Raw genomic sequence first — 249,577 nt, forward strand, 5'->3', positions numbered from 1 at the left:
GTTTATGTTCAGGTAAAAAAAAAAAAGTAGGAATTAAAACCAAGGGAATATGGAGGGGACAGGACACACCAGCTGAGCTGTTTGCTTCCTGCAAAGGGAAGACATCTGCAACACTCAGGGGGAAGAAGATCAAAGGGAGGAGAAGTGAGTGCCAAAATAACACTCAGCAGGGGGTGATGGAGAGGATGTGCTGAAACAGAAGGAAGTGGGGATGAAGAGGACCAGCAACATGCTGGCTCCCAGCGGGACCCAGAGGGCTGGATCAGACAGAATGGGCTGATTTGGCTGACCAGGTTTTCCCATTCCTATCACGTCTCCAGCGCCAGGGGGCTGCAATGCACCAGGCACAGAGGGCTACACACCACTTCAGTCCCACACAAGCTGGTGAAGGATGTGGAAGATGCCTGTAGCATTGTGTTCATGTTGTGTACAGTTGTGTGTGTGATGGTGACCGTGTTTGCTGTGTGACTTAGGGCTAATTCAGGCAGGGCTTAGGGTACAGTAGGCCAGAAAGTGACCCAACGCTTCTGAGAGCCATGCACCCTTCATTAAAGGACAATGCAGAGAACCAGCTGCTTGGAAACCTCTCTTTCACCCCCACCCCCAGGCTGCATACACTGACCAGACTGAAGAGATACGTGCAGCCAAAGAACTTTGGGTCTGATAAAAGGTCGGCCTCTGAAGCCAGGGAGACGGACCTACGGGAGTTCCAGGAAGCAGCCTGAACCGCGGTCCCCAGAAGGTGGGGTGGCTGGATAAGCTAGACCAACCTAAGCATTAGGTGAGGCAGAAGTGCAGACCCTGGGTTCAGTTACAAACCCTTTGCTCCTGGTAAGCCGTGACCCTTCTGTCGGGATCAAACACCACTTTGGAAAGGCTGTTCTATGGCACTGGACAAGCACATGGGTCACCGCTCCCAAAGGGGAGACAAGCAGGGCATGATCCCCCCACCAGGCCTGCTGAGGAGTCCCAGTTCGTACACAGGGCTCTGCACTGTGAGTATCACCAGGACAGGGGAAGGCAATCATACCTGGGCGGGGGAGGGGGTGTTGCACTCCAAGCATAAGTAGGGGCAAAGGTGCAGCCAGCCTTGAACCATGACAAAACCCACCAAAGATGGGGCACAAGTGGTGCCCAGGCCTCGGGCCCTCCACGCGGGACCAGCCAGCAGGCCTGCCAGACTCTCTGACATTTGGGCCTTGGCTGACGCCACAGAACACCTCCATTTGAGAGCCTAGAGGGAACATGACTCTGGTTGAAGGGAGCCTGAAACATGACTGAAATACTCAGCTACCCACTCAGTAAGGCCAAGGATTAACCAGGAAAGGGCTGCAGCCACTTTTACTTGGGCAGTCTGGCACCATGTGCTCTTGGACCACTTTGCATAACAGTAATTTGAGTAGTTTTGTCATACAATCTTCCATCATAATTAGCCACCCTCAAAATACCCTCCAACTGCTGAGGTGCTAAACCCAGCAAGGGCCTCACCATGCATCCCTAAATTGGGGCCCAGATTCCAGCTTTAATGGCTTAGACTGTTCACTTGTAACTGGAGAGGAGCCAGGAGCTGCTGCACCAGGTTCTCTCTCACTGGGGTGTGCTCCAGGGAAGGGATTCATTATCTTTGTTTCCAAACAGCAGGTGCTGTCAGCCCCCTGCCTTCCTCTTCTGTGGGAGCTGGCTGGGGTTTCCCCATCATCAGGGCTGCAGAAACTGCAAGAGGGTTCTCAGAGAGCATCTGGGGGCTCCTACACTTGGGTCTGCAAGCCCAGTAAGTGTGAGCTGCACGCTCTGGGGCTGACTGATTCTCTCTAAGCAGGGCCGGCTCTAGGATTTTTGACGCCCCAAGCAAAAAACTTTTTGGCTGTCCCCGCTTTTTTTTCATGCCCCCTACCCTGGGCGCCACCCTAACTCCGCCCTTCCCAACCCCTTCCCCGCCTCCTCCCCCGGGCATGCCAATTTCCCCCCCCATTGCTTCCTGCGGCTCCCCCCGCAAGCCCCCACCCTAGCTCACCTCCACTCCGCCTGCTCCCCTGAACACGCCGCCGCTCCGCTTCTCCCCCTCCCTCTCAGGTGAGGGAGAGGCAACGTGTTCAGGGGAGCAGGCGGAGCAGAGGTGAGCGAGGGTGGGGGGGAGTGCAGGAAGTAACAGGGGAGAGGAACTGCTCCCGGCCCCAGCTGACCTCCGCTCCACCACCGCCGCCTCTCCCGAGCACGCTGCCACTCGGCTTCTCCTCCCTCCCTCCCAGGCTTGCCACGCCAAACAGCTGTTTTGCACACAGCAAGCCTGGAAGGGAGGGGGGAGAAGTGGAGTGGCGGCGGCGCGCTCAGGAGCGCAGGCGGAGGCGAGCTGGGGAGGCGGGGGCACATTTCTAGGGGGCATGGCCGGCGCCGGAATGCCGCCCTAGAAACGTGCCACCCCAAGCAGCTGCTTGTTTTGCTGGTGCCTAGAGCCGGCCCTGACTCTAAGGTCAGGTTGCAATTATGGCTGATTGAACTCTCTGATCACCATGTAGGGCTCATTTGGCTACACACTTCAGGCAACAGAGCACAGCTGTGGCACACCAGCCTATAAGAAACAAATGACAAATGTATGGAGAGAGGAGAAGGAGCATTTTACTGCTGCATGGTTCAGGGAAAGTCTTGAAACTCTCAGCCAACAGCATAAAAGGAGCTCACATTTCTAGAACACTTAAACTGGACATTACACCAATTCCCTTCCTTCCCTTCAGCTCTGCTGAATGTCTGTCTGCACTGGTTTCACCTTTGACAGCGCAACTCAGTTTCTATAGAAAACAGCTTGTGCACAAGCAATTGGGCCCCTTGGTTCAATCCTCTGTGCAGCACAGAGTCTGCAGCAGGCTGGATATTTAAACATAGAGATCAGGACTCCGCTCAGGGACCCCTATTCAAAGATGCCGCAGCCCAAATCCTGCATTTGGGCATGACATTATTCAACCCCTCCCCCCTACAAAATTGGAGACCCAGCTGTAGAGTCATCTTTGAAGCATATCCCTGTGCCTGTATCAATTATGATAGGCTAGAAACCTTGAACATATGACTCCAACTGCGTGGGCTGCGACCGTGTTGTAACCAGTCTGTGCTCTGCGTATATCTACACAGAAATATGTTGGCCAGCAGCCAAACTGCACATATAGCGTCGGGTGGAGTGGGAGCTGTTTGGCTACAGAAAGACTTTACAGCCTCTCTTAGCATATGCCTACCCAGCACTGCATTCCCAGGGTTAGTGGGACTCCAGTCAGCTGACCTGTATCAGGGAACCCTGGGCTTGAGCGTCTACACTGCATTTTAACCCTAAGTTAAGGATTTTCTGACCTGTGCTCAAACCTAAGTCTCTGGTGTCCACACTGCAGAGCACAGACTTGAATCAAAGTATCACCACGCCAAAGTGCCTAGCACCGCCCTGCGACACTCCAGCTCTATGCATATTTTGCACTGTTGGAAAACTCTACTGCCCACCTTGTTTCCTACCTGTGATGGTGCTATTGGTGGGATTCAGGTGCCCATAAGGAGCACACGAGTACAAATGGAATAATTAGCTTTCTTGGAGGCTGAGGTGTGAGAAGGCTTCATACCAAACTACCAGCTAACCTGAGAACTGGGCTCTCCACCTCCAGGCTGAGTCACTCTGGCAGGAATATGCCCACGTGTCCCTGTTCTGAGGATAATTAGGACACCAGGGCCATCAAACTACTCAAATGAAACTTGGCAATTTGTAACATGGGATGTTCAGGGAAGGGGTGGGCTGGCTAGTTTATTTTTGGCTGTTTTGAAGTTTGACACAAAATGCAGGTTTCAGTGAGGGGCATCCTTAGGGCTTGGGGTGCAGTGTGCTCCAGCACTCCCCAGGAATCCCTTATCCCTGCCCCAGCTGCACCCAGGGAAGCTGCAGGGAGTCTTTGGGGCTGGCTCCCACTTGCTCCCCTGAGAGTGCACAGCAGCCCCATGTGGGGAGAGGCAGGGAAGAGCAGAGCAGAACCAAGGGGCTACCCTGCAGGGAGGAGGAGTGGCCAGGATGTTGAAGGTCATCCTTCCTCCAGCTGTACTGAGCCAGGAGCTCTGCTGCTTCCACTCCCTGCAGGGCAGCTGCTGGGTCTGCTCTCCACCTCCACCCCCCCACCCCCACCCTGGGCTGTGTGTTCAGGGGCACCTGGGCTGTGCACACTGTCAGGGTGGTGAGTGGGAGCCAACCCCAAATCTTCCCTGCACTGAGGAGGAGCTGAAGCTGCCACTGCAGAAGGCTGCAGGGAAGTTTTTGGGGCTGGCTCCTACTTGCTGCCCTGACAGTGCACGCAGCCTGGGAACCCCTGAACTCACAGCCCCAGCAAGGGCAGGGGTGGGGAGGAGCAGAGACTAGGAGCAAGGGCCAGAGAGCAGAGCAGGGACCAAGTGGCTGTTCTGCAGGAAGGGGAGTGGTAGAGCTCCTGGATCAGCATGGCTGGGGGAGGGATGTCCCCCCACTTCCCGCCTGTCAGCCTTGCTCCCGGCTCTGGGCAGCAGTGAGGAGGAGCCGAAGCTGGGATGATTTAGTTGGGGATTGGTCCTGCTTTGAGCAGGGGGTTGGACTAGATGACCTCCTGAGGTCCCTTCCAACCCTAATCTTCTATGATTCTATGAAGCAGAAACTGCTGCCACGGCAAGAGGAGCAGGAACAGGGAGCCCGCTCGGCCAGGCAGTAATGGTGCTTCCAGATGCTGCACTGGCTGCCTGCGGTGCTGCTCCTCTGCCACCAGGAACTCTGGGATACATCTGGAGGACTTCTGTGTCCCAAGTCAAACTGGAGCCATGTGCACACAGGAAAGCAATAGAGCTCAGACCTTAGGTCCCAGCTTCACATGGGCTCGGAGTCTCCAGCCCTGCAGGGTCCTGGGACCCTGGGTCTGAGCCACAGATTAGCACAATTGGTGTGTGGACACAAGGGGGGTTAGGCTTGAGCCTGCCTTGCACAGTTGTGGAGACATACCCCTAGGCAGCATTAGAAGTAAAGCTTTTATCTGTGTCAGTGTCTAGAGGCAAAGTGCTCACCCACTGAAGCCTGTACATTAGCATGAATAGTCCTGCATTTCCCATGCACAAGGAGTGTCAATGAGGCCTATTACCATTTGCTGTTTATAAGAATGGCCATACTGGGTCAGACCAAAGGTCCATCTATCCCAGTATCCTGTCTTCCCACAGTGGCCAATGCCAGGTGCCCCAGAGGAAATGAACAGAACAGGTATCATCAAGTGATCCATTCCCTGTCGCTCATTCCTAGCTTCTGGCAAACGGAGGCTAGGGACACCACCCCTGCCCATCCTGGCTAATAGCCACTGGTGGACCTGTCCTCCATGGACTTATCTCGTTCTTTTTTGAAAGAAAACATTGAAGAAAGTTCATACGGTGCTGGCACCAGAGGAGCTTGGAACATGAGGCCTGTGGGATCGTGGTGCCTCTGTGGTCTCTCACCAGTGCTTGATGGAAATATCAGCTCATTTCTAGTGGTGCCAAATTCATCTAATCTAATACACAAACTGCCTGTTCCCCCCAGGAGAGAGACAGGACCCAGCCATTTCCAGTCTGTGGGGGTGAGCAGAAGAGCTCAAACTCCCTCCAGGCAGAGGAGTGTGGGCAGCAGCCATCTGCTATGCTGGCTGAGAACAGGGATTCCACAAGCTCTAATATTTTGGCCCCTCATACGGAGAGGGATTAAACAAAAAGCCCACCTCAAACCCCATCTCCTCCCTGCAGAGTGAAAAAGAAATAATGGAACTAACAATGTTACGAACCAGCCCTCTGCGTGGGTGCTGAATCCTTTTGTCTGTTTGTCTCAAACTGAAAGCTCTCTGGAGCATAGACTACTGTGTGTTTGTAGAATGCTGAGCACAGTGCTATTGTCAATACCAAACTGGACAGCCTTAGACTTGGAGGATCTAGGATTGAGCAGAGACACGTGTCACGGAGTGTGGGGGAGTCCAGGCCCTGCACCCCTCTTCCTGGGATTCACTGAGACTCTCAGCCAGCCAGTAAAACAGAAGGTTTATTGGACAACAGGAACACAGTCCAAAACAGAGCTTGTGGGTACAAGCAGGACCCCTCAGTCAAGTCCTTCTGGGGGAGCAGGGAGCTTAGACCCCAGCCCTGGGGTTCCCTGTGTTCCTCCACCCAGCCCCAAACTGAAACTAAAACTCCCCCAGCAGGTTCCCTTCTGCAGCCTGTCTTCACATTCCTGGGCAGAGGTGTTACCTCCCCCTCCCCCTCCCCCTCCTGGCTCAGGTGACAGGCTCTCAGGTCTCCTAGCCCCAGGGCACACTCCCCCCTCCCTGCTGCGTCACATCCTCACAACACGTGAAACTGGAGCATAAAGGGCAAAGATAACTTGCAAAATCACTTGTTGAAAACAGTTCCTTGCTACAGAGCCCTTGAGAACCAAGCAAGCAGCATTCAGAATGTTCCGGCTCCAGGAATTCACCGTGACACAGACTTTAGGGCCAAGCTTTTCAAACTCCTGGAATTAGACACTGAACTGAAGGTGTCAAACAACCAGCGCTGCTCCACCCTGCCTGGTGCTGTCATACAACCTTGGGAGCATGTGCAAATTCTGCACAGTCTGAACATTCATGCTTATGAAGAAAATCTTCCTGTGATGACACACTAGGACTGATGGAGTAGGTCTGCCTGAATCTGCAGAAAGCCTGAAACAATGGCTCAGATGGTGACTTCTCTGCTCCCCCCCCCCCCATTTAGAGTCATAGATTTAAGGTCGGAAGGGACCATTATGATCGTCTAGTCTGACCTCTTGCACAACTCAGGCCACAGACTCTCATCAACCCACTCCTGTAATAAACCCCTAACCTATGTCTGAGCTATTGAAGTCCTCAAATCTTGGTTTAAAGACATCAAGGTGCAGAGAATCCTCCAGCAAGTGACCCATGCCCCACGCTTCAGAGGAAGGCAAAAACCCCCCAGGGCCTCTGCCAATCTGCCCTGGAAGAAAATTCCTTCCCGACCCCAAATATGGTGGATCAGCTAAACCCTGAGCATGTGGGCAAGACTCACCAGCCAGACACCCAGGACAAAATTCTCTGTAGTAACTCAGATCCCACTCCATCTAACATCCCATCACAGGCCATTGGGCATATTTACCGCTAATAGTCAAAGACCAATTAATTGCCAAAATTAGGCTATCCCATACCATCCCCTCCATAAATTTATCAAGCTTAGTCTTGAAGCCAGATATGTCTTTTGCTCCCACTGCTCCCCTTGGAAGGCTGTTCCAGAACTTCACTCCTTTAATGGTTAGAAACCTTCATCTAATTTCAAGTCTAAACTTCCGGATGGCCAGTTTATATCCATTTGTTCTTGTGTCCACACTGATACTGAGCTTAAATAATTCCTGTCCCTCCCTAGTATTTAACCCTCTGATATATTTATAGAGAGCAATCATATCTCCCCTCAGCCTTCTTTTGGTTAGGCTAAACAAGCCAAGCTCTTTGAGTCTCCTTTCATAAGACAGGTTTTCCATTCCTCGGATCATCCTAGTAGCCCTTCTCTGTACCTGTTCCAGTTTGAATTCCTCCTTCTTAAACATGGGAGACCAGAACTGCACACAATATTCCAGATGAGGTCTCACCAGGGCTTTGTATAACAGTACTAACACCTCCTTATCTCTACTGGAAATACCTCACCTGATGCATCCCAAGACTGCATTAGCTTTTTTCATGGCTATATCACATTGGCGGCTCATAGTCATCCTGTGATCAACCAATGCTCTGAGGTCCTTCTCCTCCTCTGTTACTTCCAACTGATGAATCCCCAGTTTATAACAAAAATTCTTGTTATTAATCCCTAAATGCATGACCTTGCACTTTTCACTATTAAATTTCATCCTATTACTCCAGTTTACAAGGTCATCCAGATCTTCCTGTTTGATGTCCCGGTCCTTCTCTGTTTTGGCAATACCTCCCAGCTTTGTGTCATCCACAGACTTTATTAGCACACTCCCACTTTTTGTGCCAATGTCAGTAATAAAAAGATTAAATAAGATTGGTCCCAAAACTGATCCCTGAGGAACTCTACTAGTAACCTCCCTCCAGCCTGACAGTTCACCTTTCAGTATGACCCGTTGTAGTCTCTCCTTTAACCAGTTCCTTATCCATCTTTCAATTTTCATATTGATCCCCATCTTTTCCAATTTAAATAATAATTCCCTATGTGGAACCGTATCAAATGCCTTACTGAAATCGAGGTAAATTAGATCCACTGTGTTTCCTTTGTCTAAAAAATCTGTTACCTTCTCAAAGGAATCGGGTTGGTTTGGCATGATCTACCTTTTGTAAAACCATGCTGTATTTTGTTCCAATTACCATTGACCTCAATGTCCTTAACTACTTTCTCCTTCAAAATTTTTTCCAAGACCTTGCATACTACAGATGTCAAACTAACAGGCCTGTAGTTACCCAGATCACTTTCCCCCCCACACTTCTTAAAAATAGGAACTATGTTAGCAATTCTCCAGTCATACAGTACAACCCCTGAGTTTACAGATTCATTAAAAATTCTTGCTAATGGGCTTGCAATTTCATGTGCCAATTCCTTTAATATTCTTGGATGAAGATTATCTGGGCCCCCCAATTTAGTCCCATTAAGGTGTTTGAGTTTGGCTTCTACCTCAGATGTGGTAATATCTACCTCCATAGCCTCATTCCCATTTGTCATCCTGCCATTATCTCTAAACTCCTCATTAGCCTCCTTAAAGACTGAGGCAAAGTATTTGTTTAGATATTGGGCCATGCCTAGATTATCCTTAATCTCCACTCCATCCTCAGTGTTTAGCAGTCCCACTTCTTCTTTCTTTGTTTTCTTCTTATTTATATGGCTATAGAACCTTTTACTATTGGTTTTAATTCCCTTTGCAAGGTCCAACTCTACATGGCTTTTGGCCTTTCTTACTTTATCCCTACATGTTCTGACCTCAATAAGGTAGCTTTCCTTGCTGATCCCTCCCATTTTCAACTCCCTGTAGGCTCTCTCCTTTTTCTTATTCACCTCTCTGAGATGCTTGTTCATCCAGCTTGGTCTACAACTCCTGCCTATGAATTTTTTCCCCTTTCTTGGGATGCAGGCTTCTGATAGTTTCTGCAACTTTGACTTGAAGTAATTCCAGGCCTCCTCCACCTTTAGATCCACAAGTTCTTCAGTCCAATCCACTTCCCTAACTAATTTCCTTAATTTTTTAAAGTCAGCCCTTTTGAAATCAAAAACCCTAGTCACAGATCTATTTTTGTTTATCCTTCCATTTAGTTTGAACTGAATTAGCTCATGATTGCTCGAAACAAAGTTGTCCCCTACAACCATTTCTTCTATGAGGTCCTCACTACTGACCAAAACCAAATCTAAAATGGCATCCCCTCAAGTCGGTTCAGCAACTACTCGGTGAAGGAATTTGGATGTTAACTGCAGCACATTTTAGCAGAGGGAACGGGGTGGACTGGAGCCTACAGGGGCAGAAATTGGGAGCTGCTGCAGGGAAGGAAATGAAGAGGAGACAGAGAAAGGATGATAGGGAAGGAAGAAAAAGCCCTGGATTCCCACTAAGCTATGTTAAATTAAGGACACACTCCCCTTGATCTTGTGCAAATTCCCATCACCACCTGTGGGAGTTCTGCTGTGAAATGTCACCTTAAATTTATACTCAGACCCACAGACCATCAAAACAAATGGAATTTGTCCCTCTGCTCAGAATGAGGTTGACACTCTGTGACAACTACGACAATGTCCCACAATACCTGTGGGAGACCTTACTCTGTATTAAGTTTGCGTATCATTGTGAACCATGGCAAGTGTTATTAACTTCAGTGGACTGTACTGAACAGTGGGCCAGATAAGAAAGGACTTTTAGGAGTCAGGTGGTTTGCCTGGGGAATCTCTAGGGTGAGATGAATGCAAATGCCCATGTCCCTGCTTACGCAAGGAGGAGAGGACCACTGTCTAGTTACCTGTTCCAGGAATCTGAAAATCAAAGGCCCAAGCCGTATAACGGAAAGACTAACCCATTCATGGGTATCCTAGTTCTGAGCGAAGGCTGTTCGGAATTTGAACCACAGAAAAACCCCTTGTTGGAATTTGAAGGACTGACTCCCACCAGAGCCCTTGCTGGAGTTGCGGTGACCTCTGGTGAGCTTATTAGCACATATATACATTCTTCTGTTGTTTTAGAGTGTTTTGTCTGTAATGCTTTCACCTTCAGAATAAATGTACTTGCCTAGAAAAAGCTGTGTGCATGGGCGGCATGTGAACTGCCCATTGGGAGAGGCTAGCCACTGGCCCCTACCCTTCTGTTTGGGCCCCGCCACTCCCCTACCAGAGCGCAGAGGCCCCCCACTGTGGTGGCTGGCCCCCCAGAGCCCTCAGTCCCAAGGGGGTGGCACAGCCCCAGGCTGCAGGCTGGCACATGCACCGGCCCCAGCTACCCAAGTCCTGACTGCAGGCTGGCCCGCTCCAGCATAAGAGCGGGAACTGGAAGCAGGTAGAAGGGACCCTGGAGGTGGAGCATGGGCAGGGCCACACCGGGTTGTTTGGGGAGGCTCAGACTCCTCTGGCCTGTGATATCTGCTGCCCACGGCTGTGTGGTAATTTATACTTGTGGGCAATTATGCTGTTCATAGCCTCTGGAAAGAAAGCAAAGGGCAGTTGCTGGCCTGTTCAGGCAGTCTGGCTTACTGGGAATTCAATATAGGTAGGGAACTGTGCTGCCTGGAAAAACCCTAGTGAGAAGGGAGAGACACATGAAGGCTGAGGAGCTCAGTGCCCAGAATGCATGCTCTTTCTTGGTGGAGCACAGAGTGGGAACACAGGTGCAGTTGCCCTGAACTGTGACACATCCCTCCTATAAACATGCCCATCTTGGGGAGTTCCAGGTGTGAAGTTCTGTATCTTGGGGGAACACCCTACAACCCCATGTTCATCCTTATGAGTGTGTAGTATCCAATGCAAAGTTTGTCACGTCAGGTGTCTTCGGAAGGCTCATGATGCACCGAGCATTGTTGTTATAGTAATGTTATGTTATAGGTTGTAATTTCATGTATATAGTTATGAGGTTAAAAATGTGTCCTGACAACTTAAAAGAAGCCCAGGCAAAAACTTCCCAAGAGCAGAGGGGCAGTTCACGCCTCATCAGGGCATGTATGGGACAAACCCAGCCCAGCCTCACAGGAACAAAGGACACTGGCCTAGGCAGCAAGAAAGCATCTGTTGGACTCTCAAGTGAGTCACCCCCCTTCCTTTGCTCAGTTTGGGACTACAATGAGGTAATGCTCACATGACCCTGAAGGTGGGGGGGGCAAAGCCAAGAGGGAAGAAAGAACATGATAAAAGGGAGAGGCTTTGCCATGCTCTTCCTCTCTCTTCCACCTACAGATACAGACACCACACCAAGCAACTGAAGCACTGATCAAAAGGGAGAGCCTGGCTGAAGGGCAACCAGCCAGCCTCTGCTGGGAAGCATCTAAGTTTGTAAGGGCACTGAAAGTGTTAAGATCACCTTAGAATGCATTTTGCCTTTATTTCATTTGACCAAATCTGACTTCTTGTGCTTTGACTTATAATCACTTAAAATTTATCTTTGTAGTTATTACATTTGTTTGTTTATTCTACTTGAAGCTGTGTGTTTGCTTTGAAGTGTGTCAGAGATTCCCCTGGGAATAACAAGCCTGGCACATATCAATTTCTTTGTTAAATTGACAAACTCATATAAGCTTGCAGCGTTCAGCGGGCATAACTGGACACTGCAAGATGGAGATTCCTAGGGGTGTGTCAGGGACCGGAGATATTGGATAATGTCATTCGGTTGCACAATCCAAGCAGCTTTCATGCCAGAGGTTGTGCGTGAACAGCCCAGGAGTGGGGGTTCTCACAGCAGAGCAAGTTAAGGCTGGCTCTCAGAGTCAAGGATTGGAGTGATTTAGCAGATCACCGGTCCAGATAACACCAGGGGAACATCATAGTGTGCAGGGTGTATATGTGGCTTGTTACTCCAAGTGGAGTTCACATGTTAAGCACGCATATTTGCAATTTTAAGTGAGTCTTAAGCACAGTGGCTAAGAACAGTCAGGAGGAGGTCAGTTATTTTCTGTTTGCTTATTTTGGGAAAGGGAAGTAAGAACAGGAAAGGAGGAAAATGAGTGAAAGCAGTGAAGCAATTGCAAAGTTGGAGCTTTTTAGGCTGCAGGTTGCAGAAAAGGAGAGGGAGCACCAGAGATTATTGCAATGGAAAGAACTGGAGACAAAAGAAAAAGAGAGAGAAGAGAAAGAGAGAGAGAGAATACACCAGCTGGACCTGCTAGAGAAGCAGAACCAGAGGCCCCTGACCTCAACGACTCCCATCACTCCAAAAATCCACAAATGGGAACATTTATGTCCTGCATACAGTGAGCATGACAATATTGCTGAATATCTGACTACCTTTGAAAGACTGTGTGTAATACATGAAATCCCTGATAAGAGAGTTCCTACCCTGATTGCAAAATTAACTGGTAAAGTTTCAAATGTATTCAATGGAATGCCTATTGAAGATTCTTTAGACTATTGTAAATTTAAAGATACTGTTTTGCAAAGTTACCCCTGAAACATATAGAGTTAAATTGAGGAATCTTAAGAGGGATATTGGTATGAGTAATGGGGAATATGTAAACAAAATGAAAGATTTGTTGGGAAAATGGGTGAGGGGTAAAGAGGTGGCGAGTTTTAAGGGACTGCCTGATCTTGTTGCTCAAGAGCATTTCCTAGGCATATGTAAGGCTGAAGTGAAGCAGTGTCTATGGGACAAAGATGTAAAGACTGTGGATGAGATGGCTTTTTTAGCTGATGCCTTTGATTTAGTTGGGGATTGGTCCTGCTTTGAGCAGGGGGTTGGACTAGATGACCTCCTGAGGTCCCTTCCAACCCTGATATTCTATGATTCTATGCTCAGACTAAGGTGTCTATTGAGGGCAGGCCACAGAAAGAGGGGTTTAAAACTGGTGGGAAGGGAGGATCCCATTTTGCCCCTGGGAAGACAGAAGGGGACTGGGAGCCTAAACGTTCTCTTACCCAAAAACATTCCTCTACTGGTGACTCCTATCCCAAATCTCCTGTAAAAGCAGAAGAGCCCAAAAGGTGCTATCAGTGTAATTCCACTGATCACCTGAGGAATAAATGCCCTGTGCTAGGAGGAAGCAGGCAACCAATAGCTCATGTTAGTTCTGCTGTCCTCAACACAGAACCCCAGCCCCCCCAAGCAATTGAAACCTATCGTACTGGTTTTGTGACATTAGCCTCTGCAGAACCCAGATATGGAGCAAGTTAAGACTGTCCAAATTAATGGAGTACTTGGGGCAGAGGGATACAGGGGCCCAGATATCTTTGGTTAAGCAGAGTGTGGTCCCAAAGGCCAGTATGCTACCTGGCCAAATGGCAGAGATTGTGTGGGTGGGAAAAAGTAGATTCCTCATACTACTAGCTAAAATCCATGTGGTTTGGGAAGGTTTGGAAAGTGTTTGGACTGTGGGGGTAATGGAACACCTCCTAGTCGACCTGCTCCTTGGTAATGATTTTTTCCATGTAGCTCAGGTTAAAGTATTTGCCTGCAGCAGGAGGGAGTTTTATGCTGGGACCCTCGAGGGAAAAGGTAAGGTCTCAGGAACTGCTGAGAGAATGCGAGAGAGTCTCCTTGATTCTTCTGCAGCAGAGGGAAGCCACATGTTTCCAGGTGGGAAGGTGGTTGAGACCAACTCCTGCACTGCATCTGGAGGCAACACCACATCTGGAAGGGATGGGGGTGTAATGCCTGCCAGGGAGAGAACTGTCCAGGTTGTTAGCTGCCAGCAGGTCACAGCTGAACCAGAGACAAACCTGTCTCTACGGAGCATAGATAAATGTGTCTCAGAGGAGAGCCCAGAAAAGGGGAAGGGGATCTCAAAAAACACTGAGGTGGGTGAGGATTCCTGTGATTCCATAACCCAGGGAAGCACTGTGCTTCCAAGTATGGGAGGGGCTGAAACTAGCTCCTTTCCAGCAGAAGGCATCATGCCCTCAGGTGCAGCAGCAGGAGAGGTGTTGTCAGTGATTAAGCTGTTAGCTGGCAGAGTTTTGCAGATGAAGAAGAGATAGAACCATTTCTAGGGAGCACAAAGAAATGTGTCTTAGGAGGGGGCCCAGAGGAGGAAACTGGAGAAGGAATGTCTCCCCACTACTGTAGTCGCTTGGGGCAGGATGCCCAGGACACTAGGAGGATGGCTGGGTCAGCATCTGTGCACCCAGGCACTCAGCCTGTGACCCAACGTTTGAGAAGGAACTGTGTAACTGACCTCCTGGAGGGGAGCAGTCACACAGCTGACTTCTCAGGGACAGAGAAAGGGGTGGCAGAGTACACCAATCCAGGTCCCAATTTTTCAGGACGCTATTTCTGATAAGTTTTTGGAAAGTAACTGTGTCTCTTTAAATCAAGATGCAGCTCCAAGGCCTGTGATAACAGAGGAGTTGGGACCAGGAAATTGCCAGGTGGTAGTTTGCCAGAGTACAAATGACCCAACTGACAGAGAAGGGGGTGTTTTCCCCCAGGCTGGTGATACCCAGAGCAGTTACGGGAAGCTGCTGGGAAAAGATGCATCTGATCAAAGGGTAAACACACCTAGCCCACAGAGCACAGATCATAGTCCTCTAGGAAAAGGGGGCAGGGAAGGACTCCGTGCTTGGGTTGGGAGGGGGGAATGGGACACAGGATAACCCCAAAAAGGGAGCTGGATTTTCTGTATATATACAGTCCTGGGGTTGGGAGATCACTCCCAAAAGGGCCAGGCAATGTGCAGGCTCCTCCTGGACCCTTATCTTGCCAAACCCTGAGATACCAAAATTCCAGAAACAGGATTAAGAGCCCACACAGAGGGGAACACTGGAGGGAAAGAAAAGCCAGTGACTGATTACATGGGAGAGACTCAAAGGACATCATGGGTAATGAACAAACTAACCTCAGACTACACTACCTGAACAGAGGGCGTGGTACCATAAAGATACTTGTAAACACCCATCTGTGATAAAAAATTGGTATTAATGTTAAGTTTGGGGATAAGAATTTTGTTACTGATGTTAAACCTTATGGTAACACTAGTTCTCAGTTTATTCCTGTAAACAGATTTAAAGATGATCACAGCAGAGAAACCATAACAAACCTGGTTTGCTGTGTGTGAATGGGGAAACTGAGGCATACCGCTGCATGGCCTTAATGGCTGGATGCCAAGAGAACTATAACACAAACTGCCTTCAAGATAGTCAGTGACTAACCCTCTTGCAGTAAACTAAGGGGGGAGGCATGATGTTCTGTATCTCGGGGAAACACCCTAAACCCCCATATTCATCCTTATGATTGTGTAGTATCCAATGCAAGTTTGTCATGTCGGGTGTCTTTGCAAGGCTCATGATGCACCGAGCATTGTTGTTATAGTAATGTTATAGGTTTTAATTTCATGTGTCTAGTTATGAGGCTGAAAATGTGTCCTGATGACTTAAAAGAAGCCCAGGCAAAAACTTTCCAAGAGCAGAGGGGCAGTTCACACCTCATCAGGGCATGTATGGGACAAACCCAGCCCAGCCTCACAGGAACAAAGGACACTGGCCTAGGCAGCAAGAAAGCATCTGTTGGACTCTCGAGTGAGTCACCCCCCTTCCTGTGCTTAGTTCGGGACTACAATAAGGTAATGCTCACATGACCCTGAAGGTGGGGGCGGGGGGCGCAAAGCCAAGAGGGAAGAAGGAACATGATAAAAGGGAGAGGCTTTGCCATGCTCTTCCTCTCTCTTCCACTTCCATCTACAGACATCACACCAAGCGACTTTGAAGCACTGATCAAAGGGGAGAGCCTGGCTGAAGGGCAACCAGCCAGCCTCTGCTGGGAAGTATCTAAGTTTGTAAGGGCACTGAAAGTGTTAAGATCACCTTAGAACGTGTTTTGCCTTTATTTCATTTGACCAAATCTGACTTCTTGTGCTTTGACTTATAATCACTTAAAATTTATCTTTGTAGTTAATACATTTGTTTGTTTATTTTACTTGAAGCAGTGTGTTTGCTTTGAAGCGTGTCAGAGATTCCCCTGGGAATAACAAGCCTGGCACATATCAATTTCTTTGTTAAATTAACGAACTCATATAAGCTTGCAGCATTCAGCGGGCATAACTGGACACTGCAAGACGGAGGTTTCTAGGGTTGTGTCTGGGACCCGAGATATTAGCTAGTGTCATTCGGTTGCACAATCCAAGCAGCTTACATGCTGGAGGTTGTGTGTGAACAGCCCAGGAGTGGCGGTTCTCACAGCAGAGCAGGGTAAGGCTGGCTCCCAGAGTCAAGGATTGGAGTGACTTAGCAGATCACTGGTCCAGATAACACCAGGGGAATGTCACACCAGGATCTGTGCACAAAAGTGTGAGGAGACAGCCTTCATTGCCACCCTGTCCCATACACATGACTAGGCACAATCCTGGAAATAGGAAAGCTACTTGAACAAAAATAGGAAAGCCACATAAACAATCCCTCACCAAGGCCATAGAATATTGCTCATCCCTGCATGAGCCCCAACACACAGGGGAATTGGAAAGCATTTGTACCTCCTCAATGGCGATATGGAAACAGCTATATGTCCTTGCAAAACTTCAGGTAGCTTTGAAAAAAAAACAAAGATGCATGCAGCTCAGCTCAAGTCCTTCTGGAATAGATGCTTGAAGCCAGCTCCCTGGCACGCGCGGAACACAACTTTTGCCTCCAGTCTTCACCCCTGCTTTGGGTTATCATTGAGAAACCTCAGCTCTTTCATCACCACTTTCCTTGACCTGAGGGGTCCATATATTCTGTTCCTGGGGAATATGTGTCCATGACAATTTTGGTAATTTATGTTTTTCTTTAAGGAGTGGAATTTCTAATATTAATAGCATTTTGATACTGCAAGGAAAGGATAATTTGTTCAATATCTTCATTAATGATCTGGAGGATAGCGTGGACTACACCCTCAGCAAGTTTGCAGATGACACTAAACTGGGAGGTGTGGTAGATACGCTGGAGGGTAGGGCTAGGATACAGAGGGATCTAGACAAATTAGAGGATTGGGCCAAAAGAAATCTGATGAGGTTCAACAAGGACAAGTGCAGAGTCCTGCACTGAGAATGGAAGAATCCCATGCACCGCTACAGACTAGGGACTGAGCGGCTTGGCAGCAGTTCTGCAGAAAAGGACCTAAGGGTTACAGCGGATGAGAAGCTGGATGAGAGTCAACAGTGTGCCCTTGTTGCCAAGAAGGCTAACAGCATTTTGGGCAGTATAAGTAGGGGCATTGCCAGCAGATCGAGGGACTTCATCATTCCCCTCTATTCGGCACTGGTGAGGCCTTATCTGGAGTACTGTGTCCAGTTTTGTGCCCCACACTACAAGGATGTGGAAAAAGTGGAAAGAGTCCAGTGGAGGGCAACAAAAATGATTAGGGGGCTGGAGCACATGATTTATGAGGAGAGGCTGAGGGAACTGGGATTATTTAGTCTGCGGAAGAGAAGAGTGAGGGGGTATTTGATAGCTGCTTTCAACTACCTTAAAGGGGATTCCAAAGAGGATGGAGCTAGACTGTTCTCAGTGGTACCAGATGACAGAATGAGGAGTAATGGTCTCAAGTTGCAGTGGGGGAGGTTTAGGTTGGATATTAGGAAAACCTTTTTCACTAGAAGGGTGGTGAAGCACTGGAATGGGTTACCTAGGGAGGTGGTGGAATCTCCTTCCTTAGAGGTTTTCAAGGTCAGGCTTGACAAACCCCTGGTTGGGATGATTTAGTTGGGGATTGGTCCTGCTTTGAGCAGGGGGCTGGACTAGATGACCTCCTGAGGTCCCTTCCAACCCTGAGATTCTATGATTCCTGGACACCCCACGCCTTGCTAGAGGGGTTCAGATGATAGGGATAGCCAGTCTCGAAGGCACCAAAAATTCTGTGCTCCGGCTCCTCAGCCCTAAAATAGAACATTGAGGACACCCAACTTTTCAGCGTGGCCTGCATTAGAGGGGTTCATGATTCACAGGAAGGGGTTCAGTCCACTCCTAGGGGAACATCCCATTAGACTGAGCTGGTTTTCAAGAGCCAGAGGTCTGTACTTCAGGTATGTCCTATATCCAAATCTACACTGCAGACAGAGAAGGCACAGAAGAGAGGACAAGTCACAAGATGCAAAAAAAAGTCAAGATCACAAGCATCTTTTTGTACTCAAAATAACTTTTATTTTTTCCATTTTTCGTACAAATAAAGAAGCCCTCATGTGCGGAGAGATCATGGAGCTGCTAGACCAGCATCCACTCACAGATTCAAAACCAAGGAAGACAACTCTCATGATTCCAGTGGAGAATAAAAGCTCTTGGGCAAGTCTCCACTGGTCTGGCCCTGGGGGTTTGTTGAGCCCTTCCCTATTTGCCTATCATCTCTCTGGGTTCAATCATTAGCATTGTATCCAACTGCCAGGCATTTGCCCATGGAAAGGCAACATGGCCCCTCCTGGTGTCATTTTGCAATGCCCATGCTACCTTGGAGCCTGCTGCACCCAACATCTCTGACCATACCAGCTGCAGCAGGTAATACACAGCCCCACAACCATTATTAGCTCTAAGATGAACTCCAGGCCCAGGACAATTGATGGAGTAAAATGCTCACTGTTTTCTGCCACTACCGTGAAGCTGCTGCTCCTCTCCCTCTGTCAGGCTTATGGACGTGGTGGCTGGCAGAGGTAGAGCCGTCAGTCGATGGGGTCGGTCCTTGTCTCCAGCAAACTCTTGGGGAGGTGTGAGGTTAATTTACCTTCATCACTGTCTCCAGGGTGGGGATAAATCCCACTGTCTCTGGTGACAGCTAGATTGCTTCAGTCCCACATTTCCTCCTCTCAACCCAGGAACTCCAGAAGCTCCTCTCTCCTCCAGTGAATTTTCAATCACTTCTTTTCTCTCTTACAAGACTGAATTTCCAGAACATAAGGAGGCAGCTGCCTCCTCCCAAGGTCCTGCTCCATGGTACAAGCACCTCACTAACTCAAATTTCCAGCTTCTCTCCAAAGTGCTCACACATCACATACCTGTGGGGACCAGGCAGGAGCCCTAGCATGTGAGACTAGAATAAAATGAGAGAATCAACCGGGAGCATGACAGAGGTGGGTATTAGAGAGCATCCTCTAACAGAGCTCAGGCGTACTGCACACTGTCACAAGTGAGAGCTGCTGAGTCATGTGACAGCAATGGGAGTGGGTGTATCTGGGGATCAGGGTTCCTCACAAACTGACTGGGTATGGGGAGGAGAGAGCTGTCCTGAAAATGTCCCTCTACCTCTGCTCCAATCACATTCAATGCAGCTGGAAAGGGCTGTGGAGGACAGCCCACGATACCCTTGGCCATTGCATCACTGACAAAGGGCCCAGCAGTGTAATGCTGTTAATAAAAGGAAGTGGGAGGCTGAAAATCCTGCATAGTTCAAATTTTTTATTAACATTTCAAACCAAAATAATCAGCTATGATCACAAGTCCCAGGAAATACCTCAACACTATGAAAATGGAATGTTGTTGTTATCAAACATAACCAAAGTAGATTTAAAAATAAAAGTTGCGAAGACTCCAGTGTGACACCTTTGGTTTGGGGAGGAGGTTGCAGAGCAACACAGCCCCATACTGCTGCTTGGAGTGCCACAGGTAACTCCACAGAAGAGCCTCCACTCCTCTCTTGCAGCAGTCTTCAATTCCTGCTCCTCCAACCTGCACAAAACTTCAGGGGAATACTGGATACCAGAATGAGCTAAAATCAGAGCCTGTTTGGGCTGGTTCTCCTTGTTAACGCCCCTTCTGCTTTCTCTCCCCAGAGCTAAAGGCCCCAACCTGTTTCCTTCCCTGAATGCTGCAGACTCAACTACCTTTCAGGCCCCCTGCTGCTACTTCTCTTCCCCAGCACAGCCGAGAGGCTCCAGGCCCAGCACCCTTCCTTTGTGAAAGAGGAAGGCGAAGAGTGCCACAGGCAGAGCATGAATGGGGCAGAGGTCCTATAAGCTGAGGACAGTAGATGCCTGTAATTCACTATCTTTCAAATGCAGAAATGGGAGCCTATCGCTGTGACCCCAGCTTGTGAAGAGCAATCCCTAGGAAGAGAACCTCCTGCAAGGACTTGGGCTGGCTGTGCCTGCAGCTGGGAGGGGCACTCTGCTCTCAGGGTCAGACACAACAGGCAGGGTAGTTACACAGCAAAGAGTGCACAGGGCTTGGGGCACTAATGTTGGACAGGTGCATGCAAAGCCCACCTGCCCACCCAGTCCATGTGTGCAGAGAGCTCACAGGTGCAATAGCTGCAGAGGTGTGCGCCTGGCCCAGTCTGCACTGGACCTTTACAGATCACTCCGACCACATCACAGATGTGACTCCTTAAATATATTAAATTACAAGAATAGCAGCACTTCAGTACACAGGGGCCCGAAGCTGGGCCGAGCCATGGGCATTCCCAGCTATTGCGCCCACTGACAACATCGTGAGGCATGGGACAGGATTGCTCCCCGCACCCCCTGCCTTGGGATGTCAGGCACATCTCTGCCCTTCACAATCCCACCACCACCGGGCCAGGTTGGAGCAGGAGTACTGTGAGCTGCCAGAACCATAGGTGCTTAACTACACAGTATCACACATCATCTCACACCAGGTAGAAGGGGAGACACTAAAGCCAGTGTTTTCACTCCCCGAATTTCATGCCCATAACAGACAGGCTCAGCCAGTGCATGAGTGAAGCAGCTCTCTGCCCATGGGGATGGGACCCAGAGGCAGTGCAGCAAGTAGGCAGCCCAATCCCCCGGGGAGGACAGAGAGGGACAGTGCTGTGCTGCAGGCGGGCAGGCAATTCCTCCATCCTATAGCGGACAATGAAGGGCATACAGTGCAGGGAGGCAATTCCACAAACATGCAAATGTTTCTGATATTTTTATCTTACATTCAAATTTCCTTTTAAAACAAAATCTGATACAAAAATAGATACATTTGCAAAGTGATTTCTTAGCCAAAGGGAGGCTCCACCCGTCTGTTGCCATGGCAAGGAGGGAGGGGAGTTCCTCTGCATGGCACAACACAACAGCTGAAGCAAGCAGCCTCGAGGAAGTTGGGGCCCTTGCTGCAGCAACACGAGGGATTTGCCACAAAAGATTGGAAAATCGTGTACAATGGAGAGAGTCCTGTGCAGATAGACGTGCAGCCTGGATTCATTCTGAGCAGATGCTGCCGGCGGGCTGCTGTGAATGCTTTCACTCAGGCATGTGACACTGGGTGGGAGGATGTCTCAACCTCAGGTCACTTAGTGATACACAACAATACACTTAACCTTTATTCCTAGGCTCCAAAGCATGCAGAGGCAGCTACTACACCAGAAGCAGCTTCTTGGCCCCAAGCAAACACTCACCTCTTCCTGTTGGGTTATCACTGCTGTGACATAATTTCCACAGTGGCAGGAAGGGCTCTCCTAAGGAAATGCTAGCAATAAATAGAGCAAGCACAGGGAAGGCATGTGAAGAGCAGGAAAACAGCAGGTCCTGAGGAAGGCAAGGGCATAGCTTCCCACCTCAGGTGTCTAGAGAGCCCCTTTCTCTCCTAACACACAGTAGAGTCAGGGCGCAGGATAAGGTGCTCGGTCCAAGAATACAGCACAGCAGTTGGAGAAGTAGAAGTCCAGCTAAATTTACCTATTAGGTTTCCTCCCACATACATGTGATAAGGGAGTGGGCTGGGAACCTTGAGACCCGCTGGAGGAAAGTCACCCGTGGAACTGGTGCCTTGGCTGTCCTGGCCCAGCAGCGTCCCCCAAAGTAACAAACTAAAGGAGTCTGGGTTAAGGCAGCTTGTAATGTTCCTGCTTTGGCAACACCCAATGCAGGGATATGTTTGGGTGGGGCTGTGGCCTCTAACCTCTCCATCAATGCCCTTTTTTCCCAGTACACTCTACCATCCCCTGCAGGGAAGGGATAGCTTGACCCAGTGTCTCTCACCTTGCTCCGAGCATGGCTTACATTCAGGTAAAGCTTTTTGCTTTGTAATTTGAGAGGCAGAAAGATTGAAGCCTGGAGACAAGATATGGAACAATAACCATAAGGCTAAAGCTGGCACAAGCAGCCCTAAGAGCAAGAAGGAAATCAGACTGCCCCTCAGATCCATGCAAAAAAGATTGCAAAGTGACCCAGTGTATTTTGCTTCCTCTGTAAAACTCTTTCAGTCCTGCAGGCTTCAGCCCTAGTCTGGGGCCCAGGCCTAGCTTGAACGGCTGATCATCTCCATGCTATCATCATGGGCCCCTCCATCCATTGATGCTTCGCTGCTCTTTAATGCCTTGCTTGGTACTGCACTCAACGCATCGTCTTTCATCAGCTCCGAGGCTAGCAGTGAGGTGACAGCACAGCCGGCTTTTCTCTTTGCTGCAAGAGAAGAGACTGTGAGAAGTAGCCCAGAGAAACCCTTATGCAAGCTCACTCTGGCACAGCTCACAACCCTCCAGTGCTGGCTGCTCAGGGAGAACAGGCTCGGAGGCATGGTGGGTGATGCACTGACAACCCCCAAAAATGCTTGTTTAATGCTCCTGAAGCATTCAGTGTTCCTAAGGCATCAGGGGACCCTTCCCAAAGGGCTACGGTCCACACAGCATCCAGAGCTTGAAGGCTGTGAACACCAAGAAGTGAAGGGAACTGATTAAGAGGTGGGAATGGGGAAGTGCAATATGGGATACCCAGGAGTACAGGGATGGAATTAAGCAAAGGAAAATCTAAGCTAAATCTCAGAGAACACTTCCTGACAGTGACATCTATGAAGCTGTGGAACAGGCTCCCACAGGAAAGTGGGAGCCCCATCACTTGGGACATTTATAAATAGACTGCAGAATATCCTGTAGAACATGGTGTAGAAAACCATGCTACAGGCCGAGATATCATGGTTATAGGCCCTTTAGAAATTAATAGAATACTTCTACACTGGCTTGGCAAAGTAGAGGAGAGTAGATGTCACAGATGGGAAAGACATGCTGAGTCCACAAAATCAGCTTAGCACAGTATAGGTCATTGGGCTGCTTAGTGTACGAGCTAGACCATTCAGTGCACATGTTCTTGGACTTCTCTGCTTCTGCGGTGGTAGCCCAATAAAGCCAGTTCCCAGTTTCTGTCCCAGAAGGCTAAGCTGTGGGAAGGGGCATCTACCCTCTGTTAAAAATCACAGGTTAAGAACTTCAGAGAGTTGAAGGTCCTCTCTACACATTAGCATGGAAACTTCTGAGAACAGAACTAAAGTACAGGAATATGATCATCACAGAACAGGCAGCTCCCCATCCCTTGGGGTTGGGAAGAGAACCTAAGGGCTTCCTATGGGGGCACTGTGCTCCCAGCAGAGAAGGGAGGCAGGCAAGGCACAAGGCTGAATGGAGAAGGCTGTCCCCACTAGACTTTGCACCCCTCAAAATAACTCCATGGCCTTTTATGCCCCATGGACATAGCAGCCAATAGTGCCTTGCAGCTGCAGATGAGCTGTGGTGTCCAGTAGCACAACACCCAGACAGCTCTTATACTTTAAGATGTTTCTTTACAGCTTAAGGCCTGAGCTCAGTCAGAACATGATGCTCCAGATTTCATTAGGATCACGCTTGAGGCTCAGCCAAACAAACAGCTCTGAATTAGGACAGCAACTATGCCCCGCTGGGGGCTCCAGCACAATGAATGGCTGAGGCTGGGGCACAGTACTAACGCAGGGAGGACAATGCACCAACACCACTGATATGCAAGTTCAGACAGCTCCATACGCTGAATATCCACACAAAGACCGTCTCTCACACTCACTCATTAGAACAGGAGCACACAGGAGAACTCACGCAATCAGACACCCTCATGCACTACATGCTGTTGCACGCAGTCAGACAGACACTCAGACAAATGCACACACAAATTCATCTTATGGCCCACATTCAGGCACTTTCTCAGGCCTCACTGTCCAGGAGGAAATCTGTTGGGAGGAGAATGCAGAAGGTGATGCACACAGAAATACAGAGCAGCAGCTGAGATGCTGCCTTGAGACACTGCAGTCAGAGTTAACTCTTTACAAGACAGAAAAAATAAAGCCATTTCTAATGTGAAGCTTCCCATGCAGCCTCTAGAACAGGGGTGGGCAAAATTTTTGGCCCGAGGGCCACATCTGGATGGGGAAATTGTATGCAGGACCATGAATGTAGGGCTGGGGCAGGGGGTTGGGGTGTGGGAGGGAGTGCGGGGTGTGGGCTCAGGGCAGGGAGTTGGGGTGCAGGAGGGGTGCGTGGTGCGGCAGGGGGCTCAGGACAGGGGGCTTGGGTGCAGGAGGGGGTGCGGAGTGTGGCTCAGGGCAGGGGGTTGGGGTGCAGGAGGGATTTGGGGTGCAGGCTCCGGCCTGGTGCCACTTACCTCGAGCAGCTCTGGGGTGGCAGTGGTGTGCAGCGGGGCTAATGCAGGCTCCTGCCTGCCCTGGTCCCATGCTGCTCCTGGAAATGGCCAACATGTCCGGCAGTGGCTCCTGGGGGTGGAGTGGGGCGCGGCAGGCGGCTCTGCCACACGCCGCCGTCGTCTGTGGGTACCACCCCCGAAGCTCCCATTGGCCGTGGTTCCCTGTCCCCGGCCAATGGGAGCTGCGGGGGGCGGTGCCTGCAGGCGAGGGCAGCGCACAGAGCCCTCTGCCGCCCCCTCCCCGAGGGGCCACAGGGATGTGGTGCTGCCCGCTTCCAGGAGTGGCGCAGGCCAGGGCAGGCAGGGAGCTTGCCTTAGCTCCACTGCACCACTGGGCTGGCAATCCCGTGGGCTGGATTGAAAACTCTGATGGGCTGGATCTGGCCCACAGGCCGTAGTTTGCCCTCCCGTGCTCTAGAAATTGGGCTTCAAACACCAAGAACAAATACGCAACAGTATGCAAAGGAGACATGCAACCAGCAAGCACAATATGTAACTATAATTCCCAAGTGGAGGCTCCCCGCATGTGGCTTAATCCTTTTTTAGGGCCTCCTATAGGACCCTGCTAAATACCTATCCTCAATACAACACCCACTCAAGGCTTTTCCCTGTGACAGCCACACCAGGCCCCTGCTTGCACCTTGGTTACAGATCCTTCTCCTCTGCAGCCCCTGGGCTTCCCCTGATACTGCTTCCCTGGAACGCTCCTGGCCCTAGGTGTTTATCCCTGTCCCAGGACCCCACTTCCCTGCCTGCACCCACCCCCTCTCTGTTGGAGATTTCACCTGCCCAAGCCCACACCCTGCAGCCATAAACTACCAAGCCTTTGCCTACACCCCAATCCTAATCACTAAACCGTGTCACAAACCTCCACTCTGCTTCCGGTACCACCTCTTTGAGTTTTTCTCCTGTATGCTCCCTGCACCACCTCCTCCATCCTTATCCCTACTGTAGCCCTCCAAGCCTATGCCTGTATTCCATTCCTAAGGCTTATTTCCATCACATCTCTCCCCACCCAAGTCCACATTCCCATCAGTTTCCCATCAGCTGCCTCTACCAGAACCACCCCCAACCTGTCTCTTGCCTCAACTCAGATCAAATGGAAGGCACAGACCCCCATTCCCTGCCTAAATCCTTTTGCTCAATGGCTTATCCTTGCTACAGACTTCCCAGGTTTCTTCCTGCATTCCCTTCCTAAGGGCACATTTATACTACAGCCTGAGCCCTGGTCTACACGAGGAGTTTACATCTGCATAGCTACATCTCTCAGGGGTGTCAAAAATCCACACATCTGTTAGACGCTGCTATACCAACCTAACACCCGGTGTAGACAGCACTAGGTCAACAGAAGAATTCTTCCATCAACCTAGGTACCACCTCTCAGGGAGGCAGATTACTTACACCGATGAGAGAATCCCTCCTGGTGTGCTGCTAAGTGTAGATAAGCCCTGAACTACCTGCACCTATGGTCATGGGCTTATCTCCATCAGTCCCTTAGTCCACTGCCTGCATCACCATCTTACAGGCCCAACCCCATCACAATCTGCACACCCAATCCGCTGTCTACACCCAAATTTACAGGAATATACAGGCAAAGCTCCCTAGTCCACTACCCAAACTTCTTGAGAAGCAATGATTATGGCTGTGCTTGGAGAGCTCCTGTGGGGGGTGGAGAAGAGAAGGAGGAGGAAAATGAGAATAACTGAAGCAGTAAAAGGGTAGACAGAGGTGTCAGCTGCCTGCACTCTCGTATGATGGATCACTGCAGTACTAGAGTCAGGAACACTGGACATGCTGGCAGGAAAGGAGAAGAACGAGGAGAGAGACAGCAAGAAAAAAAGCCTGCTGTGGCCAAATCCGGAGAGCAAGGTGACCTGGCAAGCCCAGCTCTGTGAGCCAGCCCCAGGTCCAAAAAAGGCAACCAGGCTGGGCCATGCTTCACATAGGAAAGTAAAAGGAAGAACCAGTGCGAGATTCAAACACTTCCCTAGTTACCATTAAAAAAGGCCCATTTCAATTCACTACTGGGATACTGCAGGACCCGCAGCCTCAGGCTGCATGCGTGTCTCAGTCTCCTCTTCTAACCCTCCCTGCCTGCCGCACATGAAGGGTTACACACACACAACGAGAGTTGGGGAGGGGAGAACAACATGCCCATGTGTTACCCGCTCAGGTGTATCCTCCTCCACCTCACAGAGTGACAGAAGAGAGTCTGGCAAGAGGAAATAAGAGAGGCACCAGTCAGATCCCACTAAGAACACTCCTTCAGCCCCAAGCCAGAGAACAGACAGCAACTGGGGGCCTCCCCACCACTACCAGGAGCTCCTCTCTGAACGAGGCTTTGTACCTCCAACCATTCCAGATGGCCTACGTTGTGTATGGCCAGTTCACACCTTGGAGCAAGAGAGAGAGAGAGAGAGAGGTTCTGCTGGGATGCCAGACACAGGCCTGCTGATGGGGACAGCCATGACACAGAACCCCAAAATACTCATCGGAGTCTCCTGGCCAGGTGGGAGCCCTCCAGCCACTGGTTTCTCACAGCTAACACAATGGCAGAGTCAATCTTTGTTTCAAACCTATGAACATCTCCCTTCTCTCCCCTCCTTCCTGGGTCTGCAGCCCAAACACTAGAAAGACTCTTCCAGAAAACGAGGCAAGAAAGCTGAAGCCTGCATCTAGTACACCCACTGCGACCACCAGTAGGTGAGCCCCCTGCCCATCACACATACTCTTCCCCCCAAAGGAGACCTTGACAGGTTACCCCTCTCTCATGCTCCCTCCTATCCCTTAAGCAGGTTCTCTCTATCATGCAAACCCACTCCCTTCCTCTCATACAGACCTATCCCCATCCTCCTCCTGGCAGGTGTTCTCTCTCTCACACGCAGACCCATCCTCACATTCAGCAGGTTCTCGTTCACACACACACACACACACACACACACACACGGTTCTCTCTCCCCCCTCTCAAGTTTCTCAAGAACTCCAGGGACCCGCCTGACCTACACTCTGGATTTTAGCAGTAATTCTCATCAGTCCTGCCACCCGTATAGCTATGGTGCCGATGGCTGTGCTTGGAGCTCCAGTGTAGGCAATATTCCAGGAGCTTCCAGTGTTTTCCCTAGTGTCAGTTAACTCTGCTTTGGGCTGCAAAGGCTTGCAGCATGGCTACAGGGTCAGCCCAACAGAGCAGACCCTGACCGTTGATGAGAAGCTCTTTGGGTTTCTCCCACAGTTGTACCATAAGTCTCCAGCAGCTCTGCAAAGGATCAGTAAAGCATTCAGGGCCACTTGGCTATTAGTGTCTCCAACCAGAGAAATTAGATTCTTGCCATGGATTAAGATGCAACCCCCAGAAACAAAATGTGTTGTGGAATGGAGTGAGGGATGGCAGAGGAAGGACTCATTGCCCATCACTAGTAGGTTCCCACCTTTATCAAGGATGATGATCAAGGAGGGCCATCTTTCTCTCTGCCACAAGCGGGACAGTATAGACACTGGCTAACAAGGAGACAGGGGGCCACTTCTCCGCCCCACATGCGGAGGCCTTGTCTTGCCTGAGGAAGGGAAAGCCAAGCCCCCAACCCAGGCCAGCAAAGGTACACCACTGCCCCCTTGTGTTGGGACACGGCCTTGGACATGTGGGCCAGACAGCAAGCCTCACTGGTGGAAGCAGGATTCCTGACTGATTTCTTTATTCTCTTAATTCTATCCCAAGCAGCAGATGGCCTGAGCAACATCATGCGTACAGAAAAGGAGACCAGTTGAGTCACTCAAGTCACAATCCAACCCTGAATCAATGAGTTAAAACCATGACTACAGGACAATTGCACAGTCTCACTGCAGGAGGACACTGGGCTATTATGTGCACACATCCTGCCAACTACAGTGGCCTGCACTCCTTTCTTAACAAAGTAGTTGGAAAAAAATCCCCCTTGCTGACCCTCGCCCTCCCCACAATGAGCCCTTTAAGCTACTAAGCAGAGTCCCCAGAGGCCTGTCGGCTTTTCCATTCCTTTACATTCTAGCAAGGAGCTGCTAACGCCTCTGAATAGAGACAGCTGCCTCCAAGGGAAGAGAGTCAAAGATCAGAGCTGACAAGATTTACACACAGTTCCTCTGCTCTTCAGCTGCTGCAAAGAGCTAGGGTGAGGAGCGATATGGGGCCAGGAAATGCCCTAACAGCTCACATAGTGGTGTGTGGGGGGGGAGCACATGTCCCAGTGAGAATGCACTGGTAGTGCTGGTGGAATACACTAAGTTAGGGTAGGAGATTTATGGGAACATATGGAAATGCAGCACCTGGAGAGTTATAAATATGCCCCTGGAAATGAAGACCAGTAAGTTCCCCCACAGATACAAGCTACTAATGAGACTGGCAGAGATGCAAATTGGCAAATGAGGTTCCAGCCCTGAGTACCTCTGCATACTACAGCATCATACAGGAAACACCCTGATAAAGAGAGCAGAAGAGGGATCCAGCCACAAGCCAAAGGAATACCCAGGGCAACATGCAGTCTCTAAGCAGCTAAAACTGAGCAATACTTCTCATAGCCAAGCCTACATTGCCCATTCCAGATGGCTTACCCCACACTGCTCCCTGGAACACCACTCTCTCCTGGGTACCTCCTGAGCTCCTTACTGCAAGGTTGAAAAACAATCAAAGGAGTTGGATGACAGCACTTACAATGGGCCTACGTTCCCCTGATGCAGCTGCAACATCGTCTCTGCAGAGCCCCAGCCTATCCACTAAAGCTGACCCAGGTCTGCTCCTTTTATTCCTCAGTCTTACTTGGAAATGTGAGGCCAGCTGCATCACTACATTCTGTCTAAGCCCCAAACTCTTCTATGGCATAAGGCGCAATACCTAACATCCCACAGACATGGAGTAATATTCCCTTCCTGTTCTTACAGGTACTGAAGGGGAAATGCTCCTCCTCCTCAAAAAGAATCCAAAGCCTGCTGTACAGGAAGCAGCTGATGCTCCATAGAAAGCTGACTGCCAGATGGCAATTCCCTGCCTGAATCCAGTGAGCATGCTCAGAAAGACCAAAGTGTGTGGTGTGTGCAGGCACACTGCATCATAGAATGGAACATGGGAAGGTGAGAGTGGGCACTTCTGCATTGTGGGACACTATTCCCATTCGCCCTGTCACGAACCCATGCCCATGGTTAAGGATACAATCTGGTCACCGAGGGTACGGATTCCAGGACTTTAACAGATCTCCGTGACTTCTTCAGCTTCAGTCCCAGGCGGCAGGGCTCCCACTGTCAGCCCCACTGTGACCATAGCCTGATTTTGTATATTTTCCCCATGATTGTTCCATGAATTTTTACTTAATTTTTCCACGACAAAATTGTATCCGTGCCCATAGTCATCCCCTCAGTTTCTTCAGCAGCCACAGCCTTCTCTGCTTTCCTCACTTACCCATGATCACCGAGGACTCCCTTATCACATCTGAACTCTTTTCTCCATTGCCTTGTCCTTCAGAAAGTTACCACAAAGCCCCTTAAATTGATATCTATAACCCTCTCCTGTCCCCTCTGATATTAAGACAGCTGGCTCCATGGGAACTTGCTCTCTCTTCTGCACCTGGAGCGCCCCCAGGTAAAAAGATAAACTGCAGACTCTGAAATTCACAAGTCCCACATATATGCCCTTTCTACCCAGCTCAAGAGCTGGAAATCTCAACATATACTTCTCATTTGCCCTCAGCATGGCAGACTAATTTCTCTTCCTCCCTTATTTTCAAAGCTGCTGGAGGTCTGCCAGCTCTCCAATATCTTTAACCGTTTTCTCCACTCACCTGCCCCTTCTTTACCTTCCCATTTTTCAGGGGTGGAAATGGCTTCTTCCTTTCTATCCCCTCCCCTCTTCCTCATACCAGAACCTTAGGGGTTGATCATTCCTCCCTCCTGAGATTAATTCACAGTTATACATGTGTCTCCGGTTCCCTCCAGTCATAATTCTGCTCCTACCTAAGAAACCTCTATCTGTGGAGGTAGCTCCACCTCTGCCTCCAGACTCTCCTCTATGGCAGTGGTTTTCAAAATGTTTTTTCTGGAGACCCAGCTGAAGAATATTATTGATGCCCACGACCCAACAGAGGTGGGTATGAGGGGTTTGGGAGGGGCTCAGGGCTGGGGCAGAGGGTTGGGGTGTGGAGGTGAGGGCTGCAGGGTGGGGCCGGGAATGAGGGGTTCAGGGTATGGGAGGGGGCTCTGGGCTGGGGCAGGGAGTTGGGGTGCGGAAGGGCATCAGGGCTCCGGGGTGGGGCCGGGGATGAAGGGTTTGGGGTGCAGGAGGGGGGCTCAGGGCTGAGGCAGCGGATTGGGGCACAGGCTTTACCTTCGGCAGCTCCCTGTCAGTGGCACAGCAGTGGTGTTAAGGCAGGCTTCCTGCCTGTCCTAGCACCGTGCTGCGCCCCGGAAGTGGCCAGCAGCAGGTCCGGCTCCTAGGTGAAGGCACACAAGCTCTTGCCTACAGTCACCGTCCCCCCGCAAGCTCCTAGCAAATGGGAGTGTGTAGCCAGTGCTTGGGGCAGGGGCAGTGCGTGGAGCCCCGTGGCCCCCCACTTAGGAGCTGGACCTGCTGCTGGTCGCTTCCGGGGTGCAGAACGGTGTCAGAACAGGTAGGGACTAGCCTGCCTTAGCCAGGCAGCATTGCCAGTTGTAGTATTTTTAACGGCCTGGTCGGCAGTGCTGACAGGCGCCACCGCGACCCAGTGCCTTACATTCCGCGACCCAGTACTGGGTCGCGACCCCCAGTTTTAAAAGCACTGCTCTATGGCATCTCACAGGGTTAAATTCTTGGCCTTCTGCTTTTATCACTAATGAGAAACCTTCACTATCATTTCAGGCTGACGGAACTGAGTTGTAAGTTTCTCTCAACACTTCTAGTGCACCCTCCTTACTGTACAGCTGCTTGTCTGACCCAGTGAAGTTGTGGCTTCATCTCAGCTTCCTTTCCCTTATGTCCACTCAGAAGTGACTCTGCTGGACAATGGAGTTTTCTCAAACCCAACAGCATCTCCTCTCTTCCCAGTCAACTCAGAGGTCCATTCTCAGTAACTATGGTGTCATTCTTGACTCAGCTTTCCTTCTCCTCCCACACCTATCTGCCACCATCTTCACAACAATGACCCTGTGCACTTGTCCTTGCTCCCACTTCATCCAGTTCTTCAGGTTCTCTGCTTGGATAACTGTAGCTAGCTCTCTTCTTTACAGCTTTTACAGATCCTATGTGCCCAGACTCCAGAACACCCAGAACACACTGCTCCTGGCATACTCTCACACAAAGCAGTTCAGCTACAATTCTCAAACAATTCTCTTGCAACCCAGTTGTTTCTGAATCTGCTTCAGATTGCCTCCATTTTTTAAAACTGCCCAAGACAACCTCATTGTCTCAGTCTCTCCTCCTGCTTCTAGCATTAGATTCCTCTTCTCCACCCTCTGGCCACTCTTGGTTCTCTGCAGTGGCTGCCATCTGGATTCATTCTCCTTGTACCTCGCCACTTCATCAACTCTCCAGATCGTCTCAAATCTCCACCTGCGAGCATGCCTACAATCCTGTCCTGTCTCGTCTCTACTAGCCATTTTCATTTAACAGTGCAGTTGCGCTTCACCACTTCTGCAAGAAAGTAGAGCCACCACTGTGCAGTCAGGAGAAGTCCCACAGCTTAACCCATGCCATTCTGGTGAAGTGCTGCAAAAAGTATTTGGGGAACCAAAGACAGAATGAAAGACACTGTGTACAAACAACATTTGTTATCGATTATTCAGAAAAACAGTTTAGAAGAAGCTGAAAAGGCTTAGGCATGCACAGGAATAGCATCTACGGTGACACTAGTTAGCAGTGCTGAGAAATTTTTGGCTTCAGGGTATTAGCTGATCATTAGCTGGGGTCAGGAAGGAACAACATTGCACAATGACGTGCCTTATGGGAGTTTTTACACTTGCCTCTGGCCACTGTTGAAGGCAGGATACTTAGCCACAAGGATTGTTTGTCATACAGAACAGACCAATTCCCATCACTCTCTGCACCAGGGAACTGTCTCAGGCAATGCTTACCCTGGCGAGGTCCTCTCTTCCTCCGGAACGCTGCTCCTGACTGCAGGGCCTCCATCAGGCTGTCCATCACCCCTGTCTCATCACCCTCTGCAAGGAAAACAGTAAGTCAAATGGGGACATGTAGTGTGCTCGATTCAGTTCTGCCACCTCCAGTCCTCCCTCACCATGTGTTGGATCATATTAAAGAAGTTCTGTATTAAAATCACAAATGAGTTTGATTCCCCATAGTTTAAATTCCAGGGTATTACTAATTAAGAGGTCTCTTGGTTTTTGGTACTGTTTCTCTCCCTCTATGTGTGAAACTCGCAAGCTGCTAATTGTGTTAGTACATTCTAAGGCAGAGTCTGTTCTCAAAGCAATTCTTTGTAACAACAACTACTCACACAGAGAGAGACTCAAAGCAATACTCTGTAACAACAGAAACAGCACCCAGAGACTCCCTGCCCTTTTGTTGTATTCATCTCGCTTTGTTAACAATTGTGATTAAAATAGAGATAGAGGATGTATGTGGATGGATGCTTGGTGTGGATAATAACTGAATGATCAGGGAGGTGCCAGCCTAAGAATCCAGTGTCCATCGACTGAAGAAGGCGTCAAGTGGAAATAACCAGAGGACCCCTGGAGGGCAGACTGGAATCCACCCAACAGCCTCAAGAATGGGAGAACCAAAGAACAAGATAACATGTGGCAGCACGGAGCCGTCAGGAATGTGCCATCTGCTGATTGATTCAGCAACAGCATGATGAAGCAATTCCCACAGACTGGCATAGGAAGAAATTCCTATAAAAATGGACTCTAGACAGTGAGAACTTTGGGGTCTGATTCTGCAGACCAACTTCCAGGAGCATCAAATGAGCATCTGACAAGGTCCTGCTCCCTCCTCATGTCCAGGCCACCTGGCCAGTGGCTTGGCATGAGCAACTCTGAGGCTGGTAACTATGATGATAACCTTGCAGAACCTGTGTGTGTGTGTGTGTGTATGAATGAATGTGTGAATAAATATGAAATCGAATGGAATGTTATAGCTATAACTAATGGCTTACTATGACTCTTTCTGTATTCACAATAAATGTGGCATTTTGCCTTTTCCCCTTTAATAAGATCCTGCTGGTTTTTATTTTATTGGTATAACACATGTGCTCCTGATCACAGGGAACGACACACATGTGGGAACAGTGCGGGTGTGGGGACAACAATCTCTCCCTTTCCCCACCCCTGCCAGGAGAGCAAACAAAGAACTTCTCATACCTTTCCCCGCCCCCCTACAGGTGTGGGGAGCAGTGAAAGAACCATTCCTTCTCTGGGGGGAGAGGGGGAGGAGAAAATAACTGATTCTTCCCCTCCCTCCACATGCACAGGGGAGAGGAAGCTGGAAGAACACCCCTGCGCCTCAATACACACAGAGGAGGAAGAGTACCACACCCCAGCACAGACAATGAAGGTGCCGGCCTCTCTGGAATTCTGCACAGAAGCTGTGGAGATTGATTAGGGCACAGAACTGAATGGGAATACACTCCTCCCCGCACAGAGAAGCTGACTGACAAAGGTGCAGGGGAACAGCTTGCAGGGAAAGCCTCTGAAGCCACAGTCAGCAGCAAAATAACCCAGCAGCTGGGGCCTTTGAGAGAATGGAAAACTTCAGAGAACGTGCCAGAAAGGCTGTCAAAGAATCAGCTCCCCCTCCTCCCCTGTCTCAGGCATTCTCCTTGTGCCTGCCTGGCTCTCTTGTTTTCTGGTCCTCTCTTTTCAGAGTCTCCGATTATTAGTGCCATCCACGCCCCTCTAAACCCCTTCTCACTCTCTGTACAGTGCTCTGACCCCTCACGAGATTAACCTGGCCTCAGCTGCTCTCAATCCCTAGCAACAAGCGTGTCACTGTGTTCACAGAGCATGTTCCAGCAGAGCCATATGTGGCACCTGTGTAACAGAGGCCAGGCAGCACCATTGCCCCCTCCTGCCCAACAGGTAGCCCTGGCCCAGGATCCAAACAGAAGACGAGCAGCTCAGTCTTCCCTTCTCCAGCTGAGCACAAAGCTCCTGCAAAGGACCCTATTCCAACTGGAGGAAGCCCTGGGAGAGCCCCACATTCTGCTCCCATGAAGAAGCGGTGTTCAGAAAGTGCAGAAAACAGTCCCAGGACTACTAGGCAGAGTGCAGACACACCCCTAATCTCCTCCACTGAGATTACACTCCACGGGCAGTGTAGCAGTAGCTGTAGTTTTTAAAGGGTTCTAGAAATGGAGTCCTGCGTGAAGTCAAATGCTCCTCCCTGAATCAGCTGGCTGTTCCCCATGCACCCAGCAACTGGGGATTTAGCTGGCACCAGTATTCCCTTTCACTCCAGGACTGAGACCCTGTAGGTATGCATTTAAGAAGGAAAGCCCAGCAGATGCCCTCACATTCCCTGCCTCACAACTATGTATAACAAGAGGGGAAAGTGAGCTTGGGAAAGTCCCTTGCATTCTCCCTCTGCCCTCTCTTGCAGTCAGTGTGGCACTGAAGGAGTTAACCATGAATGCATGAGCACTCTGAAAATCTGTTTCCATGACAACAGCTCTGGATGAAACCTAAATCTATAAAATCACATTGGAACATCTGTCAGTGCTTCTGTGTGCTCCAGACATACTGCCCACAGCACCACCTGCTGGTAGAAACAACCCACTGTGCCTGACCTACATTCTGAACACCAAAGTAGTTGGTAACAGTACGTTTCCAGAAAAACGGCCAACTCCAAACTAAGCTGCAAATGAAAGGAGAGGCACTGCTATACTGGGGTGCGACCCCTGGGGCTTGTGTGGCTACCAGACCTCTAACACTAGTGTGAGGTGTCCAAGCAGCAGGAGGGTTGGGAGCATAGTGATACAAGAACACTCAGCACTAGTCACTGGGGCTGTCACTAGCATGAGCATGGCACTTATCACTGTGACTCAGCCCCAGGGATGGCTGAGGCTCTTTCTCAACGGATCACTTCATTAGGGCTAGCTGCTGAGCACACTGCTCTCACACAAGAAGCCATCCCCTGACATGAATCTTGCTAAATTTTGCTGCCTTGAACAGCATTTTCTGAGGAGGAGATAGTGATGGCAGTAGGAAGTCATTGCCAATTGCATCTGGATTCTTCTGGTTTCCCAGTTCCTTATCAGCCTGCCTCTAGGCTTAGGTATCACACAGAGACTTCATTGCTTTCAATGCCCACATGAAGGGGAGACTGCATGGCAGTCCAGTAAGTACGCTGACTACACCCAGCACTACTATTCGCTGAGCCTAGATGAGCTGAGATAGGGTCCTGGATAAGAGCTGCCTGGTTTAAGTTCATCCCAGACTACACAACAAGAAAACTGGAAGGTAGGGAAAGCATCCTGAGGAACTGACTGTCCCTCCTCTAGCTCAGTGTTTCACAGTCCTCCTTTCATTGCTGCTCCTAGGCTTCCAGTTGTCCATGGAAACCTAAGTGCCCTTTACCATATTCAGCTGGCCCACAAATTGCACCCTTTCCTCACTGATACAGCCCTGCCACATCCAGGCTTTTGTTACCTCCAGGATGGACGCGTGTAACAGGTGGAAGCTTCAGCTGGCATAAAACAGTGCTCTCTGGCCCCAGGGCCAATTCTGTGGGGTGGGCTGCAGGGTACTCTTAGCAATGGGCCAATGGCTTTGGAATTTGCTCCCTCTTAAAAGCTAACACCAACCAGGGTTTAGTAGACATGGGAATTCTATACAACTCATTTGTTTAAGTTGACATCCTCTGATCCAGAAGCTGGGAACGGATCTATTCCTGCAGAGGGTGAAGGCAGTAGTGAGATGTGCAATATACAATTAAATATGTGTCAGGAGGCCAGAGTACTGGAAAAGGCACAGCACTATCAGTTGAGGGGAGGTGGAAAGAATTCCTGGGATAGGCATTGTACTAACTGGTGAGGAGGGGTTTACAGAGATGCACACAGACAGCACTAACAATTTGGGTGTGGGGGGGGTGGGGGAGAAGCTCCTGGGACATACACAGCACTAACTGTCTGGGGACCCCAGACCCCTCAGGGGGTGCACTAATCACTGGGGCCCTCTGTGCCTTGAGATGATGGCAAATGCCACAGATGTTTATGGAATCTTTTACAGCAAAATATTGACAGCATAACCTTCTATTAACATGCTCCTCTCCTCCAGAAATCAGAGGCTCTTGTGTTATGACTATAGCCCTTCTTGTGAGTTTTGCTGAGCCACTTGGACCTTGAGAGAAAGAGCTGCACAGGGATCTCTCCCATCCAGTCACCAGGAGGGAAGAAAGCAGCAATTTGAGCCCTCAAAAATGTCTTATTCACTTCCCACCACCTCCTCCACTGCTGGGGGTGAAGGGGAAGAAGGGGTGGGGTGACACCAGCAGCAGCCCTAGAAACCTTTGGCAACTACAAGAGCCAGGGGAATCCAAAGGGGACATGATTGAAGACAGATGTGAAAGGAACATGCTCTTGTTGAGCAGGGATTGCTTAGTACAGGCCTCTGGCCAGGCCTCCCCCTTCTGCAAACTGAAACGTGCCAGGGGAGGAGATGGAACTCATTAACTCGTACATTTGCTTATTTTAACAATTTTCTCCTCCTGCAGCTCTCAGATGAGATCAAACTTTATACTAGAGTTCAAGCATTCAGCTGCTGCAATGCTACATTCCTGGGCTTCCCCTGGGACAGTGCACAGACAGCGGCGCAACTCCAGAGCAAAGGCATCAGACAAGAGCTAAGGGACTAACCAACAGGAACACTCCATAAACCTAGAGGGAAACACTGGCACACAGCTTCTCTGGGGAGCCCAGGGGACTTCATGAGAAAACAGCCAGGAAAGAAACCTAGCAGCAACCCAGAAAAACAAAGAGCAGCCTGCTGCCCATCACTGTCCTGCCTTGAATGCAGGGGCTCAAACATCCCAGCTTCTTTGGAGGGTGAGAGGGAGAGAAAGGAGGAGGAGAGAGCATGACAGTGTTACAGATGAAACAGTTGGCAAAAAGTAAACAAAAGACTGAGCTGGGAAGATGCTGAGGTGGGGTGGGGATCCCTCTCTGATGAGAGCTGCGGCACAATTAACCCTAGAAGACACTGAACATGCGCTTAGAGGGCTGGAAAATTTGTCTGGGGAAAGCCACCCTCAGATCTCATGGTCCACGAATTCATGTCTTCAGTAGAGCAGCAGTGAGAGTTCACAGTGATCATAAGCTCTGCGACAGGACTTGTTTGCTTGAAGAGCCCAAGAAACTGGGGCTGGGAAGGAATGCAAGTGAGCCTGTGGGGCATTTTACTGCACGCAAATTCCCACAGGCAGAAGGAGAGGATAAGTTTCAGGAAATCATGTGAGAGGCAGGAAATCAATGGAAAAGAGCAGTAACTGAGTCCATATGCTGTAACAAAGGAATGTGTCTAGTAGAATAGAGCAGACTATGCCTGTTAATGAGGAAGCCCCTGCTGTGGGACAGCTCCTAGAGAGGGCAGTTATTTGTTGGGCTAGAGCACTTAACAGAAAACCTGCATGAGCCTCTTGGTTCACAGACTGGCCACCCTGGTATGGAGTAAAGGTTTGTAGATGGGGTGACAAATGGGTTAAGAATGAGAAGGTCACTGTAAACAGCATATGGCCACTGCATAGAGTGTCACTCAACTGCATCTCAGGGGCTGGTCTTTCCAGGGCTGTGTATGGCCTAGCAACATATGCCAACAACCCTGTAATTAGACATCTCATTAATATCCTCATGTAAGAGATCATCTAGCAGAGGGTCAAGGAGATAGCTGGTGAAATACCTACTGTATTACACAGTGGGATAAGAAACTGGATGAAGCACCAATGAAACGGACTTGAGGATTCAATTTTAGCATATTAATACAAAGGTGGGGACTTTTTTCACCGGTAACAAGGGCAGCTGACAGGTTCGGGTGCAGCAGATGGCTATGGTTCTGGGACAGCAGATCCGGACAGAGAGGTAACTGCAGCGGGCTGGCCACCAAAAGACTCAGCAGTATGCTGAACCAGTGTTGGTGAGGCCTCACTGAGGCAATGAGAATGACCCACACTCTGTCTTGTTTCACCTTTAGAAGGACTCTGTGGATAAGCGGTACAGGTGGAAAGGTGGACATTAACACTCCCGACCATGGGATCCCGACCATGGGATCAGGAGGGTATCTGACAGGGAACCCTCGTCCCCGCTGTATAGGGAGCAGAACACTTGGCACTCCCTGTTCTGCCTGGATGCAAACAGGTCCAACTGGGGAGTCCCCGACCGTCGGAAGATCAGGTCAATCACCTCTGGATGGAAGGACCACTTGTGGCGAGAGAAGAAGGTCCTGCTAAGGCGATCTGCCAGGACATTCCTGGTTCCAGGTAAGTGAGCGGCCACCACCAGGTGAATGGCATTCTGCACACAAAGTTCTCTGAGGCTGAGTGCCTCTTGACACAGGACCAAGGACCTGGCGCCACCCTGCCTGTTGATGTAATACATCGCGGCTGTATTGCCCATGAGGACCTGCACCACCTTGCCTGTCAGGTGGGCCAAAAAACCTGGCAGGTCAGGCGCACCGCCTTGAGCTCCCTGATGTTGATATGAAGAGCTAAGTCGTGCTGCATCCAGCGACCTTGGGTGCAGAGCTCACCCAGGTAGGCTCCCCAACCCAGATCTGACAGCTCTGAGACATGGGTGAGAGACGGTGACAGGGGCACAAAGGAAACTCCCTACAGCACTGCCTTGGGATGTAGCCACCAGTTCAAGGACAAGAGGATGCGGTCCGGCACTGTGACCACTCAGTCTAGGGGGTGCCTGCTGGGAACGTAGACCGTTGTCAGTCACGTTTGCAGGGGTCACAGATGAAGCCGGGCGCGCTTGACCACATACATGCATGCTGTCATGTGGCCCATCAGCCGCAGGCAAGCGTGGGCCGTGGTGATCGGATGTCTCCTCACGTGGGCAATGAGATCCACATTGGCCTGGAAGCACGCTTCCAGAAGGAAGGTACTGGCTCGCGTGGAATCGAGAACCGCTCCGATAAACTCTATGCACTGGACTGGCCTCAACATGCACTTTTCCGTGTTTATTAACAGGCTCAGATCATTGCAGGTGGAGTGTACCAGATCAAGGCTTCTTCACACCTGTCCCGGAGACCTGCCCTTGATGAGCCAGTGTTGGCGAGGCCTCACTGGTGCAATGAGAATGACCCACGCTCTGTCTTGCTTCACCTTTGGCAGGACTCTGTGGATAAGCGGTACAGGTGGAAAGGTGTACATTAACACTCCCGACCATGGGATCAGGAAGGTGTCTGACAGGGAACCCTCATCCCCGCTGTATAGGGAGCAGAACACGTGGCACTTCCTCTTCTGCCTGGACACAAACAGGTCCAACTGGGGGTCTGGGAAGATCTGGACCCCCTGATGTTTGAGACAAGCCGCTACTGGCCATGCATTTTGTGAACACCCTGGGGGCTAAGGACAGGCCAAAGGATAGCGCCGTGAACTGAAAGTGGTGCCCCACCACTATAAAATACAGGAACCATCTGTGTCCTGGGAATATGGAGACATGGATGTAAGCATCCTTTAAGTCAAGAGCGGCGCACCAGTCCCCCGATTCAGGGAGGGGATAATGGAGGCCAGAGAGACCATGCGGGACTTCAACTTCTTGAGAGACTTGTTGAGGCCACGTGGGTCCATGATGGGTCTGAGGCCCCCTTGGCCTTGGGGATTAGGAAGTAACGGGAGTAGAATCTTCTTCCTTTCATGTCCTGAGAAACCACCTCCACAGCCCCCAACTGCAGGAGCTTTTCAACCTCCTGAACCAGGAGTTGCTCATGAAAGGGGTCCCTGAAGAGGGATGGGGAAGCAGGGGGATGGGAAGCAGGGGTATCCACAAACTGCAGGGTGTAGTCCCGAGCTACTATGTCCAGGACCCAGCGGTCCGAGGTAATCTGCAATCAGGCCGAGTGGTAGGGAGAAAGGTGACTGAGGAAAGAACGGGCAAGATCCAGCCGGCTGACTGGGGCGTCGCTCTCGAGTGCGCCCTCAAAATGATCGCTTTTGGCCCCCCAGGTGCTTAGCGGGTCCAGGTTGGGCCGGCGATAGAGAGGAGGAAGGACCACGGCGGCTAAACCCAGTGTCCCTTCTCCTTGTAAATCCCTGCTGAGCTTGCCAAGGCCTCAGTGGTGGCAGAGACCAGAATGGCTTTCTGGCCAACTGCGGGGTGTGCATGCTCAACGAGCGAAGGGTAGCCTTAGTGTCCTTCAACCTGTGAAGCCTGGCGTCCGTTTGATCGGAGAAGAACCCAACTCCGTTAAAGGGGAGGTCCTAAATCGAGGCCTGCATCTCCTGGGAGAGGTCCACCATATGGAGCCAGGAGCTGCGTCGCACAACCACCGCCGATGCGACCACCATTGCTGCTGAGTCCGCCGCGTCCCATGCCATTTGCAGGGAGCATCTGGCTGCTGTAGTCCCTCCTCCACCAGGGTATCGTCGCCCGGAATTGTAGGCTAGCAGTTGAATAAATTTTTCTGCCAAATAAATCAAGTTTTTTGGCTTCTTTATTCTTGGGAGTAGAGGCGGTGGGGACCTGCTTGTCCTTTTCATTGGCCGCAAACACAACCAGCGAGTCCAGGAGTGGGTGAGTATAAAGGTACTCAAAATCCTTTGCTGGCACAAAAGATTTTTTCTTGGCCTATTTTGAGGTGGGTGGGATGGGGTCTGCCACAATGATCCGGCAAGGACTCCATCGTATAAGGCCAAGGTGACTGGGGCCGGCATGGAGGCCGAGAGGACATTGAACAGGGTGTCCTCCTGCTCAGTCATCTCCTGCACTTCCAGCCCCAAGTTCTCAGCCACCCGCCTGAGAAGACCTTGGTGCTCTTTAAAGTCATCCGGGGGGCTGGCCCTGGAAGGTTCCGCGACTGCCTCGTCCAGGGAAGAGAGGCAGCCCTGGCCACCGGTGGTGTTGCTGGGGGCTTGGCCGCTGCTGGAGAGGGAGGTTTGGGGGTGGGCACTGAGTCCTCCACCCCAACCTCAGAGAGCTTCTGGTACCGGGCCTGGTGCCGTCGATCTCTGCTCTGACATGGCCACTGATGCGTGCTGAGAAGGGGGCATTGTCATCACCAGAACGCCCCATGCTCCCCAATATGGCCACTGTGGTGCCGGGGATGGCAGGGCAGTTTCTGGTGTCCAATCCCGTTGCAAAGACTGTGGTGATGGACTGAACTGGACCTCCGTGCCAGGGGAACCACTCTCTGGCGACCAGGGAGGAGCTGTCAACGCCTGGGTTTGCTTGCTAGTCATGGCTACCGGTGAGCGCTGACCAGGCAGAAGCAACCGATAGCTATACTGGGGGGAGCAGTCCTGGAGCTGGGGAGATCACCATCGGGGAGAACCGCGTTGCGGAGACCGGTAACACAAGTGGGAGCAGTCCCACGGCACTGGTGACTGGGACTGACATATAGACGCGGATCAGTGATAGGGCGAACGATGTCGGTCATAACATGGGGAACATCAACCCTGTACTGGGGAATAACGTCCGGAGGAGGGTTTGGGTGACCGACGGCGTGGTTGCAACCTGCCACGGGATTGCTTATCTGGTGATCTGCAGTGCTCCCCCGCCCCCGGAGGGGTCTTAACAGCTGGCTTGCTCTCTCGGGGAGCCTTAATCTGGACCTGCGACACTGGAGACATCACAGGAGCAGGTGGAGACCTGTGCTCTCTCTGCTCCTGGGTCTGGGATGACAACAGTGCAGGTAGGGTGGTGGGTCCCATACCACTCACCAGAGTCCGTGATGGACCTTTCATAGGACTAAGAGCCCCAGCCACGGAGGCATGCTCACACTGCTCTGGAGAAGGCTGGCAGATAGGCCCAGTGCCTCTACTGGATGACCCTTGGGCCTTCTTGCTCGGTGTTGGTGAGCGCTTCTTCGCCTTCTTCTTCGGCACCGGCGACAGTGAACGGTGCTGAGAGGACCCGGGTGCCGGCGGCGCACTGTGCAGAGAGGCCGAAGTACTCGGTATGGCCTGCACACAGGGCTTGAAAGCCGGACGGAGAGTGGACTCCGTCAGGAGGGCTCTGAGGTGAATGTCCCTCTCCTTCTGGGTGTGAGACGGAAAGTTCTTACCGATTCAGCAACACTCCTTTATGTGATTCTCCCAAGCATCTAAGACAGCTGTTGTGGGGGTCACTCACAGGCACAGGCCTACCACAGACCAAACAGGATTTAAACCCTGGAAGTCCCAGCTGGGACCCTAGCTAACTATGCTACTTAACTACTTAACACTAACTACAATTAAACAAAGGCCCTAAGTCCAATGGAAAAACACCGCTAGCTCTTGATAAGCTAGAGAGAGGTGCTCCGACTGACCACCATGGGCGGTAAGAAGGAACTGAGAGGGCGTAGGCCGGCAGTGCCTAATATACCGTGGCATGGGCGCAGCACACTAGAGGGCGCTACAGTTGGCCCTACGGGTACTGCTAAGGCAAAAATCTCCAACAGCCGCACATGTGGGCATGAGCACACCTAGAATGGAATGGACATAAGCAAGCACTCGAAGAAATTAAATGACACTCCCAGGAAGTGGCTCTCAAAGCTGTGGCCCACAGAGCCCTTCCTGCTGCTTTGCAGCTCGAAGCAGGGGTGGCACAATGGCCTTGGAAGTTATTGCTGTTTTACAAAGTGATCAGCAGAATCATTCCACGTGCCGTTCTGCGTCCAGTCTGGGGTACTTTATTAAATGGGCATGTAACAGTTCTGAAGAAGGCCCAGCAAATAGCTACCAATAGATCAGCGGTCTGGAGGTCCACAGCTAGGAGGACAGGCTGGGGATCTTAGTTTTCAATTTAGAGAATAGGTGTCTAGGGGAAGGGGGAGAATCTTACTGCTGCTGTGTGAAGTACAGTGGACGCCAATCTGGAAATGAAGGGGAGGAGATGAGAGAGAGCAGAGCTCTTCTTCCTTTATCTACCAGCTGTCCCAAGAGACTGAGGGGAGAGAAGCACAAGATAGGAATACAGGAATTCCCTCCCCTTTTGTTCAGTGCCTCTCCCTGTGCCACGTAATTTGCCACATTTTACATAGGTGGTAAGCTCCTCAGCTCACTCTTTTTGGTCTGTGAAGAACTCTGCAATGCTATAGGGATGTATAAATCAGAATAAACCCAAACCAAAGTCTAATGCTCTGTGCTGCTGCTGGAAGCCAAGGCGTTCACACAGAAACATTCACTATGCTTAGTCAGAGGACCTCTCCATGTGCTGAGCTGTCTCCATCACTGAGACCCCAACCAGGAGCCCAAAGCCATTTCCCTTTTCTCTTGCACCTTACAACCCACAATATAGCTACAGCTTCACATTCAGACCAGAACCTCTACTGCCCCTCACTTATCACCATACTGACTCTAGTACCTGCATTCATGTCTATCAGCTGCTCTCTCTTCTGCTGCTTCTCCAGTCTTTCCTTCTCAGCTTTCTCCTTGGCCAGTTTTGCTCGGCGCATCTTCTCCTCTGTCTCACGCCGCTTCTGATTCTCCTTGGCAGATTGCTGCAAATGAGAAAAACAGCTATTTGGGCGACTGATGATGCAAAGGTCTAAGAGGGGGGGTAACCGTACAGACAGAGTTGCTTTCCCAGTAGGAAAGGATGAGAAAAGATCACACCAGGGCTGGGTGCACAGGATGGAATGGTCTGAGCTAAGTGGTAGGATGAGGAATGGGTCCCTTGGCTCACCAGAAACATGTTCCTGAAGTTGTGCAGATCCATGAAGAACTCCTCAATGGATATTTTCTTGGGATCAAACAGGAAGTACTGGCCCATCTCCTTAAAAAGGTTCTCCATATTTGAGTGCATCATTCGCAGCTTTTCATACTGCTCCTGAGCATCCTTCACAAAGATGTGAAATCTGAGAGTCAAGGATTAAAATCGGCTGCTCTGTGGAAACACAGGGGTGAGGGATAGTGTGTGCATGCACCAGAATTATCTGGTTAACCAATTGGCTCTTCTCTAGCTTGCAAGATTCCTCTGACAGCATAGAGAGCTTCCTCTCCAACTGCAGTGATCCCCAGCATACTCAACTGGGTGCACCCCAGTATTCTCTGCTCAAGAGGTCAAGGGTTCAGTGTCTTATGTTGAAGGGGTAGGTGTGAATATGCATGGCATGCACTGGACTTCCCACAGCACACCCCTGCCAGGGATTCCCTTACAAAGGGAGACCTTACAGTGCACCAGTGCTGCTCCTTCTGTATGGCCCCTATTCCCTGTGACGTTCCCCTCTGGTGTTATCTGGACCGGTGATCTGCTAGGTCACTCCAATCCCTGACTCTGGGAGCCAGGCTTACCCTGCTCTGATGTGAGAACCCTCACTCCTGAGCTGTTCACACACAGCCTCTCGCATGTAAGATGCTCCTTCAATTCTGCAACCGAATGACACTAGCCAATATCTCCGGTCCCAGACACAACCCTAGGAACCTCTGTCTTGCAACGTCCAGTTATGCCCACTGGACGCTGCAAGCTTATATGAGTTCGTCAATTTAACAAAGAAATTGATATGCACCAGGCTTGTTATCCCAAGGGGAGATTCTGACACGCTTCAAACTAAACGCACTGCTTCAGGTAGAATAAACAAACAGATTTATTAACTATGAAAGATAGATTTTAAGTGATTATAAGTCAAAGCATAACAAGCCAGATTTAGTCAAATGAAACAAAAGCAAAATGCATTCTAAGCTGATCTTAACACTTTTAATGCCCTTACAAACGTAGATGCTTCTCTGGCTGACTGGTTGCCCTTCAGCCAGGCTCTCCCCTTTGATCAGCGCTTCAGTCGCTTGGTGTGGTGTCTGAGGAAGAGCATGGCACGCTGCAAACGTCTCTCCCTTTTACCATGTTCTTTCTTCCCTCTTGGCTTTGCCCTCGCCCCCCTTCAGAGTCAGGTAAGCATTACTTCATTGCAGTCCCAAACTGACGAAAGGAAGGGGGGTGACTCACTCAAGAGTCCAACAGATCCTTTTGTTGCTGCCTAGGCCAGTGTCCTTTGTTCCTGTTTGCCCCATACATGTCCTGATAATGTGCAAACTGCCTCTCTGCTCTTGGAGAGTTTTTGCCTGGGCTTGCTTTAAGCCATGAGGATATATTTTCAGCCTCATAACTATATACATGAAATTATAACCTATAACATCACTATAACAACAATGCTCAGTGCAATATGAGCCTTCCGAAGACACCCGACATGACAAACTTTCCACTGAATATCACAAAATCATTTTACAAGGATCAACATGGGGGTGCTGGGTGTTCCCCCGAGGTACAGAGTGTCACACCACCACAGTACAGTGGGAGTCAACATACCTGCATCCCAAATCCATGCAACTCACCAGAATCCCCTCAGCCAGAGCAGACTACCTGTCAGCCTGACCATCACCCTGCAATGTGCCTGCATCTGAGTGCTTTTGTCCCCAAAACACATGCAAATACAGCATATCTACATCCCAGTTTTGTCCCCCGACAGTAGCATGGGAATACTCTCACTCATGGTAGATGCCAAGTACCAACTCTCATCTCACAGAACACGGGAATTGCCTGTGGTAGCAACTCCCCAAGACAATGTAGCATACCAAATATTGCCCTCAGTAGAGGTACACCCTGCGTTCCAGCCGTCACCATATGGTGCACAGAGAATCCTGCGGTCTGTGGCACATAGCTGCAGACCAACTTCCAGTAAACTCGCAAAGTACCAAGCATTTTTGGCACCCAGATGAGTAACAGACACACGAGCCCACAAGGCACTGGGGATCCCCTTGCACACAGCATCCAAGCACCTGGAAGTAAGTGGAGATTCCCCTGCTGATGGCATAGCGCATCTGAACAATGAACCAGGGATCCCTTCAGTCATGCATGAACATGCCTTTCCCCAACACCATGTCAGAGATGTCTTCTTCCACAGGACATACCCATGTGCTAGCTCCCCACAACCTTGCAGTGCACTGGAGATCTCTTCTGCCCTAGCATGTGCCCATGTACAGGCCCCTCTTTCTTAGGGGTAAAGGATATGGTCATTTTTTCCACAAATTTGTCCTTCTCATCTGTGGCAGTGGGGAATTTCTCAACATCATGCTGCAGATCTGAAATCTGTTTCTTCATCTGATCCAAATTCTTCTGTAAATTCTCAGCAGAGACTGAAAGAGACAGACAAAGATGGAGTATGGTATTCCCAACATACACATCAAAATCAAGGCCTTGTCCACAATGGGATTTTAAACACAACTGTAACTGCACCCATGCAGAGAAAAGGCACTGTTTATAGAACCCTGCAAATCTGCGGATACCTGCTTTATATCCATGGATATCCACATCCATGGGGCCATGTTTGTGGATCAGATGTGGATACAAATTTTGTATCAGGGCTCTAACCATTTACACTGGTGTAGCTTAACCCAGTTCAATGCAAGGCTAGTTCCACCAGTACAATGGCGTTGTGCCAGTGCAGACAAGACCAAAGCTCCCTGGGGTCCTTGGCAGCAGTTCATACCATAGACAGGGCCCTATATACTCATGGATGGTATCAGCTCAGGTGGAGGGCAAAGCGGACTTGTTTTCTACACCCAGCAGACGGACGATGTCTCTAGCATTCCACTCATTCCTCTTCCCCTTTCCAAATGGGCACAAGCAAGGGATGATGGGCCAGATTCCTGGCCCCACTATGCTGCCTTTGTGCCATTCTTGTAAGGGGCCATACACAGGCTGCCTGTGACTTCCCCCAGCCTAGAGGTTCTACACCATCTTCCTTTGCAACCCCCAGCCTAGGAGATCCTCTATGGTTCAGTGATTTCTGGCTGCCACAACAGTTTCTTTGGGTCACAGATCGCTTGGTGCCACTTGTAGCAGCCCTCAGGCTAAACGAGGATTGGTGATCTACAAAGATAGCGTAAAACCACCATTGCCCCCTTCAGCACGAAGCACAGTGCACTTGAGAAACAGGATGTTTGTTTATATTAGAATTTCTATTGTGTGTGTTGTCAGAAGAGAGCTTGAGGGCTAAAAAGGAATATGTGATCAGTACTAATGGAAGAGAAACATGAGGCTGGTTAGTGAATGCAGAATTGAAAGGGGGGCCAGGACCCCAGGCACTCTGCTGACAGCTTCCATTCCTGCTCTCTGAAGGAAGGATACATCTGCAGTCTGCATCCTGCTGCTCTCCTCTTTCCTTCCTCCTTGGACACTGACTCAACACAGCCAGCCTTCCACACAGGACAAACAATAGATATAACAAATGGAAGGACGGACACCTGGGAGTACAGGGAACGTCCCTCACAACCCTACATAGCACAGCGCAGCCCTACTACTAAGTCCAGAGAGGCCTTCCTTTTACCATACTCACAAAACCACATACCACTGGGAACTAGCTTCAACAGCAACCTTTTGGCCTAACGTCCATTTACATAGAAACAAAAATTGACTTTGTTATGCATGCTCAAGATCCACTCTCCCATTCCTACCCATACACAGAGACAAACCTCCACTCTCCCAAAAAAATATCAACACCCCACATGTAACCCTGCACCACCTTTCACCTATTCTGACAGCACCTTCTGTAACACTCTCCACCCACACTACAATAACAAATACCTCGACTGGCTTTCTCCACGTGGATGAGCTCATCAGGGAACTTCATTACGTCAGGGTACTGCTGCTCACACAGCTCAGTCAGGAAGTGCAGCAATGTTAACTTCTGATCAGTGGATTTTGTGTCTCGGAGCTGGTAATGAGAAAACTGGCTGTGAGAATGGGACAGCACACAGATTACTCGAAACTAGCCAAGAGTGGTTTGCTGCCCCAAGCACAGATGCCTGAAGGTTTCCCTGTGTGAAAAACACAGAGGAAGCAATTCCCTGACCTGCCCATGGAAAAAATACTCACCTTGCAGAGGAAGCTAATGTTGAAGCCAAAGGCACCAGCATTCCTAGAGCCTGCATTCATGAAGTTGCCCACCAGTAGGATTATCTCCAGCAGGCTGGAAAAGCTCTTACTTTTGCGTACTTCCTCACAGGCTGCTGTTACTGAGACAATCTCAGGCTTGATATTCTCCACCTGCTCATTAAATTGCAGCTTGAAGAGGATGGCATTGAGGCGGGGCCGCAGGCAGGAAACCGAGCTAATCTGAGAAGGGAAGGGGACAGGAACAGTGTCACACACAGGGGGAACGGAAAACAAGATGCTCTGAGAAGGGAAGGGGACAGGAAAGGAAGCCTACTTACCAGTGACGGTAGCTCTTTGCAGATCCACTCTCTAGGAGTTGTGTGCTATACCTTGCGAGTCCCAGAATCATTTAAGAGCAACTAACCATAGGAGATACACACACTGACACTCAGTCAAACATAAGGTACATTAGATTTTTTTAATTGAGGCTGTAATGCCCACATGCCTAACCATACTCAGTTCCACTCCATGTATGCAAAATCTAATTCTAGACCACAAAGATGAGGGGAAAATGGGCAAGGAAGCATAGCTCTGCAGAGTAAATACACATGGAGAACTTCAATTACTGGTAGGTAAACTGCCCTTCCCTTGCATACAATTGTCATTGCAGATTCCCACTCTAAGGCCACAATTCCAGAAAGCATGAAAATAGGCTCTGAAGTCCTGTTGGCTTCAAGCACATGAAGGCTGTACTTTAGTGCTTTCCTGAATAGGGATGCTTTCCCAAATCAGAGTCTAACATCTGATTTGGGATGTAATAGCAATGAACCTGCGGCAGGGTTACTCAGAAGCATATATTTAAACAGAGATAGAAGCGCTGGCCTCCCAAGGTGAACATCAAATCCAGATCCAATCTCAAGAGACTACACCCGAACGTAGCCATGACACAGGATCTTCATGGTAGTCCTAGTCTCAAAGAAGCAGGCCATTGAAGTAGCCATAGCTCCTTGACACTTGAACCCCCATCTAAAATAACATAACTGAATGTACACTGTTACTGATTGAAGATTGCTTGTTGCTTGGTCTTCTTCCTTTCTTATGACAACCAGGCAATTTATTAAACTGTTTAGTTCTAGCTCAATAGTAGTTTCATGGCCAGCTTGTGGGCTTGGAAAGAAGTTCAGAAAGGAAATGGCCTGGGATGAAACTTACATTATCTTGGTCAGGAATTGACTCAAGCAGATCATCCATGAGTCTAGGGAGGGTCAAGTTCAAATCCCAAACACTAGGTGATTTACAGATTGGTGGGTATACAGGCAAAAGACCCTTTGGAAATAGTTTCACCAAAGGATGAGCAATGACAATTACCATCCATGTGGAACAACTCATTCTAGGAACTAAATGTACCTTAACTATAGAAAAAGATAACCCAGATTTCATCAAGAACAATAAATGCTCCAAAATGACAAGAACAGGCCATACCTGAGATGCCACATCCTTACTATAAGAACACACAGAAATGCTTCTATTTCAATAAATGACTCAAAGCGTCTAAGATTGTCTAAGGTTCCAACATCCGTGCCACTAGGTGAAGCAACTGGCTCAGAATTTCCTTCTGGAAACTCTGGTTAAGAGCACAGGTAGTTCTTTCATAAGCACAAGAATGCCCAGATACCACAGCTAATGGGCCCCAACCAAGATTATTAGGATTCTGTAATTCAGTTCTTGTCTTGCTTTCTACAATAGAAAACGGGGGTGGGGAAGGACTAGAACCACGTGTCTAAGAAATTAGATATCCTACCCCTTGGGTTTGGCTGTGGTCCAGTCAGTGAACTAGACTGGAAGGAAGGAAATAAATTATTATTGGTCTGGACTTTCCATTGGCATTTCATGACCAGGTTTCACCCTGGGAATAAGATGTGGCTGAAGAAACTGGCTGATGCTGGTAACTGGTAGACACTGTGATGATCCCCTGAGTCTACTTACTGAACTACTGGAATGAAGGTAGTGCCAAGACTGAACACTAGACTGCAGTTGCTGATGCTGGCGGGATATTGAAGAGTGGGACCTTCACAGGCAGCACAGTGGGACCAGATGCTGCAAGGAAAACCCCTAAATTCCAAGACAACAATAATTATTCTACTGTCATGAAATATCCATATCCTTTGTTCTCATCCTCCCAGCCCCCACAAAAACCACCCAGCTATGACTAAATTGAAAATTCTTACTGATGTAAAATGTAATGACTATTTTCCAGGATGAGTTTTGTTACTGTTCTCTGGGCACCCTGACTCTACTCTTTGGGCGTTGGCTCCTGTGATGCTGGCCAAGGCAACCCAGCTCAGAACCTCCTCTTCTCCCTATGTGCCAGGAAAGGGAAGGTTTTGGTAGCTGGCTTCAGCAGCTTTTCTCCCCAGCTTCTCAGGTCTCAGCTGCTGCACTGTTCTCCAGCCTACAATTGTGTCTCCTCCACTCCCTGGACCCTTGTTTCTTGCTTTCCTACCTGCTGCTGGTTGGCTCCATGAAGGAGCATGTACTGTGATCCAATTAACTTCCCTTTGTGGGGAAAGCTGCAGAGCAAGAGGAAGCTGCAGGCTGGTCCAAACAGGGCAGGGTGGCAGACGGAAAACAAAATGTCAGGTGTAATAGATGAGAGACCTGGAAAGTGTAAGTGTTCAGTGACTATACTGAAACATGCCAGACAGGCTTGGACTTTTGCAACATTAAGTGTTAAGTGGGTTTCCTGGGGAATCCCTGAGGGTGCTTAAAGCAAATTCAACAATAGTGCTTATACAAAAACCCAGGCTTTTGAAGCTTTGTCCTTAGGAGAGCACATTGACTGGAGATACAGGAGATCAGAGATCAAAGGCCCAAATGTTAGAAAGAAACAGCTGGACTGTCCCAAACTTGTTCTAGCTCTTGATCTGAAGCCTGACATGAACTTGCAACCAGGAGAGCTAACCCTTTTTACTAAAAAGAAAAGGAGTACTTGTGGCACCTTAGAGACTAACCAATTTATTTGAGCATAAGCTTTCGTGAGCTACAGCTCACTTCATCGGATGCATACTGTGAAAAATACAAAAGATGTTTTTATACACACAGACCATGAAAAAATGGGTGTTTATCACTACAAAAGGTTTTCTCTCCCCCCACCCCAGTCTCCTGCTGGTAATAGCTTATCTAAAGTGATCACTCTCCTTACAATGTGCATGATAATCAAGGTGGGCCATTTCCAGCACAAATCCAGGGTTTAACAAGAACGTCTGAGGAACAAGGGGGGGAGGGAGGGAAGAGGAATAAACAAGGGGAAATAGGTTACTTTTTATAATGAATCAACCATTCCCAGTCTTTATTCAAGCCTAAGTTAATTGTATCCAATTTGCAAATTAATTCCAATTCAGCAGTCTCTCGTTGGAGTCTGTTTTCCAAGTTTTTTTGTTGAAGGATAGTCACTTTGAGATCAGAAATCGAGTGACCAGAGATTTTGAAGTGTTCTCCGACTGGTTTGTGACTGTTATAATTCTTGACATCTGATTTGTGTCCATTTATTCTTTTACGTAGAGACTGTCCACTTTGACAAATGTACATGGCAGAGGGGCATTGCTGGCACATGATGGCATATATCACATTAGTAGATGTGCAGGTGAACAAGCCTCTGATAGTGTGGCTGATGTTATCAGGCCCTGTGATGGTGTCCCCTGTATAGATATGTGGGCACAGTTGGCAACGGGCTTTGTTGCAAGGATAGGTTCCTGGGTTAGTGGTTCTGTTGTGTGATATGTGGTTGCTGGGAGTATTCGCTTCAGGTTGGGGGGCTGTCTGTAGGCAAGGACTGGCCTGTCTCCCAAGATTTGTGAGAGTGTTGGGTCGTCCTTCAGGATAGGTTGTAGATCCTTGATAATGCGTTGGAGGGGTTTTAGTTGGGGGCTGAAGGTGACAGCTAGTGGCGTTCTGTTATTTTCTTTGTTAGGCCTGTCCTGTAGTAGGTGAATTCTGGGTGACTTTCCACAGTATGCATTCGATGAAGTGAGCTGTAGCTCACTTATTTATGCTCAAATAAATTGGTTAGTCTCTAAGGTGCCACAAGTACTCCTTTTCTTTTTGCGAATACAGACTAACACGGCTGTTACTCTGGAACCCTTTTTACTGTTTTTTATGTTCTCTGTAATGCTAGGATTTGCCCGATGGGACAGTGCCCTAAGAATAAATGTATTTTGTTTTGTGAAGGCTGGCTTGTAACTGGAATTTAAAAAAAAACAACAACACACAGATAACACTAACCATAGTTGAAGTGAGAAGCTGGGGAAAGGGAAATTATCACCAGAAAAACACTGCTGAGTAGCAGCATCATGAAGTGATCCCACTTGGAGTGCCCTCTTCGACAAGCCATGCCACACCAGGTACAGCTGCCTAAGTTTCCCCTTCACTGCTTCTGAGTACAAACAACCCTTGCAAGGTTAATTTATTACAAAAGAAAGGCCACTGCACATAAACCATAATGCAAGCTCCACAGCCATAGTTCAGATAGTACATCAAGTAGAGCCCAGCATCTCTCTCTATACTGAGGCTCTCCAGTGCAGCTCCAGCATCTCTCACCTTGCGGGGGGAGGGATAGCTCAGTGGTTTGAGCATTGGCCTGCTAAACCCAGGATTGTGAATTCAATCCTTGAGAAGGCCATTTAGGGATCTGGGGCAAAAACTGGGGATTGGTCCTGCTTTGAGATGACCTCCTGAGGTCCCTTCCAACCCTGATATTCTATGATTCCTTGTCCCTAGCTTTCTGGCCCTCTGGCTTCAGCTAGCCAGCACACAGCCTCCAGCCCCCTTTCTGACTAGTTCTCCCTCCTCCTCCAGTCTCCTCACTCACAGATAGCTCTCATTTTCCCTTTTCTTAGTTCTCTCAAGCAGCTCTGAGTCTCCCTCCTACCTCCAGGTCCCAGGTGCCCTCGTTTAAGCCTAACTGGGAAGCAGCTGACGATTCCCAGGTGCTCTGACCCTACTCCCTCTTGAAGGCCAGTGACACAGAAACTATCATCTGTAACCCACTGTGAGGGCAGAGAGGCGTCTGAGGATCAATGTGTGCAACCCTCCAAAGCTGTTTCAGGACTCACAAGATAAAATGCACAACTCCCAGACAGCGGACATGCCAAGGCAATGCCACGAACACACTAAGTGGGAGGTAGGGGGGGGATCAGATCTGGGAAGGGAAGGGGACAACAGCATCACACACACTGCAGGCCTGGTGGGGAGACTCCACATGCTGTGCACATGAGCAGCTGCACAATGGTATCCTATCAAACCTGTCTCTGACTCCAAGGGCAGGGCACTCACCACAACACCAAACTGCTCAGACTCAGCCAGTTCATTGTACTCGTCTCTCAGCTCTGACAGCATTTTCAGCTGTTCTGGCTCTGGCATCTGCTTAATCAGGTTCTGAGGGAGAAACACGTGAGTCAGTGAAGCACAATCATATGAATCAGGCCCCCTGGCAAGAGCAAGAGAAGGTGGGTGACTCCTACATGATGTGGAATGAAGGCAGCTCTGGAAGCCATGGACCCTCCTACTCAAGAAAGGAGGCAATGCTCTTAGGAAAGATTGATATCCCATCAGCTCATTTCTCCAAACAGACCTCAGTCCAGCAAATACAAGGGAGTCTCCACTGCAGGGAAAGATATTTGCCTCCCTGATCCTCACTCACCTGCACCATGGACTCAGTCAGCACAACCTCATTCACCTCCAGGATTACATTCTTGATCTCCTCGTAAGGCATACGGAAGGACCCCAGGAAAATCGCTGCCAGGGTAACAAAAAGAAGCACAAATAAATCTGTGGGGACAGTGTTCAGCCAAGAAATACATAGAGACAAAGTCACTTTATGCCTCAGTCGGCTCTCTCTATTGAGCCCCATCAGGAAGCTTACGCACATCCCTGGACTCACGGGCAATTCCCTAATTCCAACATACTCACAGAGATTCTGTGCACTCTTTGAATCCAACACTTTCAGCTCTTTGACCTTTTTCTTTTGTGTACTCTTCTCCTGTCCGCCTTCCTGGTCTTGCTTTGCTGCGTGCACAGGAAATTAAGGTCAGTAGAGACAAAAGGAGCTTTCACCCACATCTTGGAAGCACAGTGCTTCTCCACACACCTGCCAAATAAAGCTGCCTGCTGCTCAGAGCTCCATCCAGTCCATGTTCCACAAACCACTACACAGGCCACAGACATTGAGACTGTTCTCAATGGTAGCAGATGACAGAATGAGGAGTAATGGTCTCAAGTTGCAATGGGGGAGGTTTAGATTGGATATTAGGAAAAACTTTTTCACTAAGAGGGTGGTGAAACACTGGAATGCGTTACCTAGGGAGGTGGTAGAATCTCCTTCCTTAGAGGTTTTTAAGGTCAGGCTTGACAAAGCCCTGGCTGGGATGATTTAACTGGGAATTGGTCCTGCTTCGAGCAGGGGGTTGGACTAGATGACCTTCTGGGGTCCCTTCCAACCCTGATATTCTATGATTCTATGATTTACAGAGGAGAGGGAGAGAGCAGGGCAGCTACTCTCACTAGCCTTACCTTCCTGCTCAGGGACAGAGAAGCAGCCTTGACTCTCCCAGACAGAAGAGAAATATCCTAGCAATAGGACATTTGCTGCAATATGTACTGGGCAAGCAGACAGACCTCAGAGATGGGTGAAAAAGCCCATATTGACAGGGCCCTAACAAATTCACGGTCCATTTTGGTCAATTTCATGGTCATAGGATTTTAAAAAATTGTAAATTTCATGATTTCAGCTATTTAAATCTGAAATTTCATGGTGTTGTAATTGTAGGGGACTTGACCCAAAAAGGAGTTGGGGGGTGGGGGGGTATTGCAAAGTTATCGTGTGTGGGGAGGGTTGCGGTACTGCTACCCTTACTTCTGCACTGCTGCTGGTGGCCATAGGTGCTGACTTTTGGTTTTGCCAGTGGGTGCCCTCCCGAGGCCCCACCCCCGCTCCACCCCCTCCCAAGGCCCCACTCCCGCTCCGTCCTTTCCCCAGTCTGCCCACCGCTCGCTCCTCTCCGCCCCCTCCTCCGAGCACCTCTGACAGTTTTGGAAGGAGGCTATTCACATTAGAGAAGAAAGGTGGATGAGGTAATATCTTTTATTGGACCAGCTTCTGTTGGTGAGAGAGAGAAGCTTTTGAGCTTTCACAGAACTCTTCTTCAGGAAGAAGAACTCTGTGAAAGCTCCAAAGCTTCTCTCTCTCTCACCAACAAAAGTTGCTCCAATAAAAGATATTACCTCATCCACCTTGTCTCTCTCATTTCCTGGGAACAACAGGGCTACAACAACACAGCATATAAAAATGCAGGATTCACATGAACAGCACAGAGTGACCATCACACCAGGGCACTATTTTCAGGATTCATCTTAGCATAATGTCATCATTACACCAAGAAAGTAGCACTACCAGCACAATGAAATAAATATAGCCATGTGTGCATGCCAAAAATTCACTGTACAAGCACACTCGGATCCACACAGCAGGATAGTAGTGTCAGTTTAGCTCTCAGTTTAGTGGGGCTACACACAGGGACTGAGTCCCAGGGTTCAGCTAAATACAAGGGCACCTGCAAACAGCTGTACTAACAGCAGGATCTACACTGGCCCAATAGGAGGAGTTGCACGTCAGGGCACTAATTCCCAATCCCAGTGCAAGGCAATATGGGATCCCGGCACTGGTCTTTAGTACCAGAATTTGTACTCCCAGGAGAGTGGGATGGAATTATAGAAGTTCCAGGGGGAAAAGCCCTCTGTGATCATCCTGGTTCAGTCCATCTCCCTGCCAATGCAGGGCTGATCCTTACTGCATGTTTTGTCCAGTCTCCTTTTAAAAGTCCCAAACCTTGGGGTTTCTAGTTGTGACACTATATACCAGGGGTTCTCAAACTGGGTGTCGGGACTCCTCAGGGGGTCACGAGGTTATTACATGGGGGGTCGCAAGCTGTCAACGTCCACCCCAAACCCCGCTTTGCCTCCAGCATTTATAATGGTGTTAAATACATAAAAAGTGTTTTTAATTTAAAGGGGGGGCGTCCGCACTCAAGAGGCTTGCTACATGAAAGGGGTCATGTAAAAATGTTTGAGAGCCACTGCTCTGTCCCTTGGGGTAGTGGCGTACTGTGCTCTGTAAGCCCCATATTTATCATTTGTATATATTCTTTATATTTCATATAAAGCATGCCATGTAAGGTATCATGGGAAAGATTATGATTTGCTGAAACCCACTGTTCTGTCGAAATATGTACATCATTAAAGTGTATGAAATTATGAGATTGTGCTGTATGGTATTAATGAAATATGCTGCAAATTTGGGAGTAGCCCAGAAGGCAACTCCCCAGAAACAACAAGGCACTTGACCAAATGACTGGGTGGATGTTACACAACCATCACCAGTCATTGTGCAGCACGTGAATGACAATTAGCAATTCAATGACCATCACCAGAGAATTACTCAACCCTGGGATTCAGCAATGTCCCCCCTCCCCCCAACATGACTTGTGTTTGCCAGAGCACATGGACTAAACAGGAGATAGTTCCAGCCCAGGTTGTACCCCAAGGGTCACACACTAGCCCTTCCCTTGGGAGAAAGAAAAGGAAGACTTGTGGCACACCCCAAGGCAGAGATTGCACTGCTAGGAAGGTTTCCCCTGATAGCTTGGAGTTTCTCTCTCCCCCACCCCATCCCTTCCCCACTGCCTCTTCCCTTCCACCCCCCCACTCCCATAAGAGGCAGTCACCAAGATGCCAGAAAGGGGGACCAAGCACACTGAGTAGACATGGCCACTGTCCCCGAGAGGCAGGCGTCTCTGACTGGGCAGGGAGGGCAAGCAGGGGGGCACCGCACGCTACAGCAGCCCAGGAGACGCCCCCCCCATGCCCGTCCCGGTCCAGCTGCCTGGTGGGGGCTGGTACTCTCAGTCTCTCTGTGCTGCGGGGGTCCAGGGGATGTTTTTGGAGACACCTCTGACTGAGCCCCCTGCCAGAGGCAGAGAGCTGGGCAGCAGCCGGTGCCCCCCCATGCAAACGGCCACCCGCCAGCAGCCATGTGCCGGCTCTCAGCACAGCCACCTGGGAAGGGGTTTCAGTCCCCCCCCAGCCACCCTCACCCCAAGACCCCCTTTGAAATACACTTATCAGCTGCTGCCACTGCCTTTAGTTGGCTGAGAGGTTGAAGCGAGGCTGGGAGCTGCTCAGCTGCAGAGCCACAGAAAGCAGCCTGCTGCCCACGAGAAGCAAGTAGGAGGAGGAGGCGGGGCGGTGGGGTCACTCAGCCCCTGCCCCAGGAGCAGAATCCATGTCATGGATTGCCTGGTGGCCAAAAAACAGCTAAACAGCCCTGCTGGGGAGAGCTGTTTTGGCTACACTGATCAGTGAAGCAGCTCAGAGCCGGAAACAGCTGATTGGTGGTGGCTCCCAGCTCTGCAAAAAACTGCTGATTGCCTGCCCCCGCCCCCGACAGCCACGCTGAACAGCTGATGGGGCCCACAGGCCTCATAAACAGTTGACTGGTGCCGGTGGGTGCTGAGCACCCACTAATTTTCCCCCGTGGGTGCTCCAGCCCCAGAGCATCCACGGAGTTGGCGCCTATGCTGGTGGCAGCACTGCCTTCAGAGGTGGGCAGCTGGAGAGTGGCGGCTGCTGCCCGGGAGCCCAGCTCTGAAGGCAGCACAGCAGCAGTGCAGAAATAAGGATGGCATGATGTGGTACTGTCTCCCTTACTTCTGCGCTGCTGCCTGCAGAGCTGGGGCCTCAGTCAGCAGCCGCCACTCTCCGGCTGCCCAGCTCTGAAGGCAGCAGTGCAGAAGTAAGGGTGGCAATACTGTGACCCCTCCTAAAATAATCCTGCGACCCCCCTGCAACTCCCTTTTGGGTCAGGACCCCCAATTTGTGAAACGCTGGTCTCCCCAGTGAAATCTGTATAGTATAGGGTAAAAGCACGCAAAAGACCAAATTTCACAATCTGTGATGTGTTTTTCACGTCTGTGAATTTGGTAGGGCCCTACATATTGAATCTTCCCCTGGTGCATTGCCAAAATGTCTCACACCTTGACAGAGGCTCTTTTCTTATCTTTGACAGGCATTGTGTCACAGGCTCTTTTCTTTCTGGGTTGGGGGATCTTCCAGTCATCACTCCAGGAATTTGCATTTTAGGGGTCTAAAAACACCCTAAAAGAGCCTGGCCCTGGCCCCAGGATCCCATCCCCCTCTGCCATCCTCACCTTCTCAGATATGCAGTAGCTTCCCCAAGAAGAGAGAAGACTGAGATGGCATGCTGCCCAGACACCTAAAAGCTCACTCCTTCATTGGCTGCATGTGACATCATGGGTTGAAATAATCCCATATTGGAAAGACTGCACCCCCCATTGATCCCATGATCTCCCAAGGGATGGGAGCAGAGGATATACTAATTCCAGAAGACTAGCAGCAATGGAGGCAAGCTGATGGAACGAAGAAAAGGGTTATTAACGCCCTCAAACTGCAGCATGGCTATGAAGTCCTCTTGAGTATATTCACAGATTCCAAAGCCAGAAGGGACCATCATGATCATCTAGTCTGACCTCCAGTATAAAACAGACCAGAGAGCTGCCCAAAAATAATTCCTAGAGTGGAACTTTGAGAAAAACATCCAATCTTGATTTAAAAATGGTTAGTGATGGAGAATCCACTACACCCTTCGGTAAATTGTTAGGTTTCAGAGTAGAGAGCCGTGTTAGTCTGTATTCGCAAAAAGAAAAGGAGTACTTGTGGCACCTTAGAGACTAACAAATTTATTTGCGCATAAGCTTTTGCGAGCTACAGCTCACTTCATCGGATGCATTGTTAGTTACTCTCACAGTCAAAGACTTAACGCCTTATTTCCAGGCTGAATTTGTCTAGTTTCTATTTACACCCACTGGATTATGTTATCCTTTCTCTGCTAGACTGAAGTGCCCATTATTAAATATTTGTTCCCCACGCAGATACTTCTAGACTAATCAAGTCATCCCTTAACATTTTCTTTGTTAAGCTAAATAGATTGAGCTCTTTGAATCTATCACTACAAGGCAGGTTTTCTAATCCTTTAACCATTCTTGTGGCTCTTTAAACCTTTTCCAATGTATCAAAATCCTTCTTGTATTGGGAGCACTAAAACTAGATACAGTATTTCAGCAGCAGTTGCAGTGCTAAATATAGAGGTAAAATAACTTTTCTATTCCCATTCAAGATTCCAATTTATGCATACCAGGATCACATTAGCTCTTTTGGCCACAGTGTCTAGGGGGAGCATGTGTTCAGTTGATTATCCACCCCCACCCCCACCAAATGTTTTCAGAGTCACTGCTTCCCAGGATACAGCCCCCTGTCCTGTAAGTATGGACAACATGTTTTGTTCCTAAATGTATACATTTAGCCATATTAAAATGCATATTGTTTGCTTGTGTCCAGTTCACTAAGCGATCCAGATCACTCAGTATCAGTGAACTGTCCTCTTCATTATTTACCACGCCTCCCATTTTTGTGTCAACTGCAAACTTCATCAGTTATGATTTTACGTTAAATAAACTGATAAAAATGTTAAATAGTGTCAGGCTGACAGGCTTTTAATTACTTAGGTCATCCCACCTACCCTTTTAAAAACTGGCACATTAGCTTTCTTTTGCTATTCTAGAACTTCCCCAGCGCTCCAAGACTTATTGAAAATCAACATTAATAGTTCAACCATCTCATCAGCCAGCTCTTTTACAACACTTGGATGGAAATCATGTGGACCTGCTGATTTTAAAAAATCTGACTTTAAAAGCTTCTGTTTAACATCCCCAGGAGAGTCTAGTGGAATAGAAAGTGTGTTTTCACCATATGATGAGACTATATAATCTGTCTTCCCCCCCAATTACAGAACAGAAATATTTATTGAAAACTTCTGCTTTTTCTGCATTACTATTGATAATTCTACCATTTCCATCTAATAATGGACCTATACCACTGTTAGGATTCTTTTTGTTCCTGATATATTTGAAAAACTCCTTATTGTCCTTAATTCTGCTGGCCATAGATTGCTCCTTGTGACCCTCTGCTTCCCTTATTAATTTTCTACAAATTATTAACTTCTGATTTATATTCAATACTATCAACTTCCCCTTTCTTTCATTTGTTTTTTATTTATATATTAAAAAGAATATATAAATAGCTGCCTTCACTTCCCCTTTGAACCAGGTCATTTATTTAACCAACACAGCCTTCTTCCTCAATTATGGCTTTTGGGGTGGCTAGTGCGGTGTTCTTACATGATTCCTAATTATCATTCACATTTTTCTGATTAAATTCTTCCTCCCAGCTGGTTTGGCTCATAGGTGACTACAAAGGGCAGAACCAACCCCTCCACCTACTGAGGAGTGCATGAGACAGTATTAAGCTGCAACATTGATCTAAATAACAGATAGATTTCCCGAAAATATATTTGGCAGAAGGAACATTAACTGCCAATCACATTCTCTCAGGACTGCCCCCACTAGCCCCAATGCCCTGCTCTTCTTTCACATTGAGACTATACTGCCCATAGTAACATGGAAGGGAAGAGCCGCATATCTCTCTCCTCAGAAGCTAACCCATGATGGTGCTTCCCCTTGGATTCCCTCCCCCTGTCATGTGCTCATATCCTAGGCTAAAAGCAGACAGAGCAGCTACTGAAAACACAGTCACTGACCTAATTTTCTGTGTGCACACACAAATGAAGGACACTGCAACTCAGAGAAGCTTAAAGGAAAAGCAGCTGCTATAACAATTCCCAGAGATCAGAGAGGCTCTTAGGATGAAGGAAGCGCTCATACTATGCTCCTGGGGAGCTCTCTCATGAAGGATTTGGGGTGTGGGCAAAGATAACATGATTAAAGAAAGGGGAAAAACACAAAATCTATTAAACTGTGCAATCATGTCCCTAGGAAAGGGACAGAAGTCCCATTGCTTGGGACTTTAGGATTAAACTGTACAAAATACCCTGGAGAATAAACTGAGTCTTGGAATTGAGGAAGCAGACAGGAGAGGTGGAAGAGACCTATTAGGTCATTTCTGACTTACCATTCAACAGCACAGTTCCACAAGGAGGCACAAGTGTGGACTAAAAGTGGGGCTGAGCAGCCTAGACAGACAGATAGATGTGGAGAGTGGGGAACAGTGCTTAGGCCCTCAGACACTACAGCAACGGATGCTGTATAGACAGAGGATCATCAAGCCACTTTCTTGAACATGGCCCGTACAGGAAGCACATGAATCCATTTCTTACCAAATAGCTAAACCTACTATACAAAAATAGCCTGTGTGGCTGAGGACATAGCGACCTCCCTAGAGCCAAACCCATCTGAATCCCTGAGCAAAACCACTGGGGAGATAGAGTAGCTACACTAAACTTCTCTGCCCTTCACACCTTCCACACGAGTCATTGTGGTTCTCCAATGGGCTATGGCAAGTGAGGTAAAAAGGCAGATGACTGGAGCACCTATGGTACAAACCTAGATCAGCTACAACCAATTAATAACCTCAAGGCCACATACAGACACACACAGCACTTAAGCAACCTCTCTCTCTCTCTCTCTCACACACACACACACAGTCACATTAACCCAATCACAACCAGCAGAATTGTTCCACATGGGAAGTGGTTAATTGGTCCACAATGCCCGCATACACAGATCAAAGCCTGACAATCACTAAGAGCTTCCCTCCAACTGCATAGATAAAAATCACTCAAATCAGAGAGAGAAAAAGAGAGAGACAAAAAGACAAGGGAAACCTTCTCTGAACCTGGAATGCTCCCACCTCACCTGCCCTGATCGAGTTCAAACCCATCACCCAATCAGAAGCCCTGGAAACTCTGACCCCCATCCTCTTCATGACTGACATAGGCTAGTGATGGTTATCAGTGATAAATCAGAAAGAATATCAATGCCCCCTTCAAAGGTGGGTAGGCTTCACCCACTCCTCTTAGAAGATGACCTAGCCAGAGATCAATGCTTTCATCACCTGCAGTTGGGACTAGTGTAACTCACTAGGCTAAGGTGCAACTGCTACAAAGAGGCTGAAGCAACATACCTCATTAGTAACAAAAGTGTATGCAAAATATCATGAATCTCATGGGTCACCATTAACTCCACAGCAGAATTCAAAGTTCTGGTCCCCTAATGTACAAGGCAGCTGCCAGATGAGGACTTGGCTACCTCAAAGACTGTCTCATCTTTACAATCCCCAAAACAACTAAATTTCATAGGAACAATGTAGCTCGAGACACCCAGGTCTTGGGAACAGGACCCCCCGCTGTAGGACTACTTGCCTGAAAAAAACTCAAAACAAACAGACCGACCCCAAGGGTGACTGTGCTCAGACATAAATAAAGTCTCCCCTACGAACCAACACTCAAAATAATTCCTCCAGGTACAGCATCACACTTCAGGCCAAAACACTTTTTGAGGCTCCTAGGCAGAGCTCAGCAATCATGCAGAGAGGGGCTATACAGAAAACTAAGGCCTGGGCTGCACTGGGAGGGGCGAGGGGGGGTTCGAACTAACATACGCTATTCGCGTAGCTGAAGTCGAAGTATCTTAGTTCAAGTTACCTGGCCGTCCTCACGGCAGCGAGTCAACTGCGGTGGCGCCCCTGTCGACTCCGCTTACTCCTCCTGCCAAGGTGGAGTACAGGCGTCGATTTGGGGATCGATTTACTGCGTCTAGACGAGACGCAATAAATCGATCCCCGATAGATCAATCACTACTTGCTGAGCCACCGGGTAGTGAAGACGTACCCTAAGACAAATGGAGCACATCCCCTTTCCCGGAGACACCTTTTCCCCTGGGTCCTACAGGGACAGAATACAGTCCCCTCCTCAAACACCTCTTCCCCCTGCATTCCTGGGTCCCATAGGGACAGAACACCGCCCCCTCCCCAGAGAGACACCTCTTCCCCACATGCCTGGATCCCACATGGACAGAACACAGCCCCCTCCCCAGATCTCTCTCTTTGCCAGATTAGGACAGAACACATTGCTCTGCTATGAGCCACAGACCCCAGAAGCCCCCACTTCTCTCTGGCATTCGGGTACAGAATTCAGCTGTTGACTTCACTACAAGCACAAGGCTGCTAGCATTACACACAGCACACAACTCCCCTGTGCTGCCCCCTCCCCCTGACTTGTACAGGATCTTGGGGAGAAGGGCTGGGGGGGCAGATATCAGAGAGGAACTCCTGCAGCAGAGCAGGCAGAATAAAGCTACCCAAAGCTTGGTGCGCCACCTGGTGTCTGCTCCTGGGCTGAGCAAGCCCTGCCTCCTCAATCCCACAGTACAGCACTTGGGACACCAAGAGGGAGGAGCAGGACACCTGAGATATACACCACAAATTATAAAGAAAGCTATATCAACAAGAAATCATTGGTCACATACACTGTTACTTCTGCATGGGCTCCCACTCTAGCTGGGGGACACAACCCCCACCCCCACGCCCGGAGCACCTGGTACAATAATCCAGCTCTTTCCCCCTCCACACACACACAGAAAAGGCAATAAAACCTTGCACTCCAAAGCAGCTGAAACAGGTCAACTCTGCTCCCCAGGCAAAGCTGGGATAACACAGCAGCTGGAGGGGTAAGGCTTACCCAGACTGTGACTGCTTTGTACTCTGCACCACTTGTGGGGGGATAACCCCCAATCCCAGTCTCACAGAGAGGAATTCCTCTCCCCTCCAAAGGTGGGAAGACAGCCCCATATTGCAGATGTGTAAACTCCTTCCCCTGGCACAGCTGTGGCATCCCCCTCCAGTAGCTGTACTGAGTAGGGTGCAGGAGAGGGCAATCTCTGGCTGTCGGGGGAGTCTAGGGGATGGGTAATTCAGGCTGTTAACTCCCCAGACTCTAGGTAGCAGGGGGGTTTTCCACTCTGAGCTCTCTTCACATACAGCTCCCACTTTCCTGTCTTCCTCAGCACAGGCAGGGAGGAGCCTCTTGCTCTGGTCCCCACGCTATGCAAGTGAAGCCTTTCTGACTTTGCTTGCAGTCAACTTAGTGTGACTGTTAGGAATGCTGCACAGTGACTGCTCCAGCAGCAGCTTTGCCTCAGTTAGACTCCTCCCTTGCTCAGTCTTTTTATTTTCTGCGTCATAAAGACAAAATGGAGACGACGGGGAAGGAAAACACCCTGCCTAAAATGGCTGAATGCAGCAGGGAAAGCAAGCAAGCTGCATGACAGTGCAAGAGCACCCTCTGCTGCTGGAAAAGAGGAAATGAAGGAACTGCTTGGCCAGCCTGCCAGCTCTGAAACAATGGGCTCACTTCCCCAGGAAATCCTTTCTGGAGATGCTTCCTGCCTGCACTCTGCAGAAAGGAGACTGGGGAGAGCAAGCTCTGATAATCCCTGGGACAGAGCCCTCGGAAACTAGCCAGATGCTGCAATTATACACACAGGCTGTGCCTAGGAAAAGTTACAACATAGCCTGGCCTACCCTGAATCACTGAACCTGATCAACATAGCCCTAAGATTGGGAGGAACAAGGGCATCACACACCCATGTTACACAAACTCAGCTACTCCAGGCCTCTATGCCCAAGATACAGCATGCCCTCGACACAGAGCGTGATGACTACTAGACTCATGGTACAAGGCCATTACATTAACCTCAAACTCCCTCCTCCCTTTGAGAGCCTCTTAAAGATCACAAAGACTAATCCATGGCAGTCACCCCAACATAACAGAGAGAAGGGAAGAGAAGCTGTTTTAGAAAGGAAAAATATCAGAGGTAAGAAAAGCAGATTCTAAACAATAAGTACACATCTATTTAAAATGCAGATACAGCCACGCTGCACACACCACTAATCTCAGTAACTGCATCACCTCACTAGCACCACCCTCATCTTACCTTTGCTCTGTGGCCTCCCACACTACACCTTTTGACCTCACTCACTGTATCATGTCTAAAATAGAAATAAGATCCTCAGGCCAATGAGTGTGTTCCATTTGTTCTGTAAAGGTCCCAGAACTTTCAGGTACTGCACAAATCGTAGCCATCCTTCACCTGAGTGCACCACCATAACTCCAGAGGTTCCACTTGCAAGGAGTGCCACACTTCCATAGAAAGCACAAACTCAGAGTATCAGCACACAAATATTGTACCCTAACGTGAGAGAGGACCACACAGGTTATTTACAGTGTTGAGCCCAGGAAGTGAACTCTGCACCCTGGAAACACACTGTATAGATCATTTCTTGATAGTAGCCTCTTTCCAATATACAGACCAGCTCAAATGAAGCCAGATCTCTGCAGTCATGCCCGCATACCCACCCAACTGCACACACAAAATATATGGGCAGGCGGGGGGAGGGAGGGCGGTACTCGATTCTACAGCCATTCAACTGACTGCACCAGTTGCAGGAATCATAGCAATATATTAGACATACAAAGAGAATCCAAGGATTAGTGATTCTATGCCTGAAGTAGCAGGGGTGCTGGAGGTCAGAACTGAAGTACATGGGCAGATCTGGGCAGAGGGGACAGAACAGGAACAGTCAAGGATGTTGTAAATTAGGTGCTTTTACAGAATTACTGCATGGAATAGTGAGGGATGCAACAAAGCAGAATATTGGAGTTTCTGATTATATCAGCAATATAGGACTGTGTCTGAATGACTAAACATCTTAGGGACTTGTAACTACTGGCCCAGCATATTCCCAGCACACCCTAGGTGACTCAACAAGGGAGTGCTGGGAAAGTGTAAGTAAGAGATTTGGGTGGGTCCAGAGAGTGCTGCAGGGCAGGAGTGAGGCACACTGGCAGAGCCATGTGGGGAGCCCAGGACTGAACAGCTGAGTGTAGTACAAAGCAAGAGGGAGGTGCACTGAGAGTGCTGTGTGGGCATGGAAGACTGGAATATAGAGGGGGGGTGCAGGGAGGGTGTCAGAACAAGAATGAGGTACATTGGCAGAGCTGTGGAGATCTTTAGGACTGATACAGCCAGAGAGCTGCAGGGCAGTAGTGAAGTGCAACAGCAAAAGTATCTCAGACTCGGGGTCAAGGACAGGGTGTGCATAGTGCCTTCCTGTACCCACTGTGCCTCTAGACAACTCTGTTTCAGTCACTAGCACAAAACCTACCAATTTCTCCACTCAAACTGCATAACAAGAAAGTGTCAAAAAGCCTGGAGGAGCAAAAGCTGCCTGTGTGAGTGCAAGTGATGTCCCCCCCTCACCAAGCCAGCCCCGCAGCAGATTGAAAAACTTCCCTGATTGTCATCTCAGATCACACACAGAAAAGGAAGGAGACAAATCTCCTGTGTCAGGCTCAGAAGACAGACAAAGGGCCTCTAAAACGTGAACCAGGCTGCTCCTTCCCCATCCTGGCCAGGGGCTTTAGCATAAAAGAGAGGACCAGACGGGGAAGGTGAGAGGCCTGCCAACACCGCAAAGCCTTTGTCTGCATAAATCCTGCCTTTCCTCTCTTTGTCTCTGAGAAGGAGGCCAGCTGAAGGGGAGAAGAAGGGGGGTGTGGGTGAAGAAGGGGGCTGCACCATTGCCTGGGTTACACATTATCAGGTGACTTCCTCCTCCAATCCAATTCCTCTGACATCATTGCTAGTAACCAGAGCCAAAGTGGCTCAACTGCGCACATCTGGTGGCTGCGAGGAGCAATGCAGGAGCTCTCAGGAAAGCATTAAAACTAAGGGAAACACATTTTCCAAAGAAAATAACATGGATTTCCCAAGCTAATGGGTCCTAGGAGGTGCCCCCAAAAGGCACAGGGCTAAGGAATCTCAGGGCAGAGTAAATTCCAGCAAGAAGTTCACTCAGGGTTCCTCTGAAGCCCCAAACTAAATGTTCTCAGTACAAATCTTACAAACAATGGCCCTGATACCACAACACTGATGCCAATACTGGGCTCATCATTCTGGGTCATAGGTACCAAATTCCTATAGGCTGTCATGTATCTGCAGATGGTATTTGAATAATGCAGGGAGCTTTGCTCATTGCAGTAGGGGACTATTATTGGTGGTGTGAATGGGACCTATGGATGACACTAAGGATGAATAGGGAGGAGTGCCCATTGACCTGGATATGTTTACTATCCCTGGTGCCCACAAATCTAGAGTGTGTGCTGGTGAGAGCTGCTGCTATTACCAGCTTCTGTAGAGAAGGGAAAGAGGCTGATGCTTCAGTATTTTTTGGGAACCAGGTGGACCTGAGTCATGGACCTATCCCAGTCCCAGCTTCCCTCCTCTATTCTGTGCTCTGTACCCAAGAAGGCCTACCTCCACATGTAGCAAAATATTAGCATAAGGAGTATTGCCGCAACTGGGTTCTGTGTCTGGATTTGTGGCTACGTGAGATGACACAGTGTATTATAAGGAGCGCTCCATGCTGTGCTGACTCTGGGTGCCATGCCTAGATTCGGTGTGAGTGCTATGTTTTAACAGCACTACAAGGGACTGGGTGCTATCCAGACATGAACATATTACACAATGGCAATGTCAGGGGCATGTAGATAGCATTGTAACTGGGCATGAGATGCAAGTGCTATGTGTTAGAGTTCTGTGTGACAAGGGTGGCACTATGGGAAGAGATAGCCTCTGAGCTACCTTCTCTCTCATCTATGGTATACCTGGCCAGGGGACTGAGAGGGGTACCATAGGAAGCACTGCCTGCTGGACCCTAAAGGTGCTAGTACTGGTGCTGAATCACTGGATTGTGCGCTTTAATGTGGACTCTCCTACGTCCCCAGCAACAGCAGACTGTAGAGTGTAGGGCTTGAAAAACAGACAGGGAATGTTTCCCTGGAACACTGTCCTAAGCCATCAATTCTGCAGAAATTAAGCCGTCATTTTAAAAACAGTTCCTAGCACCTGTGGTTTAAAAGAAAGCCTTCCAAGTAGGAGAGCCTGTGCTGGGCTGTCTCCCTGTCAAAACACACCTGTAATTCTCTGCTGGCGGTAACAATCGTGAGGTCATATTGTACATAGGGCTCAGGCGTTTTTACCACAGTATTGCTTAACCCCACTCAAAACAGGACTAGACATCATGATGGTAAAAACACCCGAGACCACCTGCACTACTCATGCTGTTGCCCTCGCCATCAGAGAATGATGAATCAGTTTTTCCAGCATATGATCCCCGTCTTTGCAGACTGACATCTCTGCAAGCAAGCACCAAAGTGAAACTGACAAAATTCTGCCCATTTTACTGCTGCTACTCAGAATCCCCTGTACAGCAGTGAAAGTGACAAGAAATCATATTTGTATCACCATGTAGGTGCTTGGGGAAGCCATAGGCAACAAAGGCAGGAACTAGAGAACTCTCTAAAAAATAACAGCCAGAAGGGTGGTTGAGTATTGGACCATGTAACTAACAGTTGTGAAGTTCTGGGGTGCGTTTCAGTTTGATCAGACACCTTCCATGCAGAAGCAGATATAAAAGGCAGTTCCCATCCTAGTAAGGATACAAACATTCATCTCTGCACAGCAGAGATAGGCTTCTCACTGAGTTATTCTCTGAACCTCAGTGGAGGTCTCTGCCCAAATTATTGTATCAGTCTCCGGTTAGTTAGCGGGTGTCTAGGACAAGTTCAGTTGCTGGCAGGGACTTCTATCCACTGGGTTCACTGGGCCAGTACTATCTTCTAACATTTTCTGAGCCAGAGTTGCCCAAATGAAAAGACTTGTGAGCAGGAGGGACTGGAACTAATGCCACCTATGCACTGTGTATCTGAGGATGGCACTGTTCCGGCATGTGGGAGCATGTGCTGCGCTCTAGGTTTAACATGTTCACGATCCCTGTACCCAGAGGACCAAGAGCGACCAGCTGAATAGTAAAAGCAGTGCTGCCATCTGGATCCAGACATTGGGCAAAATTTTCAGAAGCAGCTAAGTGACTTAGAAGCCTAAAATCCATTTTCAAAAGTGACTTAGGTACCACTGAGTTTCAGTGAGACCTTGGCTCCTTTGGATATTTTCCCTTCTCTGTCGCAAAGTTACATCTGCCTGGGAATGGCAGTGTAAGGCTATGCATGGCAGATATTATCTTAGCCCAGCAGGGCAGCATAAGGATGTTGGTGTGATTAGTACGATCTGGGTCAATGTGCTTAGGACCACAGCATCCAGCTTGTGCTAGGTTAGCAGTGTCCCTGTGGCAGGTATTATCTGGGAGTGTAACCAAGCAGGGGGGTGTAACTTATGCCCATGTGATTGAAGCTCCCAAGTGTCAGTAGAGGATGTAGTGAGGTGTGAGGATCACTGCCCACTAGACAGGTATGATTTGGGGTATAAAGCAGTGCTGCCCATGCTGCCAGAGCTATGAGTCCATGTAGCCCAGGAGGGCACAGAAAGGGTGTGCAGGGAACATCCATTGCGTGGTTGGCACAACGTGGGTGGCAGTAGCTGCTAGCTGAGGGACAGTAACTGCTGTGCCTATGTTGAGACTCACACAAAGATACTGTGATGGCGTAAGGATTCAGTTAACAGTGTTTCTAAAGGCTGCCCTGGCAGGCTGAGTGAGTGCATCAGTGCTGCCACCTCATCGTTTCATCTTCCTCCCTCTCCCCAGGATTCCGTTGTGGGGAGCATAGACAGGAGTTCAAAACCTGGGGAAAATTAGCTCACTTCTCTGAATTGCAAGAAGAAAAGGAGTACTTGTGGCACCTTAGAGCCTAACCAATTTATCTGAGCATAAGCTTTCGTGAGCTACAGCTCACTTCATCAGTATGCATCCGATGAAGTGAGCTGTAGCTCACGAAAGCTTATGCTCAAATAAATTGGTTAGTCTCTAAGGTGCCACAAGTACTCCTTTTCTTTTTGCGAATACAGACTAACACCGCTGTTACTCTGAAACTTCTCTGAATTGTTGCATCAACCTCAGTCTCCAACAGTGAAACAAAGGGTCAGGCAAAAAAACAAACGGATCCATGTGCCACCTGGTGTTCAAAGGGAGAACTACACTTTGCTCCTGAAAAGTTCTAAAGAGATTGTAAGATTCAAAAAGCCTCACTCAACTAAGTTTCAGAGTAGCAGCCGTGTTAGTCTGTATTCGCAAAAAGAAGAGGAGGACTTGTGGCACCTTAGAGACTAACAAATTTATTTGAGCATAACCTTTCGTAAGCTACAGCTCACTTCATTGGATGCTGACATGACCTACAGTCAGTAATGAGCTGCCAAAAACTTAACAACCGGTTCCCTATAAAAAGCTCTGATTTAAGGGATGTGCCCCAGTATGTATTTTTTGTACCAACAGGGTTACCATACATCCGTATTTTCCTGGGAGGAATTTTTAAATGTTAAAAATTCCTCCTGGACGGCGATTTAAGAACCAAAAGCCTGACCTGTCCGGGAAAGTACGGATGTATGTTAACCCTGCCTAAAGTTCTTTTTTAAAAAGATGGGCCTGAACTAGAAATGAGCTCCGTTTCATATGTGTGGGTCCCCGCCACTCCCTGGGGGTGTGCTAGGGTGACCAGATGTCCCGATTTTGGGGTCTTTTTCTTATATAGGCTCCTATTACCCCCCACCCCGTGTCCTGATTTTTCACACTTGCTGTCTGGTCACCCTAGGGTGTGCACATGTGTGGGTCCCAGCTGCTCCATGCCCCCCTCATTGAAGCAGGTGTGCAGGGTTACTGCCCTGGGAACTGCAGGGCACCAATGGACATGGGGCCAGCTGCAGACAGAGGCGTGGGGCAGGGCTAGCTGGAAGCAGGGGGTGCGGGGCTGGCTGCAGGCAGGGCAGGGGGTGCGGAGCTGGCTGGATGCAGGAGGGTGCGGGGTTGGCTGGAGGCAAGGGGGTGTGGGGCTGGCTGGAGACAGGGCAGGAGCTGACTGGAGGTAGGGGCTGGATGCAGGCAGAGCAGGGGGGTGCAGGGCTGGCTGGAGACAGGGGCTGGCTGCGGACAGGGCAGGGGGTGCGGCAGGGGCTGGTGCAGGCAGGGCAGGGGGTGCAGGGGTGGCTGGAGACGGGAGCTGGCTACGGGCAGGGCAGGGGGTGCGGCGGGGCTGGCTGCGGGCAGGGCAGGGGGTGCGGGGGCGGCTGGAGACAGGGGCTGGCTGCGGGCAGGGCAGGGGGTGCGGCAGGGGCTGGCTGCGGGCAGGGGTGGCTGGAGGCAGGGGCTGGCTGCGGGCAGGGGGTGCAGGGGTGGCTGGAGACGGTGGCTGGTGCGGGCAGGTGGCTGGTACTCACGGAGAGAGCAGTAGGACGCAGCCCAGGCCCAGCAGAGCAGCCGGGGACCCACCAGGCAGCAGCGGGAGCCCCAGGGCCAGGGGAGCAGCAGCAGCAACAGGGCTTGTGCCCAGGGCCAGGCGGCAGCCCACATGGCTCCCGCAGCGCAGCACCCCCGGCTGCCGGAGGAGGAATTACATCACTTCCCAGCCGGAGCCCATCAAAGCCTCAGCGCCCCCTGCAGGGAAGCGGGTTAACAACCTGTTCTAAAACTGCTTCAAAATTTAACAACCGGTTCGCATGAACTGGCTCCAGCTCACCACTGCCTACAGTACAAGAAAGCAATTCTAGGGGCTGCTTTAAGTACAGCAGCCTGGCATTGCTACTCTACAGCCCAGAATAGCCAGAGTGAAAACTGCTCTGGCCACTGCCCCTCCTGCCCTTAATCTGTCCCAGAATGCCTACATGCCAGGGGATGTACTGCCTGCACTGGCCTCTCACTGCTTCAGTGTGGGGAAATTTCCATTCTGCTTTGCTTTACAGCTCCTTTATACTGCCAGGCCATAGCAAGGGACAGAATCTGTCCCATAGATTTGTCTACAAATATCTGAAAGATGCAAGCTAAAAAGAAGGAGAGGAACTGATTGTGGTGGGTCATAGGGGTGTAAACTAGGAGTAACAGCAGACAACAGGAAAGCAAACACAGGCTGAATAATAGAACCTTTTCAAAGTGGGGAGAACTGTTAAGCAGCAGAACTCTCATCCCAATGGAAAAATGGCAGGCCCTGGCAAAAGAACTGTAAGGAATGATCCTGTGCTGGCCACTGAGGAGAGAGGCAGGTGAGATTACACCCAGTGGGTTTGTTAACTGTTACTTGGTTCATACACTCAGCACAGGAATGGAGGAGGCAAAAATGGCTTTAAGACACCTTTTCACTCTCCATATTCTCAGCCCTGCCCAGTACTCGAAGTAAAAGAGAATGCAGTAACAGTCTGGCTATGCTGCACATCTGTCCCTTGGCCTGCCTTCAACACACTCCCTATACCAGGGGCTACGATGCAGGGCACACAAAGTAAATATACCACAGGAGTCAATTCTACGCCTGTATTCTGCAAGAGCAATGTAAAGGAGCTGGGTACAATGGAGAATCTCAGAGATCTCCCCTCTACCTGAATTCTGCAAGTAAAGAGACGGCACCAGCATAGCTGACTGAGGAGTTGTACATGGGCTAGTGATTAAAATACAAGCTCAGTCTTTCCTACCTCTGTCAGTGTATTGCAAGCTACGCTCCCCACTCCTCATGCCAATGGCAAGGGAAGCGTGGGGTCTCCTTAGATGCAGCTTAAATGAGTTCACTCTGCATAACCTGGTTAGAGAGCTACTAAAGGCCCAGGAACATCAGAAGGGTGTTAACTCTGAAGAGGGAGGGGAACTGCTTCGGATGATATGCAGAACGTGGGGGGGGGGGGGGGGGGGCTAACCCAGCAAGGGAGGAGGGATTATTTAGGGTGACATACAGGGTGTAACTAGCAGAGATGGGATGAAATTAAGGCTGGCCATCAGCCAGCCACTCCTGCAACGGTCTGCGAAACCATCTCCAAAGGAAAGGCTGGAGGCCTTGTCCCTTGACACTTTCAGCATAGATCAAAGAAAGCCCCAGAAAATGTGCTGTAGCAACCACTCATAGAATATCAGGGTTGGAAGGGACCTCAGGAGGTCATCTAGTCCAACCCCCTGCTCAAAGCAGGACCAAGCCCCAGTTTTTGCCCCAGATCCCTAAATGGCCCCCTCAAGGATTGCACTCACAACCCTGGGTTTAGCAGGCCAATGCTCAAACCACTGAGCTATCCGTCCCTGCCCCGCCCCCGTTCCTGCATTAGTGCCCATGAGACTGAGTAGGTGACCTAATGGGGCCTGTCCAGCTCTGTCACCCTTCAGAGAACATCATTTTGCTGAGCATTTACCAAATTAAGCAACTCATCTGGACAGTTTGCATCAGGAACAGCTAAAACCAAATCAAAGCTGTACAGGGCCGCTTTAGTGTTCCCTGATTAACAGTCACCATTTCTGAGGCATGATATGCTCTGGGCGCCATCTGCTGGTTGAAATGAGGAAGGTGAGGAGAGCTGAAATAGGTTCCACTAGCCATGCTGGGAATGAATTGTTAGCACTGGTTCCAGGCTCAATTTCTCTGCATGTGAGTGTGCATTCTGGGCAAGGAGAAGGGGTGTCACTTTCCTCTGAAACATTAGGTATCAGCCACTCCCAAAAGCAAAACCCTAGATTAGATGGATAGCTGGTCTGAGACATACAACTATGTGCTATAGGTCTCTCTCCCACGCCCTGATCAGGGCCCCAATAATAAGAGTGCATTGAAGTCATATCAGTATGGAATTAATAGAATCATAGAATATCAAGGCTGGAAGGGACCTAGTCCAACCCCCTGCTCAAAGCAGGGCCAATCTCCAATTAAATCATCCCAGCCAGGGCTTTGGCAAGCCTGACCTTAAAAATCTCTAAGGAAGGAGATTCCACCACCTCCCTAGGTAACGCATTCCAGTGCTTCACCACCCTCCTAGTGAAAAAGTTTTTCCTAAAATCCAACCTAAACCTCCCCCACTGCAACTTGAGACCACTGCTCCTTGTTCTGTCATCTGCCACCACTTAGAACAGTCTAGATCCATCCTCTTTGGAACCCTCTTTCAGGTAGTTGAAAGCAGCTATCAAATCCCCCCTCATTCTTCTCTTCTGCAGACTAAACAATCCCAGTTCCCTCAGCCTCTTCTCATAAATCATGTGCTCCAGCCCCTTAATCATTTTTGTTGCCCTCTGTCACACTCTTTCCAATTTTTCCACATCCTTCTTGTAGTGTGAGGCCCAAAACTGGACACAGTACTCCAGATGAGGCCTCATCAATGCTCAATAGAGGGGAATGATCACGTTCCTCAATCTGCAGGCAATGCTCCTACTTATACCGCCCAAAATGCTGTTAGTCTTCTTGGCAACAAGGGCACACTGTTGACTCATATCCAGCTTCTCATTCACTGTAACCCCTAGGTTCTTTTCTGCAGAACTGCTGCCTAGCCACTTGGTCCCTAGACTGTAGCAGGGCATGGGATTCTTCCGTCCTAAGTGCAGGACTCTGCACTTGCCCTTGTTGAACCTCATCAGATTTCTTTTGGCCCAATCCTCTAATTTGTCTAGGGCCCTCTGTATCCTATCCCTACCCTCCAGCTTATCTACCACTCCTCCCAGTTTAGTATCTTCTGCAAACTTGCTGAGGGTGCAATCCACGCCATCCTCCAGATCATTTATGAAGATATTGAACAAAACCGGCCCCAGGACCGACCCCTGGGGCACTCCACTTGACACCGGCTGCCAACTAGACATGGAGCCATTTATCACTACCCGTTGAGCCCGACAATCTAGCCAGCTTTCTACCCACCTTATAGTGCATTCATCTAGCCCATACTTCATTAACTTGCTGGCAAGAATACTGTGGGAGACCGTATCAAAAGCTTTGCTAAAGTCAAGGAATAACACGTCCACTGCTTTCCCCTCATCCACAGAGCCAGTTATCTCGTCATAGAAGGCAATTAGGTTAGTCAGGCATGACTTGCCCTTGGTGAATCCATGCTGACTGTTCCTGATCACTTTGCTCTCCTCTAAGTGCTTCAAAATTGATTCCTTGAGGACCTGCTCCATGATTTTTCCAGGAACTGAGATGAGGCTGAGTGGCCTGTAGTTCCCCAGATCCTCCTCCTTCCCTTTTTCAAAAGATAGGCACTACATTAGCCTTTTTCCAGTTTCCCCTCCACCTCTACTTCCATTAATGTCCCTTTCTGATTCCCTTCGTTCTCAGCTGCTCCCTCTTATTGAACCTGCCCCACTTCCTGCCTCTCCTTGTCACATTTACCTTATTCAGCACCCCCTGAATCCTGGCTCCCTTTATGTAACTCGTGGGGATAGATGGACACCTGGTTCCAGGTCACAATAGAGGTGAGAAGGCCCCATCCCCTCAATTGAAGATAGGGTGGGGGGCCCTGGCAGGAAAATCCCCATTACTCACAGCAGTAACTGGGGGTGTACTATGTTCACAATGCTGGGGCTGAGTGAAGACATGCCCCGGAGTAGGTCAAGAGAGAGTGACCTGGGTGAGAAGGACTATCCCAGAGTGACTGATGGGAGAGGAGGAAGGAAGGAAGAACTTCCTGGTTAATTATCTAGGAACTGTACGAAGGGCCCTGGCGTGCCTCAGGTGTGGAGAATAGGAACCGACATCCAGGCCTGGCACAGCTCCAAGGGCAGGGGACACCAGTCCAGCTTCATTAACTTTCTGTGTTACCTTCAGCCCAGAATCGTTCACTTGTGCTCCAGTGAGGCTCACAAACCAAAGAAAAGTGCATGCCCTGAAGCTAACTGTAAACTCAATTAATTAAAGCTGCACTGGGAGTCAGCAGAGATTATAACAGGCATAGACAGCAATGGGAGCAAGTGATAGCTGCCTGGCTCTCTGCACTCAGCCTGCAGGGGCCAAGCATTTCAAAGAGATCTCTGTGCTGCACAGGGAATTAACCCCACATGCATCACAACCTAGGGGGCTCAGAGCCACCCAACACATGCTGAACATGGCTGGCTAGAGCCAGAGAGTAAGCTTTCTGACAGAGGATACAACAAGGGATCAGCAGAGGAGAGGTTAAAAAGCACACAAACTATTTTCCTCAAAACATGCACATAACCTGTCCCAGGGTGAGAAGATTACAGATCCCCAGTCCCAGCAAATTTCCCTAGTGTGTACCAGCATACTGCAAGAACAGCTGAACATTAAAGGGAACTGGTCTGGACTCCAAGCAAATCCAGCCAGTTTGCAGATCAAATGGCAACAACTACTGAAATGCAGAGACAGATTTCAGCTCACAGGCCCAGCAGCCAAGTCCTCTTAACAAACATCACAAATCAAGAAAAAACTCTTAATCCCAGCAGGAGGACAGGTTGCTCTGGGAAGTCTGATAAGCTCCCTCACACAAGCTAATGGGAACACTTGAGTTTTGCTCACACAGGCACACCTGAAAGACAGTCAGCGAACTCAGCTTCAGCAAAGGGAAAGGTGATGGGGATGCTGAAAAGTCCAAACAGTTACAGGATAAAATTAAACATCCCTCAAAACAATAAGATTCTGCTCTGGAATTTCAAATCTGCTTCTATTTTCACTGATGGACTTGGTGCAAAGTTTCAACTGTAGCTACCAGTAAATGTCACTTGTTCTGCTTAAGCGTTCATTCTTGGAAGATCTATTCCTCCATGAAGCCTTCTCTGACAGCATTCAACTGGCATTTACCTACTCAGAGAGAAATTAATCTGAATCCCACTGCTGAAGTGCCAGCCCACATCTAGAGTCTGATTCTTGAATTCTCAGTATCCACCTGTTATTATCCAGGTCAGCACGCTGGTCTGCTGCTGAACTGTCCTGCTGAGAATTTATTCTTAATCCCTTGCCTCCCAACTTCTGCAATGTTCCCTGGACAGCTTTTCATAGGAGTTAGAGATGGAAAAGGCCTACGAGATACCCATGCAAGTGCCATGCAGCAGATAGTCTGATAAAGGATAGAGCAGTGTGTGAAGTGTTTGGGAGTTTATACAAAGAGCTGCCATTGAAAGTTAAGAAAAATTTTAAGAAAAATAAAACAACCACTTCCCTGAAAAGTAAAGCCCATCGAGCATGCACACACACCCTGGCTAAGCAAGAACCTCAATATTACATGTCACAGCAACAGAAGTCGACAGGCTGTCCATGATTGCACTCTGCTTCACCACTCTTTATCAGGTTGCCTTATAAAGGGCAGCATTTCACCTGATGCAATGCTATCCTCGATTAAACAAACACATGCATATGGCGCATCGCCTTCTGCAGATCCTGTCTGACCTTGTTCTCTTGAGATTCATTTGAAGACCGGGTTTAATCTTTCTCTGTCTTGTGATTAAGTATTTTGCAGTGCGAATTTCAGTGAGACATTACAATCTTACCCATTTTAATGGATACAGCATGAGAAGCTAGCTGCCACAAAGCCAGCAATCTGATCACAAAACCCCATTTTTAAGACAGGAGTGCCACCTAGTGGATACAACGACTGGCAGGGAAATTTTAGTTCACAATGGGAAAACTGAATGGAGATAAGAGGCAATTTGCTGCTACCTACAAAGGTCCCAGCCACAGACTGTGACATCTTTACCTCAGGGGAACACTGTGCACCCCCATGTTCATCCTTATAATATGATTGTGTGGTATCCAATGCAAAGTTTTTCATGTTAGGCATCTTCGGAAGGCTCATGATGCACTGAGCATTGTTCTTATAATAATGTTATAGGTTGTAATTTCATGTATATAGTTATGAGGCTGAAAATGGCTTAAAACAAGCCCAGGCAAAACTCTCCAGGAGCAGTGGGGCAGTTCACACCCCATCAGAGCATGTATGGGACAAACCCAGCCCAGCCTCGCAGGAACAAAGGACACTGGCCTAGGCAGCAACAAAGGATCCTTGGACTCCTGAGTGAGTCACCCCTCTTTCCTGGGTCAGTTTGGGACTATGATGAGGTAAGGCTCACCTGACTCTGAAGGGGGGGGGGAGGGCAAAGCCAAGAGGGAAGAAAGAATATGATAAAAGGGAGAGACGTTTGCCATGCTCGCGCTCTCTCCCTCTCTCTCTCTTCCACCTACATCTACAGACACCACACCAAGTGACTGCACACTGATCAAAAGGGACAGCCTGGCTGAAGGGCAATCAGCCAGCATGTGTTGAGAAGCATGTAAGTTTGTACGGGCACTGAAAGTGTTAAGATCAGCTTAGAATGTGTTTTGCTTTTATTTCATTTGACCAAATCTGACTTCTTGTGCTTTGACTTATAATCACTTAAAATCTATCTTTTGTAGTTAATAACTTTGTTTGTTTATTCTACCTGAAGCAATGCGTTTGGTTTGAAGCGTGTCAGAGACTCCCCTTGGGATAACAAGTCTGGTACATATCAATTTCTTTGTTAAATTGACGAAGTCATATAAGCTGCAAAATGGAGGTTCCTAGGGTTGTGTCCGGGACCAGAGATATTGACTAGTGTTATTCGGTTGCGCAATCCAAGCAGGGGCTGGCCAAAAGTGCTCACTCACATAGCTGGGAGCAGCTTACATGCTAGAGGCTGTGCGTGAACAGCCCGGGAGTGGGGGTTCTCACAGCAGAGCAGGGTAAGGCTGGCTCCCAGAGTCGAGGACTGGAGTGACCTAGAAGATCACCAGTCCAGATAACACCAAGGGAACATCACACAGACAAAGACCCTATTTCTCCACCAATGATTTTTTAATGTAGTTCAATTAATAATGATGGCAGCTCAGATCTGTCAAACCCATCAGCCATCTCTTACCTACATACGGGCAGGGCTATGCCACCCTTACCTACATCTCCTTCTACAATGGCAGGGCATTTTCTCCTACCCCTTCTGTCATCATTCCCTCCCTCGCAGCAGGGTAGTCTCCTAGAGTTTTGCTTAGTAACAAGGAATCTCATGGAATCCTCCCAGGATGGAAAACCTGCATCTCACTGCATGGAACAGGTGTCACCATACAGAAGAGTGGTCTGCTCCACCCTAGGAGGATCTCCCCAGATAGGGCTTCCTAGGTTTTGGAAAAGCTTTCTCTGCAGAGGCAATCTGTCTCACCATCATATCTGCTGTTCCGTGAACAGTGAGACTGAAGGAGAAAAAGCATTAGCGTACAAGCTTATGGGTGTTAGTGGGGACAGTAGTGTGAAGTAATGATCTCAGGGAGATGTTGCTCTAGCCTGGAGCACTTACTGATCAGTCACTAAGCCTCCTATCAACATTTCACTCTGCTCCATGCCCAGGATCTTCCAAACAGGACAGTGAGTCTCCTTATCAGCTCTGTGCAGTCTGATACCCTTTGAGGATAGGCATTCCCTCACCGAGGCAATTGCATCTAGGTTAGGAGCCAGTTCTCAGGAGATAACTGTGCACTGAGGGCCCAAAGAGCAGGACTCTGACAAATGAACAAGCCTCCAAGAGTCTAAAGTGTCATGCACTACAGGACTGGGGAATGGCAGCTGCAGTGTGAGAAACACAACCCTGTCCCTATGCAACAGCAACACACTGGTGAACCTGACACATCAACAGAGCAATAAGTTGCCACAGGGCAAGGGGACGCTACTACTAAATCCCAGTCACTAGTGGGAAGCCTTGATGAATTACGAAGCTATCTTGTGACAGATATCTGAGCTATCATTTATACTTGCACTCGTAGCTTGTCCGGCCAATAAATTCCACAAGCTCCAATCACTCCAATCACTTTTTTGTTTATAGTGCACACTGTGGAGTGCACAGTATAGGAGGCTCAGCACCACACAAGCCCTTGCCTCATTCATTAGCGACCTAGTATGGTGTACAGTTCATCATGCACTACTATATAGAACTTCGCAGGAACTTTTGCTTCATTCATGCTACTTCTAAACAACTGACTTTCATGATCTCCGTTTGACATGCACATAAAAGGAAAAAATAGTGTAAGATGTTATATATGGTCTGGTTGACAGAAGCACCTGTGCTGTTCTCAAATACAATATACAAAGGGCCAGCAGAGATAGCATGCGTGACTCTGGCATTGGCATTTCCTTACACCTGAACGCTTAATAGGGCAACTCGAACATTTTCTCCAGGTAGCTTCTGTGGATTTTCTTTGGCAGCTGAAGAAATGCCTAACCCTGTACAGAACAAGGTCCTTACCCTGAGGAGCTGCCAGTCTTGTAGTTTGGCATCTTCATTTTACAGTTCATTTTTAGCAGAAGGACTTGTTTCTAGAAACAGTTCTGGGGTGGAGGCAATTTTATGCAACACTCCTTCCAGTGGGAGAAGGAGTTCCTGGGCTAAGAGAACAGTAGATAACAGGTTACAAAGCTCTTTCCCTTTTAGCCAGTCTAGACTGACTAGAAAATAAGTTTTTTCTATTTTTTAGTTGAAGTTTTCCTAGACTATTTGGACCTATCCCCACATCATCTCCCCCATGGGACCCAGAGGTTCTTCTGGCAACAGCTATGGTTCAGCACCCACTTTCTGTTAGAAAAACTATATCAGGTACATTGAATAGCTTGTACTTTCAGCCTTACAGAAAAGTGGGATTTGGAGTAAAAAGAGAACCAGAGTACTACTAAAACATCCCTTTTGCGTTGGGGCCCTCTGCCCCCACACATACAGAAATTGGTTAGTGGGGGTCTGGGCTGAGAGACAAACCCCCCGTCTCAACAAGCTCTGATTAATATGGGGAGCAGGGATGGGGGGAGTGTAGGGGGACCATGTCTTTCTCCCTCCCAGGCTGGGTAGTGGGTGAGAGGAACATGGGGTGCTAAATACTCTCCCCTGCACACACAGCCCTTGGTGAGAGGGAAGTTCAGCAATGACTTAGGGGTTTATCTCTGGTTTTGGTCAAGCTTAGCAGTCTCCCTTTCAGTGCAGTAACACTGATAATGAGCACAGATGACAAGGAAAATTAGTAAATCTCAATACTCTAAGCATGGTCTAACTTTTTTTCTGGTTGAAGTGTTCCCAGTGAGAGCACTGGGTTGAGGTGGCTTTTGGGGAGCTCTAAAGAGCTGCAGCTCCTCAGAGGGTAATTAGGGCAGAAGAGGAAGAAAGGCTGGGAGTTCTCCTTCCCCTGTGACCTTTGCAGCAGCATGAACCTGTCTGAATCAGAGCTGAGTCTGGTGATGGAATAATGAAGCTCCCAGCAGTAAATGTCTGTTCAGAGACAAGCATTTGACCCTCTTGAAGAAGAGGAAAAGGGTAGAAAAACTAGGAAGACCAAGGCCATAACTGTCTGGCTCGAAGACAGACAAAGCAGCAGGCAATACACAGACCGCACAAGAGCAGGGCAAGCACAAAGATTCAGGTAGATTTTTATTATCTGAGGTAACACAATGTAGTGCTGCTCAGACAAGCAAGTGTAATAGTGTGTGTGCTGTCTAGCGTGGGGGCAGGAGTTGTGTTTGACAGGCAATGAAGCAAATAATGGAAGCTGAGGAAACCCTGGTGATCCGAAAAACTTCCCCACACACAGAAACACAGTCATCCACAGCACTGACAATGTCTGTGCATATTCAAGCTGTGCAAAACAAGCATGCTGCTCCTAGTTCCCACGGAGCTCTGCAGCAGCTGTTCACAGCCAGTTGCTCCAGCCCTGCAGAGCCAACAGGATCCACCACAGGGCCCACAGAATACCAACCCCCTCCCAGTCAATACCTTCAGGGCCCATCTAGACACAAAATTTGGGAGAGCAGAGCAAGGGTTCACTGACTGCTTCAGAGACAGAAGTGCTTGAATGAAGGGCAGACAGATACAGAGCATGTCTTCTCAAGCCCCCATCCTCACGGCATGGAGATGGCCCTGGAAATGGAATCCAGACCACATGTCTCCAGTGTTTGGGGTCTGTTAAACAGTTGGAAATAAACTCCTTTAACTCAAGTCTCACTCCTCCTGGCAGACGAACCCACATCTGCAGGGTGACACCCACAAATTTTCCCTCTAAAACACTTGTCACCCACATGTGGGAAATGACCAAGGCATGCATGATAGCCTCCCAACCCAAGACGGCAAAGGAAGAGCAGGGAGGAGAAATCATGGTGAGGAGACAGGCAGAAAAGCCACATGAGAAAGAAAGAGGAAGAGAGCATTGGAGAGAGACATTTACAAAGGATGAAGTACTGGAAAAGCAGGAATGAAGGAAAGGGACACTGATGAAGCCAGTGAAGGCCAGTAGAGTGGAAGGGATGGGCTCACAGGGGCTGCCTCAATCAAATCTTTCTTTACTTATGATTGCATGCTGGTTTCACTGTTTAAAAAAATGACCTGAAACTGCCCTGGCTATGGATAGAGAAGGGGCATTCTTCAAGCCTCTCTAGACCAGTTTTGTTTTCCTTTAAAAGAACCAGTAGGGTTATTATTGAATCCTCATGCCAGAGCTACAATTGGAGCAGTACAGGGTCATTCACACTCAGCCTGAAGAGGATCACAAAGGGTCCCCTCAAAACTACACTTAAACAGAAGTGGTTTGCTCATAGGTGTCTGACCCCACTTGACACCTGCGCTAATGGGTGAGCTAATTCACCCCCCACATACGTGCACACACAGAGATTAAAGGCCTTCCTCTGCTGGGCTGGTGGCCATGGTATGTCAGATCAGACAAGGTAAACAATGCGATCCAAACAGAAGGACAAGGGCTCTCCCTTTCCTTTCCTCCCCCCCCCCGCCAAGAAGAGCTGAGCTGCATGGCAGGTACTGAAGCGTGAGCCACAGCTCTTGCGTTCAGCAACAGCAAGCACCAGCACTCCCCAAACACATTAATTTTTCGGCAGGTTTTCACAAAGGTGGATTGTGCTTACATGTGTTTGCAATTACCAGCTTTGGTGATGGGGCTGGCAGGGCTTTTACCACAGCGGTGTGACCAATGAGATGGGAGCGACCTGAAATATTAATGCTCAGGGATTGAGTTTGTCTCACTTTGGGAAAGTGGCATCAGCATCCCATCCACAACCCCTACTTTACCTTGAGGAGGGGAGAGTACACAGCACCCTACAATCCAAAGGGCCTTCCCTCTCCGCTTCCCCGGTATTTCATTGCTCAGACAGAGAGCAAAAGGGACTAATTAGAACACAAAACATCCCAGGAAAATTTGAATCCAAAGTTGAAGAGATTTGTGAGCAGCATGGTTCAGGATGCACAGGCAGCAGCTGCCTCCAAAGGGTTTTATTAAGAAACTGTGTCTCTTCACGTTTTGAACTGCTGCCCATAGTTGTAGTATATAGAAGAGATGAGCAACAGCAAAGTCTCTAGTGGACTTCTTGGAGTCTCTGGCTTCTCTCACCTTTCAGGTAAAAGGAAAGACTCTGCTTAGGGTAGGTATTTTTTCTATTTAAGGGTGGAGATTGCATGGTTGATATTGCAAGTGTCACTGTTACGGTGAAAAAAAAAACAGTTCAGTTTCTGCATTTAACAACACCCCAAATAGCTTCTGTTTACAGGGGCTTAGAGCTATGAATGCTGTGCCACACTGGAAGCAGATTCCATGGTACCAGGTTCCTGTATGGCGCAGACCATTGTTGGTAATGGACTTCAGGAACAGCTCCAGAGTGGTAGTGAAACCTGCACAGCACATAGACCCTGATCTGTAGGAGAACAGACATTCAGAAGGCTGTATTCTGTAGTTACCTGCAGTAAAGAGAGCTCTCCTACAACTACTCACATGGAAGTATGCCCAGGACTGAGAAGCACAATCCTAATGTAAGCTCCTGAACACCACTCAGCTTCAGTAATTTCACCCCAGCCAGCATACATTAACCTCCTCCTGTCAGAACCTCTCACTGAATTTTGTATCCGTTTTATTTGCAAAGAAAAAACCCATTCTCTTTTTTGGGAGAGGGGCAAAGGAGTACCCTGGGATCAGCGTTAATAGTCCTGCCAAGGCATCTAGCAAGTGCTTCCTGTTTGCATATCGCCTATGTTCACATGCTGTTGCAACAATAACTGTTAGGACGGAGCACAGCTACAAACCCTCTACTCAAAACAGAGGCAAATTCCCTGTAATAGATGGGAATTGGAGCTCCGGGAAGAGGGAGGGCAAGGAAACATCACTTGACACTCAGACAGGAGCTGTCTCCCACACACATCGGCTTCCTGGCTCTACACCACCTCTTCTATCACACTGTGCAGCTCCAAGGAATTCTGACGTCCCAACACAAAATTATGAGAGCCCAAAGGGAAGAGTGAGGCTGACCCCAGGACACTGCTGCCCTCAGCATTCCATTTGTGTTTCAGTCCATTCTGGAGTCAGCTGAGAAAGCAACTGATTTATCATGAGCAACCTCATAGTTCAAGCTTGTGAAATTTTCACAGGCTGGGAGTCTCTGAGGAGAAGAACCTGCCTTGGTACAGACAGAGGAGAGTGCTTTGCCTTCCATTTGCTTTTAGCTCCATAAATATTAAACAGTTATCAGAAAGATATTCTGCATTGAGCACTCAGTGAGATGGGGAAGAGAGCTTCAGCATCTACCTGTGAGAGCAGGAGAAAGGAAAGGAGAGATGCCAGCCACTGGGATGAGTGGACAGCCAGTTAATGCACACTAAACACTGTACAAACCTCTCTGCAAACTTTCTGAGGGGGAGCCCCTTCCATTCACCCTATTCTGCGTGCACCATATTTCAATTAGTATGGGCTGCCAACCAGAGTGGGGAAGTTGCAAAAATGAAGCATGGGATTAGAAAAGTTGATAGAAGGTCCACTGGGGCCCAGAGCCCAAGCTCTGATAAGGTAGCCTATGCATGTTCAGCACACTGTCACCTCTCTGATTAACAGTGACAGGCACACCAGGAATGGATGGCAAGTGTCAGTGGGTACAAGCATGCTAGTTGGCCAGCTCAGCCATCACTCTTCCTGCCAAACCACTCACTTCCCTGAGAGAGATATTAAAAACAAGACCCCCAGTATTTAAATAATTGAACTGTCATCAGCTGTCTGACTGACTAATTGAAATACAAATCAGGGAAAGCCGGAGTCACTGAAGCATGGAAAGAAGAGAGAAAAGGGGAAAGAGGAAAGGAAAAGCCATTCTGCTGACATCTCATTCCAAGACTCATTTCACATACAGAGGAGAAATTCTTCTTTACCCTCTGGGTAAAAATGATTAAACTTTGAAAGAAAAGTGTGGCAGCTGAAAGGAAGAGCAGAGTTAAATATTTCACAGGCAAGTGCGGTGGCGGGGCGAGATGGCCAAGTGCAGTTTGTACCTTTCAGAGGGCAGGGCACAGCCTACTGCCAAACCCATTAAACAGAACTAAGTGCAGCTGTGTAGTTTTAATTGAAAGCCAGTTAAAAATTAAAGAGTGCCCTGCTCATATTAAAGTGGAGTCTACTTGTGGAGTAGTGTGTGAGGTGCCTCTTCGGGGAGCTTTAATGTCTAATGGAGATGTTGCAGCCTTCACAGCATTCATTCAGCACAGTTAGAAAAGTGGGGAGTAGTAACTCTTTCAAGCATAGTTTACTCAAGCTACCCACCTCAGCCATTTAGTTTCCACTCCCCAGAGGACAAATCCCCAACTTCGCAAGTAGGAACTGGGAGATGCAGAGTACTGGCTGTCACTCAGAGTGAGCATTTCTACAAGACAGCAGAAGTCCTTCAGACAGGGACACTAGACCACCAAACCCCTTTTCATCACTACAGTCCCCTGCTAAGTAACCCAATGTTTCAGCTTGAACCATCTTCAGACAGTGCCCACCCTAGTGAGAAAGGCAGCTACCCTTCCCCAGTCACTACCCTGGGGCCTCATTCAGGCTTTCCATCAGCACTGTACAACCTGCCTTTTACTGTTACCACTGCACAATACAGCACCAGCTGTGCTAACACTGCCCAGATTCAACAGTTGATCACCCTTCACTCTTCCCGAAATCACAGATACCTGGGGTTGGCCTGATTCTAGCTGTTCAGCATGAAGAGCATACTGAGGCTCTCATGGGCACCATCCACTGGTACTTAAAAACAGCACTTTAAGCCTCTGATTTACAGTGGATCCCTTGTGCAGAGAGTCACCAAATTTGCCCAAACATGGGAAAACTTAACAGAAGCTAGAGAGCTGCACTGAATTGTCACTATAAAGCTTACTGTACATGGCCTCATCTTTCATAGAGAAGGAGAGTCAGGCACCAATGGCCACACCCCTGAATCAAGAGAGTACGGTGGAATTGTGATCTGAGCAGACTGGCTCTGTATGGTGGCAGCAGCTGGGTACAGCAAAGAGCTCCACGGGCTGCACTTGAGCCCTGCACTTGGGTTTCCCTGCATGCTGGACCATCTGATTGCATAGCAGAGCCTAGGTTATGACCTCAGCACAGGTATTTGCTTGTCAAGACTGGCCTACGCACTGCTTTTGAGGCAGTGGGCTCCCAACCTTCCCTAAACTAGCAGTCAGACTCTGACTTAAAAGACTAGAGATACAATTGTTTCCTGACATGACAAGCCCTGAATGCTAGAAACAGAGGAACTGAGAAGTCTCATTACAACAACTACTTAAGGAGGGGAGGGAGTGTCCCTGCTGATTTCAGATCATTTCTAAAAGAGCTCTGAGGCCACTGGTGAAAGAGGGTCAGACCCTTTCAACAGAAGAGTCTAGGAGTCCTTCCTAAAAGGCATGGGGGTTTCTGTACAAGAGAGCGGCTCAGTCAGGGAAAGGGTGCTTAGGAGATAGAACAGGAAGGAGTGATTGCCACTGCGAGTACAGAATCTGCGAGCCTGCCACCTAAATGCCTGCAGTTACCAGACAAAACCCATGTGAAAATGAGGCTGGAACCCACAGGGGTGGCAGTGAGAGTTTGGGACAATGGGCTAATAGAGATCCACAAGCACAACTGGGGAAGATTCATACAACAACCAAACCCTCCTCCCTCTGCCCAGAATGCACTCCGTGGTAATCATAACGATGAGAGAGCAGCCTGTCGGCCAGCACAAGGCTAACACTAATCCATTCAACTGCAGAGAAAGCATAAAGAGCCAGTATCACCCAGGGCAACGCAAGGCTTTGAGAGACAATCATCTGGGGGAGAGAGAAGATCAAGGAAAGCATGACACAACACCGATGGACTCCAGCAGTCCACTGCCACCCTCCCCCACCAAGTGTTGCTGTTCCTTCCTCTGACAGAAACAATATGCAATCCTGGGAGGATTATCTACCCTTTTCCTAGGTGGGACAGAATCCTGGCCATGTGGCATTAGAAGAGCATCAATGACAGGAAAGAGTGGCCCTTTCTCTACCCTATCAACTGGTGAGGGTACCTCTTAGGGAAGGGAGGGGAGCTCCCTCATCGCCTCCTTCAAGGCAGTTACTCCAAACCTGTGCAAGGTTTTCACCCATTTGGGACCATGACTGCCCAGATGCTTTCGCAAGAGTAGCTGTCAAAGTTGTGCTCAGCTCAGGCAGCTGCTTAGGGGGGAACGAAGGGAGAACATCTGAGAGTGGCATGCCAGCAGTAGGCAGCATCCTGAGTCTGGCCAGGTCTCCTGTGAGCAGCCAACGAGGTTGGATAGAGTCTCATTGCAGCACTGCGGGAACTTTTCTGTTATGCAAATGTGTGAGTCACTTCCTGAAAGCTGCCAGAGGCGCCTAGCAGCCTGTCAAGCTTCTTATTGAAACAAATTAAAAGTGCAGCCTGGCATCATCAGATCAGCTAAAGAGGAAAAATTATACTGTCTATAAATATGCTAATTCTGCTGGGGAAGGGGAGAGGGACAGAGGGTTTTAAGCTGTGCTTATTAGCTTCACTCATCAAGGGTCGAGATGAACATCTAAATAAAACAAAAAAGCAGAGAGGAGATGAGGCAGCCAATTTATCAGCCAAGCTGCAATCTCAATCGGCAACATGACAAACCCTTCCACACACTGCACCCCATCCAGGCAGGGACCCTGCACTACAGACAAAGGTAGGTGAAAAGCTTCATCCCACACTTCAGAAGGGGATCTGGCACCTCAACTACAGACAAGAAGCCCAAAGAGGAGGAGGAGGAAGAGCAAAATTTCACCCTTACAAACAAGGAACCCATGTCACTGGTAAGGGTGGGGGTGTGGGTGGGTGTGGCTTCACCCCTCAATACAGAGAAGGTGTTGCATGGAAGGGAGAGCAAAGGCCCAGAACAAACAAGGAGACTAAGTTCAGGGTAAAGCTTCAGAGAGGACACAGTTGGAAAACACCTGGAGTTAAGTGAGTGCTGCATCAGTTAGACAAGGAACTCATGGTGGGGGAACCCTGTAACTACATAAAACAGTAGCATCACTGTTGTACTAGACAGAAAATGGGGGTGGGGGCAAAATTTATGCATCCTGTTCTCAACTCCTTTAAAAGGATGAGAGCAGAGGGAAAGGGAGCCTGGGGCTCATGGAGGACCCCGACACATACTTGGGGGGAGAGTATGAGAATTTCAGCTGTATTCAATAAGTAAATCAAACGCTCAGGAACCATCACTAATACTATTGCAGTAAGAGGGGAAAGGCCTGCTAGTGGGAGGAAACCACTTCCAGCATCCTCTTTTTGAGGTTCCCTCCTCCAGGCTAGTCACCCCATCCTAAGGATCCTTTTCATTGAGCAGTAATCACTTCCTCCCCTCAGCAAAATTGCTTTTCAGATGGTAAAGTCTCCCCAAAGCAGTCTCAGACAGGTTGATGCTACTCACCCTTGGAGGCTGCAGGTAACGGCCCGATGAATCCACAGAACAGGAAGCAGGGCGGGGAGAGGAGAGGGGAAAAGAGAGTTAGACCAAGTGGACAATACCACATACTAGAATGGACTTCTCCTACCTCACATGTTCCCATTCCAGCACAGTACTCAGATGCCAAAGAAAAGGATCACAAAATCACCATGAAAAGACTGGCCTATGAAAGCATTCAAATGTCAACTGAGAAGTCCTCCTTGCCTAACTTCCCTCCCACTACACGGCAGATGGCCTCTTGGCAGCTAGCTCCAGTGTACTCCTTCTGAAGGCAGTTCAGTGTTCCCCTTATGCATTCCCAGATCCCTCTCACTCTTCAGTGCTGATTGAAGAAGCTGGAGTGACACCGCGCTCAGCACTTACACTTAGTCTGGGCAGAGAAGGTGAGTGTTAGCTTGGCAAAGAGCTCATCATTCTCAAATCGATCTTCTTTCACCTTGGTCCAGAAACAGTCCTGGGAGAGCTCCTCAGCCACAATCTGTAGGGGAGGCAAAGCATGATGCACAGTCAAAATTTGTGTGTACACATACACAGCTTACAGGAGATCTCATCCCACCTCTCTGTTTGTTCCTTTAACATCTTTCAGTTGGTCCAGATCCTCCCCTCTTACTCTTTGCAGGTGACCCACAGACCTCTGTCCTTGGCTCCCTCCTCTTCTCCCTTTACACATTCTCTCAGGGTGATCTCTCTGCTCAGTTTCAACTACCATCTTGGAACAAATGACTCACAAATCAACTTGTCCACCCTACCTGCTTCCCTACATCCAGCCCCTTAACTCAGTCTGTGTCCATCTCTCCCCGGATGTCTTACCATCAAACTTAAATGAAACATGGCTAAATATGAACCCCTCAGTTTTCCTCCAAAACCCTCACTAGGCTTTCTAGTCTTACTGTTGACAGTACAGTCATCCTGTTACTGAGGCCCATATTCTGCAGGTCATCTTTGACAGCTCCCCTGCCTTAACTCACACACCCAGGTTGTGTCCAGATCTTGCCAGGTCTTTCTCCATAACCCTCATAACCTTTCCTTTCTAGCCACACAGCTAAAATGCTCATCCTGGTCACCACCATCTTCTGCCCTGGCGATTGCAATCTCCTTCTCTCCGGTCCCTCTGAAACCCACATTTCACCTCTCCAGCCCACACCAAATGTAGCTGCTGAGATCATCTTCCTTGCCAGTCATTCTTCCCATGTCTCTCCCCTACACATACTGAATCCTTCTACTAGCCCTCTCTTTTCCACCAAACAAAATTCAGTCTTCTTAATCTCACCCTCAAAGACCTCCCCGTCCCTCTTGCTGGAGGGCTCTTTTCTCTTTATTACACTGCTTCCCACAACAATGCCAGCCTTGTGACCCCTTTTACAACAGCACCACCTTCCATGTCACTCTTCTCCTGAACTGACCCCTCAGAGCCGCTACATTCTCATTCAAATCACTTCTCAAGAGCTACTTCTACCATGTCCTCTCTACAAGAAGTTAAATAACTAACATTACACTGAGAGGCCTGTGGGGATAGTTTAAAGCACATATTTGGACTGTATGTTTTATCCCTCTCCACCACTCATCTTAAGCTGCTTGACTTCTTATATTGTAAGCTCTTAAGGTCAGATACTGTGTCCTTATGGAAGTGAGACAGCATCTGAAACTGTAAGGGCACTATCAAAATACAAGCAGTTGATACAATTACTACTACGCCACCATCATCACTGGAAAACCTGTTTCTACTAGTAATTCTGCCTGTTTTATCAGCACCAGCACATTAGGCCGTAAAGCTGAAAAAAGACAACCCCAGCAACACTTCCGCATTGTGGACGAGGAGCAAACAGGTTCAACATTTTTTACTGTTTTACCTACACACAGCTCTGCTAATGCTCCACCAATCCTGGCCTGTAGCACACCAGGATATCCCAGACCTTGGATTGCACACAGCTCTGCCAATTCACCTATATCCTGATCTGCAGCAGACTTGTTTCTACTCCAGTCCTGGATCCTCATACTGCTTTGCCAATTCCAATTTTGGGCCTCTCCTGAGCAGATAAGGCCAATTGGGCTCAACTGCACATCAATTTTGTGATACATACACATGACCACTGAAACCACCAAACTTGGCTACAGTTCTGGCTGAAAAGGATTTGAATGCAGATCCTCCAAAGTGGAAGGCTAGTATATTAACCCACTGAGCTATTACATGCAACGTCTCTGTGCTAATAAACGAAATAAGCATGCAGCAGGAAAGAGGAGGCCAGCCTCCTTGCTATGCCCACAGGCTCTCTGGTGCCAGCTTGACCGGGCTGTGCACACTTGCTGCCTGCTTGTGGTAGACGTCTGCAGGGCAACAATTCTGCTCACATACACATTCACTGTCTTTGTCCCGGTTAAAAAAAATAAAAACTCCAAACACCTAGGAGAAAAAAATTAATTTAAAATGACAAAGCAGCCTAGTGCTTTCTAGAGCAGGGTAATTATCTATTGCTTGCATATTTTAGAAAGGTTGTGATTATTAAATTGGTTGTTACTATGGTGCTGCCTTCAAAACACTTCCTCCAAGGCAGAGGGCAGAAAACATTCAATAAATAATACAAGTGAAATTAAATGAAATTAAACACCACAGAGTCCATTATTCAGCAGCTGCAGGCTAAAGAGGAAACAGAGTGTTCCTTGGCATCACAACTCCTGTGATGACACTGTTACGTTGCAGGGGAGGCCTGACCCACAAAGACACTCTTGCCCTCCATTAGCCACCAGGCACCACTGTTCCTCAGGTGGTTTCCTCTCCCCTCCCCACATGCACCACAGAGGACCCCTGATAAAGTCACACATTTCTAAAGGATGGAGAGAATATGGAGTGGGCAACAGCACCTGACATAGGAAGGCGCTGGAAGACAGTTAGCAGGTCTTACCTTAGACCAGTTAGGTCTCCGCAGCTGCACTTCTGGCTTATACGGTTTCTTTGGAGCCAATCCAAAGGGGAGAGCTGGAGCTGCAGGGGCTCCCCAGCCCCCAAACCCAGGGGGCGGAGGAGGAGGGGCACCCATTCCTGGAGGAGGGGGCGGGATCCCAGCCGCCCCAGGGAGCGGCGGCGGAGGGGGCAGGATCCCAGCCGCCCCAGGGAGCGGCGGCGGAGGGGGCGGGATCCCAGCCGCCCCAGGGAGCGGCGGCGGAGGGGGCGGGATCCCAGCCGCCCCAGGGAGCGGGATCGCAGCCGCCCCAGGGAGCGGCGGAGGGGGCGGGATCGCAGCCGCCCCAGGGAGCGGCGGAGGGGGCGGGATCGCAGCCGCCCCAGGGGGCGGGATCGCAGCCGGCGGAGGGGGCGGGATCGCAGCCGCCCCAGGGAGCGGCGGAGGGGGCGGGATCGCAGCCGCCCCAGGGAGCGGCGGAGGGGGCGGGATCGCAGCCGCCCCAGGGAGCGGGATCACAGCCGCCCCAGGGAGCGGCGGAGGGGGCGGGATCGTAGCCGCCCCAGGGGGCGGGATCGCAGCCGCCCCAGGGGGCGGTGGAGGGGACGAGGCAGATGCAGCTTTAGAAGAGATAGCAGCCATTTCCCTCTTAGTATCTTCAAGCTCCTTCAACAACTTAGTGATCTAAAGAAAGAAGAGCAAAACAAGCAAAATTAGCATCACATCTTATTAGCTTAACTGGGGCCACAGCACCCTTCTCTTTAAGCACTGCAGTGAGCTGTTTTATAGTAAAATAAAACAACTTTATTAACAATAGGACATAGGTTAAGAGATGCTAAGTAAAAGGAATAAAGTTAGAAAGGGTTAATCATAGAATCATAGAATATCAGGGTTGGAAGGGACCTCAGGAGGTCATCTAGTCCAATCTCCTGCTCAAAGCAGGACCAAACCCCAACTAAATCATCCCAACCAGGGCTTTGTCAAGCCTGACCTTAAAAACCTCTAAGGAAGGAGATTCCACCACCTCCCTAGGTAACACATTCCAGTGCTTCACCACCCTCCTCATGAAAAAGTTTTTCCTAATATCCAACCTAAACCTCCCCCACTGCAACTTGAGACCATTACTCCTTGTTCTGTCATCTGCTACCACTGCAAACAGTCCAGATTCATCCTCTTTGGAACCCCCTTTCAGATAGTTGAAAGCAGCTTCAAATCCCCCCTCATGCTTCTCTTCTGCGGACTAAACAATCCCAGTGCCCTCAGCGTCTCCTCATAAGTCATGTGTTCCAGTCCCCTAATTATTTTTGTTGCCCTCCGCTGGACGCTTTCCAGTTTTTCTACACCCTTCTTGTAGTGTGGGGCCCAAAACTGGACACAGTACTCCAGATGAGGCCTCACCAATGTCGAATAGAGGGGAACAATCACGTCCCTCGATCTGCTGGCAATGCCCCTACTTATACAGCCCAAAATGCCATTAGACTTCTTGGCATCAAGGGCAGAGAATGCAACCATGGAGGTCCTGGACTTTAATCTCTTACTTAGCAGCCTAAATTGGGTCACCAGGACCTCTCTCCTACTTTTCCCTATGTCACTGTCACCTGACCACCAGCTCCTCCCCAGCACTGGTATATAAACTGTCTAGATGTCTCAAGAAATCCACAACCTTCGCACCAGGCAGGCAATTGACCATGTGGTTCTCCCAGTCATTACAAACCCAACTATTTATATTTGTAATGAACGAATCACCCATTGCTATGAGCTGTCTCTTCCTAATAGTTGGGGTTTCCTCTCCCAGAGGGGTATCCTCAATGCAAGAGGCTACCACATCATCATCTGAAAGGAGGGTCCCAACTATGGGATTGTTTCCCTCCGCTCCAGTTTGCTGTTCTCCTTCCCCAAGACTTTCATCATCCTCAACAGCGCAGAGGTTGTCAGACTGGGGGTGCAACCACTCTGCTGTGTCCTGGAAAGTCTCATCTGCGTACACCTCTGTCTCCCTTAGCTCCTCCAGTTCACACACTCTGGTCTCAAGAGCTGGTACTTGGTCTCTGAGGACCATGGGCTGCTTGCATCAAGTGCACACATATGCCACCTGCCCAGAAGGCAGGTAATCATACATCCTGCATTCGGTGCAATAGACTGGATAGCCCCACCCTGCTGCTAAACTTCTGCCTGCATTATTTTTACTCTTGCCGCTTTTTTTTTTTTTTTTTTTTTTTTTAAAAGGAGTGGAATTTTCTGTAATATTTTAGGAAGACTATATGTGCCTCACTTTCCCTCTGTACTTTGTATTGCTATGCTGTGGGGCAAAAGGGTTAATTAAGTCTGCTCTTGGAGCAGTGCAGGACACATGAGGTGTGTATGCCACCTAGCTGTCTGGGTGGAATGAATGGGTCATTAAAGAACTAGTTAACACCAAACCAAATCAGAGAGACAATGGAAGAATGGAAGTGCCAAATCTGAACACTTAACAGATACAAGCTTTGTCAGGAGGGGAATATGAACACAGTGTGGCTCTGCCTGAACAAAGGACTGAGAGCTGACAGGAAGGGGAGAAGAGTCGGCTTTTTGGAGCAGCTCAACTGCTCTCACCTGGGATGGACAGAAAGAAAGAGATTGACTGGAATGGAGTCCATAGCAGCTTGGCTAGCTGATTGCTCTGGCTTGGCCAGATGGACTACGTCTTAACATTTATTTCTCTATGCTAACCTAAGAACTTCCAGTGCTGTGTCCCAGTTGACTAATAAAACCTACTCTGTTTTGAAAAGGCTGCCAAGTGTCCCTGCAAATACTTGCTGAGGTGAATTGGTCCCTGAAAAGTGTACAAGTCTCTGACTATGAGACTCTCTCAACTGGACTCGCTGAGCAGAGCTCACTATGTAAAGCAGGAATGCTAGAGCCCAGAGGTTGAATCTTGGGGATGTTAAGGCCATGTGGCTTACTCTGAAGGAAGAGTGAAACCCCTTGGGGGTATGCTACACAGAAGAGGTTTGTCCTAGGGACTGTTCAAAAGCTGGGAAGAAGCTCACATCCTGTGGATCCATGACAATTCCCCACTTTCCCGCCCCGCACATGCCAGCCTGAATATTTCCTCTGCCCAGCTGAAAGACAGAAATCTCCAGAGTGCTGCAGGCTGTTTAGCGAGATGGCAATGCTCTCCAAGGTACTGTAGTCCATACCCCCAGTCCAAATCCCAGCTTGACCATTACCTGATTGTTCTTCTTGGAGACTTCGCTTTCCAGACTCTGCTTCTCTAGGGTAATTTGTTGTTTCTCCTTGTCCAGGAACTGCTTCTCTGCATCTAAATCCAGGAGTTTCTGTTCAAAGTCACTTTCCATCTTCTTCATTTCAACCTGAAGCTCATGCCGTGCAGTCAGTTCTGAGTCCAGCTGAGGGACAACGTGCATTATGCGTTAGGAGATGATGTGCATAAGATAATTACTTCCCCTTGCTTTCCCTTCAGTCTTCTCAAAGTCCAGAACCACCCCCAACACACAGACATTCCTCACATTACAAGAGGATAGGATTTATTCTATTGCGCAATCCAAAAGGCCAAGGAGAACAGGGAAGAAGTCACAGGCCCTGGGACAGAGTCTCCAAGTGAAGGAGTCCATATTTACACTGAAATGCACACAAATAAACTCTTCACATAGAGAAATGCATTACAAATTCTTGGCACTGTCTGAAGGCAGCTGTTTTCATGGCCGTGACAAGAGGTGAACCTTTTAATTACATCCAGTCACAGCTTCAGTTGACAGTCATCTGCAGGTCCTGATTGAGAGTGAGAAGTGTGTGGGGGCACATACCCAGCAGCACAGCCCTGAACACTATCTCCCCTCAATGTGAAAACTACATCCTTTTTTAAAATTAAAAAGTAAACATGTGGCTCTTCCCCAGAGATAAAGGTCAAATGCAGAGCTGAGTGGCTATTAACCACAGTTCTGCTGCATGAACTAATGGAAGGCACTATCTGATGGCACCTGCAGCCCAGTCTCTAATCACAGTGCTCAGAGGCCTATACCACACACCATTCACCTCCCATCCCCAGCCAAACACCTTTTTCTCCAGCTCCACTGCTTTGGCCTCACTTTTCTCCACCTTCGTTTGATCAATCAAGTTATCTAAAAAAGGGAAAAAGGGAAAACAAAATTAGGCACACAATAGTGTCCAAAATTATTCCTTCTCCCCTTCCCCCACAGGCACATAACCCTTACATGCCCCTGCTAGAGACAGTCCTCCGACCCCCAATACCACTTTCCCCAGTGCAATACTTAGTCCTGGATGGAGCTTACCACTCACACCCTTGCAACAAGATCTGTACAGTACCCTCTGCTGAAAACAGACCTTTCTTTTTACTCAGTCAGGCACATAAAACAAAAACCAGTTATTTACCTGTCCTGTAACCATTGTTCTTCAAGATGTGGGTGCAGACATGTATTCCACTCAAGTGTGTGTGCACCCAAATAGTTTTCTTTAACAGTACCTATCAGGGTGGCACTTGCATCCTCTGGCCCTCGGAGCCCCTCCCATGGCTATTTAAAGGTGGTCCCACCATGACCTCCCTCAGTTCCTTTGCACCCAGACTCTCAGATGGAGAGACTGACACAGAAGGGTCGGAGGGTGGGAATACACGTCTGTACCGATACCTCAAACAACAGTTACAGTACAGGCAGTAACTATTTTTTCCCCCTCTTCGAGTGGTTGCAGACATGTATTCCACTCAGGTGATTCTTAAGCAGTAAACAATGGAGATGGGGCTCAGTGTCCACTTAAAAAACAACTGCAGAACAGCCCTTCCAAAGTCTAAGTCAATCTAGACCAGGTTTCTCAAACTCACGGCACACGAACCTCCCCAATGTGGCCCGTGGGGCTCCAGCAGTTTCGGGGCTGGATGAAGCCCTAAGCTTCTAAGAGGATGAAGAATCTCCCTGAACCTTAGAGTGACTACAGTCAGTTTTATGAGACTTCTCTCTTGGGAGAGGAGAGGAAGAACAACAGTCTGTTCTTCTCCTTGGAGAAAAGTCAAAGCCTCATGGTGGCACCGAAGGCCTCTGAGGGGCCAGACGATCAGATCCTCCCAGGCACAACAAGAACTGAGTATTGGAATCACTACTGAGGATAGCTATCCCACATGAGGGACAGTATTTGAAACCTGGTGAAGGCATTGCACCAGGCAACAACAAACTATTAAAATACTCAATTAACTAATCTAACACTAAGGTCGTACTACTCCTCAGAGTTTCTCTTGGCTTTTCTGTATATAGTTAGTACTGCTAACTATAAACTAACTACTGTGACAAAGTTCCTCCTCTGCCTTGGTGGGTCCTGCGCTTATTGGCGGATTTGCTCACCTCAGAGGTTCAAGGCAGCCCTCAGTTTGGCCACTTTCGTGGCTCAAATCTACCGTTCTCTCAGTTAGCCTCATCACTGGCCAGCATGGGGAAAAGGAAGAACAACAATCCCCGCAGTCTCTGCTGATCCACCTAGTGGATCGGGAAATAGGCCAGAGACCTTCCCCTCTGGTGGAACACACAGTCTAGGTCAATTCCTCTGGTATCAAGTAGGGAGTTGGGGGGATGGAGGGATGGGGGGGAACCTGGGCCCACCTCTACTCCGGGTTCCAGCCCAGGGCCCTGTGGATTACAGCTATCTACAGTGGCTCCTGTAACAGCTGTGTGACAGCTACAACTGCCTGGGCTACTTCCCCATGGCCTCCTCCCAACACCTTCTTTATTCTCACCACAGGACCTTCCTCCTGATGTCTGATAACGCTTGTACTTCTCCGTCTTCCAGTAGTACGCCTTCTCACTCTCAGCTTCTTGCGCCTCTTGCTCTCAGCTCCTCGAACGCACACCACAAACTGAAGTGAGCTCCTTTTTAAACCCAGCTGCCCTGATTAGCCTGCCTGTCTTAACTGATTCTAGCGCTTCTTGATTGGCTGCAGGTGTTCTAGTCAGCCTGTCTGCCTTAATTGTTTCCAGAAAGTTCCTGATTGTTCTGGAACCTTCCCTGTTACCTTATCCAGGGAAAAGGGACCTACTTAACCTGGGGCTAATATATCTGCCTTCTCACTGAAACCCACTACCTGGATGAGTAGGTGAAGTCCATCAAAGAACTGGGTGAGCATATGACCAACCTGCGCAAGATGGGAGCACCCAAATATGGGATGGCAGAGTATCTCTTTTACAAGCACACCCTGGGGGACAGTGACAGTGAGAACTAAAGCCTCAGCATAGGCCACCCATGCGTTTCAGTAGGTCTCCTAGCTTGCTGCCCAACAGTACATGCATCTACTGTTGGATAATGTCATTCTGTACCAAAAAATCACACCTTTGTTTTTTTGTGTTTGTAACACCTTACATCCATTTAAAGTGACTTGTTTCAAAAAAAAAAAAAAAAAAAAAAAAAAAATCACTCTCCTGTAGCCATCTGGCCTGACCCTGTCACACTACATACATACAAAAAAAACAGACAGAAACTCTGAATAGTAGTACCACCACCTTAGTGTCAGATTAGTTTAGTTGGGTATTTTAATAGTTTGTTGTTGCCTGGTGCAATGTATTCACCAGGTTTCAAACACTGTCCTTCGTGTGGCAAAAGAGTGAGGTAAATACCACCCAGAATACTCCAATTCAAGCCGTGGGCAGTGAGAAAGAACTGAGTGGGGTCAGGGCAGCACCATAGTTAAATATCCATAAGAGGGTCTATGGGGGCCAGATGATGCGAGCGCCACCCTGATGTGAACTGCTAAGCAATGTTATCTTGCTTTGATGCACTGGGCACCCACTCCTGAGTGGAATACATGTCTGCAACCACTCAAAGGACAGTTTTTTCTGGAAGTTCTCCTTCCTCACAGAAAGCATAATGTACCCCTTACAGTCTTCCCTCACGGAGTGACACAACAAGTGACAGCACTATGGACTCACTACTAGTTTCCAGGAGACATACCATTGGCTCTACTTCCACTTACAATGCCCTCTGCTGGCCACAGCATGAAGTGCTCATGGTGGCCTAAGGGGAAAGCTGTAAGTGATCTGTCTTCTAATCTAGTCTGATGGAAAGGTACCCAGCCGAGCACAGTACAGGGCAGGAGGTGTGTGGTGAAAGGCAAGCCCCAAATGAAGATGTATGGAATGGCCCACATCCAGACTCCCAGTGCAGAAAGCAACAGAAAAGTCACCTCAGAAAAAGGGCTCCAGCTGAGCGTATTAGTTGTGATTGCAGAGCCCATTCTCAAGGAGGAAGAACCAGAGAAACAAACAGAGAGGCAGGAAGGTTGACTTTGGTCAACCGCTCAAAGTGCAGTTGAGGGACTAAATAATGGGGCTGTTCTGGAACCACATCAGACTGTGTTCGTTTTGATTGTGATATGAACAGCTTCAGGACTTACCTATTAGCCCCTCAATGTCAATGTTGAGGCGCTTGCATTTGAAGTCTGGATCAGCACCATTCTTATGCAGAACTATCTGGGAAATGCATTCATCAATTAGCTTATAGTACTGAGCCCTATGGAAAGAGAAGAAAAGGAAACAGTGTTAACATGGCTCTATAAAGTCATACACCTGAAAACCATGGGTACCACGCACTCAGGGGCCCCACAGAGAAGTTTACAAAGGCTCTGCAACAAATGTAATGTCTGAAGATCAAAACTTGGTCTCTTCAGCAAGTTAGGTCTCCAGGTAAAACATCTTGGTATGCCACGTGGCCTCTGTTACAAGCTGCTGCCAAAGAAGAATCAAGAGCTACATACCCACCACACCATCACATTATATACCAAGAACATTGTGGGCTATGCTCCAAACTGTCCATTTCTTTACTCCTGTCTGCCTTGTCATTCTCACAAACCTTGGCAATTAGCCTCTTCATCACTCCATAGAAACTCTATGAACTAGTCTCATGTCCTTCTACTCTCTACCCTCCATTATGAGCCTATCTTCTTCGATCAGAGCTCCATCCTTCTTGTGGCAAGCTACCACCACCCGCTGGCAGCAGACTACTTTAATTCCAAACCAACAGGAGCTGTTCCCCAACAGTGAGTTTGGGAAACAATTTCTAGACAGATTATTAATGTATACAATGCTGGTTAGTGAGACAATTAGTTTGGTTGTTTCGATTTGCTCCTAACAAACTTCCTTCCAACCTAAACTTTTTTTTTTTTTTTAATTGTGTATCTATAATGAATTACCTTCAAGTTAGGCGTGATAGCCGCATTACTATCACATCACATTCAGAAAGGGGATCCCATGTCTCTTTACTTGCAACACACTACATAGATATCCCAAAACATAGGCACACTCAAGGCTAAAAATAATGAATGAAAACAGATTATTTAAGGAGGTGGACTCCACAGTTCTGTTGGCTGGGAAGGTGGAGTCATTTATTGGAAAATAAGAATATCTACAGCTAGAGAAGTTTACTCAATATCAAATCCTTCAGTATAAATACACATAGCAAAGGCTATGTCGTAGAGCAGTGGTTTTCAAACTTTTTTTTCTGGAGACCCAGTTGAAGAAAAGTGTTGATGCCTGTGACCCAACGGAGCTGGGGATGAGGAGTTTGGGGTGTGGAAGGGGCTCAAAGCTAGGGTAGAGGGTTGGGGTGTGGGGATGAGGGTTGCGGGTTTGGGGGGGCTCAGAGCTGGGGCAGAGGTGTGGGAGGCGGTCCGGGTTCTGGGCTGGGGGTGCAGGTGGGGCCAGGGATGAGGGGTTTGGGGTGCAAGAGGGGGCTCTGGGTTGGGGGGGCTCAGGGCTGGAGCAGGGGATTGAGGCGTGGGGTTGGGGCACAGGCTTACCTCGGGCGGCTCCCGATCAGCAGTGCAGCGGGGGTGCTAAGGCAGGCTTCCTGCCTGTCCTGGCACCTCGGACTGCACTGCGCCCCGGAAATGGCCAGCAGCAGGTCTGGCTCCTAGGTGGAGGTGTGCAAGCAGCTCCGCGCGGTTCTCGCCTGCAGGCTCCCCCCCAGCTCCCACTGGCGAGTGCAGAGCTGGTGCTTGGGGTGGGGGCAGCACGCGGAGCCCCATGGCCCCCCCGCCTAGGAGCCGGACCTGCTGCTGGTCACTTTCAGGGCGCAGCGCAGTGTCAGAACAGATAGGAATTAGCCTGCCTTAGCCGGGCAGCATGGCCAACAGGACTTTTAATGGCTCCTGACCAGAGCTGCTGTGACCCAGTACCTGGATTGCGACCCACAGTTTGAAAACCCCAGTGGTAGAGGATATACACAGATACAGCGCAACACTGCTGGGGCCTCATTTAAATGTATTTGGTGGTATTATACCAGAACAGAAGTCTTCTGGCAAGGGATTTTCTAACAGATACCAAAAGCCATAGAACACAGTCAACTTGTCTGTCACCCTCCAGTCATTTTCTCCTAACAACAAATCAGAACCTCCGGACAGGTTAATTTAGAGGATGCTTGCGTCTTTATGGCATAATCTTTTCATTCCCACCTCTAAGTACCAGACTGAATACAACCTAGAGCATTTTCGAAACAGCAAAAAAAAAAAAAAGAAAAAAAAAAGAAATCAAGCTGTTCTTGAAGCTGCATTAGCTGGTATCAAATTGTCACAGGGCACAAGGTTAGCTCTAAGGGTTAAAGTTGCTGCTTATTAATTTCATCAGGTGACCTCTGGTTTTTGCATTGTGGGAAAGGGTACATAACACTTCTCCACTCACTTTTTCTATACCATTCATGATTTTTTTCTATCATATCCCTCCTTAATCATCTCTATTCTAAGATGAACAGCTCTAATCTTTTTAGTCTTTCTCCATATGGACGATGTTCCATACCCTTGATCATCCCTGTTGCCCTCCTCCGAACCTTTTCCAGTTCCACTATATCCTTTTTTTGAAATGGAGTGACCAGAACTAGACACAGCACTCAAGGTGTGGGTATACCGTGAATTTATATAGTGGCATTATCATATTTTCTGTCTTATTTGCTATTCCATTCCTAACAGTCCCTAACATTGTTAGCCTTTTTGAATGCTGCTGTGCATTGAGCTGAAGTTTTCAGAAACTATCCATGATGATTCCAAGATTTTTCTTGAGTGGCAACAGCTAATTTAGAAAAAATTAGGAGTCCTTGTGGCACCTTAGAGACTAACAAATTTATTTGGGCATAAGCTTTCGTGGGTTAGAACCCACTTCATCAGATGCATGGAGTGAAAATACAGGAGCAGGTATAAATACATGAAAGGATGGGGATTGCTTTACCAAGTGTGAGGTCAGTCTAACAAGATAAATCAATTAATAACAGGATACCAATTCAGCAGGATAGCAAGGGAGGAGTTTTTTCTGCTGAATTGGTATCCTGTTGTTAATTGATTTATCTCATTAGACTGACCTCACACTTGGTAAAGCAACCCCCATGCTTTCATGTATTTATACCTGCTCCTGTATTTTCACTCCATGCATCTGATGAAGTGGGTTCTAACCCGGGAAAGCTTATGCCCAAATAAATGTGTTAGTCTCTAAGGTGCCACAACGACTCTTCGTTATGTTTGCTGATACAGACTAACACGGCTACCACTCTGAAAGCTAATTTAGAACCCATTGTTATATATGTGTAGCTGGGATTATTTTTTTCCAATAAAGTGCCTGTTTCTCCCACACACTGCCAGCATCTCTTCCAGCAGGCCCAGCACAAAGCTCCCCTCCTTACCTGGCTTCATAATCATTGCGGATCAGCAGAAGGTGCTGCAGGATAGAGAGGAAGAATGGCTCTGCTTTGGAATCCTTTACTGTGTTGAGGAGAATCTGGAAGACTTCACTGAAATCAGTGAAGAAAGGGTTAAGGAAACAGAAGGGTCTCTGGGGAGACATCCAGGTGCTCTACTTACTCTTTCGCTCTGTAGAGGAAGGCATTAGCCGTTCAAAGTACTATCCTCAAAACTTTATCAATGCATATTCCTCTCATACAGAAAGGGGAAGAGGACACACTGCAGGAGACTAGCCGAAAATGGGACTCTAATTCCTTCTCCCTGAGCCTTTCTAAAGCCCAACCAGTATTTGCTAGGTGACATTCTCGTCCCTGATTGGAGTGGTGGTAGAAAAAGGGAAGCTGTTGGTAGCTCATTCATTCCACGATCACAAGACGGCAAATGTCTAGTTTCTCTGTACCCCTCCCTTATGCACCCCCAAACAGTATCCCCAGTCTCCACTTTGGGGATGAGGGCAAAGTCACATGTCCCCCCCCCTCCAAGTAACACCTTTCCCATTATGCAATGACCCTTTGGCTCCTTCTGCTTCAAGAGTCCCTTTTTCTCCCTCAGATCGGCCAACCTAACTTCCCTGGAAACTAAACAAATCTAAGTTTTTAAAAAAAGAGGGGATTGATGGGAAGAACAAAGATTAGAAATCCATTTCTTTTTCCCATCATTCATGGGGTGAGACATATAAACAGGACAACTTATTCAGCGTGGGGGTTTTCTGTTTGTTTGGTTTGCATAACATTTTCTAGGAGAAAAACAACACAAAGGTGTATGCAACATCACAGGCACAGAGAACTGTACAAAATTATGCAGCCCACTCACACCCCTATGTGCAAGGAGGGAGCCCTTAGTCTCTGGGCCACAAGGCATGCTCACTAGAGGGGAAAGTGAGAGCCCACATACATAACAAATAAATTTGTTAATCTCTAAGGTGCCACAAGTACTCCTTTTCTTTTTGCAGATACAGACTAACATGGCTGTTACACATACATAGAGACACACAAACTCCTATTTCGGGCAGCCCCCAAGGTGGAGGAGCACAAACTATCCTGTTGCATGTGGCCAGGAATCTGCTGATTAAAAATTTTAGTGCCTCTGTGTGTTAACACCATAGCCAGTCCTAATGAGGAAAAGCAGCATGTGCCACTTTCCAAGTGACGAAGGTTTCAGTCTCCTGTTAGCAAGGAGGGATCAGTAATCAGCCCTCACCCCTCCAAACAAGGCCTGGACAACTAGCATTTGGCATGACTTCTCCAGCCTAAGTTCTCACGAATAGAGAGATCAACTCTGGTGGGGGATTTTCCATGACATCTGACCTCCAGTTCCTGAGCTCACATCTTTCTCTCTAGGATGTGGAAAAGTTGTTCAGGCTCCTGACAAAATACCCGTCATATCTGTTCCTAAAAACTGCAAGCAATACAATGGTAGAGGTGCAGCTACACATGGCAGATGCTATACCTAAGGGATATATATGCCTTTGTATAAAAAGGGGACATTCCCTAGTACAAGGCTTGATATGGCTCTGTCTAGGTTTTCATTCCATGGTGGATTGATGAAGGAAAATATTCTACTTCATTTTTGCAAAGCAGCGGTTGTTCCAGGTGCCCTCTGGTGGCAAAATCCAAAACAGCCAAACCTTTTGGAAGGATTATACACCTGTTTTGGTAAATGTCAGTAAACATCAATTTCACTAGATAAGCAAAAACTGACAAAAATATTTCCATTGATAACAGAAATTTACAGTTAGGCAAAGTAAGAAAAATGCTGCTTGAAAACTTAATTAGAGTTTGATATTTACTTTGTACATTTTGACATTCGATGTTGACATTTTGTGTTTTAATGGTTATGAAGCTTCATCTTTTTGAATCTCAACACCTATCACCTGACCTTCACATAATTTCCCATAACTGTGAAAATTTAAATAGATAAAAATTAAAAAATGCTGAAAAATAAACCAATATTATCCATCAAAACTATAAAAAAATAAAAATCAAGTTCTGCCACGCCTGCCTATTTATTGCACACAAAACAGGGACAGACAAACTACAGTGTCCATAAAAAGTCAAGTCTGAACAGAAATCCAAAACTAAAGTTTCTGGAAGCGTCAGACAAGCTGCATCCTCCCAAATGACCAAGGTCTGGTCTTCTTCTTTTTGCTAATAAACTGCCAAATCCCTAATAGAGGATCAGCATACCTGCCTGTACTTCGCTAACTCATGTCTTCAGACTTTGTCTGATGGATCAGAGGCATCCTACAATGTATTGGGCAGCTCTGACCCAAACAAGCCCTGGAACCCATGTGACCTGATAACAGCAAGCTGTGCTCGGCCCAGGCATTACTTGACCAGAGGAAAGACCATCAACCTCAGTACCTCTCCCTACATGGAGGTAGGGATGGTACAAAGACTGGCGGTAAGAAACTTCCTGGGGATACTCCTGCCCCAAACGCAACCCCTGCTGAATAAGCATCAGAAGGATATTCCATTTCAATGCGAATGTCCTCAAGGCGGCTCCTGAGGTCTTCAGAATCCTCGTCACCATGTTCTTCAAATACACTCAGCTGTACCTTCAGTTCCTCATTCTCCAGTTTCCGCAGCTCCTGCCAAGAGCATGAGTACATCATAGAGAGGCCATCAGAAGCTATACAGACTCTGGTGGGGTCACTTGAGAGCATACAGTTTTTCAGATGGGAGCTAAACAAGGGCTATGTTAGAGCACAAAGAAATGTAATGAGGGGCCAACATACATTAATGTGAAAACAAGTCTGCTGGAAGCCCCAAGAGAGCCCAGGCCAGCATGGAGCCACAGGTAAGAGGCCCACCAGTGATGATATCAATTCACAGTCACAAGAAGATAGGATCATCATACGCTCCAGGAGAGTGCACAGTCACATGGACAGGGCCAGTATACATAAACGGCAAAGGGAGTGTGATCACCATCCAACTGACCCTGGGAGGCTTGGTAACTAAGAGAGAGGAAGCACTGAGCAAGAACAGGGCTGCAATACAGCCCACGTCATTCTTGCAGCAAGGGTTTGAACACAGAACAGCCATACTGGGTCAGACCAATGGTCGATTTAGCCCAGTATCTTGTCTTCTGACCGTGGCCAATACCAGGTGCTTCAGAGGAATGAACAGAACAGGCAATCAATTGTCCCTATTGTCCACTCCCAGCTTCTGACAGTCAGAGGCTAGGGACACCCAGAGCATGGGGGTGCATCCCTAACCATCTTGGCTAATAGCCATTGATGGACCTCTCCTCCAGGAACTTATCTAATTCTTTTTTGAATCTCATTATAATTTTGGCCTTCACAACATCCCCTGGCAATGAATTCCAGAGGTTGACTGTGCATTGTGTGAAATACTTCTTTTTGCTTGCTTTAAACCTGCTGCCTATTAATTTCAGTGCGTGACCCCAGGTTCTTGTGTTATGTGAGGGAGTAAATAACATTTTCTTATTCACTTTCCCCACCCCATTCATAATTTTATAGACCTCTGTCATATCCCCCCTTAGTCATCTATTTTCCAAGCTGAACAGTCCGTGTCTTTTTAATCTTTCTTCACGTGGAAGCTGTTCTAATACCCCTAATAATTTTTGTGGCCCTTCTTTGTACTTTTTCCAATTCCGATATATCTTTTCTGAGATGGGAACACCAGAACTTCATGCAGTATTCAAGGCATGGGCGTACCATGAATTTACATCCTGGCATTATGATTTTACTGTCTTCTTATCTATCCTTTTCATAATGGCTCCTAACATTCTGTTAGCTTTTTTGACTGCCGCTGCACAATGAGCAGATGTTTTCAGAGAACTATCCACAGTGACTCCAATATCTCTTTCTTGGAGATAACCAGTAATTTAGATCCCATCATTTTGTATGTATGATTGGGATTACGTTTTCCAATGTGTACTAATTTGCATGAATTTCACATGCCCAGCCATCTAGTTTTGTGAGATTCCTTTGTAACTCTCTGCAGTCTGCTGTGGACTTAACTATCTTGAGTAATTTTGTATCATCTACAAACTTTGCCACCTCACTGTTTAACCCTTTTCCCAGATCATTTCTGAATATGTTGAACAGCACTAGCCCCAGTACAGATATCTCTGGTAGACACTGCTTTTGTTGTTTCTTGTCTTTTAACCAGTTACTGATCCATGAAAGGACATTTCCTCTTATCTAGGGGTTCTCAGACTTTTGTACTGGTGACCCCTTTCACACAGCAAGCCTCTGAGTGCAACCCCCCTTATACATTAAAAACCACTTTTTTATATATTTAACATCATTACAAATGCTGGAGATGAAGCGGGGTTTGGGGTGGAGGCTGACAGCTCTTGACCCCCCCATGTAATAACCTCACAACCCCCTGAGGGGTCCCAACCCCCAGTTTGAGAACCCCTGCTCTTATCCCATTACTGCTTACTTTGCGTAGTAGCCTTTAGTGAGGGACCTTGCAAGAGGCTTCCTGAAAATCCAAGTACACTATATCTACTTGGTCACCCTTGTCCACAATTGTTGACCCCCTCAAAGAATTCTAATAGATTGGTGAGGCATTATTTCATTTTACAAAAGCTGTGTTGACCCTTCCCCAACAAATAGTGTTTATCCAGGTGTCTGATAATTCCTGTTTTTTACTCCAGTTCAATCAATTTGCCTGGTAATTAAGTTAGGCTTGTAATTGCCAGGATCGCCTCTGGAGCCTTTTTAAAAATTGGCATCACATTAGCTTTCCTGCAGTCATCTAGTACAGAGGCTGATTTAAGTGACAAATTACATAGCACACTTAGGAGTTCTGCAATTTCATATTTGAGCTCCTTCAGAACTCTTGGGTCAATACCATCTAGTACTGGTGACTTATTACTGTTTAATTTATCAATTTGTTCCAAAACATCCTCTACTGATAACTCAATATGGAACAGTTCCTCACCTAAAAAGAATGGCTCAGGTATGGAAATCTCCCTCACATCCTCTGCGGTGAAGAATAATAAAAAGAATTCATTTAGCTTCTCCGCAATGGCCTTATCTTCCTTGAGTGTTCCTTTAGCACCTCGATTGCCCAGTGATTGTTTGGCAGTTCGTTTTGCTATTAGTTTTTGAATTTTGCTAGTTGCTCTTCAAATTCTTTTTTAGTCTGCCTAATTATACTTTTTATACTTGACTTGCCAGAGCTTATGCTTCTTTCTACTTTCCTCAGTAGTATTTAACTTGCAATTTTTAAAGGATGCCTTTTTGCCTCTAGCCACTTTCTTTTATTGGGAAGAGCAATATTACTGTGTCACTACCAGAGCCTTTTAACAGTATTAGGTACTTTCAATATGAATACAACTGCTGAGATGGTGGCTGTTACTTCTCTCATCGAGCATGATGGTGCCCCATAGGAGGAGATGATTGCTCCTTACCGTAAGGATGTGCTGCAACCCAGAACGCATCAGCTCACTTCGAATGTGAACTCGGAAGTCGAGCTCATCAGCAGGGATGATAAGGGCATTGATCAGTTGCATACAGGCTACCTAAAATAGGGAGACAGACAGTTTCTGCATCAGAGTGAGCCAGGTCTCTATCCCCTCATCCAAGACTTCTAGTCAGGCGCTCAGAATGCCCAGAACACTGTACCCATCAACCAGGGAAGTGCTACAAATAGGGAGATATCAAAGAGATGGTATCTTACACCCTCCCTCCTGTATCCTCCTCACTACAGAGAGCAGTCAAACTGCTAGAGTAGACCAATCCTCTCTTGCTCCTCCCCTAGAACAGAGAACAGTGCCCACATATACTGAGGGTTGAGGTACCTTCAGTACCACAGAGGTTCCGCCCTTTAGGCCATCCAACAAGGGACCAAATCGCTCCACCTCGTCCACTTCTGCTCGCTCTGTCAGTGCCTCCAGAACCCGCTCATGCCTGAAACAGTAGGAAGAGGGAATCAGCAGCAGTCTCAATTGGGGGTGGGGTGGAAAGGGAAGAGGTATGCATGCGTGTCATCGTTGTAAAACAAAGAGACAGGGAGAGAAGTGGGGACTCCAGAGAGGCAAATGACAGCCAGCTCAAGAGAGATGAGTGGTTGAATGAATCCCATAGATACGTACATGTCCTCGGGCTGAGGCAGGATACAGAGAGCTGACAGCAGTTTCACAGCATCTATCATCATGGAAGGGACTTTGGGGTCAACAGCTCTCACCAACAGCAAGATCCCCTCCTCTGTTTCCAGCATTGTCTTGATTCCAAACTGAAGGGGAAAGAAAGGATGAGTTAGTATATTTGACTCAGCTAGCCCACTAAGGAGCATAGTGCAAACTGTTTATGCCTCAAACCTGAGACTGCTTTAAGGCTAAAGGGAAGCAACTTCACCACAAACAGTGCAGATGGCAAGACGCTTGTCCAATGTCTGTCCACACATCCCTTCTATTATTTCAGAGGGGAGACCAAGGAAGGACAAGGGGGTAGGAGTTGGGGTGTCCTAAAGGGTCAAAGCCAGCAAGAAGAAAGGTACTTAGTGGGATCTTGACAGGTGTGCATGGATGTGCACAATGAAAGGAAAGTCCCTGTGAGAACAGTATCAGAAAGAAAGGAGTCAAAGAAGCTAGAAAGGAGAGATAGAGACCTCACAGCATATGTGAGTGAGAAAGGAAGGGTGAAGAGAACCAAAGGGACAGGGGAGTTTAACAGAATTAGTACTAGGTGTCCCAGAATGCCTGCAAATGAGAAGGGAAAGTAGGACAGCCTGGGGCATGAGTGAGAAAGACAGAGAAGGGGAGGCTGGACAGAGGGCAGAGATGTAGAGTACAAACAAACAGCAAAGGAGACACGGATATTGGTGTCCTCAGAGTGCCCACAGGTGTGCAGAGGTATAGCAGAGAGGAGGACACAGATTGAAGATAGCACAGTACCAAAGTGTCCCCAAATGTCTGAAAGAGAGAGTATGGCAGGATTGAGAGAAAGTATACTGGGGGCCCAAAAGAAGTAGGAGTAGTACAGGACAGAGGTGGGGGGGAGGGGAGGGAGGCAGAAGTGCACAGGCTGAGGAAGGGGGTGAGAAGCGTGAGTGAAATGTAAGCAAGGGTTTACTGAAGAGTCAGGAGCCTTCATCCCCACCTCCCCTACCACTTTTGGGGATGGCCCCATGCCACCAGAGCAGAGAGCACATGAGGAAGAGGAGGTGGCAATATATGGATGTATCTAGGGAAAGGATAAGGATCTCACCTTGTTGTTCATGAAAGCCTTCAGGCATCGGATGATCTCATGTTTGCTCCGAGTGTCATAGGAGCTGTGAGGAAGGAAAGCCAGCTGATGAATAGTCACATGGAGCATGATACACGGCATCATGCTTCCCCCAATTAAAGGACAGTAGGCCCACAACTCTCAGGTGGGGCCAGGAGAGGTCTTAGGTGTCCAGTGCTGCACTAAGACTCCAACCCCCCACACACACCTGAATTCAAAAGAAACACAGGGAAAAGGCTGCTACATCTCCTGGGGGAAAACCTCCACGCTCATCCCACCATAACCCACCAACACACACACTCCCTACCCAACTTTAGCCTCTGCCCTTTAGCCCCCCCCCCCCATGAGTCACCCCCACGTACACATCCCTGTTCATCTCACCCCACTAAAGACCTCTTCTGGCAAACCCTAGCCACAAACCACTGCCCCATAACTGAACTGCACTGGAGCAATGCCCCCTCCTCCCCACACCCACACACTTCTGACCATACAGTGAAACCTCCCTGCCCCAAGACTTTCTTCTTGTTGCCGCCCCCCCCTCCACCTTCAATTAGCCAAACAACACGTATATGCAGTAATAATCCTGTAGCCTCCTCACAAGCCCTTTAGGATTATGAAAGCTTGTAAACGTAACAGGACAGGGTCTTACTTGACTCTAGCTGTAGAGAGCTATGCATAATAAGTTACCACTTATATAGCTCTTCAGCCACAGACCCCAAAGCACTTCATAAAGATGGGTAAAAGTACCACCATCCCCATTTAATAGATGGGAAACAGACAGAGGGGGGTGTTACAGAGCCAGGAAAAGAATCCAGGTTTCCTGGTTCCCAGACTCCTGCCCTAACCATGAAACTGTGATGGATTTGGAGGTGCCCTGTCATAATTTATGAATATTGTACGTTAGCTTGGTGATTGGGGTATTTTCTGTATGACTTTACAGATTTAATTCAACAGGAGTGTGTCTGTAAAAACAGGCAGAAAGGAGAAAGAATGGCTGAAGATAGCCACCACTCAGCACACACACTTGACAGTTGTTAGGGGACAATGCCAGAAAAGTTAGCTTTGATGATTGGCTGGCAATGGAGGAACAACCGACAAAACTGGTTATGACCAGGATGGGAAAAGACCTATGAACACAGAAGAACAAAAGCACTTCTCTCTGTAATGCTTTGTTCCTACTACTAAAATGAACACTCCCCTTGGCTTTAAGAAGGCTGACTGCTCACTGGACACCACTGGCCATAGACTCGCAGAGGGAAGAACTGCAAGTGCTCAGACTCGGTCTGACCTGCAGGATACACAGGATGCTGCTCCCCAGGGCCTGGTCTAAGAGCGGGAAGATTGTGGAAAAAGCTCAAAGTTTGATGGCTGAGGGGGCACACTCAGAGAGACCAGCTAGGGGACAGATGTGCAGCTAACCCTGGAACCATAACAGACACACTTAGGACACTTTATAAATAGCTTCCATTCAGTTTGTCCCTCACCTGGGTGCCTCGTCCTTCTCATCATGGAGCCTTTTTAATATGTCCAGCAGGCAGTTGAGGCCCTCAGCCCCAAAATTCTGTACCCAGCTGAAAGAAACACAACAGAGTCATATTAGCAGCACATAGAAGGACGGAAAGTCACAAAACCCTCAACCACCCCCTGCCCTCTCTCTTCTCTATTCAATCACAATGCACCATCCCCAGCCCCAATAAGCAAGCACCTAACCCCCTTGCTTATAGCTTCAGCTCCCTGCCTGATCTCCTTTGCTCCAGCCAGCCCTTTACCTGACAGGATTGTTGTTGAGCGACACTCGCAGAGACTCCAAACAACCGAGCAATTGGGCATCCCTGAGATTTGATTTCAGCTCCTGGATATAGATCATGGCCGACTTAGAGCTCTCCTTCTGACTCATGCCCTACACAGGGAAGAAAGAACAGGCTATTAGGTAAACTAACTGTGGTTGCAGCACCAGGGCATAGAAATGGGTTTTCAAAATGGTATTTTTATGTTGTGTGAGTGGGCACACACATACATGCGCCCTCCATTTCAAAGAGCTTCAGAGTGAAGCTAGCCTAGCTGAAGCATTAACCGCTAAATTAGCTGTAAAGTTTAGTCATCCTCAAAACCTGAAACTACCTAATTTAGTTTAGTGTTCAAAGTAAACATAAGTTATAATTATAATTATAACTGGCTTTCTCAATATACACTCACGAACACAGACACACAACTGAATTAGAATGTTGGAGTTATTTAAAAAAAAAAGTTTGAAGGTCAGAGGTATTTCATAGTTACATTTCTGATCCCTTACCCTGACCCTCCATCCATCAAGCTTACAGGCAATCAGTACAACTCATATCAGTAGGCTGTAACTATAGTGGGGGAGGTGGCAATCAGCAGTTGGTGAGTGAGGCAGATTTGGTTCTCCAGCTCCTATAGGAATGGTGCCCAAGTCAGTTCTGTTTGTGGACTATATACAGATGGATAGAAGGGGAGATGTTGGTGTTTGGCACAGTTGTTGGAGACACTGGGCATGGCCACTAGGTAACTAGAGGGGATGGAAGACCACGAGTGCCGATGAAGCTCCCTCGCACTAGGCCCAAGTGTCCTTGGCCCCCCCGCCTGGAGGCACTCGCAGCAGTTATGCTGAGGATCTGCAACAATATGTTGCAGAGTCAGACTGCCTGAAACTAAACAAGGCCAAACGAGGGCAGATATGGAAGAACAATGCTGAATAAAGCAGCTTTATGTATGGTTTAACAGATGGTACAGAGAACAAGGGAACTAGCTGGTAACTGGATTGGCTGGCTATATGGATACTTAGGGCAGCTTGCTATTGGATAAGTATGCTGAAGAAAGGATGTATAAAAGCCCGTGTAATTTCCAGCTCTGTGTGAAGGATTTGAGATTCTATTCTCCCTGTACCTTGTTTGCAGCTGCAAATAAACTTTTCTGCTTCTCCACCCCATTGTGATTATTGGGTGATGCACACTGGGCAACAAACCTTGCTGTTGTTCGCCTCTGGCACTGGGTGCCGGCAACAGCTTCTGGCGTCCCTCGGAGGGCGACGAGGCCACTATTTAGCCTTGCCCGGACCCCTCCTGGAGGTCGAGGATTGCGGTGAGAACCGACGCCCAGCACCGGTGAGTTCATCGGGGGAGACGCGATTTGATTGACCCCGGAGGGCACAACAGTGCAACGCACTCATATAGTGGAGAAGCAGCTGTGGGCGACGGTGAGGAACCGGTCCCTTGGACATAGGGGAGGAGCAGCTGCGGGCGACGGTGGGGAACCGGTCCCTTGGATAAGGTAGGAATCTTTTGAAATCCAGATTGTATGCTCTGTTGGAACCTGGGGACGCCCAGAGTTACCCTGTAGGTATGGAACAGGGACAGAGCTCAGGGGTTAGGGCACGGTGTACACCCCTAGAATGCATTTTAGCAAACTGGAAGATATTTGGTGCGGATCCGATGACTAAGAGTCAATTAAAACGATTCTGTACAGTTGACTGGCCTCAATATCAACTAGAGGACCACGAGTGGTGGCCACCAGGAGGGTCAATTAATTACAACACGATCCTTCAGTTACTCCTGTTCTGTCAGAGATCAAGGAAACGGCATGAACATATGTATGTGCATTTGTTCTTGGCTTTATGTACTCGACCAGATATTTTACAGCAATGTAATCTGACTCCGACTGGTTCAGTAACAGCTAATGTTAGTCCCCAGACCCCCACCCCCACTGTAATGGCAGAGCCAGTGTCCCCTTCGGCCCCCACACTGCCACCTATAAGGGTAGGATGCCTCGGGTTACAGACATTGCCCCCTCGGTGGGACTCTATCCTTTGATTACTGAGACTGTTGTGGCTCGCCCAGGGGCAGACGGACGTCAGGCTACCACTATGCAAGTTTACACCCATGTGCCATTCAATCCCATAGACCTAGCAGCTTTTAAAACACAGGCTGGGGAATTCTCAACGAACCCAAGCCGGTTTATTTCAGTCTTTGAGGGGTGCCTCAGTAGTCACAAGCCGGATTGGGACAATTGTAATATCCTTCTGAGAACTCCGTTGTCTGAGGTGGAGCAGAATCAGGTTACAGCTAAGGCAAGGGGAGCGTCAACTTTCAAGCGAAAGAAAGGAAGCTATCTGTCAAGTCCCTACCCCAAGCACTCGTAAACGGCTCAGAGCTTTTCTGGGTATGGCAGGCTTTTGCAGGATCTGGATCTCAGAGTTTGGACTATGGGCTAAACCGTTATATGACTGTGTAAAAGGGAACGGATCACGACCCCTTTCACTGGTCCCCAGAAGCCGAGAGGGCATTTAAAATCCTAAAAAGGAAGCTGATGGAAGCTCCAGCCCTGGGTCTGCCAGATCTTTAACAAAAAGGGGTGGCCCTGGGAGTGCTAACCCAGTTGTTGGGGACCTGGAAACGTCCCGTGGCTTATTTTTCTAAGCAACTGGATCAGGTTGCAAAGGATTGGCCGGCATGTTTACGGGCAGTCGCAGCTACTGCCCTAGTGCTTGAGGAAGCCGAGAAGCTAACATTGGGAGGGGTTATGCAAATCTATACTCCCCATATGGTCCGAGCCCTGCTAGACACCAAGGGTGGGCTCTGGCTCACCCAGGCTCGGATTGCTCGGTATCAGGCTAAGCTGTTAGAAAACTCTGAAGTCATCTTACAGCCTTGCCCCTCCCTTAACCCAGCCACTCTCTTGCCAAAAACAGAGGAACAGGAACATGACTGTTTAGAGATCATAGATGCCCAGTACTCCAGCCGTCTGGATTTAAAGGATGTACCCCTCCCAAATGCAGATTATGAGTGGTACACTGATGGTAGCAGTACTGTAATAGATGGGCAAAGGAGGGCAGGTTATGCTGTTGTGACCCTCCATGACACTGTGGAAGCTGAAGGTTTGCCTGCTGGGACCTCTGCCCAGCTTGCCGAACTAATAGCCCCAACCCGTGCACTTAAACTGTCAAAAGGAAAGCGGGTCAACATTTTTACTGATTCAAAGTATGCTTTTGGTATGCTGCATGCTCACGCTGGCCTATGGAAGCAAAGGGGAATGCTGACAGCCCAAGGCTCCCCAGTCAAGTACGGGACCCAAATCCTCCGGCTCCTAGAAGCAATACAACTTCCCTCAGAAGTGGCAGTGATACACTGTAAAGCCCATCAGAGAGAGGATCAAGATGTGGCCAGGTGTAATGCTAGGGCAGGTAGAGAGGCTAAGCATGCTGCCACCCTGCCATCCCCTCAGGCTGAGAATACCCATATGCATGCCCTTATCCCATCAGTAGGGGAGCTTCCAACCCCTCAGTACTCTGGGGAGGAGAGACAGCTAACTGACAAACTTGGTCTCTGGAAAAAGGAGGGATGGCTCCATTCCCCGGAAGGGAAGGTCCTCCTACCAAAGGGACTGATGTGCCCGGTGCTGCAGAAACTACATCAAACCACTCATGCTGGCAGGGAAGCACTTATCCAACTAATGGGAAAATACTTTATCACTTCCGGACTCCGACCCCTGGCTGCCCAGGTACAAGCGGACTGCTTAGTCTGCCAAAAGAATAACCCCCGACCGGGACATCCTGTGCCACCAGCTGCCCTAGAACCCACTCTGGGCCCCAGACAAGTGTGGCAAATAGACTTTACTGAGTTTCCCTGGACCCAAGTGTTCAAATATCTCCTTGTCTTAGTGGATCGGTTCAGCGGATGGCTAGAAGCTTTCCCATGCCGTAATTGCACTGCCAGAACAGTGGCCCTCAAGTTTGTTAAGGAGATCATTCCTCGCTTTGGACTCCCCCAGTGGATGGAATCTGACAACGGGACACACTTCACGTCAAAAATCATCCAAAGCATCTCACATGCCTTACAGATCCCCTGGAAACTCCATACGCCCTGGAGACCGCAAGCCAGTGGTGTAGTGGAGTGTACCAATCAGACCCTTAAACGGCATCTCTCAAAAGTGTGCCAAGAAGCCTCACTGCGATGGCCTGATGCTTTGCCCCTCGTCCTACTCCGTATCCACGTTCTCCCAAAGGGTAGATTAGGGCTTAGTCCCTTTGAAATTATGTTTGGAAGGGCATGGCCTATGAATGGCACCCCGGTTCTGTCAGGGGAATAGGAGTTGGGTAATGGTTTTTTGTCTCAGTATATGTGTTCCCTGTCTGCTGTTCTCTTGTCTCTTCACAGGTACACCAAGGATTCCCAGCCTCTCCCCTTGGACTCTCCCGTCCACTCCTTACAGCCCGGTGACGCCATGTTTGTTCGTACCTGGAAAGACGAGCTCTCCAGGAAAAGTGGAAAGGACCCTATACCGTCCTGCTGATCTCCCATACAGCGGCAAAGATCGAGAGACACAAGAACTGGATCCATCACTCTCATCTGAAGGCAGTACCTGCCCCCTCGTCAGCAGAACAGTGGACCGTCCAACCTGCTGACTCCTCATCTAGTGACGATCTCGGGCTAAAGCTACTGTTTAAAAGACACAAATAGCAGGCACCTTAATGCCTAAATGGGCCCACCCAGGTACCGGAGACCCTGGGTTGGGAAGACTCTGGTAATAATTAATTGGGTAACATTGTTGTTCTCTGTATTGTTATTTCCAAACTGTGCATATCGGGAGCATAACTCCTTTGTTTCACTTGCGCACCATGTTGCTACTTTAACAAACCAGACTGATTCCTGGGTATGTGCTCCAACTCCAGTCCCCCAAAACGGGAATGCCCCTTGACATGCTGCCCCTGACCCTAGCAGAATTAGCCGCCACCAAAGAGCAGGAAAGAACGGACTCGCCGTTCTGGAACAAGACCTCTTTACAGAAAGCCACCTATCAGGACCAGGAGTATTCAGTTGCAGTGCTCACTGAGGGAGTATTATGTTTTACCCGAAACCAATCTGATCACTATGGGCGTCCTGTGGGAAAGAGCTCCTGTGTTATTACACAGTGGGCTGATGGATATTGGATAAAGACCAAGAGGGGAGGCCAGCAGTGTGGGTGTAATGGCTCCTCCTCTTTTAGGGAAACTCTTACAAATAATCTTACCATAAAAGAAGGGTTTGGAAATATAACTTGCCGTCCAGTTAATATCTCCAATGTAGCAAGCCAATGGTGGGTTTGTAGTGGTCCCTATGGCGAGTGTAATTTGAACGGCACAATTAGAAACACTCCCACTTGTACCCGATCAGGAGGATGGGATGCCCCCCCTTAGGGGCATATGAACTGTTTGGAAAAGCAGCCAAAGCAGCCTTAAATATCCCAGGAATCCCCTTAAGAAACAGTCCTTACCGGGCCCTACAGGGTCACTATTTTGTATGTGGCCGAAAGACTTACAAGGTGCTGCCAGCCAACTGGACAGGTAGCTGTTATATAGCTCATGGAGTTCCTCATCCGTCAATAACTGCCACACTGCCCAAAGGAAAGATTAGAAATGCCCAAGATACCTCTGTTGAGTCACAAGAAAAGACCCTGCAGCAACTGACTACGGCATTGGAGGGCAATATAAAGAATTCCCTCACAACCGAGAAGCTTGTAGGGTGCTCTGCACTGGGAATAGCGCCACTGTTTACCGGGCCAGCCATGGCATGCATAGGCTGCTATACTGTAAGGCTGCAAATGGTACTTGAGAAAGTTGCCTCAGAGTTAGAGGACTCGATTAGTGATTTAGGGTCAGCAGTAAAAACATTAAATAAAGAGGTACAGCAGCTCAGGACGTTTTCCCTCCAAAACAGGTTGGCTTTGGACTATCTCTTGGCATCCCAAGGAGGGGTTTGTGCCCTCGTCGGGCCCCGATGTTGTGTATATGTAAATGATAGCAGTTATGAGATCTATGAAAACGTGGTACAGGCTGAGGCCCATGCCCGAGCCGGAGCACAGGTTGCCTATACTGCCCCCGAGAGCGATTGGTTGCAAACCTTGTTTTCAGGCTGGGGTTTGTCGTCTTGGCTTGGTGGTTTATTTTGCCTGTTATTGAAACTTCTTTTTCCTGTATTGTTTGTATTAATGGTATTATGCTGTGCAGTCTCATGTGTCAGGACCCTTTTGCAAAAGTTAATAAGTCATTCTCTTCAGGGCTATCGCAAAGTGCTTATGCAAAGTCCTATGGTAAAGAAATAAGTAGCCCAAGTGAGAAAACTCAGAGCCAAGGCTGTTGAGTGTTCTCAAAGGAGGGAGTTGTTGGGGACACTGGGCATGGCCACTAGGTAACTCGAGGGGATGGAAGACCACGAGTGCCGATGAAGCTCCCTCGCACTAGGCCCAAGTGTCCTTGGCCCCCCCGCCTGGAGGCACTCGCAGCAGTTATGCTGAGGATCTGCAACAATATGTTGCAGAGTCAAACTGCCTGAAACTAAACAAGGCCAAACAGGGCAGATATGGAAGAACAATGCTGAATAAAGCAGCTTTATGTATGGTTTAACAGATGGTACAGAGAACAAGGGAACTAGCTGGTAACTGGATTGGCTGGCTATATGGATACTTAGGGCAGCTTGCTATTGGATAAGTATGCTGAAGAAAGGATGTATAAAAGCCTGTGTAATTTCCAGCTCTGTGTGCAGGATTTGAGATTCTATTCTCCCTGTACCTTGTTTGCAGCTGCAAATAAACTTTTCTGCTTCTCCACCCCGTTGTGATTATTGGGTGAGGCATACCGGGCAACAAACCTTGCTGTTGTTCGCCTCTGGCACTGGGTGCCGTCAACACTGCTGATGGATAGGTGAAGCGGAGGAGGATCTGTGTTTGGGCCAGTGGCCCTTTGTACATCAGTGCATTCACATGCTTTTCACTGGAGTATTTCAGAACACATAAGTAGGGCCTACCAAATTCATGCTCCATTTTGGTCAATTACACTCATAGGATTTTAAAAATTGTAAATGTTATGATTTCAGGTATTTAAATTAAAATTTTACTGTGTTGTAATTGTAGGGCTCCTGACCAGTGTTCCCTCTAATTTTTCCCACAAATGTGCGGAATGATTTTTATTATGCATACCAATATGGAGGTGATGTGTGACACATCACCTCCATATTGGTAGACATAACAAAATTCATATGGCAGGGGTGGGGCTGAGGGGTTTGGAGTGTGGGAAGGTGAGGGCTCCAGCTGGGGGTGCGGGCTCTGGGGTGGGTCTGGGGATAAGGGGCTCGGGCAGAAGGTTGGGGTATGGACTCCAGCTGGGGGTGCAGGCTCTGGAGTGGGGCTGGGGATGAGGCAGAAGGTTGGAGTGCAGGGGGGTTAGGGCTCCGCCTGGGGGTGAGGGCTCTGGGGTGTGGCCAGGGATGAGGTATTTGGGGTGCAGGCTGCCCTGGGGCTAGAGCGGGAGAGGCGCCTCTCCCCACCACAGCAGCTCCAGGGCGGGGCTGGGAGAGGGGGAGTCTTGGGGGCCCAGCACTAAGGTCTTTGAGATTAGGATTCAATTCCTTGGATCACAAAGGCAGTCATACACTGGTATGAGGTGCCCTCTGTCTGCCTTGTGGAAAAGGTGGGCTGCTGCAGTTTGAATGAATGGGAACTTGTATACGCCCTTTAGTGCCATCATTAAGTAAAAAGTGTTGCTGTAATTGAGCCTGGAAGCCATTCATACATTCTAAGGCCAAAAGTTGCCATCATTCACCCTTGTGAATAAACTGATTATTGTGCCAGGGTTCACATCTGACCAAAAGAGTACAAGCTTCTGAATCAGCGAAAAAGGTACAGGCATTTCTACTACTAATGCTATCTGGGTGTCCAGGAGCAGTGGTGATTTCAGCAGGACCTGGAGACCGTTACTCACCTGAGATCAGGGTCAAGACAAGCCCTAATTTCAGCTAGTAACTTGAATTTCTTCCTTCTTCCTGCAACTACAACCTCAATCTTTAGCCAGCTGCATTTTATTCAGGTCCTTCATAGTTAGGTGAAGACACTATTAGCGTGTGATGAGAAGGTGATAGAGCTGAGCATCAATAGCATGGTACTGGCAATGAAGTGCACAGTGTTTCATGAGCTCCCCTACAATATAGTAGTTGACATCTCCAACTGGAACTGGCATCAAAAGTACATAATGTCAATAGCTCCACGTTGGCACATCTTTGCAGTATGGCAGGGGAGGGTTATATTAGAAATGTGAATGAGTAGGTTGGGTGCAAGAGGATATCTGAAGACAGGTGAAAGGAGGATTCACATAAGGAATGAGAGTTAAGGTCAAGGTCTTTTCCTCAAAGATTAGTATTTACAAGAAGAAAGTAAACAGAATCGCTCTCAGCTTGTGATTCTAGCCAATCCTTGAAGCACGGTATGTGAATTGCTTTAGTTGCCCCAGGCCCAGGATAGGATGCATTCCATAGCAGGGCTAGAAAAGCTTTCCCTTGAACTCCTGAGGTACTTCTTCTATTGCTCCTAGATGAAGGAATCCACCTTCTTCCCTCAGTTGTTTCATGAGATTGGTCACTGAAGCGGGAGCGGGGTGGGAGATTAGCAAGGACTTGAATTATATAGAGTGACCTTTGGTACTAATTTCACAATACCCATTGGTCTGAAGTTATCCCAGCCCATGGTTGAGAAAAATGGGAAAGACAACAACCCAAAATAGGGGTGAGAAGAGGAAGCTCTGGTGGCATCAATGCATGGTTCTTGACATGAACGTCAAACCTGCAGTTTGGAAGATAATGTCAGGCAGGCGGTAGGAGAAGAGGGAGCGGCTCTCTTGCAGGAGATGAGACTACCTTGTATAGTAGTTAGTAGCTCTGCGTTGTTGAAAAAAGGAAGTTCCCTGTCAGAACTGGCTCTACTATCTAGAGGGTTTTCTCCTGATAGTAAGTGTATAGATACCCTGGGACCTCAGAATAGCTTTAGAGTCCTTAAGAATATGTAAGCTAAACGAGTCTGGCCCTTCAAAGCCAGTTTGGATCTCTTGAGGAATCCCAGAGGACTATAACCAAGATGTGCCCCCCAACCCTCCCAGTAATGCCTGTGACCTCTGCCACCTCCTCATATTCTCTCTCTCTCATTCCAGTGGGCTAGTCAGGCACCTAACTGGTGAAGGAATGTCACACATGAAGCTGCACAAAACTTCATTTCCCCCCCAAAAATCAATTGCTATTGCCTCCCCTTCCCCAAAAATGGGACGAGGAATTACTGTTCATTACTTCCCCATTCCCAAAGGGGAAAGGGATTCCACACAAATGACCTCTACCTGCAGGGAAGGGGGGCTGAAGACTGTCCCTGGCTCTGATACACAGGGCTGGAGAAAAGCCCTCTCTCAGTGTCAGGAGTTTCCCCCCTGCCCATACATGGGAGGGAAACCCCAACCTGCTGGGGGAGGGGCTTTCCGAGCTTTGCGTTTTGAAAGCTGGGGTCTAGAACTCAGCCGATTAAGTGTGGAGCTAGCTGCTCCGGCCCAGCAGGAAGAGGGGAGGGGCAATTCCCATGATGAAAGTGGTACTCTAAGTTTCCTGTAAGCTGTGCAGCAGCCTATTAAGCACCGACCTGTCATGGCTAGGGGAGAGGCGCCCCTCCCCCGGCCCTAACCTAGCCCGGCCCCCGACCTGCCGTGGCCTCCAACCTAGCAAAAGATTCCAATCTTGCACATGAGGTGCATGTACAACACAAGTGGGATCCACCTAGACAAAGACTTGAACTACCACATTCTAATTGTGATGTAACTGATTTCTATTTACAATTTAAAGTACCTGAAATGGTTGCGTGAAAGCATTCCCTTAGGTTTTAAAAAGGAAAGTATTTTAAAACACTTATATTTGGAAACCCTCTTTAAATTATATACATCCTTCCTACATATTCTGTTTTGCCATCATTATGTTCTATGTGAGGTATAACGATAATGCATGCTATTCAATGAAAAAAATACAACATAGTATTTGAATGAAAATCTCTCAGCAAAACTCAATGTCCTTAAATTGAGGCAGTACAGCAGATAGAGCTGGAGACTGTAACTTCCTTGAACCCAAACATCTCTGCTGATGGAGTTACCAACTCCACTGCACTGGAACACTCAACTGGCCAACAAATCATCTACATTCTGACAGACCTTCTAGACTCATTGACTGGTCAAGTCAAGGTAGGATGTGGCTTAGTACCTTGGACTCAGAGGCACAGATGCAGAGAAATACCCCTTCTATCACTCCAGCCCCTTCAAGCAGCATGAGTAAGAGGCATGTTTTCTGGTGTCTAAAGTCAACAGTTTAAAACTCTGGTGTCTAAACCTAGGCACCTAAGCCCATCTTTAGGCAGTTAAATAATAGTGGCCTGATTTTCAGAGGTACTGAGCACCAGCAGCTCCCACTGTAGTCACTGTGTAGCTAAGTGGACTGTGCACGTGGTGAAGAATCTAACTATTACTGCCTGCCTCCTAGTGGGGGAGGGAAAGAAAAGGAGATGATGCTCAGAAATAAAGATGGAGCTCTGGAAGCTGGTCTTGGTAGGGGTGCTCAAAAGCGCAGCTGGAGCAGGACACTAGAGACTGGGCTTTTGTTTTGTTTTTGGTTGGGAAAATCACTTTGGTAAGACTACCCACATGATGAGTTTACATTTTGATGCCTTTAAGCAAGGAAAAGGAAAATGCAAGTGGAGATCTCCAGCAGACACTTGGGGAAGTTTAAAACTCCATGAGGACCTTATGGTGTGTCCAAAGATTCAGAATTTTTTTTGAATAATTTCCCATATGTGCACCCAACTTTGTCCAATATTGTTCTATGCACTAGATCTCATTAGGACTCAAATGTGAAGTCTGTGGTGCAAACCATTCAAAGAGAGGGCTTGAAAGAAGAGCAGGAGTAGGATTTTCAAGAAGTATAATACCAGCTACGTATTTTCTAAGCCCTATGTCTCAGAAATGACTTGGCAGATTCACCACACATTTTGATTTTTTTAAAGGATAGAAGAGTCTCCTGTAGCCAAACATCACACTTTTAAAGTGGAAAAGATCTTTTTTGGAAGTGGAGACCAAAAATCGAGCTTATAATGGAAGTTTATTTACAGCTTTGGTTAAAGAGAGGCTCTCCCCCCCTACAGAGGCAATGTCAGCTTGAAACATCTTTGTAGAACTTTAGTACTTAATATAGTTACTTATAACATGCACATATACTAAAACAAAACATTTTGTTTCAAAAAGGCCATTTTCATAGAAAAAAATTTCAAATGAAAAATTACTTTTTTAGAAACAAACTTCACAGAAAATTTGTTTTTTCAGTTTTGAGTTTTCAACAAAAAAGGAAAATTGAGAAACTGAATGTTTGTCCCCCTCCCCCTCATCCCTTTTTGCAATTTTTAAAAAGAAACCCTTCCCCCAAAAAATGGATTTTAGGTTTCAAAAAATGAAAAGGGTTGGGGGTTTTTTTGGAGAATTTTTTGAAGGTTTTCATAAAACACACTTAGCATTTTCAACCAGTTATAAAATGTACTATAAATGAAAGAAGTTACCAAAAAACAAAAAAAAACAAAACAAAACATTTCCCCCCATTTTATTTACGTTGTCAACTGACAACACTCTCAGCTAGTTTCTCCCTTGTTAAGGAGCCCTTTATAAACATCAACAGGGGAGCAGAAAAAAACCTTAAACACACTTTTAAAAATAATGTTTTTAAACAGTCAATACTGTGTCCTGAAATAATGGAGCACTATCAGAAACTGGGTATTTTATTTTAAACTAATCATTTAAAAAATGATGGTTACTGTAATCTTTTAATACTTAGCCATAGAAAATCTTTGTTCATTCTGCTATATTAAAATATAGTTATGAAAATAAATCATACAATATGATGAATTTATGAGAAGAAGGTTTATGAAAACTCAGCATTGGGCTAATTTCAGCCTCTTCAAACACTTCATTGAGCCCTGGTCTACATTAAGAGTTTCGGTCGAATTTAGCAGCGTTAGATCAATTTAACCCTGCACCCGTCCACATGACAAAGCCATTTACTTCGACTTAAAGGGGGGGATTAGCGCTGAAATCAACCTTGCTGGGTCAAATCTGGGGTAGTGTGGTAGTAATTCGACGGCATTGGCCTCCGGAAGCTAACCCAGAGTGCCCCACTGTGACTGCTCTAGACAGCACTCTCAACTCAGATGCGCTGGCCAGGTAGACAGGAAAAGGCCCGTGAACTTTTGAATCTCATTTCCTCTTTGGCTAGCGTGGCAAGCTGCAGGTGAGTGCAGATCTCACCAGCAGAGGTGACCATGATGGAGTCCCAGAATCGCAAAAGAGCTCCAGTATAGACCGAACGGGAGGTACAGGATCTGATCGCTGTATGGGGAGACGAATCCATGCTAACAGAACTCTGTTCCATAAGATGAAATGCCTGAACATTTGAAAAAAATCTCCAAGGGCATGAAGGACAGAGGCTATCACAGGGACCCACAGCAGTGCCGCGTGAAACTTAAGGAGCTCAGGCAAGCCTACCAAAAAACCAGAGAGGCAAACGGCTGCTCGGGGGTCAGAGCCCCAGACATGCCGCTTCTATGATGAGCTGCATGCCATTCTAGGGGGTGGAGCCACCACTACCCCACCCCGTGCTTTGACTCCATCAATGGATCATCACACAACAGGGATGCGCATTTTGGGGATGAGGAAGATTAGGAGGAGGAGGAGGAGGAGGTTGAAGATAGCGCACAGCAAACAAGCGGAGAAACTGTTTTCCCCAAGAGCCAGGAACTGTTTCTCACCCTGGACCTGGAGCCAGTACCCCCCGAACCCACCCAAGGTGGGCTCCCGGACCCGCCAGGAGGAAGAGGAGGGACCTCTGGTGAATATAACACATGGTTTGTAAATATAACACATGGTTTAAAAGCAAGCGGGTTTAATGATTAATTTGCAGCCAATACAGCTACTGGAAAAGTCTGTTAACGTGTCTGGGGATGGAGCGGAAATCCTCCAGGGACATCTCCATAAAGCTCTCCTGGATGTACTCCCAAAGCCTTTGCAAAAGGTTTCTGGGGAAGGCAGCCTTATTCTGTCCTCCATGGTAGGACACTACCACACCAGGCCAGTAGCACGTAGTCTGGAGTCACTGCATAACAAAGCATGGCAGCATATGGTCCAGGTGTTTCCTGACATTCAAGCAACATCCGTTCTTTATCTCTCTGTGTTATCCTCAGGAGTGTGACATCATTCATGGTCACCTGGTTGAAATAGGGGAATTTTATTAAGGGGACATTCAGAGGAGGTCGTTCCTGCTGGGTTCTTTGCCTGTGGCTGAACAGAAATCTTCCCTGCTGTTAGCCACGTGGTGGGGGGAAGTGTGAAGTGATCATCCCAGAGAATTGGGTGTGGGTGTGTGAGTATGGGGGGGGGTTAGTTGGCTTTGTGCTACACGTTAACCCAAAAACCGCAGCCCCTCCTTTTAAACTGCCAATCCATTTTAAATGGCCAACCCAACAGCTGTTCGGTATGGGAAATGAGGTCACAGCTGTTTGAAACCATTCCCACATGTTATGAAGGTTAAAGAAGCCAAAAGACTGGCTTACCATGGCTGCCTGCAAACCGAATTCTGTTGCCCGCCAGCTCTGCGTGTGTGATCTCACACACCAAACTGGCAGACCCTCAATATAAAAGGCAAAATGTGACCTTGTAACGAATGTATATGTGCTATGTAATGTTAACAGCAAGGTTCAGCCTGAAAGAGTCTACCCATTGTTCTCTAAAATGTGTCTTTTTAACGACCACTCTCCCTTTTTTTCCCTCCCGCAGCTACAAATGTTTCAACACTCCCCCTATCATCTCCGTCCCAGAGGCAGTGAAGATTAGAAGGAGAAAAAAACGCGCTCGCGATGAAATGTTCTCTGAGCTCATGCAGTCCTCCCACACTGAAAGAGCCCAGCAGAATGCATGGAGGCAGACAATGTTAGAGTCCAGAAAAGCACAATATGAACGTGAGGCCAGGTGGCGGGTTGAAGATAAGAAGTGGCGGGTTGAAGATGATAGGTGATGTCAGCTTGCTGACAGAAGGCAGGAGTCAATGCTGGGGCTACGGGAGGATCAAACTGATATGCTCCGGTGTATGGTTGAGCTGCAGGAAAGGCAGCATGAGCACAGACAGCCACTACAGCCCCTGTGTGACCAGCTGCCCTCCTCCTCAAGTTCCATAGCCTCCTGACCCAAATGCCCAAGAACGTTGGCGGGGGGGGGGGGGGGGGGGCGCAGCCTCCAGGCACCCAACCACTCCACCCCAGATGACTGCCCAAGCAACAGAAAGCTGACATTCAATAAGTTTTAAAGTGCAGTGTGGCCTTGTCCTTCCCTCCTCTCCCATCCCTCCCGAGCTACCTTGGCAGTTATCCCCCTGTTTGTGTGATGAATTAATAAAGAATGCATGAATTTGAAGCAACAATGACTTTATTGCCTCTGCAAGTGGTGATCGAAGGGGGGAGGGGAGTGTGGTTAGCTTACAGGGAAGCAGAGTGAACCAAGGGGCGGAGGTTTTCATCAAGGAGAAACAAACAGAACTTTCACACTGGCCAGTCATGAAACTGGTTTTCAAAGCTTCTCTGATGCACACCGCGTCCTCCTGTACTCTTCTAACAGCCCTGGTGTTTAGCTGCGCATAATCAGCAGCCAGGCGATTTGCCTCAACCTCCCACCCCACCATAAACGTCTCCCTCTTATTCTCACAGATATTGTGGAGCACACAGCAAGCAGTAACAACAATGGGAATATTGGTTTCGCTGAGGTCTAACCGAGTCAGTAAACTGCGCCAGCACGCTTTTAAACGTCCAAATGCACATTCTACCACCATTCTGCACTTGCTCAGCCTCTAGTTGAACAGCTCCTGACTACTGTCCAGGCTGCCTGTGTACGGCTTCATGAGCCATGGCATTAAGGGGTAGGCTGGGTCCCCAAGGATAACTATAGGCATTTCAACATCCACAAAGGTTATTTTCTGGTCTGGGAAGAAAGTCCCTAGCTGCAGCTGTTGGAACAGACCAGAGTTCCGGAAGATGAGAGCATCATGTACTTTTCCCGGCCATCCCACGCTGATGTTGGTGAAACGTCCCTTGTGATCCATCAGTGCTTGCAGCACCATTGAAAAGTACCCCTTTCGGTTTATGTACTCGCTGCCTTGGTGCTTTGGTGCCAAGATAGGGATATGGGTTCTGTCTATCCCCCCACCACAGTTAGGGAATCCCATTGCAGCAAAGCCATCCACTATGACCTGCACATTTCCCAGAGTCACTACCCTTGGTAGCAGCAGCTCAGTGATTGCATTGGCTACTTGGATCACAGCAGCCCCCACAGTAGATCTGCCTACTCCAAATTGATTCCCAACTGATCGGTAGCTGTCTGGAGTTGCAAGCTTCCACAGGGCTATCGCCACTCGCTTGTGAACTGTGAGGGCTGCTCTCATCTTGGTATTCTGGCGGTTCAGGGCAGGGGAAAGCAAGTCACAAAGTTCCATGAAAGTGCCCTTATGCATGCGAAAGTTTTGCAGCCATTGGGAATCATCCCAGACCTGCAACACTATGCGGTCCCACCAGTCTGTGCTTGTTTCCTGGGCCCAGAATTGGCGTTCCATGGCATGAACCTGCCGCATTACCACCATGATGTCCACATTGCCGGGGCTTGTACTTTGAGAGAAGTCTGTGTCCATGTCCACATCACTCTCCTCACCTACTCACCTGCTTTTGCAGGTTCTGGTTCTGCATATACTGCTGGATAATGTGCGTGGTGTTTAGAACGGTCATAACTGCCGCGGTGATCTGAGCGGGCTCCATGCTTGTCGTGGTATGGCGTCTGCAGGAAAGCAGGAGAGCAGAGTGGCAGCGGAAGCGGCGGGTGGATGACGATGCTGACAGCAATATGAAGCCCGCACAGAAGAAGGTGTGAAACGATTGTCGGCCGTTGCTTTCACAGAGGGAGGGGGAGCAAGGGGTAGCTGGCAGCAGATGGTGCAGTACGACTGCTAGCTGTCGTCGTCTCCTGGGTGCTCACGGTGCTACTGGCTGCGAGAGCAGCCTGAGGCAGAATATCCCCCTCAAGGAGTGAACTCACAACCCTAGGTTTAGCAGGCCAATGCTCAAACCGCTAAGCTATCCCTCTGCCAATATTCCAGACAGGACTGACTCTCCATTAGACAAAACTTGAAGAAGAGAATGACCTGAGTCACTCCCATTAATGTCCAGGCGCCCCTGACAGATCTCACCGAGGTCTGCCAGGAGAACCCAAGAGACGACGAGGAGTGCTACCAGTTGTAATGCACCATCTGCTGCCACAAGGCAATGAGCTGCTGCTGTGTAGCAATGCAGTCCCCTGGGTCTCTTGGGTTCTCCTGCCAGCACTCAGGAGACGTACGGTGACAGTGAGCTGAGCGGGCTCCATGCTTGCCATGGTATGGCATCTGCATGGGTAACCCAGGAAAAAAGACGTGAAACGATTGTCTGCCCTTGCTTTCACGGGGGGGATAGGAGGGGGGGACCTGACGACATGTACCCAGAACCACCCGCGACAATGTTTTTTGCCCCATCTGGCATTGGGATCTCAACCCAGAATTCCAACGGGCGGCAGACTGCGGGAACTGTGGGATAGCTACCCACAGTTCAACGCTCCGGAAGTCAATGCCAGCCCCGGTACTGTGGACGCACTCCGCCGACTTAATGGTCTTAAGTGGGGGCACACACAATCGACTGTATAAAATCAATTTCTAAAAAATAGACGTCTATAAATTCAACCTAATTTCGTAGTGTAGACATAGCCTGAGAGTTCATTGGAAAACTTAAATTAGCAAGTAAAAATGAACTAGGAAGTCACTGGGATGGGGGCTGTGCATCATTTGTGCACAGTCTTTAGGGCTTTTATTGTCAATGTATATTTCTTTCAAATTGTTCATGAAATTTGTGTTTCATGTCAGATTTTCACTTAAGAACCTATGATGTGAGGAGTTCTTTGCAGTGTTGCTATACAACACCATATCCCTACCTCCCTCAAAGCAGCTTTCTGTACTCAGAGCAAGAGTACTCACAGCTTTAGAGGTATGTAGATACTGGGACACCATCTCCCTCTTGATTATTATGTCCTTCTCCCTCAGAGGCTGCTGCTTCTCCTCATTCAGATTCATATCAACCTGTGGAAGAAAAGCAAGAAAATGTTCAGTTGTGCACAGATTCCCTGATGCTCGGAACATCCCTCACACAGAAACATCATTTGCTACATGGAACACAATCTGCTCAAGGCAACAGGAAGCTTGCAGCCCAGCCACAGCAAGGCCTGAAACGTGGTTCAGTGAGCACATATCAGAATCTCAGAGGGAATAGCCTGCACTTGTGTTTAAACCCTGTCAGAGGAGACCCCTGAGATAAGAAGCAGACAGGAGCAGTCTCCCCCATCCCCTGGCACACACTTCCCAAAGGGGATTCTGGTGCTCTGAGGAGAGCTAGAGAAAGTTACCTCCATCACAGGGGGATGCTAGCATTCCAGTGGGACAGAGAGGAGCCCCCAACTCCTAAAGGGGTTTGTGGAGCCCAATGGAATCTCTCAGCATACAATTTACGAAACCAAGAGCCAACTGACTAACCACAGGAATTCTCTGATCTGCAGAGCTGCTTCTGTCACAATGATTAAGCAGCTGTCAACTGTCAAGCAGTGATACCTTCTGCTACTTATTACCCAGTCTGGGCTCTTAGGGTTTCCAGTGATGTTTTATTCAATGGAGCAAGTTAGCCTCCTTCTCAAGATGTGCCTGTCTGTTTCATGTTTGCTGCGTTTTAATTTGTTGTAAATTTAATTGCTGTAAAGTTTGCCAATAACACAAACATCTGTGTAGCAGCAAACAAGGAGGCGAGAACTCAAGAGAAGAGGGCCCAGAGATGAAGATGTAACCATACAGCAAATCCCAAAATATTAAAGCAAGTTTATTTTCATCTTCTCTCCTTAATCCTGTCTTACTATCGCTCCTAAAGTACTAAAACTGTTATGGGGAAGGATTGGGACTGAGAGGCAAGAAGGAAGAGGTCTACACAAGAAAACCCTGAGAACCATTGTCTTATACTATCTGTGAAAAACGACAGGCTAAGGAATCAAAGCAGACCACCCTTCATTGGAGAGTTGTGAGGAAGCAGAGCAGGCTCTACCATGGTGATGGAGGTAGGAGGTGTAGGCTGACATAAGGCATCGTGGTTATGAGGTCTAACACTAGTCATCTAGGATACTAGGAGGCACTACAGTCTCCACCTCTTGTCCTGGAAAATGGAAGATAAACACCCAGAGAGCACACAGTGAAGGAAGGAAGGGCATTTGCATTGGGGTCATTAACTTACCAGCATCTGTTCAAAGAGGCCCAGCACATCCTGATCTGTGATTTCCTGTAGCATCTGGCCTGCACTAGGAACATCCATATAGGAAGCAGAGGAATTCCTATGAGCAACATTGGATTTTTCCTTCTCCTTTTTTATCCGCATGCTGGTGAATCGCTCCAGCTGAGTGAGAGAAACAGAAATCAAACTCAGCACCACCTCATTTCGCACCTCTCAACTCCGGTGATCACCCTCAACCACACATGCTGTCCCAAAACCAATGCCAGGCATACTACCCTAATTGCATTCCTATATTTGGCATTCTCACGCTTGCACTGCTGGCAATGGATAGAGAAAGCACAACCGGTCTGGGGGTACTTCTGACACCAAGAGACCATAACTTGTGATCTGTGGACCTACCAGGTGCACTTTAGTAGGGAAACTTTTGAAACTTCACAGACCAGAGACAAAATTCTCTGTAGACCCTCCAAGTGGTAGATAAGAGTTTTTGTACCCCTTGAGCACCTTTACTCAATGTGTCTGACAAGTCACACACTGCAAGGTTAGTCAGTGTTCTCCAGATGTCCATGCACCATCACTGGCAGGGGATAAGTAGAAATCTGCTGGTACTGCTAATGCCAACTCCCATGTGAATTCAATGCCTCTCCAGGGAAATCTAAAAATCTAAAACACCAAAAACCTGGGTGCCAACAAACAGGGTTTATCCCTGCAGTCAGCAGTCTTGCAAAGCCAACCCTCTGGAAAATGCCAGTGTTCAGATTGCCTACTAAACCAGTGCTTATGAGGAAAGAGTCAGCAGAGCATGCATGGTCATAGTTTGAGAAGCAGAGTTAGAGAATCCTAGAGAAGCAAATGCCTTATGAGAGAGACAACACACACGGAGCAGTCATGTGACAGCAAGGGCTGAAGCCTTCGAACAGTAAGACTAGAATAGAACAGGCAGAGGAACCAGAAACAGCCAGGCACAGGAAAGTTACAGCAAGTAGGAGACATCACATGCAGAAGAAAACCACCATCCTTACCTCATCCGCCATGAGCCGCTTCAAAGTCTGTGGGACAGAAAGAGGAGGGAGAAGAGAAACAAATCAGTGATACAAGGCACACCTCCAAACACAGAGAGTGTGAGGGTGAGAAGAAAAAATGGGTAGTGACAACCCAGCTTGTTCCACTCCTGTTGAGAGTGAACAGAACACAACAATGCCAAACTCCCATATCCTGCACACTACCACTGGGGAAAGATTTAACTCACCAATGCAGACATACAGCAGTTCCACAGATTTGAGAGATGAGAGCATGAGCAGTGGGAAGCAATTACTGCATGAAGCACAAGCTTCCTTCTCTTTCCTCTTTGACTTAGTTTTGTCTCATACTCAAACCTTTTCTAGTAATGCATATTGACTCAAGACTTCAAGAATTCCTTTTGGGGAAAGCAAAACCAAATCCACCACATGGATCTAGTCCCCAGCCAGAAGGGGACAATCTATTCCAATATATGATGCCCTCTTTCCTTACAACAGAAGGCAGAGGTATGGTCTTATCTCCCATCCGGGACAAGGGACAGGATTAGTTATGCTCTCACCAGATGGAGGGACATCGTTGCATGGTGGGACCATAACAAATCCTGTTATATTGCAGCCCTTGCTCCCGACCTCAACAGCCAAGACAGTTTGTTTTAGACTTGGCATTGTACATAAGAGGAATGGCCCAGGCAAAGGAAAATCGGGCCCTTTCAGTTCAATCACGTCACTGACAACCACAGGTCTTGCCATCCCCTCAGCTTTGTCAGAAGGGGATCTGTCCTCTTAAAGGGCACGTTGGACCTCAATATTCCATTTCAGGTGGAATCCTGGTTTTGGGTATGTGCTTCCCAGAATATACAGGTGATGATTTCAGAAGCGGGACAGTTTGCTTTCAAATTATTAGGAATGTTAAAGAAACACCAAGTTCCCTCTCTCCCTCCCTGCCACTCTACACAGACACACAAAAGGTTGAAACTAACTACCTGAATTACCTATGACCCTTCCTCTGTGGATCATCAGGGGTGTTTAGCAGATATAAAGAATGGATCACAATGTATTCCATAGGGGCAGGCCACCTGTAATGCAAATCCCCTTTCAGGACACTCCATGACAGGTTCTCATCTTTTCCCATCTTTAACTGAGGGAGTAATTCTGTCTGAAATGCGAAGTTCATTACTCTTGCTCCCTAGTTTTTTTTTTATCTGCATCCAGAATCCACATGACTGTAATTTCCACTACTGCAGCTTTTTGATTTGTCATAAACCAGAGACTCCAGCAGAGGGCAGAAAGAATCAACATATGGGAATAACAAGGAGCAGATCTGCTGCTGCTCTAATGACAGAGAGAGTGTAACAACACAGTCAATGAAGATCAGGACCCCTGGAAACAGATGTTAAGAGCATCACAGAGAACGTGGATTATAGCTCCTTTCCATACCCATCCCTTGTACTACAGCATCCAACGCAGAATTGGGGTAGTGTACCCTGAGAGTTCAGTGCACCACAATTTAAGATAATGCCATAAAGGTGAACCACCTCCAACATATCACATAGTTTAAACCCTTAATAGGGCTTTGGGATGGCCCACACTACACACAAGAGTTCCCTTCCTTCCCATCTCCAAAAGTTATCCAAAGATCACATGATGCTGAGAGAACCAAGACAAAAGCTTCTTTGACACCACTAAAGGTCCCTAAAGGGCTCAAAGTATTTCAAAATTCTGCAGCTGTGAAATTCATCCTTTGCTGTTCAACTGTACTCCAGAACCTCAGCTTTCATTTAAAATTTTTTCTACTAGCCCTTATGGCTGTAGAAATAACCTTGAAAACATTAACTGAATTTAACCAACTCAAATGTCTGCAGAGAGCCTGAAGAAAGTAACTTTAAGAGGTGTGAACTACAATCCTTCATCTCAGTCAGGGCACCATGGACTTTGATTCTGTGGTTGTGTTATTTGGCATTTTCTCAAGATAATTAAGTGTGTTTGCCAAGGAATTTCCTCCTTGTGCTGCAGCTAGGCAGCTGATATTTTGCATTCTCTCTCTCTGCCCTCCCAGGACCTGCCTGGAGCCACCTCTTGCTCTCCAGCTGTTTCCCCACAAGAGTGAGTTAACTAGATTACAGGGCACACTCCCTGCTTTTCTGTTCCATGGAGCCAGAGCTGGAATCCAGCTTGGTCAAGGAACAGAGGGAGCCACGTGTGTAAATTGGTATGCTGGGCCAACTGCAGAACAGCAGAAGTGACCCAGGGAAGTGAGCTGCTAAAGCGGATTACAAATTCCCCACTTCTTCATCACACATTGGGATGGGGGAAGGAAGCTCCGAGTCAGGCCACCTGGACAACATTAAGGCAGCTGAGGCCAAGGAAATGGATCTGGATACTTAAAGAGTATAGCAAAAAGCTCAACCTCAAAAAAAATCTCTGTTGAAAATAATCAGATAGTTTTACATCAGTTGCTATTTTCAACTCTGAACCATAGCTGTGTGTGTTTGAGTGGGGGTGATGATGAAGGATGTTTCATGGTGACAGGATAAATATTGCTGTGAAACGTAGACGGTGCTGTGTGGAATTTGCTCCCATTGTGCAACAGAGTACACACCACACCAGTACCAGTTACATGTTACCAATATTCCTAACTCCCTCATCTTGGGGGAGTTCCAATGGCAGAGCAAGGAGGCATTTTGTAGGGGCCTTTGCAAGGTAAAGGGAGGCTACTCATCTGTAACTGGAGTTCTTCAATAGATTTTTGCACATTCTTACGCTTAGGGCATAGCAACAGTACAGCTTGTATGGTGGAACCCTTCAGTAGTAGTTAGTACCTCTTGCAGCACTCTCACATCCCCTACCCCTCCAAACATTTGAAGGCAGGGCTATAAAAGTGGGGTGTGGCATGTCAACCATTTTAGTTAGAGATGACAGAGGTCTATAAAATCATGACTGATGTGGAGAAAGTAAATAAGAAATTGTTATTTACTCCTCAGAACACAAGAACTAGGGGTCACCAAATGAAATTAATAGGTAGCAGGTTTAAAACAAACAAAAGGAAGTATTTTTTCACACAACACACAGTCAACCTGTGGAAATCCTTGCCAGAGGATATTGTGAAGGTCAAAACTATAACAGGGTTCAAAAAAGAACTAAATAAGTTAATGGAGGATAGGTCCATCAATGGCTATTAGTCAGGATGGGCAGGGATAGTGTCCCTAGCCTCTACCAGAAGCTGGGAATGGGCGAGGGTGATGGATCACTTGATGATTACCTGTTCTGTTCATTCCCTCAGGGGCATCTGGCATTGGCCACTGTCAGAAGATAGGATACTGGGTTAGATGGACCTTTGGTCTGACCCAATATGACCGTTCTTATGTTATGTTCCTTCCACCACCTGGTCAGATCCAAAGCTGAAATCAGGACTTTTAGAAAAAGGGGAAGGTGGATGGGGAAGAGTGAATGTGCAGAGGTCATCTTGAAGAACTCTGGTTATAGATGACGAACATTCGTTTATTCCTGAATGGCTTCCACACATTCCCACTCTTGAGAGTTTGGCAAGCAGTTCTCCCCCCTCTGGATGGTGGCATGAAGAGACCTGGTTATACAGAGTGCAATACCGCTTTACCAAATTATGCATCAGATCTACCTGCCAGATCTAAGGAATGTCATATGAATATATGATTTGAGCTCCTAATGGCAGCTCTACGGTTTCTCCAATATGGGGATATGTCTAAAACAGGCCATGTAAGTGACCTTCACTCTTGCTGAGTGCACTCTAAGCCATCCTGGAAGAAGAAAATAGGTGTGTTTATAAAAAACAGAGTCTAACCCACTTGGAAAGTTGTTCGGTTAGACTGCCTGACTTTTACTCTTTTCCTCAGAAGAGAGGAAACAGTCTAGGTAATCTCCTGTATTCTTTAGACCTATTCTAAAAGGGAAACACATCAAGGTGTGTAGTGATGCTTTTCATCTCCTGAGCGAGACCTAAAGAAAAATGCAAGTTTATGGACTGATTGAGATGAAATTCTGTTATCACCCTGAAGAAATTTTGGATGTGGACAAAGAACTACTTTATCGTTGTGAAAGACCATAGAAGTGGGGGCGGGGGGGGGGGGGGGATCAGCCATGAAAACGTGCAGTGTGCTCACTCTTCTAGCAGAAATAATAGTTACCATAAAGGCTGTATAAATTGAGAGGTGAAGCAGGGAACATTGTTCCACGGGTTCAAAGGGAGGTTTAATGAGCTAAGTACTAGAGGTCCCATGTCAGTGTGTGTTTCCTAACCAAAGAGTAGACGTTCATTAATCCCTTCAAGAATCTTTTTACTATATTGTGGCTAAATACAGTATTTTGCTCTATTAAGTTGTGATGAGCTGAGATGTAACTTTTACCAACAATAAGAAATGCCCAAGGATTTTAAATGAAGTAAGTACTACAGTATAGTTTGAATAGGCACTGAAGCTAGGTTTATATCACTGTTGGTTGTTCACAAAAAGAATATTTTCCACTTATGATCACAGCACAGGCAAGCTGTCTGCTTCTTGTAGTTTAACAGAATCACCTGTACTTTTCCCAAGCAGGACAGCTCCAGATCTGTCAAAGTCCTATGGTACATGCTGTAAAGTGGAGAGTCTGGGTTTGGATGACAAATCCAACCTCTCTGCTGGGTCAACAGGTCTGCAATTGTGTGGAGAGACAAATAAACCTACAAGTGGGGACCACCTCTCCCCACTATGCCCAGAAGTGTGTAGGGGAAACCCCAAACACTCTAGGGGCACTGGGACCCATGTGGCCTTGGGACAAAACTACAGAGCGGAGCCAGCCACAGCTCCATGTAGTAGGGGCAGAAGCAACCAAAGCATCTCTTTGGTCCTTTAGACACAGAGGACTTTCTACAGTTTTAACTGGACTGTCTCTGCCCTGCACTGATTGGATGTTTGCTCCAGTCTTCCCCTTCCTGTGTCTTCCCTTCACACCTGCCCCCTTACCCTTTTCTTCTCTGCCCTGCCCCCTTCACTTCCCTTTCCGTTCAGCTTACTCCCCCTCCTAACTAAACCCAACTAAAACTTTTTTTGCTGAAATAAGAATGACCTCTGCTGTCATTACATAATTCACTCTGCCTGTGTGTTACACTCCCTCCCCGTGTCAGTATTGTCCAGATAGACCGGGGTGACCAACCTGTGGCTCCAGAGCCACATGCGGCTCTTCATAAGTTAATATGCAGGTCCTTGTATAGGTACAGACTCCGGGGCTGGAGCTACAGGCGCCAACTTTCCAATGTGCCTGGGATTGCTCATTTCTCAACCCCTGCTCTGCCACAGGCCCAGCTCCCACTCCACCCCTTCCCGCGCCCTCCCTTGAGCCTGCCATACCCTCGCTCCTCCCCCTCGTCCCGTCCCATCCCCAGGAGCCTCCTGCACGCCATGAAACAGCTGATCGGGAGGTGCAGGCGCTGATGGGGGGGCTGCTGATGTATTAGTGTGGCTCTTTGGCAATGTATATTGGTAAATTCTGGCTCCTTTTAAGCTCAGGTTGGCCACCCCTGAGATAGACTGTAAGCTCTTTGGGGCAGGGGCCATCTGCTACTCTGTTTGCACAGCACCTAGCCCCATTCTTGGTTGGCTCTAAGGCACTACCATAATAAACATGATTAATAATAGCAATAGGTGATAGTTATGTTCTTGCACAGACCAAGGCAATCAGAATAACTTTGTCTTCTTTGACTGTCCACAAGAACTCTCTGTATTACAAGAACTGGGGGTGAACAGAGAACTACTCTCCCAGACTAGAAGAAACCCATCCAACAGGGTCAGGTTATCTGCTCCTGCACTGGAGCACTGATATTTGGAGTTGTGTCTTGTCACAAATGAGTCTCTCTCTGTATATCTCTCTAGTAGATGTTATTTGCTACTGAGTTCTTAAGTGACTCTTGTAACAATCATGCAAGACAAGGCTCAGCTGATCTGACAGTGCATTACCCTTTTCTAGAAGCCATATCAGAAGAATTGAAGGATGCTCTCAAGGTATGCTTAGCAACTGACCTATCTTTGGTAATAAGGGCTTTGGAAAGTTTTATCTAGTCTTCTGGCCATGACAGGAAAAAAGAGCTTTTTTCCTTCCACAGATCTTATTGGTTTCTGGACATTACTACCTGATACTTTGCCACTTTAATGCCCAGTGTGCCAGAAGAGAACATCTTTCTATCCAGAGCACCTAGCTTCTTATCCTCTCTACTGGAAGAGTTAGAGTGGACTCCAGTCCCTTTAGCTCTTTGAAGGGCAGCTGCCACTGCCAATGAAGCACTCAGGAGGCAGCTGGTATAACTTGCTCTTTTTTTTCTTTTATTAAAGAAATTCCTTATCCAGATGCTGGATTTAGCTAGGTATTTGTTTGCCATCTGTAATAACCTGCCTAAAACTGGCAGTGTAATCTTATTCCTAGAGAGTGAACCCAGCATATAAAAAAACCTAGGTGTGCAGTGTCCTCTAAGGTTTCCTAAGGGATGTTTAAGGTAGTAGCTATCCTTCCTGAGTTTGTGAAAATAGAGCATATTTTCTGCAGGGGCCGAAGTAGTAGATGTACCTACATTGTTATCCAATGAAGTTTGAACATCCAGATCTATTGCTACATCCAGAGGTTCAAAAGGCTCTTCTAGTCCTTCTTCAGACAGTATGCCTGGGACAAAAAAAGAAGACTGTCCCCTCAGGACCAGTGAGTGAGATTGCTGGGTTAAGTGAAAAGCCAAAAGGTGTATCAGACATTTACCTGGGGAACCAGTAGGGAGTCCTAGAGGGAGGGTCACATATCTCAAGAGAGGTTTACATAGCTTAAGAAACAGGTTTTGCCTTGTATTTTTTTTTCCTTTCCCAGAGAAAGAGGAGAAACTGCTTCACCACCTTATCCTTTTTTCCTTTATCTGTAAGCAATGAGGATAACATATTTGATGCTACATAGAGGGTCCCACTGTGAAGACGGATCCGAATTAGGGTGTTCCAGATATTTTACACAATGAACCTAACTCACTACAGTAACCAATGTCTTTAAGGAAGCACTGGGTACCTTATCGGGCTTACAATGAGGTTCTGAACATGGAAATGATGGCCTTGGATCCAGGACATGGTGTTGATCCATACTACAGGTTTGGCCTCAAATACCACCCTTTGCTGTGACTCTGACTTCAAATGCTAGAGCCCTATGGGTACTCTTTTGCATTTCTTCAGCAAGAAGCAGCTCAAGGACTGGATTGTTAGCTCTCAAAGACTGGCTCTTTCAGCAGAGGCGGACACCTGTGAGGTCAAATGTTTCTGTTTGGTTGGATCTGATCTTTGCAGATTCATAGTAACCCGCACTGGTGTCTGTCTTCTTCACTGGAACTTTGCAGGGCTTTTTGAACCCTTCAAGGGTCGGAGCAAGGCTGATCTCCCAGCACCTATGGGTCCCTGTTTTGGGCTCAGAAGATTTAGCTGCTAAAGTTTCCTGCAATTGTAACGCTCACAGACCCCGGTCATCGGCGGATCAAACTGGGGACCTCTGTAGCTTAGTGCATGAGCCTCTATAGCATGAGTTAAAAGCCAAATGGCTCTTAGCTAAGGCTGTAGAGCAGACTCATTTAACTTTCTCTAAATGGTCTCGGTGCCACTAGATGGGACAGAACCCCACACCCAGAAGGTGTGTGGGTTACACAATATCATAGTTTGGAGGAGATTCTGATACTCCTTTCTGGCCTTAGGGATGAAGGTGCTGCATATGAAGCAACAAGGAGGCAAATGACATTCCCACATCTAGACCTAACACTACATGTGCATTCAAAGCAAGAAAAAAGGCAGGGCTACAGGCACATCTCTTGAACCCTGATTTCTTTTTTTATTATTATTATTCTGACATATCAGAATCAAGGACCTGTGCCAGGATTAAGATCCTTAGTCGAAGAGAAGAGAAGAATAAAAATTGAAGCTGTGGCACAGGGAACAATCCGTTCCAATAAATCCAGGTCCAAAGACATAAGAACGGCCACGCTGGGTCAGACCAAAGGTCCATCTAGCCCAGTAACCTGTCTTCTAACATTGGCCAATGCCAAGTGCCCCAGAGGAAATGAATAGAACAGGTAATCATCAAGTGATCCATCCCCTGTCGACCCAGCAAGGTTCCTAGTCCAACTGCAGTTGGAAGGAACGGAGGAGGTTGGCAAATAAAATTATTTTTTAGTTCCATCCTCTAAACATGTGGAGCTGTGACAACACTCCAAAGGTCCAAGCTGCATCTTTGTCACATCCCAAGAGTAAGTATATACACAGGCCACTCAAAGAAGAATATGCATGGCCCCTTCCTGCTTCCCTCCTGGCTCCAATCTCTCCTGCTTCCCAAAACCAACCCCTTTTGGCTGGCTCTTGCAACCCTCTGCAAGAATTCAATGTACCCATTATTCATCCTAAAACAGTTGTTTTGGAGATGGGGAGGAGAGTTAGGATAGGCTTGCAGAGGCATTTTCTGCAGTGAGTACATCCTGATAAACAAGAGGCAGTCTCTCCTGTTATATCTGCCAAGAGTAAGTCTGATGGGATGCCACTAAGGATGTGGCAAGGGGGTTCCTATGGCAGAGAAAGAAGGCTGTAGACGATGAGATAACTGGCACCATGGATATGGGGAAAGTGGTGGATGTGATATATCTTGACTTTAGCAAAGCTTTTGATACGGTCTCCCACAGTATTCTTGCCAGCAAGTTAAAGAAATATGGATTGGATGAATGGACTATAAGATGGACAGAAAGCTGGCTGGATCATCGGGCTCAATGGGTAGTGATCAACAGCTCGATGTCTAGTTGGCAACCAGTATCAAGTGGAGTGCCCCAGAGGTCGGTCCTGAGGCCGATTTTGTTCAACATCTTCATTAATGATCTGGATGATGGGATGAATTGCACCCTCAGCAAGTTCGTGGCTGTGGAGAGAGGTAGATACGCTGGAGGGTAGGGATAGTGTCCAGAGTGACCTAGACAAATTGGAGGATTGGGCCAAAAGAAATCTGATAAGGTTCAACAAGGACAAGTGCAGAGTTCTGCACTTAGGATGGAAGAATCCCATGTACTGCTACAGGCTGGGGACTGACTGGCTAAGCGGCAGTTCTGCAGAAAAGGACCTGGGGATTACAGTGGATGAGAAGCTGGATATGAGTCAGCAATGTGCCCTTGTTGCCAAGAAGGCCAACGGCATATTGGGCTGCATTAGTAGGAGCACTGCCAGCAGATTGAGGGAAGTGATTATTCCCCTCTATTCGGCACTGGTGAGGCCACACCTAGAGTATTGCGTCCAGTTTTGCCCGCCCCCGCCAACTACAGAAGGGATGTGCACAAATTGGAGAGAGTCCAGTGGAGGGCAACGAAAATGATTAGGGGGCTGGGGCATATGACTTACGAGGAGAGGCTGAGGGAACTGGGGTTATTTAGTCTACAAAAGAGAAGAGCGAGGGGGGATTTGATAGCAGCCTTCAACTACCTGAAGGGGAGTTCCAAAGAGGATGGAGCTCGGCTGTTCTCAGTGGTAGCAGATGACCAAACAAGGAGCAATGGTCTCAAGTTGTAATGGAGGAGGTCTAGGTTGGATATTAGAAAACACTATTTCACTGGGGGGAGGGGGGGTGAAGCATTGGAATGGGTTACCTAGGGAGGTGGTGGAATCTCCATCCTTAGAGGTTTTTAAGGCACAGCTTGACAAAGCCCTGGCTGGGATGATTTAGTGGGTGTTGGTCCTGCTTTGAGCAGGGCACTGGACTAGATGACCTCCTGAGGTCTCTTCCAACCCTAATATTCTATGATTCTCAAGGAACTGAGCAATGCGTGTCTGTCACTAAGCACCATAAGGATGGTCAATAATGGACTAATTATGAGCATTTTCTGTTAATCATCACCTCTCTACTGTTTCCCTGTACATACAGATTGCTATGTCTCCAAGGGGTCTTCTAACCCTGGAGGCACACACTGACGTTGCACAACACTCCAGTCTGACTGGGGTCTGTAGTTGTCTGGTGCACATTTCTGTCCTACCCAGAGTCCACTGTTGAAGTCCTAATTCCTATTCTTCAGTTAATTGCCTGAAGTCCATGTTGGTGTATTGAGAGAACCAAAGGGTAGCTTCCTTGGGCCACTTTTAGTCACTTTGAACTATGCTTTACTGTGCAACATCTGAACATTTATTTCTCCAGTTCTCACCCACAGCATGCCACTGGCTCTCCACTTGGTCTCCTCTCCCTCACTGGAGATCTTTTCCTTGTAACTCGGCACAGAGGAAAATTCTCATGGGATGGATCTGGTGGAGAACCAGCAGCTCCAGAACAATTATGAAATGAACTTATGACAGAGGTAATACTCAAATCTTTCCTGTTTATTCAACAGAAACACTACTCAGACCTCACAAACAGCTCACAATTTACAGGGGAATGTCTGGGTATCTGTCAAAAGGAAACACTTTATTCTCAGCCAGGGTTTAAAAATAATTGTAAACAAACTGGAGAGAGTTCAAAGGAGCAACAAAAGTGACCTGGTGAGCTAGTAGAAATGGCTGATGGAAAGAAAGCTAAATATATAAAGGGTGGCTACCAAAGGGTTGATTTAGGGGCACAGAACAGGCTAATACTCTAGGAAGCATTTTAAGGAGAGGCACCAAGGTACTACTAAGCAGGGAACTAGGAAGTATAGTTAGGAATCAAGAGATGATGAGCATAAGAACTGCCAGACTAAATCAGACCTGAGGTCCATCTAGTCCAGTACCTTCTCTGACATTGGCCAGCACCAGCTGGCTCAGAGAAAGGTATAAGTACTCCATATCTGCCTATGGCAAGGTTATTTGTCCCCCACATTCGGTCTCATCTTGATTTCAAATAATTAGAGATTGTTTAAACCTTGAAGCATTAGGTTTAATATCCCTTCCAGCCTTTTTTGTTATTAAATATGATATGAAGAATATCCAGAGTTGTTACTAACAATAAAAATGTTGGAAAGGATATTAAAACTCATTCTTCAAGGCTTAACCCCTTAATCAAGAAAAAGACCATAGAGGCCGAATATCAGGAAGTTTCCAGATGGTGAATTTACTAGGTTGTTATATAAGTGCGTGGAACAAAGCCCTGGAGACTGCACAGACGATCACGTACTGACTTGCAGAGCTCTTTCTAGCTCTACTTTCTATGTCCCCATCTATAACTAGGAATTGTAATTTTAACGCTTGTTAGCTGGCTGAGGTGAACAGTACCCCAAACCCCCAGCTGTGACTCCCCGGTTCTTCATATCCAAGAAAAAAGTAAGTAGCAGATCCCTGCCTCACCCCCTCCTCTTGCAGGTTCCTCCTATGAATGCTCTTTCATGAGTATGTCTACACTGCAATTAAAAACCACGGCTGGCCCATGCCAACTGACTCAGTCTCATGTGGCTCAGATTAAGGGGCTGTTTAATTGCAGTGTAGACTTTTGGACTTGAGCTCAGGCTTTAGGATCCTGTGAGCTGGGAGAGTCCTAGAGCCCAAATATCTACACCACAATTAAACAGCCCCTTAGCCCAACCCCTGCAAGCCTGAATCAGCTACCACAGGCCAAATGCAGGTGTCTAATGACAGTATAGGCATACCCTATGAGGCTTGTAAAGCCTAGTACTTCCAGCCATAACAAAACAGATTAGAAATGAGACTATCATCACAGAATATGACATATGGCTGATCACCAGCTTCTCTTGCTTCTTTTCCCTCATTTACTTGTCTACCTTGAATGTAAGCTCTGCAGGGAAGGACTGTGTCCTTGTTTATGTCTGTAAAGGGCAGGGTGGATTTGATTTAAATCAAATTGATTTAAATAATGATTTAAAAATACCAGTCAGGAAGACTCGATTTAATAATGGTTTTCTACATAAAAGTGCATTCTTGTTGGTTGTTATAACCTTAATTCATATTCTTCACAACTCAGAGATAGATGTAGGTTTCATTTTAAGAAGGTACACACTTATACATCTTTAAACAGTGATTTATTTTGAAAACTTTTCAGATTAGTTTTACAGCTAAATCAGAAAATGAATGATTGTTTGGTTATTTCATCTACTAAAGGTAATTGAAGCAGATATTTATGAAGTCATTGGGAGGTGAACTATCTCCAATTCAACAGGTTAATCATTAATATTTGGAGGATTTTCTTGCCATTCTGTATGAGAAGGAGATCACCAGACAGACATTTAAATTGTTTTATTTAACTAAAACAACAATGTTAAGTATTCTGGATTTTTTTCTTCAACAGCAAACATATGATATTTTAACAAAACAAGAATATGTCCCTCACTTCTCACATTTATCTCCAGACTTCTTCTCCTTGTCCAGATCTATTCCGCCCCCAACAATCTTCTATTCATTGAACTTTTTGAAACTTTGCACTTTTAGAGAGAGGTAAGGGATTGACTCTGTGTACACAAATTTGCAGAGGGACAATAGAGTTGAGGTCTGTTATTTCTCACCTCTATATTATTTATTTAAAAACATTTTTGCTGTTAACAAGCATGTTACCTCTGGAGACACAAATCCACAGTTTGAGAACTGCAAAACTAAACATCTCTGATTGTATCTTCTAGACTGAGCACATAGTCCCATTGGGTGGATAGAAAGATCAACCAAAATCTATACAGAAGCCTGTGGAACCCCATAAGATTGGGTCCCTAATCCATGAACTATTGGAACTCATTTACAAACTTTTCTTACACATTACATGAATATATTTTCTCATACTATAGAATAAGAATTTATAATCCCTATTCCATGATGAGATATCTTTGAGCTATAATGTATCTTAGTTTTTTTTCCTCAAAGCATTTTATCAAAAAAATCCAATTTAAATAAAAAAAATCTAATTTTTTTGATTTCTAAAAAAAAATCATTGATTTTTATCCACCCTGGTAAAGGGCTCAAGATACTTTAGGTGCCCTATAAATTAAGAACTTTTGGCCCTCAATACAACCCCTGGCAATAAGTATAACTGGGTTCAAAAAAGTATTAGATAAGTTCACGGAGGATAGGTCCATCAATGGCTAATAGCCAAGATGGTCAGGGATGCAACCCCATGCTCTGGGTGTCCCTAAATTTCTGGCTGCTAGAAGCTGGGACTGGATGACAGGTTGGATCACTCAGTGAATTGCCCTGTTCTGTTCACTCCTTCTGAATCATTCGGCACCGCCCACTGTCAGAATACAGCACGCTTGGCTAGATGGACCATTGGTATGACCCAATATGGCCATTCTTGTGTTCTTAAATCTAAACCAATAGCTATGTAGCTATATCACTGGCCATTCCTCCTCTTATGGAATCTCCTATCCACACTACAGATGAGTGACATGCCATCCATAAACATTCCCAGAGCACTCCGTGACCAAAGAATAGGTGGGATCTCCTACTGGAACAATTCACATCGCACAAATCCATCCAAATCCTTAGCTCACTCTAGCTGGACTTTTTCACTCAATATTAGACCACATCATAGAATATCAGGGTTGGAAGGGACCTCAGGTCGTCATCTAGTCCAACCCCCTGCTCAAAGCAGGACCAATCCCCAACTAAATCATCCCAGCCATCATTTAGAAGTCAGCCTGAAGGCTGGTATGGGGATCTCTCTAATAGTTGCACAAGAGGGCAGATCACAGGTAGAACCTGTTCTAGGTGACACGGCCCTTTCCATCCCTCTTCTCTCCACTCATACTAATCTATTCCCTGCCCCTTTAGTTCCTTCCCCCTACTCCAATCCATAAAAACCTCCCATACATGTGGGGACCTAGTAAAAATGTTCTCCTTACCAAAAAAAAAAAAAAAAAGGCAGAAAAGGAAACAATAAAGCCAGCCCAAAAGCTATTGCAGCTCATCAGTCCCATATGAGAAACTGTGCTGGTCAGAGCTATACCCCTGGTTTCTCAAAGTTATTGACATAGGCCTGGTCTCCACTTAAAAATTAGATAGACCTAGCTACATTACTATGGGTTGTGAAAAATTCATACCCCTGAGTGCCACAGTTAAGCCACCTAAACCTGGTGTAGATATGGCTAGGTCAATGGAAGAATTCTTCCATCAATCTAGCTACTGCCACTTGGAGAAGTGGATTAACGACATCAACGGAAAACCCCCTACTGTCACTGTAGGAAACATCTACCCTACAGCATGACAGCAGCACAGCTATAGCCCTCACAGTGTAGATATGGCCATAGCCAAAGATGCATTCCCACACCAAGGGCCAGACATCCACCTCAACTGTGCCATAACCCCTGAAAACAGCTCAGTTAGTTTCAACCCCAAAACTCCAGGGGCCTACAGACCTATCTTGAAGCAAACCATGAAGAGGCTGCCAAGGGCATACAGCAGTAGAGCAGCTGCTCCAGCTCCCAGCCCTCAGGGCATTATCCAGTTAGAGAACAGAGTGCCATTCAGGGGAGGTTTCCACCTCATCAGGGAAAGAGTAAGCCCATAACACACACATGGCCCACACTAAATCAACAAGTGGCACATCCAGTAAACATATATCCCTCCTCTTCTGTAGGGACAGACTGAGCTCCCATACTAGGAACATATGCAGAGCCCAAGAGACCCCCAGATACAGGGCATGGTGAGCAACCCCTAGAGTTCTGCCACAGTCCCCCTGCACATGGCACCACAATTAAATAAACAACACCCCCTCCTGGAAGGCTTCAAATTTTCAACTGATGGAGCATATGGAGCAAACAAAGACCAGATACGAGTGAAGCAAAGGGAAGTGGAAATGCAAATGCAAAACAAACATGTTCCAGCTCTGAACACAATACAAGAACAGACAGTAAAACATTTTCTGCTCCTCCTTCTAAACCAGGCAAGCAGGCAATAAGCATCTCTCTTCCACGTAGTGGCCATATACTGTAGAATGGCCAACATCTACTCCTGAGGGCATTCTGTGCCAAAAAATTAAAAATTATGCACCAAAAAAATAAAAATTATGTGCACAATATTTTAAAATTCTGCAACATTCTGCAAATTTTATTTGTCAAATAAATGTGGAGGCTCCAGCATGGCAGTGGGGAGCACAGGCCACCGGCTGCACAGAGGTAGGAGATCACTGTGCAGCTCCCCCCAGGGACACGGACTCAACAGTGAGGCTGCACCCAACCCTGACATAGCGCAAGGACCGGGCCTGCCCCAGAAACATCCCAGGGCTCCGCCCTTCCGTGCCAGATCTGTGCAGGCAGGCTCAGCAAGGCAGGATCCAAGCATGGAGGGGCTTAGTGTGGGGGGATCCAGGTGTGGGTTGAGAGGGTTCTGTGTGGGGCAATCTGGGTGTGGGCAGCTCAGTGGGGGATCCAGGTGTGGGGGGATCTGGATGCACAGGGACTTGTTGGGGGGTTCTGGGTGCAATAGTAATGGGACTCTCCAGGAGGGATCCAAGTGAATGCGGTTGAGGCTCACCGGGGGGTCATCTGGGTATGAGGGGAATAGAGCTCAGCAGGGGGGTCTGGGTGTGGGGGGCTTGGTGAGGGGTCCAGATGCTGGGGGAGTGGGGTCCAGATGCAGCTGGTTGGGACTCGGTGGGGTGGGGATCCGGGTGCAGGTGGCTCATTGTGGTGGTCCAGGTGCAGAGAAAGTGGGGCTCATCGGGGGGGGGGAGTTCTGAGTGTGTGGGGGTGAAGCTTGGCGGGAGGGTCTGTGTCTGACGGGGTCTGGATGACCAAGGGTTGGGCAGATGGGGATGCAGGGATCCCTCCCCATGCAGCTGAGGAGCAATGGGTGCAGGAAGCGGGGAGGAGGGCAAGTTTGCAGAGCTTCCAGCAGCTGGAGAAATCTGGGTGTGGGTCTCACCCAGCCCCGGATGCTGTGCACGGGAAGAGGAAGTCCTGTCCTCCCCAGGCCAGCAGGGACTAGCAGCTAAGCCCAACACAGAGTGGAAGCCACCAGCCGGGTCTTCCCCAGTCCCATCTCCTGCCCCACAGTGATTTTCCTCTCTGCTGGCTGCCCTGGGCACCCAAAACATACTGCTGGGGAAGGTTGCATGACTGCTCTTTCGGATTCCCTTGCTTCCCCATCAGAAAGTCATTTGTCTGAGGGGAAGCAAAGAAATCTGTGGGGGACATAAATTCTGAGCATGTGCAGTGGCGCAGAATTCCCCCAGGAGTAAACATCTTAACTCTGCTAGTCTTGAACCTTTCCACAGGTGCCACTAGAAAACCATGCTAAACAGGCATCTTCTACGATACTCTGCTTCGCTTGTGAGGTCAGAACCCAGCATTGAACCAAGTCGATACTTGGACAGGAGAACTTCATGAACACCCTGGGCTGTGCAGGAAGCAGTTCTGGCAATCCAGCACTGCATTCTCCCTTAGTTAGTATGGTACTCGTTACCTCAGAGTGGTGCTAGGAGGTACTCTGCAGCTAGAACTTTTGACCTTACAAATAAGATACTAAGGCAGAGGCAAAGGGGACTAATATCCTTGCAGACTGAGGAAATTAAAAAAAAGATTAAATGTAATTTCCAAATGATACTCAACATCTCTCACTCTTTCCCCCCTTCCTATCTCCTGCTCATATTTCACCACCATCCATTCCAATTTGGGCATGAGGCAGCTCTTGGACCTTGCAAGACAAATACTCCCCCGCAAGGCTCGTCTGTCTGTCCTTCCATTCAGCTATAAACCACCAGACATAGCCCTCCCCCTATAGCTCTGCTGCTGTTAGGGCATGGCTACACTTGCAGATGTAGAGTGCTTTGAGTTAAACCAGCCTTCGTAGAGCACAGCTGGGAAAGTGCTGCCATCTGTCCACACTGACAGCTTTAAGCGCACTGGCGTGGCCACATTTGCAGCACTTGCAGCAGCATTGGGAGCGGTGCATTATGAGCAGCTATCCCAGCATGCAAGTGGCTGCAACATGCTTTTCAAATGGGGAGGTGGGGGTGGAGTGTGACAGGGAGTGCGTTGTATGTGGGGGGAGAGAGTGGGTTTTTGGGGGGCTGAGAGCATGTCAGCATGCTGTCTTGTAAGTTCAGACAGCAGCAGACTTCCCTTCCCCTCCACCCCCCCCCCCCCACACACACACAGCATTTCACAGTAATGGTTACTTTGTCTTGGAGGAGATAAGCAGCCGGCTGTCAGAAATGGAGCTTTCAAAGGGCATTTCCCCATTCCTACATCCAATTCCAAACAACGACAAGAGTGGCCACTTGACTTAAGGGGATTATGGGACGTTTCCAGAGGCGGATCAGAGCCTCATTCACACTGTTGCAGTGGCGCTCCAGCAGGGGTGCAGCAAACGTTATTCCACTCGCCGAAGTGGAGTACCAGCAGCACTGTAGCCACAGAGTCAGCAGCACTGTAGCCACTCTACGTGCCTTGCCAGTGTGGACAGGTAGTGAGCTAGTGCGCCCGGGCTCCTTTATTGCGCTATAACTCGCAAGTGTAGCTAAGTCCTAAGAGACACAAGTAGCACAGAGAAGTAGCCACATTTAGTAGTATTTAATGAAGGGGGCATGTAGGGTGCCTAGTAGACCCTGGGGGGGGGGGGGGGGGGGAAGGGAGCACAAGGCTGCTGCCAAAGAAAGAAAATTGTCCCATGCCACCCCTGGAGAGATGAGTGAGGGCAGAGGTAAAACCCAGGTAAGAGAATCTTAACAGCAGTGAAGACATACCCAGTTCTCTCACATGGAGCCATTAGAGCAGCTGTGGCTGAGCTTAAGGAAATGAGGTCTTGAGCCACATCCACCATTCCTCCTGCTCCCAATCTCCAGACAGCCAGTTGTCTAAAGAGCTAAGTTGGAGCACCACAAAACACCATGGACTCAGCCAGCCCTGTAGGTTAGTAGGATCCTTTTAGTCAGGAGATTGGTAAAACTGCAGGGTGTCCTAAAAGTGCAGGATCACTACTATCGTTCACTGAATTCAAAGCCCTGAAAGATCCTATGGTATAATTTATAAGAGAATAGTATTAATCTTCTGGGATGTTCCCGCCAAAATTTAATCCAGGAAATTACACTCTTCCTAAATTCCCTCTGCAGTTTCAGTTGCTTCAAACTGTCATGTAGTGTTTAACAGCTACACGTGTACTTCAGTGGCAAGAATTATTCATATCAGGCTTGAAAAGTGTACCTCACACACATTAACCAGAGGCTGATGCAAAGATGGCTCCCAACCCTCAACAGTAAGAGAAACCCAGTCCAATATCCACTTAACCTCAGCTACTGGAATGCAGGAGATTGCTGTGATTTCTAGGATGCTTTCTCTGGCCCCTTGCATAGAGACTTAATTTATGTACTTTCCTCTAGCTAGTAGCTATCTAATATAATCCTCCACCAACTGCTGAAGGAAAGAGTTCTTTTCCCCCTAAGCCTCTAATGCTCTCCTGGTTGTTGGAGAGGATTCTCTGATATATTCAGGGCTTTGGAGTGGAGCCCGGAGCTGGAGTGCGGAGCATTGGAGCTGCAGGTTTTTGCCCGGAGCTGGAGCTGAGCCGGAGCGCAGAAAATCTTGACTGCTCCAAAATTGAGCAAACAAAACTTGACTCATATTTGAAGTCCTCAAAGGTTACAGTCACCATGGATGCCAATACTTCCCGTGAAGGGCTGATGGAAATGGCGTGCTTGAGTTCAACAGCATTCACTACCTTCGGGCTAAAGAACAAAGGATTCCAAAAAATTGCAGGTGAAATGGGTCGGCAGCTTGGCGTTTCGATGGGGCACAATGCAGTTAGTCGTTTAGTGGTCGCAAAGAGCTCAAGAAAGCTTTGGAGCAAAAATTGTGCTACCTGAAAATGGATGCGGCAACCCATAGAAACAGCAATTTCCTTGCAATCAATGCTCAGTACTACGAAGAAGGAAAAGATAAAGCTGTGGTAAAAACATTGGACATAATCGACACTGAAGGGCATCACAATTGTTTGTATGTGAAAAGTCAATTAAAAGCTATTTTAGAAAAATTTGGGATCAGGGAAATGCAAGTGCTGAGCATCTGCATTGACAATGCAGCAAACATGACGTGCCGTCAAAAATTTCAGTGACGACAATGAAACCATTTCTACCTCTGAGAACAAGGATGTGGACAGAACTGAAGCTATTTTGCCTGATGAAGGAACTAAAGGAATGGATGAAATCGAACTCAACATGGATGCTGCTGCGCAATGAGTTAATGACCTAGCCTCATACTTCCAACATGGCTTCATGAGGACGACTCAAAAGTCCAACTGATGCGGTGTGGTATTCACACTCTTCAGTTGGCAATCTGGGATGGACTGAACAAAGAACATGCGAAGAAATTTCTGGCAAAAATTCAACAAGTCATTGTCAAACTATGAACCCCAAGTATTCGAAGTGTTCTGCTTGATCTACATGGGGTGACTCAATCATTGGATACTGTGACCCACTGGGGTTCAACATTTGCGATGACTGATTGGCTTCTCATTTTTCAATCTTACTGTGAACAAGCGGCTGCTGCTGGAACAAGAGAACTCAAGTTAACAAAAGCTGAATGGGACTAAGTGAAGAACCTGCGAGACCTCTTGCCAAAGCCAAACCAAACCACCATGAATCTTCAAGCTGTCGATCTAACCCCGGGAGTTTTAATGAAGGAATGGTAAAAACTGTCAAAATTCTTGCAAGAAAATGGTGGACAAATTGCAGAAGGAATTCTATCCTCCATGCAGAAACGTGAAGAGAAGCCTTTTTGACAATATTCATTTCCTTGCTGAAGTTTACGTTGACCCACAGTATCGGATACTTCTTACCTCAAAGGAAATACCAAAGGCAAAGGAAGGGCTCCTTGATATTGCTCGACGACTCGAAAAACAAAATCTATTGCTATATTTGAACTCGGCGAAAGAGATTGAAGAAAACGAAACACAACAAAACGAGTCATCAACAATCAAATTTGCAGTTTTGGAAAGTTCACATCCTTCAGAAATAGCAGCCTGTTCTCAAACTTCTGTCTCCACTCTGAACTTGTTTGAGTGTCCATCATAGAATATCAGGGTTGGAAGGGACCTCAGGAGGTCATCTAGTCCAACCCCCTGCTCAAAGCAGGACCAATCCCCATTTTTTACCCCAGATCCCTAAATGGCCCCCTCAAGGATTGAACTCACAACCCTGGGTTTAGCAAGCCAACGCTCAAACCACTGAGCTATCCCTCCCCTCATTCCTGAGACGTCTTCAACCATCACAGGGAAATGGAGATAATTCAAGCACTAATTCTTCAGAAGATGACACCCTCGAAAAGGAATTGGATAAACAAGAAAGACGCCGGCGAGTTTCTGCAATTCATAATTGAATAATGAAGCATTATTCGAGAAAAACTCTCGGGAAGATTGTGAGGCGATGGAGTCTATCGGTAGGCTAAAAGTTAAGTCTGTTTTTGATGCCATTCACAGCTACCCACACCGCATTCAGGCTGCCTGTAGAATTGCTTCGAGCATACCAACTCAAGCTAGTGTAGAGCAACTGTTTTCGGTTTTAAAGTTAATTTTAAATTATTTGCGGCAGGCTATGAAAGACGACTTGATTGTTGCAATAATTTTTTACAGAATGAATTATGAATTATTCTAGTTTGTATCACTGTTGATGACATTTAAATTGTTTTAAAAGTCTGATTAAAATAATGTTTTTTCAAAATTACAGTATGCACTTTTTTATTTAGTTAAAAATTAATTTGAGTTGGAGCGTGGAGTGGAGTCGGAGTGGAGCTGGAGCAGTCACAATTGGTGCCAGAGCGGAGCAATTCAAAAATATGATTGCTCCAAATCCCTGGATATATTACCTATTGTATGCATCCTCTAGTCCAGGGGTGGGCAAACTATGACCAGGAAGCTGCATCCGACCCTCAAGCTCCCGCCGGGGAGCGGGGTCGGGGGCTTGCCCCACTCCACATGTGCTGTGGCTCCCAGAAGCAGTGGCTTGTCTCCTCTCCCTCCGGCTCCTATGTGTAGGGGCAGCCATGGGGCTCCGCACACTGTCCCCACCCCAACCACCACCCCCGCAGCTCCCATTGGCTGGGAAACATGGCCAATGGGAGCTGCAGGGGCAGTACCTGCGGACAGGGCAGTGCACAGAGCCGCCTGGCCAGAGCCTGCACCTCTGACCCCCTCCCACCCTCTGAACACCTCAGTCCCAGCCCAGAGCACTCTCCTGCACCCCCAACCCCTCACCCACAGCCCCATCCCAGAGCCTTTGTCCCCAGCCGGAAAGCTCACCTCCACACCCCTGCCCCAGCCCGGAGCCCCCTCCCACATCCTGAACTCCTCATTTCTGGCCTCCCCAGAGTCCACACCCCCAGCCGGAGCCCTCAGCCCCTCCCGCACCCCAACCCGCAATTTTGTGAGCATTCATGGCCCACCGTACAATTTCCATACCCAGATGTGGCCCTCAGGCCAACAAGTTTGCCCACCCCTGCTCTAGTCCCACAACACTAGTGCATGCTCCTCCTGATGCTGCTATTCAAAGTTTTTGCAAGCAGCAACAAATTGATACGATTCCTATTGGTTTCACTGCTGGCCCAGGATTCTAAAGCACAGCAATGAAACTGACCAGAAAAGAAACTGCTCTGTTTGTGCTAGGCAAGCACCAGAAGAGGCACTGTAGCAATCTGTCTGCAGATTCAGCAAAAGCATCAATAATGGCTAGAAACGTACTCTGTTTTTAACTAAAGCTTATATTCCACAGCAGTGGTTTTCACCTTTTTTTCATTTGTAGACCCTAAACAATTTCGAATGGAGGTACGGAACCCTTTGGAAATCTCAGACAGTCTGTGGACCCCGGACCATAAATTTAAAACCTATAGCTTTATAGTATACTGTTCTATAGTAACAACAGCCTTTTGCAGATCCCATAGACAGTCTGTGCCCAGACCACAAGTTGAAAACCACTTTTCTAAACACTGATGTCCCGCTATTCACCGTGGAAAGTTCCCTACAGTCAAATGGATATTTCAAGATCTGTCTGTATACATATATATGTTTGAATTTGTAAAATATTTTAGAATAGATATATAAAACTTTAACACCCACAATTTCTGACCTTTCCCACATTTCTCTCCTCTCAAACTGTGTGAATTTTACAAATATTCGCCTCCCCCTCACTGTGAAACAAAAAATGATGAGTTGCCTGAAACCAGCTTTGACATCACATGGCAACTGGTCTAAGGCTGGGGGCACAAGACGAATCATCTTCTGACAACAGAGATGAGCCACAAGTCACTAGCTTCCAAATCCTAGCTCTTGTTCTGCTGCCTGCAACCAGCCCTTTGGTGACCCTGAATGGCCTATAAACAAGCAGCTTTGGTGAATGGCTGAACACTGCTGCTACATTGAGATATGGTTCCCAGACACTGCTGTCCCTTTGAATCCTCCAATGGTCATTCACAAATACAGCAAGAAGCTTGCAGCTTTGAGGAACAAATACACCAGAGGTGGGCAAACTATAGCCCGTGGGCGACATCCAGCCCATGGGACCGTCCTGCCTGGCTAGCCCCCAGCCCCTCCCCTCTGTCCCCCCTCCCCCGCAGCCTGAGCATGCTGCCAGCCCTCTGGCGTGGCTGCAAGCTCCTGCCGCTCTGAGCGGCGTGGTAAGGGAGCGGGGGGTTGGATAAGGGGCAAGGGGTTCCAGGAGGCAGTCAGGGGATGGGGAGCAGGGGGGTTGGATGGGGGTTGGGTCCCGGGGGGCGGTTAGGGGCAGGGGTCCTGGGAGGGGGCAGTCAGGGGACAAGGAGCAGGGGGGGGAAGTGGGAGGGGGCGGAGTCCAGGCTGTCTAGGGAGGCACAGCCTTCCCTACCCAGCCCTCCATAAAAGTTTCGCAACCCCAGTGTGGCCCTCAGATCAAAAAGTTTGCCCACCCCTGCGATACACATTTCCTAAAAGCTATTCAGAAAAGATTCAGAAGGCTTAGTCGTTGAAAAATATCGCTCTTCCTGCCAAAGCACAAGGTGCAAAGAGAGACACTTTTAAAAGCTGCTTTTGAAATCTTTCTGTAAGTGGATTCTCTGAAAATACACTGCCATTTAGTGTCAAGTCTCTAGTGAGTGGTTTCAGAGTAGCAGCCGTGTTAGTCTGTATCCGCAAAAAGAAAAAGGAGGACTTGTGGCACCTTAGAGACTAACAAATTTATTTGAGCATAAGCTTTTGTGAGCTACAGCTCAAAAGTCCGATGAAGTGAGCTGTAGCTCATGAAAGCTTATGCTCAAATAAATTTGTTAGTCTCTAAGGTGCCACAAGTCCTCCTTTTCTTTTTTCTCTAGTGAGTGTAACCCTTTGCCTTGTGTACTAAACCAATGGGGATGCTGGAATCTGTACCACAGGCCAGACACCAGAAAGGCAGCATGCTTGTTTTTCAGTCCACATAAGGCACAAGCAGAAGGCAGAAAGCAGTGTCAGAAACATCTCATTCCTCCCACAGGCCTTTTCACAAACCATCAGCAGACCCATGAAGTGCAAGGAGATCACACTGCAGACAACACATGATCAGGGAAAACCAACTATGAATACAAACCTCACTCCAGTTAGACAAGTGATTTCAGCATGAATGACAAACCACTCCACATGGAGGGAAGCACTGAGACTGAGGCTTGGTGCCTGATGTCATACCCAATGAGACACAGATATAAGGGATTTCACAGCAAGGGATGTAGTATCTAGTTGCAACATTTGGTCAAATACATAATAAACTAAAGTGTTTTTGTTAAAGCCAAATAACATTTATTTCTTCAGATACTGCAGAAGGATGTGAATATCAAAAAACTAATAAATATTACCTTTTGTGAGGGTCAGGCTGACTGTTTTTTAGTAAACTTATTGGATGTACCCATCGTCTCTCTTTGGTCTAAGTTAGCCCAGACTTCTTGATATACAGGATATGTTGCAAAGCGTATCTATTGCCAAGTTTTCCAGGACAGACTAGATTTAAGATGAAGTTATTTTTCCTGGCTTATAGTATTCCTTTTAAGACATGGATGATGTACCAAGAACTGCGAATGGATGTGTTCATTAAAAAAAAGTTATGTTTTGTTACTTTGCTTTTGTCAAAAGAACATTATTGAAATCATTGGAGACAGAACATTACTTTGGAGTACACAGGCATTGAGGAAGTTCAGTTTGGAACCCCTTGTCAGAATTAAATGCTTCTTATGCCCAGTCTCTACAAAGAGGTTAAACATTTTGAAAACACTGTTGCTCACAAGCACAATATGAAGGAGAACTTTACCATGTTCCTATAGAAACAAGTAAACAGCATTCCTTGGTCACTGGGACAGTGTTGTTTTTTTCCAGAAAACCAAACACCCGTTAAGAACCATTAGGAAAGGGATAGATAATAAGATAGAAAATATCATAATGCCACTATATAAATCCATGGTGCACCCACATCTTGAATATTGCATGCAGTTCTGGTCACCACATCTCAAAAGAGATACGTTAAAATTGGAAAAGGTATAGAGAAGGGCAACAAAAATGATTAAGGGCATGGAACAGCTTCTGTATGAGGAGAGATTAAAAAGACTGGGACTTTCCATTTTGGAAAAGGGACAACTAAGAGGGGATATGATAGAGATCTATAAAATCATGAATGGTGTGGAGAAAGTGAATAAGGAAGTGTTATTTTCCCCTTCACATAACACAACACTCATGGAAATTAATAGGCAGCACGTTTAAAACAAACAAAAGGAAGTACTTCTTCACACAACACAGTTAACCTGTGGAACTCATTGCCGGGGACACTGCGGAGGCCAAAACTATAAGGGGGTTCAAAAAAGAATTAGGTAAGTTCATGGAGTATCGGTCCAAATGGCTAGAAGCCAAGATAGTGAGGGATGTAACCCCCTGCTCTGGATGGCCCTAGCCTCTGTTTGCAGAAGCTCGGAGTGGACGACAGGGGATGGATAACTTGATGATTGCCTGTTCTGTTCATTTCCTCTGAAGCACCTGGCATTGACCACAGTTGGAAAGCAGGACAGTGGGCTAGACCATTAGTCTGACCCAGCATAGCGGTTCTTATGTTCTAATAAAGGAAGTCTGAGTCAGCACCGGTACACATTCACAAGTCCAAGATACTGGAGTTACCTCCCATTCCACTAACGGAGGGGGGGGGAGGAGGGGGGGAGGGCGCGGCAGAGGAGAGAGGACTCTCTCCACTGCCTGAGCTAAGGGGCTGCTCTAATTCCTACCCTCATCCCTGAAGGACCTTTCAGACAGGGGTGTTGGTCTGGTTTTCTGGAAAAAACAAAACAAAAAACTGTCCTAGTGACCAAGGAATGCTATTTACCTGTTTCTATAGCAACATGGTAAAACTCCCCTCCCATATTGAGCTGTGTGCTGCTGGTTCTGCCCTTCCTGACAAATGGAAATCAGGTGGTGACACACCCTGAATCTGTGACACAGGAAACTCCTGCAGCTGGGGACCTGCCCCTGTTTCTGTACACAAGCGTCAACCCCAGAGCAGGAAGGAAGTGCACCCAACTCCCATGACTATATGCTAAGGGGCGGGAGGAGAAAGAGAAGTACACGGGGGAGTGGAAATAAGTCAGCAAGTAACAATTAATGCAAGCACACTAAAAGCCTGCTGTAGAACAGGACTATTTCAGAGGAGCTCCTTCCTTCCCTGACCCCTTCTCCTCATCAGTCTCCAAGCTCTTCCACACCCTGCTAACTCTTCCAACCCAATCACCAACAGCCAAGCTACAGGCAGCCAGATGATTACTGCCATTGCCAACAGACCTAGATACAGGCTGTCTACCTCCCCAAACCCTGACTAGTCAAAAAATTATGGTGCTGATTTGCTTAATGCGAAAGCTCTGATGAATAGCTACATTTGAAAACAAGCCGCAAAACTACTAAACTGAGAGGCCATTTCCTATGGGTAGCTCAGAAGAGGAATTTTTCCCTACTTTTCTCTCCTATCATCTTTATTAAGGCATGTCTGGCCCCAGGATTTTTTCTTCCACTTTACCCCTTCCCTACTCAAACTTGGCACACAAAGAAAGAAGCACTAAACCTCACCGAGCTCTATGCCAAGGGAACCTGCATATGTTGTTGACAAAGCAGCCACTATGTGTTTAAGAGAAGTTCCAATGAAGGAGCAGTGCACACAAACTGAGGTGCAGTTACTCTACAGCACTGGGTGGGACGGGGGTTGAAGGAAAACATAGGTTACAGAGGGGATGAGGGGAAGCAGGAAGAAACAGCATTTGGAAGCAGAAAGAATAAATAACTCAAAGCTACTGTGTAAGCTTCTAAAATCTACTAACTCACCAGTAAATGGAGAACAGGATTTTTTCCTCAGTGACTGCAAACATCTAAGACATCAATTGCAAACGTCTAAGACATCAATTACGGCAGAATTTAAGCTTCTTTTTTTAATTAAGTTTCTAATCCTGATGGTTAAGAAAACCTTTGAAATATGAAATGAATGTAAACGGATGCTGTATTGTCTGCCTGAGCCTTAAGATAGACCGATCCAATGCCTCTGCTGCTGCTCAGAGTTTGAGCAAGAAAAAGAGCAAAATTAACAAGACTCTTGTCAATTTCACCACTACTATTCAAAAACCCATAGGCAGTTGTGAATCCTGTCAATTTTATGCTGCTACTCTAGAAAAGTCTGAGCAGCAGCAAAGATGGTTAGAGACAAAGGGTAACAAAAAAACATTCTACAAATATATTAGAAGCAAGAGGAAGACCAAGGACAGGGTAGGTCCGTTACTCAATGGTGGGGGGGGGGGGGGGAGGAGAGATAACAGATAATGTGGAAATGGCAGAGGTGCTTAATGACTTCTTTGTTTCGGTTTTCACCAAGAAGGTTGGTGGTGACTGGACGTCTAACATAGTGAATACTAGTGGAAATGAGGTAGGATCAGAAGAGGCTAAAACAGAGGAAGAACAAGTTAAAAATTACTTAGACAAATTAGATGTCTTCAAGTCACCAGGGCCTGATGAAATGCATCCTAGAATACTCAAGGAGCTGACTGAGGAGATATCTGAGCCATTAGCGATTATCTTTGAAAAGTCATGGAAGACTGGTGAGATTCCAGAAGTCTGGAAAAGGGCAAATATAGTGCCCATATATAAAAAGGGAAATAAGGACCACCCAGGGAATTACAGACCCGTCAGCTTAACTTCTGTATACAGAAAGATAATGGAGCAAATAATTAAGCAATCAATTTGCAAACATCTAAAAGATAATAAGGTGATAAGTAACAGCATGGATTTGTCAAGAACAAATCAGGTCAAACCAACCTGATAGCTTTCTCTGACAGGATAACAAGCCTTGTTGATAGGGGGGACACGGTAGAGGTGGTATAACTTGACTTGAGCAAAGCTTTTGATACTGTCTCACATGACAGTCTCATAAACAAACTAGGGAAATGCAACCTAGATGGAACTACTATAAGGTGGGTGCAAAACTGGTTGGAAAACTGTTCCCAGAGAGTAGTTATCAGTGGTTCACAGTCATGCTGGAAGGACAGAACAAATGGGGTCCCGCAGGGATCAGTTCCAGGTCCGGTTCTGTTCAATATATTCAATCAATGATTTAGACAATAGCATAGAGTACACTTACAAAGTTTGCGGACTATACCAAGCTGGAAGGGGTTGCAATTATTTTGGAGGATAGGATTATAATTCAAAATGATCTGGACAAACTGGAGAAATGGTCTGAAGTAAACAGGATGAAATTCAATAAGGACAAATCCAAAGTACTCTATTTAGGAACGAACAATTAGCTGCACACATACAAAATGGGAAATGACTGCCTAGGAAGGAGTACTGTGGAAAGGGATCTGGGAGTCATAGTGGACCACAAGCTAAATATGAGTCAACAATCTAAGGCTGTTGCAAAAAAAAGCAAACCTCATTCCGGGATGTATTAGCAGGAGTGTTGTAAGTAAGACACGAGAAGTAATTCTGCCACTCTACTCTGCACTGATTAGGCCTCAACTGGAGTATTGTGTCCAGTTCTGGGCGCCACATTTCTGGAAAAATGTGGACAAACTGGAGAGAGCCCAGAGAATAGCGACAAAAATAATTAAAGGTCTAGAGAACATGACCTATAAGGGAAGACTGAAAAAACTGGGTGTGTTCAGTCTGGAAAAGAGAAGACAGAGGGGACATGATAACTGTTTTCAAGGATGTAAAAGATTGTTACAAGGAGGAAGGAGAAAAATTGTTTTTCTTAACCTATGAGAATAGGACAAGAAGCAGTGGGCTTAAATTACAGCAAGGGAGATTTAGGTTGGACATTAGGAAAAACTTCCTAATTGTCAGGGTGGTTAAGCACTGGAATAAATTGTCTAGGGAAGTTGTGGAATCTCCATCATTGGAGATTTTTAAGAGCAGGCTAGACAAACACCTCTCAGGAATGGTCTAGATCAGGGGTCAGCAACCTGTGGCACACAAGATGATTTTGAGTGGCACTCACGCTGCCCGGGTCACGGCCACCAGTCCCAGGGGCTCTGCTGCCGGCCTGGGGTCCTACCACCAGCCCCCTGCCACCCGGGGTCCCGTCCACCGGCCCCCGCTCAGCCTGCTACCGGCCCCGGGTCCTGATCACTGGTCCCAGGTGCTCTGCTGCCATCCTGGGGTCCCAGCCACCGGCCCAGGGCTCTGCAGCCACCCCCAGCTGTGACCCACTGGCTCCAGGCTGGGGCAATGAGGGGTGCAGACAGGGGCAAGAGGGGGCGCAGCTCAGCGCCCCCACCTTAAAAAATTGTTCCAGCCCCACTGTACTGGGATATTTTTAAATCCTGATTTGCTGCTTACATCACTATCACATCACGTGGAACAGCATATTGCGTTTGACATTGTGTGTGCCATCTGTCGCGATTTTTCCCCCCACTGTAAGTTGAGGGGTACATTTGACAAAATGTCAGCTCCTAAGAAATCAAAGTTAGATGTCTGTTCATTTCACTTCACAGCAACATTTGGTGGCTAAGTCGTTGCAAGGTTTTGGTGTGCTTTATAAACTGTTTTGATGCAATCAAGGCCATTTTGTTGGAAAAAAGACAAAACTACCCCGAACTGGATGGTGACAAATGGCTGTGTAAGCTCATGTTTCTAACTGACATAATTTGTTGAACCGTTTGAACTTCAACTTTCTGTTACTTCCAACACATAGAAGAGCTATTGACACTTTGCACTGTCAGTGTCGATGAGATTGGAATGTACATGAAAGAACTGGAATCAGAATTCTCTGACAGATTTCAAGATTTCCAGTGATTTGGCCCAATGCTTTCTTTTCCAATTAAACCTGAAAAGTTCAACAAAAGCGACTTGGATTTGTCTGTATTTCAGTGGATGGGTGTTGAAGATTTCAAAATGCAGCTCATTCAGTTAAAAAGCTCAGAATTGAGGGCATCAAAGTTTGGAGATCTGCGGAGGGCACTTGAAGCTACTGAGAGAGATCACGGGGCCTCTAGTCTGATCTGCTCAATGTCCCTGCCAGTGAAATTTAACTGTTTGAAGAAATTTGTGTTTGCAATGCTTTCAGCATTTGGATCCACATACCTGTGTGAACAGGTATTTCACACATGAAATCTGTCCTCTGTCCCTCTCGGAGCCGGTTAACAACTGATCACTCAGAAGCCTGTGTGCAGCTTAAACTATCCAAATACGTGCCAGACATTGGAAAACTCAGCAAGGAAAAGCAAGGGCAAGGATCACACTAAACTGATAAGATCTGCATTTTAATTTAATTTTAAATGAAGTTTCTTAAACATTTTAAAAACCTTATTTACTTTACATACAACAATAGTTTAGTTATATATTATGGACCTTCTAAAAACGTTAAAAATGTATTACTGGCACACGGAACCTTAAATTACAGTGAAAAAATGAAGCCTTGGCACACAACTTCTGAAAGGTTGCCGACGCCTGGTCTAGAGAATATTGAGTTCTGCCATGAGTGCAGGGTACTGGACTAGATGACCTCTCAAGGTCCCTTCCAGTCCTATGGATACTAAAGCTATTCACAGGAAAGAACCACCCAGAATGGAGGTTGGGGAGGTATACAGTAGTGTAGGCTTCTTCCCCTCCCTATAATACAGCAGTCAGGAACCTTGAAAAAAGCAGTAGAGAAAGACCCTTCCACTTCCTTCAAAGCAGCCAAGAAGCTCTGGAGCAGGAAAGACAGAAGGCTCTGCCCTGTAGCTAGAATGGGGAGAAGCTTCAGAAAAATATATATCAGACACATTAGCCAGATGCTAATAAATATAAAAAAGTAGAGCCCTGTTACCTGGTCCCATGGTCAGCACCTTGGTAGAAATCTCACACACACACACACACAGGGCTTGCCTACATGAGGAAATTTAAGATTATATCTCTACAGGCATTGCAGTATAACCACACCCACACCCAATCTGGAATAAGGGTGTCCCCATGTATAACTATAGTGGTAGTTTAACCGGTATAACCATAGTGGTACAATTATGCCAGTAAATTTCCCCATAAAGAAAACCCCAGGTCACAGCAATTGGGAACAGGGAGGAATTGGGCTTCTCACCTAAACCTCAGTGGCCCCCAAACACCCAAACACCCCCTTGCTTTTCCTATCTACATCTGGTTCATAGGTGTCTGGTAAAGTTTTCACAATGTAACTAATAAAGGCACCCAGCCTAGGAGGAGTAAAACAGCTGCTGCTCACTTCAAATATAGCATATCTGACTAAGACAGGCACCACTTCTTGTGGTTTCAAGCACAGGAAACAAACGTCACTCACAGGCCTACAACTAACGGAAGAAACCGTAGCGATGCAGCAAGTCTCCAACAAAGTTAAACGCCAACATCCACCTCATGCAGCTTAGCAAACAGAAAGCAGCAGCTTCTATCATATTAGTGGAGTCTACATGGAACAGCATTCTCACAGCCTGATGGCAACCCACTTACAAAGGCCAGCAGTTATTACATTAATCCAGATTCTCCAGACACTGAAGCCAACTAGGCATCTTCAAGAATGCTACAGAGGAACAGGATGGTTCACTGCCACTGGTAAAAGAAAAAAGCTTTTCACCTCTAGATCACTAGGTCACTACTGACTTTGGTTTGGATTTGAACGAAAGCCTATGCTTCCTGATGCATGTTGAGTGGCCTGTGTGAAATGTGTCTCAATCTTATTCCTGATGGAACTACCCCCAGATATCTACAACACTATACCACCACCACAACAGTTGGTATTATCTGGCTACCAGATTGGTAGTCTGCAAAAAATACACCAGGCTGAATGGCCCAGGGAGATTTACATGCTTGCCAGACCTCCATGAGTGGTCCCTTCACTTAAAGCATATTGGGAAGTCTGCACTACCAGCATTCCAGCTGGGGATAAATATAGGACTTTAAGCATATGTCTACACAGGAACTAGACACCCACGGCTGGCCCATGCTAGCCGACTCAGGCTCACGGACTCAGGCTGCAGGGCTGTTTCATTGATGTGTAGACTTCTGGGCTCAGGGTGCAGCCCAGGATCTAGGGCTCTGCAGGGTGGGGGCCTAGAGCCCGGGCTTCAGCCTGAACCCAGAAATCTACACAGCAATGAAACAGTCCCACAGCTTGAGCCCCATGAGCCTGAGTTGGTTGGCACAGAACATGACAGCCATACTGGATCAGACCAAAGGTCCATCTAGTCCAGTATCCTGTCTTCTGACAGTGGCCACTGCCAGGTGCTTCAGAGGAAATGAACAGAACAGGCAATCATCATCAAGTGAAACCATCCTCTGTCACCGATTCCCAGCTTCTGGCAAACAGAGGCTAGGGACACCATCCCTGCCCATCCTGACTACTAGCCATCGATGGACTTATCCTCCAGGAACTTATCAGTTCTTTCTTGAACCCTGTTATAGTCTTGGCCTTCACAACATCCTCTGACAAAGAGTTCCACAGGTTGACTGTGCGTTGTGCGAATCATAGAATCATAGAATATCAGGGTTGGAAGGGACCCCAGAAGGTCATCTAGTCCAACCCCCTGCTCGAAGCAGGACCAATTCCCAGTTAAATCATCCCAGCCAGGGCTTTGTCAAGCCTGACCTTAAAAACCTCTAAGGAAGGAGATTCTACCACCTCCCTAGGTAACGCATTCCAGTGTTTCACCACCCTCTTAGTGAAAAAGTTTTTCCTAATATCCAATCTAAACCTCCCCCATTGCAACTTGAGACCATTACTCCTCGTTCTGTCATCTGCTACCATTGAGAACAGTCTAGAGCCATCCTCTTTGGAACCCCCTTTCAGGTAGTTGAAAGCAGCTATCAAACCCCCCCTCATTCTTCTCGTCTGTAGACTAAACAATCCCAGCTCCCTCAGCCTCTCCTCATAAGTCATGTGCTCTAGACCCCTAATCATTTTTGTTGCCCTTCGCTGGACTCTCTCCAATTTATCCACATCCTTCTTGTAGTGTGGGGCCCAAAACTGGACACAGTACTCCAGATGAGGCCTCACCAGTGTCGAATAGAGGGGAACGATCACGTCCCTCGATCTGCTCGCTATGCCCCTACTTATACATCCCAAAATGCCATTGGCCTTCCTGGCAACAAGGGCACACTGTTGACTCATATCCAGCTTCTCGTCCACTGTCACCCCTAGGTCCTTTTCCGCAGAACTGCTGCCTAGCCATTCGGTCCCTAGTCTGTAGCGGTGCATTGGATTCTTCCATCCTAAGTGCAGGACCCTGCACTTATCCTTATTGAACCTCATCAGATTTCTTTTGGCCCAATCCTCCAATTTGTCTAGGTCCTTCTGTATCCTATCCCTCCCCTCCAGCGTATCTACCACTCCTCCCAGTTTAGTATCATCTGCAAATTTGCTGAGAGTGCAATCCACACCATCCTCCAGATCATTTATGAAGATATTGAACAAAACCGGCCCCAAGACTGACCCCTGGGGCACTCCACTTGACACCGGCTGCCAACTAGACATGGAGCCATTGATCACTACCCGTTGAGCCCGACAATCTAGCCAGCTTTCTACCCACCTTATAGTGCATTCATCCAGCCCATACTTCCTTAACTTGCTGACAAGAATACTGTGGGAGACCGTGTCAAAAGCTTTGCTAAAGTCAAGAAACAATACATCCACTGCTTTCCCTTCATCCACAGAACCAGTAATCTCATCATAAAAGGCGATTAGATTAGTCAGGCATGACCTTCCCTTGGTGAATCCATGCTGACTGTTCCTGATCACTTTCCTCTCATGTAAGTGCTTCAGGATTGATTCTTTGAGGACCTGCTCCATGATTTTTCCAGGGACTGAGGTGAGGCTGACCGGCCTGTAGTTCCCAGGATCCTCCTTCTTCCCTTTTTTAAAGATTGGCACTACATTAGCCTTTTTCCAGTCATCCGGGACTTCCCCCGTTCGCCACGAGTTTTCAAAGATAATGGCCAAGGGCTCTGCAATCACAGCCGCCAATTCCTTCAGCACTCTCGGATGTAACTCGTCCGGCCCCATGGACTTGTCACATGTGCTGCGGAGATTAATGTTTGTGAATCACTCAGATACTACAGTGATACATGTCATAGAAAAGCCAGTGAGGAATTAATAATTTTGTATTCAGAACACAGTTTGAACAGTGTACAGTAAATAAGACCTCGAGCCACACATTGTTCAATGAGGAGAAAATAAAATGCTGAATAGCTTCTCATTCACTAAACACCATCTATCCTATGCACTGAATGTTACTAATTTGGCTCATAATCGTTTTAGCTTGTGAAACTGACCGTATTGAAGCACCAAGTATATATATTACTGGTCTGGACTTTAGTTTGCTTGCACATTATAAATGTGATCAAGTTATGATCATTTGTACCTAAGATATCACAGAATTAAAAATTAATGGTCAGATCCTCTTTATCTGTTAGGAGAAAGTCTAATATAGAATTCCCTGTGCTGGCTGCAACACTTTTTGAATTAGGAAATTGTCCTCTATTATGTTTAGAAATTCTAAGGATGTTTTAGTACTGGTAGCATGAGACCTCCAGCACGCCACTCAAAATGAAGCCCCCCATGATCATGCAGCTTTTTTCCCCTACATATTGTAGATGGGTGCATAAGGAAGTAGTCGTCCCGTTTCCTAGTGCAATTTGGTGGTCTATAGCAGACACCAATTAGGACCCCATTATGGAAGAAGGAATGATGAAAGAAATGGGAGAAAGAAATAAAGGGGAGAGTGAAATTGGTATCATTGGCCAAGTGAAGTGGGTAACAACAAGAAACAAGAACTGAGATGTAGGCCAAGGCAAAAATGACATGACCTTGAAAGTGAGCAAAAGTAATAGGATAGGCAAGGGGGGAAACCAGTGAAGGGATTTCATGAGGAGAATTTATCATCTGCTCTACACTAGCAGTTAAGCCTTTTTCAAGAACAGTCAACTTCCAACTATGATTCAGTTTCTTAGTGTAAACTGAACTTCTCATGTCTGACACCCTACATTTCTTTTGATCAATGGACAAAGAAGATAATTATAGCAGCTGCACTTTGAATAGAATGGAGAAACAGAGGAACCCATGAGGCCAACAAGGAGAAGGCTGCAGTAAAGAATTTTGGAGATGACCAGGGAATGGACAAGTATTTTAGTCACTGAGACAGGAAAGAAAGGTTAGAATTTGGATGTTGTGGAGGAAGACTTGGTAACAGCCTCCATGGGTGGGAAACAGAAGAGGGAGAAGTCACAGGGGAGGCCAAGGAGCAAGAAGTTTGATGGTGGCAGAAGCAGAGAAGGTTTGCAAAGAAAAATATGGGCAGTCAATTTGGGCCATATTTACGCTGAGCTGGCATCCAGACAGCCACGATTGTCTCTCTGAAATACTATCAGATACACGTGCAAAACTAAGCCATGGGAGACGGGTAAGTTTTGAAGAGAGAGATTTGTGAGTTATCAGTATACAAAGATACTTCCATGTAGATGTGGTTACTCCAGAACAAGTTGTCGAGAAAGACCAGGAAGAGCCCAAACACAGAGCCCCATTGAACATCAAGTGAGAAGAAGGGAGGTTGAGAAACTACCAAAGCTGATGCTGAAAGAGCAGTCAGAAAACATGTCAATGGGGTCGCAACTCAAAAGTAGCGACAATGTAAGTGGATAATTTAACTATGTTACTGCTGAGTCACAACAGCAGAAGTGTCCAGATAACATGCTAGTTCAGTGTTAGCAGGAGGGAGGGAGTTGAGGCAGCAGCTGGTTCCTGACTAGAACTGATGGAGCTGGAAAGTAGGAGTTCAAGCCCTTGACAAAAATGTTAAGTTACCACTACACTGCAGAGAAGAGGGAGGGAAACAGGAGATGCACCCTCTTCCAAGCAGCAAAACTTTTCAGCTACCTCTTGAGTATCAAAAGCAAATGGTCTCCTGCCCTTTGTGTGTCAACAGTCCCAATTGCCTGCACCTCCAACTCTTCCCTGACTACCACTTCAATGCTGTTAAAGACAGTCAGTGAAAAATTATGCAACACACTGTAAATCTGAAGGCATCATTAAATTCAATCACGTTCCAAATTCGAGATTTTTAGCAAATGTAATACCAAAATGAACAAAAGGAATATTGTAATGGCTGTTTCATTCTTTTTCATTTGAAAAATTCAACAAAAATGTGTTTCTTTTTGTTTGCTTGCTTTTTTACTTGGAAGTTTCAGCAAAAATGATTACATGCCACAGATCTGAGCATTACTATGGCACAGAAGTTGAGTTTTGCTGATTCCAAAGCACTCTAAAAATCCTGCTTTTATGGCTAATAAAATTACTTTGGGACGATAATAATGTAGGACGAAACTAACAGTGGCCTAGAAATACTAGCTAGTCTATAAAGCAGATTGCTATCTGCTCACTCCACTCTGAGCTGCAGCATCATCAACTCCCAGAGACAGGGGATCTTGTTGGCCGCAACATAGAGATTGAAAGAAGTAATCCAGTTCTCCTGACACACAATTATCCTAGATCTGTAGGTAAGGTGAGGAGATCCCCTAATCATAAAAAGCAAAAAAGCTATTAGAGCATTTAAGTCTATTTGTGCTTCCAACCAACACCCATCTTTCTTCAAAGGCCAGTTCAGAACTGTTCCCTACTCTATTTTCTCCTGGGCAACAGTCCCAGTGTAAACAATGAGGAGTCCGGTGGCACCATAAAGATTAACAGATTTATTTGGGCATGAACTTTCGTGGGTAAAAAACCCACTTCTTCAGATGCATGGAGTCAAACCTCTGAAGAAGTGGATTTTTTACCCATGAAAGCTTATGCCCAAATAAATCTGTTAATCTTTAAGGTGCCACCAGACTCCTCATTGTTTTTGTGGATACAGACTAACACTGCTACCACTCTGATACTTAGTCCCAATGTACATGGCCCCCAGCAATGGGGGTTTCACAATATTCCCCTTAAGAGACTATTTCACAGACTAAAAGATCTTATCATTCACAAATGTTTCCTGATATTCAGTCTTCTTTTGTCTTTTCTTAAAAAGGGAGAGAGCTGGGTTTTTGTTTTAATTCCTAAAAAGGAGATTTTACATATTTCAATATACATAAATGAAAAATGAATTAGATTTTAAAAGGTTTTCCAGTTTAAATATTCTCAAGTTGTGTTAGCAAGGGGAGGGAGTTTGGTTTTGTTTGCATTTTTAAGCTGTGTTCTTTGTATTCTCTCCATACCAAACCACAGTTCATGCTTTCTTCTTACACCCTTCATAATCTTGTAGACCGTTCCCCCACCTTGTAGTCACTTGGCCAAGCTGAACTACAGGCTCCTAATTTTTCCTCAAGTCAACCCCTCTAGCCCCTTATTCATTCTGGTTGCTCTTCTCTGAATCACCCCCAGCTTGGCTTCATCCTTCTACAGACAGAATCTGCTATGCCAGAACAAACCTCTAACCCATCTAATACGAGTTCATTGCATCCAGCAGCAGCCAATACCTACTACAGACCGGGGGGGGGGGGGGGGGGAAGGATCACACATAACTACACACCACCTTTATCTCCAAGACTTAAAACAGACACTGTTACTACTCATTATCATTAAAGGTCCCATGAAACTTTTCAAAAATAATTCTGTATAAATTGGACAATTACATTCTGCCTCCCTAAATTCCCATAAAGATAAAAAATAGATGCACTAATATTCTTCATTTCCTGCCCTAAACTTATAAAAAGTTGATGTGTTGGGTTGAACAGCTACCATGTTTCACACCAGACATAGGTTGCATTTTTGTGGTCAGTTAAGTCAGGGGTTCTCAGGACAAATTTACTGGTGGCCTCAGAGTGCGGCTACCAACTCTTGCTGATGGCCACTCTCACACTTTTTTCTAAAAAACTTAATTTGCTTTAGGAAAAACAAATATGCACATATACACGTCCAAATCATTGTAATTTATTTATTGCTAGCTAGTAAGTCTGTTGTGAAAAGTGATATTAAACATACAAGTATCACTTTTCACAGCAGATTTACTTAGCCGTGACAAGTCTGGGGACAAATTAAGCCCTGGATGGGGGGCCGAAGGAAGGCAGTAAGCAGCCAGAGCCCGGAGCTCCGTGGCCACACAGCTGGAGCCCACTGCCCTGCCACCCATGGGCTGAAGCCCAAAGCCTAAGCCTCACCACCCCTGGGAAGGTAGGGAACTCACTGGCTGCCTGCTCCTCCAGCATTGTGCCCCAAGTATCTCCAGAAGGGGGCAGGACTCAACCTCTGATGGCAGCCCCAGCAAGCAACACCAAGGTGGTGCATCCAGGAGCAACAGGGAAGGGCCTCTACTTTGCCCCCCCGCGCCCCCCCCCATCACAGCACAGGAGGCTGTGGCCACAAGAAAAGCCCCTGGTGGCTGCATGCAGCCACAGTGACCACATTTGAGAAATGTTTCAGACTGTGTTAGTCTGTATCAGCAAAAACAACGAGGACTCCTCGTGGCACCTTAGAGACTAACAAATTTATCTGGGCATAAGTTCTCATGGACTAGAACCCACTTCATCAGATGCATGAAGTGGAAAATACAGGAGCAGGTATAAATACATGAAAAGACGTGAATTGCCTGTTTATACCTGCTCCTGTATCTTCCACTCCATGCATCGGATGAAGTGGGTTCTAGCCCATGAAAGCTTATGCCCAAATAAATTTGTTAGTCTCTAAGGTGCCACAAGGACTCCTCATTTTTATTTGAGAAATGCTGCATTAAGTGATCCACTGAGATTATATATATTTTGTTATGCACTTTTTGAGTTCTTTGGGGATGAAGATGAGTTATATAAATGTAAATTATTATTTGGATCCTAATACTTTCCAAAACTACAAATGTTATTTGCCATAAATGTATCCAGCCCTTTCTAAAACTCCGCCATGATATTCAATTTGGCAAACTCCTGCCTTTGTGAACTCCAGAGGCAGACTAACTACTACGAGAAGTAGTGTTTTCTTGTATTGATTGTAAATTTAACAGACACTGATTTAATGGAGTGACCCCCTTATTCTCAAATATCCTGTTTGCTTTTTTAATTCCTGAGCAAACATCCAGGCAGTTATCAAGGGACCTTCAGCTGAAATCAAAATTCTGTGTGTCTCAGCTTTAGTAAGGAACTAAAACCAACACAGCTCCTGACAAGAAACCTCAACAAATGCACCCTAAAAATGTCACACTAACATCTTTTCTCTGATATCACAATCCTAGCTCATACCCACACCACAAACTCACTTGACACCTAACCACAAAGAATTAAACCCACTGACAAAACTGAGGGCCACCCAACAGGGTAAAAGGACAGCATTTGCTTAGTGGCAAGCAAACAGCAAAGGACCCAGAAGCACTCCAGAGGTGAGGTGAGGGTATTGCCCTACACCAGTGGTTTTCAAACTTTTTTTCTGGTAACTCACTTTAAGAAAATTATTCATGCCCACCACCCAACGGAACTGGGAATGAGGGGTTTGGGGTGTGGGAGGGGCTCAGGGCTGCGGCAGAGGGTTGGGGTGCGGGGGTGAGGGCTGCAGGGTGGGGCCGGGAATGAGGGGTTTAGGGTGCAGGAAGGGGCTCCAGGTTTGGGGGAGCTCAGGGCTGTGACAGGGGCTTGGGGCACGGGCTCACCTTGGGTGGCTCCCAGTCAGTGGCTGTGCTAAGGCAGGCATCCAGCCTGTCCTGGCACCGCGGAACTTGCTGTGCCCCGGAAGCAGCCAGCAGCAGGTCCAGCTCCTAGGTGGAGGCACACAAGGGGTTCCACACGGCTCTCACCCACAGGCACCACCTGCCGCCCCAGCTCCCATTGGCCGGTTCCCAGCCTATGTGAGTGTGGAGCCGGTGCTCGGGGCAGCGCATGCAACCCCATGCCCCTCCCTCTCCACCCCCCCACGCGGCCTAGGAGCCAGACCTGCTGCTGGTCACTTCCGGGGTGCAGCACAGTGTCAGAACAGGTAGGGACTAGCCTGCCTTAGCCAGGCAGCACCACCGACGGGACTTTTAGTGGCCCAGTCAGCAGTGCTGATGAGAGCCGCTGCGACCTAGTGCCTTACATTCCACAACTCACAGTTTGAAAACCACTGCCCTACACTCCTTTCCACAGTCAGCCTGAAGGCATACTGGCACTTTTCTTCCCCCTTTTTCATAGCAAAGAGCACTTCTGTGATCGGTGTTTCCTTCTCATTTCATTTATGCGGTTAGAGAGCAAAATGTGGACTGCCAAGCAGGAGTGCATGCATCACAATTCCACTGTCTATTGCAGTTTGGCAAGTGCATCATGAAGCCCTACTCATATCTAAATTTACCTGCAGGTGATAATACAGAATGTTTCAGCAATAATGGCAACTCCTTTGTGATCAGTACTGGACACTCCCACCATGGTGCTTTAGATAGAAATTAGTTTCATTCCAAATATAAGAAATACAGCATGCTAGGGAAGGAAGAAGTCTGCATCCAACACGCTGGCATTTTCCAAAACCCCAAAACATTAGATATCCACCTCTCAGTAAAGGCCCCAGTACATGCAATGCCTTAAGCACGGTATGAAATCTATAGGCACTGCACATCAAACATCACCCTGTCCTCCCCTCTCTCCAACTCTCACCCTTTGGGGATACTCTGCTTCTTGCAAGCATACAGGATTTCAGGAGCCATGGGATTAACAGCAGCCCCAATGATCTCTTTTCCCAAGAGCTCCTTCTGCTAATCCACATCTCTCCTGGGATTTGCCATCAGAACCTGCCTACAGCAGAGAAAGGTATGTACTACTGAACGGATTAGCAGCACCTCATAACTGGACAAAAACAATCACCAGTAAGGTTTCAGAGTAACAGCCGTGTTAGTCTGTATTCGTAAAAAGAAAAAAGAAAAGGAGTACTTGTGGCACCTTAGAGACTAACCAGTTTATTTGAGCATGAGCTTTCGTGAGCTACAGCTCACTTCATCGGATGCATAGCATATCGTGGAAACTGCAGCTCACGAAAGCTCATGCTCAAATAAACTGGTTAGTCTCTAAGGTGCCACAAGTACTCCTTTTCTTTTTTCTTTTTAATCACCAGTAAGAGACCTTAGTCTGCAGCACACAGAGCTCCAAAGGGCCTGTAATAAAAACCTAATTTAAACTGAGATTCCTTGTGGAGTTACTTACATGCCATGAACAGGAAAGGGACCCAGGAAGATCCAAGCAACCTGAGATAGCACGCTGCTAATAGAGCAGTTACCTAATGCCTTCCACTAAGTCCTTGCCTTCACTACCACTACCAAAAAAATGTGCGTTCTTAACCCTAGTTCACTAACTCAAGAGCACACCCTTTTTTTTTGGTAGTAAAGACAAGGTCTAAAAAAAACAGTTGGAATTTTCTCCCCAGCCCAAATTTGGAGGGGTTCAGACAACATTTTGATTTTACACACAGACACCCCTTCCCTAATAGAAATGAACTTCAATTAAAATTTTGCAGGATCTACATAGCTTGCCTACTGTAAGAGAAGCTTTTCCATATGGTCACACAGGATGCTGCTGTCCCACTGGTCAAGCCTGGGCAGATGACATTTCACAATAAAGCAAAAAGGTCAAACAGATTGCATGCTTTATTATACAAAATCCAGATCAGTTCGGCCCACTGTCAGAGTTTCCCCACCAATGACAGATTTTCCTCAGACCTAAGAAATTGGAAACTGAGTTTTCAGCGGGGAAATAGTAAAGCACAATATCCCTGGAAGAAACACAGTGTTTCGCTCAACTCCACTCCTCCAAAATCAAAACAAATTCAAACCAATTTATTTCAGCACACACTAACATGTGGTTATCCAAAATGTGTCAAGTAGGCCAGGATGGGAAGAAACTATGACAGTCCCACAGGCAGCTCTGCCTCCAATTCTACAGGATAACATACTCTCGCAAATCAGGGGAACACACCAGAGCTAGATAAACTACAAGAGTGGAGTGAAATGAACTGGAAAGCGAGAGAGCTGACTGAGGTCACTGGAAACTCCCAACACTGGCTGCAATTCATGGGAAGGAGACTGAAGGCAGTAGGACGAGATGAATCAAGAGGAAATTTCTGTCCAGGGAGGGGAGCAAGGTTGAATAAGCCACCCCATCCCAGGAAAAGAGGGCACCTCTTGTTAACCCCCCCCGGAGCGCCCGCCACCTGCCGTGCCCCAAGGCTAACTCTCTCCCCGGAAGGAGGGCAGCCATGGGTTTGCCAGCTCCCCACGGTAGCGGGCACACGATGGTTTGGTAAGGGCGGGCAGATCCTGCCCCGGGCCCGCGATCCACAGGCTGCAGGGCTCCGGCTAAGCGCCAGCCAGGGACAGGAAGACGCTGCCTGCTCTGGCTAAGCTCGCACGAGGCAGCTGCTAACAGGCTGCGGGACCTTTACTCTGCTGTGGCAATCCCAGCTTTGGGGCTCGCCGCCCGGCAGGGCCAGCCCGAGGCAGCCGCCCGCGCCGCGAGCAGGTGCGCCAGGTACACGCGCGGCGCAGGTGAGGGCCGGGGAGCCGGCGCAGCCTGGCGGGGCCGCGCGCGGGGGCGGCGCGTGCCCGCACGGGGTGTGTGCCCCCCTACTCACGAATTTCTTGGACTTGCCGGGGTCCCCTGACCCCGCAGCCTCCTCCGGCCCCTTCCCCTTCTTCTTGTCCCGGCCACTGCGCCCCGAACCTCCACCGCCCTCCATGGCGCCTCCGGTTCCTCAGGCCCCGGAGCCCGCGCTGCCCAACCGCCCCGCACCGCTGCCGCGTCCGGCCCCGCCCGCCTCATTCCGCATGCAACATCTAATTAGCATACACAATAGGGAGCGGAATATTCATGAGGCGAAACTTCCGCTTCCGGCCTCCTGGGGCAGCGGCTGCAAGCTCCGAGAAAAGCCACTTCCCTTCCCCCTGCCCGCGACAACAACCGAAACAGCGCCACCTGCCGGCTAGAGCGGGCGGCGCCGCTCTCGGCTCCGAGACCGGCCTCTCCGGAGGAACCTGCCCCGCCCGTCTGTTCCCGAGGGAGGGAGCAGTCAGCGGCGCTCCTCTGGCGTGTTGCTGTAGCGCTGGTGGCAGATGTGTCTGCTGAAGGCACTGCCCCGCCACATCTGCTGCTGGGGCACAGCTGGCTGCTGGAGCAAGAGGGTACAGAGCTCTGCGGTGCCTCATCGCTGCCTTCAGTTAGATTGGACCAGACTGGAGAAGCAGTGCCTGTGTAAGAACTACCAAACCCAGGAGGGGCCCAAGTGTGCCTGCTCCGCATCCCCAGGAAAGTTCCCATGCAATTTTCTGATTTGAAGGCTTTTTAGAGACTAAGTTTTATGGGGGGAAAACCCAAACCAGCCTGATAATGAATCAGTGACTAGCCCATAGTAAGTGAATCAAAATATCCATGGCTGTGTGCTCCAAAACCAGGAAGCCCAACCAGATATGAAACCAAAGAGGTTATCTCCTTTTGGGTTATCTCCTTCATTGCTGGCCAGCAGATCTGCTTCTCATCTGTTATTTTCAGGGGCCCACTCCCCACAGTGCAAGGTCTGTCACCTGTATCCTAAGGGGAAGGGCTAACCACCCAGGGTACAGACTAACTTGACCGAGCTATAACTTTCATCTTTCAGAGCCAGGGCCTGGGCAAGCTGCCCAGATTTCTGGGCTGATGAATCCATATAACTGTTAGGGTGCAAAGAGTCCCACTGCTGAAGATTTCCCAGAACTTGGGCAGCGATTCCCCCACTCAGCACTACCCACCCAACCACTTTTGAGATTTTCTTTTTAAAAAATGTCAAGGAAGTTCTCAAGGAATTTAATTTAAACAGCATTAAGGTTGCTGAAATGCATTTCTTGCCACTACAATTATGAAAAATCAAGGAAGACACCAGACTGAGGGCTCAGCTCCCCTGCCCTTTTTTTCCCCAAGGAGACCACCCTGACAATGATTCCAAGACTGAAAAACAGCTTATCTTCAATGTTAGAAAACAACACTGTGTAAGTGTATATTAACTAACTTCCCCCGTAAACCCATTCATAGAGCATAGAAACAAGTTATCACTGAAATGAAGGTATAAATCATTCTTGCAAGTCTCCAATTACTCAGAGAAGAAAAACAACCAGGTATCAGATTCATCTCTCTCTCATCCAGTCACTGTTCTTACTACTGGCATTTTAACAGCAGCGAAACAAAAGAAAGGGCCCTTACAAAGTTTAAACTTTTAATGGATTACTAGGGTACCATAGTACACAGCACACTCCTTTCAAGGGCAGCGTTCAGTGATGTCTGCACATATAGCTTTTAGTATCTTACAAATTAGTATAAACTTGGTATTTCTTTACCAACAAACAACATTCAAGATACTGGAATGAAGGTGCAGAGCCTGGGTGCACAGTCCAGAAGTTGCCAATAGGCTCTGTGCATTTCCATCCTTCCCTCTTTCTACTTAGGATGGTGAGAAAAATTCAGCAGGAGAGGGCTGCTAGCTGCTGAGCCTTTTCTTTTCTACGAAGAGGCTGAACAGGTTCTGCTGCAATCCAGGAAACCTTCCAGCAGGCATTCTTATGCTTTGAAGTGGAAACATTCCTAGACTTTGTCCACTCCTTTACAATGTTAATCATGTTATCTAACCTAGTCTGATTATTTATTATTGTATGAAGGAAAACAATGAAATAAGAATACAAAAGATAAACACAATAGAGCCATATTCATAATCTCATACACTGATATTTTACATTTGTTCACTGCTTTATGATGTAAGAAATCTCAAAGAAAAAGGGCCAAAGCAGAGAGAAAATAGAAATGAGCTATAGGAAGTGAGGGAAAGATGACACTCAGAACATAGCGTACCAATGAGAAGAAATGCCATGCAGAGCCAGGAAATTGTCATTATACAACACTAACCTCAGTCTATAAGTATTTCATCAGACCCATCCAGAGATCTGCCCATACACATCACCTTCCTGGAAAGACCTGTCAGACCACTCTAAAAATAAAGACCAAATGTCATCACATTTGTGGAACTCTTCCCTTCTTTTATATGCTACTGTTTTGAGCCCTGCTGTGTATTTTAGTCTACAGGGATCATTTTTCTGCCTATCTTGGGAAGCGTAAGGCATTTCCAGTGTTGTAATATCAGACATTTTGCTTTTAATGGGTCTCTAAGGAAGCAGTGTCCTTGTGAATTAATATGTGCCCATTTTGGTAGGCCTCAATATAAACAAGTCTGTGTGGAACAAAAAGAAAAGTCCCTACTATTAAGTTAATTCTGAAGTGTACATCTTCCCAGGAGCGCTTGATTTTTAAACAGGGGAGCCAGAGATCACTGGACTGTAACTTCAACATTGATACTGAATATATGATTGGAGTTTAATATATATGAAAAAAAGTGTTTGAGATGATCAAAAGTAAAGTGCTTCCATGATTTTTTTGCTACAACTTGTTGACAACAGTGCTACTACCCCTGAAATGGATCTTTACTGGCTCCCGGTGGAGCAGATTACTGTCATACCAGTGAAAAAGGTCCACAGTAATTATCTGCAATACACAGCAGTTTATTGAGAAGGAATTACACATGGTCTCTGTGTGTATATAATGTCCTCTGCAGTTTCCACGATATGCTATGCATCCGATGAAGTGAGCTGTAGCTCACGAAAGCTCATGCTCAAATAAACTGGTTAGTCTCTAAGGTGCCACAAGTACTCCTTTTCTTTTTTCTTTTTACGAATACAGACTAACACGGCTGTTACTCTGAAACCTATTAAGTACATTAACTCCTATGTTAGACATTAAGAGCTACACATTCCTCTTAGCAAGTCTCTCTTTCACAAACATACACAAACAGGCCCTGCGCTAGCCTCACGCAGTTCCTGCTTGGCAAACAGAGAAGGTGGTTACCAATTTTACAGACAGCGTCTTCTCTCCTGGTCTGTTCTTCTCAGCTCTCTGGTCTGTCTCGGATTCCCTTGAAGCAAGGCCTTAGTTGCCTTGAGACCCCTCTGGTTCACAGTTCTATTCAAGGCCACGGAGCAGAGTTTTGGCTACTCTGTCTGGCAGCATTGCTTCTTCAAGCGTCAATTAAGGAATCCCAATCACAGTAATTTACTTTGCTTGTGTGAAAGTAGAATGAATTATATTGAAATTATAATTCATTAAAGAAATGCTACTTGAAGGGTTTGTTGAAATATAGTTGTCAGGAAGAGAAACATTAAGGAGTGTGAGACAATGGGTCCTCAAATTAATTAACTTCAAGCTCCTACTGAGCTAGGAGATTGGTAAACATTAGTATGCAAATAAGATATGTATGTATATTTGTCAGTTTCTGCTTCCTTTTGTCTCTTATGTTAAATTGGCTTTGGCTTAGCTGTATAAATAAGTTAGCTTGAGCCTCAGAGAGGGGCTCACATATCTGGGTGCATTGGCAAAGCGCTTTGCTAATAAACAGACTGGTCTGACAAATTATGTGAGTCCTGAATCTGACTTTGACAATTTGGAGGTTCCACCGAGATGGCAACCTTCTTCACTGGGGCCATGTGACTCCTGATTGTTCTTAGGACGGCCGTGGCAAGCTGGCACTTGGGCATTTGGCCCAAGCGGTTCTCCGCCAGAATGGAAGGCTGCATGACCACAGTGAAGTCTACGCCATCGAACCTGTTGGTTCCCACTCTGTTCTGGTAGGGATCCCGGGATCTGACATCAGGAATCTGGTCAGGTAATTATTTCTGTGTTTTGTCCGGACTGAGGACTGTCTTGTCTCTATGTCTCTCCGTTCTCCCTGTGGTGTGTTTGAGTCTGGGCGCTGTCTCCGTCCGGGGATAGGCTGACCAAAGGGTTCCTGTCCCCATGGTCTGAGTGAGTGAAATCTGCACAATCGGAGCCGCACCACGCCTTGGGTAAAACCCTTGGTGTGAAAGCAAGGGCAATTGAGGCAGTAGCCTGTGGGCTCCTTTTGTGTGTTGCACTGGGCATCGCTCTGACAAACCCGACTTTCCTTCTTGTGTGATTGGTGTGTAAAGTCCTCCTGTATGGGTAACCAGATGTTTAAGTTGGGACAGTTCCCTAAAGGAACACCGGCTCATTTTATGTATTTTAGGAAGAGTCCAGACTCCTGTAAATTTCTGGAAAAATGGTCTAGGCTAACTCAGGAGAATCCCAAAATTCAGTGGCCACTGTTAGGATCTTGGGACAAAGACCAAGTAGACGTCTTAAAAGACAAACTTGGCCAACCTAAAACTAAATTGGCAAAGGAATCATAGAATCATAGAATATCAGGGTTGGAAGGGACCTCAGGAGGTCATCTAGTCCAATCCCCTGCTCAAAGCAGGACCAATCCCCAACTAAATCATCCCAGCCAGGGCTTTGGCAAGCCTGACCTTAAAAATATCTAAGGAAGGAGATTCCACCACCTCCCTAGGTAACGCATTCCAGTGTTTCACCACCCTCCTAGTGAAAAAGTTTTTCCTAATATCCAACCTAAACCTCCCCTACTGCAAGAAGAGTTTGATTGTTTCGTGCAGTGGTGGGAAGAGGCAAATCATAGGTGGACAGAATCAAAACTTGCCCCTCTCAAAGATTCTGGTTTCTGTCCCACCAGATGCAACTCATTTTACTGTTGTTGATTTGTGCTCTGCTTTCTTTTCTGTCCCGGTTCACCCTGACTCCCAGTTCCTGTTTGCCCTTTTCTTACAAGGGGCAACAGTACACATGGACCACACTGCCCCAGGGGTATACTGAAAGCCTGTCATATTTTTCCCAAGCATTAGCCTGAGACCTTGCTGACCTTGTTTTCCCGTCCAGGTCTACACTAGTCCAATATGTAGATGATCTACTCCTCTGTTCCCCTTCATTGTCTGCCTCTGAAACTGACTCTTTAGTGCTCCTTACTGCCCTAGCAAATAAGGGTCACAAAGCTTCTCGCTCTAAACTACAACTCTGTCAAGCTTCTGTCACATACCTTGGCTTTTTCCTCTCCCAGGGTTCCCATGCACTTTCTCCCACCCGCGTCCAAGCTATCCTTAGCTTTCCCCGACCCCGCTCCCCACGCCAGGTCCGGAAGTTTTTAGGCATGGCTGGATTTTGCAGACAATGGATTCCCCAATATGCCTCCCTTGCAAAACCTCTCCAGGAACTCACTCGATTCTCTGTGCCTGACCCCATGCCGTGGCCCCCTGAGGCCAATTCTGCCTTTGTTTCCCTCAAATAGGGTTTGGCTTCTGCCCCTGCCTTAGGGCTGCCTGACTATTCTAAGCCTTTTACCCTTTTCTGCCATGAACAATCTAGGTGTGCACTTGGAGTTCTCACTCAGATGCACAGAGAAAAGAACCGCCCAGTGGCTTATTTCTCTGCCACTTTAGAGCCTGTTGCCCAAGGCTTACCCCCCTGCCTGCGTGCTGTGGCTGCTGCAGCGCGCCTAGTCGAAATGTCTGATTCCCTTGCTCTCCGCTCTCCTCTTACCCTCCTGGTACCTCACTGACCTCACCCTGCTCCAAGACTCTGCCCCAGAAACCGAGAAAGAATCCTGGGTTGCCCAAGGTTGCTCTCTACATCCCGATTCTTTTTGGCGCTCACCTACTGGCGCCTTTGTAGCCCCCTTTTCACTCTACCCGTCTCTGGCCGCCCTGCTACACAGTGTTTCGCATGTCGGAAAGGAGGGGATGGTCTCTGCTGTAACTAAGACGGGATGGTGGGCCCCCCCATTTTAGCTCTTTTGCAGCCCGCCACTGTGCAGCCTGTACCATTTGCCAAAGCCATAATATTGGTAAACCTGTAAAAGTGGCCCAGGGGTTCCGGGGCCTGCCTCAAGCACCGTTATTGCATTGGCAACTTGATTTTGTACAAATGCCTAAGTGTCAACAATATGAATTTATATTGGTTATGGTATGTTTATTCTCTGGTTGGATTGAAGCCTTTCCTTATCGCAAGGCTGACTCACTGTCTGTTGCCAAATGTTTGTTAAATCATATTATACCTGCCAAGGGAATTCCTGCTACTCTGTCCAGTGATCGGGGTACACATTTTACTGGACAACTTGTTCAGCACCTGGACCATATATTGCATATCAAACACCTGTTGCACTGTCCCTATCACCCACAGAGTGCAGGTGCAGTTGAAAGACGAAATGGTGTACTTAAGAATAAGCTTGCTAAAGTTTGTGACTCTACAGGATTAAGCTGGCCAGTAGCCTTACCATTAGCCCTTATGGACATGAGATCCACTCCATCCCAAAGGCATAAATTAAGTCCCTTTGAAATTGTTATGGGATGCCCTATGCGAGCTATGACTACCATTACTCCCATTCCAGATTTGAACTTGTCTCACAGTGCGCTCCTTCAGTATTGCAAGGGACTAATGCAAGCTGTAAGTCACTTCCATTCACAGGTTCGAGCCGCCTGGCCCACGGAACCCACCTCTGACGCTTGCCACAACCTCGAGCCAGGTGATTGGGTCTACGTACGGCGCCATCATCGAAAGCACGCCTTGGAGCCCCGGTAGAAGGGTCCTCATCAGGTACTGCTTACTACACAGATGGCTGTTAAACTATCTGGCATCACAGCGTGGATACATGCTTCACAGTATAAGAAGGCACCATCCCCAGAGAACCAATCATCACCTCAGGATGACGCAGAGTCAATTCTGACTCCATAAGACGACGTAGAGGAACAGTCTGCAATATATTACAATCTACGCTCTCGTAAGGGTTGCCAGAAGCAGACGCTGTTCCTTGGCTGCTGGTATCTTACAGTCTGGGGAGACCACAATGACAATTCTTTTATCCAGCAGCAGGTGTGGATAGCTCAGACCCTTAATATTTCTAATTGTTGGGTCTGCAGCCACATCCCAGCCCACTCTCAAACTGGTGTTCCTGTCCTGGCTATCCCACTCAAGTCCCCAGACCTCACTAGAGGGCCTCGTCCGTTTAACAAAATATGGAACAGCAATGACACTTGGGAAGCGGTGGGAATAAATGAATCTAAATGGATAAGTGTGTTGGAGGGAAAAGGTCATTGGTGTTCTGTGTGTAATGGGACAGGGCTGGATCTGGGGAAAAGCCGTTGCCGTCAGCAATATTGTGGCCAATGGTGTATGGGATTATTCAAACAAAACTAAAAAGTGGCAAGCTGGGTATGGAGATATGAATTCAAACAGAGAAATCAATCTCATGTTCCCCCTACAGTCATGCAAATAACACCACACCTCGTAAGGACAATTACCCTGTACCCTTTGGGGGATACTCCTCCTCCTTTGCAAACACCTATACGACAAATGGGTGCAACCAACCCTTCTCAGCCTTAATAGGCCATCACTGGGTGTGTGGGACCAGAGTTTATACCGCACTACCAGCTAATAGGTCAGGAATCTGTTATCCCGCCCGACTCTTCCCACAATTCCGAGTGCTAGGAACCTTCCCTCGAGAACGCCTCTGCAATTTCAGGTGAGAAAGAAGGGACTTAACAGATGCCCAATGGTATGTAAATAACATAAGCCCCTTAACCTGGGAAGAGGCCATTGGCGGTTCCTTCATATCATTAGGGGGAGTAATACACCATGTAAAAAGGCTCCTAAGGTTACAAGCAGTAGTTGAAATAATGGCAAATGAAACCGGAGAAAGTTTAAGAGCCCTGGCCAAAGAAACAGGGGCAATCCGACAGATGGCCCTCCAAAACCGTCAGGCATTGGACATAGTGCTGGCGGCAAAAGGAGGGACTTGTGCTCTCACTGGAAAAGACTGCTGTGTGTATATACCAGACAACATCAATGAGGTAATAGATCGTGCTAGCCACTTAGAACAAATAGCATATCTTCCCCACAAAGAGCCAAGTTCTTTATGGAAGTGGCTAAGTAACCTTTTCAATTTCTCTGGCATAGGAAACTGGTTGTTTCAGGGAGCCCTAACTCTCCTGTTTGGAATCCTAATAATTTTTGTATGTTTTCAGTTACTTTCCTGTTGTATCCAAAATTGTGTCAGGCATGCTACACAGATAGCTGCCCCAAACCAGAGTGCTAATTTGATGATTTTAAATATCACTGATGAACAAAGAGATGAAGAACGATTGCTATGTGGAACCCAGTCATTGTTGGTCATTGCGTAGCTTGACCAAAAGGAGGGATTGTGAAAGTAGAATGAATTATATTGAAATTATAATTCATTAAAGAAATGCTACTTGAAGGGTTTGTTGAAATATAGTTGTCAGGAAGAGAAACATTAAGGAGTGTGAGACAATGGGTCCTCAAATTAATTAACTTCAAGCTCCTACTGAGCTAGGAGATTGGTAAACATTAGTATGCAAATAAGATATGTATATTTGTCAGTTTCTGCTTCCTTTTGTCCCTCATGTTAAATTGGCTTTGGCTTAGCTGTATAAATAAGTTAGCGTGAGCCTCAGAGAGGGGCTCACATATCTGGGTGCATTGGCAAAGCGCTTTGCTAATAAACAGAGTGGTCTGACAAATTATGTGAGTCCTGAATCTGACTTTGACACTTGATTCTTATGCTCTTTTTCCTCAAAGGAGTCACTTGTCTTAAAAGCATGCCCCGTGGGTGTGTGGTTACTAATTTTCACCTAATTAGTGTTTTAAAAGGGGCATGGGGGGTGGTACTGAACGAAGATCACCCCACGTTTACTCACTTATCAATCATTCACTCTGGCTCCCTGTGTGATGTTGTTGCTGTAAGGTCCACCTGTGCTCAATTCTGGAACTTACACGTGATATTTACTTTTGCATGGGCCCATATTTACTGACCAATAGGTTCAATATCAATCGTACATGCAGACTTTGACAGTTCTTTATAAAATTTGCTTCTGCTTAAAGGGAACCTGCTCCCTGGATCCTCTGCAGCCATGTTTAAGTCATGTCACGTTATGCTTTCACCATTCATTCAGTATGGCCACACCAATCTGGCACAATCCCAATACAACTCTCTGACCAGGAGCATAGTTCAACTCACAGCCATTGTAGTTTAACTTGCTCTCTCTCTCATACCTTGATAAACTGATTCTTTAACGGGCTATTAAATTTGTATGCAACAACTAATAGCTCTAGAATGTTGTGAGATGTGCATTTAATCCTGATCAAGTTTTTGGAAGCTCTTTTGAGTTTAAGCTAATGCTCTCTTCATGATCTTTCCCTGAAGGTTACATTTCTAGTGGCCATTACTTCTAGAATATGTGAAGTCCTTGTATCATTTTTCAAATGAGAAAAGGTAGTTTTGCAGCCTTTTTCCAGTATCCGTACCCAAGATTGTTATAGAATTCCATCTCTCAAGTCTACACAATTCCCAGTCTTTTCTAACTAGGTGGAGTGCTTGATCTTCCCAAAGATGCTAGGTTGGATAGGCAAGCTGTTAAAAATGTACTTTAAATTGGGGCATCTAAATCCCTTAGGCGTCTCTAAAAATCCTAGGCTATGTCTATACTGGCAATTGAATGACAAAACTTTTCTTTCAGCGATGTTAAAAAAATAACCCTGAAATAAACCAGCAAGTGCCAGTGTGAATAGCGTGTTGTTGGCAGGAGCGCTCTCCTGACAACAATGCGAACACCGCTCGTTGGGGGTAGAAGTTTTTTGTCGGCAAGAGAGCCAACAAACAGCAGCTACGCTGCACAGCTTTTAGCGGTGAAGCTGTGGCAACATAGCCATGTCACTAAAAGCTGTGTAGTGTAGACGTAGCCCTAGTCTCAGTTGTTGTAGAGAAGCCATAACATTTGCAAGTCACACTGTTTGTGACATGATAAGGAGCATAAAGATCAGGTGATTTCTGTCTGAGGTCAAGTTGTGTATTCAGCTGTTATGATCTAACTGCCATATCAGTGCCAGGAGGACTGAGCTTATTCCATCAGAGGAAAGGCAGCCACTATTGCTTGTTTAAGTAATGTCAGTTCCTAAAGCCTGCTAATCTGCTACTTAGAGTTTGCCTTAGACTTTTCTGAAATCTTATTCTCTCAGTTTGGAAGCTGAATCAGATGCTCTCAGTGGGAGTGCAGTGCTTCCATCTCTAATTAGCACTTCTCAGGCCTCCCACTGAAGTTTCAGAGTAACAGCCGTGTTAGTCTGTATTCGCAAAAAGAAAAGGAGTCTTGTGGCACCTTAGAGACTAACCAATTTATTTGAGCATAAGCTTTCGTGACCTACAGCTCACTTCATCGGATGCATACTGTGGAAACTGCAGAAGACATTATATACACAGAGACCATGAAACAATACCTCCTCCCACCCCACTCTCCTGCTGGTAACAGCTTATCTAAAGTGATCACTCTCCTTACAATGTGTATGATAATCAAGTTGGGCCATTTCCAGCACAAATCCAGGTTTTCTCACCCTCCGCCCCCCCCCCCCCCAACTCACTCTCCTGCTGGTAATAGCCCATCCAAAGTGACCACTCTCTTTACAATGTGTATGATAATCAAGGTGGGCCATTTCCAGCACAAATCCAGGTTTTCTCACCCCCCCCCCAAAACACACACACAACAAACTCACTCTCCTGCTGGTAATAGCTTATCCAAAGTGACCACTCTCCCTACAATTTCAGAGTAACAGCTGTGTTAGTCTGTATTCGCAAAAAGAAAAGGAGTACTTGTGGCACCTTAGAGACTAACCAATTTATTTGAGCATAAGCTTTCGTGCATGATAATCAAGGTGGGCCATTTCCAGCACAAATCCTGGTTTTCTCACCCCCCCCACCCCCATACACACACAAACTCACTCTCCTGCTGGTAATAGCTCATCCAAACTGACCACTCTCCTTACAATGTGTATGATAATCAAGGTGGGCCGTCTCCAGCATAAATCCAAGTTTAACCAGAACGTCTGGGGGGGGGGTAGGAAAAAACAAGGGGAAATAGGCTACCTTGCATAATGACTTAGCCACTCCCAGTCTCTATTTAAGCCTAAATTAATAGTATCCAATTTGCAAATGAATTCCAATTCAGCAGTTTCTCGCTGGAGTCTGGATTTGAAGTTTTTTTGTTGTAAGATAGCGACCTTCATGTCTGTAATTGCGTGACCAGAGAGATTGAAGTGTTCTCCGACTGGTTTATGAATGTTATAATTCTTGACATCTGATTTGTGTCTTTTACGTAGAGACTGTCCAGTTTGACCAATGTACATGGCAGAGGGGCATTGCTGGCACATGATGGCATATATCACATTGGTGGATGTGCAGGTGAACGAGCCTCTGATAGTGTGGCTGATGTTATTAGGCCCTGTGATGGTGTCCCCTGCTCACTAATTTCCTAAAGTGGGATCTGCAGAGGCAGTTTTGTGAGAGAAAAGAGGTGAAAGGTGTTTCTCTGAATATATTGCCTCCTCAGTTCCAAACTGAATCCTGCTATCCTTCCCTTTTCAGAACGAGGTCCTAAGAGGAACCAAGGAACAATTAAGGGGCAAGGTTTTTCATACATGTTCTTTGTTCCAGAATGATTGGAGGATGCATGATGTAAATCCACTAATACCACTTTCCACCATCATAGGTTCTCCCTGGTACAGAACAGGTGAGTCCTAAAGCATAGTTAGATCTGCAGAGGCAACAGATTCTGAGAATTCCATACTGGTAAGTAAACCTTCCTTTTTGTTTCACATTTTATGCATTATATGCAATTTTTAAACAATCATTCACACCCGAAACTCATTTAAACCTTTTTTGTTGTATTTCATTGCTGAACTGAAAGTAAAATATTCAAACAGCCCCATGAAATACATTCAGCAAACATGGCTGAGTCACCTTCTCTTTAATAACCCAGAGACTGCCTCTTTGCTTATTCTGTATTTCATTGATGTTATCCATTATCTCACAGGACATGCTCATCCAAACAAGGATCCCCTTTAAAAAGGAAGCCAAACTCTCAGTGATTGCAGTCACCGTTTCTGCTGGCTGGAGAGTGAGACAGCATGTTTATGTACATGGAACACTGGTGAAGCATTGACAATGTTTCTACAACTACTTCTACTGTTTAGATTTTTGAGTATACAGAACTTGAAATGTTCAATGGGATGAATACCTGTCCCCATTTTCAATATGTACAGAAATCACTTGGAGAAATATTGTACTAAGACTCCACAGGCGCAGCATATGCCAATGGCACTCAACTACTATCTTTCTCCTTCTCCACTACTGCAACCACCAGCACTGCTGAGATCTCAGAATTCATACAAGAATTGGCTCCTGGTTAAAGGGCCGCTGGCTCAAACTCAACCCTGGCAAGACCAAAGTGATGCTGGTTGAAAGGGGAAAAAACACTTGGAAGAACTAGCCAGGACAGAGTCTCCTCTGCTACTGAAGGCACACTGGCTCCATTCAACAAAGTGGTTTGATGCCTCAGGCTACTGTTTGATTCATCTCTAAGGCCATGTATACACTACCAATTTTTGTCGACAAAAGTGATGTCAACACCCAAAAGTCAACACAATAAAAATCGGAATTTCATGTTCACACTTGCTCCTTCTGTCGGCAGATTGCATCCACAGTAGGGGCACCGTTATCAACAGTGTGAGCAATGCACTGTGGGTACCTATCTCACAGTCCAGCTCAACACCTTCTGTCGCTAGGTGTTGTGGCAAGGCGGAGCGGATCGCCGCACATCTTGGGACCAGGTTAAATGTCCCGTGATGCATTGCTTTCTGTCACAGCACTCCATGGGCTTCCAGCTTTCTTTCCCAGCATTTTTGCAACAGCCCTTCTTTGGTGTGCACCCCGGTTTCTTTGTGAGAGGGGATGGATACCACACTGCTCTCCTATGTTCTGTTAACTGTCATAAAGACATCGCGGATGGCAGTGCAGTTAATCGTGAAGTTCCTAACTGAAGAAGACTCGCAAGTGCCTGATATTCTGCATGCTATGGATAGGAGCAACTTGAGGTTGCTTTTGGCATTCCCAGAGCAGCTGCATAGGGTAGACCATCGCTTTTGGGTTCGGGAAATAAGCACTGAATGGTGGGATCGTATTGTCATGCAAGTGTGGGATGACCAGCAGTGGCTACAGAACTTTTGGATGCAGATTCCTGTAACTGTGTGCAGAGCTTGCCCCAGACCTGCAGCACAAGGACACCAGAAGGAGAGCTGTCCTCTCAGTAGAGAAGCATGTGGCAATCACTGTGTGGAACCTGGCGACTCCAGACAGCTACCAGTTGGTCGTGAATCAATTTGGAGTGGGGAAGTTGACCACTGGGGCAAGTGTGCAGGACAATAAATCACATCCTGCTACGAAGGACCGTGACTCTGGGAAGTGTGTGTGAAATAGTGGAAGGCTTTGCAGAAATGGATTTCCCTAACTGTGGAAGGGTGAACAATAGATGGCACATATTCCAATTTTGGCACCAGACCACCTTGAGACAGAGTACTTCAATAGGAAGGGTGTTGCAGGGGCTTGTGGATTACCATGGGCGTTTCACTGACACCAACGCGGGGTGGTCCAGGAAGGTGCATGACACATGCGTCTTCAGGAACACTGGCCTGTACAGAAAGCTGCAAGCAGGGACTTTCTTTCCAAACCAGAAGATTACAGTGGGGGATGTTGAAATGCCCATAGTGATCCTGGGAGACCCAGCGTACCCCTTACAGCCGTGGCTCATGAAACCTTACACAGGACACCAGGACAGCAGTAAGGAGCAGTTCAACAACAGGATGAGTAGGTGCCAGATGATAGTTGAATGTGCCTTTGGCAGATTAAAGGCACGCTGGTGATGCCTTTATGGCAGGTTAGACCTTAATGAGGATAATATATCCATGATCATAGCCGCATGCTGTACATTGCATAATCTCTGTGAAGCTAAGGTTTGTTTGTTCAGGGGTGGAGTGCTGAGGCAGACTGCTTGGCCGCTGATTTTGAGTAGCTAGATACCAGGGCTGTCAGAGGAGCCCAGAGGGGGGCAATTTGAATCAGGGAGGCTTTGAGGCAGCACTTTGACAATGAGCACCAGTAATGTATATCTCTGTCAGAGATGCTTCAATGTTACATTACATGTAGTTTTCCTAGGGGGCAATGGTGACATTTGGGGCCTTATCTGCCAATAAGAAAATGGTTAAAATGCCTGTGCATGTATTCGTAGTGCCTGCAATCTCAATTTGTAGAAAAAAAGAAAGATGATTTACCATTATAAAACTTTGCTTTTATTGCACAAGAAACAGCACACACAAACACACAGATGCTTCGTGGAAAAGGAGGAACCAGTGAAGAGCAAATTTTCACAACTGTACGTAGGTCCAGCTATCATTGTGAAAGTTATCCAAGAGGGTGGAGTGAAGGGGAAACTAAGTAGTCCTGGGAATTGGAAAGGAATGTGCGGGCAGAGTTTGGGGGAGGCATGGAAAAGAGTTCTGAATGTGCTGCAATGGAGGTTGAGCACAGATGCGCTCAGACTGCTGCATTATTAAGGACTTCAGCAGCTGCGTTTGCTCCTCCATTATTTTAATCATCTGCTCAGTTGCGTCCTTAACAAATGCCTGATTCTCTTTTTTGTCCTGTCGTTCAGCTTCCCAGCACTCCTTGCGTTCCCTTTTTCTGTATTGGAGCACTGCAGTACCTCCCAGAACATGTCTTCTTTGCTGCGTCTTGGGCACTTTCTTATCTGGCTGAGATGTTCAGCTGGGGTGCATGGGGTGTTCCTGAAAGCCACATCTGGTGAAGCACAAGGGACAATGCACAGAAGCAGGATTGTTAAATTCACACACAGCCTTGTAACATTTCAGTTAAATACACCTTTTGCAACATTGCCATCACTTTCTCACTGACCCTAGCCAGGCACACATCTCTGTGAACACCCAAAGCATGTTGTTGGCGGAGTGGGGGAGCTCCACATGGGGAAAAGAGCACATACTCTTTGCAAGGGTTGTGATACAGCATTCTAGGGAAAAAATTCTAAAATTCTCCCACACTTTTCCACAGGCAGGGGTCATTCTAGCAGACATCTCACTGCTAAAGGTAAGCAGGGAAACAAGGGTACATCTACTCCATGCTTGTGGCTTCCACCCTGCTCACCTATGTGCCGCTTTGGTCCCTGCACAAGTGATTGCCAAATGGTGCGGGAAAGTTTCCTACAATGGGGGAAAGAACAAAGCTGCTCTGGCATGGAAGCTTCAGTAGAGGATTTCCGAGTACGTCCAGGAAACTTTTTCCTGGAGATCTCAGTGTGAATCAAAACTCTGTTCCGCCGTACCGATTAGCTACACAGGGAATTCTCCAGCTCACAGAAACACAGCGAGCCTCCCACATTTCTATACCCTGAACCCACCTCCGCACTACACAAGCCACAGCCACTTACCAGGCATCTCATATCCTGCTTCTTGCTCCCCAGAGAGCAACTGCTGAGACTGGCTAGACACCCCTGGAGTGGAGAGCAGTTCCTGGCTGCCTGCCCCACTGGGAGACCACGCCGGGAGCTGCACATCCTCGTCTAACTCCACCTCTTCATCAATAACTTAATCCTCCAGGTTAGGTCCTCTTTCTGCCACCTCCGTGCCCTCCGAAATATCCACGGGGCTCTTGGTGGTGGAGGTTGGGTCGCCACCAAGGATAGTGTCCAGGTCCTTATAAAATTGTCAGCTTTTAGGGAACGCACCGGAGCGACAGTTTGCCTCCCTTGCCTTATGGTTCGCCTGCCTCCTTTATCTTTGCTCTGCACTGCAGCATGTCCTGATCATAGCCCTTTTTGCACAAACTTCGAGAAATGTGCCTGTAGGTATCCCAATTTCTTTGGCTCAAGCGCAGCTGGGACTGCACAGCCTGCTCTCCCCATATACTGATCAGATCCAACAGCTCTGCAGTGGTCCAAGTGGGAGAGCATTTGGTGCAATAACCCTCCATGGTCACTTGGGAAGATGCAATGAGACCTCTCCACTCCGAGCCAGCAGGAAATGGAATTTCAAAAATTCCCGGACTTCTAAGGGGGAGGAGCGGATGGTTGTTTACCTGGCTGCAGGGCATTGGAGTTCAAACTGCTGACCAGAGCGGTCAGGATGGGCATTGTGGGACACCTCCTGGAGGCCAATTAAAGTGATGAAATCAAGCATGGTGTCTACACTGGCACTTTGTTGAGAAAAATGTAGAGGAAAAAGACATAAGTCTCTCACCGGGGTGGATGTATTTAGTCGCCAAAACTGGGCATTTTTCCTGACAAAAGTTGCATTGCAGTGTGTACGCACTCACTGGTCGACAAAAGGCAGTTTTTGGTGACAAAACTTGGTAGTGTAGACAAGGCCTAAGCTTTCAGTGACTAAAAACCCCCTTTCTTTCACCTCCAGCTTGCTAGGAAACATCACCCCTTCCTTCCTTCTGGGCGAGGACCTGGCCACAATGATCCATGCATTTGTCACCTCCGCACCAGATTACTGTAATTCACTGCATCTGAAGCTGATTTTAAAAAAATGCAAAGGTTCCAGCTGCTATAGAATGTGGTTGTCTGCCTTCTCCATGGTTCAGGCTGCTATGAACGCATCAAGTCCATGCTCCAGTCCCTCCACTGTCTCCCAGTCCACGTCCAATGTCAGTTTAAGGCAGTGGTTCTTAACCTGGGGTGCGAGATGCCCTTTCTGGGGGTGCAAGACATGCCAGATTATTTTAGAAGGTAAATCATCGAAAACACAAATTAAGCACAGGCACGTAAGTACAACTTATTTCATCAAACCTATGTATTTATTAACATTATACATTTAACGATTACTGTAATATACAAACAAAAATACATCTAGGTTTGAGAACTGACCTACTTCAGCGATTTTTGATAGGGGTGCGAGAACATAGTTTGAGAACCAAAGGAGTGCAGGCTGCAGTAAAGGTTAAGAACCACTGGTTTAAGGCTTTGGTCCTAATCCTCAAAGCAATAATGGATCAGGTCCAAGGTACATGGTAGACCACATTTTAATCTACGAACCATCAAGACAGCGTGCTCCTCTAGGGCAATGCAGATCATAAAGCCCAGAATAAAGTGAGAGATATCTGGGGACAAAGCATTTTCAAGTCAAAGGGATATGGTTCTGGAATAAACTTCCAGAGGAGATTAGATGAATTCAGGGTTTTATCATCTTTAGGAGGCACTGCAAAAATTGATAGTTTTCCCAGCATGACGAGAATGACATTTGCATCATCAGCCACCACACCCAAAAGTATCCCATCTACCTTAAACAGAGCTTTCTATAACTAAAAGGGAGACAAGCCAGAGATGACAAGAATTCCCTTAGGGACTTCAATATTAATTTATTCTACGTGGAAGGAGCTCACATGTGAAGGAGTAGCATTGCAAAACCCTAAGATAGATAAAACAGGGATTTAATGCCTTTATTCAGTCTCTCTATATATCAGAAAGCTAAGTATATTATAAATTGTAATTGCTTTACCAATTGTTTGTCCTAAAGCGTTTTCCAAAATAATTGCGTCAGTCTTCATTTACTTTTAGTTGTTACCAGACCTTGGCCCCATCCTGTATTTCAGACCAAAGCCCTATAATCACACTGCATTACTTATTTAACCCAGTTATCTATTAGGGCCTCAATGTTTGGGATGGCCCTTTATTAAATACATACATTTGCCTCATTAGCAAATTGGGTTTAGTGCAGTGTTGCTGATATGACAGGCAAGATCAACCCAAGAACACACACCAATGGGAAGATAGCCTTGCCTTTCAAATGAGAGACTTTAGATGTGTAGAACCTGGCACTGTCATCCAAATTCATTGCATCAATTCAAAACCTAGCAGTGGAGATATACAGTTTGCATTCTGGAAAAGCAAGAATGCCTAAAGTAGCCCAGTCTGTGCCTGTGATCCGCACCATGTGGTGGTCAGCAAAAAGTAGGTTATGTTTGTGTATGGAGTATGAGGAAAGGGGCTGAAAATACAGTGAAGGAGTGAATCAACCCCACACCTCACTTTATTCCATAATGAAAAGACAGTAAGGTACTCAATGAAACAGGAGCATACAAACTGCAGAATTCACTTCTGCACAAGAGCAAATAATCAAATTCTATGAGGGAAATAATTTTGACTGTAAGAAATGGCTGTTAGATTTCCAAGGTAAGTTAATTATAAGAGTAATCAACGTGTCCTGTTGCAGTGAATAGGCAGATTGGCTGTAAGGGTCAGGAATGAATTTCACCATCACCTACAATACAGAATAACCACCAGTATCTTATAAAGGGAGGTATTACAGTCCTCTGAAGCAGCAAGTACCGACCAGTGCCAAAGGTGGGACACTGAATTCTCTTGCCAAATGGTCTGATACAGCCAGAGATAAGAACACCAGATTAGATGGAGTAACTCTTTGATGCTGTTAGGTGTACTAGAAGAGCAGAATGGGATCAGCAGTCAAAAATTCTGAGTTCTGTTCAGGCTCTGACATTGATTCAATGTGTGATTTCAGGTAAGGCACTTCACCTTTTGGTTCCTCTATTAACCCAGCTATGAAAAGGGGCTAGTACCTACATTTGTAAAGCACTGGGTTTCTCAGCTGAAAAATGCTACATTAAATGCACCAAATGGTCTGATCAGGTATGTGCCTATTCAGTTGGAGGTGGAAAGGTTCAAAATAAATAAAACTTAAGTGTCAGAGGCAGAGATTTCTCTGGGTGTACTGCTCCCTGACATATTTTGTATTAATGCCCACTGTGCATAGCTGTGACTCAGCGGTAAGCATCAACCTTTATATCCCTCCCCATTATTCTGCATCTTTAGGCTATGAGTTGCATTAATGACACCTACTACAGAACAGGCCCAACAAAGAAAATAACAGAACGCCACTAGCCATCACCTTCAGCCCCCAACTAAAACCTCCCCATCAGGGATCTACAACCTATCCTGAAGGACGACCCATCACTCTCACAAATCTTGGGAGACAGGCCAGTCCTTGCCTACAGACAACCCCCCCCAACCTGAAGCAAATACTCAACAGCAACCACACCACACAACAGAACCACTAACTCAGGAACCTATCCTTGCAACAAAGCCTGTTGCCAACTGTGTCCACATATCTATTCAGGGGACACCATCATAGGGCCTAATCACAGCCACAATATCAGAGGCTCGTTCACCTGCACATCTACCAATGTGATATATGCCATCATGTGCCAGCAATGCCCCTCTGCCATGTACATTGGTCAAATTGGACAGTCTCTACGTAAAAGAATAAATGGACACAAATCAGATGTCAAGAATTATAACATTCAAAAACCAGTCGGAGAACACTTCAATCTCTCTGGTCACTCGATTACAGACCTAAAGGTCGCAATATTACAATAAAAAGACTTCAAAATCAGACTCCAACGAGAGACTGCTGAATTGGAATTAATTTGCAAACTGGATACAATTAACTTAGGCTTGAATAGAGACTGGGAGTGGATGTGTCATAACACAAAGTAAAACTATTTCCCCATGTTTCCCACCCACCCCGCCCCACCGCTCCTCAGACGTTCTTGTCAACTGCTGGAAATGGCCCACCTTGATCATCACTACAAAAGGTTCCCCCCCCGTTCTCCCGCCCCCCCCCGCCCCGGCTCTCCTGCTGGTAATAGCTCACCTTAAGTGATCACTCTGGTTACAGTGTGTATGGTAACACCCATTGTTTCATGTTCTCTATGTATATAAATTTCCCCACTGTATTTTCCACTGAATGCATCCGATGAAGTGAGCTGTAGCTCACGAAAGCTTATGCTCAAATAAATGTTAATCTCTAAGGTGCCACAAGTACTCCTTTTCTTTTTGCGAATACAGACTAACACGGCTGCTACTCTGAAACCTGTCATTAATGACACACACGTTCCTTTTAGCATGTTCACTCCTCTTACAGATCAGATCAAGTTGCCAGTTGTCTCAGGCCCTCACATCCCACGCTCTGTGCCTCTTCTCAACATTCCTGTGTCTGCAGTGGCAAAGGGCGGAAAGGAAAACATGATCCAGGAAGTTTTATTAGTGGACTGCTCCACAGACATCAAGAGAAACAACTAATGACTCTGGCTAGTGAAAGCTTATCTGGTGAATAAAAGCTGATAACATTTTAGCTAACAAAGATGACTCTCAACAATTGAGAGGGGCCCAATCACTATGTGGGGCAGTCGTGGAGGACAGTTAGAGACCCAGTAATGGGGAACTCAGCTTTGGGTGCTAGGGTTAGGGAAATAAGGGTGGGACACATAGCAAGGTGCAGAGACTCAAGGAGGTTTGTGGCTAGAAAGGACCATTAATTGTAAATGCCTTCTCCAAACATGCCCTTAAGAGCAAAGGCTTGTTGCTCCCTGCAAGGCGGTCAGTTCATCTGCACAAAGGGCACTAGCTAGAAGCCTTTGGTGCTTTCACTCAGAGGCATGGACAGAAGCAAACCATTCATAAGCTTTTCAGACAAAACAGCAAATCACATACAAAAAATACCATCTTGGTTTATTGTTTAAAAACATTGGTAAAACAAACAGAAAAGAACAGAGAGCAGGAGGCTGATGCCCATTCCACTCCCCAGCTAAGACAAAATTCTCCAAACACAGACAGCACGAGCCCCCAGGCTCAGACCGAGCATTCGGGATTGAGGGTACCCCCTAGGAGAAAGGTCCCTACACTGTGGTAGGGGTAGAAAAGCTCATCTTTTCAGCTTCAGGCGCCACTTCCCTCACCACAGAACAGAATGAATTCTTCCAGGTTGTTAGTGAGGGGAAAGGCCTTCCACTAAAGGTATGTGATTCACCCCAAATTCTCTATCCATGTATAAAAGGGCCTGGGCTAGAGGAGGGAAAGGTGTCTGAAGGTTACAACAGAAGTGGGAATGCACCACACCAGGTATGGCACAGCCCCCTGCAACCAACCCCTGCACCCTCTGCTCCAAAGTAATTTGAGCCTGAGGGAAAAATCTAGATAGGGAGCTTGGGACAAAACCAAATATGGCAAATAGCTGTGGTTCTTGTCAGCAGACACAGAACAAAGCTACTCCAGAGTAAGACAAAGGCTACACTCTGAATACGTTCTCCCCTCCCTGTTCCACCAGGTTGGACCCAGAACTGCCCAGTCTCACCCTTTCCCCAAGTCTCAACCCCAGAACTGATCTTGCCTCTTTACTGGGTTTCCCCAAATACAGGGACTTAGGATGGCTGGAAAAGCTGGCAGAAAGTGAACCTCACTGCAGGTTTTAGTGGACTTCAGATCTTTTGCCTGAGCAGAGGGACAAGGACACATTGAGTGGTGCTGATGAAGGGGACAGGAAGATTCTAGGCACCACAGCACTGACTCCCATCTCTCTGGCTGGAGCCTGAGCTGTATTGAGAGGAGCTGGTGAAGCCACTGCAGACTGGGCTCTGAAACTGGTTGTATGGCAGCAGCACAGAGACCATGGTGTGGATCCAAGTGTCACATGAATTTCCATTTGCCCTAGTGGTGAGAGTCAGAGCCCTGAGGGATTGGAGAAGGTAAGGAACAGGTTTCACTGCTCTATGACTCTGTCGATAGCCAGCCTGCCCCGGCAGTGCTGCTCCTGCTGCCACATGCATCAAATATAAAGGGGAGGTCCAAGAAGAGACCTTTTACTGGCTCATGTGTATCCCAGTCCACGTCTTAATAGGGACCGCCCCACAGTTCAGAGTCCAACAACTCAGCCCTCAGATCTCGACATCACTTTCTTTATCATTATCGTGGTCACCATCATAGAACTCATTAGAAGCCTCAGGCCTAAAAGACAGACAAGAACATAAGGACAGGCAGCCTTTTCCAGCATTTTCAGAAGAGCAGAGTTTGTCTAGACAAAGGGATAAGAACATGTTGCTAGAAAGAGGGAAAGAGGGACACATCTCCTGGCCTAGAAGACATAGGATATGTCCTCTGAGGCATGTAACCACATGCTAGTAGAGAAGTTTCTCTGGATAGGAACCAGAGAATCAAAAGGGATGCAATATCTACTCTGGGATGTGGACAGTCCCCACCATATCTCCCCTCACTGGGATGGGATGAACATAAGAGAGGAGCCCCTTTCCCAGCTCATCAGAACAAGAACCAGAGGTGCAGTACCTGTTGTAGTTCTCCTCAGAGCCTCTCTCCTCTGGATCAGGCTCGTCCGCACGGTCATAACTGAGCAGGTCAGAAGGAACATCATGGATCTGGACGCTGGGGGCATGGTTCAGCATTTTCAGATTCTCAAATATTGTCTGTCTGATTTGATCCAAGTACTGGTTAGGAACAGAAGGAGCAGATCAGCTTAGCTAGATTGAAGAGACAGTACCACAATTGCTGGCATTAACACCTGCCTGTACCATGCATGCCCTAAGGCCAAGCAAATGGGGGATGGATAGCTCAGTGGTTTGAGCATTGGCCTGCTAACCCCAGGGTTGTGAGTTCAATCCTTGAGGGGGCCGATCTGGGGCAAAAATTGGGGATTGGTCCTGCTTTGAGCAGGGGGTTGGACTAGATGACCTCCTGAGGTCCCTTCCAACCCTGATATTCTATGATTCTATGAAATGCCATCAGTGCAAATGGCTTTAAACTGTAGCATAGAGCATAATATACTCAACCCAGGCACTGAGGGGTTGGTCTACACTTAAAAGGATGCAGCTGTGCTGCTGTAGCACTTCAGCAAAGACACTATCTACGCTGACAGGAAGGCTTCTCCCATTGCCATAGGTCAGTGGTTCTCAACCAGGGGTACGTGTACGCCTAGGGGTTTCCAGAGGTCTTCCAAGGGGTACGCATCAACTCATCTAGAGATTTGCCTAGTTTTACAACAGGCTTCATAAAATGAACTACTGAAGTCAGTAAAAACTAAAATTCCATACAATGACTTGCTTATACTGCTCTAAATACTATACACTGAAATGTAAGTACAATATTTATATTCCAAATGATTTAGTTTATAATTATAGGATAAAATGAGAAAGTAAAAAAATTTTCAGTAAGAATGTACTGCGACACTTCTGTATTTTTGTGTCTGATTTTGAGTTCTGTTTTAAGCAATTAGTTTAAGTGAGGTGAAACTTGGGGTACGCAAGACAAATCAGACTCCTGAAAGGGGTACCGTAGTCTGGAAAGGTTGAGAGCCACTGCCATAAGGGTTATCCACCTCCCTGAGAGGCAGTAGCTATGTCAATGGGAGACTTCTCCTGTCAATTAGCACTAGTCTACACTGGGCGTTAGGTCGGTGTAACTGCATTGCTGAGCAACCTAGTTATATACACATAAGTCCGACGTAGGACCAAGCCTAAGATTAAGGGCAGGGGCTTCAGAAGTGGAAAGGAAATTGTAAGAGGACCTTCAAGTTTCTCAAATATGAAGTATCTTTGGAGAGCTCCCTACATCTCAAAGATGCTGTGGGGCTGCAAACATAGGTGCCAGCTCCCAGAGAAAAATTAGCAGGTGCTTAGCACCCACTGGCAGCCAAGCTTCCCTCCTTCCCGCTGCCAGCCCCCGCCAATCAACTCCTCCCCCTCCTTCCCACTGCCTCCTGCATGCCGCAGAACAGCTGGGTGTGCAGGAGGCGCTGGAAGGGAGGGAGGAGCAGGAATGGGACGTGCTCAGGGGAGGGGCAGAAAGAGACAGGGAAGAGGTGGGGCAAGGGTGGAGTAGGGGTGGGAAGAGGCAGGGTGAGGGCTTGGAGGAAGGGATGTAGTGGGGGATGGGGAAAATTAGAAGCCGGCGCCTGTGGCTGCAAAGAAGAAAGCATGTTGTCCAACACTGTGATGAGCAGGAAAGCCTCTTGTTGCCCTGCCCTGACAAGTTTTTCCTGGGTGAGCTACTGGCTGAACTCCACCTGGTTTCACAAGATCTAGCATCAAGCAGAGACCTTTTCTTTTCAGACTACATCACATAGCTATGTTGGGTGATGCAGAGTAGCATGTCCAGGACAAGGCCAGAGCCACTCACTCACCTGTCTAGAGTTCTGGTTCTCAATTCTTGTACTGACATCTGGGTGGAGGGTGAAGTCTGGAGCAAAGTACTCAAAGTATTCTGTGAGGGAACCAGTAAAGAGTTAAAGATCGGGGTGAGGGGAGTTTGAAACTAGTTTTTCTGAAACACTGTTCTGCAGAGATGGGAACAGCCTACCCTACACCATGCTAGCTGTCACCATACCATCAAGAGCACAGTGAGAGCCAACTCCGTCATCATGAGGGGTACGCTGCCAGAAAGAAAAGAGAAAGCCCACAGGAACATTGTGTGAGGAATTTAGAACACATGATACTGTAATGCAGATATGTCTGCCCAGTGAGGCCCATCACATATGGGGGATGTGTACAGTAGGAAGCAAGAAAGATCTAGAACACATGGGTTAGGATCAGAAGATACTACTGCTTCAGCCCCACTCTGGTTAATATTCATTAACATAGAGTGTGGAATCCAGCTAACGTCCCTGAAGCATTAGAACATCAAGGCACATTAGCTAAATTTATGAAGAGAGTGGGGAAACTCAGATTAATTTATTCCAAGGCTAAAAGGAATCATTGTGATCAACTAGTCTTACCTGCTCTATAACAACACAGGTCAGAGACTTTCCTAAAACAGATCTTTTAGAAAAGCATTCAATCTTGATATAAAAATTGCCAGTGATGGAGAATCAACCACAACTCTGGCAACTTGTTCTAATGGTTAATTACTGTCACTGTTAAAAAATTATACCTTATTTCCAATCTGAATGTGTCTCATTTCAACTTCCAGCCACTGGATCGTGTTATACCTTTCACTGCTAGACGAAAGAGCCCATCATCAAATATCTGAAGGTACCCTGCAGGTATTTATAGACTGTAATCAAGTCATCCCTTAACCTTTTCTCTGTTAAAATAAATAGATTGAGCTCTTTGAGTCTAGCACTATAAGGCGGGTTTTCTAATCCTTTTAGTCATTCTTGTGGCTCTGAACACTCTCCAATTTATCAACCTTCTTCTTGAATTGTGAACACCAGAACTGGATACTACACCAGTGCCAAATACAGAGATAAAATAACCTCTCTATAGTTATTCAAGATTCCCCTATTTAGGCATCCAAGAATCACTTTAATCCTTTTGGCCACAGCATCGCACTGGGAGCTCGTGTTCAGTTGATTATCCACCACCACTCCCAAAGTTTTTCCAGAGTCACTGCTTCCCAGGATAGACTCCCACATCCTGAAAGTATGGCCTACATTCTTTGTTCCTAGATGTATACACTTACATTTAGCCATATTAAAATGCATAGTGCTTGCTTGCACCCAGCTTTCCACGCGATCCAGAGAGCTCTGTAACAGTGACCTCATCCTTTTCATTATTTACCACTCCCCCAATTCGTGTGTGTCATCTCCAAAATTTCTCATTGATGATTTTATGTTTTTTTCCCAAATCATTGATAAAAATATTAAATAGCATAGAGCGAAGAACAGATTCCTGTAGGACCTCACTGGAAACACATTCATTCAATGATGATTCCCCATTTGTCATTGAGACCTGTCAGTTAGCCAGTTTTTATTCCATTTAATGTATCTTATGTTGATTTTATATCTTTCTAATCCAATGATACTCAGACTGCGGCTCACAAGCTGCAAGTGGGCTCTTTAAAACGCTGTGTAATATAATTATTAACCAATCTAAGTTATTAACCAATCAAGATGCTTTTACTATGTTATCAATCAATTTTAGTTGATACAGTAAATACTTGGTCAGTCATTTTGACGTGAGAAATAATATATATATGATTAGAACAGTGATATTCAGGCCTCTGGTTCAGGAGCCAAATTAGCAATCAGTATTACCCAAAAGAGCCACAGTCATGGAATTAATTGTTTAATTTACTATAGTATTATCTATTCATATTTAAACATGGAAATATTTAGGGGGGGTGTGTGTGTGTGTAGATGTCTGACTGACAGGCCTATACTTACCTAGGTCAACCCACTTACCCTATTTAAATATTGGCACAACATGGTAATCTGTAACAAGATGATGCTGACTCACCACTGTATGGGAGTTCCTCACTAATGGCTTCATCCACAAGCAGTGACGTTTCATAGGTCCTAAAAACACAGAACATTATACTCAGTCCAGAAAAGATCAACTTTTCTCCCCATTACACAGTACTTACTGGCAGTCTGCCTGAAACTCAGAGCCAGTTACAGCTGAATAAAGGTCCTAAGAAGCACAAGCATTGATAACCCTCACGCCATCTGCAACAAATAGGACATTCTTCAACAAGCATGTGAAAGACTCACCAGCATCGTGCCACATTACGAACGGTATAGCCACCTCCTCCCAGCACCAGAAGGGGGATGTTGAAACTCTTTACATACTCCACACACTCCCTAAAAACCCAAAGCAGAAGGGGAACCTGTGACTGTTAGCAGCTGATCTAAGCTCATCAATGCAGCACCACGCTCAACCCAGTAACATACCTAACCGTATGATACACAGAGTTCAGGGCTCCCATCAGTGAAACCCAAACCTTGCCCTGATGGGAGCTGTTCTCATGGCTTGAGAGAAATCTGAGCTTTGTTATTCATGCATTCTGGCAGAGCATTGCCGGAAGAAATGTTGCAAGATCCCAAATCTAGTCTGGGGAATCTGCTTCTGCAGAATCTTACCCCTTCTTCGCTCTTCTGAGGAGAGCCTCCTATCACACAGGGAACTAGATTGCTCTCGTTGAGCTCAAGTCTCGCAGTGTAGGGCCCAATGCATTCTTTCACAGACTGCAATGATGGTCCTTTAAATGCTCCATCCACACCCCTGCTGAACTTACCCATGTCCTCTGATACTGAGGTTAAAGCAACCCAGACGGTCACAACCCAAGGAGTCAGCACCGCACTAGGGAAGAGAAAGAACAGCTGAGTCCTGGCTAAGAAGCATTACTCTCCAAATGCACATCCTAACAAGCCATCAGCACCCCACAGATATACCCACCTATCACAGAGCCACAAGCAGCATTCCAGCCAGCCTGCACCCATCTGTCCATATTTCCCCAGGGAGCCACAGATGCATATACTGGAGAGTGCATAGCTCCTATCCATACCCTCTGCAACATATGTACACAGACCCGCTCTCTTACCTGCAGCACTATGCATGTGGGCTGGTAGTAGTCCACCACCTGGTTAATGACTGGCTGGAAGAGGTGTTTATAACCTTTAGAGAGAAAGGCAGATTGTCATCATGGCTCAAGAGGGCAAGCAGGGACATCAGGGGGGCAGGGAAAGCATTCCACTTACTTTGGTCATCAATGCCATCCCGCAGTGGCACATTGAGGCAGTAATAGCGGCCACTCTCTGCCCCAACCTCGTACATGTCACCTGGCAGAGGAAAGGAGGCACAGTCACAGCACACAAGGATCAGCTCTGAAACTTCATAGGTGTGGGCAGTACAGACAACAGCAAATCAAGACTTCTGCCAATGGACCCAATCACGGCATGAAGATCCTTTCCACCTACTCTGCAAACTACCGCGGGACGATATCCTTCACCCAGCCTCTCCCCACTCTCCAGAACTCCTTTCTTCAATCATCTCTCTCTGAAACCAGAGCCCCAGAACCTCACACTACTACGTAACAGCAGTGATTGGGGCCTGAAATCTGCATTTCACTGGGGCAGTGAAGATTCTGTACCTGTACCAGGGAAGAAGTAGTTCCCATATTTGTGAAAAGATACTGTCATGACACGGTCTGTCAAGTAAAAGGCCTCCTGAACACCATCTCCGTGATGAATATCAATGTCAATGTAGAGAACACGTGGGTGATACCTGCCAGAAACAGGAGACAGAGGTGCATTACCGTCCACTGGTGCCATCCCAATTACAGCAACCACTTTGCTATGGCTTCCTAAAATCCACCCCCCATAACACAAGTCTGTAATGTGTCAGAGGCCTTCCAGCTCAGCAACCCCATCTGGTCCCCCCTAAGGTCTCTGGAGAATATTTCTGTCACTAGACCATAAAGTAATATTTGCGTAGAGCATCTACCATACAAACAATACCTTAAAATACTCTTGTCTGTTATATCTGGAGAGAGAGAGAGAAATTAAGAGGCACAAACAAGGAACAACAGGTTTGAAGAGTAGACTAGAGACACGATGGAAAGCACATGAAAGAGAGAGATGCAGAGGGCTCATTCAGATGGCAAAGGTTGCAGAGAAGGTTCTTGCACTGGCAGAAGCAAGATTATGCAAAGGGTCAGGGAGGAGGCCACTGCTGAACACACAAAGCAAGAGGAACCTGCGATGAGGCTGGGTAGTGCAAGTCCATGAATTGACTGACTTATATAGTCAGAGAAGTTTAGAAAGCACTTTATGTACAAAAGTCTTTGCCCTGAAGAATTTACAATCTAGTTCATCTTTAAAAATTAGAGCAATTTTTAAATGCTCCTGAAATGAATGGGGAGTAAAGTAATTTGAAGATGGAAGCAGTTGTTCTTCCCTGTATGTGCCACAGCGCTGGCATCATCAGTCTCCAGTGCTGGAGTCTGGAGAGCCAGGACTTGAGGTCAGGGGAACGAAGTGCAGTCATCCAGATGGACGCCTGAATGTGGATCCCAGCCACGGTGGGCAGAAGGACACAGTGCCCAGGGGCACTATTGCATAGATAGCAACAGGCAGCATTGCAGAGAAAGGGAATGTGGAAAAAGGCAAGCTGAGTGAAGGCTGAAGCCAAAGTTACTGAGAACAGAGGTCTGAATGCAGGGGAGAGAAAGGAGATGCAGTTGGGCTTGAGAAGTGTCCTCTTGTCAAGTGGACATTCAGGGGAATGCAGGAGAGATTAAACTTACTGGGCAATAAATTTACTGGGTCCATCAGGCAGAGGTCAGATAAAGCATCAAAACGTGTAAGTCCCCACTGTAAATGTTAACTAATGTTAAAGAGAGAGGGGACATAACCCTCAACAGAGCCAACACCCTGTTTGAGATGAGGTGCCTAGTAATGCAGTAACATTTAGAAGTGGCAAACCTTGATTAATCCACAAAATATTAGAATGCCTTTCTAGAATTCTCTATCCCATTCCTTATGAGTTTAGACCTTTTTTTTGGACCACAATTACACCTTTTTGACCAAAGCGGAGGTCCCCATTATGCTGTCTCCAGTGATGTCCAGCTCCCTTTCCTGAGTCAATACAATTAAATTCAGAATCCAGAAAGATTCTCATGTAGTTCAAATTTTTCCTTCCAAAGAGCAACACTTTGCATTTATCACAAAGTGCTTAACAATGGCAAGAACTATACACACATTAAGCCTCACAAGTGCCCTGTGAAATAGAAAAATATTTCACAGATGGTAAACTGAGAAAACAATCAACAAAGCTAGCACCAGCTACCCTTATTCTCAATCCTCTGCCTTAACTGAGAACTATTCCTGCTCCTGAAGATGAGAACAGGATAGTAAGTCAAGAACTGAGCGTTTGAGACTCTGCAATGGCAGGGTCTTGGCAGAGAAGCAAAGCTACCAGTAGAGACAGAGGCTGGAGACGTAAGAGCAGAATCATGCCAGGGAGACATCTGAACAGCTGTTAGGCTATAGAAGACACCTGAAATAGAGACTGTCCAGGGCATCCAATGATCAGCTATGTCTAAGGCATAACTGAAATTAAGAAGAACAAGAAGGGAAGAACCCTCTATCAGCAGAGGGGATCCTATTACGACCACATCACACAGCATTACCCTCCCAGAGCATCACTTCTAATCCAGAACAGTATCACAGCTGCACTCACACCGAGTCCTTACTTGAGCAGCTCCAGAATGCCGATAACTATGTCATTGACGTAACAAAACCCAGAAGCCTGCAGTGCAAAGAAAATAAAATGGAGTCAAAAGAAGAGCAGCAATGAGCCCAACTTTGAGTGAGAGACAGAAATACTTAGACTTGTGTCATTACCTCAAACTTCTTGGCATGATGCAGGCCTCCAGCCCAGTTTATTGCAATATCACAGATCTAAGAAAAGGAAGAGCCGATTAGCTCAAAGATAAGAGCAAGATAGCAACAAACCCAAGCCCAACCCTGCATGTCAGTATGGACGTCAGCCCTGCCCCCATGTTGTGGCTCACAATAGTTATTTTTTCCCCTTTCTCCCCACCCATCCAGTCCCTTCAGATGCCCCGCTATCTGTCATCCAGTCAAGCTACTTACGCTGTACTAAATCAGTGTTTGCAATCAGTCAGTGTAGGGGCAGGAGGAATCCAAGAGATTTCCCCACAAATTAACAGCCAGGTGACACCGAGTTGGTGTTTGTACAATAAGCATATGTGGTATAGGTTATTTTAGGGACTCCATCCACCACAGCAGCCAGTTGGCATGTCAGTGTTCAAAGAGGACAAGAATATCAGCTCAGAGTTACCTTGTTGTTCAGTTGCGTTGCTCCCTGCAGTGAGGCCCCAGTATAGCGAGAGCAAAATTCGAAAAGACCTGGGAACACTGGACTGCAAAAAGAGAACACAAAATTCAAACAGAATAGAACCTCCCAACCTCAGATACACGTCTCCAGGATTAAGATCAGAACAAAACTCTCAGTGACCACTGGACAAATAATATCAAAATGCAGTCTCTGCTAGAGAAATGTTAATTTGGGGTCATTCTGACCCTGTTCACTACAGACTACATGACAATAGGCAACATTACACTATCCTTTGCAAATACTATGGAAAACTTGGTGGATTTGATTATAATTACAAGAAACTTTCAAGTTAGTCTGGAACAATCTTGTTCATCATATACTCCAGACCTGGAGAATGGGAAACATACAGACTAAATCCTGCCCTCTACCATGCTGATGCATATATGGGGATAGGTCCTGGAGAGAGAAAACACAAAGCAACCTGTGCAAGGGAGACAGCAGGACTTCACAGAAAAACAACAACAACATGGAACATGGCTGTCCAAGAGATCTGCTCACACACCATCTTCCCATGGGGTTGTAGTCTGTTAGTTTGTAGATGCTCCCCAGTCATTCACCCACCTAGTGCATAGACTGCTGTGAGCAATAAATTGTATCCATGGACGCACAATGCTCTTGCTCAGAGTAGCAAAGTATGTCTCATCTCCACCATGCAATCCCACTCTAGCCAGCAGGATCGCTACGGCAGAAGAACTCCTATACTCACTCTCAGTGACTCACAGCATGCACACATTAACAAGTGCAAGTCATAACATATCAATGTGTACACACAATCTACCAGAAATAAAATATAGACCTCAAATCTGTTGTTCCCATGTGTTTTGCTTGTTAACAGGCCCCAGAGCTTGTATCTGACCACACTGTTTTCACAAAAGTAGAACTATAGTTAAATTAACCCAATGAGAGGATTGGCTGAGGGAGAAAGCAAATACCACTGCCATAGGAGTGCAGGCCTGAGAGGTGTGTGAAAACGTGTAATATGGCCACCAATAGAGAGAAAGAATGACAAATCAGCTCACCCTAAAGCAGGTGGCAGCCTGACCTGCATCTACAGCACTTTATAGTCCTGCAAATAGCTGAAACTCCCAGCAGACTGTGTATTTAAGAACACTGGGCTTATTCAGTTTGGAGAGAAGGAAACTATGGAAAAGCAAGGATAGCAGCCTCTGCCTCCCACAACTAAATCTCATCACTTCTCATCCTGTCCTCACTGATTAGTGGGAATACTAGTATACAGAGACTGTACTGTTATCCTATTATTTATTGCTTGAGGTCAAGATTTTCAAAATTGACTAGTGATTTGGGGTGCAAAGTTTGAGACATTGATTTTCAGAGTTTATGTGCACTTTCTGAAAGTCAGAATCTTTTAAGTTTTCTCAAGTTTGGCACCCAAAAAACTGAGGCAACCAAAATTATTAGCCACTTTTGAAAATCTCTGTCCAAGTTTTCAAGAGCTAGGAGCCTCACGAACCCAAGTAAAGTTACAGTCCCTAACTTAGAGTTTATGGTCTAGATTCAGACCTAACAACTGAAACTCAAAGAGATTAAAAAGAGGAGGGAGAGGAAGATTTACAGCAGCAACAGTTACTCAATAAGGTGTGTGCAACATCTTGATGGCTCCATTAAACTGCAGGGCTTTTTTAGTTAAAATGTAAAATTCATACATTTAATGGAAACATTATGATGCATACATACCACACCAAGTAATCACATGAGATTACTGTAACCCTTGTGCTTCCCATTCACTTGCTAGGTGCTATATACTCACCAGTCATCACCCACATTGAAGGCATTGAGGCTCTTGGTGAATCCTTGCATGTTGTTGGGACTCACCCTCTGCAGGAAGTCTATATAATCCTCCGAGTGGAAGCGACACATATCATGCTGGGATGCCTGGTATGGTTTAAAAACCTTCAAGAGAAGGACACACAACAGTTATTTCCTGCTCAGAGTTGGGTTTACCTTGGCTACCACAAATCTCACCACCAAATAAACTCCAAATAGACAAATACCCCAAATCACTGTGTCAGTCTAAAAATGCCCAACTATGTGCTCAGCTTAACAAGTGTCATGCAAATTTTAAATAAAAAGTGGTCAGGAAAGTAGGGATTGATTCAAGAGATGGTGTTCACAACAATATGAATTTGCCAACATTGCATTTTTTCATATTAAAGTACACTTTTAACTAAGTTAACAATCAAGAATACTACATATGTACAATGAGATGAAATTAAGCTGCTCTGAGATTAATCAGAACCTTAAGTTTTGCCTTTTTCTGTCCCTAATTAAAATGTATACTTTTAACAAAATTAAGAAATTTTTGCTTTTTAAAAAAATTGGAGAAAGTATGGGCTTGTGTACCTGGGGAAATGTATTCACATAAGTACACAGGTATAACTCCCCATGTGGACAGGGTTATTCCGGAATAAGAGTGACCTCACAGGGAGTTATACCAGTATAGCTATATCGGTATAATTATATTGTTATTGTTATTCTGGTAAATTTTCCTGCATAGCCAAACCCAGAGAGCTGCAAAACAGAACTACTTATCTATTTGATGCACAAAAACAAACCTCCACAATTACAGATATGCACAAATGTGTCTATCCTCTATTTCACAGATTTTAAACTAAAACACTCAGTAGCTTCAGGAAAAAAAATAGCTGAAGCACGACGTGAGCTTATGGAAACATGCAACTACAGAGCACTACTGACAAATACCCACACAGAGTTTTTTAAACTGGCCTTAACTTTAAGAAAGTATCAAACTTTTAACCTGAAAGAACGTTATTTTAAAAAGAAAGATTAGAGATCCAGGAAGTTAAATAATTTATATTTAAAAAACCCAAACATTGGAAGTTTGAGAATTCACAGTTAAGGCCCATCAAATAAGCTATTCTTCCCAATCAGTAGCTCTTCTGCGAAAGGTACAAATGGAGACCAACAAGTATCCTTCGAGCATGGCTGGTTGCTATTTATAAAAATAATTGCCTCACAATTTCAAACAGGTATCTTGAAATCCACATCTGAAATCATGTATTTTTGGCGTTTCCCCTCAACACTTAAATGGTACACCACCTTTGGCTGTGGACATATTATTTAATCCATATGACCCACTCGTGTTGCAGAGTGTATATTTCTCACGCCAGATGGTACATTGTGACAAATATGATGTGCCCTGTAATAATTTGCAAGAACTGTATGTTGGCCTGGATAAGGAATGGTATTTTCTGTATGAATATTCTGGTTTAAGTGCTTCTCACTAAGAGACTTCCTGGGATGGATCAGGCAAGAAAGACGCAATGGCTCAAGATGGTCCCTATCAGTTTTCACTTACGAGTTGTTCCAGAAGAACACCAGAACTATTAGCTCCAATGACTCAGGGCCTGTGGGACTTATTTAACCATGAGCCAACTAATGCAGAAATAATCCTCTTAGATAGGATTAAAAAAAAAAAAAAAAAAGGACTCTTGGAGGTGCAAAGAAAAATCCAAACCGAGACATGCAAAAACCCAGGAACAAGTAGGAGCATCTGAAGAAGCTAGGCTTGTCTAGGTCACCATTATAAGATGACAGTACTATTGGCACGGGACAGAGGCATATCTACCCTTGCAGATGAAATTCATATTATAGCTGGAGCTAGGACTGCCATTCAGAGAAAGCTTTCTGACTTCCAGACTTGTCAGTTTAAAATGAAAAACTTCAACTATTTCTACAAACACACTCAAAGTTTCATATGCTGCCTCCTTTCTTGTAGCAAAATCAAAGATCTTATTTTGCCTGTCACTGTGGTGCTTGCAGAAAACATGCTTGATTAAAAAAGCAGGTGATACTCTCAAAGAAGTGCCCTTATCAGATGACACTGTATCAGAGAATTGAAGAAATTGCTGAGGATATTGTTTCTCAACTTGTACAGAAACTTAAAATGGCAAAAACATTTGCCCTTCAGCTTGATGAGTCCACAGATATTAGTGGAGAAGCTCAGCTGAGTGCTTATGTTTGCTACCCTGAAACCACTGATATCAACAAGCACATACTGTTTTGATAAAGTATGGAGAGTACATTTTTAAACTGACTTTTTTTAAAAAACACAATAGGAGTTGGAATTTATGCAAATTTCTCTGCACTGATGGGGCCACTGCAATGACCAAGATAGTGAACAGGCTTGTAGCTAGGATCAGGAAAGAAAGTCCTTCCTTGCAGTCAGGGCACTGAGAATTTGCTTCAAAAAAGATGAGTTTTGAGCTGCATAAAGTTTTTAATGAGTCTGTCAAAACTGTCAACTTTATCAAGTCCAGGCCACTCAGTGCTCACCTGTTTTGCATTCTCGTAAAGAGATGGGGTCAGAACATCAGCAACTGTTGCTTCACACAGAGGTTCACTGGCTTTCAAGAGGGAAAGTACTTGACAGATAGTTGGAATTATGCACAGAAGTTAACTTGTTTTTTTCTGATAATTAATCCCCTCTTGCTTCTGTGTTTGACAACACTCTGTGGTTAGCTCAACTTGCCTATCTCGCAGATATATTTAGCAAACTGAATGATCTAAATTGTCCATGAAAGGCCATGACACTAACAGTCTGAATCTCTATGATAATGCGAAAGCTTATATCAAGGAAACTAAATTCTGGAAGTCCAAATGTCGATACAAAAACTTTACCTGTTTTCCAATGCTTCATGGGGTCTGAACAGGGGAAATTGAGCACAGCAAAATTATTTCCCCAACATTCAACTCATTCCCCAACTCAGCTCAACTCAACTGGGTAAGAAACCCATTCATTTTATCAGATGTTAGCAGCAGTAACGAGTCTGCCAGGCAGCAAGAAAATCTTCTTGAGTTCTCCTCAGACAACAGTCTGCAAATGAAGTTTAATGACTCTACACAAACCTAGTTCTGGTGTTTAGTACAGAAAGAGTACATTAACCTTGGGAACCATGATGTTCTGTTTTCTTTTGGGTCAACATATATTTGTGCAGTCTCATTTTCGGCTATGTCTGCCACCAAGACAAAGAATAGGAATACACTTAATGTGAAGAAAAACCTAAATCTTGCTGTCACTTCACTGCCTACCAGAATTACAAGGCTCACAAGTGAAAAATACGCTCAAGTATCACACTGAAATAGTTATATTCCAATCGATATATTTTATAATTATTCGGTAAAAATGAGAAAGTAAGCAATTTTTCAGTAATAGTGTGCTGTGACACTTTTGTATTTTTATGTCTCATTTTATAAGCAAGTAGTTTTAAGTGAAGTGAAACTTGAGTACGCATGTCAAATCAGACTCCTGATAGGAGTACAGTAGTCTGGAAAGGTTGAAAACCATTGGCTTAAAGCATCCCTGATAGATAGAGAACCATGTTCTATCCTAATACAGTTTCATTACTTTTGTGTACACAGGCAAGAATAAGCTATAATATAAAATGGTTCAGACAAGCATATTTCATAACTGTATTTTAACGTGGTTATGTCTGCAGCATATGTAGGGCTTTACAGGCACAGACAATGCTCCCCTGAGACGGGAGTCTCAGCATCATCAGATACATGAGGCTTACTATCATCTTCTTGTAGAGCCCATAGTGAAGCACCAGACTGTGGGTCAGTGCCAAGCGATGAGGCTTCATGGGATGTCCTGCACCTGCAAAGAAAAAAAGAAGACAGTCAGCACCCACAGATCACACACAGTGGATTCATAGCTAGAAACACCACTCTCTGCAACCCTCCCCACCTCCCCCTGCCCTCTCCCCTCCCCACACACAGAACCACCTCCCTCTGCCTTCTCCCACCCCCACCCTCCCACACACATGGCCAGCTCCCCTTGCCCTCTCCCACCTCATCCCCCCATACACAAGGCTAGCTCCCCCTTCCCTCTCCCCTCCCCACCCCACACACAGGGCCAGCTCCCCCTGCCCTCTCCCCTCCCCACCCCACGCACAGGAACACTGTGATGCTGTATGGAATCTGGGGGACACTTCAGAATATTATGAATACCAATATTGTAAAACTGCAATGATTTATGCCAGACATGCCATGTAAGATATCTGCAAAAGTTATAATTTTCCAGATATGATAATCTCATTTATGTGTTTCTATCACCTTTGTATTATGGTTTATAGATATGTATGTATGTCTGTATTTCAAACTTGTGCTATGCTTGTGGGTGACACCCCCAGACAGTTTAGCATCAGCACTGCCTAGCCTGCTTGATGGCCCATTAAGGACTATCAGCTATACAACTGACCCATTGAGAGAAGCCACAGGACTCAGCAAGGATGCATGCCTATGGACAGAAAAGGCTTCCAAGCCATGGGCTGGTCAGTTTGTGTTTGAAACAAAGGAAGCATAAGCCACATGGCAAAAGACTATAAAAACACAGCTGCATCTTCTCCATTTGGTCTTCAATCCTGCTTCTTACCTCTGGCGGAACTTTGCTACAAACTGAAGCTCTGAACAAAGGACTGAATGACCCATCCAAGCTGCGGACGTATTCCAGAGGGCCTTTCAAGCCAACGAACTCACGAATACTGCTAGGAACCTGATATATGGACTTTGAAGTCTTTGTATGTATGTGACTGTTTTACTATTTAACAGGTCTCTTCTTGTTCTTTTTTCTTTATAATAAACCTTTAGTTTTAGACCAGGGGTGGGTAAACTATGGTCCGCGGGATACATCCGGTCCACCAGATGATTTAATCTGGCCCTCGAGCTCCTGCTGGGGAGCAGGGTCTGGGGCATGCCCTGCTCCCACGTTCCAGCCAGGGAGTGGGGTCAGCTCCACACAACTCCTGGAAGCAGTGGCATGTCCGCCCTCCGGCTCCTACATTTAGGGGCAGCCAGGGGGCTCCGCGCACTCCCCCCACTCCAAGCACCGCCCCCACAGCTCCCATTGGCTGGGAACTGCAGAAAATGGGAGCTGCAGGGGCGGCACCTGTGGACAGGGCTGCGCGCAGAGCTGTCTGGCCGCACTTCCACGTAGGAGCCAGAGAGGGGACATGTCCCTGCTTCCGGGAGCTCCTTGAGATAAGCGCCGCCTGGAGCCTGCACCCCTGAGCCCCTCCCGTGCCCCAACCCCCTGCCCCAGCCCTGATCCCCCTCCCACCCTCCAAACCCCTCGATCCCAGCCCGGAGCACCCTTCTGCCCTCCAAACCCCTCGATCCCAGCCTGGAGCCCCCTCCCACACCCTGAACTCCTCATTTCTGGCCACCTCAGAGCCCGCACACCCTCCTGCACCCCAACCCAAATTTCATGAGCATTCATGGTACACCATACAATTTCCATACCCAGATGTGGCCCTCAGGCCAAAAAGTTTGCTCTCCCCTGTTTGACACTAAAGGATTGGCTGGCAGCATGGTATTTTGGGTAAGATCCGAACCTATACTGACCTGGTAACATGGCTGACCCTTTGGGGTCAGAAGAACATTTTGTATATGTGAGTAGAGTTTTAAAATTACTTCTCACTGTACTGGATCTAGGTGCTGATTGGGAGCCAGAGAACTGGAATGCAATAAATGAGGCAGTGTGGTTTATTTTTTTGCTTCTTGATAGCCAGTGTGGGGGATCAGAAGCACAGTCTGTGACTGGTTGGAGAGTTTAACTTCAGTGTTACCCACCAGTCTTGGGAGTACCTGCTCTCCCTTTTGCAGCCTGCCCTGACCTTGGCATTTCCAATGAGGGCTCCCCCAGGCACCACAGGTCACATTGGCATAGTCTTGGCAGGATCCACAGAACGAGACCATTTGGGTTTTGGATCAGAACCTCATGTTATTCCAAATTTTAAAATTTTGATACTGAAAGTGTTAAAGGTTAAAGTTAGTCACAATGAGTGATTGACAATCAAAACTGCAAGGCATGAGAGATAGCCAGCGTCTTCAGCATGAGAGAGAAATGGCAGAACTTCAGATGCAAGAGAACCAAGTCTTGGCCCAGCTGCAAAAAGAAGCTGAGGAGAGAGCCAGAGAATCTCACAGGAGGTGAATGGAGCTGCTGCAAGCTGAGACCCAAGTTGCCAGACTTAAATTTCAAATCAAAATAATGAAAGAACAGCAGGAACTGTGTTATCCTGGAAGCCCAGCTCCTCTCTACGGCAATGATGGAGACAGAATCTGCTCAGTTTATAAGAATGTTGGTTTGTTATTTAATAATGATGTGGTAACTATGTTTAATCAGGGTAACATCATAACCCAGTCCCAGAAAAAGTATGAATGTAAATCCTCTGTATTATCTGTAGCTAACAGGGAGATTTTTTGAAGAGGGGGTGTTTAACCAGGTATGCTATAACAAGGAAGAGTGTGTGTCTCTAGCCTTGGGATTGCGGAAAATAGCTGTTTGTCCAGTGAGAAAAGCAGTTTATATAGTGAAGAAATTTCTGACGGTGTGTCATATCTCAGAAGTGAATCTGGAATTAGAGGAAGTGCAGAAAGCAGCTCAGGAAAACATTTCTTCAGAGCAATGTAAACTTGGTCAGTTTGAAGCCCTAACTGAGGAAGGTAAGGGTAGATTTCTGGTGGGTGCTGGATTGCTGGCAAGTGAAGTTTGTAGAAGTGAGCCTGAAACAGGTAAAAGTGATGTGCTTAAAGTAGCTCAGTGTGATGAGCCACTGTTTGTGGAAGGCAACAGTTTATCTGTTGAAGAAAAAACGGTTTCCAATTTTTTATCTGTTGCAAATAGCAGTGTGCCAAATGAAGGAGAATGTACCTCCAGTCCTTTGTGGAGCAGACAGAAGGTTCCTCTCAGCCTATGATGGCTGAGGATATTTCAGTTGTCCCAGAGGTGGTTCTGGACTTAACTGAAACTCAAGAAGGAAGTGTTCCTAAGCTTGTGTGTGGTAACCTACACATGGCCAGTGAGAAAAGCTGCAGAGGGAAAGAGCATGCCTCTTCCAACCCTTTAACCATGGAGTGTAGCATTTTGCCTGAAAGGGGGTTGGTTATGTGAAAGTCGTCTTAATGTTCTAGAGATTATTCTGGATGTAAGTGAAACTCAGAGAGAGTTTGTTGTAGCTCCACAGAGCAATTCCCTATCCCCCGCTCCCTACCCCCCCCGGTGCCCTATCCGCCCAGGGCCCGCTCCCTGCCCTCCACCACCCACCCACCCAGGGCCCACTCCCTGCCCCCCCGGTGCGCTATCCCCCCAGGGCCCACTCCCTATCTTCCACCACCCACCCACCCAGGGCCCACTCCCTGCCCCCCCCCCCCCCGGTGCCGTATCCGCCCAGGGCCCGCTCCCTGCCCTCCACCACCCACCCAGGGCCCGCTCCCTGCCCCCCCGGTGCCCTATCCGCCCAGGGCCCGCTCCCTGCCCTCCACCACCCACGCAGGGCCCGCTCCCTGCCCGCCGCCCAGGGCTTAGGACGGGGCCGCTGACCGCCGCCGGCCACGCACCCCTTACCGTAATGGAAGTTGCCCACGTCCGGATCATAGAAATAGGCCACGGTCTTAGCCATGGCGCGCCGCCGCTAGGACCTGCCGCCTCCGTGCCACGCCCACAACCGGTGACATCAGCGCGCCGCGCTCCGAGCCCCGCCCCCAACGCCGATTGCTCGCACGAGCCCGCCCCGCTGGGCCCTGAGCCGATTTACAGGGGGCGGGGCCCTGCAGAGCGGACGAGTCTTGGTTCGCGGCCGGTCCCATCCCCCGCCGCACTGCAATCAGAGTTTCTGCGCACGCAGCTAGAAAGGGTGTGACCCCGCTGTCCTCATGGAGCAGCCTGGGGGAGCTCGTGTCCTCGCGGCTCCCTGCAGTCCCTGGCAGCGCCTGGCGCGGCCCCCTGGGGCGCGGGAGCCGGAACCCGCCCGTTTGCGGGGCCGCGCTGACACCGGGCCGGGCTGCCGGGAGCGCTGTACCCAACGAGGCGGCGGCGAGCGGGGCCCGGACTCAGCTTTTCCTTCCCCGGCCGGCGGTGGCCGCTCGAGGCGCGCAGCGGCGCTTGGAGGAGAGGCCGCGGGGTCCCCCAGGCCGCCTTAGCGCCTCCGTGAACAGCACGGAGAAGCCTTAGGGCGATCGCCCCGGCTCCGGAAAGCGCTGCAGCAGCCTCCGGGTGAGCGAGGCCGAGCTCTCTCCCAAGGCACAGAGGCGGGCAGTGGCAAGGCCACCCCAAGAGCGGAAAGGACGCAGCGTAAAAACTAACATCGCCAGTGCAGCCCTCGGTCCTCATGCCACGGACAGGAAATGCCAGTGGATGCCTATGACCCGGGACGTGTCTGTCAATGTCACTCAAAACCGACTCCTCCTATCGGCCTCTATCCAAACTGCTAAAACCCTGCGCGGATACAAAATTTGTATCCACATGCGATCCGCTAACATGGTCCCTGGATATAAAGTGGATATCCACAGATTTGCAGGGCTCTGCAAACTGGCAAGGGTTAGGATAGTAAGAAGTCTCTCTGATAATTAAAGGGAGGGCCACAGCAGTTGTTAAAAATAAAAATTGAAGCATAAAAGACTTGGAAATCAGTCTCTCCTTATGTCTGAGGGCAGGAAAAAAACACATAGGCACTAAAATAGGGACAGATTCCTTCTCCCACACAGAAAGGCAGCAGTCTCAGCACAAGAGAAGGCCAGACCCAGAGCCTCAAAGAGAGATTATCCACTCCAGAACTACTTGAATCAAAGAGAGAAAGGGTGGTAAAAATCTGAGACTCACCACTTGATATAGCAATTAAAAATCCACTAAAAATATTTTCCTCTAATATGGTAACACACTGTTAAATAGAGAGAACACCAGTAATGTTATCATATAATGTTTCACTGTACATAAGGTCACTCCTGTAATGTTTATTGTATTGTCTCTGATATTTACATAGATAGTATGTGCAAGCTTGCTAAGAATTCCTAAATAAAGATATACCTTAAAAAAGTAGTATTTCCCTAAAGCTTCAAGTAATAAAAGTTAGCAATATCATTAACTCCAGCCTTTGAGGGCATCTTTGAAAGCGAATGGGAAAATCTTTACATCTCATACATCAAACCTGCTGATAATGAGGTTCTGTAGACTGCACATGTCCCAAATGGCTATGTTAGTATTCAAAGGGCAGATTTTGCAGTGGCTGCAGAAGCCAAGGGAATTCTTGTCTCAACAGAAGGAACTGTCCCAAAGAGGAAATCAGACTGCCCTATAACAAACTTAATGAGGCAGCTGCTGTCTCATGAATTTAAGAATCAGTTTCAGGTACCTGCCTTTCTGAAGAGGAGCTAACCAAGATTTAGTAATTCACTGACAAAATCTGCCCACCACAATCCTTTCCTTCTTATGTATGTCAGGATATACTAATCATAGAATCATATCATAGACTGATAGAATATCAGGGTTGGAAGGGACCTCAGGAGGTCATCTAGTCCAATCCCCTGCTCAAAGCAGGACCAATCTCCAACTAAATCATCCCAGCCAGGGCTTGGTCAAGCCTGACCTTAAAAACATCTAAGGAAGGAGATTCCACCACCTCCCTAGGTAACGCATTCCAGTGCTTCACCACCCTCCAGGTGAAAAAGTTTTGCATAATATCCAACCTAAATTTCCCCCACTGCAACTTTAGACCATTACTCCTTGTTCCACCATCTGGTACCACTGAGAACAGTCTAGATCCATCCTCTTTGGAACCCCCCGTTCAGTTAGTTGAAGGCTGTTATCAAATCTCCCCTCATTCTTCTCTTCTGCAGACTAAATTAGCCCAGTTCCAGCAGCCTCTCTTCGTAAGTCATGTGCCTCAGCCCCCTAATCATTGTTGTTGCCCTCTGCTGGACTCTTTCCAATTTGTCCACATCCTTTCTGTAGTGTGGGGCCCAAAACTGGACCCAGTACTGCAAATGAGGCCTCACCAATACCGAATAAAGAAGAACGATCATGTCCCTCAATCTGCTGACAATGCTCCTACTTACACAGCCCAAAATGCTGTTAGCCTTCTTGGCAACAAGGACACACTGTTGACTCATATCCAGCTTCTCGTTCACTGTAACCCCTAGGTCCTTTTCTGCAGAACTGCTGCCTAGCCATTCGGTCCCTAGTCTGTAGCGGTGCACGGCATTCTTCCATCCTAAGTGCAGGACTCTGCACTTGTCCTTGTTGAACCTCATCAGATTTCTTTTGGCCCAATCCTCTAATTTGTCTAGGTCCCTCTGTATCCTATCCCTACCCTCCAGCATATCTACCACTCCTCCCAGTTTAGTATCATCTGCAAACTTGCTGAGAGTGCAATCCACGCCATCTTCCAGATCATTAATGAAGATATTGAACAAAACCGGACCCAGGACCGACCCTTGGGGCACTCCGCTTGATACCGGCTGCCAACTAGACATGGAGCCATTGATCACTACCCGTTGAGCCCGACGATCTAGCCAGCTTTCTATCCACTTTATAGTCCATTCATCCAGCCCATACTTCTTTAACTTGCTGACAAGAATACTGTGGGGGATCGTATCAAAAGCTTTGCTAAAGTCAAGGAATAACATGTCCACTGCTTTCCCCTCATCCACAGAGCCAGTTATCTCATCATAGAAGGCAATTAGGTTAGTCAGGCATGACTTGCCCTTGGTGAATCCATGCTGACTGTTCCCGATCACTTTCCTCTCCTCTAAGTGCTTCAGAATCGATTCCTTGAGGACCTGCTCCATGATTTTTCCAGGGACTGAGGTGAGGCTGACTGGCCAGTGGTTCCCCAGATCCTCCTTCTTCCCTTTTTTAAAGATGGGCACTATATTAGCCTTTTTCCGGTCATCCAGGGCCTCCCCCGATCACCATGAGTTTTCAAAGATAATGGCCAATGGCTCTGCAATCACACCTGCCAAGTCCTTTAGAACCCTCGGATGCAGCGCATCCGGCCTCATGGACTTGTGCTCATCCAGCTTTTCTAAATAGTCCTGAACCACTTCTTTCTCCACAGAGGGCTGGTCACCTCCTCCCCATGCTGTGCTGCTGTCACGGAGTGCCCGGGCGATGCTCTGGAACTGCTCCCCATGAAGCCAGTCAGGACTCTGGGGCAGTCGCCTTCCGGTGAGCAGCCTGTCCGCAGGGCAAACAGCTCACACGGCTTCCACCTTCCTGGGTCTGACCTCGGAGCATTCAGCATCCTCTGCCCCTCCGTGTGCTTCCCACAGCGAGACCGCTCAGGCGGGGCTCCTGGGGAAGCCAGAGGGTCCTGCACCCCAACTTCGCAGTCAGACGGGACTCTCAGCCAGCCAGTAAAACAGAGGTTTATTAGACGACAGGAACATGGTCTAAAACAGAGCTTGCAGGTGCAGAGAACAGGACCCCTCAGCTGGGTCCATTTTGGAGGGCAGTGAGCCAGACAACCACGTCTGCCCTTCACTCCATGTCCTAGCCAGCCCCAAACTGAAACTCCCTCCAGCCCCCCCTCCTCTGGGCTTTGTTCCTTTCCCAGGCCAGGAGGTCACCTGATTCCTTTGTTCTCCAACCCTTTAGCTCTCACCTTGCAGGGGGGAAGGGTCCAGGCCATCAGTTGCCAGGAAACAGGGTGTCGGCCATTCTCTGTGTCCAGACCCCTGCACACACCTGCCCTCTAGGGCTCTGCAGTGATCATACACCCTTACCCCACCACCTAGATACTTAAGAACTGCATAAGGGAAATTGAGGCACCCCCACAATATTCGGAGGAACCATTAAGAACAGTCCCACTTCGTCACAGCTGCCCAGTGCAGTAGTCTGGGAGCTGACCTTTTTCGTGAAGATGGAGGCAAAAAAAGCATTGAGTACATTAGGTTTTTCCACATCCTCTGTCACTAGATTGCCTCCCCCATTCAGTAAGAGTCCCACACTTTCCCTGACCATCTTCTTGTTGCTAACATACCTGTAGAAACCCTTCTTGTTACCCATAACAAGCTGCAACTCCAAGTGTGATTTGGCCTCTCTGATTTCACTCCTGCATGCCTGAGCAATATTTTTATACTCCTCCCTGGTCATTTGTCCAATCTTCCACTTCTTGTAAGCTTCTTTTTTGCTTTTAAGATCAGCAAGGATTTCACTGTTAAGCCAAGCTGGTCACCTGCCATATTTACTATTCTTTCTATACATCGTGATGGTTTGTTCCTGCAACCTCAATAAGGATTCTTTAAAATACAGCCAGGTTTCCTGGACTCCTTTCCCCCTCATGTTATTCTCCCAGGGGATCCTGCCTATCAGTTCCCTGAGGGAGTCAAAGTCTGCTTTTCTGAAGTCCTTCTGCTTTTCTGCTGCTCTCCTTTCTTCCTTGTGTCAGGATCCTGAACTCGACCATCTTATGGTCACTGCCTCCCAGGTTCCCATCCATTTTGCTTCCCCTGCTAATTCTTCCCTGTTTGTGAGCAGCAGGTCAAGAAGGGCTCTGCCCCTAGTTGGTTCCTCCAGCACTTGCACCAGGAAATTGTCCCCTACACTTTCCAAAAACTTCTCAGCTCCTTTGATGGTATGCAGTATGGAAACAGGTGAGACCACGAAGGGTGGAGACGCATAGGTTTATGAAAGTAGAATGAATCATATTGAAATTCATGCAGTGGTGGAAAGAGGCAAATCATAGGTGGACAGAATCAAAACTTGCCCCTCTCAAAGATTCTAGTTTCTATCCCACCAGATGCAACTCATTTTACTGTTGTTGATTTGTGCTCTGCTTTCTTTTCTGTCCCGGTTCACCCTGACTCCCAGTTCCTGTTTGCCTTTTCTTACAAGGGGCAACAGTACACATGGACCACACTGCCCCAGGGGTATACTGAAAGCCTGTCATATTTTTCCCAAGCATTAGCCTGAGACCTTGCTGACCTTGTTTTCCCGTCCAGGTCCACACTAGTCCAATATGTAGATGATCTACTCCTCTGTTCCCCTTCATTGTCTGCCTCTGAAACTGACTCTTTAGTGCTCCTTACTGCCCTAGCAAATAAGGGTCACAAAGCTTCTCGCTCTAAACTACAACTCTGTCAAGCTTCTGTCACATACCTTGGCTTTTTCCTCTCCCAGGGTTCCCATGCACTTTCTCCCACCCGCGTCCAAGCTATCCTTAGCTTTCCCCGACCCCGCTCCCCACGCCAGGTCCGGAAGTTTTTAGGCATGGCTGGATTTTGCAGACAATGGATTCCCCAATATGCCTCCCTTGCAAAACCTCTCCAGGAACTCACTCGATTCTCTGTGCCTGACCCCATGCCGTGGCCCCCTGAGGCCAATTCTGCCTTTGTTTCCCTCTAACAGGGTTTGGCTTCTGCCCCTGCCTTAGGGCTGCCTGACTATTCTAAGCCTTTTACCCTTTTCTGCCATGAACAATCTAGGTGTGCACTTGGAGTTCTCACTCAGATGCACGGAGAAAAGAACCGCCCAGTGGCTTATTTCTCTGCCACTTTAGAGCCTGTTGCCCAAGGCTTACCCCCCTGCCTGTGTGCTGTGGCTGCTGCAGCACGCCTAGTCGAAATGTCTGATTCCCTTGCTCTCCGCTCTCCTCTTACCCTCCTTGTCCCTCACTGACCGCACCCTGCTCCAAGACTCTGCCCCAGAAACCGAGAAAGAATCCTGGGTTGCCCAAGGTTGCTCTCTACATCCCAATTCTTTTTGGCGCTCGCCTACTGGCGCCTTTGTAGCCCCCTTTTCACTCTACCCGCCTCTGGCCGCCCTGCTACACAGTGTTTCACATGTCGGAAAGGAGGGGATGGTCTCTGCTGTAACTAAGACGGGATGGTGGGCCCCCCCATTTTAGCTCTTTTGCAGCCTGCCACTGTGCAGCCTGTACCATTTGCCAAAGCCATAATATTGGTAAACCTGTAAAAGTGGCCCAGGGGTTCCGGGGCCTGCCTCAAGCACCGTTATTGCATTGGCAACTTGATTTTGTACAAATGCCTAAGTGTCAACAATATGAATTTATATTGGTTATGGTATGTTTATTCTCTGGTTGGATTGAAGCCTTTCCTTGTCGCAAGGCTGACTCACTGTCAAATGTTTGCCAAATGTTTGTTAAATCATATTGTGCCTGCCAAGGGAATTCCTGCTACTCTGTCCAGTGATCGGGGTACACATTTTACTGGACAACTTGTTCAACACTTGGACTGTATATTGCATATCAAACACCTGTTGCACTGTCCCTACCACCCACAGAGTGCAGGTGCAGTTGAAAGACGAAATGGTGTACTTAAGAATAAGCTTGCTAAAATTTGTGACTCTACAGGATTAAGCTGGCCAGTAGCTTGACCAAAAGGAGGGATTGTGAAAGTAGAATGAATTATATTGAAATTATAATTCATTAAAGAAATGCTACTTGAAGGGTTTGTTGAAATATAGTTGTCAGGAAGAGAAACATTAAGGAGTGTGAGACAATGGGTCCTCAAATTAATTAACTTCAAGCTCCTACTGAGCTAGGAGATTGGTAAACGTTAGTATGCAAATAAGATTTGTATGTATATTTGTCAGTTTCTGCTTCCTTTTGTCTCTAATGTTAAATTGGCTTTGGCTTATTTGTATAAATAAGTTAGCTTGAGCCTCAGAGAGGGGCTCACATATCTGGGTGCATTGGCAAAGTGCTTTGCTAACAAACAGAGTGGTCTGACAAATTATGTGAGTCCTGAATCTGACTTTGACAGGTTCTTACATAAGAATGGCCATACTGGGTCAGACCAAAGGTCCATCTAGCCCAGTATCCTGTCTTCTGACAGTGGCTGGTGCTAGGGGCTTCAGAACAGGAAAATTGAGTGATCCATCCCATGTTGTTCAGTTACAGCTTCTGGCAGTCAGAGGTTTAGGGACACCCAGAGAAGAGGGTTGTATCCCTGACCATTTTGGCTAATAACCATTGATGGACCTTGTGACAGGTGCAGTCTGGGAGCTGTGGGAACCGCTGTGCCCCCTAACCAGCCAACTAGGTTGGCCCTTGTCACACTGCTCTGCCGGTGATTGAGCCAGCCTCTCCAGGCCCTGTTATGACCCAACATGACAGCAGGTGGCGCCACACACCCACTTGAGCTAGGTGAGTGCTTTACCTAAGTCATTCAAGGACAAACAGGAGACAACAGCCAATTTCCCAGCTCTCCAGCCTTGCCTCCTTGCTGTAGTATATACCCAGACTTATACTGTCTTGCACTGCACTGGGATCTGTACAATGCAAGCTCATTAATATATTTCACTTTTCCCTCAATGTGTGAAAGATATGCACCAAGCCTCTGTTAACCAAGCTGAGATTTTTCTCAGACACTTCACTTAAAGACACACTGGTTAAGATAAAACAAGTTTATTAACTACAAAAAGATAGATTTTAAGTGACAGCAAACAGATCAAAGCAGATTACCTAGCAAATATATAAAAATGCAAACTAAGCCTAACGTACTAGATAAATAGGATTCAGATTAGCAATTTCTAACCCTGACTGATGATATCAGCAGTCTACTAAGTTTCCATAGAAATGCCTTTAGCCTAGGACCAGCACTTCTCCCAGTTGAGTCTTTGTTCCTCAAGTGTTTCCAGGAGTTCTCTTGTGTGGGGGGTGAGTCCACAAGATGATGTCACTCCCCACTTTATATAGTTTTTTTCCATATGGCGGGAACCCTTTGTTCCAAGCTACGTTCCCAGCCCAGTTTGTGGAAAAATACAGGTACCAAAATGGAGTTCAGTGTCATGTGGTCTGGTCACATGCCCTTGCATGCCTTGTTGAGTAATAGCAGCCATTACTCATAGTCTGGCTGAAATGTTCACAGGAAGGCTAACCTCTTCCATGGTCCATTGTCTTTGCTGATGTGCCACTGTTAGAGGGCTTTCCCTTCACCCCCTCCCTTGGTTCTTGTCACGCAAACAGAAAGCAGAAGATCAGAACTCCGAAGTGCAGGCAATGCAATGTTTATTGGGGTTAGTTCCAAGCAAGCACATCCATAGCGCTACATGCTGGCAGAATTTGTTTTCCAGTGTAAGCAGAGTCAGGATGAGCTCCACCCTGACATCTGGTGGTGAGGTGTAGCAAGTTGTGGAAAAGAACTTCAGGGGCTGATCTCATTTGCATAGGCACACCCACCCCGCCTAGAATGAGGCCATAGCTGCCCAAATGGTCACTTTGGCTGCTGTGGGATCCCCAGTGTCTCTGTTATTGGGGCAGGAAGAATAAATTGTTATTACCCTGATTATGTGAATCAAGGACAGTGGAACTGCACCTGGCCTTTTGTTATGATGGAGGGACTCGCCATCAACTAAGTAGCACTTGCTAGGCAAGGGACATGGGTTCCAATTCTCTGTGAATTGAGAGAGGTTGGGGATAGGTATTAATAGTTGGTGGTATGGGTCCTCTAGTGAGGGCCTTATAGGCTAATTGCACTGCCTCTTCTCTCTACTGTGGAATATCAGAGCTAATTTTGATTCCATTAGGAGTCTAGTTACAGGCTGCTGAGCTGAATTCACTTTGGGCTAATGGTGCACCAGCACTGAGGCTCCCCTACTGCAAGGTGAAATCACAAAAGAGCTAAACTTACTAAGAGCTGGAATCACTGAGTGTTGTGTTAAGTAGTGGGGGAGCCTGAAGATATATGGTGGAGCAGTTTGCGGGACGGCTGGCAGAGCAGAGCATTGCAGTTTGCGGGATGGTGAGCAGAGTGGCTGGTGGAGCAGAGCAGTTTGTTGGATGCCTAGAGCAGCTCATGGGGCAGCTGGCAGAGTGGAGCCCCATGGAGAGGTGACACCCCCCTGCCCCCAATCTCCATCCAGATTGGGAGGTAAAACTCTGCAGATAAACTTTCAAACTCTGGGGCTGCCCTGACCAGGGACAGAGACTTTTGGGTCGTTGGACTTTTGGGACTTTGGGTGATTCTGGGTTGCTGGACTCAAGAACCAAAGGGAAAGGACACGCCTCAATTTGCTTGGGGTGGGTTTTTTGCTCATGGGTTGTGATATGAATCCTGTTGGTGGTGGTTCCCCAACATAATGCCACATTGTTTCTCTCTGTTATTAAAAGGCTTTTTGCTACACTCAGACTCTGTGCTTGCGAGAGGGGAAGTATTGCCTCTTGGAGGCGCACAGCGGGGGTGGTATATATTTGTCCCAGGGCTTGAGCCGGTTTTGCATTGTGTTATTGGAATGGAAACCCTAGATACTGAACCCGGCCCTTGTTGCTGCCAACTCTGACAGGCAGAAGGGTTACACCAGTGTTCCGTTCCTAGCTCTGACTCCACAGAGCATTTACCCCATGTCCCCCTTCCCAGCTCTGATGCCGCAGAGCCTTGCTTGTGTCCCCATTCCCACCTCCTTCTTCTTACCAGGCCCAAATATACCTGCAGTGCACGTACCTAGTCACACCCTTTACAACTTATGGTTATGTTCCGTTTTGAAGGGTGGTGAGTCTGGGATCTTTGTCCCACCTTTTTTATATTCCATGGGAGGGGTAATGAACAAGGTTGTATTTTGGCCAATACAGGCTTTTTTTTGGCTTTTAGTGTTTTTTATGCCTCTTCCCCCCTCTCCCACCATCTCCCTTGCCCCTCCTAACTGGTTGCTCGACCTCGGTGTAACAGAGTGTGGGGGAGTCAGGGCCCTGCACCCCCCCCCACTTCTTGCAATTCACTGTGACTCTCAGCCAGCCAGTAAAACAGAACGTTTATTAGATGACAGGAACACAGTCCAAAACAGAGCTTGTACGTACAGAAAACAGGACCCGTCAGTCAGGTCCATCTTGGCGGGTAGGGAGCCCAGACCCTGCTTCTGCGCCTCCCTCCATTTCCCCAGCCAGTTCTAAACTGAAACCCCCTCCAGCAATCTCCCCCCAGCCACACCCCCTGGCTCCTCCTCCAGCCTTTGTTCAGTGTCATGGGCAGAAGGTGTCACCTGGCCCCAACCCCCTCCTGGGCTCAGGTTACATGCTCAAGTGTCATCCCACAAATGAATTCACACCCTGATATCCTACCACCATCCAGCACCAAAACCAGTAAAACTCCCAAGCAATATTACCAGGTCAATACTCCCCCCTTCGAGACTGAACTGAGTGGGGTCACTCTAACCAGTGATCTGGTGAAGTTCAGGCCCCCCTCTCTGAGACAAATCATCAGCTATCACGTTGGCACTTCCCTTCACATGGACCACCTCCATATAGTAATCCTGCAGGAGCAGGCTCCACCTGAGGAGCTTGGCATTGGCTCCTTCCATCTGGTGTAGCCGGGTTAGGGGGAGTGGTCAGCGTACATAGTGAAATGTTGCCCAAATAGATATGGCTCTAGTTTCTTAAGGGCCCATACCATAGCCAGGCATTCCTTCTCTATGGCCGTGTAGTTTTGCTCCCGAGGTAACAACTTCTTGCTCAAGTACACGATGGGATGTCTCTCCTCCTTTTCATCAGCCTGCATTAACACTGCACCCAGCCCTGTGTCTGAGGCGTCGGTGAACACCATAAAGGGCTTGTCAAAGTCTGGGGTTACCAGAACTGGGCCACTGACCAGAGCCTCCTTCAGCTCACAGAGAGCCCTCTGGCACTGCTCGGTCCAGACCACCTGGTCTGGCTTCCCCTTCTTGCATAGCTCAGTGATGGGGCTGACTATGGAGCTAAAGTGTGGCACAAATCTTCAATAATACCCCGCCATCCCAATAAAGGCTTGGACCTGCTTTTTGGTTTGGGGAGAGGACCAGTCTCTGATCCCCTCCACCTTGGCTGGTTCTGACTTTAGGCAGCCACTCCCCACCCAGTGGCCCAGGTAAGATACTTCAGCCATTCCCACCTTGCACTTCTCAGCTTTGATGGTCAGCCCAGCCTTCTGGAGTCAGTTCAGCACTTGTTTAACCTGGGACACATGGTCCTCCCAGGTCTGGCTAAAGACACAGATGTCATCAATATATGCCATGGCAAAACTCTCCAGCCCCCTCAGTAGCTGATCCACCAGGCACTGGAAGGTAGCGGGCACTCCCTTGAGGCCGAAAGGCAGGGTCAGGAACTCAGAGCCCCAGATGGGTGTTAAAGGCAGATTTCAGCCTCGCATCAGCATCCAGTGGCACTTGCCAGTAGCTCTTTGTAAGATCCATGATGGTAAAGTAGCGAGCTCCTCCCAGTTTGTCTAGGAGCTCATCAGGCCTGGGTATTGGGTAGGCATCAGATATGGTGATGGCATTAAGCTTTTGATAGTTCACACAGAACCGGATCAACCCGTCCTTTTTGGGGACTAGCACCACAGGCGAGGCCCAAGGGCTGAAAGATGGCTGGATCACCCCCAAAGCCAGCATGCCACTGACCTCTCTTTCCAGGTCCTGAGCAGTTTTCCCTGTGACTCGGAAGAAGGAGCATCTTATAGGTGGGTGCAATCCTGTCTCCACCCAGTGGACAATCAGATTGAGTCCAGGCTGGTTGGAAAACAGCTGTTGGTACAAATGCAACACCCCTCTGATCTCAGCTTGCTGGGCAGGGGTTAGCTCATCAGAGAGGGGAACTGTTTCCAGGGAGGAGTAAACTCCCGTCTCAGGGAATAGATCCACTAAAGGGTCATCTCCCTGCTCCTCCCAATGTCCACACACAGCTAGCACCACATTCCCCCTTTCATAATATGGCTTCATCATATTAACATGGTACACCTGGTGGCAGTGCGCTCAGTTAGACAGTTGCGCCACATAGTTTGACAACTTTGAAAGGGCCTTCCCAGGCGGCTTGTAGTTTGTTTCTTCTCATGGGGATGAGAACCATCACCTGGTCTCTAGTGGCATAGGCCCCACACCGTGCGGTCATACCAGACCTTCTGTTTCCTCTGGGCTCTGGCCAGATTCTCCTTGGCCAAGCCCATGAGCTCAGCAAGTCTTTCTCGGAAGGTCAAGACATACTCCACCACTGATTCTGCATCGGAAGTGGCCTTCCCCTCCCATTCGTTTCTCATCAGGTCCAGGGGCCCCCTTATCCTTCTTCCATATAACAGTTCAAAAGGTGAAAACCCGGTAGACTACCGGGGCACTTCCCTGTACACAAACAGCAGGTGAGGTAAGTACTTGTCCCAATCCTGTGGGTGCTGGTTCATTAAGGTTTTCAGCTTCATCTTTAGAGATCCGTTGAACCTCTCCACCAGCCCACTGGACTGGAGGTGATATGCTGAGGCCCAGATGTGCCAGACACCACATTTCTCTCACAAGCACCGGAGCAGGGCCGACATGAAGTTGGATCCTTGGTCTGTCAAGACTTCTTTGGGGAACTCCATTCGGCTGAAAATGGTCAGCAGTGCATCTGCCATGGTGTCTGTTTCAATAGAGGACAAGGCCACTGCCTCGGGATAATGGGTAGTGAAATCTACCACCACCAGAATGTATTTCTTCCCCGACCAGGTCATCTTGCTGAGAGGCCCCACTACGTCCAAAGCCACCTTCTGAAAAGGCTCCTCTATAATGGGCAGAGGTCTCAAAGCCACTTTCCCCTTGTCCCAAGCCTTCCCCACCCTCTGACGGGGTCACGGGATCAGCAATACTGTTGGACAATAGTAAAGACTCTAGGCCAGTAAAAGTTCCAGGCAGAGGCTGCTACAGTACGCTGAATTCCTTGGTGTCCTGAAAGAGGGATGTCATGGGCCAGGTACAGTAGCTTGCAGTGATACTTCTGGGGGACTACCAGCTGCCTCCAGATCCCCCATGACTCCACTTCACCTGGGGGAGCCCATTCTTGGTACAGGAATCCCTTCTCCCATAGGAACCTCTCCTGGCAACCTCTCCCCATGGTCTGTGCCACACTGAGGCCAGCCAGGACCCTTAGCTTCCACAAGGGGGAATTTTTCTGCAACTTGGCCTGGAACTCAGCAGCTGGGGAAGGGATGGGGACCTGCTCCCTCTTGCCTGCTGGGTCTGAAGCCGCTGCCCCTCTAAGCCTTGCCCCTGGGCACTCCCTCCCACCAGGGTAGGGTCCTGTGCCTCTGGTGAGGTACCCTCCCCGATGTCAGGGCATAGCACCCCTCACCAGCTCTGGCTACAGGTCACGACTAGGGTGTTCTGGGGGTTGCTTGGCCAATCCTCTAGGTCACGCCCCATCAACACCTCAGTGTGCAAATGATGGTGCACCCCCCACATCCTTGGGGTCCTCCTTGGCTACCCATTTCAGAAGTACCCTCACCACGGGCACCTTGAATGGGGTCCTGCCCATACCCGTTGGGCACCACCTGATCTGGGGCCACCACCTCAGGCCGGGCCAGCATCACCTCAGGGCCCATGTCGCAGTATCCATTGACCTTCCTCCCATCCACCTCTAGGGGAAGAAGGCACTCACTCTGCAGGGACAGCCCCACACCCACCCTGTAAACTGAGAACCTTGAGTCCGGAGCATCCAGCCCCCCAGTGGAGCTGGTCTGGGAAACTCCTCCCTCCTGAGCAGTTGGTAAGCTGCCAGTCCCCCCTGCCTAGGAAGCCTGCTCCTCCTCCGGCTGTGTCTCTACCCAGTTAACCCTGTGTGGGTTTGGTCTGCTCAGTCTGTCCTTGAGCTTGGGGCACTGGATCCGTATGTGACCTCTCTGCCACAGTAATAGCAGTTCATGTTCCATTGGTCCCCTTGAGCTGAGCGGTTGGTCCAGATGCCAGTTGTTTCCATTGGGAGAGGTTCTCCACATTTCCCCTTTGTGGGGTCCCAGGGTGACTCTCTGCATCATGGTGGGCTTAATCTTTTGGGACTCCTCCTTTCCACCCCGACCAGCTGTCCACAAACTCGTCGGCCAGATGCTCTGCAGGTCCTCTGGCTTTTTGTCCACCAATCATATCCTCAGGTCAGATGGGCAATGTTCATACAGTTGCTCCAGAACAATCAGTTTAACCATGTCCTCCTTAGTCTGGGCCCCATCTGCCCACTTGTGGACATATCCCTCCATTTGGAGGATCAGTTCCAAGTATGTGTCCTCAGGGGTTTTACGCTGACTCCGGAACTTTTTCTGGTATGCGTTGGGAGTCATCCCAAACTTGCGTAGCGGGGCCTTTTTGAACAGTTCATAGTCCCCTGCCTCCACCCCTTCCATTCAGCTGTACATCCCCACGACTTTGGGGTCCAGTAAGGGGGTGAGAAACCGGAGCCTGTCTGCAGCGTCAACCCTGTGCAGCTTGCAGGCCTTCTCAAAGGCAATCAGGAATTCATCTATGTCCTCCCCTTCCTTAAACTGGGACAAGATGCACTTATCAAAGCTCCATACAGTCCTGGGTCCCCCCTCACTCACCACAGCAGGGGGCACTCTGCTCCTCAGCCTTTCCAACTCCAGTTCATGCTGTCGCTGTTTCTCCCGCTCCTCCAGTTCATGCTGCTGCTGTTTCTCCCGCTCCTCTAGTTCATGCTGCCTCAGCTCCAGCTCTTTCAGTTTTATCTCCCTCTCCCATTCCAGCCGCCTCAGCTCTAGCGATGGGGAGCTCCGCCGTGAGAATCCCCTGCTGGCCACTGGAGTCACGGTGCCCCCGGTGCTCACCAGGCTCCTTCCAGCCCCTCCCCTAGCCATAGGTAGGAGAGGCCTCGGAATGCCCTCAGCAGCAGTTTGACCCCTCCCAGCTGGGACAGACACCAGTGTCCATCCTGCATCTGCCGGGCTGCTTCCCTCAGAGACAGGGATCAGCTCCTCTGACTGATCCTCCTCCTCCAGCTCGGCAATCAGCTGTTCTTTGGTGAGCTTTCCAACGCGCAGCCCCCTGTTCTTGTACAGCTCTACCAGGTCCCTCTTAAGGAGATGGTTATACATCTTTCCACTGTTCCCAAGTTGCTGTGGACTCACAGACCTGTGTGCTCTTAGCTTCCCATGGTTTTCTGGAAGAACCCCTACTGTATCAGCCCTTCTCCAGGTCACCACCTCTCTCCCAGGGTCAAGCCGCAGACTCCTCCGCCCCGGAACCACTCACCAGGGGGACCCTGTTCCTGCAATAGTCCTTCTCTCCACCAGGATCAAGCCGCAGACTCCTCTGCCCCTGGAATCCCATTACTGCAACAGTCCTTCTTGCTGGTCAGACACTCCCAGGAGTTAAGCGCAGATCCTACACCCCCGAAACTGCTCCTCTCTGGGCCTTCAGCACACCTGGTCCTCGTTAATCCCCCTTAATTTTACTGCTCCCCAGACACTTTCTGCAGGAAGCGCCATCCACGGGGTACAGTACATCCCCCCGCTACCACCAATTGTCACGGAGTGTGGGGGATTCAGGGTCTTGCACCCCCCACTTCCTGCAATTCACTGTGACTCTCAGCCAGCCAGTAAAACAGAAGGTTTATTAGATGACAAGAACACAGTCCAAAACAGAGCTTGTAGGTACAGAAAACAGGACCTTGCTTTCCCCAGCCAGCTCTAAACTGAAACCCCCTCCAGCAGTCTCCCCCTAGCCACACACCCCTGGCTCCTCCTCTAACCTTTGTTCAGTTTCGCGGGCAGAAGGTGTCACCTGGCCCCAACCCCCTCCTGGGCTCAGGTTACATGCTCAAGTATCATCCCTCAAGTGAAGTCACACCCTGATATCCCACCACCATCCAGCACCAATGCAGACAGTAAACCAGAAAAATTTCCACACAACCTTACCAGATCAATACTCCCCACTCCCTACTCCATCACACTTGGCTTGAGAAAGGAGCCAGGCAGCATTCCAGTGTATGCTTATATATTACACTTCCACCATATCCTGCAACACTTTAGCTGTTCTTATTTGTTTCCATTATACTAAGAACCCCATGTGGCTTGGCAAAAGCAACATACACAATGATTTTGTCGTTTGTTTACACATATTAGTAAAAATATAAATATATTAAAAACCAAATGGGCAAACAAAACCCAAAATTCTATCTCAGGCAAAAATACAGGCCTGAATCCTACATTGTCACTAGCAATCCTAACAGTCATTAGCGCTGTCTAGCTTCTTCACTGTTGTACCTGAAAGGCTAGTTGTGGGTGTTACCCAGAGGAAGCATATTTGAAGTACAGCTACATAGTCAATATTCATAACTTCAGATACAAAAATGATATATGCACACAAATAGGATAATCATATTCAGCAAATCACAACTTTGCCAATGACACTTGTACAAAGTGCATCATAAGTATGTCATAACCATATCATAATCATACCACTATGATGAGTATGGGGTGCAGCATCACAGACCTCTCCTCCAAAAATGTATCTAATTCTGTTTTGAACCCAATTATACTTTTGGACTTCACAACATCTCCTGGCAATAAGTACCACAGGTTGACTGTGTATTGTTAGAAGAAGTACTTCCTGTTGCCTATTAATTTCATTGGGTGATCTCTGGTTCTTGTGAATAACACTTCCTTATTCACCTTCTCCACACGGTTCATGATTTTATAGACCTGTATCATATCCTGCTTAGTCGTCTCTTTCCTAAGATGAACAATCCCAGCCTTTTTAATCTCTCCTCATAGGGCAGCCGTTCCATGCCCTCAGTCATTTGTTGTCCTTCTCTGTCCTTTTTCCATTTCTAACATATCTTTTTTGAGATGGGGTGACCAGAACTGCATGCAGTGTTCAAGATGTGGGTGTAACATGGATTTATATAGTGGCATTATGATATTTACTGTCTTATTATCTATCCCTTTCCTAATGGTTTCCAACATTGTTCAGTTTTTTTTATTGCCACTGAATGCTGAGCAGATGTTTTCAAAGAAATATCCATGATGACTCTAAGATCTCAACCCTATCATTATGAATGTACAGTTGTGAGGATGTTTTCTGATTTACAGTACTTTGCACATATGAACCTTACATTTCATGTGCCATTTTGTTGCCCAGTTTTTGTGAGATCCCTTTGCAACTCTTCGCAGTCAGCTTTGGATTTAACTCGCTTGAGTAATTTTGTATCATCAGCAAACTTTCCCACATCAACATTTACCCCCTTTTCCAGCTCATTTACAAATACGTTAAACATTATAATTCCCAGTACAGATTGTTGGGGGACTCCACTATTTACCTCTCTCAATTGTGAAAAGTGACCATTTATTCTCACCCTTTGTTTCCTGTCTTTTAACCAGTTACTGATCCTTGAGGGGACCTTCCCTCTTATCCCATGACTTCCTACCTTGCTTAAGAGCCTTTGGTGTGGGATCTTGTCAATGGCTTTCTGAAAGTCCAAGTACTCTATATCAGCTGGATCACCCCTGTCCACGTGCTTGCTTACACCCTCAAAGGATTCTAATAGAGCAATGAGGCATGATTTTCTTTTACAAAAGCTGTGTTGACTCTTCCCCAACAAATCATGTTCATCTATGTGTCTCATAATTCTGTTCTTTAATATAGGTTCAACCAATAGGCCTGGTCCTGAAGTTAGGCTTACCAACCTGTTTGATACTGGCTGGCCAAGTCATGCTAGAGTGTATTCAGGTCAATTCACTTGTGTAGATCAAAGCGATTGTTAAATATATAAGTGTATTGGGTGTTTAAACTTCATGAAAGCTAGTGGAAAGTTCCTTGCATTGTTTTCACTTAGCTGTGTCCTAGTGCAATAGCAAACATTTACATTGTGTTAACCCCTGTAACTAAATAACCCGTAAAAGAAGCCTTTTGGACTGCAAATTAAGAACTTTAATAGAAAAAAAGGCCAATTTCAAAGCATTCTTCACTCACTATCATCCAAGGAAAAACCCACGTGGGTAGTGACACTTTCACCTTGTCCTCTGGCAGAAGAAGATATAAAAATGGATTCAAAGAAAGATCCTTCATCTCTGAACTGTTTGGACTCTTACAGGGAAGTGTACCAGATGCAAAGGAGAGAGCCCCAGAGACTACCTGGATACCCTGAAAGATTTTTGGGAAACTGGCAGTTTATTACATCACTGTCACCATTTGCAGTTACAAATTGAGATTCACCTGTACATATATTTTACCTGCTTTAACCTCTCCATAACTCCCATTCTTTTTCTTAGCTAATAAATCTTTAGTTAGTTTACTATAGAATTGGCTGTCGATTGGCTTTGGTGTAAGATCAGGAGTATCAATTGATCTGGGGTAAGTGACTGGTCTCTTAGGACTGTGAGTAAACTGCTGTGGTGTGATTTTTGGTTTAAGTGACCTTTTATCACAAAGTCCAGTTTGTCAGAGTGGCAAGATAGACTGGAGAGTCTGAGAGGACTATCTGTGACTCCATGGTGAGACTGGTTCAGTGATCCAGGAGTTCACATTTGTTACTTGTGTAGTAGGAAGGGAGCCCAAAACATAAGCCCCTGTATCAGAGGCCTGGTATGAGGCAGGATCTGCTCACAGAATCTGGCAAGACTAGGGCTGATATTGCAGAAATATACATTCCTAAGAAGTGCTAGTCACAGAGTGCTCATGCAAACAGAGCCCGATATTCAAGGATGGTACAAAAACATTCCCCAAGGAGAACAGGAACACACTGACCCCTCCTAAAAGATAAGGTCAGGATGACAGGACGTAATAAAGATGTTTTGATTGAACCAACATGTACAAGGTGATGGGTGATAACTAGCCACGTCGGGGGCAGTAACTAACTATGTCAGAGGGGCAGTACTAACTTGTTTGTATTGGGGTATAAAGATGTATCTCAGAGGGAGTATCTTTGTCTGACCTAGGGAGGAACGGAAAGTCCTGCCGTTCACTGAGATGGTCCATTGTTATGGGAATACATGTATTAGTGGTCCAGTAGAGTCTGCAATAAACCTTGCGGGGTGCCTTTGTCCTTTAATTGATCTTGTGGTCACTGGGTGGTTCACTCGAGGTCTGCCATGCCAGCTGTCTGCACAGGGCTGGGGTGGCACACAGAGGGAACACACATACACAGCCGAACATCTATCAACATCTAACTACAACTGGCTTGGTGAAATTTAATTATAGAACACACTGCCAGCTTGGGGTATCTGCCCTGTTTCTGCCCTGAGGAAGGCGCTCACAGTTGTGAGTCATTCCAGACAGTGGGACAGCCTGTAATTGCCAGAATAGCCTCTGGAGCCTTTTTAAAAAGGGGGACATTACATTCACTATCCTCCAGTCATCTGGTAGAGAGGCTGATTTAAGCAGTTGATTACACACCACAGTTAGTAGTTTGCAATTTAGTATTTGAGTTCCTTCAGAACTCTTGGGTGATACCATCTGGTTCTGGTGACTTATTGTTTAATTTATCAAGTTTGCTCCAAAACCTCTTCTACTGACACCTAAGTCTGGGATAGTTCCTTAGATTTGTCACCTAAAAAGGAGGGCTCAGGTGTGGGAATCTCTAACATCCTCTGCAGTGAAGACCGATTCAAATAATGCATTTAGTTTTTCTGCAACAGTCCTTTATCTTCCTTGAGTGCTCCTTAATCACCTTGATTGTCCAAAAAGAAAAGGAGTACTTGTGGCACCTTAGAGACTAACCAATTTATTTGAGCATAAGCTTTCGTGAGCTACAGCTCACTTCATTGGATGCATCCGATGAAGTGAGCTGTAGCTCACGAAAGCTTATGCTTAAGTAAATTGGTTAGTCTCTAAGGTGCCACAAGTACTCCTTTTCTTTTTGCGAATACAGACTAACACGGCTGTTACTCTGAAACTTGATTGTCCAGTGGCCCTACTGATTATTTGGCAGGATTCCTGCTTCTGATATAGTTAAAAAAAATGGTTAGTTTGCGTGTCACACCACACACACCAAAAATCTTGATAGCTAAGTACGCTATTTAGAGTATCCCTGTAGATGGAGTGCCAGACTCAGCAGGCAAGGAAAAGAATTCTGTTCCTGCTATATAAAGCACAATGTTTAAAACAAGGTTCTTACACCACCAGGAGGTGCTCCTTTCTACTGGCAGAGCCAAAGAATAATCAAAATATTATTACTTATGGAAGCAGGGTCTGAATGAACTCTCCCCTGACAGCTAGTTAGGGAGGGGGAGAGACTTCAGGAGCAAACTATATTTACATGAACACACCTACACTGTGAATCCAGGAGACAGGAAGTGCGTAGCTCAAAGTGATCAACTTTGGCTTGTGTTAGGTTACAAATCACTTTAGTACTGAATGAAGGGGTAGTGAAATGTTATCAATGTTGTTGTCTTTATTGTATGAGTAAAAGGGAGCAGAACTGTGCTGAGCCTGTCCCAATCGGCATGCATCCGATGAAGTGGGTTTTAGCCCACGAAAGCTTATGCCCAAATAAATTTGTTAGGCTCTCAGGTGCCACAAGTACTCCTCGGTTTTTTTGCTGATACAGACTGACACGGCTACCACTCTGAAACCTGTCACCAATTGAGGGGATCACCCTCAGTTGAATGGGACTTGCGAAGCCAAAGGCTCGAATGCCAGGCCCCTATGAAAGTAAGAGGGGTAGGGACAGGTGTCCCAGCCAGGAAGTGTGGACTTTCCCTTAGGGTCTTTGGTCTGGTTTAACCGGTTCCTCCCCACTGTTCAAAGATAGAGCTAAATAGACTCCATTAGGATTCTTTTGTTATGTTAAGCGATTGCTAGAGCTGAAAACACTTGTAGTGGGACAGCATTTCTGCCCAGCCTGCACCACTAAGAACTGAAAGTCACTAAGAGCTGACAATCACTAAGTGTTGGGTGAAACCTCAAAAGACTGACCTGGAGAGGTTACAGCAGAGAGGCAGGTGGCAGAAGGTGACCAATGAACGGAACTAGCTGCGGGCAGAGTGGAGCTAGTGGTGGGTGGAGTGGAGCTGGCAGTGCAGCCAGCGGAGTAGACCTGTGGCTGGCAGGGCAGCCAGCTAGGGCAAATGCTCAGATGGTGGAGCAAGCAAGGGGCCTTCTTCTCTGGGTGGGAGGTGAACTCACGCAGTTGCTCCTCTGAACCCTGGGTCCTCACTGACCAAGGACAACCACTGTGAGTGGGGTATGGTGAGGGAGCAGAGAGGGGCACAATAAAGGAACTTTTGGTTGTAGAACTCAAGAACATGAGGCAGAAGATACTGCCCCAACGCACGCTGGGGTGGGTGTCCTGCTCTCAGTTTTAGGATTATGAATCCTGCTTGTGACATTTTCGCAAATTAATGTCAGGTGACTTCCCTCCTTTCGTTAGAAGTTTCTTTTCTACATTCAGACTCTGTGCTTGTGAGTGGAGAAGTATTGCCTCTCAGAGGTGCCCAGGGTGGTGTGTAATTTTCCCAGGTTACTGGAGTGGGGCTCAAGCCAGTCTGTGTTTTATTGTTGAAAAGGAACCCCTAGATATTGAACCCAGCCTGATTGCTGCCGGCTCCACCTGGCAAAAGGATTACACTTATTTATATAGCACTGTATTCACATAGCAGGGTGCAGAAAGTGAGCCGTGTCACCCAAGAAGCAAAGTCCCTGGTTTGGTGAGCTAAGTAAGACTCTGGTAAGACATTACAAAGCAGAAGTCACAGAATGTGCTGTGCGAGTTAGAGGAGAAGAAAAATCTAGTCAAGGATTTTGGAAACCACTTCACCTTTGTAACAAGAGCTGACAATGTAACAGGAAGAGCATTTGAGACCCTGTGACAGGAGGGAGACTCTCGGCCAATCTCTCTGCTAGCAAAACGTCACTGAAGTTATGTTAGCAGAGAATCTGATCCTCCAGCTTCTTAGAGAAGTGAGGAAAATCTACCCATGGGTTTTAGAGATTGCTTACTCAGTTGACATTGCAAAGCCAAGATTCCCAATATTCTTTGTTTCTTTAATGGCAACTATTCTGTATGTGCCTGTGATAGGATGCTGTCCTCAAACATGCTCCCTTGTGGCTCTGTAGCTTCGAGTCCCTCTACTTCCTCTTGGTGCCTGCAGTCATTTACTCAAACCCAGGAACTGAGAACAATACCCAGGTATGGTGTCTGATTTATTAACTCCTTTTACAGAGCATAAAGTAACCTCCTTAACCCCTCAAGTCCAACCCTTTTCCTGACCCTTGGACTAATACCCACAAGGATCCTCCCCCACATTCAGGGTATGTCTACACTATGAAATTAGGTCAATTTTATAGAAGTCAATTTTTAGAAACCGATTTTATACAGTCGATTGCATATGTCCACACTAAGCGCATTAAGTCGGTGGATTGCATCCTCACTACCATGGCTAGCATCGACTTACAGAGCAGTGCACTGTGGGTAGCTATCCCACAGTTCCCGCAGTCTCTGCTGCCCATTGGAATTCTGATGGGGCAAAAACATTGTCACGAGTGGTTTTGGGTACATGTCGTCAGGCCCCCCTCCCTCCCTCCCTCTCTGAAACTAATGGCAGACAATCGTTTCACACCTTTTTTCCTGGGTTACCCGTACAGACACCATACCACAGCAAGCATGGAGCCCGCTCAGCTCACCATCACTGTACATCGCCTGGGTGCTGCTGGCAGATGCAGTACTGGCATTGCTACACAGCAGCAGCTCCTTGCCTTCGCGGCAGATGGTGCAGTAGGACCGATAGCCATCATACGTCTCCTGGCAGACCTCGGTGAGGTTGATCGGGGCGCCTGGACAGACATGGCTATTCTCCTCTGAGAGCACCGAATGGGAGCCAGAGACTCCAGATCATTTTCTTCTTCAAGTTTCGTCTCATGGAAATTCAGTCCTGCCTGGAATATCATGCAAGCTGGAGGCTTCTGCCTCAGGCTGCTCTCCCAGCCGGCAGCACCGCACAGTCACACCTACCCCTTGCTCCTGTGACTCATGAAGCCTGGACAGTAGTAAGGAGCAGTTCAACTATAGGCTGAGCAAGTGCAGAATGGTGGTAGAATGTGCCTTTGGACGTTTAAAAGCGCGCTGGCACTGTTTGCTGACTAGGTCAGACCTCAGCGCAACCAACATTCCCATTGTTATTGCTGCTTGCTGTGTGCTGCATAATATCTGAGAGAGTAAGGGGGAGATATTTATGGTGGGGTGGGAGGTTGAGGCAAATTGCGTGGCGTCCGATTTTGAGCAGCAAGACACCAGGGTGATTAGAAGAGCACAGGAAGGCATGCTGCGCATCAGGGACACTTTGAAAACCAGTTTTATGACTGGCCAGGCTACGGTGTGACAGTTGTGTGTGTTTCTCCTTGACGCAAACCCACCTCCTTTGTTGATTTTAATGCCTTGTAAGCCAACCACCCTCCCACCTTCAAAATAAAGTAACTATTGTTTTGAAACCTTGTATTCTTTCTTTATTAATTAAAAAAAATGAGATCACGGACAAGGTAGCCCGGGTGGGGTGGGGGGAGGACAGAAGGACAAGGCCACATTGCTTATTGTAGCCACACAAAAAATCAAACTGTTTGAATGACAGCCTTCTGATGCTTGGGCCATCCTCTGGAGTGGAGTGGCTGGATGCCCGGAGCCTCCCACCCCAACCGCCCACCCGCATTCTTGGGCGTCTGGGTGAGGAGGCTATGGAACATGGGGAGGAGGGCAGGCGGTTATACAGTGGATGCAACAGGGGTCTGTGCTCTTGTTGGCTTTCCTTCAGCTCCAACAGATGCTTCATCATGTCCGTTTGCTCCCCCATTACCCTCAACATCGCGTTCTGCCTCCGCTCTTCACGCTCATTTAATTCTTTCTTGGCCTCTGCCACTGAATGCCTCCATGCATTAAGCTGTGCCCTATCAGGACTGCATGAGCTCGGAAAACATGTCATCACAAGTGCATTTCTTTCACCTTATAATCTGCGATAACCTCAGGGATGGAGATGATAGGGGCAGTGTAGAAACATTCTATGCTCTGCGATTCTGGGGGGACTGCATGGTCACCTGTGCTGCTGAGTTTGCCACGCTGACCGAACAGGGAATGAAATTCAAAAGTTCCCGGAGCTTTTCCTGTGTACCTGGCTAGGGCATCAGAGTTCAAAGTGCTGTCACGAGCGGTCACAATGGAGCACTCTGGGATAGCTCCTGGAGGCCAATACCATAGAATCATAGAATATCAGGGTTGGAAGGGACCCCAGAAGGTCATCTAGTCCAACCCCCTGCTTGAAGCAGGACCAATTCCCAGTTAAATCATCCCAGCCAGGGCTTTGTCAAGCCTGACCTTAAAAACCTCTAAGGAAGGAGATTCTACCACCTCCCTAGGTAACGCATTCCAGTGTTTCACCACCCTCTTAGTGAAAAAGTTTTTCCTAATATCCAATCTAAACCTCCCCCATTGCAACTTGAGACCATTACTCCTCGTTCTGTCATCTGCTACCATTGAGAACAGTCTAGAGCCATCCTCTTTGGAACCCCCTTTCAGGTAGTTGAAAGCAGCTATCAAATCCCCCCTCATTCTTCTCTTCTGCAGACTAAACAATCCCAGCTCCCTCAGCCTCTCTTCATAAGTCATGTGCTCTAGACCCCTAATCATTTTTGTTGCCCTTCGCTGGACTCTCTCCAATTTATCCACATCCTTCTTGTAGTGTGGGGCCCAAAACTGGACACAGTACTCCAGATGAGGCCTCACCAGTGTCGAATAGAGGGGAACGATCACGTCCCTCGATCTGCTCGCTATGCCCCTACTTATACATCCCAAAATGCCATTGGCCTTCTTGGCAACAAGGGCACACTGTTGACTCATATCCAGCTTCTCGTCCTCTGTCACCCCTAGGTCCTTTTCCGCAGAACTGCTGCCTAGCCATTCGGTCCCTAGTCTGTAGCGGTGCATTGGATTCTTCCATCCTAAGTGCAGGACCCTGCACTTATCCTTATTGAACCTCATCAGATTTCTTTTGGCCCAATCCTCCAATTTGTCTAGGTCCTTCTGTATCCTATCCCTCCCCTCCAGCGTATCTACCACTCCTCCTAGTTTAGTATCATCTGCAAATTTGCTGAGAGTGCAATCCACACCATCCTCCAGATCATTTATGAAGATATTGAACAAAACCGGTCATCGATTAGTGTCCTCACTACCCCAAATTCGACCCAGCAAGGTCGATTTTAGCGCTACTCCCCTCGTCGGGGTGGAGTACAGAAGTCGATTTTAAGAGCCCTTTAGGTCAATGGAATGGGGTTGGTTGTGTGGACGCAGTCATTTTTAAATCGACCTAACACAGCTAAATTTGACCTAACCCCGTAGTGTAGACCAGGCCTCAGGAATCTCCAGCCCTCTTCCTGGAGCTCAGTTACACTTCAAAACAAACTCATGCTCCTCCGATAAAGATCCACTGCTCTCCTTGAGCTGGTTTCTGCTTCAGGCCAGTTGTAGCCCCTTGCTGGCCCATTTTTACTCAGTCCTTTCACCTGTCAGCTTGGAGTGTTTAACAGGCAAGCTCAGTCCTGTTGTTACTGCTCCTAGAGTCTCTGGGAGCCTTTTCTCAGGCCCTGCTGCTCATTGGTCAATTAGTCGCCAACCAGCCACCTAGGCAGTAAATTGCTTAGGGCTAGTCTATACTACCGTGCTATATCAGCGCAGCTGCGTCACTGTAGTGCATTTGGTGAAGACACTACACGCTGACAGGAGAGCGCTCCCCCATCAGCATGAGTACTCCACCTCAATGAGAGGTGGAAGCTATGTCAGTGAGAGAGCATCCCCCGCCGACTTAGCACTGGTGTGGACAGCACTTTGGTCAATGTCACTTGCATCACTCGGGGCTGGCTTTTTCACACCCATGAGCAATGTAAGTTACATTGGCTGCTACTCTGAAACCTGTCATTATGCAAGGCACTGAATTTAGCCGTATGGAGTGGAAATCTATCAACTTCATGAAAAAACTCGTACAGATACAGACAGACATCATCTTCCTTTCCAAATGCAAACAGATGGACAACATACCAAAAGGACTGAAGGTAAAAAATCCATTACAATCTACATACCACACAGACTATGCTGACAGCTTGTGCCACACTCTCAAAGGCATGCATCCGATGAAGTGAGCTGTAGCTCACGAAAGCTTATGCTCAAATAAATTTGTTAGTCTCTAAGGTGCCACAAGGTGCCTTTTCTTTTTAAGTTGTAGTGTAGACAAGCCCTTACAGGTGGGCCACTCTCCTTAAAGAAGCCCATCATAAAGAAGCCTCTTAAAGGGGCCAGTCAGCCCATGAAGAGTGAAATCCCCTAAGTACACCAAGTAAATCTGATTCAGGACAGAGGAAATTGGCTTCAGTTTTATCCTTTATAAGGCGATTTCCTTACATCCAGCCACAGGTATATTAACACTTTCCAATAAACCCCAGAGAAAAATTTATTCTTCTACTATGCTTATCAAGAAAAATATTACAAGTAGATTCCTACATTCAGCCCAAAATCTATGGGGTGGGGTGGAAAGGATGGAAGGGGAACAGTAACAGAGAGAGTTCAGAGCTTTGGGCACAAGGGCACTCAGGGTGAGGGAAGGGAGAAGATGGGGTTTTTAAAATATAATATTGTGGAAGTAGTAAACATGTGCCTAATATAGCTGGCAATATCTTACTTCCTGAATCCTTCAGATTGCTGCCCCGTTGGCCCAAAGGGTTAGTAAATATTCAAGGCCCTGCAGAATTCAGTCAGGTATAGTCTTTGGTGCAGTTCTGTTTATTTACAAAGAACGTACCAAGTCCTGTTTCTCTGAACACAGAAGAAACAAACAGCATCAGGCAGTTTCCTTACTCACAGTTTCCAAGCTTGTCTTTCCAGCTGGTCCTGTACTTAATGGAGATCTGTCCCCCTGCTTCCTCTCAGGGCCACACTCACAACTGCCTGTCTGCTCACTTTACACACACACACACACACACACACACCTCACCAACAATCCCCTAGCCCCTGCGTTTATAATCACAAGGAATCACTCTGCCCACCTCTATAGACATAGCTGGACCAAAGTAAAATCCAGGCTTGAGATGGAGTTCCTGGCTGTAGACAGATACCACAGAATATGCTCTGAGGAGAAATTCTGAGATACACACCTTAACACACTTCAAACTGCATTCACCAAACAAGGACACTCCACCAGAGAAACAGATCACATCATGGAACAGGCCACCCAAATACCCTGAGGGAACCTGCTTCAATACAGAAAAAAAAATGCCAACTGAACACCCCCGAGTTGTCACCCGCCACCCCACACTGGAACCAAAACAGGGTATCATTAAGCAATTACAACCCATACTGAATGGGGACCACAACCTGAAAAATCTTTCCAGAACCCCTCTTCTGGCCTTCAAACAACCTCGCAACCTCACCGAGCTCCCCACTGACCAGGACACGCCAATTCAAAGCAGCACCAAACCCTGCTAGAACAACAGATACAAAACCTCGAGACATCTCTCCTCTGCTACAATGCTCAATACCCCAACATCATGTTTCAAGATCCATGAGTACTACACAGGCTTATCACGACATGTGATGTACCTGATCCAGTGCACTAAATGCCTCAAGAACAGCTATGTTTGTGTGGGTGAAACCAGACAAGTCACTACACTCTCAAATGAACTTACACCAGTGGTGAAAGCAAGCCGGTGCGCCGTACAGGCAAGAGCCGGTGCACCATACCAGGACCAGCTTTCCCAGACGGCAATTTAAAGCCCTGGGGTAGTGGTGGTGGGGCTCCAGTAGGGACTTAAAGGGCCCCGGAGCTCCAGCTGCTGCTACCGCCTCAGCCCTTTAAATCCCCACCGGAGCCCTGCTGCCGAAGCCCTAGGGTAGTGGCGGCGGGTCTCCGGAGGGGATTTAAAGGACCGGGGCAGTAGCAGCTGCCAGAGCCTCAAGCCCTTTAAATCTCTGCCTGAGCCCTGGGGTAGCAGCGGCAGGGCTCTGGCAGGGATTTAAAGGGCCCCGGAGCCCTTTAAATCCCCGCCTGAGCCCTGGGGTAGCGGCAGCGGGCTCTGGAGGGGATTTAAAGGGCCCTGGAGCTCCAGCCGCTGCTACCGCCCCGGGCCTTTAAATCCCTGCCGGAGCCCTGCTGCAGTGGTGGCGGGGCTCCGAAGGGATTTAAAGGGCCAGGGCGGTAGCAGTGGCTGGAGCCCCAGGGCCCTTTAAATCCCTGAAGGAGCCCGGCTGCCACTACCCCAGGGCTCGGGCAGCAGGGCTCAGGCAGGGATTTAAAGGGCTCGGGGCTCCGGCAGCCGTTACCACAGTGGAGCCCCAGACCCTTTAAAGCTCTGCCAGAGCCCAGAGCCCCGGGATAGCTGTGGCGGCTGGGAGCCCCTAGGGCTCCTCAGTGATATAAAGGGCCCGGGGCTCCGCTGTGGTAGCGGCAGCTGGAGCCCTGGGCCCTTTAAATCACCCCCGAGCCTTGGGGCTCCCAGCTGCCTCTGCAACTGGTAGCTTGGGGGTGATTTAAAGGGCCCCGGGCTCCCAGCTGCCACTACCGCAGCTGGAGCCCCGGGCCCTTTAAATCTTGATTTAAAGGGCCCGGAGATTTAAGGCCCTGCCTCTTCCGGTTGAGGCCATGCCTCCTGCTAAGGACTCAGGCATACCGGTAAGTCCTCTAACTTATTTTCACCCCTGACTCACACAGAAAAATGATAAAAGACAAAGACACCATATCACTCAGGGCACTCACAAAACGATCACCCTATATCTGACTTGTGCCTCCTCGTCTTCAAAGGAAACCTGCACAAGACCTTCAAAAGATGAGCCTGGGAGCTTAAATTCACACAACTTAAATTCATACAACTTTGCTAGACACTAAAAATCATGGTCTTAGCAGAGACACTGGATTTATGGCTTATTACAACGACCTGTAACCCACGAGCCCCCTTTTTGTCCTATGACTGCAGAGGTGTTAGCAGGTCACTTCACCTTGAATGGCCCCTTGAAATGTGTGTTAGTTACTTATGTTAAACAATCTGTTCCACCTTGTATTTAGCTGTGACACTCCAGCCTGGTCTATACTAGGAAATTAGAGTGGTGTGAAAAATCCATCCCTCTGAGCAACACAGTTAACTCAACCTAACTCCCAGTGTAGACAACACTATAGTCAATGGGAGAATTCTCCTATCTACTGCTCAGGGAGGTGGATTACCTACGCTGATGAGAGAACTGCTCCCATTGGCACAGGCAGTGTCTTCACTGAAGTGTAACTGTAGCATTTTAAGCGTAGACAAGTGTTCAGAGTACCTTCCTGAGACGCGAAGAAAGCTCTGTGTAGCTCAAAAATGTGTTTCTTCCACAAAAAGAAGTTGTTCCAGTAAAGGATATTATCTCACCCACTTGTCTCTCTAATATCCTGGAACCAACATGGCTACAACACTGCAAATAGATCTTCTTTCGGTATTTAAGTGCCTAACTCCCATTGATTTCAATGGGAGTTAGGTGCTAAATACATTGAGGCCTGCATCCTCAAGATACTATATTATATTGATGAGAACCATGTATATATATAGACTGCTGATGAGGGAGCAAGAAACCTCATTTAAGAGGTTTCACTAGGAAGAGCTGGATATTATGCTCAGGTGTTTGAAATGACTCAAGTTGTAGTTTGTTTTATTCAGCTTTGAAGGTTTCAAGCTAGGGAATAGACAAGTGTGTGTTCCTACCCGACAGTCCTGTGAGCTACCCTAGGCTGTGTCTGCATCCACACCTACTGAGTTCTGGGAGGGGTGTGGAAAAGAGAAGAAGTTAGTTGAGATGGACTGGAGCTGTCGTTGTTGTTGTTAAAGCCAGATCCCATTTCCTGAAAGACAAAACAAGACAAACACACACAAGGGGAGAGAAAAGAGCAAAGACAGAAAATGCAGCTCGTCTCTGGTATTGACTCACCTGCAGCTTCATTGCTGGAAAAACACAGGCCCAGCACATGGTCTGATCAGCCCCTCTGAGACCTGGCAAACTTAGACCAGCATCAGGCTGTTTAGGGCATTGCTTTTAGTTGTCTCTCTGATCAGAGGCTCACAGCAGTGTTGCAAAATATGCAGTCTTAGTCGGCTAAGCCTGGCTCTTATTAGACAGAAGGAAATGGGGGGTGGGGAGGGAGAAGAAGTAAGATAGGAAAGGAAAAAGACATTGAGGGGGGCTGGGGGAGAGAGACAAAGTCTCACGTCCCAGGTGTTCAGGTTTCAGCTGGTGCAGGTGACAATGTCATCTGGCCCTATAGAATCATAGAATATCAGGGTTGGAAGGGACCCCAGAAGGTCATCTAGTCCAACCCCCTGCTCGAAGCAGGACCAATTCCCAGTTAAATCATCCCAGCCAGGGCTTTGTCAAGCCTGACCTTAAAAACCTCTAAGGAAGGAGATTCTACCACCTCCCTAGGTAACGCATTCCAGTGTTTCACCACCCTCTTAGTGAAAAAGTTTTTCCTAATATCCAATCTAAACCTCCCCCATTGCAACTTGAGACCATTACTCCTCGTTCTGTCATCTGCTACCATTGAGAACAGTCTAGAGCCATCCTCTTTGGAACCCCCTTTCAGGTAGTTGAAAGCAGCTATCAAATCCCCCCTCATTCTTCTCTTCTGCAGACTAAACAATCCCAGCTCCCTCAGCCTCTCCTCATAAGTCATGTGCTCTAGACCCCTAATCATTTTTGTTGCCCTTCGCTGGACTCTCTCCAATTTATCCACATCCTTCTTGTAGTGTGGGGCCCAAAACTGGACACAGTACTCCAGATGAGGCCTCACCAGTGTCGAATAGAGGGGAACGATCACGTCCCTCGATCTGCTCGCTATGCCCCTACTTATACATCCCAAAATGCCATTGGCCTTCTTGGCAACAAGGGCACACTGTTGACTCATATCCAGCTTCTCGTCCACTGTCACCCCTAGGTCCTTTTCCGCAGAACTGCTGCCTAGCCATTCGGTCCCTAGTCTGTAGCGGTGCATTGGATTCTTCCATCCTAAGTGCAGGACCCTGCACTTATCCTTATTGAACCTCATCAGATTTCTTTTGGCCCAATCCTCCAATTTGTCTAGGTCCTTCTGTATCCTATCCCTCCCCTCCAGCGTATCTACCACTCCTCCCAGTTTAGTATCATCTGCAAATTTGCTGAGAGTGCAATCCACACCATCCTCCAGATCATTTATGAAGATATTGAACAAAACCGGCCCCAGGACCGACCCCTGGGGCACTCCACTTGACACCGGCTGCCAACTAGACATGGAGCCATTTATCACTACCCGTTGAGCCCGACAATCTAGCCAGCTTTCTACCCACCTTATAGTGCATTCATCTAGCCCATACTTCCTTAACTTGCTGACAAGAATACTGTGGGAGACCGTGTCAAAAGCTTTGCTAAAGTCAAGAAACAATACATCCACTGCTTTCCCTTCATCCACAGAACCAGTAATCTCATCATAAAAGGCGATTAGATTAGTCAGGCATGACCTTCCCTTGGTGAATCCATGCTGACTGTTCCTGATCACTTTCCTCTCATGTAAGTGCTTCAGGATTGATTCTTTGAGGACCTGCTCCATGATTTTTCCAGGGACTGAGGTGAGGCTGACTGGCCTGTAGTTCCCAGGATCCTCCTTCTGCCCTCTTTCTTGTTGGCCTGGTCTTGACAGGACTTATCTCAGAATTAGAGTGAAGATGACCCAGGGTCCCAGGAGATGATGGGTGTGGCAGCCAGGATGGTAGAACTCCCTCCAGTAGCCAATTTTTCTCCAGACGTTTCTCCTCATCCTTTTGTTAACTAATTAGGCCTAATGTCCTACATAGCAATTTTGGTTCATTGATTTTCAGTCTCACCCTGTTCTTGTTCACCAGGCATGATCCAAGCACAGTCCTTGAGTTATATCAAAAGGCCTTTTTGTTTGCACTAATTCAGTCTTTGCATCTCCCCTTTGTACCTTTTCCCACCACCTTATAGGTTATTGTGCCATCATATGACCTTACACTCACATCTCACAGTTGAGCTCACAGTCAGGGTAAACTTGTAGGCCCAAATATCACAAGAGACCCTACAGGCAGGAGGTGGCAGCATGGATTCAGGTTTGGTGGGAAGAGTCAGTTCTGGTAGGCTTGGGTCAGGTTAGGCTAGAGCAAACTTCTACCTTGGGCCAGATTCACAAAGGGATTTAGGCATTCCTATGCTTAGCATCTAAACTTTTAGGTGCCTAGAAAAATCACTGGAACAACTCTGATCCCCAAAGCCTCAGTTAACCATGAGGGCTCCCTATAAAGTGAATGGGGGAAGATTAGTGCCTTATGTATACTAACCCCTAGACAGTGGGATATTCTCACCTGGGGCTCCCTTGGTGCCTCCTGTTGAAGTTATTCCACTTCAATTAAACAACTGAATAATTAAAGATTAATTGGGTCAGAGAAAAAGTGAGACTGACTCTATAGTCCAATGCTTAGAGCGCTCAGCTGAGAGATGGCAAATCCCTGTTCAAATCCCTTCTCATCAGGCACAGAGTGGACTTGAACTGGGGTCTTCCACATCTTGGGTGAGTACCTATGACACTTCCTAGGGATACCCAGGGTTGTGAGGTACCTTGCTACCACCTGCCCCTAGTGTAAGGAAGCCTTGTCTGTGACTGCTGTGGGTCAATTCCCAGACTTCACCAGCCATGGGCAGCACAAGCACTGCCTCCCAAGTCTCTGCAGGCCCCTCTCTCTCTTTACAGGTTAACAGGGGGTGCACACCAATACCTGAGCACACAGAGGTCCCTGAGGAGTGTCCAGCCCCGTTCCACTGACAGTCATAGAATTCAGACCTGCTACTCTCAAAGGAGTAGTACACAGTAGCTTACCAGTTATACCTCAGGATCACTGTGCCGCTCAACACACAGCACTTAGATACATTTGTGGTAAAAACAAGAAGTTTAACAAAGAACAGAGATTCAAGAAGAAGCAGGTAGAATTAATGGAAACAAATGGTTACATATATAAAAAAAACTCACACCACCTCTAGAGCCTGAACTTAATGAACAAGTCAGTCCCCAGACCTATATAGGTTAGCTCACCCAAAGTTTGTCTCCCAGCATTTAACAGCCAGACCAACTGTGATCCTCCACTCATAAGACTAGCCTTGTCTGGTAGCTTGTCCCCTAGATGAAGATCGTAGAATCATAGAATATCAGTGTTGGAAGGGACCTCAGGAGGTCATCTAGTCCAACCCCCTGCTCAAAGCAGGACCAATCCCCAACTAAATCATCCCAGCCAGGACTGTCTCAAGCCTGATCTTAAAAGCCTTAAAGATAACTGGGTGTACCTCTGCACCTCCAGATATAGTTCCAAGATCCATTGTCTTTACTTGTAAAAAGGGTAACCCCCATGCTTGCTTTTTCCTGTTTAGAATCTCACCTGGAGACTTTGCAATCACTTGATTAGCATTTTGTGCAAACTGTAAGCAGGCAGTCTTTGTGATCTACACACTACCCAATCTACATATAGCCAGACAGGTGGATCAGTGTGTCCTGCCAGAAAGCAGCCTGTTTATTTCCTTCTGGTGACCAGCCCCAACTCAGAGACCTATATTTTCAGCATAGATACATACTCGTTACATGTTATCCATCCCTTATGCAATGATTGACACAGGCCTTCAGAGAGCTGAAATGGCACCTTCTGGCCCCAGCTGTATGTAGTTACCAGACCCAGGGGTCCCTGTAACCCTTATGCACCCCTGTGAACTCTGCCAGTTGGCACCAACAGGTCCCTGGGTCACAATGCCATTACCACTGGGCCACAGGTATGTAACCCTTCTGCCCATCAGAGTTGGCAGCAACAAGGGCCGGGTTCAATATCTAGGGGATCCATTCCAATAACACAATGCAAAACCGGCTCAAGCCCCCACCCAGTGACCTGGGACAAATATATACCACCCCCGCTGGGTGACTCCAAGAGGCAATACTTCCCCTTTCGCAAGCACAGAGTCTGAGTGTAGCAAAAAGTCTTTTAATAACAGAGATAAACAATGTGGCATTATGTTGGGGAAACACCATGAACAGGATTCATAACACAACCCATGAGCAAAAACCCACCCCAAGCAGATTGGGGCATGTCCTTTCCCTTGGGTTCTTGAGTCCAGCAACCCAAAATCACCCAAAGTCTCAAAAGTCCAGTGGCCCAGAAGTCTCTGTCCCTGGTCAGGGCAGCCCCAGAGTTCAAAAGTTTATCTGCAGAGTTTTACCTCCCAACCTGGGTGGAGATTGGGGGGGGGGGGGGGAGAGAGAACAGGTAAGGGGGCACCTTACATGATCTGAAGCTGACTGCCCCACAGCTCCATAGGGCTTCACTTTGCTCTGCCAGCCAGTCCACAAGCAGCTCCCACCGTCCCATGAACTGCTCCACATCCCACAAGCAGCTCCTGCTGTCCCATGAACTGCTCCACCAGCCTGTCCACAAGCTGCTCCAGCCATCCTGCAAACCGCTCCACAATATAACATCAGGCTCCCCCACTACTTAACACAACACTCAGTGATTTCAGCTCTTAGTCAGTTTTTAGCTCTTTTGTGATTTCAGCTTGTAGTAGGGGAGCCTTAGCACTGGCGCACCATTAGCCCAAAGTGAATTCAGCTCAGCAGCCTGTAACTAGACTCCTAATGGAATCAAAATTAGCTCTGATATTCTATATCTCTCAGTGGAGAGAGGAAGAAGTGCAATTAGCACATAAGGCCCTCACCAAGGGGCCTCTGCCACCAAGTATAAATACTTGTCCCCAGTCTCTCTCAATTCACAGAGTTTTGGAACCCATGTCCCTTGCCTAGCGAGTGCTACTTAGTTGATGGTGAGTCCCTCCATCATAACAAAAGGCCCACTACAGTTCCAAGCACAGTTCCCATAATCAGGGTAATAACAATTTATTCTTTCTGCCCCAATAACAGAGACACTGGGGATCCCACAGCAGCCAAAGTGACCATTTGGGCAGCTATGGCCTCATTCTAGGTGGGGTGGGTGTGCCTATGCAAATGAGATCAGCCCCTGAAGTTCTTTTCCACAACTTGCCACACCTCACCACCAGATGTCAGGGTGGAGCTCATCCTGACTCTGCTTACAGGTACAAGGAGGCCTCCTCCCCACCCCACCCCACCCAGCTGTTCTTTTTAGAGCTAGGTGGCCTATGAGTACACCTACTGGATTAGGCCCAGCACATAAGTAAGACAGAGAAGTACCTATCTTCCCCCGGTTCATGGAGCGCTGTGGAGCCTAGGCAGGAGATAGCTATGTGGATGCTGTGCGCAGGCCAGAGGAAGAAACTTAAGTGCTGAGTGAGTTTAGGCACCTACAGGCTTAGATTGTTGTTGAGCAGGTGCTTGGTGGATCACAGTAGTGCCTAAACATGGGACTTAAGTGCCTAATTCTGGGGTTTAGGCACTTAAGTCCTTTTGTGAATTCAGGCCCTTGACCTGAAGGGAAGGGGCATTATTTTAGGGAAGTTCTACAGCCACTTTGGGGGCAGTTCTCTGGTCTGTGTTATCCAGGAGTTCAGACCAGATAATAACAATGGTCCCATCTGGCCTTCGAATCTATGAATGGGATATGAAGCGATTCACAGTTAGATGCCTTGTATATTAGGCCAAGCGGTCACCATACTTTACTAAACAATAAGGGGTATGAACTTAGTCAAAATGAGCAGCTGTTTGAAACTGGAACAAGTTATTACAAGCCCCACTTTTGTAGAATCTAGAATAATTAGGAATACAGGTTTACTATAGTGTAGGTAGACTAGTCTATCTCAATCTCACAGCTGCCAATTAAGCCATAGGGGGAAAAGTAGTTCCATGACACCAGATAAAGACACCTATGAAACCCACATTATTTTATAAAACTATCAGGGAGTGATGTGATGATAAAGCTATGGCAAGTATGCATCATAATGGGGTAATCAGTCAACATAAACAGGAAGTACAAAGGAGGCATTGTTTTAGTGTTTGTTGATGAAAGCACAGAGCATATGCTGAGATCTGAAAGAAAGAGGAGCTGAATTTCATTTAAAGAGTGTGCTGCAGTCTTTGTTAGACCAGCTAATGATCAGCCTGTACTCTGAAGAAGCAGGACTGACAGCCCTTATAGTTAATTGTTTTTTTCATATTGTGTATAATTTTCAGAATCTTACCAAACTATTTTCCTTGCAGTATTTCTTGTAATATCCTGTGCCAGTGAGTTGCACAAGTTGATAATGTTATGTAAAAGGAATACGGTATTAGAGATGAGGTGGGTGAGGTAACTTCTTTTGTTCAACCAATGTCTGTTTGTCTTGTCTACACTTGACATGCTACAGCAACAACCCTGAGGCAGTTTCTACACTGAAGTGCTACAGCCGCATAGGTAATCCCATCTCCCCCAGAGGCAGTATTTAGGTCAATGGAAGAATTCTTCCATCTATTTAGCACTGCCTACACTGGAGCCTAGGTCAGCTTAACTATGCTGCTCGGGGGGGGCATC

The 249,577-nt window shown here is 47.4% G+C and overlaps 2 protein-coding genes across 4 annotated transcripts; both read right to left on the reverse strand.

Moving 5' to 3' along the window:
• Nucleotides 1-18,295: 18,295 nt before the first annotated feature.
• On the reverse strand, nucleotides 18,296-173,098 carry DIAPH1 (diaphanous related formin 1). The gene is made up of 27 exons (XM_074960803.1): nucleotides 172,939-173,098; nucleotides 131,002-131,028; nucleotides 129,983-130,141; nucleotides 128,689-128,790; nucleotides 111,535-111,665; nucleotides 111,250-111,336; nucleotides 109,748-109,811; nucleotides 108,634-108,773; nucleotides 108,340-108,448; nucleotides 107,950-108,060; nucleotides 105,033-105,151; nucleotides 102,504-102,620; nucleotides 99,235-99,350; nucleotides 95,901-95,965; nucleotides 95,054-95,233; nucleotides 91,848-92,528; nucleotides 89,311-89,425; nucleotides 54,431-54,526; nucleotides 54,162-54,256; nucleotides 53,795-53,896; nucleotides 48,464-48,703; nucleotides 48,173-48,302; nucleotides 46,596-46,722; nucleotides 44,279-44,441; nucleotides 43,958-44,093; nucleotides 32,574-32,660; nucleotides 18,296-22,469 (listed from the first exon to the last, which is right to left on the reverse strand). Exons 1-27 carry the CDS (start codon nucleotides 173,041-173,043, stop codon nucleotides 22,306-22,308), a joined length of 3,768 nt encoding a protein of 1,255 aa, XP_074816904.1. The 5' UTR covers nucleotides 173,044-173,098; the 3' UTR covers nucleotides 18,296-22,305.
• Nucleotides 173,099-187,401: 14,303 nt separating this feature from the next.
• On the reverse strand, nucleotides 187,402-213,263 carry HDAC3 (histone deacetylase 3). 3 transcript variants are annotated; one of them, XR_012640527.1, is made up of 16 exons: nucleotides 212,984-213,263; nucleotides 209,151-209,233; nucleotides 205,364-205,506; nucleotides 203,539-203,620; nucleotides 203,079-203,135; nucleotides 202,928-202,983; nucleotides 200,825-200,958; nucleotides 200,433-200,513; nucleotides 200,276-200,349; nucleotides 199,970-200,034; nucleotides 199,446-199,535; nucleotides 199,192-199,250; nucleotides 197,139-197,218; nucleotides 195,290-195,447; nucleotides 188,582-189,848; nucleotides 187,402-187,938 (listed from the first exon to the last, which is right to left on the reverse strand). XR_012640527.1 is itself a non-coding variant. In XM_074960804.1 (15 exons), the coding sequence occupies exons 1-15, from the start codon at nucleotides 213,036-213,038 to the stop codon at nucleotides 194,884-194,886; spliced, it is 1,287 nt and encodes a 428-aa protein (XP_074816905.1). In that variant the 5' UTR covers nucleotides 213,039-213,259; the 3' UTR covers nucleotides 193,640-194,883. The 3 variants fall into 3 exon arrangements, 2 of the variants coding, with proteins under 2 accessions (XP_074816905.1, XP_074816906.1); XM_074960804.1 differs by lacking the exons at nucleotides 187,402-187,938; nucleotides 188,582-189,848 and adding an exon at nucleotides 193,640-194,953 and having other exon boundaries at nucleotides 212,984-213,259; XM_074960805.1 differs by lacking the exons at nucleotides 187,402-187,938; nucleotides 188,582-189,848; nucleotides 203,079-203,135; ... (2 more) ...; nucleotides 209,151-209,233; nucleotides 212,984-213,263 and adding an exon at nucleotides 193,640-194,953 and having other exon boundaries at nucleotides 202,915-202,933.
• Nucleotides 213,264-249,577: the final 36,314 nt, after the last annotated feature.

The sequence above is a fragment of the Natator depressus genome, chromosome 8 (genome assembly GCF_965152275.1).
Source record: "Natator depressus isolate rNatDep1 chromosome 8, rNatDep2.hap1, whole genome shotgun sequence".
NCBI classification, from domain to species: Eukaryota; Metazoa; Chordata; order Testudines; family Cheloniidae; genus Natator; species Natator depressus.

Excerpts from the sequence above, each read along its gene's own strand:
- DIAPH1 (XM_074960803.1), bottom strand. The coding sequence starts at position 173,043 with ATGGAGGGCGGTGGAGGTTCGGGGCGCAGTGGCCGGGACAAGAAGAAG. Across the intron at positions 54,527-89,310 it reads CTTCTCTGCCCAGACTAAGT|CAAAGCAAGACCAGGAAGGC; the intron begins GTAAGTGCTGAG and ends CTGTGCACGCAG. Across the intron at positions 54,257-54,430 it reads AAAGAGTGCACAGAATCTCT|CGATTTTCCTGGGGTCCTTC; the intron begins GTGAGTATGTTG and ends TTACCCTGGCAG.
- HDAC3 (XM_074960804.1), bottom strand. The coding sequence starts at position 213,038 with ATGGCTAAGACCGTGGCCTATTTCTATGATCCGGACGTGGGCAACTTC. Across the intron at positions 202,984-203,078 it reads ATCATGCCAAGAAGTTTGAG|GCTTCTGGGTTTTGTTACGT; the intron begins GTAATGACACAA and ends TTTGCACTGCAG. Across the intron at positions 199,251-199,445 it reads CGTAATGTGGCACGATGCTG|GACCTATGAAACGTCACTGC; the intron begins GTGAGTCTTTCA and ends CTGTGTTTTTAG.